The 266,376-nt window shown below is 44.5% G+C and overlaps 8 protein-coding genes across 42 annotated transcripts in view; 3 read left to right on the top strand and 5 right to left on the bottom strand.

Annotated features, from left to right (window-relative positions):
• Positions 1–19,445, bottom strand: part of CCDC50 (coiled-coil domain containing 50) — a 41,570-nt gene extending 22,125 nt beyond the window's left edge. Inside the window, exons 1-3 of one of the 2 annotated variants that reach the window (XM_021394470.1) lie at positions 19,249–19,445; positions 5,362–5,424; positions 3,903–4,032 (exon numbers count right to left, since the gene is read on the bottom strand). In XM_021394470.1, coding sequence (XP_021250145.1) covers positions 3,903–4,032; positions 5,362–5,424; positions 19,249–19,297 — 242 coding nt within the window. In that variant the 5' untranslated portion in view covers positions 19,298–19,445. The remainder of the gene's footprint in view (positions 1–3,902; positions 4,033–5,361; positions 5,425–19,248) is intronic. The other variant, XM_021394471.1, reaches the window with a different exon arrangement.
• On the top strand, positions 27,577–35,625 carry UTS2B (urotensin 2B). 2 transcript variants are annotated; one of them, XM_021395646.1, is made up of 5 exons: positions 27,577–28,924; positions 30,760–30,858; positions 32,809–32,846; positions 33,361–33,454; positions 34,986–35,625. In XM_021395646.1, exons 1-5 carry the CDS (start codon positions 28,771–28,773, stop codon positions 35,009–35,011), a joined length of 411 nt encoding a protein of 136 aa, XP_021251321.1. In that variant the 5' UTR covers positions 27,577–28,770; the 3' UTR covers positions 35,012–35,625. The 2 variants fall into 2 exon arrangements, with proteins under 2 accessions (XP_021251321.1, XP_021251322.1); XM_021395647.1 differs by having other exon boundaries at positions 27,598–28,894.
• Positions 38,308–132,544, bottom strand: OSTN (osteocrin). Of its 11 annotated transcripts, none has more exons than XM_021395642.1 (8): positions 97,361–97,412; positions 88,967–89,017; positions 88,770–88,856; positions 86,964–87,140; positions 44,665–44,763; positions 41,747–41,964; positions 39,492–39,571; positions 38,308–39,184 (listed from the first exon to the last, which is right to left on the bottom strand). In XM_021395642.1, exons 5-8 carry the CDS (start codon positions 44,761–44,763, stop codon positions 39,162–39,164), a joined length of 420 nt encoding a protein of 139 aa, XP_021251317.1. In that variant the 5' UTR covers positions 86,964–87,140; positions 88,770–88,856; positions 88,967–89,017; positions 97,361–97,412; the 3' UTR covers positions 38,308–39,161. The 11 variants fall into 11 exon arrangements, with proteins under 11 accessions (XP_021251317.1, XP_021251315.1, XP_021251313.1 ...); XM_021395640.1 differs by lacking the exon at positions 97,361–97,412 and adding an exon at positions 90,895–90,943 and having other exon boundaries at positions 86,964–87,143; XM_021395638.1 differs by lacking the exon at positions 97,361–97,412 and adding an exon at positions 90,895–90,943.
• On the top strand, positions 134,344–142,116 carry GMNC (geminin coiled-coil domain containing). 2 transcript variants are annotated; one of them, XM_021395633.1, is made up of 5 exons: positions 134,344–134,516; positions 135,250–135,409; positions 135,489–135,574; positions 136,872–136,988; positions 137,918–142,116. In XM_021395633.1, exons 1-5 carry the CDS (start codon positions 134,514–134,516, stop codon positions 138,557–138,559), a joined length of 1,008 nt encoding a protein of 335 aa, XP_021251308.1. In that variant the 5' UTR covers positions 134,344–134,513; the 3' UTR covers positions 138,560–142,116. The 2 variants fall into 2 exon arrangements, with proteins under 2 accessions (XP_021251308.1, XP_021251309.1); XM_021395634.1 differs by having other exon boundaries at positions 134,358–134,516; positions 135,255–135,409; positions 135,956–136,988.
• LOC110398226 lies at positions 181,277–184,401 on the bottom strand. The gene has a single exon (XM_021395695.1). It carries the CDS (start codon positions 182,431–182,433, stop codon positions 181,792–181,794), a length of 642 nt encoding a protein of 213 aa, XP_021251370.1. The 5' UTR covers positions 182,434–184,401; the 3' UTR covers positions 181,277–181,791.
• On the bottom strand, positions 187,561–222,335 carry LOC110398225 (interleukin-1 receptor accessory protein-like). 4 transcript variants are annotated; one of them, XM_021395693.1, is made up of 11 exons: positions 222,060–222,335; positions 208,299–208,372; positions 200,046–200,331; positions 199,110–199,302; positions 196,906–197,071; positions 195,856–195,927; positions 194,619–194,748; positions 193,410–193,558; positions 191,029–191,178; positions 190,236–190,379; positions 187,561–187,991 (listed from the first exon to the last, which is right to left on the bottom strand). In XM_021395693.1, the coding sequence occupies exons 2-11, from the start codon at positions 208,369–208,371 to the stop codon at positions 187,624–187,626; spliced, it is 1,731 nt and encodes a 576-aa protein (XP_021251368.1). In that variant the 5' UTR covers position 208,372; positions 222,060–222,335; the 3' UTR covers positions 187,561–187,623. The 4 variants fall into 4 exon arrangements, with proteins under 4 accessions (XP_021251368.1, XP_021251366.1, XP_021251367.1 ...); XM_021395691.1 differs by lacking the exon at positions 222,060–222,335 and adding an exon at positions 221,746–222,001; XM_021395692.1 differs by lacking the exons at positions 208,299–208,372; positions 222,060–222,335 and adding an exon at positions 207,841–208,077.
• TMEM207 (transmembrane protein 207) lies at positions 243,993–247,850 on the top strand. Its single transcript, XM_021397354.1, has 5 exons — positions 243,993–244,067; positions 245,849–245,886; positions 246,233–246,277; positions 246,704–246,843; positions 247,705–247,850. The coding sequence occupies exons 1-5, from the start codon at positions 243,993–243,995 to the stop codon at positions 247,848–247,850; spliced, it is 444 nt and encodes a 147-aa protein (XP_021253029.1).
• CLDN16 (claudin 16) lies at positions 251,921–265,959 on the bottom strand. Of its 19 annotated transcripts, none has more exons than XM_021396120.1 (9): positions 265,712–265,959; positions 265,146–265,305; positions 261,892–262,230; positions 260,869–261,359; positions 257,513–257,746; positions 257,007–257,109; positions 256,581–256,745; positions 255,070–255,261; positions 251,921–254,731 (listed from the first exon to the last, which is right to left on the bottom strand). In XM_021396120.1, the coding sequence occupies exons 4-9, from the start codon at positions 261,010–261,012 to the stop codon at positions 254,592–254,594; spliced, it is 978 nt and encodes a 325-aa protein (XP_021251795.1). In that variant the 5' UTR covers positions 261,013–261,359; positions 261,892–262,230; positions 265,146–265,305; positions 265,712–265,959; the 3' UTR covers positions 251,921–254,591. The 19 variants fall into 19 exon arrangements, with proteins under 19 accessions (XP_021251795.1, XP_021251796.1, XP_021251801.1 ...); XM_021396121.1 differs by having other exon boundaries at positions 260,869–261,304; XM_021396126.1 differs by having other exon boundaries at positions 262,121–262,230.

The following is a 266,376-nucleotide window of genomic DNA, read 5'->3' as shown; positions in this document are numbered from 1 at the left end:
AAACAGAAAGGGAAGGAAACAGAAAGGGAAGGAAACAGAAAGGGAAGGAAACGGAAAAAATAAAATCTATCAACCTAAAGCTATCTCTGCAATTCGAACTGCTAAAAGGTAAGGCACAGAAGGAGACGGGAATGAGAACAGCAACAGGCAGAGCTTGCTGTATTAGAACGCAATCTTTTCAAGAATATGCTGGCACTGATCAGACAGGTGATGGGAGGACTACCAGGAGTATATTATGGAAGTCAGGCAAATATTTCAAGAGAAGCAGGTTCAGCTACATGAAAACTGCACAGTGTGGGCTGGAGCACCTGTTCTGGTCTTGAGGAAGGATTAGGGTTTAAATGACCTGGCACGCTTGGAGGCAATGGAGTGGAAGGGAGCCTGGGGCATGAGCTGATGTGATTAAAATCTTACATGCAAATAAGCACTTTCAGCAGCAATACAGAGAGAACTGTCATTGCTGGAGCAATCAATGGCACAACAGAGGCTTATTTTATAGATGAAGATCAATAGAAGTGCAAGGAGTTGGTTAGGTGGCATAGGGTGGGGAAGGACACTGCAAGAACTGCATTAGAGGAGAAATACTACCAAGAAACATCTGATCTGTCAGAGAAAAGAAAAAGGAACACGAAGATGAAAGGAAAAAAAGCTTTTTTTTTTTATGTCAATTGCTCATCAGAAACAGACCTACAGTTGGGTACTGTATATTACTCATACTTCCTCTTCCTACTCCAAACACACAAGAACCCCAAGTCTGTGTCACAATGTGATCCTTCCTTCCCTTTCCCAGACCATGTTTGTAAACATTTGCTCACATTCATAAATTGATCAAGGCCTAGAGACACTCTAGAATGCGCTCGTGAATTTCAGCGTGTGTAGGGCTGCAGTTATCGATACGGAAAGCAATTTCAGACATCAGTTTCTTTCATCCTCATAAGAGAACCGGTATTTGGTGAGTGTGTATGTTTGTATATTGCACCTGACTGCAGGCAGAGATCTATTCAGAAGTACACATGTCAAAGGTAGCTCTGAAACCTGCCTTATAAAAAGGGAACCTTGGCAAACCTGGTACCAGCAGGGAACCAGTACCAAGCAAAAAGACAACTGAATATGCAAACCCTAGGAGCAGATTGTCAACATGCCTAAAATATTGGATCCTTTATGAGGCCAATCTCAGATTACATGGATTCATGTAGAAAATAAATTAGAAAGGTCAAACACATCAACATGCTGCAAGCGTCTAGTCCCTCCTGGCACCTGTGAACAAAGCCAAGGTGATGAGTTCACTGGCACCAAGTGAATTGCTAAATGCTTAAAATCTATCTTTCTCAGACAAGCACAAGACAAATAGCTAATTGTCTTCCAGGGCGAAGGCAACAAGGTCACTGCCTCTCCATGCACAGCAAACAACACCAGAAGTAATGCACAAGCAAAAGTGCTTTCTTGTTCCTGATGACATGCATCCTGAAGTACTCCGTATCAAGCTCTTTCAAAACCACTGAACAGAGACAAAGGATTGGATTCTGTCTTTTTTTTGTCGCTCAGTGGTAATTAAATCCTGAGACTTGATTCGTTATTTAACATAGGCTAGTGTTTCAACTTGACCTGAACATAAGCAAAAAGGTTAAAGAACTTTGACAGCTCTTCTTGTCCCCTAGTTTCTTTACCGTGAATTCAATGGCTTAGTCTCCAGCAATCAGCCAGAGCAACATAAACATCACCACCTCCCAACATCACACCGAGGTGCCCTTCATGCCTGTGCAGCCAGCAGTGTTACTGTCAAGGAAACTTCAGCTTAGAGAAAAATAAAAACTAAAGGCACTGATTAGAAAGCTGCCATTCACACCGGCTGGAGCAAGTAATTGTTGCCAGATGAGAAAAAACAAAAGGGTTTAAGGGAAGTGTTCAAAGGAGCTGTTACATTAGTTACATTAGTGTAACAGCATCATTATGGCACCAGGAACAAAACAAGGAAAGAGCATCTCTTCACAGTATTTCAGTTATTTTAGCAGCCTTGCTACTATGCTTGGCAGCATGCAGACTGCTCGGCTAGATGCGAGGGATGCTTTTAAAGAAGCAGGAGTACTGGCGGAGTTCTGATGCTTCCCTGAATTCTTCAAGAGAAGGAGTTAATTGGAAAGATAAACAAGAATAGACATTTTTTATTTGTCTTTCAAATCTCCGAGGAAAAGTAAACCCCTTAAGTTTAAAGAGCTTTTTTTTGTTATGCTCCTTGTTTCCAAGCAGACCACCCAGTTCTGCCTCTTCACTCCTCCATCACCTTGCAGGGTCAGACTGCGCTAAGCCATCCAGCACACAACAGCAGTGGGGGTCGTTGCGTTGCCAGAACTCACTGATCTTGCACAAGGAAGAGACGGTGGGAATGGACTGAGAATTAAGGAAGAAACAGATCCAGTTACAAAAGGATGCCTGCAACCTTTTCTTTTTTTAAAGAACAGAAACTACTCTTGCAGAAAAGCTCAGGCTTTCAGGAGCAGAACTGCTGCTGCCACAATGTTTTGCGTCAGGAGTTCTGTCTGTAACTTGGCTCACAAAGTTAGCAAATCCCATTTTGTGAAGTCCCACAACAATAAAATTGTTTGCAGTTCCCAGCAAGTAGCAAAAAGGAATCATCTCTGTCGCACAGAGTTAATTTTTAAGTTGTCATTTACATGCTCATGTCCCTAATTGCTAAGAAAGCTATTGAAATAAAGCACAAACTTCAGAGAAGCACACATACTGTCTGCATGTGCTAGCACCATTGAGTACAGTGGCTGACTTGTCACATCCCAGCCTTGAAATCTTTTATGAGCAGCTCCTTTGAAGCCAGTCCTGTATCACACACATCTGCAGCACAGAGCTCTTCTACTGCATCACTCTCTGCCAGATGAACCCCCCAGGGTTTGTGATCCACCATCAACTGTGTCTGGTGGGTGGCATCACAGAGCAAGACAAGCCAGGATGCATTTCCCAGCTGCTTGCTGCATTCTGCTTTGCAGACCTTGCAGGGAGCTCCATCAGAAGGCAAGCTGCTGCTTCTCATCTTTGGGATCTTACTGAGCCCTGTCACGCAAACCATTTGTTACTTCTCACGCACAGCAAGAGCTTGAGTGAGAGGCAAAAAATACAAGAAAAGGATCAAAGTCAGTTCTGGGCTGATAAGTCTAGTTTGTTTTTCTCTGCACTACAACTTTTTATTCCTATACCAGCTCCACAGTCATGGCACAGAGAAATCCAAATCACAAGCTACAGGGTTAGATCTGCTAAGTGGGGCCCTGAGCAAACCTGCAGAGTAAACTGAATCAATCATTAAGGATCCTCCTGCAGCTGCTGCAGAAGTCAAGTGACTGCAAGAGAAGTCATGTCCACAATTCCTATCTCCACCAAGTGACCCCAGAACAGCAGCTCCTCTTCCGACCATGCTTTATGCTAGAGCTCCTGCAAGCACAAGTAGGAGCTTTGAACTGTTCAGCACAGTGCCAAAATCCTCAAAAGCACTCATAAGGCACAATACAGGTAGGCCAATATCTGCCATTTCCACAAGAGAGGGAATTCACTAAAACATTGTGTACTTCTGTAGGGTAAACTCTTCTCTCACAGACTTCAGTCAGGGACAAATCTACTGCAAATGGCCAAGTTACTCCTCTCTGCCAACAAACAGGAGAACAGGAAGGCTTCTTTCCACAGTCAGCCAACAGAGTCCAGCCAAGGCAGATCCCAGGTCCATCTGCTCCCATCCTGTCCTATGCTAGAAGCCAATATCAATACTTGTATAGCAACAGACATCTAAAGGCAAAAGGCTGATCAACCTATGAACCGTGCATCAAATTGAAACAAAGCAACTCATTTCAGCACTCTGACCAAATGGGATGAGCGTTTGAACAGCTCCATCCTAAACTCACAGGTCTTTTTGGCGTTTCTGGATTTGAGCACGTGCTTTCAGATCCTCCTCCTCTTGCAGTTGCTTGGCCACCTGCAAGTCATGCTGCACCAGACGATTACGCTGAATGTTTGTCGCCAAGTGATGCTCAACTGGAAATAAGCACAGACAAGAACCCCAAAAATCAGCCTGCTGAACATCACAGTGTGAACAAGATGAAGCAAGTGGGAAGGAGATTCCAGGCTAGAAGAGAAGACAGTTTTCTGCAGGGTAATGTCACTAACTACAGGTGGGTAAGCCCCAAATTGAAATTGTTAGCAGCTTGAGATTGCCTCACTTCGACACTGAGAAGGCTGCATATATGTTTATTACCAAAAAAACCAAGGCCTGCGTATCTTAATTACATACAGATTTGTAGAGATTTACTTTTAGGCTTTGCATTTCATTTTCTGGTCACGGGAAATTATCCTAGATTAATAAAGCGGGCTGGAAAGGAGCACCAGAAGCCAACGAGGATGAGCTGAACCTAAACCACTTCTGATGGATGCTTCTCTAGTTTGTTTTCAAGAAAATCCAGAGAGAGGAACTCCTCTCCCTCTCCACGTAATAGGTTCCAGAATCTCACTAAGTCTATATTTAGCAACAGAGAGCAACTGAACACTACAGTGAGTCCTTTACCATACATGGGTACTGCGTCCAAGAAAAGATGGCTGTAAGAAGTGCAGCTGAGAGCCAGCTTTTGTTCAGTGGTCTCACGTCCCAGCAGTAAGAGCAACTTCAGCACAAGCTGCATGCTCGGTGGAGCTGCTGGAACAGCATTAGCACCTAGTACTAGTAGATACCAATACGATTGGCACGCAGCAAAACAGATTAGAGAGGCCACCTGAGCCCTGACTGAAAAGCAAACATATTTGTATAGAAATCACCAGCCACTTTAAAGTTCCTGGCTGTACTTTTTTTTCCTCTCCTTTTTAAAGCACGCAGCTGCCTTACCTCAAAATGTCTTAATTAAAAGGAAGCCTCTGTTCTGAAGGCAGGCACTAGCAGTTCTGAAATCAGTCAGTAAGCAGGCCTCTTCTGGCTGCACTCAGGTCAGCCTGTAAAACGGGAAGCTTCCAGACATGCTAGTCATTTCTAACAGCTTCGCACAGCAAGGAATCCTTAAACGTACTCCCACATGCAATCTTATTATAAACAGCATTAACAAACTCAATTCTAAAGGGAATGAGAAAACTGAATACATGAAATGCAACCATCTCTAGAGGGCAATACAAGCTGGGGTAGAATGCAGAGTAGTGTTACAGGACAGCAAATACTGTGATGATAACAATACTCCATTAGAAAGAATAAAAACAACAAAAACAGGGAGGATTTTTCTAAGCAAAACAAACAAACAAAAGAAAACCAACAAAAGAACAACACAGAAACAGTTATCTGCTGGGATACATTTGATTCAGTTTGTTCAACATATTGCTACTTACTTTCTTGTTCCTGCAAGTTATGGGCCAAGGTATGATCTTCCAGAACAGCGAAGTCTCGACACACTGTACAGGGAAACAAAGCCAAGAGAATTATGATGAAGAGGAAGGAAGGAAAAAAAACAAAGAAACAAACAAAAAAATATCAATACAGATGCTTGGGCTCTCAAGCACAGGCATGGCCCCGCTCAAACCAGATAAAGTCAGCGCTCAGGGGGCACATCTCTGCCCTGCTTTACAGCCCTGGAACGCCCACCACTGGGCTGCTCACTCCCAGATCCTCTGTTCTCTGCCATGCAGACTTTGAACACAGCCTGCATTCTTCATGCCAAGCTACGTCCCTTGCACGTGTCTCCTGTAAAGCAGTGTGGAGCCAAGTTTGCAATGCAGGCGGCTGTGCAAACATGTCCCACCCTCACGTTACACACCTCTCTGGCTTCGAGTCATTGCAAACTGCTAGCAACTCCAGATTTACTCTGAGCGCAGATGAAAAGTGACAAACGTTATTGGGACCAGCACTGATTGCTCTGCAATCACACCAGGAACCCATCCAACGCGTGCTCACTGGTAATGCACACAAACACCGTGCAAGAATATCCAACATGGAAAGTTAAATGACTGAAACTTCAGTGGCTTGACTGTGGCTGCAGCAAGAACAGTTCAAACCTGCAACCTGACATTTGGTGCTTGGCACAACGTGCACTCCAACAAAGCTTGTTGCCTGGCATCGCTATGCTCCCATACTCTAAGACTAACGAAGGCCTCCATCAGCTTTCCCAGGGTTTTACCACAGTTCCTGGGGCTGCTCTCCTTCACCAAAAGGGGTTTGGAAATTGTAAGGCGACTGCAGAATACGCAGATCTCGAACCCAATGCCCTCTCAACAGTCATGAGACTTCAAGCCCAGAAGAATCACAGGAAACTCATTTCTACGTAGATAGCCCTAACTTGGAAGTGGAAAACCTTATCTATCCAGCCCTGAGATAGGACTGGCTGGATGCAATCCAAAACAAGACCTTGAGATTCCGAAATGCAAGTAATTCGAGCTTCACGCTTATCGTGAGAAATAACAAAAGGTTTCTTTTTCCCTTAGACTACATGAATCAGTATTCAAAACCCATTCAAACTGTTCTCGTTCTGTCCATCAGCACATACTTCAGCTTGGTCCAGCTCAGCTCCTCGGGGCTGTGAGCAGCCTCCCACCCCCAAGCCTGCTGGGTGTGCTCCAGGCAAGGGCTATCAAATCATTTTCAGCGTAAAAACTCTGCCTGAGTTAATTTATGGACTTCAGACAAAATAAAAATTTTCCCACTGAAAACATTTAATTTTTGAGCCAAAACTTAGGGGGGCCATTGGGCTGCAAAAGCGTTGAGATTTCCCACTGAAATCGTTGGTGGAAACACACCTCCCCTAAGACACAGGCTCCTTTCTCGAGGGGAAGATTCTGTCTTCCCCCCAGGCCGTTCTCAGACTCCAGAAGTCGACCTGCAGAACCCAAAACAACCGCCCACGGCAATACCACCATGGGTAATTTTCAGCTTCTTTCTGGAAGCCGTGCTGACCCGGAGACAAATAAACAGGAAGGGGAAGAGCACCAGTCTGAAAGAAGCGTATTTTTACAAACGCTGATCACTTTCACTCTCAAGCTTTCAAAGGAATGCTCTGCCCACACTGTGAGAAAACACAAGGGTTTATTTTTAACTTGTTATGATAGGCAGCAGAGCAGTAAAACAGTCACACACCTATTGGGACAGGGCCACATGCAGCGCCTGGTGTTTTGGTAGCACTGACACACAAAGCGTGCACTGCCACACGTGGAGCTCCCACTTCAAGGGGAGTTCAACGCCCCCAGGATGTAGCGAAACTACGGGGGCAATTTCTGAGGAATCCACTCACTGAACAGTCTGAGCAGACACCATTTCCATCCCCACGAAGGGCAGAAAACACTGCAAGGGAAGCGGAACGCAACCACGGTCCCACGTGCCTTTCCTCTTCTCTCAATGACACACATGCTCCGATTGAGATGTATCAGGACACTCCTCGGCATCCACTGAGCTTCACAGGCTTTTTAGAAGAGCTTCTGACTGCAGCCAAGTTAGCACTTTAACCAAAAACCCTGTTGAATATGATCAAGGAGAAGCCTCAGTGCATTTGAGGGCGTTTTGCAGATGACAGACAGAAGATAAGGCTCCACTACAAGCAGCCCTCCCTTCAAGGTCAAAGGCAGTGCTTCAGGGAAGGAGGGACAAGCAGCAGGGTGGAGATGAGGACAGTGATTACGGTAACACAAGCCCAGAGTGACTCACTTTATGCATGTACAGTTCTGGACGGTGCAATTAAGGTTTTGTTGTCGCTTTCTTTTTATTGCAACTTCTTCTTAAAAAAAAAAAAAAAAGGAAAGAGGATACTAAACGCTAACTAGCAATGAAACACTTCCAGTTGGCTTTTCCTATAAATAAATGCTTCCTTCAGCCACAGAACTGGGAAAAGCACAGCAGTTTCAGGCAGCAGTGCTACTCACAGGTGAAATACTCAGGGTATCCAGTGCTCATGAACACATTTTTATTGGATGGGGACAGACGTTCCCCAAAGAGACTTTACTCTGTGGTCCCTAACACTATTTAGTTTCACAGAAGGATGGTGAGTTGGCCACCTTCTGCTCACACAGCATCACCCAGCCTGCTGGAAAGGCACCGCTGGCTCAGAGGCTGGAGCTAAGCAGACACATCTCAGTGCAGCACCACAAAGAGCCTATCCAGATCCAGGGCTGTGCATTTACCACCATGTCTTTGAGGAGGAGCACTTCCCCCTGAATGTTTGACTCAAATAAACAAAAAAAAAAAAAAAAACCAGAAAAAAATCCCACCCACAAACTAGAAGGAGAAGGCAGTGCTGTATTCAACCACAGTAGGTCTGTGAGCAAGTTCATTGCACAGCTTCCTGAACAGCTGTACGAGCAAAACAAGGGAGTGCAGAAGCAAGGGTGAACATTTCCAGAGCTGCGTATGAGAAGACACCTGCAAAGATTACGAAACTGCATCCCAGCCCTTCTGAACTCCCTTCTGCTCCCTGTGGCATTTGAGCTCTGCCATGATGGTCACGACGCTGAGGGTGCTGGCGGACCTTTGCTCCATCCACCTCTCCCCAGAGAGGCACACGTGCAGAGAAGGACTTTAGATTCTGTGCTCCATTCTGCTCACACCCAGCTACACTTTGCTACTCACGTGGGAAAAATCACAGTGACGGAAATACACTGGGTGTGCAGGCGAAAAGGCAGGAGGGCTATGGTAGAACACTACTGCTCTTCTCCCCGCAGTCTTGCACCAAGCCCCCCAGAAAGCCTCACCTCCTCCAGTGAGCTCCATTCCTACAATACAGCGGGGATTTTTAACCTAGTTTATTGTTTTAATTGATGGCTGTTCTCCTAAATCCATGAATGGCTAACAGGAGCAGGCAGATCTTGCTCTGTGTGGCTGAAGTTGTTGGCAGGGCAGAAGGACATATTCATCACCGCCCGAAACTTGGCTGGACTGAATGCCCCTAACTCATCTGAGCACATTATTCCCAAGTTCTGTCAGCCTGAGAACAACATGCAAAGGAGGATGAGAACATCCCATTATGAACGGAACAGAGCACTGTCGGCCAGCCAGGTGGCAGGAGATGGGGACACTTGCAGCTCCCTGCAAATTTGGAGGTGATAGCAAGTGCCGAGTGCTCCCTCAAGATGGACCCAGTGTTCATGGCACTGAATCAAGCATGATTGCAGCTGCAGGGAGGCCAAGAAAACCAACCCTCCTTCCCTGAAGGCACATCCAACAAGGCTGATAGGAAGTTACTGAGGATGCAGATTGGACAGATGTGATCTGAAACGAAGCTTCAGCAGCATGAGCCCTCACTCTCAGCCCATCACTAGGCATTATTGGCACTGGGTTCACGCTGAGAAATAGGATGGCCTCAGTGACAACAGAACCACAATTCCTCCTCTCTGAGAGGCTTTGTGTTGTGGGATAAGAAATCTGTTTACTTATTCCCTAATTGCATGGCTAAGAAATGAAAAGGTAAGATTGATGCTCGTTCACCGCTGAGAATTAACTCAATTTCCCATCCTCAGGCCCTGGCTGCAAGCCATCAGGCGGTCAAACAAGCAGCTGCGAGCAGCAAGCCCAGCAAAGCGTGAAACACTGACAACAGGTTTGCCCCAGGCTGATTAAACCAATCTGCTGGGCCGCAGCAGGGAGCGTGCTGGGATGTGCACTTCTGGCACAGCTGTGAATGAAAGCAATGCAAGCACAGGAATGCCAGCACAGAAATCAAGGGCCAAGGCATGGCGGAAAGCACAGAATCATATCATGGAATCATTAAGGTTTGAAACCATCACTGAGATCATCTAGTCCAGCCATCAAGCCATCCCCACCATGCCCACTAACCATGTCCCTCAGTGCCACATCTCCACGGTTCTTGAACATCTCCAGAGACAGTGACTCCCCCACCTCCCTGGGCAGCCTGTGCCAGTGCACCACCACTCTTTCTGAGAAGAAATATTTCCTAATATCCAACCTGAACCTCCCCTATACAATTAAAGGCCGTTACTTCTCATTGTACATGGGAGAAGAGGCCAATCCCCACCTCACCACAACCTCCTTTCAGGCTGTAGGTCTCCTCTGAGTCTCCTTTCCTTCAGACTGAAGAACTCCAGTTCCCTCAGCCACTCCCCATAAGACTAGTGCTCCAGCCCCTTCAGAGCTCCATTGCCACTCTCTGTACATGTTCCAGGGCCTCAATGTCTTTCTTGTAGAGAGGGGCCCAAAGCTGAATACAGTACTCGAGGTGCAGCCTCACTAGTGCAGAGTACAGAGGGACAATCACCTCCCTGCTCCTGCTGGCTGCACCATTACTGATACAAGCCAGGATGCCACTGGCCTTCTTGGCCAACTGGGCACACTGTTGGCTCATGTTCAGCCAGCTGCTGAGTAACAGCCCCAGATCCCACCACAAAACCCAGGCAGAGACACATGATAGGGAGCTCGTTTGCAGCAGGGACCCAGAAGAGCCACTCTGTATGCCCCATGCACAGGCCTCACTTGCTGGTAAGTCTTCAGCCCCCAAACGTGCCTTTCTAAGCATCACTGAGGTATAGGGCTCCGGTAAGCATGGCTGCAAGTGTTGCCTTAGGTACAGCAACTTGGCAAAATTTCACAAAACAATCTTTTCCTCTTTATATCCTGCCGCCTGCCTCACTAGCTTCCTCCAGCATTACCTCAGCCTTGTAGCTCAGCACTTTAACACTGAATTGCTTCAAAGGGAGTGAGGTAACCACAGCAGAGGAGCTAAGGCAACCCTCGATGCTGTGTGACAGAGGTAGGGAAGGGCAGCAGAGTGAGCAAGGCCTCCAAAAGGCCAAATCCCACAGGACTCACAGCCGAGCGTCCACTGCTTGTGCCTGGCGGCCTAGGCCTCGCCATGTGACACCAGCCCAAGAACCCCTATGTTGTTGCTGCCCTTCTGACGTGCCCTGGGACCCCCGCCAGCTCGACACAGGCATGCTCTCAGCATTTCCTTTCGGGGCTGAAAAACCATCCCTTGCTCCCCATCCCCTCCCACTCCCTGCATTCTCCCCCTCAGCATCATGCGCTGGATAGTTCACAAAATAAACGAGAAGGTGTGAGTCATGCTTAGCTCAGAACATCTGCAGTTTTTGAATCCTGAAGAGTAGGACAGGAGGAAGGGACAACAGTGACACAGGAAAAAAAAAAAAAAAAAAAAAAAAAAAACAGTTTCAGCAGCTAAAGCTGCTTCTTAAGGCCTACAGAGCTAACAAATTAAGTGGAGAGCAATACGCACAGCCTGTTCCAAGCCAGCAATCTTGGAAAGATGCTGAGTTAATAAAACTGCAGATCAGAAAGAAGAGCTGGCACCACAGGGACTATATCAGCCAGGTGAGTGCTCCAAGATTTCCTTGAGCCCAAGATGACCTGGCCAAGCAGCCCTGGCTGGGGCAAGGGATAAACCAGGGGCAGCTCCCAGAGGGACCATGCAGTTCCTGCACCGCGTGCTTTGTGAGATACACAGCCTGACCTCAGTGCTTTTCATTTCCTTCCTGCCTCTCCCATCGCACTGAGAGATCCCTGAGCTTGTGCTAATCCACATCACATCTCAGCAGCATTCCTGGGACTTTGGTCACCATGGGCGGCCAATGCCAAGGAAATCAACCTCACACAGGGAGAAGATGGCTCCTGAGAAACAGACAGGACCAGGCAGGCTGGGGAAGGGAGCTGAAAGAGGCTGGACAGCCCCACTGATAACGAGAGGAGAAGTCTCTGCTTTGCTCTTAAAAGGACAAATACACAGAATAAGAAATACCTCCACCACCAGTGTGGTTTGTTGTTGTTTTATTTTTTTTATTGGAAGTTCTGCCACATAATCTAAAAGCAGCTTGGGATTGGGGAATGAGGTTATCCTCTCTGCTCTAAAGATAATGTCCTAAGGTCAAGGGTATGAGAGGCTTGTGCTGCCTGCACCATTCTCCAACAAAAAGCTGTCAACTGCTCAACCAATGCTTTGCAATGGAAGTCAGCATGTATTTTGGAACCGAATCCTCAGAACACAAGTCTATTTTGTTAACCTGCCTTGGAACAGAAATCAGCAGCCCTCCCTTCACAAAACGCCCTCTCTGAGACCACCAGGTTGGCACTCTTCCTTCTGTAAACCTGCCTGTGAACTGTACTCTAGAGCAGTCCTCAAGCAGAGATAGCATCTGCTGAGCACTCCAACACAGGAGGTGACGTGCTTGCACAGACAAACAAGAATATCTAAGATAGCAAAAAGTAGCACCACAAGGGACCTCAAAAGGTCATTTTAGACCATGCCCAAGACTGACTGAAATCTCTCATTCTGCTTTTATTACAGACATCTTTTTCAGTGTTGGATAATTCCACCCTATTTCATCTTCAGTCTTTCTAGGTAAGAGCACTTACTGATCAAGAATGTTAAATACCATGTTTTTGCTTTTCAGAAGAAAATACTGAGTTTAAGCACTTCAAGCTCATGCATGTGTTTGAGAATGACTTTGATCCTTCAGGAATACTGGCAAATGCTTTGGAAACTCAGCCCCTTCAGCCACGTCCTGCTTGGTTCTCAGATTTGCAGTGCCTGGAGTCACAGACTTGGCCAGTAACTTAGCCACTGCGATGCCAGAGCCAAGCAGCAGAACTCAGGCCACCAGATATTATTTGCAATATTCAATACACAGTTAGGTTTGTATGTGAATGAAGTTAATCTTTAACCATGGATGAGAACAGAAACTGCTTCTACAGCCCTCTTCTCTAGCATCTGTCTCAACTTCAATCGACTCAGCCAGCACACGTGCAACATGAAAAGCTAACAAGACACAAATTTTCCTAGCGGCCAATGCTTACACTGCATAACAAACACCACTGCCCCTTCCAAGTGTGTTTTATCCCCACTTTGCCCAGGGGTGAAGCACTGTGCATGTCAGGCGGAATGGGAGAGAAGTTACCTTCACCAGGAGATCACACTCCCTGGCTCATACAAGTCATGCCTTGAGTGGTGTCCCAGGGATCATACGATGCTGTCCTTTTCTGGAGGTTTTTGTTGTTTCCTCTTCTGCAGACAGGACATCATGGCAGTTTTAGTTTTAAGCCCAACACCGCTCACTTGAACTGGTGTAAGGGAACAAAAAAGTCTCCTTTCATGCACAACTCAAAACAGCCACCCACTCAGCCAAACTGCTCAGGCATGGAGCTCGCATCTCAAGGGATTTGTGCTATATACACTCCCTGCCCCCACAGCCATCTCAGCAGCAATCATCCTATTTTACTTTGATCTGGTAAGTAGCTTTCACTTCAGCATTTTAAACAATTTTATACTACACAAAATTGTTGGAAGGAGACGCTCATTTCCCAGATAGGCAAAACTTGTGTTCTTTGCTCAGCTAAAGCCTAAACCCCTCGCTCAGTTCAGCAGTTTCTCTGGGGAGGGCTGGTAGGTGCCCCCCATGGGTCAGGCCAGCTTCCAGGAGCCACTGCAGCCTCAGATGCTTCACCCACATCTTGAACCCTCCGTTTCAGGCAGTCGTGAATAAACTCACAGAGCAGCTCCACAGAGATGGAGCTGAGATAATTCGAAACATCAGCTCTCCCAGACTTCTCCTCCAGCTTAATCCTAAAAGATAATGCAGCAGAATGCAAGGGAGCAGGGCTCTGGGACAGGGCTCTCAGTACCCTTCCGGTACCAGTTCAAGCATCACTTTGAGGACTTCATGCAAAGCTGACTGCTGAAACCTGATGCCCCTGCAGAAGGTGCTAAGTACCAAGAAGAGTTCCAGTTCCTCTTAAAACCTCAGTGTGGTTTTACACCCCAGAGGGCTTGCAGTCATGTAGAGGATAAAGCAGCAGAAGTGCCACTTTCTTTCCATTGCCCAAGTGACTGCAGCTAAACCAGAGACCGCTCCAAGGTTTGCAGCTAAACCAGAGCTGCAGTCAGACAGTGCAGGTTTCATTCATTACATCAGATATGCAAGAAGAAAGGCTCCAGCCAGCAGGACGGGCCTCGAGGCAGCCCCTCAGGCTTACTCTGGCCAACTGCTGCGTTCCAAGCTGAAGATGTCAGGGCTGACTGCAGCATGGCAGTCCTATCAGCTCCCTTCTTCCTAGAAAGGAACTCTCCTGTCTGCTACCTGCCCAGCCGCTCTCAGCACTGGGGATGAGCTGTTCTGAGACCTGCTTTGTGAGGACAGCCTTCCTGTATCTAACAGTCATGAATGCTTTGCCCCACTTCCAACTCCTTTTTATTATTATTCATTTGTTTATTTCCCCCCTTTACCAGCCCCTTTTGGGTGCTCTCTCCCCTCCTCACTTCCCATACTTAAGTTCTGCAAGTTCATTAGTCAGCTCTGAAGAACACCAAGTACCAAAGCTGACCCCAGATCAGTCAGACCTTCACAGCCATCTACAGAAGAGCCACAAGTCAGCAGAGCTGCAGCCCTGAGAACACACCTCTCCCTTCCTGTCAGAGCCCTGCGTTGGCACCCTGCCCTTGGTGCAGCTAAGATCAAAAACAGCAGGATAAGATGCTAAGAATACAGCGCCGGTCTCTGGAGCCAGACAGGCAGAGAGATGAGGATCGCAGTGCAAACCTGGAACAAGCTGCTTTGTGCTTACACTCTGAGAACACAAAATCAGCTTCAGGACAGCCAGAAGTAAGTTTTTTCCTTTGAGGGGGTTGATCACCTCTAGGTGTTATCATATACACACCAGCTTGGGGATTGGAAAAAAAAAAAAAACAGAAGACTAAAATCAGGACCTAACAAGTTCACCTGGCCTGATGACTAGATCTGCCCCCAGGCAATGCCAACAGCCTGGAGCGAAAGGTACCTGAAGAAGGCAAGCAGGGCTGAGGCAGGGCTGCCTGTCTCTCCCACCAGCACCAGGCAGCGGGAGCGCAGGGCCCTCAGGCTCTACAAATAACCCCAGCAGAGCCCAGCCTCTTCCCAACACAACTTCCTTCGGAAACCTGGCGCCGGCTGCAACGGCTGCAGGAGAGCAGAGCCCCAAGAACAGCAGCTCCGTGTGCCACCAAAACAGCCGACACCCTGACGGCTTGGAAAGCTCCCAGTTCTTTCCCTGCCATCCTCCACTGCTTCACCCCCGTGATGTGTTAGTGCTGCTGGGGCACGATGCAGCCTCCTGTCCTGTTTGGCTGTAAGCGTCCAAAGCAACACGGTGCCATCAAGCATTTGCCCCTTTGCCATCACTAACATCACATATTTAGCCCACATAACGCTTCCTCTTTTCCCCCAACCACAGACTCCCGGTTCAGGAAAATATCTGGGAGAAGGAAGAACCACACACACACGCGTGCATGAACTCTGTGTACAGTTTTTTAAACCTCCTTTGAAACAACAAGCGAGGAACACCACGTCACCTGCTAACCATTGCAACTTTCTGTCCTGAACAGCACTCAGCACAGGCAGAAGTGCTGTGCTCTCCTAGTGGCAGCGTGTCAAGGCTCATAGGGCTCACCTAGGGAGTAGGGCAGCATCTTCGTACAATACCAAGAGATGGTGCAAAGGCTCCTATTTTTAAAAAGCATCAATATGCTTCCATGCAACTGGCTTACCACCTGCACTGTAACGACACGGGGCTGCACTGCCTTCCTGGGTGGAAGTGCCCAGCAGCCCTAAACTTCTGAAGTTTTAAGGCAGTTTTAGCAGCAGCTCAGCCATCTTCCTTGGTCTTTTGGCTTTGCAACCAGTGCTAAGCAGAAGAGCAAGTACGTGGAAGGCAGCCAGGTGCACGCATGCTGGGAGGGGGGCGAGAAAGCAGGGAGGGAACATGTCACTTCGTCCCACAAATCGTCACACTGACATGAACTGCAAAAAGGAAAACAAGGCTCTGAGCAAGAAGGAAAACAAGGCTTATTGCAGCAAAGCAGAGGCATTTCACACAGCTCTTAGGCACACTTCCCCAGGCAGGGTTTTCTTTGCCTGGACCCAGCAAAGGCACTACTGGCCCACCCTGCTCTTTGCAGCCGCCGTCTCCAGGTCCTGGCATGCACAAGCTCTCTGATGTTGCCACAGGAAATTAAAGATTAAACAGAGGCCCACAGTCACAGTAAACACAAGGCTGTCTGCAAGGCACTGCTCAGACAGCAGCAATGGCTATGTCCTGTACTATCAATGGGGGAGAGCCTCCCACCTCACCGCCACCCCCAGGAGTGCCAATGGGTAAAATAGACCATGACTCCTTTATCCCAGCCCCAACACTTCTCTGCTCATCAGTAACTAAGAAAACATCTGTCTGCAGAAGGCATCAGTGCAAGCCTGGAAGCTCCTCTCTGCCAAAGGCCGCTTTTTTCCTTTTTTTTTTTTTTTTTTTGGTTCGTGGCAGCTCACTGAGGGCAGCACACAGGATGGCAGGAGGCTGACCTGCCTGCTCAGAGCCGCGCTCTGGAGCCACAAGCACAAGATGCTAATCCTGCCCATCTCCTCTGCCAAGTGCTGCAGACCCAGGACAGCTGAATGAACAATGAAACTTTCACCCAGCTTTAACCAGAAGCAAAACGAGCACCGCAGCCTCAGCTACTGAATTTGTGCACGCTGGAAAAACAGACCTCTTGTTACTCAGAAGAGCTGGACATGAACCAATGACCTAGAAAGAAAATCCCATGTCCATGTCCCGTCAGCCCCTGCCCTCGCTGCCCCCGAGCCATGCAGCTTGTCTGCATTTTTCAGAGTGCTTCTCAGAGGAAGTCACCAAGCAGAAAACTGTGACACAGCACATGATGCTTCACGAAAAAAAACACCATCTGGAGCCAAAGGGCACGGTGCAGGTGGCTGCAGGGTGACCTGGCTGATCAGCAGCTGCTCTCAGATCTGTCCCAATTACACTAATCTAGCTGAAGGCCAACCCTTCCTCTACACAAGCATAGCCCCCCAACACCATCCCCCTGAAAAAAGCCCGAAGCAGAACCCATCCCCACGCATCCCTCACCAGACCCCCTTCAAAACGTTGGGCCCACTGGGGTTTCTGACAGACATCGAGTTTCCTTCCCGCAGCACTGCACTGCTGAGCACACAGACACTGAAATGCCGTAAGCCGATAAGATCGGGCAGTCTGCTGCTTGGGGCACTGTCCGTCTGGCACCAGGAGGCTCTCCCTGCAGCAGAGGAGCCAAGGAGGTCAGGTTAAGCTGCAGAGGTCAGAGGGAAGGTGCTGCGGCTGAGGGGAAGATGGATGCTTACCACAAACTTATTCCATCTGCGATAAGGCAAGAGAGAGCATTCGGCTGCCTGCCCCTGGGGCTGCCCCGACAAGGGGAAAAAAAGCTCCAAAGCTTCCCTCTTCACCCAAAGCAGCGGTTGTATCTTCTGCTGTCACATTTGGGGAACCACCAGCAGCACTTTAAGCATGAATCAGGAGCTCCAAGAAGTCGAATCAGACAGCTACTGAAGAGCAGAAGTCAGAGTGAGCACTGCTGTTGCACTCTCAGGGTGCAGGTAGAAGTAACAATTGGCCTTTGTCAAGAATGGTGCTTAAGTGACAGCAGCATGGCTGCACTGATTCTAATGACAGGCACAGACACGCTGCCCTTCTATTTCTTCTTAATGCTGTTGAAGATGAAACTAAACGAGAACTTCATCCATTGCAATTCTCCACCATTCTGAAGAGCTGTGCACTGCAGGAACAGGGTGCTGGGTCTCCTCTTCCCTGCCCCAGGCCCCTTTTCCCCTCGGAGGACTCAAGCCAACACCGAGCTCTGCAGCCCCAGCTCTCACCTCTGCCACTGCACGGAAGGATGGCTGCCAATTTTCACTTCTAGTAATGCATCAGATCTCAAGAGATGAAAGACACATGCGAGCAGAGCTCAAGCCAGCTTGTTGCTTGCTTTGTAAGTAACTAATCAAAATAACATTTCCAGGATGCTTTTGTCCCTGAAAGGCTCACAGATCCGACCTCCAGTATAAGAGATCTGTGTGCAGACAGCTGAGCAATGCCCCAGGGAGGGTCAGAAGAGCACACACAGAGCCGAAGCCGCCCTGTGAAAAGAGAACGTGTCACAGACACTGGAGAGGAGAGCAGAGACGCTCAGCCCACATATTGCAGCCACCACCAAAACCTTCAGCAAACGCCTTACAAGAGCTTTGCTGACCACAGTGGTCAGAGCAGGCACTTGGCATGCCCGGAAAGAAAGGCTGTAACATCAAGCTGCAGCAGCAGGTCTGGCTGATGCTGGAAAAGAGTGCTTTGAGGGTGTATTTCACATTGGTAAACCAAACAAAGCGGACTGGCTGAAGTAGTTCTCACCAGCAAAGCTCTATGACAAGCCTTCAGCTAATGTAGGCAGCTTTGAAAATGAAAGAAAGAAAGTAACCACAAGAAGGAAGCACCTGGCCGCAGCCGGCGGATTTTCACTGCACGGCAGCGACCTGGCTGCACAGCAGCTCTAAGACCGCAACGGAAGAGCAGGATGGCACCGTCACACAGCACTCCCAGGGAAAACACTGGAAGCAGACACAGGCAGCCCCCCAAAGGGGAGCGAGTGCAGAACAAAGTCCTCGCACCACAACAAAGCACGGAGCCGTGCTGTTAATGAACGACTGAGCTGACCTTTGCCCAAAATGGAGACAGGGAACGTTTTTGTTTTTTTTTTTTCCAGAAGAATCAACAGTGATTTCTGTATCGGAAGAACAAATATTTCCCCAGGCACGGAAGGTGATGCATTTCTTCCCTTGGCTGGCATTCACTCTGAGCATGAATAGACCCAAACCGGGGCATAACTCGGTTTCAACACTTGGCGCAACAAAAACAAATGATATCACTGAGCTGAGAGCACGGAACGGGCCCGAGGCTCTGCAGAACGCAGCTCGGGCCTCAAGCGGCCGCGCAGGTCGGAGCCGCTCGGGGCACCGCTTTCATCCAGCTGGGTGGGGGGGGGTGGCAGCCTCGAACCGGGGTCCCCCGGAGACGCAGCCCCTCTGACCGCAGGCGCAGGTTCACGGGGAGCCCGCCGAGCACAACAGAACCAGCCCGACCACGTGCAGGCTGCCCGCAGCCCGAACAGCAGCGCCTGCACAGGGCTGTCATCCCACCGAACCAACCCGCTGGAAGGGTTAACCGGATTCATTTTCTCGAGCGAACCGCACGCCGACGCTGAGGGCGGGCAAAGCTAAAACCGGCCGTCACAATTTCAGGCTCGACGCCGGTTCCGCGCACCCGCGAGCCCCAGCTCCAGCAGGCACACGCAGGGCCAAGTACAAAACGGGATTGCGGCAGAACCCCCGCAGACCCCGTCCCCATCACGCAGCGCGGCTCCGGGCACCGCTCCGAGCCCGGCGACAACACGCGCGCTCCCCGCAGCCCAGCGCCCGTACCTTCCTTAACGCCGGGCAGCTTGGACTGGTCGATGCCGATCTCGGCCATCGTGCTGCAGCCGCCGGGCGGGGCGGGCAGGCCCCACGCTGAGGGCAGAGCCGCCCGCGCCCCGCGCGAAGTTACCCGCGGAGGGATCCGGAGCGAGCGGCCGTACGGCGCGGCGGAGGGGACAGAAAGCGGTGGGGTTGGGGGAGAGGGGGCGGGGCGGCCGCTGCTGTGGGGCGGGGCTGCGCGCCCGGCAGCTCCCGGCCGCTGCCCTCTGGGTTCGGACTCTCCCGTTGGTCTTTGTTTTCCTTTTTTTCTTTCCTTTCCCTTTTCTTTCGATTTCCCTCTCCCCTCCTTTCCCACCGTTTTTCCTGATTTTCCCTCCTTTTCCGTTATTTTCCCTTACTTCTCCCTATTATCCTTATTCCCTCCCTTTTCCCTTACTTCCCCCTTTCTTTCCCCCCCTTTCTCCCTTAATTTTCCCCTTTTCATTTCCCTCTTTTTTTCCCCAGTTTCCCTCTGTTTTGGTCCCTTATTTCCTTTCTTTTTCCTTTATTTTCTATTATTTTCCTTTCTTTTCCCCTTCCCTCCCTTTCCCTTATTTCCCCCCTTTTTCTTTTTCCCCTTTTATATTTTTTCCTTACTTTCTTCTTTCTTTCTTTTTAGACTTATTTTTTTCTTTATGCTTTTTTATTGTTGGTTTTTTTTCCTCCTCCTTCTCTCATTTATTTCTCAGCCCCCAGAGCAGTACCTTGTGAGGCCATTAATCCCTGCAGCAAATGCACACAGGGACCAGCCAGAAAGACATCCTTCACTCATTACTAGCCCAGTTTTTAATTGCTGAGCAAGCACCTGCTGTTGGACATAAGTGGGGACACACATGAGCATCCAAAGGAAGGATACAAAGGTGGGGAAGGGTCTGGAGGGCCCTTCCAACTTGTGATGTCCCATGATTTGATGCAACAGAGCAGCCTTCTAGATCCCACGTTCACAAACATCACCTCCCAGCTCTCGATCTCAGTGATCCCGAGTTCTCCCTCATGCACGCAGCTCTTTGCTCCATTCTTCCATAATGAATTTGTATCCTCTGATCTGGCTGAGGCCCAAAGCAGCCGCACCAATTAGTCAAAATTCCTGAGCTCTCTCTGCTCAGGTTTCTCCAACGCAAATTATGTGGCTCCTCAAGCCTTCCTCCAGCTCTGTTAATCACGCAGATATTTCTCCTTGCCAGGATCACTGATGCTCCTGAGGAGCAGCAAATCCAGCGAGCAGCATTCATCAGCCCTGTTTGCAAGGGCAGGGTCCTGCACACCGGGCACAGAGCTTTCCTACCATTTGTGACATTGAACTCTTCTCATCTCAGCTTGATGTCGAGACATTTTGAAGACACCTCTGAAGCTGGAAGATGGCAGGAATCACTTGAAGGCTGCAGGAGGTTTCAAAGACATATGGAAACATGGGAATGACCATGGGGGGCCTGGAGATGAGAGAGAACGAAGCAGGATCCAGGAGACATGTGACTGATGTGATGCTGGCACTGCAGCACAGTCACATCTTGGGGTCCCAAATGGCTCCTCCCAGCTCTCACCTGTGTCTGAAAGCCTGTGCCTCCAGGCAGAAAGCATGGAAGCTCTGTTCTGCTGGGCTGACAGCAGGTTTCCCACTGCAAATTTTAGAGCATCCAGCTTAAAGATGTGTTGCAGTGGATCAATTAATCCCAATAAAGCTGGGGGGAAAATATATATTTTTATTTAAGGTTAGAAGACATTTCAACTTTTTTTTTTTTTTTGGTAAAAAGAGCACCAGGAGCACTTCACACTGCTCCATTCCTTCTGCAGGCCATGGGACAGCTCTGTGCCTGCTTCTTTAATAAACCAGGCACCCCGCCCAGTGCCATGCTGTCATCTCAGGACAACAGGATAACAACTGTGAAATAAATTGGGCCTCATCAAGATGTTCACTCGCAGCAGAACAGCCTTTGTTAGAGCACCCCTAATGACTGCATGGCAAACTCCAACTGATGAGGCTGCTCTGGGGGTAGACAGAGGATAATGATCCCACAGGCAGGAATGCATCAGTCACTGCTCAATGCAAAGGGATTGAAAACCAGTTTTAGGCATCTCGCAGCAATCAGGTGTCACACAAACCTGTGTCCAAAACAGTGGTGACAGGTGACTGCCACCTTCCCTCCCACCTAAGCCAGAGCATGAGATGTTGTCTTTCTTCCTCTGACCACCCCAGTCATTAACCTTCCTGCTTTTCCAGCCAACCAAGGGCACACGCTAGGAGAGGTCTGAATTCCTGTGCCAGAAGGGGCCGATGAGAGGAAGCAAGCATTGCAGCACTTGGCAAGGAGCAGCAAGAAGCAGGTGTGCAATTTCCATCGGTAGCTGAATGGTGCCTGTGGGAATTAGGGCTCCCTGGAGGACAAGGAGATCAGGAGCCTGCAAGGATTAAAGTATTATGAAATAAAACATGCAGAGGTGATGAATTGGGGCATTGCAAAAGATGAACAAATTAAACTAAACTTGTGCTTACATGCAATGTCATAGAAGTAGGAAAATGGTGAGTTGGGCCCCGGGAGGGCTTTGTTGGCTTTCCAGTTGGAGAGAAAATGCATACAATGGGAAGTGAGGTACAGTGCTGCACACAGCTCGGTGACGTGCACAGCTCGAATGTTTGTCCAGGCTGCCCAGGAAACTGCAGTGTGCAAATTAGCTCTGCATCTGTGCCCACAAATTTACAAACACATTTGTAAGGGTAATAGTTCTGCCCTCTCTGTGAAAAGGTTAAGTTTCACATCAGCAAGAGAGACCAAATACTTTCCAAAATTCTTCCCTGAAGAAAGTGAGAATACTAAAGTTGTCACATTGACCACTTTTCACCCAGAACAGATATTTGTTCTTCACTTCGTGCTCTGCAGGGAGCTGCCTGCAAGCCCACACAGGGGAGACATAAGCAGCCTAATAAAAGCAGCAGGCTGTGGGGAAGCCCCTGTGCCTGCCACCAGCTACTTAGTCACTACTGGATGAAATTTCAGCCGTGACGTTGGAAGGACTTTGGTGGGGGCTGAAGTCAGTGCAGGTCTCACATGGCACCAAGCTTGCTACATTCTCCTCAGAACATCTATTAGATTCACCTAAGATCACCTTTTGATTTCCATTCACCTCATCCTTTGCTGGTTAAAAAAAAAAAAAAAAAGGTAATAACCTGGTGTTATCACTTCTGCCAGCCTTGATTCCCAGCGTCAAGATGTGAGGGACACATACATCCTCAGCTCTCTCATTTCAAGCCTTGATTTCATATACACAAGTTTGCCTCCATAAAGCATTGACATTCACTCAACGAAACAAATTTCGCATGTGCAGGAGCTACCACAGTCTCAGCAGCCCTACGCAAAGATGAGAAGCTTGGTAGGAAGACAGGCTCTCAGAAATGCAAGAGCTATGGTCACCTATGCAAATTTCCTCAAAATAAACCAGATATATTTACCCTCTCAGACTTCCCGTGGGTAACCCGTAGTGAGAACATTTTCCAAAGAACAGGTAGTAATTCTCAGTAAGTCAGAAGGCCTGATGACGGAAACTGAGAGGAGGAAGAGGGAGAAAAGGGAACGACAGCATGAAAGTTGGCACCATTGGCAGACAGGGCTGAAACCACCCAGCCTCGTTTACGGCCATAGTGCCCAAAGAACTACGTGTACAGGCTGCGTTCAATTTAGACTCACTGACAACTGCTGATTGAAGTAGAAAGAAATGTGCAATATTCAGAGACAGATGAACACTCGCATTCATTCCCATACAGCGATTTTTGGCTGCAACAAAGAATCCTTGCAGAAGTCCTTGATACGGGTAGCATTCAGCATCTTCAGCCCAGCACCTGCAACGAGATGATCAGAGGCAACTCATTCTTCCTCAGTCGCACCAGGAGCTGCCAAGCCCACGTCAGTCCCTCCAGCAGCTTGTGAGTTTGCTGTCTGGTGACTGCTGTGTGCTTTAGAGGACACAGTGCCTCACAAACAGCTGCCCAGAAAGGGCCGGGGCTTTCTGAGGACAGCTCAGGATACACCAGCACTGCAGAAGCATGCGGAACCAGCACAGCTACTTTGTGGTTTCACTCTGGTTTGCCACATACTGATTTGTCACCTCAGTTACCACTTCCACAAGCAGCTGTTTTCTAGTGTCCTATAGCTGATGGAAGGGAGTAAGCTCCAGAAAACCAGCCCCTGCTCTGAATCACTATAGATCTTCCTCCTATAGCCAAAAATGATTAGCTTCTTTAGGATAACGCTATTCTTATAAAGACACCCCACAGCATCATTCATCTGGCACTTTGTGTCCTTGCTGAGTTCTGGGGCACTGCTCATACATCATCCAGAATGGACTCAGGGCCTGCAGAAGGTGGCTCAGAACAGAGAAGGATCAATGTTAGGATAAATCTGGTGGTATAACCAGGTCATCCCAAATCATGCTACTTCGGCACGCTGTCCTGGCTCGGCCAAACAACCACTTTCAGGAGGGATCTGGTCTGCAGAAGGTGTTCCAGCTCAGGATTAAGCAGCAGAGGCGCAACTGGCATTACACCCCGGTCCCTGCTTTTCTCTCATGCTTTTGTATTCCTGCATTGCTTTTTCAGCCCTCACTCCAGGAGAATACTTGGGAGCTGGCTTGTCCTCTAAGAGGCTGAACCATCTCCTGACAGCCCTCCGAGTGGATGTGAAAGCCAGGCAGGCAGCCCAGCTGCCCTCTGTATCCTCCTCTGCCTTAACCACGAGGTGCTGCTTCTCTTTCGTGTGATCCCCAACTGATGGGAGCTAGAGATGCTTCCCTCCGTGCCTTCCCTCAGCTGGCTGCAGGGAGGTGAGAAGTGGAGCCATTTTATGCCCTCCTTGGGACCTTTCCCTACTCCTTCACTATGCAAGGAGACAGTTAAACCATAACATCTAATTTTATGGCAGTAACAGGCCAAGCAACAGCTGGGTCCCAAAGACAAGCACGTAGAAGGGGGGAACAAATTGCATGAGTCAGACTAAAAGCTTCATAAATATTGACTGGTTTTAACAGTCCCCTGAGGAACAGAGAATCTTATTTTGTAACTACATCTCCCTCCCCGTTATGCACTCCCTCCTCTCAGGGAGTTGCTCTCCTGGCTTATGTGCACATTATTTTAATTCCTTTCTGCAGTGAAGCTGTGCTGTGCTGTTGGGGACTTTGCACCAGCCAGTAGCAGAATAGCCGAGCGCCTTCCAGTGGTGCTTTATGTAACAGGACCAGAGGGGGTTTTGTTTTCTGGTTCACCCCAGGATAGAAGTGACATAGGCAGAGGAGAATTCAGATAACAAATATGTGAAGGACACAGAGGACAGGGTGGTTTTCAGTGCCTTCCACTTTGATTCCTATCAGGTGAAGCACAGTTGGAGAGACAGAGGGGCAGACAGATGCAATTGGAACACAGAGAGGAGGCACAAATGCTGTCAGATCTACAGTGGTTGTGCAGGGAAGAACAGGAGAGCAGGGACTGTGCTACCAAGGAGGGAAATTGTTTCGTGGACAGAGGGGATGGGGGGCTGCTCTGCGAGTCACTGCTTGAGATGGGGAGCAAAGCGACTCCTGCCTTTCTGAAATTGCGTAGGAAGCTCACCTCACCCCTGCTGAGAGGGCAGCTTGAGAGGGCAGCTTTCCTTTCTCATGCTGAAAGGCTCCAAACTCCTCCCTGCTTTGCTGGGGCTTTTTAGCATCCAGCCTGCTTTCCTCTTTACAGAGTTTGTCCCCTCCCCTTTCCCATGCCTATCTTACCCTTAGAAACACTCTAAGCAAGAAAGCAGTGAGACACAAATCTCCTCCTATGTATGGGGCAGGATAAAAAAAACAAAAATCCCATCTCCACCAGCTGAGAGTGCCCGGTCTCAGCCAAGTCTCCTTCTTGGTGCTTATATACCCTTTCTCCCAACCTTATTAAGGGCTCTTTCCTCCCAGATCCTGACACAGCAGGCTGGTTGCTTTGCGACCAAGCAAACAAAGCTTAAGTGGAGACTGAAAGACCACAGCAAAGCCCATGAATGCTGCTGAGGCTTACCTGAAATACATGATGTGTGTGACGTTTTCATATGCTCTCAAGAAGTGCTGGAAAAGACAAGAAATCCTCCCTCTTCAAATCCCTCTTCAAATCCTGAATGTGCAGCATCCAAAGCGCCCTGGAAACCTGCCACTACAAGCAAGGCTCAAGTTCCGCTGCTTTCAGCAGCTCAACACTGCCTCCTGCATCTTGCAAGGGGCCCAAGAAGCCTGCTGAACGCCTCTTGTCTGAGGCTTACTCTGGAACAAGAGATGCTACTGCTTTGGGGTTTTTTAGGCTGTTTGGAGACTCCATCTGTTCTAGAGAGATCAGTTAGAGTTAGCAACAAAGCTGGAAGTGACTTTAGAGAAATTGGAAGTTCATACAGAATATGTAAAGGCCTTTACTGCTCCAAGTCAGGCTGGCATGCCTGGCAGAAAAAAGAGTTTCTGCACAGAAGGACTCCAAACATCTTGAGGAAAATAGCATCAGGGAGCAGTCAGGTCAACCAAGAGCCTGGATCACTAAGGAAGTCTGTGGGGATGAGGCAGATTCAAGGTCAAGCTGGAATTCAATCCACCAGTCAGAATCAGGCCTGGTGATGACAACCAGGGTCAAACACAACCCAGTGAACAACAGACACATCCATATTGTCAGGACAGGTCTGAGGTCAAGCCAGAAACTCAGCTTCTGATCAGTAGGAGCCATAGCCAAGGACACAACTAACCAGCATTACTCACCCAGGATAACAGAGACACCATCAAGAGCCCAGGGCTGGGCTTAAACAGAGTTCCTCAGCCTGTGGGAAGACAGATCAGGTGAAGACCCCAGCTGGGGCTGGTCAAGCCCATTAAAGTCTAGTAATGCTTCATCTTTAGCATGCAGAGCTGGTACAACTGAGCTTAGCAGCATCCAACCTGCTTGGGCAAGGTCTTTCCATCCCTATCCTCTGGGCTGGTTGGTTTTGTCTATTCTGGTCAATTTTCTAAACTGATTGTATTGGATTACCTGACATTTGCATAGCTTTCTGTAAAGAGAAGCTTCTATATGAAGAGATTCAGACAAATTAGGACCATGGAAGTTAGGGACAGAGCTCCCATCTTTGGGTTGTTGTTGTCTTTGAGCTGCAGACACGTATGCCCAGTGGATGTAGTAGAAAAAGTTACTGCTGAGTGAAGTAATTGAGAGAGTATAGAAACTGTGTTGTATTTCTACTGGGAATAAAATATATAAGAACAATAAAATGAAATAATACTTTCAGTGCTCAGACAAATGGGCTAAAAGCAAAGATATTAACTAGGTGGGAGTGTTAATTTAACGTAATGCCTCAAGTCAACCCTCTTACAATTGCAACAAATGCAGAAAGTCACTAGCGTCTGGCAGTGGCTGTCAGGCATCTTTCCACCCACTCACTAAGAGCACCCGCCCCTCACCCCTCTTATTATGTAAAGGGAGAATGACAATCCCCTACTTTCACCACAGCTCTCTCTTGGAAGGACTGGCATGCTGCATTTGCAAGTTGCTTTTGGAGTCTGAACAGTTGCAGTGACCCAGAACTGAAGATTCTCTACAGTGAAAGAGAAAATCCCAGAGCTCTTCCAACTCATCTTCCTGAAAGATCCTGTCAATAGACCACAATGCCTCACAGTCAGCAGCAGGAAAAAAACAGCCAGAGATATGTGGATTCTGGAAAGACTTAGGTGTGATGGGGAAATCCACCAACATATCAAGGCAAAAGCAATTTCACAGCCAATCTCAACACAGTAGTAGGAATGTGGACATCACTTAGTATCAAGCAAAATCATACTTCACTTGAACTTTCCTTAAGAATATGGTTTTGAGTCAGAACTACAACAGCCTGCCTTGCACTCCCATGCAGGGTGATGCTCACCAGGCTATGGACTCTGCTTCTTGGGGGCTGCCCACCACCGACCAGTTTGCCATGGATAGCTTAGGGAGAGAGGTGGCTGGAAAAGTGCTCCCAGTAGGAGGTGGGTGTCCTTCTTTATGAATAAGAGAGAGGAGTACTTCAACAGATTGATCATTGGTTTGCAAGACTGAGAGGAAAGACGAGTTGGTTTTATTTATATGTATTATCTCTGCAGGAAAAAAAAAAATTGGACCATTTCCTCAGTAGAAAAGCATTCTTTAATGGAAGCATCACATTCAGCTTCACAGGCACTTGCAAAAAATCTGAGCCTCTACTCCCTATTTTTTAGTAAAAAATAAATATTAAAAGGAATATTAAAGGGCAAGTCATCTTATAACCATCCAAGTTGCACAACAAGTTTTAGGGAGAGCTAGGGATCAGAAGCCAAAAGCCCAAACAAGGAAAAGGCACTATTTTTTACTTAAGATGAAGTGTAGGTACGACCAGATGAAGCTGCACTGGGTGATCTGGCATGATGTGTCCAAAAAGCACAAGAGATGAGTCACTAGGAGTGTATGTACAAGTCAGAGCTTGGCCAAAGTATAGTACAAATGATTCAGTTCTGCAGATGATGATTGGCAGAAGGAGCAGAAGTGCAGAACAAAGGCTAGCGCTGTTACTGCAATAGCATTTTTCATGATAAGGTTGTAATAGAAAAGTAGTAGCAGGTCCCTGCTCAATAGTGATGGACAAGCAACAAAGAGTAGCCAAGCCAAGACACGGTGATGTCCTGAGAAGACATGGGACGTGTGCAGTGTGCCTCAGTACTCTGCTCTAAACCAAGAAAACATAGCTGTGCAGACAGAACCGGCATCTGACCTTCCACTTCTTCTTTTCCCCAGAAAAAAAGAAGACAGTTGCCCATCCTTGATGTATTCCATATCTGCTGCCAAATTTGCACTCCCCCACTCAGACACAATCCCAAAATAGGATGTGATGCCTTTCCCGTTGTCAAAGCCATAAGTCACTGTGAGCGAGACACACTCAATATCTTCCAATCACTTAAATGGAAAGAGCTCTCCCCCTCTGTTTCCCAGCATTTCAGCACTCATTATAACTCACATTAATTAATACAGGCAGTAAGAAGTGCGATGATAAATTACAAAAACCCATTAACCTGATTCTGTCCAAACTGGTGACATATGGCAACTTGTATGTTAGACAAATCTTCCCTGCTAATGTGGAAGTCTTCATGCCTGAACTCTATTAAAGCTACAGCCATGAAAGAATATTCTTAATGCATGTACGTATGGATGTACATATGGAATGCATATCTGTGCATGGACAGGGCATGCCTGTGGGAACATCAACATTCATTAGATCAATCTGATATGAGATATATTGAACAGGTTCCATCTGACGTCTGTTACTGGGTTGTTCTGTCCACTCCCAAAGGAGTGAATCATATTGACAGGTTGAATTATATCTCAAGAGATATTTTTCTCCCCTCCTCCAAAGGCCATTTGCAATCACGGCACATCCACTGCCTCTTAAAAGTGAGCTCATCTGGCACTGGGTTGCATTGAAGTCCTCCACCGTGCCTGAAGGAAGAATGCTTTTGGGTGGTGGGTACGTGGAGAAGATGCGGTCCGTCCAGCTGTCCCTCGGAGTGCTAGCCATCTTGACCATGACTGTGTATGTCCCATCTACACACGGAGTGCCTTTTTTCCTACTAGGTAAGCTGGAATACAGGCTAGATGACACAGGTAGGTCGTTATCTTTTTGCTTTGCTTTGCTGCTTGTCATGGCCATGCAACACTTGCTTATCCGTGCAAGAAAAATAAAAGCAACCTTGAGCTATACTAAATAATCAATCTACATGGGTGCTACCCAGAGACTTGTTCATACCAGCATGTACTTCTGGTCTGCAGCTGGTCTCATATTCATATCTCACACTCTGCTGAACAATGAAAATACCAGATCTGGTGAAATCTGGTAAGGGAATTGCTTTCTTTCTTCCATGAAAGAAAATTTCCAAGGATATAGATTAAAATATCAGAGAGCAGCAATCCAAGTATGTACCGTACGAGATGTGACAGCTCCTAAATGTCAGTAGTAGGGTGCTGCTGAACTTTTTTTAATCGTGAAACTTCTGTTTATACGTTCTTCTCCCATCATTTAAATTAATCTTAGCTTGAACTTATTCCACAGGAAAATGTCAATCATTAATCTTCTTCCTTAGAGAGACTTGGCAGCAGGAAAAAAATTAAAGCAGCTAAATATAGGCTAGGAAACAACATTGCTTTTCAAATGATTTTTCCTCTTATATCACCTATTTATTTTTGTAATGACAACCAAAACATTCCTGAGGCCACCCTCTCTAAATACTGCTTCTGTTTCGTTTTCACTAGAGTGTTTATCCCTCTCTATTTTTTTCTGTATCAAATCCCTCCAATGACTAAAAGCGGCTCTTTGAAAATCGTAACTGTCTTTCAGGCTCAGGTTTATAGCACGCAAACTGCAGGTCTTACAGAGCACACAGCCCTGCTCAGCTCCTCAGGTTTGTTTCCTGAAATCACACTCGGCTCCAGCTGCAGCATTAGGTGGGGGGAAACCTGGCCACGTACTGGGAGCATCACCTTGGGGTGCATTCCCACACACTCTTGAGCATCTCGGGGTCTCATCTGTCACAGAGCTTTGTCTCGTCTGTATCAAAGTTATTTGCATTCATCTCATCACAGCTATGTGGGTCTGACAGCTACTTGAGACTGATTGCTCCCTTCTCATCTCCTTGAAAGGAGTGAGCCGAAGTCCTAAAGATCCCAGGAGAAGAGGAAAAAAATGCCTTTCTGCATCATTTCTTTGCATTTTATGAGGATTTTGTGGGCATCTTCTAGGGCTTGGCAAGGTCTGGGTCTGGGAATTAGACAAAAGTCTTGGGGGAACGGCCACTCTGCGATTTTATACTCCTCCCAAAGATGAATGCATCACACAAATTCCAGATGCCCCTAGCAATCTGTTTGGCAGAGCTGGGGGAGCATCCCAGAGCCTTGTCCGCCCTGGTCATCTGATCCTTGTGTCCGTCAGATGCTGCTGAAGCCCTGACCTTCACAACCACTCATTTGAGGGCATAGCCACAACCACTAGAGAAAAACCACCGAGAAAGCTCCCAAAATGGGCCTCATACAGAAGCCCAAATTGCTACAGGAAAGAAGCCTGGGGAGGATTTTTCCTGGAAAACAGGGAAGGAAATTAGGCATGGCTGACAGCAACCATAAGAGGATTCCTTAGAGAAAACTCCTCCATGCTTTGCCTATGAGCAGAATGAATCCTTTAGTACCACAGGCAGCCAGCGAGCTCAGCCCCAGTGCTGGGCAAGCACAGGGCTAGATGGAATGCTGCAGGGCTCTTCAGCTATGTGCACATGTAAGGAATACCTCCCACCTCCACCAGCCCTGGGGAGATGGATGGGGTGATGGGGGAATGAGGGGAGTGCTTGCAGAAAAGGTCTCAGCCTTAATTTTTGTTTCAATGTTGGGGGATGGAGAGTCCATCCCTTTTGGCACTGGAGACCAAGAATGGCATGTTTTATGTGCTGCAGATAACCGAGTGCTTCCGGAGAGAGAAGACACAAATCACAAGGACACACTGCTTCCTCTGCTTAATAAGAAGTTTGCATGGAGGACACCAGGAAATTTTGGTAAGCAAAGGGGATGGGAGATCGAGCTTCTTGCAGCTGTATCTATATAAATACTATGGTGTAAGGAACCAACTCACAGATTTTTTGCAGAGGAGGTCAAGATTTTTCTCTGTGTTACATGTACAGACACCAAATTTAAGGCTATCCTGTGTGCTGGGAAATGCTTCAAACTCAGGCTCTCAAAAGAGAAACTTGGGCTTTCCATGACACTACGCACAGCAATTGCAAGCACCAAATGGATTAACGAGGTCAGAACTTCCCACGGCTGCTGCAGTGCGGGAAGGGGCTGGGCCATGTGTGGTGGTCTCCAGGCAGGAAGCTGATTTTCCCTGCAAAAACAGCAGAGAATGGAGCTCAGAAAAATTTTGCCATGGAAATCCATTAATCAAAATCACTCAGTGCTCCTCCCCAGACCCTTGTCAATGCAGAGAGGCAGTAGTTAAACAATCCAGGGACAAATAGATAAATACAAATAAATCAAGTCCTTACACTAACAGAGGCATTCTTCTTGCAAAGGGGACGCATTCAAAAAATAACATTTTTATGATTGCTTTATGGATTATTGCACTTATTACTCCTGGAGGAAAGGCTGCATTTTATGCCAGACAATTGAATATAATGAATCTCTGAGCAGAGCACAGACAGAGGATTTACAGCAGGCAGTTTCTCAAGGCATCCTCCATAAATTAACTTCCTCTCCTCTGCTTGAGATAATCTGTTCCAAATTTTGACCGCTGTTCATTTTGTATTCGTAGCAGCCATTGGCCAAGCTTACTCTTTGTGGAAAGTTGAGCCAAAATCAGCACTTGAAATTCTGAAAGAGGCAAAAATGTGTAAAATAATAATAATAAAACCAATTATAGCAATAAGAATAAGATCTTAAGAGGCACTTTTCACTTATGGAAACACATTTAAGAGGAATCTGCCTGCGGATGTTGCTGGCAAGGCAAGGCAAGGAACCAAGCCTCACTATCTGCCCCCAGTCCTAGCATTGTGGTGTGATGGCTTTGCTTAGGAACTGCTGATTTTTCTGTTTTATGAATATCTATCAGAAAATATTCAGTATTTTTCAACTAAATTGTTGCTTTCTTGGAGGACAAACTGAGTACGGAGGCAGCTCTTTTTTCGGCACTTTCCTACTCAGTTTCAAACGTTAAAAAAAAAAAAAAAAGCCCGAGTCTGGCAATGTGTGCTGCAGCCTTATCTCAGGTCAGGGCAATGATCTCCGAATCCCCCAGGAGATGCAGACCAACACCCGCTGCCCCGCCAGGAGCAGATAGAACAGACAGCCCAGGGCCGGTATTTGGCTCTTGGGCTGAACAGAGACATTCCTGAGCAATTTCCTGTCTCTTCTGCTTATTTTAGTGCATATTTTCCCAAACTGGCACTGCAAAGCAGCTGATGGCTTCTGTTCCCCTTTCAAAACTGCTTTCCACTGTTTCAGCTACCTTATTCAAAATCATTAACTGCTTGTAACCTCAGCTTGGCCCTGGAATAATGGCCCTCAGTCTTCAAAAGGAGCGAGATGGGAAACCCACAGCCCCTCCTGCAGCTTTCCCATTGCTAACCCAGTTCAGCTGGATGCTTAGATTCCATCCACAGAACCTGACACTTTCCCTGACATCTCAGGGCACTGTGCTCATCTGTGTGCACAGGCTTTAGACAGCCTGGTGCAGTGCTGCTCAGCCTGATGATACATGAAGATGGTGCCTGCCATCCGGTCCCTGAGCAGGGAAGAGCATGGCAGAGGCTGGACAGGAGTTCAAGGGTAAATGGGTCTTTCCTTGTCAACCCATAGACAGGAGAAATCATAGAATCATAGAATTGATAAGGCTGGAAAAGATTGCTAAGGTCATCTAGTCCAACCATCAACCCATCACCACCATATATGAAAGAATTTCTTCAGATTTGAGCTTTAGGGAGTACCAACGTGACTCTCTTTCTTTGCAGACTGGGAGCTGGCAAAGAAGTTCGATGACTTTGAACAGGTGAGAGAAGCAAATGCACAGACACATACATGCCTACCGTTGCGTGAACAATACCTTAGCTAAGCTGGAAAAAAAATAAAAGAAAAAGAAAAAACAGATGCCAAAAGAAATCTCCATGGAAGATGGAAGGAGAAGAGCAGGTGTTGGTGCTTGCCCGTGCATTGCACCAGCTGCCTGCATCCCAAGCTGGGTTCCAGCAGGCATGGCCCCTGCATGCCTTCCCCAGACTGGTACATCTCCAGGCTCCTCACCAGCGAGGGAGGCCCAGCCCATGGCCAGAGCCTCCCCCGTTTGCTAGAAAAGAGAAGCTGCAGGTGGAGACGAAACACTATGGGCTTTCATGTAGTAATCAAGTCAACAAGAGCCGTGGGTAGGAGGACACGAGGAGGTGCTCCAAGGGCAGATCCTCCTGGAATGGTCCTGCTCACAGGGGTGCTGCCTGCCTCTACCATGCTGTGCTGGGCCTGTCCTCCTGATGGAGCAGTTGCTCACTGCTGTGTCTGTTTCTCAACAGCTATTGAAGTTTAAGGACCAGCTCTCAGCTGAGGAAGGGTCAGAGGTGGCCGATGCCTTGGAAAGTCTCTCAGCATCCCAGCCCAAAAAACGTGGTAAGTGTTGGGTTAGAGCCCCGCCTGTGGGTATGGCTGGCTGCAGCTATCCTACCCGGCTCACCCGTTCCAGCATTTCTCATCTGCAGCAGATCAGAGGCAGTAAGCATGCCCCCAGCACGTTCAGAATAGAGCGTATTTGCATCCCAGAACCTCGCCAGAGGCAGTTAGAGCTGCAGCCTGTGAATAATCGAGGGGCTATTCAGGGGGCAGTTCAGAACGAACAAGGCCCCACAGGGCACCCCTCACTCTCCTCTGGGCACAAAGCTTGTGCTGGAGGCATAATGAGGCATGTGGCCTGCATGCGTCCAGATCCACCAAGGTCACTGCTTTCCTGCGGAGACAAAAGACGCAATTGTTTGAACTGCTGAAAAGTGGCAAGGAAAAGGACATGGAAATCAAGCAGGAATGCAGGGAGCTAAGAGCGGCTGTGTCCCCAGTCAGCCCCCTCTGCTCTCTGCAGTACGTCCAGGGAGCTTTGCACTCCTGCAGGGCTGCCCAAGAGCACAAGGACGTGCCGCTCATGCTGGCAGCAGAGGACTCCTTCACAAAGCAGAGACAGCTGTAAAACAGTAGTCACTGGTTGCAGATCTGGCCTCACCCCAAAAGAGCTTTTGCCCTTACCCCACGTGCTCTGTGCTCATGCAGGCTGACGATCTGCCAGACAGGAGAGGGAACATCCCCCTCTGTGCAAGGCTGGCTTATGAGCTTAGGTGATGCTTAGACAATCTGCAATTTATAAGCAACCCTGGAGCCTGTCATTAATTTGGCTAATCTCATTCATGCTCCCTCCAGTCTGGAAGAATCCACTGTACATAAAACTACTTCTCCCAGCCAGGTTTAAATCAGATTCTGCCAGAAAACAGAGCAGAGAGTCTTTGTCTTGTCCAACCATTTTGGAGGAGCCTGTGTCTCTGCCTGAGCACTGCTGATTCAGTAGAAGTTTTCTCCCACAAAAAAAAGAAAAAAAAAACAAGTTGAAATTCCTTCTCGTGCTTGACAATAGGACATCTGCACGGGGTTCAAAGAATCAGGCAGACTGGTGACACAACTACTTTTTCCAACACCAAAATCCACATAATTCCCTAATTTTTCTTCTTGTAAGGTCCCACATTGATAAGTGTTGCTTGGGAGACATTGGAAGCAGAATGCTATAGTGACTGAGCTTTTAAAAGTAATTGTAGGGTCTGGATCAGATGTCTCCAGGTCAGTATCCTGCATCAGCCATAGGCGAGAAGCCCTGTGCACAACTTAGAGGCTGCAGAAGTGCTGGCCGGTAGACAGGAAAGAAAAAGCTGATTCCTGACATTGATGAAATAGAGCAAAAGGGATAGCAAACTGTTACAAATCATGACCCCTTCTCCTTACTTTAAGAAACCAAAAGGATCACTTTCTAGAAGTGTTGTACGAACTCTTAACACCCAAATCCTCTCAGGACGTTGGGCTTTTGGAACCCACTCCAGGGAAGCTGTGGGAAGTTGGAAAAAAAGTCTCTTGGATGCTAAAACTCTTCTCTTGTATCTCTCCCCAGCCTGCTTTTGGAAATACTGCATCTGAAGGCTTGCCAGGACGTGAGGATGAAGATGGGTCCTTCCCCAAACCGCGTGCTGGGTGTTAATGTGTTAAGAGTTTGTTCTGTTCTCTCATCTCGTTGCTAACTTAGATGCCACACTCTGTGACAGCACCACAGCCAAGGCTAAGAGGCACATTGATAGGTGCGGGAAGCTCCCTGCCACCTCCGCTGCTCCTTCCTTCCAGACCTCACCTTCCACAGTCTTCTGCTTGGAAGATGTTCCCCAGCTTCACTTGCTGTACCATTCAGTCTGCTGCCTCCATACATTCTTCCCCATCTCACCAGGTCCCCAGAGGCACCAAACACCAACCTGGTCCCCCTGAGCTCGGCCCTCTGCTCACACTTGCAAATGTTGCTCATGGTGGGGCCTGGGTTTTCTGTTGCGTCTCATAAGCAGGTCTGTGAAGCCCCAGCATCCTATGTTAGGAAAGGAAGGCAGCCTGCGTGCAATGGGAGGGCTCAGGGCTGCCTGCCTTGGTTTGCTGAGCCAGAGCTGTTACTTGTCATGTCCCACCAACATACGCAGTAGGTTTGGGGGAGGACAGGCACAGAAGTCTGCATCTTTTGGATATCACTCCAATAAAGATTTTCTGTGGCACAGAAGCACATGCTGTTTTCTTTCTCATCCATTCCAGAGGCCCAAAGGGGTAGTACATCTCCATGGATGTAAGCTCTGGTTACATAATGGATCATAAAGCTCCTACTAAATACCTTGCTAAAGCAATGCAGTTTGTTTTAATATGATTCAGGAGCATGCCCTTCCTTTAGCCAGAACATGGGCATGTGTGGGCTGCTGTACTCGTGGGACTGGACCATCCCTACTCACTTCTACCTACTTACCCCAAAGAGACGCTAGCTGGTTTTTCCTACTGCAGAACTCATGGAATCATAAAGTTTGGAACAGGCCATTAAGATTATCTAGTCCAACTGTCAAATCATCAATTGTCTGCACCTGTCCAAAAGGAAGTGATCACAATCCATCAGCAGGTCCTACATATAACCATTTTAAATCACATTATCCAAGTTTACTTGCAAAGCAAAAGGATCACGTTCCCAAAGGTGTAAGTTCAGAATAAATCTTGAAGCCACTAATGTTAACTTTGAGATTTCCAGCAGTGTAAATGACAGCAGAATTTAGTAGGTGCTGTGAAAGCACGGATTGATTTTGACTAGAATTGAACTGTTTCTCCAGTCTTGTCTAGTCATGTTATTTAACTGCAGCTTGCGTACTAGGTATTCTTCAGAACTTTACCTTTCCCAAAGCACCAATTACCGTGGTACATTCATTGCCTAGAGCTCTGGCAAGATGTGCACACTTACAACAGCGGTACCTTGTATGTACTTCATCAACAAGAGATCTATTCATCTTATTATTGGCTAAAGCTGGCATACATGGTAATAAATAAATAAATAAACAAAAAGCTTGATTATACAGGTGAAATCTAATCACCTGCAAAGCAAAACTTGCTGTTAACACTAACTCTTTGCTATTTCCTTAACAGTGATTCAGAAGAAATTTCCCCTTTTCTGTGGCATTTGTGAGTCTGAAGATATGTGGGAACATACCTTCACATTCCCTCACAACAGCATCTAATGCAGGAAAAAGTATGGCCTATGGCTAAGAGAAGGGCATCTCTTTCCTTTAAGCATTTGGTGCTCATGGTACCCGGGCTACTCTAATATTTCCTACGTGCTGCTATGTTGGCTGCTTCTGCTGGAGTAATGTAGGGATGTTTTTGCTAGACTCACCATCAGCAGTCACTGTAGGGCTCCCACCCTTCCTCCTAAACACAAAACGGAACACTTCCTCAGATGCCACCTCCACATCATGGCTGCTTGCACCTCACCCACGCTTGGGCAGTCACATTTACTGAAGTTAATGACCCACAGGCAATAATTAAAGGGATTTTCCTCAGGCATTCTAGTAGATCATGTTGAATTGTTAGCAGAAAAAAATCTCGCAGGCATCCAAATGGATTTGGAAGCAGGCAGCTGGGCTGTAGTATATCCTCTTGTGGACCCTCATGCTACACAGGATGACCGAATCTATCCAGTACTGCATATGAAAACAAATCATGGCAACCAGCCCTTCAGACATCACCATACTTCAAACAGCACCTATCAATTTATGGATGTTAAAGAGCCACAGGAGGCTGCAGCGTGTTCGGAGGGGCAGATGAACAGAAAGGCTGTTTCTTTCTCCCAGGTTATCTGTGCAGTGACTGAAGCTTCCAGGTCCCAGTTTCAGGTAGCACCACCACAGAGACCTCTGTCCTGATTTGCTTTCGTGTTTTCCTTCAGATGGAGAGCACTTCTGGACCCAACTACGGGCTTAAAAAACCCTCTTTATTTAGAAGCCCACACTAATACCTGCTGACTGTTGGAATACTTTTAGTATCCAGCAGTATCTTTGCAGGATGGCCGTGTCACCATTGGATTCCACTGATACAAGCCTTCCAAAATATGCCCTGCAATAAGTCGTCCATGTTGCTTTTGAAAGACAACTATATGAGAGGTCAGAAGTACACGACTTCCATAATCTACCCACAGCCCATACATATGGCTGCTTGGCAATCAGATTATCTGCAGACTGTCTGGGTGAGCTCAGTGCAGTAAGATAACTGTTTACTAAACTGCAGGCCAGGCTCAGGACTGGTGGCTGCAGCACACTCCAGAGGACAGGGGGCTGAGCTTGTCCTGGAGTCCATTTGTGGATTTGCTTCTAGCATGGACAGAAAATCTTGTCTCAGATCAGCACTCAGTCTCAAATCCTTTATCTGCAAGTTTAAAGGTAAAGTGAGCAATGGGACTCAAAGACATGCACTGGATTCTGCCTGCCCTTCCGAATGGGAACTTCATCGCCCACTATGGCCTGAGCTGGGGCCATTGCCCCCCGAGTTCCAATCCTTAGAACAGCTTTAATCTCAAGGACTCATTTTGTTAGCTGATAGACAGGTCCCTCACATTAGATCAGGAAATTAACACTTATTTCTAATATCTCCTGCCTTACTGCAGCTCTCTGACTAACACAGGGTAAGTATGTGGCAAGATACATTTTGCTTTCCTAGTCCTAAATAATTCTTTCTCTGTGGATCTTCTTTTGCAATTCTAAGGATTATTTATACCCAGGAATAGCAATCCAAGGCATTTAGCTGATGTAGACCGTAGTCCAACAAGGAGGTTTAAAAGAGATCAGTTGGGAATCTGAGCATTGAGATGTCAGCCAACAGCTCTTGTCAGCTGTATTTCGTAATCTGGAAAGAAGTGAAAAGCAATGAAGCAGGATTCAAGATAACCTGTTTACTCTGAATTGAAATAGAGAGAACAGGCACACATTTACATGTTATCAGACTAAGAAATGCTTGAACTTTTACAGTTGGATATGTGATTATGCCCCATGCACACATCAAGAGACTAAAATAAGGCATACAATGCAGATGGCATAGGAAGTAGATGACTTCATATTTGGACGCTATCCTATGTTATGCATAGGGAGGACTGAAATGCATTTGTTAGCTTACAGGAGGAAACTGACAGTCTCGCCACAATTCAGGATATGCTGTGCAATGAAAACATTTCTAAATTTGGTGCAGAGATACAAGAAAGACTGTTAAAAGCATCAGAGCAAATCCTAAGATTTTTTTCTTATTTCTTATTCAGATCAACTCCTAATGATATCAGTAGATGTCTTCTCCGAAATAGCAGTTTAAATAAAATACGGATTTGTCCCATAACTGTTAAATCCTCCCTTCATCTAACAGAAAAACACCCTCTTGAAAGATATGCGCAAAGCAAACTGCCTGCATTTCATGGGCTACTGTTGGCTTCTCTGAGAGTTTTATTTTAAATCCAAATATTCTAACAGCCCTTGCTAGGAGAACAGACTTCTGCAGGTTTGAGAGAGAAATGCCATGCGATTAAACTATACATTTTTTTCTGTCTCCTCCTGTCAGTGGCACCGTGCACAGCTGTGAGAGCATTCTGACCTGATGAACTGAATTAGTTACTATTTGTAAATGCAATGTTTGTAAAACACAATGTGAAGTAGATTTTGCAGGAGGTCAATTCCTTGAGTCAACGACAAGATGTACTCTGATGCATCTTCCACATTTCTGTGATGTTTCCTGTATGGCATCAATCATTCAGAACAGAAGAACCTAGAGGCAGAAAATCAGTAAACATTACATCTTCTCAAATCAGAACTGCAAGGCTTGGACGAAGATAACGTAAGGAGACGGAAAAGCTAATAAATAATTCTTTTCTTGGAAGGGAGTAGTACTAATGTAGATGATTCAAACTAAATTGTGTCACAATCCACACGTTATATAAGAAGCCTTCCCTCCCCAAGGCTCCCTATCCAAACCTACTGGCATGACCTGAGTACCTCCATGTGACTGAGAGCAGGAGGGGCTCTCCAACCTGCCCACACCCTGACACTCTGGCTTACTTGCAGGAACTGCTAACCCTTGGTGTTGCCAAGACGGCTCACTCCGATCCGGTCAAGAGGAACTCCGAACCGTCTCTTAGGCAGCTCAACCACTTTCCTGCAAGGGGAAAAAGGGAAAGAAGGAGGGAAAGAATTACGGAAAGGCATCATAGGAATAATCAAAAGTGTTACTACGTCTTTGATTCCTCCTTTCATCCCACTCACAATTTTACTGCTCACACAGAACAGCTGTGCAGCAGCAGCTGAAGATGTGAGCTTAAAAATGCTTCATTTCTCTTAAAAATTAATGGACAGGAGTGGCACCTGTTTTACAGACTGGCACTGGTGCACTATCCCTGTTTTAATCTGACAGCAAACAAACAACTTCATAGGTTAACTGCTATTGATAAAAGAAAGGAGATGCATAGCCCGCAGACCCCTTTTCTCACAAACCCTTATATCAAGCACTTTTGCACAGTTCACCACCTCACGGGCAGTACTCTTTACAACACAGTGTAGACACAAGCTGGTGCAAGTGGGACATGAGCTGCTAGAGTCATACTGAACCTGATCTGATAGAAAGAGGCATAGAACCACCTTAGTTGGAAGGGACCCTTAAAGTCCATCTGGTCCAACTCCCTGCAATGAACAGGGATGCTACAGCTCCATCAGGTGCTCAGAGCCCGGTCCTGCCTGACCTTGGGTGTCTCCAGGGATGGGGCATCCTCCACCTCTCTGGCAACCTGTGCCAGCGCCTCACCACTCTTAATGTAAACAAACAAACAACAAAAAAAAAACCACCACACTTTTTCCTTATTTCCAATCTAAATCTCCCCTCTTAGTTGGAAACCATTTCCCCCTGTTCTATCACAGCAGACCCTGCTGAAGAGTCTGCATCCTTCTTTCTTACAGCTCCCCTTTAACTACCCGTGTTGGTTTACATGGAACGCGTTCTGCACATGCATTAATTGCAATATTGCCTTGGCCTGCAGTTAAATAAAGAAATTGTAAAATCTCATCAACGGGAAAGGCTGAGCAGCCGGAGAGAGGTTCTGCAGCTGAGCTTCCCCTCTGGTGGCCATCTGGAGCCATAGCAGGACAATCCACTTGCACAGTCTTGTCGGCTGCTCCCTTTCCACCTTCCAAACGAGACTGTACCAATTTCAGCACTTTCTAAGGGCAAAGTGATGTTTTCTATTTAAAGCACCCTTTCTTAACAATGATATATAAAAAAATTAAAAATTCCAGAATCTCTTTTCAGGAGCCAGCCACATGCCAAAAAGTAAACAAAACTGATTTTGTTCTCTTAAAGTGATACACAGACAAAATAGTTCTACTTAAGGACTTCTAACCTTTATTTTGGGTCACATTCAAAAAATTCTACCAGCAGACTGGACAAATAAGTAGAAAAATGTCAAGAAACACTTTTTGAGGTGAAGAAAAAAGTACAACAAAAAAATATCTGTAATGTTAACTGGCTCTTCGGAGTACTTCCCATTTCCAGATTAAGCTTTAAGCATGTTATTGAATACTTTACAGCACTAGGGATTCCATCCAACAGAAGTCAATTAGCAGAAAGAGGGAATAAGACAATTAAGCTCTTTCAGGCATGGTGAACATCACCGCTGCTTTGCCCCAGACATGCTGACTTTCCCCACCTATACCAAGCTGTTGCTCAGCCCTCAGTTACAAACATACTCATCTTCTAGCGTGTACTGTGGAAGTATTGGTGTACTGCTGTACTGATTAAAGCCTGGCTTGTCATAAGTTGATCAAGATCTTGAAGCTTTTCTCCTTGGAAGCCCATTCTGTATCCTGACTGTCCATTTTAACAATACGTTCTTCATCTCGCTGTTCCTGACGTGCACCACCAAACCTTCTCTTCACCTCAGCCTCAGGAACACCTAGCCCTACCCCTTTGCTTTTGAACCTCAGGCAAACATTGGCTTCAAATCATTTCAGGACCAAAAGAGTAGTTTTAAATTGCATTTTTTAGAACATTTCTTTCTGTTGTTGTGAGCTAATATCCATGTCCTTGAATGTTCTTTGTTATCCAGATGATGCTTTAAGGATAAATGAACTACCGTGTGTATTATCCATCACAGCTGAAGAACTATATATCATGCAGCCAGAATGGTCTCTGAAGAGCTTCTGGTACCCTGATCTGGTACCCTGGTACCTCACAACTGCAGTAAAATTGTTAGTGGCTAAAGCTATACCATTTGTATCCAGGACAACATACCAACAGCTTTCTCTCAACTTTATCACTGGTAGGGCCCATCTAAAACTTTACCTCTGTTTGCCTTTGGCATCCACAGATGTTGCAGAAATTCTGTCAATTGGGGAGCCAAATCCTGGAAAACTCCTTTTCTTCTTCGTCTCAGTCACCTCGTTCTCCAGAGACACCAGCTCATCAAGGAGGAGCAGTTTGGCTGCCAGGCTGGAGGCTGACTTCTCCTCGCTGGCAGTAGGATGTGCTGCCATGCCCAAAGCAGCAGAAGGCTCCAAAGGCTGCAGAAGCAAACAGCGAGGTTAGTTTGTTGCTGAAGAAAAGCAATTTCAGGCACATTCCAATCGCAGGAGTTCGCCATAGAAGGCTGGGGTGGTTTTTGGTGGAATTGAACTCCCCTTCTTTACTACTGAAAGAGTCATCAAACTCAGACAGATTTAGGATTTCACAAAGCCCATTTTCTGTAGGTTAGCTCACTATCGCTATCTCAACAGCGTTATCAGGAACACTCGTAGCATGAGCTGAATCATTTCATTCTTTTTAAAATGCAGTTAACAATACCAGACTGTAATATCCATTCTAATACTTCCCAGTGAAATGTAACAAACATTGATGAAAGGTCATACAGCGTTTTCCACTTAACGTCAACAAATTGATTGTTTGCAAGAAATACCCCAAGACAAACTTGCACAGCACTGACAGAGAATTTACACTGTACCACTACATGAGGAAGAGGAAAGGAAAAATCTGCGTGTTCACTCAATACAAGGTTTTGAACCTTTCTCATGATGTTAGGCTTAATATCTTTTCAAATCCAAATTCTACACAGCTACCCAGAATAGCCAAGAATAGTGGAGTCTGCCAATAAAGAAATGAGACAAATCAATGAAAGTAAATTATTTGCTTTTTGAATAACAGCAAAATACAGGGCAGCAGCTAGTCTATAAAGGCATTTATCAAATTCACATCATTCCCTCTTTCAATGAAATGTTTGTCTTCTTCCTCTGCTTGAACTTCACAGAATTAGATTTAAAAAATGCTAACCAAAATTTTTATCGCATGCCTTCAGACAGGTTTTCCTCTATCTGTCGATACACGTTACTATCTTTCTTATTTACACACAGTGAATTTAGTAGGAATGTACAGGAAATCATCACGTGGATGACGTAATATGCTTGTGGACAATAGCAGTGGTCTTCCTACTGCTGATGAGTGGCATAACCAGGGATGGAGAGTATAAAGTTCTGACCTTTATATAAGGAGGAGCAAGATGAGCACAACAGTCACAAGAATGATGCAACAATACTTTTGTAAAGGTTCTCATACTATCCTCTGACTTTCCTCTTTGAGTTGCAAGTGCCCTTAAGTGGTCATTTCTGTTCCCTTTCAGGGTTACAAAACTTTCATAAAGGTCTGCAACAGAATTATACCTTAAAAAAACCACCACCAACAAAAAAAAAACAACCTCACCCTTACGATTAGAGAGAATAAATATCTACAATAATGCAATAATGCTTGAAACTGGATGGCAAAATATATCCTCTGCTCTTGAGTACTATGTGTGGTTCTACTTATTTAATATCTTTGAAAGGATATTATGAAATTGTATAAAGTAAAGAGACTGTTAAGAGATAATCAGAGCTAGACAAAGTTTTCTTACGGTGAGTCACTGGACAAAGCACAACTTCATAGAAGAGCAAAGAGATGAGTGTTGGGGCGAGGGTAAAATAGAGGGTTGAAAAACATGAACAGCAAAGAGTCAAGCAGGGACTAGTAAAACCAGTGATTCAAAAAAAAATAAGAACAGCTCCCTCTTTCTTCAACTGAATTCACTAGATTTAAAATAAATATGAGGAGTTCCCTTTTTAAACATAGATGAAGTAGAATGCATTGTCTAAGGATGTCATAGATAGCAAGATTTTAAACTGCTTCAAAGACATCAGGCTCCGTCAGCAGCTGAAAGAATGCCCTGATCCAGTGCAGAATCTGGAACAGGAAGACTCTGAAGATGTTCTGCTCTTACATTCACTTCACAAACATCTGTCATTGATAGAGACAGGATACCAGGTCTCTCTGGTATCAGAACAGCAGCTGCTACGGGAAGCGGTTCTCCCAAACCCTATTTTCTACAACATTATTTTGTGTAATCAAAGCATGCTCACTTGAAGACAGAGAGCAAGGCAGAAGAGAAGGATCCATTGGCATTCTCCAGAATGCATCTAACTTCTAAACTGATCTGAAAAACCTCTATGGAAGACCAGAAAAAAGCCAAGCAGTGCTACTCCAGCTAAACTTTTAGATCTTGATTTTTATGACATGAAACCATTACATAAACATCTTTGCTGCCACATCTGTTTTAGGTCAAGATGACTTAAAAGAGAGTGCGCTAGAAGCATTTTCAGATGCAATACCTGCACATCCTACTGGATGAAGCTAGAGGCAGGAGCTCTCCCATTTTGTCTGCTGTTTTCCTTTGCCAAATTAGGCAAGTTGCTCTGCCCCTTCCCTCTCCTGGCTTCTTGCGCCTCCTTTAATTTTTAAGTTTTATGCAGGGAGTGTTCCATCAAAGCTCTCCTCAAGGCTCCAACTCACGCTATTATTTGTCTTTTAAGAAAGAGGGAAACTTTCCCTTCAGTGTTGGCTTGTTTCCCCCCTCCCATCATCCCATTTCCCCCCGCAAGGAGTTCTCTCTCTGAAGTCACTGGACAACGTTTTAACACATGGAAATCCAACAGTGTTTCAGGAGAGTCTGCATGAATCAGGGTAGGGCTTCATTCGGTCTGTCCTCTGACAGCCACGCAATTTGCATCGCTCTTTTTACTGGGGAAGCCGCCCTGCTCCTGCTTTGCCCCTTGCAGAATCAATACACACCATTCCCCTTTCAGCACTGTCTGGATATTGCTGTGCCTTGCACACACAGCAGCCATGAGCGACCTAGGAAGAGTAGTGTTATGTGACAACGACCAGAAACAATGACCTACCTCCGGAGCTGCCTCTGCAAGGAGCATTGAGCTAGAATGCCACTGCAGCAGGGTGATCACAAGGGCCAGATGGACCACGACAAGCTGGAACTGCAGCATCTGCAAAGGAGAACAGTTAGAAGCTCCGTAGCCACATTCCCAGAAGAGAGAGCAGGTAGCAAACACCCATGAAAATTTATACAGACTGAGGGTGAAAAGATAAGAGGAGAACACCTTGCTCCAAAGATCTTTAAGAAGTGAAAGGGAGAGCCTGTTCCCATGGTTGTTAACACATCTTATCTTACAGAGCCACTGCATAAAAATCAGTAACCAGATAGCACCGAGTGTCCTTCATCAGTGGGTACAGAATCTGCTCTGCTGGGGCCCTGTAAAGCTTTTAATTCCTTTCTGCACAATTGCCCCCTCCTTGCAGTGGGGGGAGTAACGAATGCAAACTTGTGTTAAAACCAGGCAAACTAGATCCTTACTTGAAAGCAGAGGCAGCCACGAACCACCCCAAACACAGGATAGCTGCCTAAAGCTGTTACAGAAATCACAGATCTCCCCAGCAGCATTTTGATACCCACAGAGCATCAAAGTAAGGCAGAGAGGTTCAAGTTTTGGGAGGATCGGGAAGATGCAGGCATTTCTTCAGCTGTGGATTTGGGCTAGCATTGCTTCAGTCCTTGACTGGATCTAGCTTTTAAAACCTGACATGCCTCCAGCATGACCAGGTGGGAATCTTTCAGCTGATCTTAATAAGAGCTAGGCTAAGGCCTCTAGAGCCAAAAGTACCTGCTAACTTGCTGATCAGTCTGTTACCAGGTTCAGCCCCAGAGAAGAATTCAAGCCTGCTTCTACTGCTCTTTGCTGACCCTTCTCTTGGCAAAAGCAAGAACAGAAAGGACGTATGAATGCATTTCTGTGATATACAGCGTTTGCGTTATCACTTGCTTAGCAAATCTCTCATAAGCTCAGGCAGAGTACGCATGGTAAAAAATATCTGGCTTTCCACTTTTGCCCACACTACAAGAGAGAAGCCACAAAGGTGCGTGGAGTCCAGTTTTAACAAGATATAACACCTACGCTTTTTCTCAAAGCTCTGTTTCTTGCTTGTTTTTCGTTCCAGTAAGTTTTGTGTGTGCTTCTGTTATCTGGTTACACCATTACAAATATCTTCTTTATATTGTTCATGAGGGATTGTTGTAGCCAGGGAAAAAAGCAGCTGGTTAATCTGTATGAAGCAAATCTCTCCAGTGAGCAGACTAAGCTCACTAGAATCAAAGGACAAAGCCAAAGCAGCAAACCAGGTGGTACCACCATCTCTCAGTTTGATATGAAAAGCTCTTAAAGCCAGACAAGGGTTTGGCTTGGTGTTTTTAAAGCTCTAGCCCTCTACAATGTATATTTTTGTACGTGGGTGTGCATTGAAATTCTAAGTAGTAGTCTACTACCTTCACAGGTAACCACATCCTGATTATTTGGATACAGAGACATAAAAATAAATGGCAAGGTTAAAAACACATGTTTATTATGGTTTAAAGTCTGTGCTGGTATTCATTCATCCCAAGGACCAAAGAGCTAAAAATAGCAACTAGTACACTAATCAAAATAAACATTAAGGCACCTGCAACACAAAAGACATTTGATTAACTGGTCAGAACTTGACGCCAGTGAAATTAGAAGCAGAGGAAATTGTAAGGACTTCAAGCTTGGCTTTAGCTCCAATGGAAATCAGTAGCTGAGAAGCAATATCACTGGTTTAAAAGGGAGCAAAACTAAGTCCAACAAAGTCCAGTTGTGCTGGACTGCCATGCAGTGTTGTGACCATGGCAGGAAAAAGGTTCAGCTTCATTCTCTTCCATCACTTTTCTACCAGTTTTGCACAGATGGGTCATGGGATTGGGGTGTTATCCCATGTCTTTAGAATTTCAGGGTCTGGCCTGGTGTTATCTGACATAAAATATGGCTTAACCTTCATTAAATGTAATTGCAAGTCTGAAATTCAGACATATTTATGTGTTTTAGTGATAACGATGTTTTTGCTTGAAATGTGTCAAAACTCAGATTCCTTATACAAATAAGTATCTTTGTTGCAGGTCCAATTAAAATACAATTAAAGATAAAAGAGAGAACATTATTCTACCTTATCAAAGCAGGATAAACCTTCAAAACTTTTTTTAAGGAATCTGTGTGGAGCCTTGTTCCAAGCAAAGATCACAAGAAAGCAAAATTCTTTACCAAACAGAAACTTTTAAGTCTCCAGCCTCAAACCAAAGGACTTTAAAGATGTTTTTCTTTAACAAAAAAAAAAAAAGACACCTCCTCCCCCCCCCAAATAAAAACCAAAAAACAAAATGACATCCTGAAGATAAGTGGGTTGAACAAAGCCCAGACAGTGTGTAATTTGTCACCAAGCTCCAAACCCATTGCCTGTCAAAAACAATAACAGCTGTCATTGTTCTTACCCATTTGAACTATCATATTTCACATTACTACAGAGATTACTCGGCAAGAATAAATCACAAGAGCTTTATTTTTCTTGCTGGCTTGTTAGCAAGAGAACCGAGGCAAGACATCATGCCTTGCACTGTAATCTTTCACTTTGGCTGCCACCATATATTGATGACTATGCTCTGCTTGCTGTCACAACAACAGGGGGCACATCCAAGCTCACCTGCAAATGAGGACCTTGCTCTTGCAAGAAGCATGATGTGGCTGAACCCAGGAGACGTGGGGCTTTGTGCTGTATATACCTAAACTGAGCTGCCACAGAGCCAAGCCCTAACTGTCCCCGGGGCACAGGGGAACTCCTGGCAGTAGGACCCAGTAGGACTGCAGTCCTCCTGCTGACTGAGCACTGGGATGGTGTTGGGAAACCTCCATCACCTGATAGGGTGACCTGAGGGTCTCTGGTGCCAGGTTCCAAACAGTTGGGGGAAATCATGGCTACCTCTGCAAGCCAGTTACCAATGTATTTTGTTGCTGCTCCAATGCCATAAGAGAAAATTAACTGCTGCTACCCAGCTTAAATCTATCATCGAGTCTTAACACTGACCTCATCAGCCTTGGACTGGACACCTCTTGGGAATCTATCTTATAAATAAAATTATGATGGTGAGTATCTTACCATAAGAACAACTTACTAATAGCCTGTGTGAAGCTCTGAGAATAAGCCTGCTCCTGCTGAAACCAATTTGCCCTACTTTTAAAAGCTGTACGATGGATCCTCTGAGCATTTTCATTACCACAAAGCCAAAAATATGTGCAGTACTAGCGCTTCCAAAAACTCCTGAGGGACAGTGTTTATCTCAAGCGTAATTTTCTAGTCATGTAAATATCAAAGAAAAGTGAGAAAAATCAAAATATATCCCACCCTCGGAAAAAAAAGCAGAGTCCAAAGATAGGTTAGAGTGGTGTTTTTGTTCTCATCCCACAGATGAGATATAGAGCACTTCTGACATACTGCTTTCTAAAAAGACACCGAAGCAAGACGTTGAGGCACAGGACATGGGACTTTGTGGCAAAATGAAATGCAGGCAGTCAGTGTCAGGCTCTTTATGTTATTAATAATGTGTTTCCCGGAGTAGGTTTAGATTTTTAAGCAATTCTATATAATTTATTAGATATATAGCACAGACACTTGTCAACTTCTTCAATGTAAATCTCCCTCTATTCTCAGTTTCCCAACTATGTAGATAAATAGTTGCAGGCAGATTTCATCTGATGTGAACACAGAGAAAATTCCTAAACTTGTGCAAGAAGTTTAAGACTAGTGATTCTGAGAACATGTCTGGGTATATCTGTGTCCCAAATGAAACATTCTGTCTGACGATATTCCAGGGACAAGAATCTCCACTTTCTGAAAATGCAGTTCCATAAAGACTTCTCAAGAAGGCACTTGGGATCAGCCATCATTTTTCAAAGCCATCGTTTTAACAATTATTTCCATCTTAATGATACCATTTGCAGTGTTTGGCCCAAACTACTAGTGTTTTCATATCATCACAAGTTATCCTGGCCTTTATTCTACTGAAGTTTCCATCAAAAATGCAGATGCACCTACTGACAGTTGTTCTTTTGGGAGAGGCAGATGCTGTTGGTGGATGCTCATGTAAACAGCTGTTTCTATTGCCTTTACAGGTTCAGAGGTGGCTGGGTCCCTGCCCACAGAAGGCTTCAATGTGTGGGACAGCACATGAATCACACCACTCAGAAGAAAGGCTGAAGACGTGGCACCCTGGTTTCCATGCTGAGTATGGAAAGTGAACAAATGCTTGTGCTGCAGAATGAATACTGCCCTGTTATTGGGAGGAATTTAACTGACGCAGGTGGAAAAACACTAGTGGAAAAAGTCAGTAGTGGTCCTCATCTCCTCATTTGCAAAAAGAGAAAGAAACCCAATGGTCACATGGAACAAACAGGGACAAATTTCCTTGGAATAGGCAGGAAGGAGACAAGTTGGACATCTTGCAAAACTGACTACATTTCCATTTCCAGCAGCACATTTCAGCAATTAAAAACTCCCAGCTCATTTCAAGACCATAAAAGTAGGAGATCAGGAAGCAGTGGGCACAGTAGGAGAGACAAAACACATTCAGGAGCCCAGGGACTATCAAATAAGATGGACACGGTGAATTGAAAGAAAACATCCATTAATGAGAAGAGCCTATTTCCACCTTTCCTAAGTGAGATGGTTGAGTGAGTATTCTTGGTATGCACAATGGAAAACAAAACATCATTAGATTATTCTTCATTGCCAACAAACTCTCAGTCCTAAATCAGTTATATATTTACTGACTGAACACACCAACTTTTCTTAATGCTTCTAGTAACTTTACATTTAGTTTTCTTCCTTCATCTTTAGCATGAGAACTAAAAACTTCATTGTCGGAGTGCCATTACCAGCATTTAAAATAAAAATAAGCACTGTATCAATAAAGATTGAGGAATATATCGTTGTTTTTCTACATTTGGAAAAAGCATTTCTTTTCCTAACAGCATTGGAGTCATAAATGGAAGTTCTTAATACCTGGTATGAAATGTATATTATCAGAATATACTATCAATACAAAGACATAGGCCATTTCAAGGCCAGTAAAAATATCCTTCAAGATATGCCTTTGAGATAACCTCTTAAGAGACAAGAATGGCATTGGAATTTGCTAACAAGAGAATCAAACCCTGACACTGATTTACTGGATAAAAGCTTCTAAATGTTCTGATCAAGGCATAAGAAGAAGAAAAGTCAATTACTTGATGATGATGAATTGCAAAGGGGAGTTAGAGATTAATCTGTTTCTTTAGGTTGACTAACAAGAAAGGGGAAGCTGCAACCACTTGCAATTTTGGCAGGGTCCATGAAGAGAGTTCTTACAACTCTCGTATGGTTCAAATTTTTAAATTTACAGTGTAAAAATCCCAGAGAGGTACCTTTGTCGTTCATTCAAAAAGTGAAAACCAAGCCCCAGCCTGCAGAAAGCAGCATGGTAGGTATTCATAAATACTAAAAAATACCTGTTTCGCAGCTTTCCCATCATTTACACCATTGTTCTGTTTGCCTACTTGCCTACTACTCCTCAGGATGCTCAAACTGTTTTACAAGTAAAGTAGGCTAAGCTGCGTTTTGGATACAGATGAGCAGAGACAGGTAAGTGTAATAATCTGCCCCAGGCTTCCTAAGTGAATCAATGGGCAGGGGCACAAAACATCCTGGCAGTTCCTCAGCTTTCAGCTCTGCACTCCCCATGAGGACAGTCATTCCAGACTGAAAAGCCAAGTAAGGAAAGCTAAAGGCAGCGTGGGCTTGTGCTTCAAAAATTAGTGGGATCTGAACATCACAGTAGCCTCTGGACATCTAAACCAAAGATTATTCACATGTATTTACTTGTATGACTCCAGTCTGGGAGGCAAAAAGAAGTGGTGAAATAGTTTTGAACCCAGAATGGAGAAATTACAATGACTATCACTGAATCAGAGTCTGACTTCACTTACAGTGGTACGAAGCTGAAGTAATCAGATCTCTGGATAATGATAATTACTCTGTTAGTGTAGGAATGTTTTCGCAGGATTATTCTGTTACTGCAGAAATGTGACAGAATCTGGATCGTTGATCTCGTACGGGACATAACAAAAACCTTTTGGCAGATTCATTAACTAAAGAAAAAATATTTCCCTAAATCAATTGTATATATTGTATTTTACAACATATTACATGCTGCTAACTTATCTACTGCGTATGATATACACTAATGCAAAGGAACTATTCTGCCATAGCTCTTCAGTATATTTTAAGAAGTAATATGTATTCAACAACAACATACACAAGAAAATCTATAACAATAAAACCAGACAGCAGTTTACTGCAAAAGTACTGCGAAAGCATGAAAGCAACTAGTCAGTGCTGTAAAACGCACTGACACATCTTGTTTAAATATTGGCTGATTAGCTGAAAGAAATAAGTTTCCACAGGATATTATTAGTTCAGTTTTAGTACCAAAAATACCAGGTGATAGGCATCTTATTATCCTAATCTCAAACTGGAAAAAGAAGCTGTACTTTTCCCATCTGACATGGGCATGTGTGTACTTTGTGCATGCCTGTTAATAGGAAAAAATAGGAAAAAAAATAAAAAGAAGAAAGCATAGAAGGGAAGAAAGTAGAGAAGAAAAGACAGCACAGAGACACACAAAATATCCCAAACCCCTCTCTGCTCTCACTCATCTTACCTTGCACTGGATACAAGCAATTCCAACTTTAATGGTCCTGCTATGCTCTTCTCCCTAACTTATCCCTAATGTTCAGCTTTCTTTCAGAGTTTTTATAGTCTCTGCTGTAGGCTACAAACTCCAATCCCTGCCTTTGCTTTCTCTTACATCATTTCTAAAGATTTTCCACTGATCCTTGCCCTAAACCTTTCTGTCTTGCACTCTCACACACATACTTGCCTCACATTTGTTATATTTATTGCTCTGATGAAGATGATTAGGTTATAATTAAAGGTCTAGGCTTTTGTTGTGTGTGTTGTTTTTTTTTTGTTCTTTCTCAGAATGAGACAGCCATGGAAGTGGGAATATTTTCCGCAGCATCACCATTCCTGTAACCCCTCCTTTCTGCAAACTGCAGTAGAGAAACCTAATGACTTTAAATATATATATGTATTTTTAACTGTATTTCCTGGGCACAACAGAAATAACTTTAGAGGGACAGCATTTACTTTAGGAAGAAATAAATTAGTCTGCTTACCAGATTAACGAGATAAGCAGTAGAAAAGGAGTGTGCTTTTGTAAAGCAACTTACAAGAACTTAAGTCTTTCAGACACCTTATTTCAGTTATTGAAATCACTGTTGTGTGAGCTATGGAAGTATCTTCCCTAAGCAGCAGCAGAGGACCTTTTATTTCTTTCTTTGCTTGTACTCTAGGAATGAGTCTATCTCATTTGTTAAGTAATGTACATAGAAATTATGGGCTAATCTGGGGGACTACAATTCCCACCTGTGCAGACTCCTTAGCAGTTTGATCATAATGACTTTATTCTCTCAACAGGTAGGCACAGTACTTTTAAAATAGCTGTAACTCTGACTTTCCAAAAGCACTTGCTACAACCAACAGAGAGTAGAAGGAAATTTCAAATGTAGCTTTGCATTATGTGGGAAAAAATACCAGCCAGGGAGCAACACCTTTGATTTCATCATCTGTCTTGATTGAAGTGATTAGAAAAAGATAAAAGGTTAATCATATTTCTTTAACGCAGCTCATTTTCCAGACAAAGATGGCAGCAGAATTTTGTAGAGCTGACATAAAGTGCCAAATCAGGATTGTTCATTGCAGAGCATGTTTCCACCATACTGATTGAGGCATCAGGAAAAAAAAGAAAAAAAAGGAAAAAAAAAAAGGAAACACAGACCGAGTATCTAGTTTTGGTCATGAAGACAATATACATGACAGCCCCAGAAGACAGGGAAATGCAAAGGAATTATTTTTACAGCATTTCTCAGCACGGGCAGATCTTTGAGTATGGGCTACAAAAATATGCGTAGCCATAGGAGCATCCACGCCGTGCTGGAGCATGTAGGTGGGGACTGTTTTCCACTGCGGAGCATAACAGAACAATAACAGCCATCCCAGAAGTCTAAATGGGCCCTGTGGTTACTAGAACTGCAGCAGAATCATAAGCATAGAGCTAAACACCGAACTGATGAAACAGCCCAAAACATTGCCCCTGGGAAAGAACTGGACCTGTCTCAGTTTTATACAGCTACATGCATTGAGATGCTTGAAGCCTAAGAACACAGCAGTACTTGATAGACCTGTATAAAACACACAAACAGGATCTCAGGAAAAAGATAACCATGGTGTAACCACAAGTTATTTTTAGATTTATGGGGTAATTTTGCTACATATGACTATGAGGTTTTGCCAAGCTCTTTAAATTGGATCTCTGCAGGGCTGATAAGAGACACAGGCTGTGCCAACGTGAATAAGCTGAGAACGGACAACTGAATGCCTGCAACTTAGGCATTTCAGTATTTCACAGCAAATCATAGAATCATAGAATGGCTTGGGTTGGAAGGAATCCCAAGGATCATCAAGTTCCAATCCTCCTGCCACAGGCAGGGCCACCAACCTCCAGATCTGGTTCTAGACCAGGTTGCCCAGGGGAAGCCTGGAAGATGGCTGAGGCTCAGCCAGCTGAGGCTCAGTGCCTAGCAAGACAGGAGGATGCTGGGCTCAGGGAAAAGCAGGAAGAGAAATGCAGCCATGTTGCCAGTTGCTTTGACTCCAAAGGGATATCCAAGACCAGGTATTAAGATTTTCTTGCAGGCTCTCTGCAAGATCTTGTAACAAAGCTCCAATTACTCTTCTACCACTTGGAACTGCCATGAGATTGTGGCTCTTCCTTTTAGATAAGTGATATACACTTTTTCTAATTCAACATGGATTGATTGCTCTTCTCTTCCTACAAAAGCAGAGAGCCTAAAAGATTTCTGAAATGGATGCTGATCACAGAACTATCATCAGCTCTGACCAGCAGGTGAAAGAGTCTCAGATGTAAGTAATCAGCCATCTTCATGGGCTGATGATGACCTCAGAATAGGACATGTTACCAGCACACACCATTTGTTTTTTGTTTCCTAGGGGGAAAAAAAAGTATAGAGTGTTAACAGTCATCAAGTCACAAGTGACTTAGATTTAGCAACAACTTACAGATATCTTTTTGACACCTTCTGGAGAAGGCTGATAAAGAAGCTTCCTAGATAATGAAAAATGTGTATGGTGGTTACTTAGCTGGCAGAGTGCCCAAGGAACAGATGTCCTCAACTCTGCCGAGGTTTAATTATACTTCCAACACACTTAGCTAAGTTAGGGCAACCAGGAGTTTCGTAGGAATCTTTATGGTCTTAAATTCAAGTGAATAAACAAAATGAGATTTTCTCTATGAAGAAGTAATTACAAACTGGTGTTAGTAAGGGTTCGCTTATATAAGTGTTGTGCAATCTTGCCCTTGCTTTCATCACCCTTGCCAATGGAAACTATATTTGGGTTTGTCAGTCCTTGTCTTTAAAGCTTTAGGAATGATATACAAATATGGCGACATACGCTTGCTGGTTTTGCTGTAAACATTTTCTTCTCCCACTAAAATGTGTACCAGTAATGTTAGATCACACTGGTCTAAGTCGCAGAAGTTCTCTCATTGTCTTGTGGGCACCCTGCCCTCCAGCCTCTTCAAGTCATGCCATCCTCTCATTGGCCACAGATTACTCACATGAGGTCACGTATCTGTCATTTATAGATCAACACAAATAGTGCTGGATCCAGAAGGTGTTTATGGCCAAAGCAATAGATTTGTCTTCACAAAGATTGGATTCTCAAGATTATTTCAGGGAATGATTAATTTGTCATTAGAAGTACAGTCTTGTATTAGAAATGTAATTCTGGTTTCAGTCTGGGAAATAAGGACAACACTGAAGTTAGAAAAAGTGGATTTTTTAATCCAGTTTTGACAGGTTTGCCTCAAAAGTCTAAGAAATAATCAAATATTCTCTTTCTTTTCAAATGAAAACTACAAGTGCTTTTCCTTAGAACTGATCTCTACAAGCTAGGTGCTCAGCTGGGACTGATTCATATGGCTCCATTTAAACAACTGAGATATTCCTATTGCTGATGTCTTGAAGTCTATTTTTTTTTTTTTTTTTTTTTGAAACAATCAACTGTTCTGGTAAAATTGGCCGAATTAGGACCAACATTCTATGGGATTAACCAAACACCCAGTATTTCTGGTTTGGGGAGAACATCCAACATTACTTTTGTTGTTCATAGACTGATGAAAGAAGGGGAAACATTTTAAAATAACTACCATGGATTCTCGGTTAATACATAAGAGGAATTTTAAAAAGCAAGATGATTCCCACCTACTTTCATGTAGATATACAGAGCCAGAGAGCAGATGATTCACTGCAAGAGAGAACTATGGGAAAGAGACTACATTAACAACGTACATGCATGCTTTCCAATTAAACGTATGTTTTACTTCGGAAGGAAAAACTATTTTAAAACAGCTATTCTGAAATCTGTATGCTACCCAAGCAGCTTTTGTTGTGTCCCCTCTTTTCAGGATGAATCCTTGCAGCTAATGGATTTTGAGAAATAAAACCCACAAAGTGAAGGTAGTGTATAAAAGTGAAGCCAGTCACATTTTCAGGAATGCTAGACTTCCTACAAGCAGTCTCTATATATACTTTTAAGTGGTCCTTTCTGCTAGAATTAAGTGCTCGTGATAGGCTTTGGGTCATGACAGCTAAGAATCCATAAAAAGTACTGGCAAAACAAAGCAAAAATCCCAAACAAGGACAGTTAATTGAAATGCATGCTTCTTTTGTAACAGTCATGCTATGATGCAGAAGGATGTGTTTGGAAATGAAAAACACATTTTATCTTTCACGCACATGCCACTGGCTCATGGCCCAAGATGGCTGGGAAGAGTGATGGGGCCGGTTGTGCTAAGGACAAAGTGGTCCACAGGGCAACAAAGCCAAGCAAAGAGGCCTCAAACTACTACACAAATGATAATCTTTCTGAGCCATCACCAGCCTGGCACTAATTCAAACTGGCAAGATAGAAACGAAAGTCAGTAGATTGAGTTTCCACCCCCTGTAGCCATGCTACATGGAGTCAATGCTAAATATAAAGATGACACATAGTGAGCAGCTGATTTTTCTGTACTAAGGAAGAGGGAGAGGGAGTGGTTCTGACGATATGCGTGCTGATGTCATCTGTCACTGAAATAAACCCTTTGACCCATGAACCCCTGTGGCATGGTGCACTGGAAGTGTGCATCCTGGCTCCAGAGCACGCACTTCAGCTCAGAGCTAATTAAAAACCTGGCAATGCAGAGAAGAGGTTAAATGCAAAGACCTGCTCACAAGAAGAAAAAATAAGTCTGTCTTGAAATTCTGTCCCGGCTTCACACTTTTTTTTTACATAACCATTAACAATTTTCTGCCCAGAGCTGAGAAATAAGATGGAGAAGAAAGGATACAGAAGAATTAAAGAAAGTAGCTAAGCAGCAAAATGACAATGGTCTTAGGGGAAAAGGGGAAGGTGAGTGACGTTCTTTGAATATAAAGAATGGCCTGGAAGCTGGGCAAGGCCACACGTGGACTGCCTGCAACATCACTGGATGCTGAAGGAAATGTAAAGAATCATTTCTTACCTGGCATGCAGGTAGAAGCAGATACAGCCATGCCAAGTTGGGGCTGGGCACCTGCTTCTCCCTAGAAGCAACCGGCACCAAATGATGTGAATAAGGTACTGCCCTCTCATTGCTGGTATGTCTTGCACAGTGGGACCATTCTGTGCTGGAGGCCAACCAGAGCAAGCTATTAACATGATCCCAGGCGTTCAGAGCAATTGAGGACTGATTTGATTTCCTTCCCTGTTTTACTCTGGTTTAAACGTTCTTATGGTTTGGTTCCTGCAAGGGACCTCACGAGCAAATGCTCTTCTAGAAATGAAAGCCTCTGGTATTACTGATAATTAAAGATCTCACAACAGTTTGTAAATCCATCCTAATGTTCTGGCCAAACTCTGCCATACTTCTTGGCCACATTTCCTCTATCATTTCAACTGGACAGAGACATTTCTTTGTTAGACTCACTGCAGCTTTCTGCGGCGAAGCTGTAATTTGCTAAACGGCTGCAGCATTGCAATTGGATTAATCCAGGACAAGCCAGTAATCATTTGCAATTACAGCACAAACATTAATCAGTCAATCATCGCCCTCTAGAGGTAGTTACAGTTCTGGTTACTGCTTTTTGGGTTTGCTGCGAGTGATGGACCAAGCACTTCTGTGTGGAGAAGATACTTGCTGATTAGGGTAGATCCACGTACCGTTACAGAAACAAATTACTGAGTGCTGATCATCAGCTCCTCGATTATTTCTGCCCTCTCTTGCCTGGGAGGTCACCCAACTTGCAGCATATTGCATTCATGTATCTTGTAGTCATGGCTCTGTGGATAGCAGTGAAACACGTAGACAGCTATGTGCCACAGAAGTCATAAAAAGCAGTGAAAATAAATCCCAGACCAAACTCTCTCATTACAGCTTATTTTTTTTCTCAAGCAATGTGTATAAACTAAACCAGTGGCACAAATGAATTGACTTCATAAAAGCAGCAAGTCTCTATACATAAACAGAACTATGTACTCTCCTTTTTTTCCCTTGTCTGAAATTGCCAAAAGGTTTTAAAGGGAAAAGTACAAAGAGCGATCAGTACCAAGTAACCCACCACTGTAACTGAATGATGAGTATACTGTTCCTGGGGTGTGAAGATGTTGTTTGAGTAGCTGAGCATTTATTCCAGGAGAAACTGCTCTGTACAGAGACTTAGCACAAGATCCTGGAGGCACAAATAGCTCATGTCCAGGTTTTCCCAGACACATCCTCGTTTTTTTTTTTCCAGCTGGAAATTCTGTCTAGGTGGAATTTAGCAATTTTTTACTTTTTTTTTCTGGCAGGCTGGCCGGAAGCTCTGGCTTGCCTCCCTGTGTAGGGATTCTCCAGGTATCCAGACATGCACAGACCATCTGCGCATGTGAAGTCCCATACCTGAACATATATTTCTGTTGGCAACATTTAACCAAAAAAGAGCGGATGTCCAGGATCACAGTAACCATTTCATTGTGATCATTGCTCTGGCATTCAGGAGAGTTTATTCTATTAAGTTTATTCAGGAGAGAACTCACTGTTCAAGCACTATCACAATTAAAAAAACAAATAAAAATACTTATGTTTAAGTGGAATTTCCTATATTCATCCAGTTTGTGCCTGTTGTATCTTGCATGTTTGCTGAGCACTGATGAAGAGTCTGGCATTGTCTTCTATGCTCCCATCAGGTATTTATATGCATTGATAAGATCACCCCTGCTATACAATCTCAGCTCTCTTACCCCCTCCTCATCAACCAGGTTATCCAAGCCAGTAATTATCTCTGTGGTCTTGCTGGCTCACAGTCAGCTTACTCACCACGACGCTCAGGTCTTTTTTCAAAGCTTCCTTCCAGAAGGTCAGCCCTCAGACTATGCTGGTGCATGGGACTGTTCTCGCCTTCACTCCTCCCTTGACTAGGTGTCCTTAGATTAAGCTCTCTAGGCCACAGGTGTAAGACGGTGTCGATGACACTTGGCCTTTTTCGCAAAGAGATTTCAAACTTCTGTTGTCTGAAGCAGCTACCACTTTCACTTGTTCTTTGTAGGTAACTGTCTTATCATCCTCGTAAATGTGAGGCCTTTCATCTTGACAGCATTCATTTCCACAAGAGGCTTTATAGCAGTCACTGTCCTGCTGCCAAGGTGCTTCACATACTTTAATTATTTTCTTTACTGTTATGTCCTTTCATTAGGAGCTTGCACACTTACACACACATATATTATTCTGCTAAGTACACTTGAAGTCTACAAACTGAGAGAATACTGAGCAGTGTATAGTACCCTATAGCCAAGGGCTGTAAAGTCCTCTTCAAAACATAACGACAATGAAAATGCCCTTGGATCTTACCACCTTTTTTTCCTCTGCTGCTGCTATACTCTAGCCTGGCCAAGAAGAGGAAGAACTTATTTTATTCTCATACGGAGTACAGGACAGCAAACATTATCCAGTCCCTTCTGCATGGAACTGAACAATTTGTGCCTGATTAAAGCAGAGGGACTGCCAACTTCAGAAAACTCAGGATCCTAAAACTGCCTGCTTATTTTTGCTGTGTGCTTCTCTGTCTTTCTCTGCACCGTGTCAGCCACACAGCCAGATCCTTCCCCTCTGCAGGCCTAAGTTTGTCTTTCATGAGAATTTTCATGAGTATCTCAGCTCTGAAGCAAACTGGATCCCTTCATGGGTTTTTCTCTCCCATGTAAAGTTCGGGGACCCCAAGTGCTTTGGGAATAAACAATGATTCATATATTTTCCCAACACCTTCAGGGGCAAAGAAGTACAATTATCCCCTGCCAAATTTCAAAGCCTAGCTCTAAAAGCACAGGTTTGTCACAGCTTCTCAGCATAATTCTTCCCCTAGGCATACACAGCCAAAAGCAGGCTTGTATCATGCGCAGCATTAAGCCACTATAACTATAGGTATTGCTGCTGGCATACTAATTAAGCTATATAAATCATTATTGATTCGCACGAGCAATGTAATCCTCTGCGCTTCAGTTACTCACACCAAGCTGGTCTATGCCCCAAAACCACGCACTGCTCTCTCTGAAAAGCAGCAGTTCCCTGGAGCACGGAGCTCAGTGCCTCTCTACCTGTCCTCCTCGTGTCCATCCCCACAGAGGGCCTCCACCTCTCACACGCAGTCCTTAGCAGAAGGGACAAAACCACCTCCCTGCCACTCGGTCAGTCGCTCCATCTCAGGTGTGAATCGACTGGCTTGCACGTGGGAGGGGATTGGCCCTCTACCTCTGTAAGTGCAAGCACAATGAAGCTGTGCTTATTTTACAATTAGACTTGGAACCCAGGAACAAGAACGTAATATAGTTTCTTATGTAACCATATATTTATTTTGGTTACGTGCGGCTTCAAGACGAATCTCAAATGGTGCTGGACCGTGCTGCTGCCCTCAAAAGAAGTCTGTCAGCAGAGTAACAATAATGTTCTGCTTCTGAAAATGATGTGCTGGGCTTTATGGTCAGCTTTTAGGTTTGAACGCTTTTTTTCCACTTTGATATTTGAGCCCTCCGCTCAAAGCAAATCCTTCGAGTGTGTACATGGCTCTCCAAGGAATGGTCACGGGAGGACAGAGACAAGCACAGAAAAAGCTGCTGACGGCATCTGAAAATGATTTGCAATCTCTTAGCCGCATGAGCTCAGTCGCATTAACATAGTGATTTAAATACCGTGGATGGCTTTTCTGATGTTCTTTTAGAAATTTCTTATTGGAATTATTAGGCATCCAAAAATATATTTAAAACCAAGCAACCAGTGGAATGAAACGGAGCAGATAATACTGACTAAGCACTCCGAGCCCTATTCTGCAGTCCCAAATCAAGCACGTTGCCAGCAAGCACACAACTCCAGTGACTAGATTCTACTGACTGCATCACATCATGTGCATCATTGTCAAAGTAATTCAGGCGCTGAGTCACAAGCAGATCCTTCATGGGCCTGAAGCATCTGTACTGTCTGTGGCACAGCCATGCCCCAGCAAATCCCAGTTGTCCCTGGGAAAAAAACGATATTGTGAGGTTTTGAGTGCCTTGCATACCGTAAATAACACAAGGAGAATTCTGAACACAAAGAAGAGGGAGCTGCTAAGGTTGCCACTGAAAAGGAACTGACTGCACAATCTCAGCTCTACTCATCCAACGTGGAAAAACCCATGCCCTTGATGTTGTGATGCCATGGCTCCACGGCTCCATGGGAATGTCTGGCTGCTGAGCTGCATGGCACTGGTTGCACACAGACATTGCTGAATGCATAGTGATGACACTGATTTAAGCCCTGTACCTCCAAGATGCTCGGAGACACCCAGTGCCATCAGGAGCAGGGAGTGACCACTTCACTGAGAGACAAATTTGGTTGTCAGTGGATCAAGCAGAGGGTCTATAAGTGGAAAATACAGCCAGCTGCCAGCCAGTCCCTACCTTCCCATCCCATACACAGGACTAGTTTCTATGGTCAGGTTAAAAGCAGAGTAACTGCCCTGGAATCAAAAGCCCTGACAACAGAGTGCTGGCATTGTGCTGCAGTCAGGGGAGCTATCTGTGTTCACAAGTATGACCAAAATCAAAGCCTGGCTTCCTTGAGTGAATGGAGTGAAAAATCAGACCCTCCTGAGGCATTTAACACACAAAAACATGAAGTGAAGTATCTTATCCCTGTCCTTCTTTCATCCCTTTTTATACCTGATGCTGTAAGTTCCTCAGACCAATGGCTGTTTTCTTATTCAGTACTTCCTTCCCCCGCCCCTCCTCCATCTCCAGCAGGTCCCTTGTTCCACTGCTATGCAAATAATGCAGTGTAACCTGCATTACCCTGGGGTATAGCCAGGGTTAATGAACAGCGTGTTATTTGCACAGGCTCTAGGGCTTCAGGCAGTTGAGCATGACAACCAAACACTTCCTGGGTTGTTTTGGGGGGGGTCTGTCAAATCCTCAGTACCAGAAAAGGAGTTCAGGCTAAGCATACATAGTTAGAAAGCAGAGAAACCTCAGCCTGGAGCTGACAGTGACTGATGACTGGAGGTGCGGTGAGTATTCACCACTCCTCATGTTACCAAAATGTCAGGGTTTTAAAGTGATGTTATTAAAGCACCACAGGAGTGCAAAGATCTGTGTAAACTGAGAGGATAATCACCATGCAAGCGGAGCACAAACTGTTTGACTGTGTTGAAATTATGTTATTTGGTATCCCTCTAATTTGTCACATGACTTGATGCACTGAAAAAAACCATACAGTGCTTTTATATTCTGAGCCTGTGATAATTCCCCTTCCTATAGGAGATAATGATCTCTAAAGTGACTTTTCTTACACCCAAATCATCCAAATATATGCAAACTGGTTTCCACTAATTAGAAGTGTTTTGTAGATAACCTTGGCTTGAGGACTAGCTCTACTATGGGGCTTTCACTGCCATGACAGCTAGCTCGGGAAAGACAGTCACTTCTAAATTACTCTATTTTACATGAATATTTCTTCTAGAGCCAAACAGCAGTATCAGCACCATTATCTCCACTGCTTGCTCTGAAACAGGACTGGTTCCTAGGAACCACAGCTATATATCATCCTATCACAGGCATCCGTGGTCGTAGCATATGGAAGTTTATCCTCTGCCTCCCCAGTCTCAAGCCCTGGGCTCAGTGTGGGGGTGCAGGGAGCAACCCCTTTTCTCACAACCCGTTTTCTCCACTCCACTAGCAGCTGCCAGCAGCAATACATTACACTTACCAGGCCAATCTCCCAGAAACGAACGTGGCCTTTCTCACTACATTAACAATGGTTCATAACAAGGTAAGACGAGGATTTCTCATTTCCCAGGAACCCATCAGTGGGCTATGAACCAGTGATAATTGCTGTTCACTGTAGTTTGGGGCTAGATTTGAATCCACGCTGCAGGATTTCAAATTACTATACTTGACTCACACACGTAAACCAGGAGCACTGACATTCAAACCAAAGATGTTTCAGCTCAGAGAGGTTGAAGAGCATCCTCATGTAAAGCTCTACAATCCAGGTTAATCCAGAGATCTCCTGTCCTCTTCACTTTGAGCCCCATTCTGTTTAGAAGAGTACAGAAAACATAAATAGGAAAGACTGTCCTGTCCATCAGTATCATGGTCCCTTTGCTCCTGGTTCAAGAAGGATCAGACCTGACAATTTCAAATCTTTTCTTCCAGTAGTAAGGACCCAGATCTGGTGTCCTCAGAGTGCTCTGGGGATCTGAGATGTGTCTTGCTCTTGGTTGTTTCACCAGACTCTTTGCATGACAGGAGATCAAATGTGCAATTCTAATGTTTTCAAGGAAACTGCAAAAATGTCTTAATGGCTTGCTTAATTTTAAAATATTTATCATTAAAAGAGGAATCCAACAACTTACTGTGGGCAGCAGGAAGAGGGGAAGGGAAAAGGTAAACAAATCAAAAGAGGCACAATACCAAACTGTATTCCAGGCACATACAATGGAAAATGCAGGCTGGTGCCAGCAGCCTGATAATCCAAATTCTCTTTCTATGCACAGACCTCTTCTGAGAAAAGGAAAGAATTTAAAGGAGCATAAATGATAACTGTACACATTCTGGAAGCGAAGCTAAAAGTGCTGCCAGGAAAAATCACCCTTCTACTTACAGACCATTAACACATTCCCTTCCCCTCCTGCTCTGGAAGAAGAGCACACACCTCCCAGTGGAAGGGCAGGTGGAATACTTCTTGCCCAGCAGTGTACAGCCTCAGTGCAGCAGAAGGATGGACATTAACTCTCTGAGTGGTTTACATGTATTACAGCACTGGCAAGATAGATGCATGTTCCTGGGAAAAGCCACTGTTAACATACTGAGTGCTAGAACCCAGGTGGTCACAGCAGCTTTCTGGGGCACACAAAAAGCATTCTGCCTGTGGGAGTTCCCAGGGGACAAGGTGCAGGTCACTTGCTCCTTCCCCTCCCACAGAGAATGACAAGCACTGCTTTAGGTACTGACCTCCAAAGAGCTGAGAATGAAAGGAATTGTCCTAACTGCTTTTTTAGAAACCACGAGCTGTGATTCATCCCTTTTGCATGCTATGGATGGCTGTAGTAGCAACAACTGATTCACCAGAACACTGCCAGTGAGATCCACAGATAAATCTCTGCAGGGTTGTGTTCTTTTCCTTTTTTTTTCACTCAGCTATATCCTCACACCTGTACTCTGCATTATCCTTCTTCCTTCTTGCCATGCCATACCTCCTCTCGACCCCAGTGCAATGGAATTCATATTCATTTTGCACGCCCTCTTTATGACACGTTTCTTGGACAGCTTACATCCTGATTAGGTTTGATTTGCACAGATAATAATTAGGACATCAAAATCTGTCCCCAAAATTACCAACGGAGGATATTCTTGCCTACCTTGACTTCGTATTTGGCCCATTTGCCACAGTCCCTGCAGGGATAAGGCAGCATAAGCATTACAAACAACAAACTAAATGTTCTTCAGTGCTGGTGAAAATCCAGAGAAACTCACTAAAATCAGTGGAGATATTCCAGATGAGGGAGGTATATGGCTCAGCGAGAATAATGGAACAGAAAACACCCACAGATACAGGAGATGTTGTCCAGATGGTTAACCTCGCCTGGTGTCTGTCAAGAACACATCCCTTAACACGCAGGCAAAACCTTTTGCACTGTGGCTTTAGCCCATGACACTTATCTCCCTGTCACTGGCCCAGAACTGCTGACTTGGTTGGCTCACGCTGACTTTCATTAGATGAAAGCTTTACCACTGATATTACCTGGAAAATACAACTGGGGGGAAATTAACAGGGGTACCCTGGGCACCACTGCCAGCAAGATCCAGAGCCTGCCCCACTGGCAGCCAGACTGACTTCAGAGGAGGATGTGGGTCAGGAAATATTAGCCAATCCCGTTGTGCTGAGGCAGGGTAAAGGATACATGAGAAAACATAAGCACAGGGGAATGGATAAAATAGAAAAATAACTAATTGGTTTGTTTTGTCTCACAGTATTACAATGGTGTTACAGCTTCTCTGTCCTCAGTAGCATTTAGTTTGGTGCAACCTAAATGTAGTTGTGGTCCAGGAGAATTGGAGCACTCTGAGACCAGCTGAGATCAAAGGAAACACCTCCATACTCCATTAGCTTAAGCAAGTTTCCAGTGGTGCAAGTGAGCACAAATACCCTGAAATCAAGTGGAAACAAATCACTGCAGAGAGCTGTGCGGATTTTCACAGTGACTTTGAATCAACTTAACTTTCCAGCAGCTGAGAATTTGGCCAATAGCCTGGACTGGAGCTGAACCACATGTCAGGGTGGGATCCTGCCTTACAGCGAGTCCTCTGCAAATTCCAAACCTGGTGTGAGACCCAGCTGCACCATGTGTGGCAGGTGAGCTGCTGGTAGGATGGAGGCTGAATTGCAGCCAGCATCTCCAAACAGAAAGCAGAGCTGCAGCTGCAAAAAGGAGGACACACAGCGTCATTTAGCTGCCGGCCTGCTTTGGACAAGTGAACCTGAACCAGAGAGTTTAGCTGGTGGACTTTCACATTTTCTCAGAGAACAAATGTCTCCACTTAATGTGCTCACCCAGATTTGTCTATCAGAATGCTAATCTAGCACAACAACAACAAAAGTACCCAGTCACCACTCGCGGGGCTGCAGAAACCAAGCACTGCAGCTACTTCTGGGAGCTTACTAGGTACGTATACATAAACTTGGAAGATTCCAATATTGCAGCAGTTTAACAAAGTGCTAGAATCCCTTCTGAAATGTTTATGAGGTGAAAATAAATAAACAACCTCTCATTTGCCTCTGCAAAACCAACCGACATTTTTCAATTTATGAGGCTTCCCATTTCGCAGCATCTATTATTTTGCATGAAGATTTTAATTTAAAAACTGCCTTTCTGAGTTATGCTGGGATGAGAAGGCTGCTGGGATTCTGGGCTGACATCCCAGGAACCGCAGTAGATTGCCTGGTATTCACAGTCAAGTTTTCTAATAAGGCGGTGCACATTTCCAAAATGTCACTGCACAAATGGCCATTGGTGGAGTTATTTTAAGGCACTGGTTCAGGAAGGCACTTAGACTTGTTGTGCCCATTCCTGAATCTACAGACGTGCATTCCTTGAACTTTCTTAAGACCCTGCTGTGAAGAGAGACTTTAATGGCAAAGACAGATCCAGGATTACTTACTGGAAGAGATTTTTATCACTTGATGTTCTCCTCTTTATACAAGTGTCAATTAGAAAAAAAAAAAATCACTGAAACCCAGGGAGCTGGTTCTGGTTAAAAGCAGGCTGAAGCCTGAATTCAGCCATATAAAGCAGCTTCTGTCTTACACCAGTGGTATTTTCCACTGCTAACGCACGCTTGGATAGAGGAGAGCTAGAAAGAAACAACCAGTTGGACTGCTATCTGGGAAAGCTCCTTCATCTGCCTTTAAAACATCAAGTACTCAGAGACAGCTTTGAGGCAGACCAACTCCAAGCACACACAGCCAGCTTGGTGAGAGTCATGAACATGGTTTATCCTGTCAGGTAGTGATCTGAAAGGCCTTCCTGAATAATCTCTTCTGTTCCTTACTTAGAGGTTCTGAAAGGCACATACCTTCATTCCATCCCTCATCAGCTCCTCTCTCCAAGAATCTGGCTCATTTTCTTGGTTTGTGGGTTTTTTTTTTTTGCCTTCTTTTCTCTTTCCTGTTAAGTTGATGCTCATGGAAATTTCTGTTGTGGGGGATTGATTTCCTTTTCCTACTGGAAAGATCCTTCATTCGCTGCTGCAAAGTCTGACAAAGGTCTTTGACCCCTTATGAAAGTCAAAATGTTTATTTTCCTTCAGTTTCCATAAGGAACCTCCTTTTGTCCTTGGCTTGGGAGTTGTCACACTGTTGCTGACTGCACTTTGTAACGCCCAAAAGTGCCTCCGATGCCGAACAGAAATGAGAATAGCATCTGGATTAACTTGGTCACACAATTTGGGTGGGGGATTAAAGTCCCAGGTGTAATGAAAATGTATCACCCAGGTCCTGGAGTCTACAAGCAGGAATCACATGCACCGAGGCAGAACAAAAAAGCAAAATATCCCAATGCTCTTCTGAGACTCTTATTACTAAGCAACTTGAGAGAACAGATCTTAGAACAAGATTGCCCAACAAAGACCCTGTGCATGTTGGTACATCGTCAGGAACTACCTACGCAAAAATGAAGAATTTCTTTTTCCCTTGTAACTAAAGCTTCCCCACTTAGTTCTACTACCTACTCAGTGCATCACATTGTTACTTCAGAACCTTGTCCCTGAAATGAGACCCCGTTGGCTTGGACCCCTCTGACATTAGTCACAGTTTTTCACAGTCATGAATAACCCAAATACAATAAAACAACACCTGCAAAGCTTCCTATTTTTCCTGTTTTTCAAGAAATTAATTTAAATTTTAATACAGAACTTTGTGGTACCTGCTGTTGTCCCTTTGGACATACTGAAACTAAATTGATTTCTTTTTTTTTTGTCCATTACTCAGTATTTTATCATTCCTTCCTGTCCACTCCGCTCCTGTAAGAACACTTTATGGCTGACTTTGTCAGAGAATTAAGAGTGCTATAAACAAGTGAACTATGTCTCCTTTAACTACTGTTTTCCAACAAAGAAAGGCAATTTACTGTCGTCTATGGAACAGAGTGCTTAAAAATGTGCTCTAGTACCCTTCTTAACTGTGTAAGTGTAAGCCTTGACTGTCCTCTATGATAGAAAACAAAAAGCAGTGAAATAAAAAACAGTGAAACTGTCCTCATACTGGTGGAAATGACTAGAGGAGGTGCATGCTGTGGAGAATGAAGACCTATGTCAATCCTATACTCAAAAACTAAGTGTGCATGGTCGCAACTGGTACTGAAAGAATGTAGCAGAAGAGAAGCAGAACCCCTACAAGATCACCCTCACACCTTTGTCCCCTGCAAGTGTTCTGCCACCCTGCACAATTCTTTTGGAATTATTTATATTCTCCTTCTTTACCCCATATAAACTGAACTTCCTGTCCCCACTTACCCCTGTTTCTAATGCATGTCAGTGAAATTTGTTTTCTTCTGCTCTTCCAAAAGATGTAACAGAAAGAGTCTGGAGAGTAGACAGTTTCACACTGCAAAAATGATACAGTGAAGGTGGAAACACTAGCTTCAGAGACTGGGTAAAGGGAGATATTGGGACTACTTTCATTCCTTTCCTACCGGACTCTTCCCTACTTCCATTATTTTTTCTCCTTTTATGTTGGGAAAAAAAGCATCATCTGAAGGAACAATGGCAGCTGGCACAACTCAAAATTCCCTTTTACCCGCAGGCTTGGGTCGAAATGTCCCACTGAAGTTTACTGACAGCTGACTCTCTTAGGAACTTCTGAGAATCCCATTTCTAACAAAGATATCCACTACCTTCACAGATGGAAATGTTAAACTGACTCAGCAAAGGAGCTATTATTCTGGAACAGATTTAACAAAGGAACAAAGAGGAGGCGCAAGAAATCCCAGCTACCATTTCTGGGGCAGAGGGGTGCCTTACCTCCTCATAAGGTGGTGGATGTGATGCTGTACAGCCACATGCTCCTCCATACAGGTGTTGTTGTACCTGCCTGACAATCTTACACAGGCAATCCAAGTGCCACAGAAATCACTGTCACTCCTTCACGTAGAACTATCCGGAAAGAGGAATTTCTGATCTCTGAAAAAATTCCAGTATTTTGAAATTTGTTTTTCTTCCAGATATGAACAGGAAGCCAGAATTCCACAGGCTGTATGGAACAAACCTCTTGGAGAGGAAGGAGGGGAAGAAATGGAGAAGATTAAGAAACTTTATTTTGGGGGGGACAAAAATCCTGTTGATATTTTCTTGATACTCTTCAGCAGGGGCCAACACAGACCCACAAAGCCTGCAGGTTGGGATTCTGGGAGAAATGCATGAAAAAGAAGAAAACAACTGATGATCTGTCAAGGTTGATAGTCAGAAGCACTACGATTGATAGGTTATTTTCAAACTACCCCTGGCCATACACTGCAAACAATTCATGTATTTTTGATATTTACAGAAAACTATGCCATTCACTAAAGGTCCAGAAAAGCATTTAAGTATGGTTTTCTGTTTCAGCATATGTATCCCCACTCAGGCATGTACAGTCATCCATTCGTTCACCTTATTTCCTAGACTAGTTCTCATTTATTCTTAATCCAGGAACATTATTTTTACACCTTATACAACACTCTGCTGATTTCTAAGCAAGTCTCACTCTCAGTTCCAGTCACTGTTGGGTCTGCTATTTTATTCTTTAGCCAAAATCTGCTGATCCTTGGTATCTAAAGTCAGCCCTTTAAAGTTACATCAATAAAATGGAGTAATATTTCAGTGAAGCTCAACATCCACAGTTTCTTTCAGTACTGCTAAGCATGTGCTGCATTCCCTTTAACATGACCCATGACATCTTGAGATGCTCACAGGGATAGCAATGTGCATGTTTGCGACAGCACTGTCTCCCATTTGAAGTCTCTTTCTTAGCATGTGAATATGTCAGAACTGCTCAAAGGAAACTTAAAATTCCTAACTTGAGAAAAATATGCTTTATGCAATGATCTAGAAAAGCAAGACAATAGTGAGAAGACAGTTTGCCACTGATAATATGCATTCCAGGTGTTTAGTGATGATTGTGGCAAATTTCAAATGAAGATGACACAAGGGAGTTTCTGGCCAGATGATATTAAGCGTCAATAAACGTGAAGTGGTTCATGGAGGAACAAACAATCTTAAATATTTCTATTTGTCTACATGGTAAAGGGTTCTGAGCTGACTGTTACGACTCTGAAATGAGGACTGAGATGGGGTTTGGCAGACACTGATCTTCTAAATGATTGCTTCCAATGTAACAGCTCAGGACCTCCAATTGAAAATGACAGGAAATAGGCTCGAAAAACAGAAAGGAGCTCTCTTCAACCACTGTGTACTTAAACAGTGGAACTCCTCACCATAATCTAGATGCCAAAAGCTTACACAGATTCAAAAACAAAGTCACCAAAGGAAAATCCCTCAAAGACTATTAAGTACAAAATATTGTGTCTGGTTCTAAAATCCCTCAGCCACAAACTGTTGGAGGCTGCGAGAATATATGAAGGAAGTGTCAAATATGCTTGCATACTGGCCACCGTCAGAATGACTGTCCTGAGCTAGACAGACAGCTGGTCTGACCTGGTATGACTGCTCTCGCATTTTTATATTGCATTTTTCTGTTTCCTTGTTTTCAGAAATGGCTTAAACATATTAACTGAAATGATCGTAACATTTACATTTACCAAATTGTGTCTGACACATGGAAAATTTGGCACGGAAAATTTCAGCCCAAAGCCTTCAAACTCAGTAAATTTACAACCAACCAACCAAAGGTAAATGTTAAATGTTTTCAGCTTCAATAAAAGAGATATTTATCAATCCCTACCTTTAATTCAAAAAATATACTTGGTACGTACCAGCAATGTAGGGTAATGTGCAATACAGTGACGATATAATTATCCCTGAAGTGAACTTTGTGTACTCCAGAAATTCACAGTTAATCTTAAAGTTCAAAGAAACCCAAATATGCTGAGATACAAAAACACATACATATTATGCATCCAGACATAGTGTGGTAACATTTGCAACGTTTCCCACAGTCTAAAAGACTCTAGTGGTTTTAAAGATATTCTTTGCAGTTAAAATACAGAATACTAGTAAACCTGATAATATTCATCAGTTTGGTTGGAATTTCTTGTGTGTGCATATATATGCTACGTCTTTGTTTGAGAGGCCGACGTCTATTAAATTTAACTGCTTCCCTTGTGGATTTAAATCAAGGGTGGATACTAAACTAATATATTACTATATATAGTCTGTTTGTAAGTCATTCTTGTTTAGCAGTTGCATCTTTTCCACGTAATTCAGAATAGAAGCTGCCCTTGTTCTTTAGCACAACCTTTACCATAAAAGCATCAGAAGAAAGTAATTACATTTAACAGGCACTACCCTTTTTAATGGTTTACAAATATGCTGGTGCCAGTCCTATGCTTGGCACACAAGGAAAGGTTAAACACATTAAACATTTGAAGCTCAACTGAGAGAAATGCTGGAGGGCATACGATAACTATAGACAAGTCCAGAAGAAATGGAAACACTAATGATGGAAGAGTACTGCTTAGGATAACAGTCGCAGAATGATAATTTAAAAGTAAGCATGGGGAAAACGATGTTGGAAACATTTCTTAATGGGGAGACCTAATAGGCTGTGGGATAATCACCCAAGAGAGATGGAGGAAGTCCTTTTGACTGAGTCATTTCTTTCTGGACTCAGCAAAGTGTTAAGAACACTACAGGGAAAAAATGTACTGGCAGATGGGAAGGCTACCAGGTCTACTGCTCAAAATCCCAATGCGTTTTTGTTCTCAGCAGTAGCAGTTCTGCTCAAAACAAAACCAAATTCATCAAAAACCTTTTCAGTTGTGAGTGAAGAGATGACTGACTTGTGTAGTCTCTTGCATCTCTTTCTTGATTTTAATATATTTACATATATTTATGGCTCTTTCCTAAATTGCATTTCCAGAACAGATGTTTCCCCTTGCGTGCTCCCAGATCTGCAGTCATTGCCTTTGTTCATCTGATGCTGTGTGGTGAGAACGGCTGCAGCTTTATTGGAAACCTGTCCTGTCCAGGGTCTTGCCAAGCGTGACTAGTTTAATGTGACAGATTATAAAAGAAAAGAAGAGTGAAAAAAGAGGAATAACAAGTGCCAGGGAAATATTAGATTCTCCACACATTTCTGCATTTATTGACCTTTTCTCCTTCGATATACCATTAGTTAAGCAGATGTACAGCTCAAGATGGCAGGCAAGCTGTCAGGTGTACTATTTAGGTCATTGATGATGTTATGAACTCTACTGGAAACTGATTTCATTAAATGGAAGTATGTGACTTGACATTTGATACAGCAAACATCTGACATTTTAATTGGTACTTTTACAATTCCTTGGTAATTATTGAAATCTTGTTAATAGTTTTGTAGGGACTTAAAATAGCTCCAAGAAAATTGCATATTGGGCACCAACAGCCAGTATAGGGCATCCACGCCAGAAAGCCATTGGATTCGAGCACAGTTTGGTGTCAGTGTATATAAATCTATACATTAGTCTGCAGAGAAGCAATGCTTTATCCTGAATTTCCTGAAGCTTCATTCGGATGGTTTCCTTTCAGCAACCTCTACTACATCCCATCTTCAGTCATAAATCAGACTGAAGTTGCATTTTATTCATGAATAAAATACCATTTCTTGGACTTGACCCAAGGAGAAAGTAAAGAACCTAACTACAGCTGGCCAGCAGAACCACAGCTTTAACGTGCAGGATACCACTCAGAGCAAAGCTCTGCCTGGGTTCTGATCAGTTCATAAGCAGTATGATCTAATGCAACTGTCGATAACAGTGGAAGCAAGATCTCAGAGGCAAAAGCAATTCTTTAGTGAAAGCATGAAATAGCAGAGGCCTGGACCTGGGCTCTCACTGTGTGTCCACTTTACTTGTTACATTAGTCAAAACAACATAATTCCAACCTTACACATGATCTCTACTACTGGAATTGAGTTAGGAGTTTGATGACAGTTCAGTCGTAACATTCAAGATGCTTACTTTTTTTAAACACTTTCAGGCTACAGCAGCTGTCTCCCAAGAAACTCCTCATCAGCTGGTAATGCTTTATTAACACAAGGACTTGGAGGAAAATGATTTTCATGTCAGTTCGCGACAGAAATCCAGCATTCAGTGTTCTGACCTCAATGCAAATAGGGAATAACTGAGAATGAAAATCTATACAGCAGTTTTCACTGACGTTTAGATAATACGAGTGAGATCAGGCTGCCCAGTTTATCTCCGTTCTGTCAGCTGGATACAAAGACTTTGGAGGGTGCAAGTGTCATTTACAGTCTTCAGAGAGTTAAAAGCAATAACTGGCACTAGCTCTGCACTGAAGTTTGTGGAACTTTAATCTCCACAGCCTTGAAATGTGTCCTGTTGCCTGTTTTAAGGACGGCCAGAAAAGCCAAGTTTAAATTCTCGGACTCCTGTTGCTGATGACAGTTCCATGCAGCTCTTGTTTTCCTCATGCTGCAAGACCTGGCTGGTTTTGACACATCCTGTCTAACTGCTGCTGAGTGATAAGGAAATATTTGCCTTGAGCTGGAGCACTAAACACCTCCTCTGTGGTTAGAAAAGATGCAGCTTTCTCCATGGTGGGGTGGTGATTAGATTGCACCGTTACCTCCATTTTCCACCTTTGCTGCATTAATTGCTTTCCCTTGTGCCCCTCACTGAACAAACGAGCTAAGGAAATATTCTGAGAACAGCAAGGATTTTTGAACACACTGTAACGTGAGCGTGCTGAATTTTGGAAAAGGGATTGGCTCTGCGTAAGTGTGAGTGGAGGAAGTCTGCTACTCGACCCTCAAGCAAGAAATTAATTCCTGGGACTGTGGTCCCTCTTTGCCATGTGTACAGTCAGCAAACCCTGGCTCATTCCCATCATGTGGGGTCAGTATTTTATTCCAGGTTTGTTGATGTCCTATACTTCACACTAGCACTGCTGCACTTCATAGGAATACTATACACATGGCAGAATGGGTGCGTCTGCCTTCACTAAGAGGTCAGAGCTTTAACTTCTCTTTGCAGAAAGCTGAACGTGACAAATCAATTTTGTTTGCACAACAGTTGCAGAAGAGCATCAGTTCCACCTCTGTGGCAGGGGAACGAAGACCCCTGTTGCACCATACCTGTCAGTCTATGCTTATATATGGCCACACGTACCTTGGGAAAGCCTTAACACCTGAAGTGATGTACCAGCAAGTACATCATCCTGCCAACCTTGTAGCTGTTGGCACTAGGCACCCAACCTTCGTCAACAGCAGATCAGGGGATTCTAATCACCTCCAGAGGTCAGTACTAAGTTCTTCTGCATCTCCTCCAGGCCCAGGGCAGTCCTCTAGCTGCTCCCACACTGCTGTGAAACAAGGTCCGGGTAGAACATTACACACCCTCCACTTTTTTCTGTGCTATCAAAGAAGAAGAGTTTCCACCAAACACATTTGCTGCAGTTTTAAGCAAAACACAAGATTAGACAATCACTCACGGTCCCAAGTGCAGGTCACAACCCTGCTGGGTCAGAATGGAAAGAACCTCTCCTGTCCCACAACTTTACAGTCAAAGTAAGCGACGAAAGCCTTACACAGTACAGTGAAGTTACCACAGCTTACTACAGCTAGCTAATGTACAGTTATTTCTTGTTTGTGCACCCTTAGTTTACAACAGGATTACTTGATTCAGTTTAACCTTCTTCCATTGCAGACTAAGCTATTATGTCCCTGCAGCCCCAGGCTCAGGGCACTGGACAGACAGCATGTGGTGACGTGTTGAATTCTGGAACACAATTGCATGTCTGAGCACCTACAGACAGACAATAATACATACAGGATGTGAGTGTTACATTAGAGACGTCGCCCATGTGGCAGAAAGCAAGCAGAAAGCCAGGGAAGTGTCTGAAACTGGCATTCTGGCTGCCACCTCGTTCATAAGCAGCAAAGGCATGAGTTATGCTTCCTGGTTTACCAGAGCCTGAGCTCCAGAAGTTCCAGGACCGGCTCCAGGATGAAAAGGTGATGTAGTGATTTGCCTTTTCTGCCTGGCAAAGGGACAGTATTTTCTTACTAATGGTGGAGACAAGGCCCCTAAAGAAAGGAAGGAAACACTGCATTGCCTTTCTTTAGGGTAGAAGTAGCCAGTCTGCGTGAGTCACTGGGATCCAGAAGAAACAGCATGGCATTCAAGTTAGGCAGCAGTTCTGCTAACTACGGCACCCACAAAACAGAAGAACTGAGCTGCACTTATCTTTTTACGATGCCGCGTGTGCCTTCCAATGGATAACCTTTCTGCCATACCCACATGTTGGAGATGGAAAAGACCTCTGATTTAAGGTTCCTTCTCCAACTCCAAATGCCGCATGACTTTGAATTTGCTCAGATCTTCAGCCAGTGTGAATCAGCATAGCTCTACTGAAGGCTGACTCATCAACACTGGGTCTGTTACCTTCAAATACCCTTTTCCTTCCTTTGCCCAGACTTGTTTGTTTTACGTAAAACAGCTTAAAAAATTGAAAAATTTAACCCAGCTCTCCCTGTATTTCATTTTCATATGCCACTCAAAGAAAGAACCAAACAAAAGCCAGAAAATTATGCCTATGGAAACCTCACAAAAGTATCTGCTTGGATGACAGTAAGAACTCGCTTGCACAATACTTAAGGTTGGAAGAAACTGCTGAAGAATTAATAGACTTCTAGCGCATCAAGTCACCAGATCTCAAGCTGATCTCTACAGGTAGCATTTACATTTTATTCAGCCAGCATACGCTGTGTTAGGCTAAGGCAGATGCATCCAGTTTGAATACATAGATACAGGATTCAGCACTTCTCTTGATAAGAACTCAAGAAAATTCTAAGAAATACACTTCATGCAGCTGCAACATCAATCTCATTTACAAGCTAATTCTTACACGATAATGATTTTCCATACTATGGAAAGTTCTCACTCTTTCTTTAAGCAAATAGGGAAAAGAGAGCAGGAAACAGCCCATAACTTTTACAAAGGGAATTAATACAGTCAAGGGGGAGATGTAAACTGCCCTAGGACTTGCCCAGCAACATCAGATAGATGCCTGCGTATTTGGAGAAAGAGAACTGCTGCCAGCTGAAAAGGAAGGAGATACAGCAGAAACTGCAGAGCTGATAGGAAACGGAGAAAGGGGACTTCTAAGTCTCAAAGCTGGGCAGAGGCAGTAGTCACGCAGTACCACACCCTATGATTTTGGTAGTGTCTGTTAAATCACCATTTTCATCTCCTTCCCAGGCTGAAGGGACCTGGTCTGCCTCATCAGCCCTCACAATGGAACCATTCTGCACTTCTGGTCACCTTCATCATTCTCCTTTGAAGTTTACAGTGGCTGTGAGTAGGAGTTAGGAGTCACAGGGGTGTTTGGAGCAGGGTAGTGAAGGAGACCTCGTTCCATTGTTTCTGTGTTGCTGCCAGGCACCTCTCCACAGCAAAGGTGGTATCCACAGGTATGCACTGTGAAGGTGATGGAGGCACCATAAAGTCTTCCAGCACAGAGACAGAAGGAGCGCAGTACTTCACATGGTAGCTGAGATATGTGTACATTCCTTTGGACACAGAAATAACAGCAGCAGAATGACAGAAGGTGGAGGAGAGAAATGTAACACCCTCCCAACCACACAAACACACATAAAAAGTCCTTTAAACACAAAATTGTTCAAGTCAAACTAGCATCAGGAAGCTCCAAATGTAGGTAACATTAGGATAATTTTCTAGGTAGAGTTAAGGCTTCTTTAAGATGGTTTTCGTCTGGATATCATTAAGCATTCTAGAAATCTGCCAGAGCCATAAAGAGAAAATATAACTTTGAATATCAGAGAAGTATCATTCTCTGTGTCGCCTTCCAGAAGTTAAAGGGCTGTGATTTTATTAGAACACTGCTGTTGTAAGACCACAGAGTAATATGCTGACATTTTGAGCTGCATTTAAACCCAATATGTAGTTTTAAAACAACATTTATGTTCCACCATAAATTGACAATGGACAGAACCATTGCCGCTGTGACTGCCCGTGAACTTAAAATGGAAAAGACTCTACTGGGTGTAGTGTCATGAAAAGCCCTTTTCTGTGTCAGGGTCTGTCTAGGGCTTTGCAACAGTGCCAGTCTCTAGTTTCTGAGCATAACTCTCTCGATTAAATTGCAAGCAAGTTGCCAGTAGGGCTTGTGGAAGATTCAGCTTTTTAACTATTCTCTAGTTACAGGGACTAGTGAATTTTCTAGTTATAGAGAGAGGATAGACAACATCAGGGACTGTAGTGGAGTTCAGCCCTTGTTCAGATTCCTCATCAAAAAAGGAAGCTCACGCTGCGTTTAGTAAGGATGGTCAGACAATCTATTAGCCATGTATAGCAGTTGTCCTACCCTGGGAGCTTGTTATTTTATGATGTCTCATCTGCCATGTCCACAGCTGCCAGGGCAATTTGGTGGCATGGGACCCCATGGGAGCTGTCATGGTGAGAACAGGAAGAATAAATGTGGGAAAAAATTGCTAGAAAGGAGGCTGTGCAAGTCTGAGATCACTTCATATTTCCAGTACTGAACAACCATGCAGAGATATCATTGTTCTTTACCACATATTTCAGGGTGCCCTCTACATTCTTCCTCACACATGGATTTCAAGGTATATACTCTTGAAGATATTATTTATTCAACCTGTATTAAAAGTATGAAAATTAAGCCCGTAATCACATTTATTCTCCTACATTCTCTGCAGGTACATACAAACAAAATTGTTTGATGCCCAAAGCAGCCTGAGCAGTTACATCCACTCACTTGGGGGAACTCGGAAGTTCAGTCCAATGAGTCCTCCCTCCCTCCCTCCCTTTGCATGGAGTCAAGCAGATACATTAACTCCTGGGACAGAAACTCTTCTGGTTGTATGACTTTCCAGTAAGATCTTGACTGAAAAGTAGAGTACTGGGACAATACAGCAACTCAAGTCAACCAATAAATGCTTACTTAGATGCTCAAGTCAGGGTAACAATTGTAAATACAGTAATAAAGAGCTAATCATCTCCTAAGGCTTCCAGTGCCTTCTTGCTTAGTCATTCATCCTTAATGTTCCTAATATGTTCCAAATGTTCCTAATGTGTCTATGTTCTTCACAGAGACATAAAAGTAATAAAAATGTAGAATCATGGCCAGTTTTAGCATATGCAGAAAGGAACATCACCACAAACTTAGAAGAGGGCTGAAAACCATATCCAGGTATCATTTCTAAAGAATTCCGAGGTGTTCTCAGGATTGCACTCCTCCAAGAAATTGATTCACTCCAGAAATTGATATTTCTGACATTCATATTTCAGTAGCCCCAACAATTTAATCCAGGGAACAGGATTGCTCTAGACAATGTATATACACGCTTACCAAAGCAAGATAGTCCCTGAACATCAATCTTATCCTCTTGACAGTGTATTTACTGTTGCTAATTGCTTTACTACTTTACCGGCCAAATGAGACAAACAATCATACTACCCATCACAAGGCCAGAAAGATGAGAAGAACAATGCTTTTAAAAATATATATCTTATAGCATAAGTCTGGAAAAGGAAGAAACTTCATGAGGGACAAAAGAGCTATACATCAAATTCATGACTTAACAGAAGAACAAATAGGACACAGGAATAAATGCAATACATTCCAAAAAACCCAATCTAATACTTCAAAAAAGAGCAATATCCTCTTCACGGCTTAGTGGTACTCCCTGAGGAATTTTGGAAAACATTCTATTAAGACATACTTTGGCTGATAATATCATAGGGCTGCTGGGATTTGATTTGATGTTTTCATTCTTTTTTTTTTTCTGGTTTCTTGATGTTTTGATTTGTGAGAATGAACACTTGTCTCAAAAACAGGATCTTGGTTACTGAGGAATCTGTTTATTTCAGGCTCTTTTTCCTAACTTGGTATCAGTTGGAATTGCTCGCTGCTTTGGTATTTTAGGGGCCTAATTTTAGGCCCTGGTTTTTAAGATGTTGGCCAGAGGCCCCACTCAGCATCTCTATGTAGAAAAAGCATATTGGAAGACTTGCTTCTATCTCTGGTGAGGATTCAAAGCTTTTGAAGACATTTTTTTCCTGTGAGTTCAAATAGCTCTAGGTCTGGCCTCCCACTTGTGACACCAGCTAGTTTCTGAAAAGACAGTTATGCTGATGGATCTACAAGACTGAGTACCTGCAAAGGACATGAGATGGACTTTCGACCCTGGATTCACTTCTCTTCAGGCACTTGTTAAGTGAAGGGCTGCCTCTGGTTAGCTGCAGTAAACCTAGTGTCCACATGCACAGAAGCTGGGATAAGGCAATTCCATCACAGTCAGGACAATGCATCCTAAGCATCTACATGACACAAAGAAGGAAGAGCCAACACAACACAAAGAAAAGACGGGAGACTGAACCAAATCAGCTTCTCACAGACTTGGCACCAAGTCCACACGAGTTCTCTGCATCCCGACTGAGCTCCATACAACCCTGATATGAGTGTAACAAGGAGTTTCCCAGGGAGGAGCTTGGCAGAAGGCAGTCTGCTTTTGACAAGAACAAAACTTTCCCATAACAAGCAGGTATCATCGTAGGTATCAGGGCCAAGCATTACTCTCAGGAAAAAGACACTGGGGCTGATTGCTTGCCCAAAAGGCAGTTCTTTAAAGAACTGTATCTCCGCAGGGTTCTGATATTCTGCAAAGGGCTGTCTCTACTGCTTCATCTTTCCCACTTTGACAAGCTACAAAGCTGGCCACCTCCCTAGTGCGTGGCTATGAATTCCCCACTCATCAGAACACCAGATTTAAGATCTCTTGAGGGAGTTTGTGACTCTCCAGACATTCCCCATGCACCAGCAGCACTGCTCGGTGGGGACTGGCCTTGGTTTGTGTCTGCCACACAGAAGCTGAGAGCTGCTGGTAAACATACAATCTCCTCACACAGGCAAAGACAAAAGAGATTTAGAGTACTACTGTGCTTCAACTAATTTACCGACTGCAACTTTGCATTGTTACTGCATCCATTATGTCTCTTAGATATCATCTATCAGTTGCTTATATGCCACAGTTACCTTTTTTCCCCAAAAAATGAGTGACACATGGACCACTGGTAACTAACAAGTGGTGGGAAGGAAAACATTGAAGGCCCCACTTACAACCAGAGGAGAAGGGGTGGTAGAGAGGATTACTTGCACAGAATTCAGGTTGGGTTTTCAAACCAGTATTTATGGGTTTGGAAAGAGCCAAGAACAAAAACTTTGAAATGGTTATTAGGGGTTTTATGGAAACTGGATGAATGGATGGTTTCAATGGGAAGCCAAATAAATATTAAAAAAAAAAAAGATAATTTAGGACTGGCAGGGAACCTTAGGATCTTGAAATAATAAAGATAGAAAAAATAAAGCTTTTGAAAAGTGACACAAAGCCTCTGGAGCCCAGAACAAACCCATCTGTCTTAACAGTAAACACGCTACACTTGAATCAAGGGATAACAATTGTCACAGTTAGTCTTTTTATTATTATCACAAACTATGCTGTCCCTGTGCATTGCACTCTATCCACAGCAATACAGTCAGACTAACCATCCAGTAAGCACAAAGAGGGCATTTCAGAGAAGAGCCAGAATCACCCAAAAATATCACAAACTTATATCCAGTGAGTAGCTTCTCTCACTTTGCTTTATCTAGTAAGCCATGCACATGTGTTTGAGTCCTTAGATGGTCATAGCAGTGCCTGAACTAACCACAGTAATATCCCTGCACCACAGCAGCATCCCTCCAGTGGTGACCCCAAGTTAGTAGGAATTTCTTTAGCTGGACACCTCAAAAGCAAACCACGATCCATGGGGAAATTGAAAATTCTTTGCTCTCCTCCCTTTTCTGAAAAATCAGGACACTTATTCAAAGTAGAGACTGTGACTCCTTTGTACCTGAACACCTATGGTATAAGTGATTCCACAGTCTTTTACAAACACAACTGCTGGGAATGAGCAGAGCAAGCCAGGCACACAGACAGAAGCTGATACTGATTTTTGCTAGGAAAATTGTTCCTCTAAGTGAGTTTCAAAAGCCCTTTACAAAACCAGCATAATAGGTTTAAGGTAAGCTTTATTAAGTAATTTAGTTACTTTTTTATTTAATAGCTCTAAGGTGAGAGTAATTATCTATTATGCACTGAGACAACTAAAGGAAACTGAGGAAAGAGCAGTGAAGAAATCAGCCAGACATTGGAAAAATGCAGGAATCAGACCAGAACTTCTGACTCAGGTACTTGCACTCATTTGACTGATGCTCCTTTCCTGTGAGCCAAATCCTGGTTCTGGTCTCGTTGAAGCCAATGTGAAAACTTCCATAAGTGCAAGTGGAGTGAAGATTTGAGTCTTCAGTCCGTCATCTGCACTTTATAGGTTTGTGCCTTTTTAGATAGGGCAAATATTTTATTCAGTTCTGTGGTTCAGCCAGCTGGATATTGCTGTGTATATGTATGGTACAGTTAGAAAAACAAATGGAGTAATCCTGACCATTTGGTAGGATGCTAATTGACAAGCACTCTGTGTGCCAGGGTTTCAGGTATGCATCTTCACCACCAATTGCCTTACCTACTCTGAGGTCAATCCAAGCACGCCAGTGCTTTATAACACCTATGGCAATACTGTGAGTTCAGGGTGAGCTTTACCTTACTGGAGAAGAGAGCGTGGCTCCTCTGCAGGAGCTACAGCTATTTTCTGAGCTCTGCTTCCAGAGAATATGGCTGCAACTTCGGCTCTCCCTGCTTCAGGGAGCTGATAAAGGGGGAACTCAGACTCCAGTTGTGTCCCCCAAGCCCCAGCCTCACTTAGGCTTTAGTCAGACATTACACACCATAAGGCTTTTTTAAACTGTCAGCAGGTGACTAACATTGCTATCGTCATTGGGAAAAAAAAACGGAGCAAGACCATACAAGTAAAAGATGAAAGAACTGGATGTCTAGTGTCATTCCTACATCACCTGCAATGGGGGAAAGAAGGGACTGCATATTTGCTAAGACTTGCCTCTTCTCTGGACCCCTTCACTCTGTTAGCACAGAAGCATTGATGGTTCAGCCAGAGGGGTTATCTGAAAAAATACTCAACTCTACTTTATTCCAGCATATACATCAGTGAGCACCACCATGGAACATGAAGACAATAAGTTTATTGCGTGCATATCCTCACTCCTGTCAGGAGTGAAGAGCATCATCCATTGTAATAAACCTGCCTTGTGAAGCTCATTATGGAAGCTTTCCTTTTGGGGTACAAACTTTCATTACATTATCCCTCTCCAAAAATGACTACTTTCCTTTCCTTTAAAAAGACTGTGAAAACTCCTTAGTTTTGACCTGTGGGAGGATGAGTAAAGCAGAAGACTTCATCTAGTGATAAGGAAGCAATTGTCAGAAAATTGGGAGAAAATACATTTTAAGTGAACTTAACTGCCTTAACTGTAATTGTTAAGTAACTGATTATAAACAGACACACACTGAATTAAAGTCAGCTTCTACATCAGTTGAATTAGTCCAAAAGAATTAGTCATACCTGCTCTCTTCTCAAGCACCTTTCCAAAAAAGCCAACAGGATAGCTACTGAACTAGATGCAAATAAGATATACAGACAAGGGCTAGCAGGCTGCTGCCAGGAAACACCAAGAATGCACTGTTTGAAATAGCCACTTTGGAGTCATCCTCCATGAAATAAACTTAAAGATCACAACAGCATAGAGAGCCGGAATGCTCACATTTTACTCTGTTGTGCAATCCTGCACCTCCCAGATGACAAAAGGGGGATGCATCTGCTACTTGTTTGGACAGTCCATTCTGGGCACCTTTTGGAAAACCCAGGGATGAGGGCAACTTGAACAAATCTGGAAAGGAAGGCAAGGCAGAGGCATGACTGATTTGTCTGCAAAGGATGCCAACAACACTGAAAAGGGATCAGATCTCTACTGAAACCAAAACTCAAACATTGATAGTTTCGGTGACCAAACAGTTCAGACTTGAACAAAACAGGGTGCATATGTGCAAATACACTCATACAACACTAACCTCTGAATACTCCCAAACCCAAATGACATCAAGATTTTATTTAATTATTGTATTTTAAAACCCTTGATTTTCTTGTGGTGGGGGCCTCAGAACCACTGGAGACCTTGGGGGGTGGAGGGGTGCCAAAGGCAATTGAGGCCTGGGAATATCTGCCAGCTGGACTATGACATTTTTGGTTCTCAATTTTTTTTTTCCCCATTCTCCTTGCAGATTCTGTGTTCTGGCTTGCTGGGATCTGTAAATGCCCAGCCTTACAAACTGTGCAGACCTGGACAGTGCTGGGGTGTCACTCCCTAAAATTGAGACGGCTAATGCAACAGCGAGTAGCAATTTGATATGTCAGGAAGCCTGCCTTTTCACAAACTGCTTTCAATAGCCATAATTTTTATTGAACTTTGAAGACCCAACTTTGCTCTTATTTACACTTATTCAGCTTTAAAAGCTACCGCAAACTTATACCAGGGATACAGAGTTTGGAATCCGGGATTCATTTCCTATTATAAAGAAAGAGAAAAAACACACTTGGAATCCAGCTATCTTGCAGACTGAAATTTTGTTCTGCATTTTTCCTTTCAATGCCACAGTCTCCTCCGCTCTTTCTGCCTACTTCCAATTTTCAGATGAACTGCTGAGATGCTGAAATTCAAACTACGTGAATACATATCATATAAAACAATCAGGACTATTGGTTCAATCTCTTCCTACCTACCCTTCCTACACCAAAGCAGGATCCTCTGGTTGCCTGACACAGCAAGTATGACTGGAATTCTGCCCAGAAGTGGTAAGTGCCATAGAAGCTTGTCCCTGAGGCTGCTGCCCTCCATGAAGATGTATGAATGTCCTGAAGTCAATCCTCAGCTGAAGAACAGGGCAGAGCATGGAGAAGCCTCCAGCACAAACAGTTGAAAACACAGACTGATGCAAAAAGACACTGTTCTTTTCCACCTGCAAAGAGGCAACAACATCTACCAGCTGCATAAAGAAAGAGGATTTAGGAAAGTATTTTGGATCACACAGGCCTTCACCATGAGGAAGGGCAGAGAAAAAGATCCTTTTAAGTAATAATTTTGAGGCATGTCAGAAACAGAGGTCTGAAAGGAATGCTGAGAGTGGGAAGAGGACACTAATAGGCAGTAGTCACAGCAGAGTTTGGGAGAAATTGAGACTGAAGGCGAGGAACTCCTAAAGGGAAAAATACGTAATCTCATTAATATGAACTATTTCACAAAGGACTGAAAACAAACTCACAGCTCTTGCCACTCTCAGAACAAGGCACTACATACTATATGTGGACAGCCTGAAAATACCTCCATCCTGCAGCTCTTGCAGAAGACTACATGTAGCCACTTTGTAATTAATTACCTACTATGTTTCTTAACTCTTTCATCTTTTCCTCATGAGTCAGTTCCTGCAATACCCGAAGCAAAAGAGATCCACAGCTCAGATACAAGAAACCTTGTCCTATGCATCAGTTTTATCTTTAATAGCCAGTGCCTACTAGATAGCTCCGAACCAGATCAGTTTTCACAGTCCTGCTAGAGAGCAGACAGGTAAAGACTTACGGGAAGGCAAATTCTAGATGGGCACTGCACAAAGTAATGTCATCCTTATCCCCTTTGTCTTCCCTGCATTTTCAGATCTATTAACTGGACACAGCAAGCAAAACACCTCTTGGAATCCATGATCCTCTCTTGAGATTCTGTCTTTTTCTTCAGTCTAATGAAGATGTTCTTCCATGTGCATTACTGACAGCACTCTCATTACCACACTTCAGTCACTCCTTCCAGAAGGAAGGAAAACTATCATCTGGAGGCACCACAAACATCAAACAAGGAACAGCTTGCACAAACAAACACAGAAGCAGCCTACATACGTGCTGTCCAAATTTTTTGGCAAGTATATTAGAAAAGAAGAGATAAATGAGGGAAAAAAATAGAGAAGTTATTTCCTTAGAAACATTATTCTTAATAAATATCCTAAGAATAATTTGTCTGGAACATGGTACTTAGATTCTTTGGAACTTTTCTTTTGAACTGCTCTTCACATACAACTTTTGTCAGAACTGAATTTGTTTTACTGGAACAAAGGACAGGAATTGCCCTCACCCACTGCACTAGTAAGCAGCAAACTTCTCGTTTGCTCACTGTTCATCTTTTGTGCTTCCTCCCTGTTTTAGATTTATTCACTGTAATATGTTTCTGTCCACACTGAAATCCTAAACAGCAACCACCGGGTAAGACACAAAATGCCCTAACACGGATTATTAGAGCATAAAAAAAACATAACAGAAGTTGCTCTCTCTTGCCATTCTATACAAGAAATAAACTCCAAACAAGTCCCTTCCTTCCCCTCCTCTTATCCTCTAATTCTCCTTTTGCCCCACTTTATATTCTTTCTGTATACAGTTTGATTTGCAGAAGTTTTTAGCTTATCCATCTAGGTCGCACATCTGTGGATGACGCCCATACAGGATTAAACACTCTGAGTAAGAATCTGTACTGTATGCCTGCTCAGAGCAAAGCACCTATTGGCAAAGGTAGCTAAGCACACAAGCTACGTTTGGATATGCTGGCTCAATCACTAGCCAATCCATCCTATGTGCTGCCACTGCTTAGAAAGAAGATTTCCCTACCATCTTCTGAGTCTCCTTCTTTTCCTCCCCTGAGATCTGATGTCAGACAAAGGGAGATTAGAGCTTTTCTCTCTACCAGTGGGTCAGTTTCATTCTGTTACATTAATGGGAATTGCAGGTGCACTTCAGCCCAAACGTTAATTTCTTCAAACAGCAGAGAAAAGGCTACATGCACTTGGGGAGGAAGAATATACATCCGTTCGTACAATCTCAGCTTTCGAGGGGAAACATGCAGTGGAAAAAAGAAGGAATGATAGGGGAAATTAAATTAAAATGCAGGAAAAAGAATATTAGTAACAGAAGGGAACTTCTACCTGTGGTGCTGGCCAAAATGCTTTCAAGATGCTCAGAGAGAATACACGGGTTTGCAGGAAGCCTAGTAGACTATCCAAATACGATGATGATTCAGAGGGTTCTGGAGAAATTGCTCTGTTTCTGCAGCCTCAGAGAACCTAGTTGCTGAGTCCAGCTCTCACCTCAGTGGCACTCTTGTCCCTTGTTTCTCTGGGTTAGCAGGAGCTCGCCACAGAGCCAGGCAGGACAGCCCTACAGGCATTCCTGCAGTATCTCAGCTCCCTGCCAAGTGGTCTGGTACATTTTCAAAGGCACAGTGAATGAAGCAGAGCAGCACTCTGAACAACAAAGCTTCTTGATACCCAACGCACTGCCATGACTGTATTCAGGTAAGATTTTCCTAGGTACTGTAGAACAAGAACATAGGATGTTGTTTCCACTTACAGCTCAAGCTGTTTGCTTGCATCTACAAAACTGTCCTCCTCAAGCCCAGTCAGACCCCCAACAGCCTCTCAGGGGATGGTCACTGTGTATGGGCTGCCATCTCCAGAACAGGCTGCCTGGAAACTGCACATCTCCTTTTTTTGTCCTCCTCTTCTCATGCTCCTCTTGCCCCATCCTGGCTATCTGACTTCCCTCTTTGGCCACAGCAGTGTTATTTCTTGTAGCACTACAGAGAACACAAGACAGCAAGACCTGACTTGCTAACCACCTTTCGGCACTAACAGAGTTATTAATCATCAGTGACTTACACCATGGGGATCTCATACTTACTCCTGGAATGATGCTGTTCTATGCCTTCTCAGAGTCTTAACTTTACCTGGGCTCCAGCCCAACCCTTCTTCCTCAAGTTCTTCATCACAGGGCCAGTCGTGTCACCCAGCGTGCTCTGCTCTTTGCCTATTTGGCCTCTCATAAACTTTGATTAGATCACATGGAAGGAGCTAATTGCTGTTGCCTAGCGCAACCAGTGTACCCCGCGAAGATCACTTCTCTCTCTGCTCTTAGACTCCTTTTGAGATGTCTTCCTTCACCATCCTTTCCTTTTTCACTGATTCCTTGTCCCAGTCTGCACTCAAATCACTTTCAGAGCCTTTCTGCTGTGCATCTTCCCTTTCCAGGTATCTTGCCAGTACCTTGTACAGTGGCATTAAAACATCCCTGTCTCCACAGGTCACCTGCCTGATACACCTGGTTATATTTGTATTGGCAGAGTACAGCCTCTCCATGATCACCAATGTTTGAACATCCAAGGTTTCATATAAACATTTCAGTTCATTTAAAAATGGAAAACTGCTTTAAAAAATAAATAACAGCCACATATAAGTGACAGAATAAAACTTCCCATTTCTTCCTTTAAGTTCATGGAGGTTACAAGGTTTCTGATATGAACAACAACCCTTTGAGTAAAACTTGGCAGGTTTCACACCACTCATTTCTCTTAGGCCAGCACGGGGCTGTGTGACATTAACAGCTTCCAGCCATACTATCGACAGGAGGAAAATAATTCCTTCTGTTAGCAATGACCTTCTAGCTAGTGTGCTTGCAAAGCATACTAAGTGCTAGCAGTCCTTCTTTACATCATTGATTTTCCCAAATCACTGTCAGGATTTCTGGTAATAGGTTCATTAGTCTCACAACAAAGAGATGATAGACGTTTCTGCTAAGGAGTAACCATGAGGAACTGCAAAAATCTCAAGGACGTGAGAATGGTGGGATTTAAACGATAGACTGACTTGGTACACAAGTTGTACTGCACAGCATTGCTCTCCTCTCTGTGCTGTTATAAACTGGGACACAATCAGGCTCACTCTGATCAGATGTAACTGACCAGATCCCAGACTGACCATGGACAGTGCCCATCTTTGGGCTGTGTCCAAAGGCCTCACAGTTTTGTCACTTAGCTCCGCACAGTTCATTTCACTCCATTTACTTTCACTCACCGCACTCGTTGAAGCTCAGTAACTATTATTCTCCACACTCATCTCTGCTGATCAGTACTGTCTTTAGCAACACTTATTCGTATCTAGCATGCTGAGGGAATGTCCGCATGCGGTTACATTGTCCTTCAGTAGATGACCTTCAATCTGGAATAACGTATCAGTGCTCTGTTCCACTTGCTGCTGAAAGACACAGAAAATGAGCCCACTGCGTAACCAGGCTCATGTGGCAGAGCTACAGGCTCCATACAATAAAGTGCTGTGCAATACAACTACAGCAGTTTGTTCAGAACTAGCTCTAACTGGCAGTACTCTACGTAGTGCGCATTAGCCCGTACAGAAGTTTGGTAGCTTTCTGCAGTACTCTGAGTGATCACCATAAAGCGGACAAAGGTGACTGAAAACTTGCCAGTCTTCGCATTATCTGCAGCTACTATTTGACCACGTTTGTAAACTTTGTCCTTCATCCAAGTGAGGTCTCAGCAGCACAGAGTAGAGGGGTAGGATTACCTCCCTCGCCCTGCTCATCACACTTCTTTTGATGCAGCCCAGGATCTGGGCACACTGCTGGCTCATGTCCAGCTTGTCATCCACCAGTACCACCAAGTCCTTCTCTCAGCAGGGCTGTGCTCTATCCTTACATCCCCCAGCTTGTATTAATAGCGGGGGTTGCTACAACCCAGACGCAAGACATTACGCTTGGGTTTGTTGAACCTCACAATGTTCCCTTGGCCCACTGCTCAAGCCAGTCCAGGTCTCTCTGAATGGCATCCCAACCCTCAGGCATGTTGGTTGCACCACACGGCTCAGTGTCATCAGCAAACTTGCTGACAGTGTACTTAATCCCATTGTCAATGTCATTGATGAAGATGTTAAAGAGCACTGGTCGCAGTACTGACCCCTGAGGGACGCCACTCATCACTGATCTCCATCTGGACATTGACCCATTGACCACCACTCTCTGAGTATGAATCATGCTAGCATGATTCTCTAGTATGAACTAGCCATTGTCTAATTGTCTAATACTTGGAACTTGTATGGCTCCAACCACATCTAGACGTGCTTTATTTCTTGCATGTCGCATGTTTTATTCCCCCATATCGATGTCCTTCTGGAATGTGAGGTTTCAAAAGTGTTATGCTCCCATTTCTCTTACATGATAGCATAAAACAGAAATCACAACAAACTGCACGGTTTATCTCAAAATCCACAAGAGCCAGGAATACGTCTAAGGTAAAAGGTCCCAAGTTCAAGAGATTCTGTAGTAGTGAGACTATCTGTGCTGTTCTCTTCTCATGGTCATTTTGAATATTTTGCTGATACCACACCTGCAGGTCGAAACGGAGGACCTCATGACCAGAGAGAAGCACAGTTTTAACATTCTTGTGCAATCTTTTCTGGCTTGGTTCTGCTATTTGTAGTATCACTAAGGAAACTAAACTTCAGACTGGTGATCTTTATTCAACATGTGCCTTCCACAGATGTGATCTCAGCTAACGCGTATCACCTAACTCTAGATCATTCTTTCCTATTCAAATTCCCATGTAACCAGGTTGAACTGGAAGGTAAACAGTTATTACTGTCACTCCGATTAGCTTTTTATTCCCAGTACATAAAGAGCTATAGTTACTTCTAATGGCAGGCTGCCAAGCTTTTGGAACTATAGTACCTGTGATGCTAAGAAGTACGTGTTGTGTATTTGCTCTAAAGATAACAAATCACAATTAGCTCTTACTGCAGTGTCTCACAGCACTTTACAACAGTGGGATTAACTATCTGTGGGAAATAGAGGCATACGATGCAACTCACCTACAGTCATGCACCTGATCTGGAACAGTCACCAAGGATACAGTTCAGGGCTTCTGAGTCTCAGTCCAGTGCTTTCTTCAGGTGAAACTGTCAGTGAAACACACCAGGTAGGATAAAATTCATCACAGATTCTGCTTTAAACCCAAGCTCCACCCTACCCTTCTGCAGCCAGCGATCTCTTTTCAAGAAGTATTCACCTGCATTTCTGAAGAAATCACTGTGTGCCAGGGTTTGATATCGTTTGGTGTCTGTGGAGAGACGGAGCTTTAGTTATGAAAAATTAAAATAAAAAATAAAAAAACCATTTTATAGCCAGCATAACTGCCATGGCAGCTGGCTTATGCCACATCATGTAGCAGAGGTAAATTTGTGCTTAGAAAGCCATAAGTAAGCTAGCATGTACCACTGGTTCCAGGTGAGCAATCTCTGTGAATGCTCAACTCTCAACAAATGGATAGTAGTAAGACTTAGCTTAGCATGCAGTAAAAGAAACTCTACTACAGCAGCATGGCCTTACAAGAAGAGCCAAGCACCTGTGTTGAGACAATTGACTCAGACGATACGCAGTAATTTGTTGAGCCACAGAAACATGAGCATACATTTGAATCCAAACAACTTTTCCATGGCCACAAAAAAAGTGCAGAGCACACCAGAGTGCAGGACTTAACAGTTTTCCAGAACCTCAAATAGTATGCCAGCATTCCTCTCCTTTACTTGAAAATGAAAAATAACATTCAGGTGTATCCCTTGATCAGAAGATCAATATTTCTCTAATTGTTGCAACCTGGTAATTTTTAAAAGTATCATTCACTTAAACAGCTACTGAAAGCATCCAATCTGTTTCTGCTCAGGACACCACCATCAGATTTCTCTTCTTCAGCAGGTCTGGCTGACACTTGCATCACTTAACATGTACCTCCAGCCAACAAGCACATCAAATTTGTGTCCTTCTATGTCTCTCAGGAGGCATATGACCATTTTCACAACACTGATGTTGACTATATCCCCTCAGTTACTTCTGGTTTGCTTGTGAGTTGACAGCACTCTGACACTTTCAGGCAGTATTAAATATCTCCTTGAATTGGGCCAGAAGCCAGGGCACAGATTTGGCACATGATAAATATTAAGTGCACTATCTCCTTGTTACCACAGCAACTTGAAAAACACAGTGAAAACAGTCCATATCCCTGCAGAATTCCTGATGACGAACAGACATATACTTTTGAAATATTGAAACAAATATAAGGATGCTCCTGAATTGCAAATAAATTCTACTTCATGCAGACATGACTGTCAGAAAGCCAGATGTTGTCTATTGATACTGAAACTTCCTATAATTCCCTAAAATCCACTGGATAACATACAGGGAACTGATTGTACCAAAGCTGAAGGGAAGAAGAACAACACTGAAAGTTAAACAACTGAACAGTCTGGGGGAATACTGATTTTATTTTACAATTTATTCCTAATCAAGCTTTTGCTTTTTTTAAAATAGGCATATTTATTTACTTCTGTGGATTGCGTGATATAGACCTTGTCCTATCATCCTAGCATACTTGATTCAAAAACCATTAAAGAAAGAACTCTGTTTGGTGAGCTTTGGCTCAAGGGTTCAGCTAAGACCATGGCTACTCCAAGGGAGTCAGTTAATCAGTTTCAAGTGATGTCAAAGGAGGATCAAAGAGGGCAGTCCAATACCTCCTCAGCTGCACTCTCCTTGATTTAGACTTAAAGCATGTCTTCTGCTCATGGCAGAAGACATGTCTTGCAGCCTCTGCATTTAGAGGAGCTATTACAGACTTGCATAGCATCTAGTGGTTTTCCAGTGTTGATATCCATTTTCTCTGTTACTACAAGATATTCTAGGAGTATTTGCCTGTGGTCAGAACCAAAGTGACCACACAAAACTCTCCTTGGAACAACATCCTCATTGGCTTAGTTGAATTGCAGCCTACTCATGTTGTCTACACCTAGTTATGAGAGCAGGCTTAATTATTGTAATGCTATAACACAATGGAAAACACAGCAGTGATAGCATAGTAGCAAAGTCTTAGACTGCAGCAAGTGAGAATTTGCTCAAATGCAACAGCTGTGGACACAGAAACACAGGAAAGAATCTGCTTACTCTTGGAAAGCCTCAGGTAGGCAGGGATCTCCAGCAAGATACTGTTGCCTCCACTGCCAGCACTTAAATGAGGTCTGTGAAGGGGTGGATCCTAGCTCCATTTCTTCCGGTCACTCAGGTGCATTGCTTGCACCTGAGCTCCCCTGGGTTGGCCCTGCCTTCCCACCAGGTGTTCCATCACTGGCTCAAGCCATGACTTAGCATTTCAGCTACAATTATTTTATGGATCAATCAGATACTATAGCAATAATGAATATAGTCTCCAGAGGCTATGTCACTTTTTTGTCATCATTGGGGTGGGAGCACATTCAATTAGAAGTAAAACTGAGCTGAACTATCATCCAAAACTTGAGTCAAAGCTTTGGATGTTCATAAACTGTTCATTAAAATTTTCCTCCCTTATGGCTAAAATTGCTGTTTGCATTTCACTGACTTCAGCTATTGTTGTTATTAAAGGTAGAGAATACTACCCCAAATCCAGGATACAAACAATATCAAACTTTTGGAGAAGTTCATAGTAGCACAGAGTTCTTAAATCTGTGGCTGTCCCCACAGACTAAAAGGAGAAGTCTCAAATAAGCATAAAAAGTTACTGATGGTAAATACGTGTGACTGGTTTTGCTTACAACACTAAAACTCAGTATTTCAAGTCAATCCATTTACAAACTGTTCTATGGCAATGGTAAGTGAACCTTATAAGGGCATGGCATCATCATGCTCTCCATTACTTGTCCTAGCTTCACAGAATCCAAGACTAAAAAGAGACAGAACGCAACCCAGGACATCAGCCCCATCCAAACAAACACATCCAATGCTGCCATTCCCAGATGTTTCTTGATAAATCCATACTTGAAATTTGCTGACTTTCTGTTAGAAATGTTTTCTGGGAACAGCAGTTAGACACAAAATAGCTATGTGCACATGCTCTCTGCTGTTTCACACTAGCACGTCTTGCTTTGACTTCGGTTTCCCTGGGGCTCGTCTCCAACCTTCCTAGATCCTTCTTAGAGGCAACAAAAGAGGACAGAGACCCCTGCTTTGTTGTAACTGGACTACTGCAAGATCAAGTGAGGTGGCTGTGAGCACACACAGTCTGCAGCAGAGCCAGAAAAAGAGTCACTGAAACAAGATGTTTTCAGGTGCATACTGAAAAACAGCAGTTGTGTTTCCCACTAGAGAGCTTCTGATCATAAACCAGTGATCTAAGAGGAACATAAATGCCTCAGGCTGTTAACAAGGTCTGCTCCCATCATAAAGATGCAGTTATCTAATCACCCTTGCTCTCAGACCTGGATTTTTTTCACTGTAAGTCACATACATGTCACAACAATTACCTGAATTTATGCCAGTGAAAATGTTGGTTGTGACTGCTTCAACTAGCTCTGCCTAGGGCTTCTTGTAGTTGTTAAAACTATCCTTTACCTGCTAGCTTTTGCCCTAGAGTTAGCAGCTCAATAAGAAAATACACTAAGAAAGCAAAGCAGTTTATTCTAGGAGAAGAAGTGAAAGTATATCTTAATTTAAATACAGCAGTGCTTTAAGCTAAATAGCTGACACCACCATAGGAAGAAGGCCAGGAGGGGGCTTCACTGTGCACTTCCAACAAGACTCCGCTCCTTCCCTTCGGTGTCGGAGAAGGTTATGGGCCTCCAACATCCTGCCCTGGATCCAAGAATCTTCAGAGCACAGTGTCACCCCCTCTCAGGTCATCCATGCCACCAGTAAGTTTCTGCTGGAAAAGCTCAGTTGTGAGATAATCGGAGAGCGTAACACACAAGGAATTCTCACCGCATCCGTATTTCTTACAACCAAAGATAAAGCAGATGTAGAGTAAGGAGATATTACTGTGACCAGCAGAAAAAGTTCAAGCTGGCACAACAGGCACACAGAGCAGCTCTGTGCAATGAAGGATAATACAGTTTTCCAAACTAGAGATAAGTGAGGAGTCTCTGGAACCAGACGGAGTCAAGACTAAGTCTGAAAGTGAGACTCCCCAAACCCCTCACTCAGAAAGAGGACTTTAAGTTTGGGCCAAACAGCACAGGGACAAGACCACCTCAAGTAAGCACTAACTCATGAGCTCCACATACAGAACAGAAATATGCAAACTGAAAGGGACTTGGTGAATGCAGGAAAGGAGATCAGGGCCGAGGAGTGAATCCCACAGTGCTGTAGCCAGGAGGACCCAGAGGAAATCATACAGCACTTTACAGCCATGGATCTCATAATGTTTTACAAACGTTCATTAACCCTTCATGCTGCCTGGCTCATCACTCACAAGTGCTCATCTCCTGCGAAGCGCAGGGGGAGCCTGCCAAAGGTCCTGCAGCACAAACCATTGGCAGTGTCCAGCAGACAAAGCAGTGGTTCAGCTCCGCGCTGACCAGGCACAATGACACATATTACCTTTCATATGAAGGCCACACAGTAGAACGAAGCTTATGGTCAGCCTGACAAAGAAGCAAGAAAGATTTCCAAGTTCAGCTGCTATCTTGAGACAAAGATGGAGATGGGTCTGAGTATACTCCTTCCTTAGAAAAGGCAACAACTGCCTTCCAGCAGTTCAGAAATAGCGAACAGAGTTTCTGTTTCCATTTGCTTATTTTCCTTTCTTTTCTGGCTTATCTCTTTTTCAGACTCTAAACTTGTGAGGCAAAGACCAAATTAAGTCTGAAGAATTCAGTTTGTCGGGGGAAAAAATGAATAAGATAGCCCCACAGAACAGTTCGTTTATATTCTGGATAAAATGATACTATCACCCAAGCAATTGCTACCCAGAAATTCATAATAAAATACATCACAGAGACATGGTACTGATCACCTAACCATGTGATAAGGCAACAGAAAAAAAAAAAGAGTACTGTAGCAATTCAACTGAAAAGTACTCCTAACACATGGAAAGCTGAAATTGTGCAGTTAGTGGAAGATATCCCCAAATGTATGTTTGGTCCTACATTAAATTAAACTGACTTCAAGAGTTTTCATTTTTCCTGGTGCTGTCATTGAAAAGGCTTATGAGTTGAAGGGGAACAAAACTGAGCTGAGGCAAATAGACCACAGAGATGGCAAAGAGTCAGTGGGGCTTAAAGAAAAAAAGCCAAAAGAGTTTATTTTAGTAATACAGGTTAGGAATTTTAATATAGATATCTATCCCCACACAAATACATATAATGATTTTTCATGTTGACAACATCCTTTTAAAGATGATTTCTACGGCTGTTAGCCAAAGGTTTGGAGAAGTGTTATTTGGCCCTGTAAGTCATTATTATGGAGACAGACCACACTCTTTTGGGTTATTTGGTGTACATGACAACACAGATGTGATTTTTGCAAGGCTGGCTCTGGCTTTCTAATTAACTCTACTCTCCCCAAGGCAAAGCTGACATCTGCCAGTGCCAGTCCTTCATTTTGGTCAAATCCTTTCCAGAGCTAATGTTGGCAAGCAGCAAATTCTCATCTTTCTGCTTTCCTCTTAAAGCATTTCTTTCCTCTGCCTTTCACCTATGAGCAAAGGGGAAACCTAAACCGTTCAGCTTCTTTAATGCTGCTGATCTGCTGAAGTGTTCCATCACTCTCAAGCATTAGCAAATCTAATAAGCAAAGCAATGCCAACCATCTGGTGTGATAGTAACCCTTTCCAAATAAACATTTTCCAAGACTGATTTTTCCATTAGGTTCTTGATCCCTTTGGCAGGAACTGTTCTGACTTTAATGAATTGAAATATGAAGCATGCTGCCTCTTAAGGAAGAAAAAGTCTTTGCATACAACGCGAAGTTATTGTTGAAAAGTGCTGGTGTCTTTCCACGTGTGTACGTGTATGCACACACATGGTGTATGCCAACCTTTGCCAGATGCAGGAGCATCCAGGAAGGCGCTATGTATCAGAGATCACCAAGTGCAAGGAGCAGTGAGAAATATCCAAGCTATTGAGACACATTGTGTGGCTGAAGAGGCTGTATTTTACTCTCGCAACAGCTTTGAGAGGAAGAGCACGAAGGACTGTCCCTCTTTTCTTCAGGGTGCAACAGTGGTGATGTGTGGAAACTCAGAAGAGTATTTCTGCTACCTAGATCAGGTGGGGATGGGGCTGCAACTAGAATTTTGAGCACGGGGACAAATAATTACTCTGCGTTGGCATTTTTTGGTAAGGAGAGTGGGAATTACCAGATCTGATCAGTTCAATGGCTAACTTCAAGCAAAACTAGCAGGCCGGGTCAGGGCCCTTCATCATGGACCGTGAATCACTAAACAGCCTAGAGATATTTCCTTGCATTAGTCAGAAGGAAGCCTGAAGAAAAAGAGTTTGTCTGTTTCTCATTTTCTATTTGTGGTTAGCCTTGAAAAACTAATAAACATTTAGTGTGTCTACCGCATAATTCTATGTTTGCCTGCATGTATAGTAGCTTTAGGGAGCAAACACCATCACTCATAACAACAGACCTTAAATCAAACAGACAGCCCTCTGTCTGCACTGAAGTAATCATTTTTTCTCCAGTGACAGTTTTCAACCCCTAATAAATTAGAAATCAATCACATAAACACAAAAACAGAACAGAAAAATATGTGATTGCTAAAATATGTGTGTGCTTAGATATGCAGATTTAACACAGGGTGAAAATCTTTCCACAGTTCACTCATTGTAGATGTTTCCCAGTTGTGAAGTCACACCCCAAATCCTTCCCCACTGCAGTGAGTCCAGTCATACTGCAGAACGCTCCTGGAATTACACAAGTGTATTTGTGAACACATGTATTGATGCTCATACTCTATTAAATATTAAGAAACTGCTGTTTTTAAATTGCCTATAGGTCTGATGCCAGTCTAACAGCCTGCCATTCAAATGATTTTTTGCTTAAACCCATTATGGACCAGAGGCCCATAACATGGCTTCCTTTGGCTAAATACCCTTTCTCATTTCCAGAACTTCTCTTCCTCCATCACTCATGAGCCTAAATAACGCGTGACAGGTCACATTAAGCCTTTGTGTGACAGCCCTGAGACAATCTGTCACACAGCCGCAACTCCCTCTGTTCAGTGAGTTCTTAATGAGTATTAGAAAAGGCTTAACAGCCTCTCAAAATCAATCTGAAGCCTTATAAACACTCCTCAGTAAACTGCTTTTCAAATAAATGCTTTTGCTTCCATGGCTAGGAAGACACGGGGCAGTGTTGGTTATTTAAGCAACTGTCACAAACAGCAAGGAGCACATACAAACATTCCCAAAGACGGATCCAGCAGCTGTGCCAAATCACCAGGCAGACCTGCGTGGTACAGCAGGCTGAGCAGGATACCAAAACATGAACAGAAGCAGATCCAGTGCACGAGCTCGGGAAGGGATGTGATTCAGCCAAGATGCTGCTGTTGTTATCTCCAGTTTGCAGGGAAAACGTGCTGCATATTTATGGGCTGCGCACTATCCTGAAGTTCTGCAATGCGTTGTGCAGGTGGACAGCCTGGTACAAAAGCCTAATGATGGGATACAGAATAATTTGTTCTAGAGGCCTGGTTTGTGTCCACTGCATCTTGTTAGGGGCACTGGGTGAAATTACTGCTAGCTGACATCACCAGCACTCGCACTGTTGTTAGCCTGCACTAGGACTCCCTCCCAAGATGTTTCTGACGTACAAAAATGACTTGATAACCACACACATGGGTCTCACTGCAGATTTACAGCAAGCAGATGACAGAAGACACTGCTGTACCGGATGTGATACACTCTGTTAACTGCCCCATGCGTGAGAGGCTAAACTACATGATGACTGCATCAGAGGGGAGAAACCCTGGCAAAACTCACACTCAAAAATTAAACCTTTCCTATAGTTGTGGAGGTAGTGTTCTCTAGAGCTAGTTAGAAGAGAAATCGAAACAAAAACAGCCTGCTGAAAGAAAAATGAGGCCAAAGACAGCTGGTTCGACGGGTGAAGATGCTAACCTGGGTGTTTCTGTTCTGTGTGATAGAGTAGAGCATAGACATCTTCCTCTTGAAAATGAGACTAACAAACTAAAATTACACAGCCAGTTCTGAAAACAACGCTGTTGTGCCTCAGTTTCTCCTGCAATAACATTAACAGCCTTTGTCCACAGCTCTGAAATTTAATGCGTAGATCAGAAAAGCAGCAATAATGTAATCGTCCCTTTGCAATACTTGTCCAGGCCTATAGTAACACACACTGAAACAAAGCAAATGCAATCACAGCAATAGAAGACAGTGGTTGCAAACACTGCTGCGCATTCATCAACTAAACGCACAGCAAAGCATCTGCACACAGTCCCAGTGCTTCTACCCCTTCATTCAATAGAGCAGGAGGGAGGCAAGGTCTTAATCGCCGCGTTAAAAGGAGAAGGCCTGCAGGTGCCTAACTTAGCAAGAAGGGATTACAGTTTGCATTCATGATGCTGATACAAGTAACATAACACAGGTTACAAGGGACTGCTGCCATGCAAAGAAAATGCCAAGTTACTCACAGCTGTTACTACTATTGGAGTCCAGTGTAGGCTGCCTAGCAAGGAAGCAGGAAGGCAAAGCACAAGGCTGGATTTTTAACCAGTCCCCAGCTGAATATATTTACAAAGTGAAACACCTGAAATGTTGTCTGCAGTGTTAAAGACACCGCATCCTGACCTTGGCTCTAATGCTGACTGCCTTAAGGCACAGTGTATGCCCCTGACTTGTGCAAGATGGCTCACAATAATGAAGCTTGTTGTAGACAAAATAACAAACATATATAATAAGTCATTGCTTGAGTTATGTGCAGTATTTAACACTGTCTATTCAAAAAGGCTGCATCTGAAATCAGGCCTCAAAATGAACCAAGGTGTTTGTACTATATGGTGTTCGTCACAGTCAGGAAATTTGCTTTAGTAGTTATAAGGATACAAAATGAGGACAAGTCAAGTGCATAACTTGCAAAAGGTTGTAAAGAGCTGACAGAGTTCAATACGTGTTTTATGGAACTGTAAAAATTACATAAGTTAAATGTAAGGCATAATGAGCCCTGAAGGATGTTTTTCATCCAGAAACGTGTTAAAGAACAATGACTCAGGCTGGGTATCAATCATATCTTACACAGTTTAAACCTATGCTTATCCTAGACTGCTCTCAGTGGACGGCTGAGCAGTAAAAACAGCGTTGGATTTTCTCTCTCCACCTCTTTCAGGCACATATACTCTTTACCAGGGAAGTGTGTAGCAATTTTCACCCCCTGGATTTCCACTTTCAGAGTTATAATCTGAGATTGCTTTAGAAAAACATACAGAGGAATTAAACCCTAGACTTAGTGGGCTGTTCCAGGAATATTTCGTTCCTGACAGCTTCCTGTGAAGTAATTGAAAACCCAGGATAGCTGTGCCTTGTATTGTCATGCTAGGATGTGCTGGATTTAAGCGTTACTGCACATGGCCCCATCAGCCAGGGGTGGGGAACCCTGGTTCACCCAGTTTGGATTCTGATGGGCAAGAACACCTGAACTTGTTTGCTAGCAGCAAAGTCTCTACAGCCTCCTTGGACTTACATAGTTCCTGCACTCCTGATTCCCAAATTACATCATTTGGAAACATGGACCTCAGAGGACTTCAGTACTTGGCTGACAGTGAAGAGCAAGTGTTAAAAGGAGCTCAGAAGGCCCAATCAGCAGGGGCTTCTTCTGCTTTCCATCAGGTTCTCAGTCAGACACACGTTTTACTCCACTACAGCTCTGGAACTCTCAGAGAGCCCTGGTGACATGTTAAAAAGCAGTCAAAAGTAATTTCAAAAAACAGGTAAAAACTAATGCTATAAGCGTGCTTGATGGATAGCACGGGGCAGAGAAAGACAGCAGGAAACAGGGCTTACAGGAATTAGGCTTCCAGCTTCCAAATACACTCATTCTGCCCTACTAGATTGAACTATTGCATTTTGTAGCACTCCATCAGGAGCTCCTTTTCCAAAATTGTCACTGGGTCCACCAGCACTCACATGTGCTATTTTAGTCACTTCTGCTGATACGCAGCAGCCCAGCATCACACTGACTGCTCCCAGGGAACACGTGTTTCTGCCTTTCTAGCTGTCCACAAATTAAAATGGGGTCCCAGAACAAAAGAAACCTGATCCGGGAGGAAATTCAGATCCGGATTTGGAGTCAGGTCCAAACATCACATCTGCTTTAAAATAAAAAAGAAGAATTAAAATCACACACACGTATTGCACACACATCCCTGCACTCCTGTGCACCAGTGGCTAGAATTTTACCTTTACTCCATAACCTTCCTGGTTTTCCATCCATTTCCTTACTTGGCGTTTTCAGCGTGAGGGGCACGCGTGTCGCTGGGGGAAGCAGCAAAAGGCCGCGGCACAAAAAGAACACCCAGTCTGTGTGTTCGGGGATGCTGGGCTCTGCCTTCGCAGCTTGAAACAGGCTCCTTCCCGCAGGACCCCGCCGACACGGCCATGTGAGCGCAGCCCGCTCCGCACGCCGTGGTGCGGCGCTGCCGCCAGGCGGCGCTCTCAGGGCGCCGCTGGCCGGGCCCGCACGGACGCTGGGGCGACGGAGCGGGAGCATGGAGAAGCGAAGGGAAAGGAGCGGCGTTGTGCTCGATGGGCTCGCTGGGGTCTAAGCGTCAGCTGAGGGACAAAAGCTCCCGTTTCCCTGCTGGCACCGCTCAGGCAGAAGATAGAACCCGCGGCTGGGTCAGCCACGACAGCGGGATGGGGCTCGTGAGCTTGGCCAAGGGAACGCAGCCCTACCTGCAAGCTGCTTTGTGCATAAAGGAATGGGCAGGATATGCAGTGCTTTTTTACTGGGTGCTTATGCGCAGCGGGAGAGAAGTGCGAGTAGAACGAGCACCACGGAGGAGGTGAGGGAGGCTCCGGAACAGCTCCTGTGGAAGAGGCAGAGTACAAGCAGCCCCCCTGTAAAGCAGTCACTCAGGCTTCCTCTGAAGTCTGCTGCATGCAGCTTGGAGGGCAGGCATCAAAATACAGTGAGAGCAGGGCTGGAGCAAAAGGAGAGAGACCAAAGAGCCTCACAAGAAGCAGGTCCGTAATAGAAGCTTCAGCAGAGATGGTATTTTCTCTCACCCCAAGGCTGAGCCAGGAGGTGCCTCCCCAGGAGAGAGGGGAGGACTGTTCACAGGGTGCTCCTTTTCCCTTGGCAAAAAAGCAAGTGCATCTGCTAATGAATAGGACCCTTAGAGGAGGCAAGGAATTTTTTTCCTTGCTGCACATATTCAGAGAAGCAGAGAAGTTTTTGTTGTTTTCTTTTCCTTCTCCCCCCATTTGGGATTCTTTCATTTGTGATTTCTAATCATCATTCCACTCTTCTTTCCCCCCTTTTCTTCACTCCACATTCGTGAGCCACCCCCTGGGCTTGGCACCCCTCCAGACCCAATGAACTCTAGGAAGGCTTTTTCTCTCCCTTCCCCACCACCACCACCTTCTCCTCTCTATTCAAACTGAACTTGTGGACAAAATAAACGCTGGCACTAGGTCATTGTCCTTCCCCTCCCCATCACAGGGTTCTGAGAGAGGATTAAACTAATCTCACACACTGACTTGCTCCCGGGTGCTAGTCTGGACTCCTGCCACGCAACAAGATGGTATAAAGTGTAATGTCCCAGCAGCATGTTTCTGCAGTAACTTCCTATGCAAAGGCAGCACAAGCACCCGATAGGGGAGTGGGTGGTTCTATATTGTGCAACGTCAACACACTCACCACATTTGAGACACAGCCTCGATTTAAAAGAAAAAAGAGAGAGAGAAGGGACAAAAAAAAAAAAAGAAAAAGAAACAAGAACTTAGGAGCCTCAAGGGAATGGACAGTCCACCCAAGCCAGTGTTTCTGTATCGCCTCATTTGTTAATACTGAAGCAAAGAATACCAGAAGTTGTGTCTGATGGGAGGGAGGCTGCAGGAAGCAGGACTGCCTGGAATTTTTTGGACTCTCTTTCCATCTCTGATGTACACAGATGATCAGCACCCACAGCAATCTCCTGCAGACTAGCAGCGTCTGCCTGCAGGCAGCCTAGCACCAGCTGGCTTCTGAATGTGTCACAAAGGAAGACAGCCATCACTGCTACCATTTGGCAGGGGAAACTGAGGTACCAACAGATCCAGTGACTCCCACAAGCTTGCACGGGTAAACAAATGGGTTTCTTTTACTTCAGTGCTTTAGTTGCTGAAAATGTCAGTTCACTGCTAACACCTCAGAAAGGATGCTACTAAGGCTCATCTATTTGGATAGTTCTAATGAAATAAAGCTGTGAGCTGCATGTATAACTCCATCACACTTCACTGACCTGCACAAAGCTATTCCTATACAAGGATTCCAAAATGTTCAACAGACATCAAGGCCCCAGCTCAACAATGTGTTGAAACATGCCTTTGAGTCCTATGACTTCACAACATGACTTGATTTTGGTGAAGGTTAAGCACATTTTTAAGTGTTGGTGTTTTTAATTGGAAAAATTACCTCAACCTTGAGACTTTCCAGTGAGACAGGTAAGAATGACAGACAGAAATGCAGAGTGGACTGAGTATCATAGCTTGCTGGTGATGGGGAGTGCATGTAACATATTTCTGGCATGCAGTGACATTCATTCATGGCTTGGAACACCAAGGTGTAAGGATATATATGTCGGCTACCTTCAGGTAGCTACACTGGACACAGTAACAGCATAATCTATAGGGGCACAGATTGAGAGCAAGCAGTAAAATTCTAGCAGATAGGCTGTGCTATGTCTGTGCTGCTGCAAATCTAGCTAGCATAAAGCCCATCTGTGTGCCTAAATCATCTTGGTGGCACTGAGTCAGGAACCATGTTTATTCCCTGTTCTGTCCAAGATAATCTCCATATCCTTCAACAGGACGTTTAACCTCTCTCCGTGCTACAGTTTCTCATTTCTATGTGAAGATGATTACATCTTCATATCCCATTCACCACTAACCTTTGTGAGCAAGCTGGCAGAAGGGGAAAGGTTGCTGGGATGAAATAACTGTAGAAAAATGGAGGATGCAAGACATAACCAAAGGGTAAAGTCCCTTCTGACCCATCTCAGACAGCAAGTACTACAGGAACGCATTCTCATTCCTGCCTCAGATTCTCAGTTGGCGACTGGACAGCTCTGCAAAAAAAAAAAGGAGAAAGCGTACAGAAACAATGCGCAGATAGCAAACAATTCCAGTCACAAACACGCTGGCACAAACGTCTAGGTGGTTTGTCAGCGAGCAATTAAATCCTGCGCTGAATGAAAATGTTAAAAATGCATCACATTGTGACTTTAAATAGCCTCTTGTTGGGAAGGTTGGTATCACTGCCAAATTGTGCTTGGGTAAACTCGGTCTTTACTACTGCTGGGATTTGCTGAATGTCCATCAGGCAGTTGCATCACACACTGAATTGTTTGGCATTACCTCATGCCTTAGGGGGAAGACAGAAGAAAATAAACTAGCAGCTTGTTTTCTCCAGTTACTTATTTATTTATTTGGGGTATTTTTATTTGCTTTTGTTGGGAAGGGGCTGTATTTTTTTTTTGTCATTTTTCCTCCCAAGCAAAGGGTAACTTGAGTATATGCAAATAAAAAAAAAAAGAGGTAAGGAAAGTACTTCGGGAAGTATAAGTGAGTTTGTGGAAGGCAGAAGAGAAAAAGAAGAACGTGAGTCAAAGGATTAAATCCAAATTCCAGTCTGGGAGTTTTTAATGAAGATGGAATACTGACTAGTTGAGCAAATTAAGCTTTTTCAAGGGGGTCTGGGGAAGTGATTGGTTTCCATCCAAGCAGAAAATGTCATTCTTCCCCATCAGTACTAGTGAAAATAGGAAAAGAGAGACAAAAACACCCCCAGCCCTGCTCTGAGAAATGTGAAAAGATGGGAGAGTAGACAAGGACAAACAAGCAATTAAAAAGAAATTGCTTCTCCCTCCCTTCACGACTTTTTCTTTCTTCCCAAAAGAAAGTGGAAAAAATTGATTAGGGGGACAAAAAGAGGAAGGACCAAAGAACTGCATCACATGCAGTGCCACGTGAAACAGACACTGCTGGGTGTATGCAGGGTGTGTGCAAAAGTGTGCTGTAGCAATGGGGCCATTCAGAGACCTTCAGGAATAGACCAAACCCTGCTTCTCTGCCTGTTTTGGTTGAACCTTCTTCCTGCCTCTGAACCTTACTTTGATAATTACAGTTTCTCTGCCTAAATCAACCATGGGAATTCACTGAAAACTTGAAATATTTTCATGTTATTATTGTCTAATTAAGCCACCAGGCCAGAATTTTTTTCTTCCTCCTCTAACATCCTTCTCACTGTGTTTTCCCAGAGGAAAACTACTGTTCCAGCAAAGCAAGCACACGCTGACCAACAGATACTCAGATCCTCTGCTGGAAGTCACTGCCTGCATATTAGGCCAGAAAAGGAGAAACATGTCCTCAGCTCTGTCACTGTAATAGGTAGTCAAATATTCTACTCAAATTTAGCTTAATCAATAGATTAATTAATATTATGCTGCTACAGTGGCTAAAGCGTGCTCACATTTGTACACAATGTCCTTTTAGTGTACAGAGTGCAGACTAGCTTTCTTAACTGTTGCTCTGGGATTCAGATTGGAACTTCCCTTGGAGCCCAAAGCATAGCAGCCACACAGAAAAGGAGAGCATGCACAAACTTTTTTTTTTTTTTTTTTTTTGCAGTAGTACAGCATGTTTTTGGTCTAAATAAAGAAGTAAAAATTTTGCATCAAATCTAGACTCACTTGTGTGCCCACTAGTCTGCAACTTGCAGGGATTCACTCTGTTGTGGATGGAAGTATTTCAAGCCGTAAGCAATCATCTGATATTTCAGTATTTAATAAAACTAGAGTGTAAGGTTATGAGAAAAATAGGGTAAGAGATTTTTTTTTAAATATAGAAACCATAAGAATGCTCGCTGTATTGGATGAGATTGAACATTGACCTAACCAAGTAGGTCAGTAGTAGTTAACCAGCTGGCCTCAGCAGTGACCACAGCAGCTGCTAGACAGACCACACGACACATATGATACTTCTCCCTTAGACTCATCCCATCTCCAACTATTTTCAGCTCAGACGCTTCCTGAGCCAGAGTGGTGCTTTCTATGTTTAGTAACCCTGATGGGATTTCTCTTTCCTGAACTTCTCCAGACTTCTTTTGAACACATGTAAAAGTTAGCTTCTACAGCATCTTTTGGCAAGGAGACCTTCAGTTTCCAGTATATAAGGTTTTCTACATGCTATTTATAATACTGAGTAGTGATATACACCCTTGTCTGGCAGTTTGTAGGGTCAGCAAAATGCTCATCTCCTCTCTTTCAAAAACCATCCTAACACTACACATGTGGGGAAATCAGAACCAGCTCTCCTGCATATCCATATGATAAACCGTGCCAACATATATTAAGCAGAATACTGGAACTCAGAGAGCACATTTTGCTGGAGGAGCTGGAAACCCTCTCCAGACACTCATTAATTCCGCCCTACATTAAAATTACGTACCTGTGCAGAGTTTGGACAGAGGTATCCCTACGACCAAGACAATTGTGAAATTTTCAGCAAAACACTATCAGAAACTGTATCAGAACCAACCAGACTTTGTGAGAATCTTCAAAGTCATGTTTGTAAGCATTTGTTAGAGGTCGGCAAGCTTCCAAGGAAACCTGAGATAAAGTATTGCTGGTTTGAAATACAGCCACTCAGAACTTTGATGAAAGTGAGAAATTTAAGACATTTTGTCAAGCTCTACTTCAATATTTCAAACTCATGTGTGAATCCAAAAATGAAGTGACACATTCTTTGCTAAAAACACATGGGCAGTGTAAAGGAAAAAACCAGATGAATTTCTACAAAGTACGATGGATGTTTCCAACATCACTCCTGTTTGACACATACAACCAAGATATATACAAACCAGAAAAAACTTTCTATAGCAATTTAAACTGAGTCAGAAGACTACAAACAGCAGCAGGGCTCCATCCTTCTCCCCCTTGTTCCTTTCATTTCACCACATTCTCTTTACACATGCTGGTGCTGGAAGTTTCACGCTGGGAAATTCATCAGACATAAGACATTACTGACACCAAATGTTTAGATGAGTTCTTGCACGCAGCAGTAAGAGAATATATTTTTACATTAGGCAAAACATACAATTAAGATCACCTAACAACCTATTTATCAGAGAATAGGCTGAACGTTCATTACTACCAATTGCAACTTCCTGGATGATGTTTGAATCTGTATTATTTTTTCTTGTATTCTTAACTGAAGCATTCATTATTGATTTTTGCTGGAGATAATACATATATTCACCTGAGCTATTCACTTGATATATTATTGATTTACATAATTAAGTGATGTCCTTTTACGTAAGTGCCTTCAGAATCCACTTGCAACTGACAGGCAGACATTCCTGGACAGGTTTGAAGAGAGGTAGGGCAGTCAGCCTGCTCTTGTCTTTCATTTTGCCTTTGAGACTTTCACTCAGAAGGGCCAGCTTCAGTAACCCAGAGGTCCTGGGTAACCCAGAACAACGATGCCTCACTCATATGTCCCAGGCTTTGGCTGGTACTACGGCAACAGCTAAGCCTGGCTGGGACATTTTCATTATACTCTCAGTGCTTGAAAACAAACAAATTTGTACAACGCACACAAACAGCCTTTTCTAATCTCTTTTAATGGCACTCCAAAGACCGGACTATCAATTGTCCACTGTGTTCTCAACAATTTACTAATGATAATTAAGGATGTCCAAAGTTTGCCAACTATTTCAGCGCTCTATTCAACCAAAGAAGATAAGGGTTCAAGAGAAAAGCAAAAGAAATGAACTTGATCCAAAAGAAGGTTAGGAACCCACAATGGCATAAAGATAGCAAAGGCACAGCAAAATGTTTTCTTAACTGCACAGCAGACACACAGAGAGATGATGCCAAAACCCTGGAAAGAGACTACAAAAGCAGGAGAGTGATGCTTTTTTCATTCTCCCTCTATAGGATTCCATCCCAAAGAAGTTGCTTAGACAACAGCAATCCCCTACTATGCAATCTGTGCACGAGGAAAAACAAATCCATGCTGTAGTAAAATTGGAAGATCAAACACTGTTTTTCTCTAGAGAAATGAAATACTCCTTAAGTGACCATTTCAGCAGGAAACGACCGTATCTTGTAAGATATAAGGCATGCTGTTAGCACCCAGGAAATGGAAAGTAATTGGAAGCACAATTTCTGCTGAATTAGAGTCCTGTGTAAGCCCCAATTCACAGAACCACAGAATTGTTTCAGTCAGAAGCGACCTTTAAAGGTCATCTAGTCCAACTCCCCTGCAAAGAACAGGGACATCTACAGCTCAGTCAGGTGCTCAGAGCCCAGTCCAGCCAGAAAATGACTGCATGATTCCAGAGAATCATGTCAACGTGATCATATGTCAACAAATTTAGCAGGTAACCAAGAACACACCTGCCCCACTGCAAGACTGAACTCATTGTCTTTAAGGACATACCTCTTTATTTTCTGAAGGCCGCCAGCCCTTGCAGCAGTTCCTCTGCATGATTCATTTTGATCACTTGATTGTTTATAAAAATTTATTAAGATCGTAGCTGTGACCTCTTGGTATCCCTTCAGTATGAGGATCTTAGTATTTCTATTATTTTGTTGTGTGTGGTTTTTCCAAACTTATCATTTGAGTGTGCCTGAGTTAATTTAGAGCAGCATACCAATTTCCCTTACTGAATCTGAATAAGAAAAACAAAGTATCCTCTATACTCATCCCTTTCTGAGAGGCAGGAATTGGGTCATTTCTAATAATGTATATGAAATAAACATATTGTACATGTAAAGAATAGCTTTACATCATATTTTAAGGAACTTTATCTATCTGCTTTCCAAGCACATCACATTCAACTTCTGCTTACTTCAACAAGTTCCAATAACTTCAGCACCAACATCTTGGCAGGTTTATGTCCCCTTTCTCTGAGCAAAATAGTAATTGGTCTTTTAGCAGATTGTTCCCCACATAGTTCTCAGCTAGAAACTCGGGGAAAACACTTAATTCGTTGCCATTTCTCACCCAGTGAATAGTCAACATCAGCCAAACAAACAGCTGCATCTGAAAAGTTTCCCAAGGCAGCAACAAAATAACATGCAAGCAGACAGGCTTTGCCATACAGCAATAATCAATAAACAGAAACTGTTATAAAGTCCCTCTAAAAACAAGTGATTTTTTTTGCTTATGTTGTATTTCACTGAAACTTGTGTGCAGAACTCTAAGATCAAATGCTCAATAAGGAAGAAGGCAGCTAAATAAACTTGCACCTGAAATTGCACGTTTCAACAAATGTTGTATCAGGAACATATTAGAAAACTGAAATAAGCACACCGAGCTGCTCTGATTCATCACAAAAAGGCACCAAGGTAGAAAAATGATTCTGGGGAGAAAAAAAATAAAAAGTAGATGACACTGTGGGCTGTAAAACAAATAAGTGGACGTCTGGGAGACCTGGAAGGGAATTATATGCCTAACCCCCTGTCCTAGTCATTGGTAAAGCATGGTGAGTTAGTTGGCATTTCCATCTCTTTGGCTGGTAGGGATGGAGCTGTAGACCAGTTTGGCAGCTGTACTTTTCTCCAACTGCCTTTCAAACAGGTGAACACATCGCATCTTTTAAGAAATACTACAAAAATGTGTCTAGCGTATTACAAGAGAGCAGGCATTAAGATCACACAGTGACTGTGTTGGTAATGCCAAGTTTACAAAATAAAATGTGATATGCAGAGTGAATCACACATACAAAAACTTCAATTGTATTCCTTATTTCTTAAATCTCACTTTTTTTTTCCCCTCAGAATGACTGAGATTTAAAAAAAAAAAAAATCAATAATCAGAGACCCTTTTAAAATGTTAATTTCAAATCTGACCATATTCATGCTCAGCTTCCTCCTGATGCTTGAATTATTTCTAAAAAACATATCCCTGATAATTTCAGATCAGAACCATATTTTCAAAAAAAATCCAAATTTGTGTAAAAACAAACAAACAAATGGCAGAAATACAAAACAGTCAAAAACACAGCGAAAACTTGTTTGTAAATGTACCTTTCCAATGCAGCTCACTTTTAGTTTCACTAATTTTACAGTCTTTTACGTTTATTTTGTAGATTTTATAATCAGTGCAATGTATCCCTAATTTTGTTTTGCATTTATAAACTTTACCTCGTTTACTAATAACCCAGGAAGAATTTCATGTGAATATTCACTGGTTTGATGTTAGCCCTTTGGGCCTAATTTGTACTTGTTTTTGCTCCGATGCTGCCAAGTTCAGGCAATGCAGGAGCCAAATCATTACCAACACACTAAGCATTTCACATCCATCTCGTATCCATTCTGACCAAGTGGAAATAACACCACAAAGCAGGAGAAACACAGTCCAAAACAGTCCTTGCTGAAAATACAGATGACTTGAAACATCAGGCTCGGCAATGACAAATCAGGACATAAGGTGGCATTATTTCCCTTCCTTAGCTATCTGCAGGGCCGGAGTCTAGATCTGCATGTCAACAGTGACACAGCCGTGCTATAAACAAGCTGTTTGGTATTCCAGAAACAAAACAACAGGGGAAAAAGGAAAAAGAAAACAACCAGGAGAAAATAAAGTCTGAACCGAGTTGTGTTCAGAATACCACACAAAGCCAAATCCTGACTCCTCCCCAGCTTAAAATTTTCCCTGAATACTGTGTGTATGAAGTGCTCTGACCAAAAGCATCACTGATGCTGCATTAACTGTAGGGGAATTCTTAAGGAAAGTTTTGAAAATCTGGACTTCGCTGGTATCCCTGACTCAGCCAGCTGTGATTGCCTACACCATGAATTCATATCAGATTTATATAGGAAAAAAAATGAGAAAACAGTTGCAAAGGATGCAGAAGCTTGGGTCGCCTGTTCATCTACTTTCAGTTCACACTGTTCAGCCCACCAAATAAAGACAGCTGGGATGCAGACCAGAAGCAGCATGTGAGTACTCTTCCCGTTCTAGGTACACACAGGGTCTCTTTCCTTCAACAGTTGTAAGCTATTGCTCACAGTGGAAAGAAAATGGAAACTTTAAATAACACCAGTGATTAAACACTGGAATTGACTCTCAGAAGAGACCGCAACTTCCCCCTCCCCTAGTAACTCAACATCAAGGCAGATGCCTTTTGGGAAAGGATGTTGAAAAAAAAAAATATATATATATATATATATATATGTATATACAAAACCTCAGACTCAGTATAAAGAGAACTAAGAAGAAAACTGACAGAGTGGCATGGTGAGAGGCAAGATGGTCCTTTTTGGTTTTAAAGATCTCCAGGCACGTTACTTAACAAAACAGAAAAGTTTCCCTTATATCTCCAAAACAATATTTGTTGCCATACTGCCAAATATCCAGACATATTTATTCATTTCTCCTGATACTCTGATTTCTTTATTATACATATCACATAAAATTCACAATTTAAGGCCCAGGACTGCATTCACTCAGCCCTAGAGAGGAAACACCTGCCACTTGTTAACACAAATACTTCAGTGTTCTCTTCTGCAGATCTTGCGCTGCTTGAACACTGAGCCATTGGGTCCAGAAAAAAACAAAAGTGGGAAGCACGTACTGACCAACATCATGACTGAACTGAAACAAGGCTCATCACAGTCCAAGAGATGTCAAGTACAAAGACAAATAAGCACCTATCTGTGGTCCATTCATTCCTGACAACTTTCGGATCTTCCTTTCCTCTTACCCCATGGTGTGGCAGCTCTGAAGGGTCTCCTTTACCAGGTTGGTTCCTGTCCCCTCAGCCAGGAGATTATCTCCATGAAAGTGCCCTGAGTGGGACCAGCTTGCTGTGAGACATGGCTTGATTTCATTTCTTTCCACCACTGAGAGTCCCCTGACACAGTTATTAATCATGTCCTGTCAGTGAACTGAACTGTCTGGAGATGAAACTCCACATTCCCTTCCAGGGCTCCCCAGGTAAAACATGGAATTTGTTTCATCTTTGTGTAATGAAGAAATGGAGCACTTTAGGGGAGTGAATTAACCCCAACTTCAGGTTTATAAAGGTGTCCCTGCTCTGTTTAATTAAATCTGTCTTAAAATCTCCTAATCCCAAACTAAAGACTTAATAATGTTCATGAACCTCTTTTTCCTTACAGTATATTGCTTTAATCTGCTGACAGTTTAATACTGAAATAAATGTACTGCTCCTCTACCTGACCTGGCCAGTACAAAGACAAAAACCCACATGACTGAGACCAGGTTCTCTTAGGAAAGCAAGCACACGGTACATAAAGGATGCTGTGTGACACTACTCCAGAAACATCTTAATGTCACAAAGTAAGCGTCAAAGACTGTTCATAACCTAAAAAAGGCAAAATTAAAATAAAATCAGGAGTAGAGGCAAAACCAGGGTGGACAGGGTATGAAGACTCAATTTCTTCTTCTGAAGATGTGGAGATCTGTTGTTTTAGTCCAAAGATGGCAAGCTCTGATCCATGGGTTTGTGGCATTACACATTCCTTTGAGAGCATCCTGAGGTACCAGACACTGTCCCAGGTTTCTGTGTTTCATAGCTCTGTTCAGGCTCTTTAAATTTGGTGAGAAATCTGATCTTGTAGCTCTTTGAAAACAACAACACACACACCAAAAAAAAAAAAAAAAAAAAAAAAAACCACACACCTGCAGGTTTGTTTCAGATTGTTACCAGCAATAATCAGACCTACACCAGAGTTTCATTCCCTGCATAACACAGGTGTTTCAATTCAGGATTTTGGTGCCAGAACTGAAGGGTCCTGGAATACTGATCTCAGCATCTGATTAGTCCCAAAGGTATCAAACCATCAGCAGAACTTCAGAAGAAAGCTGGCAAACTGCAGAATGTCTCTATATGAGATCTTTAGGAGGCAACCATATCAAGAGAGCAGTAGTGTGATGCAGAAATGGAGAAATAAGAAAGGAGGCTTGTCCCTTACAACCCAAGCCATTCTTATGAGTCTACGTATATGAAAAGAGGCAGAAAGTCAGGCTGGAAAGGCTGCTAGCCCACATGCAAAGTGATTCATGGGAAGCAAACCAACTCCTATTGCTTTCCTTTCCATATCCATGGTTATGTCCATGTTTGAATGAAATTTACAACTTTAAGTACATCTCCCTTTCTAGAATCTCCTGTCACACCTCAGAGCGGGAAGGCAGAGAGAAACATACAAGAGGTGGACATAGCAAATGCTGCAGCCAAAGAGTACATGCAGCAGATGGAAATGATTTCTACTCTTTCTTCCCCTAAGAGGATTATTTCAATGGGGCCTGGCTGGCGTCAGCGCCAGAGCTAAGCACCAGCAACCACGCCAGCCAGCCTTACTCTCCTGTCAAGGGGTTTCATTAAGAGTTTGGTTCCCTGTTGCTCTAATGGCAGCTTGCACGTGCTCACTAAATATCCTACATTCACTCCCAAGGTATTTGCTGATACAGAAATCTCTTCCACCCTCCTCCTAAGGACCTGAGGCCACAGCACAAGACATCGTCCTGCTGGGAAATATTCATTACACAAGGATCGGACAGAGGATTCAAGCTAAATGTGAGTGGAAAAAATCTTACAACTGGACCTCACGCCCACTCACTGGACCATGCTATCAATCAGCTAGGAGCCCATGTAGGCCAAGCAGAGTGAAGAAAACAGCAGTGAGCCCCTTCCCCTCACACACAGCCACTGTGGTCCAGCCAGATGGATCATGGCTCCTGGCCAGCTCTGGGCACTATGTAGGTTGGCAATTCAGGCCCACTGTCTTGATTTCTCTCCTTGAGGAGGAGAGATTTCAAACTGTAGAACTAAACAAACATTCCCATGTTCCAAAGACTAAAGAAAGACCATTGTATTCCCTCCTTCCCAACTGTCCTGATTTCAGCTGAGCAGTGTTAATAGCACTGCTGAACTGCAGAGTGATGGGAGCATGATGGAGGCTGGGCTGTGTAGTGCTGAGCTGCCTGCCAGGTTAAACCACAACCACAACACTAACATATCTAGCCCTTGGGTCGGCCTCTGCCCTGCTCTTTCTGAAGACCACAACAGCCATGAAAACTCTAGGGGATCAAATACATTTGATTCAAAACAGGGAAGTTAAAGGACAGTCCCATTCATTTTAAATATGAACATAAACGTTTAATATAGCTTTGAGATGAAAATGAGGGTTTTTAGTCATTAAGTTTAGAGGTAGAAAATTCAGTCACACAAGTAAATCCATCTAACTGTAGAGAATAACATATAGGGTCATAGTAATTGTGAGGATGGATCTCCCCAGATATTTAGTTCCCTGGGATCTCAGGAATGAGGGATAGCTCTACTTTTTTCTACAAAGGTGATTGGCATCAAAACTTCCAGCAGAGACTTTCAACGAATCTACCTGAGAACCAGCTCTGTCCTTTAATCTCATTTCCCTATCACCAGCTTGAATAAAAACAGAAGATTTGTCTCTGACTGTATGGACAACTTAAAGGCATTTGTATTACTAAATGTATTAGATAAGAACGGATATAACTTTTTCAGGTCAATCATCACTTTCAAAAATCACTTACAAATCCCTTTCAGTTAAAACTGAAGTCAGAATCTGTGTGTCCAATTTCTGTAGTAACAGCTGTAGCTTGAGGGAGGCACTGAAGCATCAGACTCCAGTGTCACCTAAGCTGAGTACACCAACTGATGCGAAACTCAAACAGTTTTTCAGTATATCCTGCTATTAGTGCCTGGCTCTTCCATGGATGTTCAGTAATAGAGCTCAAAAAGTAACAAGCTGTGATATTTAGAAAGATTTAAAAAAAAAAAAAAACTAGAAATTGTTTGTTGAAAAACACTCATAATTTGGAAAGCAAAAACTCTATATTTTTGCCTCCTCCTTTTCCCTTATTCTACACCAGGCTGCATTCTGTCACTGGAGAAGCCACAGAAGGTTGACTTTTATTTTTAAGATACTTTTTCTTTTCCTAAAGCCTGAAAAAAATCAGAGAACCCAAAAATGTTAGCCAAAGCCCTAATTTTGCAGAAAAATGAGGAAAAGGGGGAACCTGCAAAGCACTGGATCAGCTCCAGTACGATAGCTTTGAATTTCTGTGGTGGAATACACATGAGAAAGCCAGAGGAATTTTGAAAATATAAATAGTGCCTATTTAGAGGTCTGAGAATATTGCAAAGAATATTTTAAACAGTTTAAATTGTATTTTTACTTTTCACGTGATTCCTCCTAAGCCTTAAAATTTCTTATTCACCAAAATGTACATAGAATAAACCACTCCAGTAGGACTTAAGAAAATATATACTCATTGACACACTACTGCTTTGATTATCACAGTGGCTATCACAGAATCATAGCATTGACTGAGTTGGAAGGGACCCATAAGGGTCATCTGATCCAGCTCCACTGTAATGAACAGGGACACCTATAGCTTGATGCTCCAGAACCCTCCTCATCATTGCATATCAGTTGCCTAACATAAGTTCTTCTCATTTTCATAACCATTTAGCCTTTTGGAAAAAAAGCATAAAGAGTATAAGCTAATGTTTAGGATGTTAGGATGCAACATATTAACTTTAGAGTTAAGGACTCAACTTTTAGCAAAAAATATATATATATACATATATATATACATGCACATACCCTACATACCCAAGCAGTAGTTAACAGTCTGCATATAACTCTGTATCAGAATGCCTGTACAGGAATGCAGATACATGTATGTTACAAACTGCACATCTAAACTGAGATTCACTTTCACAGATTACTAGAGGTGGCATGCTTGAAATCTAAGCCTTAAATACAAGAGTGCCTAAGTGACAGAAATATATATGTTTTGTGATTAGTGGTTACCTGAAGTGGCTTAACACACTTTTCACTTGGATCTTAAAACATGTACCACATTTTTGCAGGCACAGACTGAAAGCACCCTCTGATACTACCCATCTCCTTTGGACGTCTCCATCTGCCCCAGATAGCAAGAAGAATCACAAGCAGAGTGGCCCAGGATGTCCTTGTACATGCAGAGAGCCCACGTGGTGCCACCACACTTAATGCTGGGCAAGTAAAGAGTTCTGTTTTCTGATAAAATCTTGAGATGCAACCCTAGTAATATATAACAGACCTTCCTCTAGCCCTCTCCTTATTTACGTCACATCATCTTATACCTGAAAGAGATTTTCAGTAGAACATCCACACCTCTGTACCTTGTATGCCTTCATAATTCTCTGTGAAAATCACCTTGAAATTTGATCTGCCGATCTAATAATGCTTAAAGTGGTGTAGGTTTCGAGGACCAGAGCTCAGGCCAGAAACCACAGCAAAGAAAGCAACCAATGACAACTCAAGTGTTAACACTGATTGAAGTCCAGCCTCTCAATGAGGATTATTTTAGGAATATAAAGTCTCATATGTTTGCACACGTGCAATATATGCATAATGCCTTTATCCAATTACGTTGCATTCTGAACAAGTACATATGCCATAAGGGAAAGTCACCACCATGAACCCACCATGCACACAGCACCATATTCTGCTTTAAGTGCACAAATCCCAGTGTAAAAGCAGATGGAGGGGCCAGTTCTGTTAAGCCCAGGTGATTATGTCACAGGTTTGGGGTTTTGTTTTGTGTTTTCTTTACCAGCAAACTGTCCATTAACTTTTCAGAGAACTGAAAGCAAAAGGAGAGGAATTTGTGAAGTCGGTAGTCCATATGGCTGGTAGTGAGTTAATCTGCGTCTAAGCAGCAGGTAGCATGAGCCAGGCTGTCTGTTGGGGTTGTTAGTAACCTAGGGGCAGATCATGGAACAGCAGGGAAGAGGATAAACTCAGCCAACAAATACAGTCAGGAATGTGGCAGGAAATTATTTTTGAAAACATATTCAGAAGCATAATAGCAACAATCAGACAGTCAGACTGTGTGTATGAAACCTATCTGGACTTGGGGCATAGAACAGGAGTGCATACAACAGTGGGATAAAACAGATTAGGTATACGTGTGTGTGTGTGTGTGTCCATATATATAAAAATAGAAGTGTACATTACTCATATAAAAACGAAAAGTATCTGAGCACCACCAGACTATACAGAGACAAACACAGCTTTACCCTACAATTGAATTGCTTATGTTTCATGCAAACCATCTACCAAATCGCTTTATAAAATTTTCAATTAAGTATTACATCAACACCAAAGAATAAAAGGTGGTATGGCAGAAAGTGAAAGGTTCAGGTAACAAGGGAAATTAAAAAAGGAAAAACCAGTGAAAAAACAAGCTACAGATTATAAGAACTGCAGAGGGGAAAGGCTTTGCAACCCCAGTACAGACTGGATAGGAAGTAACACATCTCAGATAGCCAAGAATCAGGGAGCATAGAAGGACACACAGTCTAAGATAACCTACAGCACATTTCTAGGACAGACTGAAATGAGAAGCGAATCTAATGACGTTTTCTAATTTAATATTATTTTGAAAATGTCACTCAATAATTCTGTTATTTTAAGTTTTGTCACTATTCAAGATGGAGGTGAGGCAGCAAACTATTATCCAGGCTGGAACATTTTATTTCATTCAGATTTGTAACTCATCACAGGCAAAATCCCAGATAACATTAACCCTCCAGCTATCATCACCTTTAAGATGAGAAGTGGCAAACACTGAACAAATTAACCAACGTGACACTGGAGAGCTTTACAACCATTCCTTATTTTGAAGAGAAAGTTAGTCAGTTAATCTTTATGAATAATACAGAAAGGTTCTAGGGGGCCATTTAGCTCCATAACCTCTCCTCTTCAACAGCCAGAAGTGGATGCACGGGTAAGAATGAAAGAGCAAGGCAATACTTCCCCACAACTCACTAATTACAAGGAATCTGCAGCTCAGGAACTTCTAGAAGTGTTCCCTTTGTACTTAGTACTGGTGATAAGAGCATTAGTAGGACTTCTATTTTAGCTTCAGCAACGAACAGGCCTCTTATCTGACCCCAACAAATTACAAGACAGTTTAACACACAGGGAGATACTCGAAACTTCCCATCACAAGTGAGAGCTATTCTTCCCTGAACTTAAGCACCAGAACAAATCAAACATGACAGATGTCATTTGTATTACATATTAGTGCACTACAGGAAAGCCACAGCCGCTAGCAAAGTGTGCTTTATAAAAATCTCCAGCACAGACTGTGTAGTTAATAGAAAAGAAAGGAAGCAATAACACATTATTTTATCCAGTAATTCTGACCATCTCTGCAGCGATTTGAAAATATACAAGTTTTTCCTCAAGTGGAAAATTTTTGAAACTCGGGTGCAGAAAAAAAGCCTGCTCTTTCAAATAGGAAAGGTAGCATCATCTAAGTTATGAAGTATATGAAACTGGAGAGCAGATGTTTCCATCTCAGCAGAGCACTAGAACACTGTTCAGGTCCAAACAAAGCCATGAGGTAGGGATGTTTTGAAAGAAATAACATTCCTTGGGAATTAATATCTGTCTCTAAAATTGGAGGATGACAGCAAAAGATAAGAGCTTCTGCAGAGAAAATAGATGGGCTTTGGAGGGGCATAAGCCAGGTCTTAAGAGAAAAAAGCATATCAACACAAGTGTGAAATAAACTCAAGAGCGTATGACAAAGAGTCCCATGATAGACCTGCAGTTAGGAACTGATTGCATTTGTAGTAAACAGGAGGTAAAAAAAAGATTCAGTGGTTGGGCAGAAGAACTGCACGGTACTGCTCTCTGGATGCTCTCAGATCTCTACCAAGTTTTAAGGGTGATTGTCCTAGCATAGAAAGGCCCCAACAGAGATTTTACCATAACTCACTCATCTCTCCTCTTTTCAGAAGTTCTGCTTGGTGAGAAAAAAATCTTATTACATGTATCCTCATGAAATGCCAGAAGAGACAGTCTGTAGTGGATGGCAGCTGGAGCAAAGGGAGTAGACTGATATCTTCGTACTTTCAGTCCAAGCAACTACAGGGCAATGCCACATCCTTCACTGCCACAGGTCTGTACTTGCTGCCAGTGCTGCCACAGACATCAGTGGCCCTAGTGATGCAAGTCTCAGGAGCAGCGTACCTCACTAGCTAATTGGCACAAATGCACGCTGTCTAGGTTGCAGGTGAACATAACCTTTTTTCTTTCACCTCGTCCATAGACCCACAGCTAATGAGTCCCCCAGAAGGCTACACGTTAAGTCCCATCTGAATTTTAAGCTACGTCTGGGACTCGAAGCAAATAATCTGCTGTTGAACACTCTTTGCCTCCAAAGGGTTTTCATCCGTCCTCCATTAGCTGTTTTTCTCCACTTCTTTAGGTTCAGAGGTTCTATGCAGATCCGTGCCTTCACATAACCTTCACAGCTTGTTACCTTTTATTTGTGCAGTTTGTTCGGTCTTCCTCCAATTTTGTCTCAGGTCTGAAAAATGATCTCAATGATGCCAGCTCTCACAGATCACAAATACTCCCATGTTGGTGTTAAATTCAATGCATGACTTCTTCTAACCCTTCGGCTCACGTATGAAAAAATTCCTTCCTCCCCCTCTGCGTTCTTTTCTCTCCTTTAACTCTCAGGTCCTGCAACAGAGCAAAATATTTTTCTGTGCTGAGATCTAATTGCCTCAGAAGTAAGGAGGAGAAAAAGGAGAAGAGGCTCTTTCAGAGGGCTGGCAGTGACTCTTTGTGCACCAGTCCTGGTATTACTCAGGTAATACCTGCACAAGCAGCGTGTGTGCAGAGTTTGACCTTGTAGGTAAGTGATTTTGGCAGGTATCTCTGCCTACCAGCTGGCACTGCTCAAGTTGCCCAAACGGTGACAACACTAAGATCCCTGACTCTTCCACACCGAGAGCTCAGCTCCCATCTCTGATGGGCCAACAGTGCTTTGCATTGCTCAATTCTTTAAAGAACAAATGAAAAAATGTCAAGTTAATAGGAAGTTTTTGTGTGTGCTAATTATAGCACACAAAAACACATTGTTTGTGTCCAACCGTGGGTCACACTGTTGTTACAAAGCTTTTGTAACTCTACTAATGCCTTTAATATAAGCTCCTATTAATTGTATACTCGACTTAATTCCCAAGCTCAGTGCTACTGGATTGCACTAGCCCAGCAGCCGACTGTAATTACAGTGTGCTTATGGTGTGCTTAACCCGCATTTATAAGGAGCATTAATGCTCATGATTCTGTTTTAATTTGGTGCGGGATTGACAGACAGCCTTTTGACTCTTTTCCACAGAACTGATCTAGCACTGGCAGCAGCCAGGTAAATACGGCATGCTATCCAGCTAATATGACACACTACTGCTTTGGAAGGTGACACAGTGCTCCATCCTCCCTAGGATAGCTGGAACTACACCATCCTACACCAGCTCCCTGCAAGCAGTCTTTCTTGTTATAAATACCAGTTCATTAGAAATCTTTATTTCCAAAACAGCTACCTTGTTAAAAGGCATGGCTAGAAGCCCAAGGAAGAAAGGAGCTCATACGATTACTACAGCTGCTGAATAATCCAGAGACTTCAAAATAGAGTGTTTCCCTAATCAAGAAGTCTCACAGTCCCAGGCCACTAATATTTCAGCAATTCCAGAAACCAGAGGGAGAAAAATATTTCCTTGACTGCTTCAGAACAGTTGTGGACATATTCAGCTGTTTCTGCAGATGACTGTAGATCAAATGCAAACATCACTTTGCATATTTGCTTTCCAAACCTGTACTGAAAAAACTCAGAGAAGCACCGATAAAATCCAGCATGTTGCATAAATTTGGAGAGAAGCCAACACCTCGTTTATTCAGTTGGCTCTCAGCCCCTACAAATTGCCATTTTTGAATGACTCAAGAGCACTGAGACATACAGGTCTTCCTGGTGCTATTGCTATGAGTTATAATCGGATCAGAGTACATATTACTTGTGTGTTATAAAGGACAAGATGAGGGTGGGCCACACAGGACCAAGAACAGTTGAAGCTTTAGGGTGACATCTGTGGCACCATCTTCACATCCCCAACACACTCCAACTAGCAGGTAGCTCCTTCCTACAAAGTTCTCCCAACTAACAAGTTGTCCTTGCAGCATGTCTTCTTTTAGCTTTCCTTTTCCTCTTCTTTTTTCTCCCTTCTGATTGTTCAGGAAAGTAATAAATAATAACTAGACAAAGTCCCGTGGGAGACACCAGAAAGATGAATGGACGGGATACCAGGAAAGAGGAAAAAAATAACACGTTGTTTGCCATGAAGAAGATAAGATTTAAGGAAAGAATCCAATATGGGGAAGGTTGCTGAAAGAGTAAAGAGGATTGATTTTATTTCCAAGAAGTACAGCACATGAAGCAATGGACTTAAATTGCTACAAGGATGGTTAAAGTGAAGCATCAGGAAGAACTGCCACAGAGGTATGGTGAGGTACTGACATTGGTTGGCTAAGGAACTTCCATTCTCCTGTATTTTAAGAACTGTCTAGGCAAATACCTGTCAGGCACACCTTAAATATAAATAGCCTATTTTAGGTCATCTAGACAGGTCTAATGACTTCCCAGGATCTCTTAACGCTATCTTTTCTAAGATTCTAAGTTTTGTATTACCTTCTTTTTGCATCTGCCTGTTTCTCTGTTATTAGCCCTTTCTTTGGCAAAAAAAAAAATAGTTTAAAATGGCAACATATGCCCTTATTGTAAAACTTAAAGCCAATATCCAATGTTTCTCTCATTCATCTTCTGAAAAGAATGCAAATAAAAAGACTTCCATTTTTTTCATGTAGCTACACTGATACATATTTGTGCACAAAATGCTAAATTCTAAAAAAAAAAAAAAAAAAAACAATTATTTTTGCAAAATACTAGGTTCTCAGCAAAAACCTCATCCTTTTAGAATACAATTTTCAGCAGGTTTTTTGTTTGTGTGATTTTACTTTTCACAAGAAAAAAGTAACTTTCCAGCTTGAAATAATGATTGCAGTTTTCCTTTCATGATTCCTTTTTGCCACTTCCTGCAGTAAACGCCCCATTAGCAAGCAATTTTGATTTCTGTACTTTGTAAAGATGGAAGAAAACATAAAGGCAACCAAAATATGAGGACTAAAAACATTTATATTGCATAGCCATTGCTATATGCAATAGCTGTTTATATGCATATCTGTTGCTCATGTATCAATGCACATATGTAATACACACGAGCAATAATATCTCATATTTACAGATTCATAACCTGCTTAATCTCTATTCAGCTAAAACCAAACAGGGAAGCCCTCTGTCCCCAAATGCTGCTCTGCCTTTATCCCAACAAGGGAGCCGCGGGCTCGTCTGTGTATGTGATTATTGCTGTGCAATTCTTTGCCTTTCTCTCTGGGCCATTTTCTTTATGCAGGATGACTCATTAGCCTTTATCCCCGGCAGGGAGCTGACATCCAATTAACTAGCTGACAGTCCTCTAGTGGCTCCCACTAGTCCTGTAAGACTCTGTTTACAAACACAGGCTGTTGCGCCCATAAGGGAGGGGAAGTTAAAAGTCCCCCTGCCAGGCCAGTTTGTTCAAAATCTTTAGAGCCCTTTAAACAATACCTTTGTACGTTAAAGATCGGACATATTGCTTGCAGCAGGATGCAAGTCATCCTAATGACTACATCTGTGTTAGGTGGGAAAGGGAGCAGCAATTGGTATCGAAACAGGAGTGTTGTGACATGGCAGCTGCTTAGATTTGGGTTTCAGCTGGGAAGCCAAAGAAAGTCAGGAGACGGGGAAACAGTGAATTCTATTAGAGAGTGCACCTGAAGATTCTGTCTGTAGTGATGTAAAGCTCTTCGAGAAAAAGAAATGGTTAGGAAGCTACAGCTGTAGCAACATTTGTGCAACATCTGGACAAGGAGACAAGTCATTTTATTAACTCATGTAGTACAGAAGCTTTGAGTCTCACACTCTTGAATAGGAACTCTTTAGTACTTGCATTGAACACAGGCTTTTTCTTTGTAAGCACTGACAACATAGTTTTTCTGCCTTTCATCTGTTGTTCGCACTGGTTCTGCTTACATTTTCCTTTTCAGGCAACTTCAGAGACTATAAGGTGCCCATAAAACTATGATAGCTGATTCCCAGTTTCTGTTTGATGCCAGTTAAACCATATAGAGTTTCCACTCAGATACCATCTGTCTGTGACAGTAACTTCAAACTGAAGTCAGAAAAGCTTCTCCCAAAACAGCATCAGAGATATTTCCCTGGCAGCAAGTCTGAAATTGGACTTCATATTCAAATGTTTCTGAGTATCATACAGGATTTTTGGATCATCATTTAAATCCTAATCTTTATCCCCAGCTCCCTTTCTGAGTTAGGTACAAAATCGCTCACTGATCCAAACACTTTCAAACCTGAGCTCAGTTCCTTTCAATATTCATGAACATTGCCTGATCTCTTGAAATAACCTGCACTTGTTACAAATCAAAGCAGTGGCTGTTTTTCCACAGCGAGCAATGCTGAAACCACCTTGAAAAGGTCTCCACTGTCCCCTCTGCTTCACTGGGTAAAGAATCAAAGGGAAATGGATTCTGAGAGAAACAGGCAAGCATCAAATCCCAGTTCGGATTTCCTCCAAAGCTTCTTTGCACCATGCTAATAAGGTGTTACACCAGTGCTATTTCATGCAGATCTCTCCTGCACGCTATTGGAGCAATACAAATGAGAATTTATTGAGAATATAAGGCTGAACATTTAGTCTGAGTTCTTTATCTAATATGCATCACAACAGACATGTTCATATAGCAACGTTAATAAGAAGTAACTGTTGCTGTTTGGTTACAGTAGCAGACAAAGCTTTCTGTCAGAGAAACTCCCCCTCGTAAATACAAAGCAAGGCTTTCGTCAGAAATCCGCTGTAAGAACAGCTTTAACAGCTTGAGAATTTATTCCTCCACTTCCTCTAGATGACTTAAGTAGAGATTAACATCACAGCATCCTGAATCTGTAGTACAAATCACATTAGAGCTTCCAGCCTGCAGCACTGCTGTCAGCCAGGGGAGCTCTAACTACTTTCAGCAGCCACACAAGTTTAGACAGGAGCTTCTCCCATTCTGGTCCTCAACTTACAGGCAGCATCCTCTTAAAGTCAGTGATAAGAAACTGCTGAGGGACAGGGACTTATTTAGCCCCACAACTGTTTCAGTCCTAACAATCTAACCACAGGTTAAAGCACCACCTCCACTAAGAAAAGCTACTGCTGTGCTTGGGTAAATTATATTTCAAACTGTTACGTACGGATCGACTTTACCTGTCGATGTACCTTTAACTGTTCTTCCTCATTATGTTGTAGGAGCAACAACGATAATTGCCACATGCATCGCTGTAAAACACCAGAGCCACGAGCAGGCCGTTATGGCAGCCAGAGCAGAGCGTGAGCCATGCCACTGTCCCAGACCCCGGGCTGGGCTCCAGCTGCCATTTGTTCTGAGCAAAAATCCTCTCTGGTCCTGCAAAGAACAGAACTAAATTCAGTACCTCAGATGCAGCTTCACCAGTGACTAGCAGAGGTGACTAGGCCCCGTGACCTTGGTAATGTACTCCAGTATACAGATAGCCTCCACTGCCCGCCTGCTTCTGTTCTGTCTAGTCACAGATAACCTGTTTGTTGGCTGGGTGAAATCATCCATCCCTGGAGTTCTTTCTGCTGCCAAACAGCAAAATGGCTATCTTTCTACCCTCAGTATTTCCAGTCAGGAAAACTGTATGAATCCTTAAATTGTTTTAACCTCAGTACGATCCAGATAGCAACAAGCCTGCTCTTCCTGGAGACCATGCACACCCATGGAAAAAAAAAAAAGACAGACTCTAACTACATTGATCTGAATCCTGCGGCACAGTCCAATTCACTTGTAAAAGACCAACAGGTGGACAGGAATAGACACCCTCTTCCTCATTTTTGCTGATAACAGTTCCCACTAAATACTCTCCTGCGTCCAGGCTATGCATGCTGATCACTCAATGGAGACAAAATTGAAATTCACCTTGATAAACTTCCTAGTAAGTTCTGTGCGTCTCCCTCCTTCATCCTCTACCAGTCACTCTCTCTAAATTTCCCTCTAATTAATTTCATTCTAAGCACTGAAAATCTGCAGGTTTCTCTCAGCCATGCCTTATCACTTTTTGTAGCAACACTCTGGTTCCCCAGTGGTAAGACCATGGGTGAAAAGCTGACATCTGTGCGGCAGCTCACAGGCTGCAATTTCAGGTATAGCATGTGTTGCACCTTGAACTACCATCTCATTTCAGCCCCCACCATTGAGACCAATTAAGTATAGAGCATGCAAGGAGCCGACCGAGTGTCACGTACTGACTATAACCACAAGGACTTAGAGGCCACAAATCTGTTATTACCAAGCTGTTCCCGACAGCAGCATGCTGCCTCCTAACAAAAAGGCCAGATTAGGATCAATCAAGTCTCCCTCTGGCTTGCCAGTGGGACTTTGGACCACAACTTCCACCCAAAACTTTCCTCTTCTGCCTCTGAGCACCTAGCTAGCCCCAGGCTAACAAGGTGTCTGCTGAGTCAAGCATGAGCTGAACCATATGCTCATAATTAGTTAACTTCTTGCTTTGTTGCTAGAGGCACTATCAATAAATCAGCGACAGCCTGTAGTGGCCTTAGGAGATCCAATGAGCCACCCCCAGTCAGCAAGCACCCCTCCCTGCCACATGGGCGACCAGCCATATTTCATTCCAGCTGTGGCATTGTGCAGTGAATTAACTTTATCCTCAATTTAAAAAGCCAGCATGAAATCAAGAGACTTGAGAAAAAGAATAGAGAAAGAAAGAAAGAAAGAAGAGGAAAGCCTGGGAGAAGAGGGAAAAATCTTAGCAGGTCAACTCAACAAAAGACTGGTGAGGGACAGTCTACAGGGATGGCCCTGCTTAACCCATTGCTGGAAAGCTGCCTGTTGGTAGCACAATGACTTTCAAAGCCATTCTGTCTTATTGCCCAGCAATAAGATCAAAGATTTATTGTTAAATGCTGAAGGGGGGACTCAGCGATATCATTGTTTCTAAACCAGTCAAACACATTGTTAAGCAGCAGCCCAGACAGTAGGTAAAGTAGAACTAGAGCCAACTGCACTAGGGTGAAACAGACTGGATGGAAGCATCACCAGGAGGTGGGTGTGCTGTGCATAACACTGTGTTCAACTTGGTACTTGAGCACACGGTGGCATGATTAGGGTACATCTTACAAACAACTGAATTTCCAGTAGCCTACACAGCAGCTCAGTGCTCCAGTCTGAGCCTCAGGAGATCACTAGTGCAATCATCTTCCTGCACTGCATGTGTAACTGAAACTAAGTTTGTGTTTGCAGTGCTCCCATTAGCAACTTGTATTCGGTAAGAGATGCACGCGATGCTGGAAGGCAGAGGAAACGCTATCCTCCTCAAAACCACCCTTTTTCTTTTTTGCCCTCCTTTACAATGTCTTTGGGAGACAGAGCTCCCCAGCTGCCTGTGCATATCTAGACACATTCTCCTCTCCACAGCCCAGAATTTCTGCCCCATTCAAATCCAGGAACTGGCACTCTCTCAGCCAATCTCAGAACCTGACACATTCTAGCCAGACTGGCTTTCTCACTGACATAAAATTCTGCTGTTTTCTCCCTTTTGAATATCTGTGGGGAGCATCAACTTGAACCCTAGCCCCAACCCTGCTCCTAAAATCTCACTTTCAAAGATTGCAACAGGACCAACTGATCTTCTGAAATGCACTTACCAGGTGAGAAGTGGTTGTCCTGTTGCTACCTCCTGATCTTCCTCCAGTTTATCATGTCAGGAAGCCACCTGGCTGGTTACCTGGGCTCATCTCTTCTACGCTGATAAATTCAGGAGTGCTCCTGGCCACAAAGCCACAGGCACATGTCAGATCTCCTCCATCACTGACACACCTGAATTAAAACCAAACAGAACTACGTTGTTCCAAAAAACGTTGTGTTCTAAAAATTTGCAATAGCTAAAAGTCAGGATCCTACAAAACACAACTAGATAAAGAGACACAGTTGATTTTGTCACAGTTCCCTGGTCTTTTGTTTCATTTTAAGTAGCTGTATGAAATACACACTTCAGAACATAATCTTAGAAATCAAGTCTGCCAAAACTGAATACATATCCCCCTGCTACATCCATGCTTTCTTGTTGTTTTCCACACTAGAGGTGTTTCGCTATATTGTATTTACACAATTACCTAAGAATGTCTGCTTTAAAGGTCTTATAGTTGCAAAAACAAGTAAATAAATAAATAAAACACCACACTTTTAATATTTGAACCTAGGGAAATCCAATAATAATAGACAAAAATGGGAAAAAAAAAAGTACTATGTGGTTTATCTCAAGACTCAGGTAGTGTGACTTATGCTATTTAACTCTTTACATGGACGATACTCATTTTAGTATCAGAAAAAGCTTTTTTTTCCTTTTGTTTGTAAAATGGGCTGACAACAACATTGCTCCAGTGAGAACAAATACACAGATCAAGTAATTAATGCCATTAGACAAAATTAACCAATTATTTTGAATTTGGAAAATGCTGGTAAAACCATGAGACTGTTTGTGATACATATACACACATATCTGGAGTCGGACTTATTAATGGAAATAATCTGGTGGAAAATTGTGCTCAGTGAATAAACGAAAGATAACTGCACACTGTTCAAAGCCTGTCTCAAGAATAAAGCAACTTTTCTCCTAGCTTTAGTATTTGGGACTATCAGAACTTTCTTACACAGCCCCATCTGAGGTGGTGAGTGAGCAGAGCCTTATGTCTTTGTAGTCCTCGGTTTCCCCCTCAAGACTTAAATCCAATTGCACAAATGTGAGCAAACGCTCCCGAATGTACCCCACTGAACAAGCTCGATCCGCACGTGAGGGACCAGAGAAGGGATCCTAGCAAGCCCTCTAGTGTCCACATACTGCATAGTTCCATAAAACAATACCGTGCAGACGTGCATGACAACCAAAATATTTTCAGCAGCAAGTTACCCTCCTCATTCACAGGATATATTCAGTATGACTCTTGAAAATTAAAATACCTGCACTTACAGAGGGCTGTACATCAGTAGAATATCTAAAATAGCATTTTCTTCATCACGTATTTTGTTCTAAATTGGTATACAAAGAAATGTAGTGGACTGCTGAAGGCTATCAAACAAATCTCCAGGACCAAGAGCAATGAGACTCCACAGAAACAAGGACTCATTTTCTGAAAGCTGTGCTTCAGAGAAACCACTGTGTTTTCTACAAAAGCCCTATATTTGCAGTTCTTACTGCAAGCCATAGCCTCTTCAGACACTACACCCCTTGGCAGAGGAAAGAAGCAAGAAACTTGGAAGGTGACATGCTGACACTGAAAAGTAATGCCCCAACAGCTTAGGCGGATAGTGCAAAGCTGATACGTTGACTGACTGCGTATATTACAACTTCTATTGGGCTCAAAGCACTGTCTTTGGAAGAAAGGCAATGTATCTTGTTAGCTATAAAGCCAAGCTGTGGGCCAGCTGCGGCCAACAGCAGCATCCTAGTAACTACAGCTAATAGCTGCAGCACGGATTAAATCACATCAGACGAACCTGCTGTTTTTCAAACAACAATACTCCTTTCCAACTGTAAGAGGGAAGTTAGTTAATGCTGACCTGACAAAGGGATCCCAGTGTGCACATCTGGAAGCTGCTGAGCTTCAGTGCTACCTGTGAATGGAAGACCAGTCATTGGTGTTCCATGGCTGGCAAGCGGTCTCATTTCTGACTGACCAGGAAGAAACAGAAAAGCAAGATGAAAAAGAGCCCACTAGAGCATCCAGGTAACTCTCAGTAGCTGCCATTTAAGCTTCTCTTCCTTCTAGTCCCATCAGGAGACTATGACATAAGATCTTCGAGCCAGATGTCTCTCCTCTGAAGCCCTTATTATCTCCTCTGTAGCACCTTATTAACCTTATTTCTTTCTCGTCTGTACTACTACAGTTTGCAATGGAATTGTACAAGTGTAAAATTACAGTAAGGCATCGATGAATCCTGCTCACTCATCCATGGGCAGTTAAAAACCAAAGATTTCTTTTGTTTCTTATGCACTCTGATGCCTTTTTACATTGCTTTGGCATTGTAAAATGCTGCCAAGTGGATGCAAGCCTCCCCCCTGCCCCTTTCAACTCCAGGACAGCATAAAGTATAACTGTACAAAAAATCCTGTTAGCAGTCATTCTCTGCTGCACATCATTGCTGCAAGGGAGCCCACACTGCCACTGAAGTGTGTAAACTTTTCCTTAAAATGAAATTTCAGCAAAAATTCAGAGGAGAAAACAGCTCTGATGTGTTTGGAATGGAATTCTTCTTTTAAAAAGCTTTGGTATTTGGAAGACATTTACTCTTTTAATCCATTATATCAAAATCATTGACAAAATCACAATGAAACATTTTGTTCCTTCCTAAAAACAAAAACCAGTGAGGGAAAAAAAAATCTTTCACAGAGAATTAAAAAGCATTCAGGTTTCATTCCAACGAGCTGGGCGTCAGGACCTCAGCATTCTTTGAGAAAAGAGATTATTGTCTCCAGCCAGCTCTGGTGTAAGCCTATAAAATCCTCTGCCAATCTTTTAGATGAATTACCAGCCAGCTAATTCCTTTTCATCACCAGTTCATCGAACACTACCTGCATGGACTAGGAGCTGGAGAGTTTATGTATACGGACAGAGCTGTTTTACTAGAACGTCTCCCTAGTGACTTAGTGTTTTAACTCAGCCTTTGAATAGCGTGCACAAAAACCCTGACATCTTTCTCAGCTTGTGACAACAACATCCTTCACCTTCTGACCCCCAACACATTTCCACACATCCTAAGACCTTTCATCCATTATTGATTAGGAAAGGCAATGCTATGCAGCTCTGCGATGAAGAGATGCCCTCACATATATTTACTCAGATCAGAGATCTCTGCCAAGCCTCCCAGTCACCAGCCAAGAATGGAAAGTGCCCAGCACTACACCCAAAGAGAGATGGAGGGGAGCCAGACTGCCAACTCCCGAGCACCAGCCGAGAGGAAAAGCACTACTAAATCGATGAAGCCCGGTACATAGGTACTGGGAGCACAGTGAACACTAGAAAGCTCACAGATCAGGTTATAAAGCAGGCAGATGCACACATCAGCAGCTGATTACACACACGGCCCCATTCAACTCTGCATCTGAAATTCATCCCATTGGATGAAACCCATGAGCTAAGCTCTTCTGGCAGATCTCCCTGCAAAAATAGTTTGACTTCAATACAAAACACCATGGAGAAACACACAGCTTTCAGCACACCGTTGTTTCACTCATAACACTCAGCATTTACACCAAAATTGTGATGGTCAACCCTCACAATACAGTCATGGGAAACTGTCTTTATGATCTGCCATTTAACTATGGGGCTACCTCAGTGCACACTGCAGACTCACCATTCTGTGATGAAGAGGTTACTTAGCTGCAGCATGGCAACTCAATTCAGTGGTAATCTCTGGCTAGAGGAAAATAAATATGGTAGTAGTACGCTGCTGACGCCATGCCAGGAGGCTTCAGTTCCAAAACGACATCAAGGTTTGTGCTAAAACTCCCATCCAGTTAGTCCCTAAAATTCATCAAAAAAGTTTGCTGTTCAAAATTAACATTGATTTAGGGAGCCCTTGGTAATAGCCAAGAACAAAGGGATTCATTTGGGCAGGGGCTATACAAGTACATTTTTGATTACACTAATAAAAAACCTAAGCAGACACACTATTCCTGATTGACAAATGAGGAACTGAAACACAAAGATGCAGAGAATGACTTAATACGCCCACAGAAAGCTCAACCACTGCAGTGTCCTCCTGTGACAGAATATTTACAAGAAAATTCCAGAATGAGAAGTTTCTCATCACGATGCTCTCACATTCAGTGACAATGTATAGCAGAGAATTATACAAACACATCTCGCGCTGTCTAAAAACAGCACTTTTTTCATTTTGCCTTTCCATTTCAAGGGACAATTCTTCACTCCTGTATCTGGAGATATGATGGACTGCAATCGAGAGGGCTGTGAAAAAAAAAACAGTCACTCACACTGAAGAAAGATGAGATCTAACTGCAAGAGGTATGTTGCTTCTCAGGTGATCAGGAAAACAGAAAAAATGATTACACAGAATCAGACAAAATCAACATAGATTACTGTTTAGAAGCATATCAAGATGGCAAACACACAGGATGAAGAAGAACCACGTAAGACAAAGTCCAAAAATGGCAGAAGAGACATAAATTTCTATGAATACATTTAGATAGGAAGTCAGAGTAATATTTTGAACTGTCAAGGAGTAAGAAGTAGTACGAGTGTTGTAAGAGAAAACTTGTGAGGGTTTTTACAGACTAACTGTGTAATAAAAGCAGAAAATGGGACAAGATGACTCATACGTCCCTTCCAGTCCTAGGTCATCATAAGTTGTTACCCATGGTTTAGGTAACAGATCTTATATCCCTTTAAAAACAACAGTTACATCCATGGGAAAGAACCAAGATGAGCTCTTATCAGAAGATGGGGGAGCGCTTGTGCACACAACAGATGGCACACAAATACCACTCAATTATTCAAACAAATTGATTACATACTTCATCTGCAAGGATATTCTTATGCATAAGAAGCATGCTACCTTGTATAAAAGTTTATGTTTTGGGGGTAAATCTGAAGCATGGCTGCAAATCTATGGAAGTGTATTTTTACAAGATAATATGACGCAGTGGTAATGTGATTTTCCACTTCAAAATTAAGTGTGTCCAATAAAGAACATCCCTTCAAAATCCTAATGTCTGCACTGGGTGATAATGAGTTCCCTGCACTGCTTCTATCCAGAGGATAATGGGGAAGATGACTGCAAATTTGGAGGCATATAAGCTTCTCAGCACATTAAACACTATAAGACTTTCCAGAAGTCCACAAATACCATCATAGCCACTCGAGATGAAAGTGACAGATATTCATAAGGCTTTTCATTATTCAATCCATCAAATAATATCCATTACTCAAATTAAGATTCCATATCATTATAACATTACCCTTTTTCCATGTTGCAGCTGAAATAAAACTTATTTCCTTAGAGGAGTAAAAAAAACAACCCTTTTCAGAACACAGCAGAGTAAACACTAATAACGTCAAATTCACGTCTGGAGATCCTTCAGGAATAAATCTCATGCAGCATACACCAGAAAACATGGAAACCCAATCACAAATATCTAAATGTACTGTGTGCCTTCATTTCCTACAAGATAGTGTTCAAGCCACCACAAGAACCACATCTAGATAATATAGATTTTATCTATCAACTCATTACTCTTACTGTAAGAAACTACAGGTTAACTACAGGCAAACTGTTATAGTTTTTAGACCCTTGAAGTCACCTTTTGAATTTGATTGCTTTCAAGTACCTGTGAAATGCCTCAGTACTAGACACTATCAAACTAGAAGAGCTGGAGTCCAATAACACTCAGGGTTCAGTCTGACAAACTGCATTTTGCAGCAAATGAAGACCACCGGTGCATTTACTGCCAGCTGACAGTAGTTTCCAAACTGGTCACTTGTGTGAGACAGTGTTGGAAAATGTAAAGTTCAGCCTAAAACGTGTCAGGAAGAAATAAAAGATCTACCAATGCTTTTCTCTAAAATTAAACAGCAGACAGATTAATTTTGGTTACTCATCTGAAAAACAGGTTAATGTCAGTGGGAATACCCACTGAGATGGGTCCCTGTGGCATATAAATGATAGGAAAACCATAAAAGAACCTGCCTTATTTGACCTAAAAAACACAGAAAAAGACAGTATGGGACAGTACTCTGCAAAGACATCAAGGATAAACACTACAGAGAGAAGGACTGTCTAAACTAAAGCAAGATATTGGCACAAGGACAAAAGGGATTATATCTGCTATGAATACATTCAGACTGGAAACTAGAAAGTGTCTAGCCGTCAGAGCTCAGAAAGTATGTTGTAGCCTCACAGTGGGAACAACATAAGGAAACTAACCTAATTAGTTTTAAGAGCAAGACTGGAAAGTTTACGAAAGTAAACAGCAGGGGATTGGATTTGGGAAGTGCCTCTCAAGCTTGTGTTTGTGGAGGAAGTCTGATCAGGAAATAATCAGGACCTGTATCTGAATAAATTTCCACTGAAAAGCATTCTTGCAAATTAGTCTCATCAGGCTTAACTGATCACATCTTTAGTTCACAAACAGGAAAGATTCATGCAAATGCCAGACAACTCAAGTACCTGACTATCAAGTCAATACCTGGACATACTATGTGAGCCCTTATTTTGCTGCTGATAGACTAATCATTCCTAAGAGGGATGAAAAGCATTGTAGTAGCAATATGACAGAACAAACGAAGAGGATTTGGGGTGAGTCTACACACCTGCGCAGGTGTTTGTGTGGAAAGTAACACATAAAGAGGTGAGCCTGGTATATAAGCTGACTTCACTCATATGTAAATATTATTATTTTCCTTCTGTTTACTCTCTCTTCTGGAAGCCAGTTCACAATGGTCCAAACATAATTTTGCAGCTATATCTACATAAAAATGAGTTACATAAGAAAGACCCCAGGAAGATTACTTTCACCATTATAACAGGAAAAATCATTAAATTTAAAGAAAATAGTAGATATTAGACACCAATAAGTATATCCCTACTGAATCCAACAGTAATACTGAAGTCTTTGTGAATGTTTCAGTTGCAAATAAAGTCCAAGGATGAAGTGCAAGATTAACCAGAATAAGCAGTAAGAGCCTGAAAGCAGCTGCCTCAGACAAACAGTAAAAGTATTAGCAAGTGTTTGTTATTGGGTCTTGTTTTACACAATGTATTTATGTATAACTGCTGCCATGACTTGAAGCTTTTCTATCATCATTTGTGACATCCACACAACCGTTCGCAAAATTAGCCCTTTCCCTCTTAGAACAACTGCACTTGCCTTTCCTGGACAGGAAGTCACTCATAAGTTATGTCCCCAAACCAATGAGACACCTGGGCTCTGATTTGGTGCCTTTTACCCATGTACTATCCTTAATTCTCAGGCACGGAAACCATGGTGCAGGGACTCAAAAAGAATTAGCTCAGCTGAGAAAGAAAAGCCAACAGTAAAAACCAACACGATGCCAGCTCTGCAGATGCAACAATGGGGTGACCACAGGTTTACTTCATACCTGGTTTTCAATCAAAGAGTGCATCCATACTCCTCCCCCCACTTCTCAGAAGCAAACAGCATGCCTGAGCATAAAGTTCTGCCAAGAGGAAGCAGAGACAGAGTCACCAGCACCGTGCCAGGCAAAAGGCCATCTAGCAGCAGTTGTGGGCCAGCAGCACCTCTCCTCACACCCGTGTCCATAAAGCAGAAAGGAAGCTCTCTGCATCTGTAGATCTGCTTTTGGACAGTCGGTGACTAAAAGGACGACCAGGGAGACTACAGGAGGCAGCCCTTACGCAGGGACACCCACTCCACTATTTTCCCCACTGCAGACTCCTCTCCACCTGCCTCCACCCCTCAGGGCCAGATAGTGACCCCAAGGCCGCCCTCAGACGCCAGGAAAGGCCGATGTGGAGGGCCCAGGAGCTGTGCCCAAGCAGGACGCTGAGAACTAACCCTTACTGCCATCACTTCCCCCCCGCTGTGCTGGCGCACGGTGATGACGTCACATGGACTGCTCGCCTCCCCCAATGGCCGGGTCCGGCGCTCCCGCGCCTCCGAAGGAGCCCCAAGATGGCCGCTGTCTCGGGCGGCTTGAGGCCGAAGCTGCGGTGTTCATTGGGAGTGCTGGGGCCAGGCGGGCCCCGTGGGGCCTTAGTGTCTCAACAAGCGCTTTCTGCGGAGCTTGCTGTCCGCTCCAGCCCTCCCTGGGGCTGCCCGGCCCGGCCCCTCTCCTGCCGGGTGCCCGCGGCCTTGGGGCTGCGGTCTCTCTTGGCTTTGCCTGCCTCCTACTTGCCCTTCCTGGCCTGGGGATCGCCGCCCTCGCCTGCGGTGGGGAAGTCTTTGCTTCCACAGTGCTCTAGGAGGCCTCCAAGGCATCCTAGTAGGAGGCAAAGGGAATAAAACACACCAAGAATGGCAGTGCAGAACTTTGATGCCTGTTGAAAGCATTTTATAGAGCTTGTGTTCCTTACTAGAGCCTTTCCAGCCAAACAGGAGAGGCGTTGGCACCCAAAGAGTGTGGGATATTACAGTAGTTACTGAGTGTATTGAATGCAGAGCTGGAGTTTGGAAAGCTGCTGTAGCCAGGTGACCAGAGGCCGGGTGTGGTGTGGCTCTGGAGCATGAGCCCTTTATAAAATATCTCAGTTGGAAGAAAACATAATCAAGGGAGGTGATGGCAGTGATTTAATTTGGCATTGCTGCCAGTTTACCTTGGGCAGCAACCTAGGAAAATATGCCAGTAAGAAAAGAATGGTTGACAAGCGGCCCTCTTGGTTTTTATTGTCCCTGAGCCTTGCTAATATGGTAACAGCACTAAGCATCCTCTGGGGGGGAATGAAAGGCCATCCCATATGCCAGCCTGGCTTGCTTTCGGCCCAGCCTCACCCTTGACTGGCTGCAGACTGTGTCCTCAAGCAGGTTGGATTACCTCCCTTCAATAGCTCTTGCCATGGCAGAAGCAGGATCTTGACTGACCAACTGCTCTTCCAGTAGCCTTATTAACACCATCCCCTGCACAGACCATCCTCAGATTTTGTTTTGCCTTTTTGTTTGTTTGCTTGTTTCCCCTCGGAGAATTTCAAGCCCACCTATGGATTTTGATTGCCATGGAATTGATTTGAGTTAGAACTGACTGCGTATGCAGTCAATCTTTCTCTTCCATACACCTGCATGTGACTTCTGCCACATTACAATTGTGATAGTAAATCTTACACCATCGATACAGCATTTTTATCCTGAAGTTTCCTTCAGGAAGCCTGGGGCTTAACAGCAAACTGATTCCCTGTAAAGTGAAACTGTTGCAGGGGCTTGTCATTGCAGATGGTGGTGTTCTGAAATCTGCACTTTCTTCCTCAACAGAACTGTCCACAGAGCTGCCTGAATCATGTTTGCTTCTACACACCCCTGGGAAGCCATGGAAAACCCACTCCCTCAGCCAGACATTTTGGTCAAACTTGCTTCTTCCTGCTGGATTTCACAGCTGCAAACAAAGCTTTAAAATCAAACAAATCAAATCAAAATATATAAAAAAACACCAGCAACACCAACAGCCCTGCTCTGAACATGTGGGATGTTTCCCACAATCCCTGCTTATTTTCTGGAGTGAAACTCAGACACACCAGCTCAGTGCTGTCCTGAAGTGTGTGGAGGCTTTTTTTTTCTTCTCTCCTTCTTTTCTTTTCCCTCCTTCCTTGTGTTGATTTGTGGGACCAGAATGACTTTGATTTCAGCAAGTTTGCTGTTTATTCACGTCACAAGTTTGACAGCTTTGCACCAAATCAGATTGCTGGGTTTCAGGAGAGCTCTGAGGCGTCACTGGGAGCTCCTTTAGATTAAACTCGCCTCCCCGGTCTCCCCCCTCTCCCCCTCCTTCAGAGCCATTTAAACCTCGCTGGGGCTTTAAACGTACTCCCAAGACCTGCATTTCATTCTGCCACTAACATGGTAAGTGCTTTTTGCATTTCTCTCGACCTGGAGGCAGAAAAGGAGCAGCTGGTCTCTTTGCCTTGGGGGCTTGCAGGAGTTTTTGTGCCCTCTGAGATGGAGAAGGAAGACGGCTCTCCACCACCTGCAGGAGCAGTCTCTGCTGCTGTGCTTCCCCTTGGATGAGCAGTTTCCCCTCTCGAGGCTTCAGGCTCTGCCGTTGCTTCTCAAAGATTCAGCTCGTGCTTATTTGGAGGAGGGAAAGGGGGGTGACTCCAGAAACAACTCCAGGCTCTGCTACTGTGCAGCCTGGGACTCCTGCAAGAACTGCAGGGGCAGAGTAGAGCAAGCAGCCTAGTTGTGCAGCTTTAGAATCGAGCCCTCGAGGTGGTAGGAAAGGACTGGCCAAGAACAACCCGGCTCCTCTCCTCCTCTAAAACCTGCTCGGGACCGTAAGATTTCCCAAGGGACCACAGGAAACTCAGCCCTCGGCACACCTCTGCCCGGAGCCCCTCTGCCGCGGGGGCGGCGCCGCCCGGTGCCCAGAGGCGGTAGCAGGGCGCTGCCAGCGGGCGGGGGGCGAGCAGGCGGCCGGCTGCTGGAGCGGCACACGGGGATCCCTGCGCCGGGTACCTGAGCAAACCCCAGCTAGCACGGGGGGAGCGCCGGGGCAGGGTTGACACCGCCTTCTCCCCGGGGCGCGCAGAGGAGGGGGACCGGGCCGCCCCATCGCTACGACCCCTTGCTTCCGCAGAGCAGCAGCCGGCCGTGCCCGGAGCCGGACTTCCCCGGGGGCCAGGGCTGCGCTTGCCCCTGGCCTGTCCCCGCCGGGGTTTCCAAGGAGACGTGGGCCGCCGTCTGCGCCGCGGAGCCGCCCGAGCACGGCCAGGGCCGGCGGGAGGCGCGGCCGCCGGGTAAGTGCGCGCCGGCGGGGGGCGAGGGGCCCGGCCCCGGCCGGCCGGAGCGGACTAACCCCGCTGCGCTGTCGCCCAGGCCGGCTGTTCGCCCCCGAGCTCGTTGGCCAGGAGGAGGCGTGGCGGGGAGACCAGCTGTCCTCCCAGCTCTACAGGAACAAGCAGGTAACGGCCCCCCACCCCGCTCCCTGCTGCGCTGGGGCGGTGGAGATGCGGCTCTCTGCTTTCGGGTGGTTTTTGGTCTTTTCTTGACGTGCGTGTCCCCCCGTGTCATTCCACGAAGCTAGAATGGGGTTCCGTGTAAGTCTTCCCCTCGTACAGCACCTTGGCACTGCAGAAGCCCGGAGACACAGCTGGGGAATCCCTCAGGCTCTGATGTTAATTAGAAATATATTATCTATGTCCTCCTGAACCCACAACGATTACTGTCATGGGACATGATTCCACCAGAATCAGCTACTGACATGAAGGATCAATCATTTTGACCAGCAAGCATTTCCTTATTATTTTTCCTCTTCTTTTTTCTTTGCAAATCGCATCAAGCAGCAGAACAATACTGAGCAGTTCCAGATGAAGAATCCCAGAATGATCATTCTGATGAGATACCTGGGATGATATTTTGATACAGTGAAGCTGATGGAAACTTATCTACTGACTTTAAGGTCCCTGTAATCAAACCTTTGTCAGGGCGCTTTCTTTGACTCTACCTCGATCATTTAAATGAGTGGTTATCACCCTGTGGTCAGCAGGTATCTGGGATCCATGGCTGGAGGTCCTTTATCCTCCTAACGAAGTTTCCAGAACAGTGATCAGGACGCACAAGTCTCTCTGCAAAGACCCACGCTTCCCATAAAAAAATAGCTTTAGGGCTCTGCAGGTAAAACATACCTGTTCAGTTCTTAGAACCGGGACTTTGCTCTGTATATGTACTTCAGTTGGCATGGTGGTGTCCAGGATTGAAGGGATACCTGAGTACCACTTTACTGTAAAGAATGACAGTTGCATCTTCCTTCTGCATCCAAGCCCCATCAATTGTTAGCCTTCAGCTCCATCTCCCTTCCCACACCAGCCAACTATAAATTGCAATGAAAGGGATGTGAAGGGATGCTTACTGCATCTCAGGAGGAGATCTGATAGCTGCTGTTTTGACCATGACAGTTTCTGGCTGTTCACCTGTAATTCTTTTCTGCTGTTATTCTGCACTTAGTCTTTTTTTTTTTTTTTTTAAATAAATTCCTTCTCCAGAGTAATCTTTTCAAACACTTACTAAAGAATAAAAGAAGTCAAAAGTGAAAACTGAACAGTCATGCCACTTAGATTAACAGAGACAAGAGGCTTAAGGGGATGGGTTGAGTTCCCAAAGCAAACACCCTGTTCAGCAAATCCAAGCAGCCTGTACCATAGGGCAATTGCTATTAAGTTACAGAGTCAACACCTATTCATCAGTATCTCTATTCCACAGCTTCAAGATACTTTGCTTCAGAAGGAGGAGGAGCTCGCTAGGTTACATGAAGAAAATAATAACCTCCGACAGTACCTGAATTCTGCCCTGATTAAGTGTTTAGAAGAAAAAGCTAAGGTATTGTGTCCAGACCTGTTGTATAGACATGTGCAAAAGAAACAAGGTGAATAGGTACATGCCATTCAAATACGTGGAAGGTCTAAGAGTGCAGACAACCTGCATTGTGAGATCCTATCAGGTTCTAACTGTGGAGACAATATAGCCCATAGCATGGTTAAGTTTAGGTTGTAAGTAGAGGAAAGTAACGTTATTATGTCCCAAATCTTTTTTTTCCTTTAGTAAAAAGTTCAGATTGGAACGTATTAAAACTTTTCTTGAGTTTGCCTGTTTTGTCAGTTACCCCTTCTGAAAAACTTTTTTTTTTTTTTAAACATTTTGGGTGATTTATGTTCTATGATTTGTTTCTGTCACCTTCCAATGGTACATGTTGTTTGCATGAGAATGCTGATCTCCTTAAAAAAAAAAAACACACACACACAAAAAAAACCCACCACCTATTCCAGACTTTCCTGTGAAAAGAAGCTATTAAAGTCATGGCAGCTGCAGCTCCAAGTGCTCCCTGGCCAACATCACACCTGCCCCAGCATGACTTACCTCAACATCCTCCCTCTTTGTCAGGCTGCCATGTTTCCCCCCAACACTCCACTCACCTGCCAAATGCTGCTGGCAGCACCAACACAGAGCAGTGCAGCACAGCCAGGGGGGAGCTCTCATTTCACGCCTTACTGAGTGAGAATGCAATCAAAGTGCAGGCCTCACTGACATTGTCAAATTCTTCTCTTACAGAGACTATGTTGTTGCAGAGGCTGTAAGGACAGAATAATTAGTCGTATCCATACATCTAAGGAGGAAGGATGGAAGAAAGTATTTTTTATAGGGACAGTAGTAACTGTCTTACCCATCTAAAATTAAAGATCAGAAATACATTGTTTACTGTTAATTAGAAAACCAGCTTTTAATCTCTCTCTGCCTTCTATTTTTAATAGAAAGTGCTATCCTGCCATGGCCAAAAAAACTGTGCTATTCTCAAAAACACGAAAAGGAGATTAAAAGAGGACTACTGCTTTGCTGTTCAAGAAACTCCTCATGCTTCTAAAGCTAGAAGGAACCTCTTTGATGAATTCACTGCCTGTGAAGAGCAAGCCAGCCCTGCTGTGGACAGCTGGGTCTTGGAGACTTTAGGATTAAAAGATGTCAACACCATTGATGAATCTTCAGCTAACTACAGTGCCTTGACCTCAGACCTTGGAAAACACACATACTGCCTTAGCCCTGGTGAAGCCATCAACTATGACCACAGCGAAGCAGTGTCAGCAGCATACAGCTGCAGCCACTTGCCTCCAGCTAACAGTACCCATCCATGCAGTGAGGACTCTTCCTTCCTCCCCCAGTGTCCTTCAGCACCACGCATCTCCTCACCAGAGCCAAGCCTTTCCTCCCTTCCAGCCTACGAGTTGCCATATTTGACTAATGATTTGTCACCTAACAAAACAGAAGTGGCCTTCACAACATTTCTAAGTCCTCACCGCAATGTGAGAACACACACTTTCCAACAAGGACAAGCTTTTGTGCGCAGAGAAGATGATGGAGGATGGAGATTCACCTGGGTGCCCAAACAGGCTGAATAAGGCACCTGTGTCAAGGGTCAGCCACAGGGGATGCAGGAGACAGACACTTCATCTTGTGCTCAAGACACGTTCAGCCAGCAGAAACAAGTCTTTCTGGGCTCCATTAAATGCTACTCTGTCACACACATGCTCATTATTCCCTCCCAGATTTTCACAGGTGTGGCTCCAGATCACAGTGGGACATGGATCTATCCTTCCATTGTGCCTGTGTTGAGAGGCATGCTTTTTCTTGCATTGTGTTTTTTCTATCGTCAGCTATTCCTTGTTAACTGATGACTGCCAGACTAGGCTACTTTCAGCACTGATGATCACTCCCACATTTATCAAAATGGAAGGGACTGGGGAATTCAGTTTGGAAAGTGCATCTCTCTGACATTCACAGATGACAAAGATGTCGTTAAGTCTCTGGCTGAGGATCAGCAGTGCCTGAGTGATTTGGGTCTCTCTTAGCCTCTTAGGTTGCCTTGGATTAAGGCAACCTGTGTATTCATTGATTTGTTATACTCAGTTGACCTACTCGCTGTCACATGGTGCTGTCATTTTTTTGATGGCACCTCAACAAAATAGAAAAAACTTGCTTCTATTGCCTGGAGGCTCCATAGCAAGTGATTCATCACATTTAGGAGATTTTCCTCTGCTGTAATTAAAAGCGTTTTCTGCATTATGTTTTAAAGGTCGTTTATCTGTCAGATAAAAGGAGTTTAACACGTTTGAGTCTTGATTCTCACTGGCTTAAGCTACAGAACAGGAGCTAAATTTGGAGATGCAGTTGGAGTAGTGACACTACCACCAGCAGCCAAGTCCCTGGCTCATTATATTAATGGCAGACATTTTCTCAACTGTGGAAACTGCACACTCAGAGCACTTCTTACTTTTGCAAAGGACGCAGTCCCCTCAGCTGCAGCATCCCACTAACCATTTCGCTTATTTTCTTCCTCATTCACCAGCTTGATACTGGATACTTTTATAGAAGGAAGCCACTCTTGGCTTCAGAAGTGCTTTGTGCAGCTTCAGTTGGGCTATTTTGCACTTGTGAAACTGGAGGTTTTGTGTCTAGGGAACAACTTTCTGATCTTTTTGTCCTGATTTATGAGATCGTACAGAGATTTACCTTAAGTCAACCTCAGCCCAGAGTCAGGACTGCTTCCTCTTTCCATCGTACCTTTCATGCTTCCTATGGGAAATGTTTACATTTCTCCTGGTTTGGGGAGGCAGTATCACGTAGCGGTTAGTGTTTGGAAACCACAACTTTCAGTGCCATCTCTTACCTCTCCACATCTCTGTCAGGTGGTGGTGACCTGTAGCTAAGACTATGAGTGCCTTAAGAATGCTTTAAAACCTCTGGCAAGAAGGTGCTCCAGCACTGCGCGGGACCTTTTTTTTTTTATACTACTAATTATATGAAGTCAACTGACATGAAGTATGCTCACTAGTAATGCTTTATATTGCCTTTGTTTTCTGCTTTATAGTACCTTGATACTTAAGTACTGGAAATGAAGGGAGCGGTTTGATTATGTTGGCTTACAGAAAGGCCCCGGTAAGATTAAGGAAGTACTCACATAAGTAAAAAATAACTATGTGTGAGAATTTCCTTCCAGCGGGCATATTTTTTTTCTATAGAGAACTAGGTATTTTATTTTTGAAGGATAAAAGTATCTCTTGTGCCTTAGAATTGCAGTATTTGGGATTCTCCATGAGGAGTGGTAGTGGTTTCCCAAAAGACTTAAATAACTGTATTTCTCTGTAGTCACTTTGAAGTCATGGGGCAAACTCCCAGAATAGCTAATCTGAAAGTATTGATTGTAGGCACTATTGCACTGAATTAAAAATACCACCACTACACGTGGAATAAATTCAATAATTTGTTCTGGGATTTTGTTGTAGTCAGTAAAAATGTGGCCAGCTGATAAATCTGGTCAGACAAGACCACTGTGCTATAGAAGCACTTTTCTGTATTCAAATGGGAGCAGAAGAACTGTCCTACAAACAGCTCATTTCTTTCTCAAGGCAATTCTTTTCAACTAATCTCCCCTTGCCTTACTATATAAGATAGCACTGAAGAAAACACTCCTGTCACTGGTTTTTATTGGTGCATATGACTGTATAGAAAATGCCTGATCTTGACTTGAAATAAGTGAGGGGAAACCCTGTTTTGTGTGGTGATGTGGGATGAACAGCATACAGCAAATAGGCAGTGTGGCCAGAGATTTACACTCAACACAGCTGTAGATGCCAAGTCGTCCAAAGCAGCTGTAAAACTTTACTTGCGAAAGTTTTATATATTTTAATGCTACTGGAGACTATTGTTGATGTATTTGAATGCTATGAGTCAGCAGCAGTAGCAAATACATTATTTGTTCTGTCAGCAAACATTAATCAGGTTTTCTCTAAAGAGAGAAAATACTTCTCCATTTGACATTTCCTTTCCACATTTTTCAGGTTACTTCATGTGTAAACTTCTGCGAAGAACCAGCACAAACCTGTCAGATCTTTGATACAATCTCAAGTAGGGTTTCAGTGGATCCAAAACTATTCTTGTACCTTTAGAGCATTTTATAAAAGATGGCTGGTCCTCTCGTCTCACGTTGAATAAACTATAGATGTAAGCACATAGTTCAGTGAATTACTTACCTGAACATACCCTCTTCCTTTGCTATGAACTCCTGAGTTTTGCTCAGCGTGAAGGTATAGATCCTGTGGCAGGGATTTCTGTCTGAGCTTGGTTTACTGGAGCTCATCTGGGCAGAGAGTCCATGGTGCTGCTCCTTGTTTGCACATACATTCTGGTTTAGACACCTGGGTGAGAAAATGTGGTATCTGTCATCTGCTCCATGGGAACAATACTGCTGGTTGCCATAGTGGAAGGAGCACACTGGAAAGGAAACAGAAAACAGCAAAGCAAATAAAGGGTGATTTTTTCTTTTCCCCTAAAGCATCTTTTTTATTATTATTATTATTTTTAGTTTAATGATAACTCATTTCCTGAGTTATCGTTAAGAATGATGCAGACAAGCTAGTCTAGCACCAATGCACAAAAAGCAAGTCAGCCCCAAATGTGAGGACTGAAATTCTCCTGCTCGATAAACAGAGTGGGTTCTGATATCAGCTCTGGTACGCCACTTTGTTTCTATGCTTTGATTTCTACACCATGGACCAGTTCATAACGATTTAACAGGACAATGTGATTCTTGCTGCTGCAAATTGTGTGAGAAGTTCCTTCTTGCCCAGGAACAGCACCAGGCTTGCATATGTCTGGGATGGGTAAGTCTGACTGGGAGGTTCTTTGGGCAGTGTTGAACTTCATTATCTGTAAATATCCATTTTGTATTAACATATTTGTTTTATTTTTTTATTTGAAGTTCATTTATTTTGTGAATGTTACGTGCAGCTGCACAGTTTAAAACCACCCACATTTTTTAAGAATGTATTCTAATAGTAACAGAATTTAATTTAACACTCAGTGTTTTGATTTTTGTGATTGAAAAGGACTGTGATTATCTGTAAACATCAATTTTACCTGTGTCATTAAGTTATGTCTAATAAAACTTCAAATAACATCTAATTGATGTGAATCTGCCCACGCCTTCATACCTAAGCATCAATTAAACAGAAGACCTGTTGCTCACACTGCACAGCATAACACCTAGTGCTTACATGCCTCTGTAGAGGACTGAGAAGAATCTTTATTTCCTGCCCGAAAAAAGGATGCACTTTGTGAACATGATATAATAGAGGTAAAGATCCAACAGCCATGGATACACCTGGTTCAGTCTGGGCTTGCACAATGCATTTTGGTGATCCATTACTGTTTAGTCTCAAATAGATTCCATGCTGCAGAGTGACTGTGGCAGAGGGAAGTACTGTGCTTTTCTTCTGTTGCTTCTGCAGCATCAGGCACTCACTTAATAGACCTGTACCTTCTTTCCTAGTCAGATGAGCATTATGATCAAGGGTGACCTGATTCATCATAGTACTCCACGTACTCCTGATTTTGATTCTGAAGTGATGAATTATAAAGTAGTACTGAGGTGTGATGTAAAGAGACTGAAGATGAAAGAAAGCCATGAGTAAAGAACATAAATCTCCATTTAGTCAGCTGTAGTTGACACCAAAAGTAAGACTGTATTACTTATTAACTTTCCTCTCTGATTGTGGGAAGGTTTATTAGTAACCACACACCAGCTGGGACCAGAGAGATCTATTTTCATTGAAATGGGAGTTTTTTTTATTGTTCATGAAGAGAAGGAGTGAGCACAAGCGAGCCTTGTGCTTTAAACTCATTTGTCCTCTAGAAGAGACAATAAGTCTAGCAGCTGATTTCATAAACATCCCAGCTTATTGCCCCATAGATGACATCCTGTAATGGAGAGAGCAGTCTACAAATAATTTTTGGATGAGCCATGATTCACGTAAAATGCCATCTCTCCTGTCATTCCTCTGGTTCATTATTTGTGCATCACTGCATTATTCCAAGGCTAAATACTTACATGCACTGCAGCCCAAGGAAATCAGCATAATAATGGAATGCAAGCAACAGACTACAAATATCAACAAGGGCATGAATATCTGGGCTGAGCTCTACCTTTTCCCTGATTCACTGAAAATTCCCACTCATGAATTGTATCTGTGATACTGGCATGGTAAGCTGAAACTCTCAATAACCTCCTCAGAAACTTATTATCCCCTGTTAACGATTGCAGAAACTGGAAGTGGGAGTGCAATACAACGCCTCAAGAGTATGCCATCGGATGAGTTGGAGCACAGAGCAGAAGCCCTATCCTCCAGCTGTGCGCTGAAGCCAGCAGCCGCGCAGCCAGCAGTGCCCGCAGCACACCTGGAGCGCAGCCGCTGCCCGTCGTGGGCGGTGGCGCTGTCCAAGGTGCTGAAACGGCTGCTCCGCCGCGCGCAGCTCAGCGCTCCGAGCGTCCACTGGGACAGATCCTGCACCCGCACTCCCTACGTGCACAGTCCACACGCGGCAAGGCAGGAGCACCAGCCCACTGCCGGTGCTCATAGGACCCTGTCGCACTTGAGTCGTTTAGTTAGAAGTGTGAGCTTTCTTTAATATCTTGCAGTAGACTCTGCATGGTGAGGTGAAGTGACTGGAGTGAAGGAACCAGAGAGAAATGCTATGTGCATGGTGCAGCACCTTGGTAAATGTAGCTATCACGATTTACAGGTACAAACAGTGCTGCATTCCTCTGCCCAGGTTGCAAGCAAGTTGGGTAACAGCCAGGCTCAGCCTAGAGATTGCAACCCAAAGTATCCTGCAACAAATCACTACAGGCAGAAAAAAAACACCAATTAGAAAACTCTCCTTACAGAAGGGATTTTCTACTTGCCCCCACTCAGGACAGTGAGACCAAGAAATCCTTGAGGTCTTTAAGCAGCAGCATCCCCTTCAATCTTGAGCATTGCATGTTTCATTTAACATATAGTGAGTAAAGAATCTGTACCCTATAGAAACTTGTTCTGAGAGTTAAAATCATCATTACTTCATTTATTATTTTTTTTATATGTAGGGTTAGATAGATTATCCTGACAGCAATAAGGTTTATTATACTGGAAATGATACTTAGACTTAACTGGTCTGGACTGAAGTCCGTTTCCACTCATTAGAAAATCCAGATAGCCTTCCATCTTTCCTATAATCTGAAAATATATTATCATAAGTGGACCCTGAAACATTTAGCATTTCTTCTCACTTCACAACATTCACTCTAGAATTACATGACAGACACCTGCTGTGAAGATTTTTCTAATTAAAAGACAAAATAAGAACTCGCTTGCCATCAATCTCCTATTCTTTGCCTTTCTAGGCCCACTTGAACCCTAGGAGTTCAAAATCATCTGACAATCCCAAGCAGTGATAAAAAGGAGAAGTCTATGTAAGTAGAAAGTTTCCATGCAGTTTTATTTTGTTTTAAAGTGTTGACATCTTTCGTTATAAAACTACAAAGTTTGAAGGCACAAGTAATTCCTTTCTCTGGGAAATAGGCACCACTGGACAGCTCTAGACTAACAATGCATAACCCAGATCAGTTCTACTTAGAAGCTCAGAATACTGCTGTAGAAGAAGTTAGAATTTAGCTTGGCAGTATTTGCACTCATTTACAACTGTTGTACCTGCCTTGAATTCCAGTTTCCTCACCTGAATCTAGAATTAAGCAGAACAAGTAGGAATTAAATGATCCCTTCTTGCTTCAGGAAACAGGGCTAATTTTGATTACCTATGGGTCATGACATATGTAATGATACCTTTCTGCAAGTGAATGCAGAAGTCCTGATTTAATACTGGTAGGTATTGTTTAAATCTGCCAGCTTCAGTTTCCTTCAAATACTGATATCAATCTGATGTTTATTCTTGCCTTCTTAGCTGAAACAGTCAACAATACTGTTGTGTGAAAGCTGCTGTGTTCCTTCATAATTGTTTCATTTCAGCATAAGTATTTCACTGAAATAAGTGGGTCATTTTTTGCAGTCTGAAAATTGCACTACCCACTGAAATCTGCATGAGTTAGTGCTATCCCTGAGAACAAAATGGAGCTGAAAGAGCTTTAAGTTTCTTCTTACTGAAGTACCTTTTATCAGTATGAAATATCATTACCTCAGTGGCCTGTAGCTATTTCAGAGGTGTATAAACACTTGCTGCCTATCTGTTAGCCATTCGATTACTAAGATCTTGATACTGTGTAAATATTTAACTACAATAGAGGATATAAATCAGAGAAAGTGATTTTGTTTCATTCCACTGGTGGCAGTAAATCATGGGCTATTCAGACTACTGGGCTACACCCAAAAGAGCTGAGCTGTGACACAGGTAGACATTATCTAAGATTTCCTGTGAAACAAGTCCTAATCTAATTCAGATTTCACAGGGGGAAGACAAGCACTATACCACAACTCCAGAAGCTAAGACCACTTCCAGAATTTTTTCTAGGTCAACCAGAAAGGGAAAAGCTGCCAGTACCTCACTACTTTTTTTTTTTTTTTTTAAATAACTAGGTTTACCAGGTTTCCAAAGGATGTGCCCAAAATACACAGAAAGGCTGTGAGAGCAGATGCAATAGAGCTTAGGCTGCTGAATATCAACATCAAAAAGACAGCAGAGAAAGAAAAAAAAGCAGCCAGTGAGTTCTGGTCTCTGTTTTCTACCATGGAAGTCAAAAGATTCAAGTGTAGCCAGAGACAGCAGCATGACAGAGCACAAGACCAGACAGTCTTCTCAGTTGAGGTTTCTCTTCCATTTCACATCCAGGAACTGTTGTAGAAATCATTCTGCTGCCACTCCAGACATGCAGCACTGTGCTTCCTATTGCAGTGGGGATATATGCTTTGTTTTATCTCCCTCCCTAAATGCACAGTCTTGTAAGGCCTTGCCTTTTTTTTCGGCATACTTTCGGCAGGGCATTTTGTCTCGCCAGTGCCACCTGGTGGGCCCGGCTCCACAAGCCTCCCCACGGGGAGAAAGAGGAGGATGCAGTCAGAGGAGCTGCAACAAAAAAAAATCTCCAGCAAAGGGGCATGATTGTCAAGAGGACATATGAACATGCAGACATAAGCACATCCAACGTACACGCTTCACTCAAAAACATTTCCAGGCTGCATGGCATCACTCACAGCTACTAACAGTAGCAGTTATTCTGCTTCTGCAAGGGCTGATTGCTTTCTCTCTCTTTTAGCTGTCCTCCTTTCTCACTTGGCCCACGTGCGCGTACAAGTTCAGCAAGTGTCTGCAAGCCCCAGTGCATACAAACAAGCCTTGTGTGGCATTCTATTTTCAGTGTCCCTACCCCCCTTGTGGCCTCCCCTGGCTAAAGTCAAAGAAAAACTGAACCATCCAAGTAAATCAGTCCATTACATTTTCTCATCAGTTTTAAAATGCTCTCCTTGCTGCCAAAAAAATGACAATTCTCTGCAGAACCAGGCTCACAGGATGGTTGTATTGAAGCTATTTCTTTTTGCCTTGCCTTCTTGAAAAGTATGTTGGCAGGGGAACATGTCTCCAGACTCAAGTCCAGTACCCCATACTGAGCACACAAAATGTGCATACAGGTCTGACAGAGTGCAGAGGGTGTCCCAGCATGAATCCGCTCTGTGAGCACTTGCTTCCTACCATGGTCGTCCTAAGACAGACCAAATTAATCTTACCATAAGTGAGAGATGCGCTAAGTAAAACTCCGTGAGAGGATATGAGCCCAAATGTTCTTGTGCATTAGTCACCTTGAAGGTGAAAGCTGAACCTTTGATGTGACTTGAACAGAGGCACAGTAGGATAGAGGTAGCATGGTAAGGAGCTTCTGGGATGGCACAGATGCTCCCTCCCACATGATGCAGGGGATTATTAATGAGAAACAAACCCAGTGTCCCCTACAGGTGTGGTCTGCAATTCTGTATAGTCCTGTCCTACAGTTGAGCTGCCTTTGCAACTATTTCTGTCACTGGAAAAGCCTGCCACTAACTGTACCACTCCCTCCTGCTCCTCTCTTAAACAGCAGCAAGCACACAGCAACAAGGAAGGGAGAAACCATACCACAGCACGAGAGAAGTGGGTTATGCAGTGATGAAAATCATGACTTACCATAGAAGTTATTTTTAATAAATGATTTGAGCTTGTCAAACCTTTCTGTAGAAGGGAAAAAGCAGGATGAACATCAGCTTAGAGGAAGGAGTTAATTGGTAAATTGATTGGGATTAGCTTTGAAACATCACTTAACAATTGCATGGGGAAAGTCTCATAGGCTAGAAATAAATACAGTCTGCTCCTGTTGTTGCAGGAGTTCAGTTCAAGGGAGATAACACATGCGAAGGGCAGCAAAGCTGGGCAAGGAAGCAATATTAGTACTCAGTCTTTACACAGATTTTATTTTCAGCCCAGTTTGGGATTGGCTGTTCATTTCAGCATGGATGCACTCAGCAGTTTATGACACACTGTGCTGTTTTGCTCTGCTGGCTGTGTTGTGCCTGCCAACATTTGTTGAGAAATAACAGGAGGTCACACATGGTGTCAAAAAAATACCTCTGGCACAGCACATAGAAAAAGGCATTGTATTAGTGGCAATGAATTCAGACCTACTGATGGTGGAATTAATGAAATCCGTGACTGGCACTCTTCTCATCCCAACAGAGGCTACAATGAACAAAGCAAACATACTGGCCACTAGCCCATAGGATCAGCAAACCCTACTCGTCCAAAGCAGCTGAAAGCCCATTGCCTTCCCTGCTAAGTCTTGAAGCGGAGAGAAAAATCGCATGACTTGCCCAAGATCTCTCCTCTCTGAGTCTAAGGCAACAGGACATCAAGAGGCATGAAAGCAAAGTAATGCTCGGTGACATGGAGAAAATGACATTTGCTGATCATTTTGACTTTTGTGGTTTCTTGGGCTCTTTTAGATCCAGCTACAGATGTGGAACATCCTTTCCTTCAGTTTTTATTTGCCATGAAACTGAAGCCTATTACCTGAGCGACAGCATTCAGTCTTCTTTCCTCTCCTTAGTATAACGGTTGGCCTTCACCTATCATCTCTGTCAAGCATAGACCAATAAGGATGTCTGTACTTCCAGATAAAATTCATCATGATAAAAGCAGAAAACACTTCTGCAAGGCCACAGGGAGGTGGTGTACCACCTTCTGCTTGTAGACCAGAAGTTGTCTGAACAAGGCCCTTAGTAACTTGATTCAACTTTGAAGATACTTGAGGTAGAAGTTAAACAATAAATTCTCTGTAGGTCCCTAACAGAAATTCATAACATTTCAGTGATTTTCAGTCCACACTTACAGTCAGCTACATCTTCACATGCCACATACCTGCATATAGCACTCATCCACCTTAGACTAGCCATCATTACACCCAGGGTGCAACCCATCACTTCTCCCTGTAATATAGGGTTACATATTTCCATTGCAGCCCCATCCTCTTCCTTCTACTCAAATGCCAGAAATCCCACTCAGCCACTTTAACTCTTCCTCCAGGAATTTCAAAGGATGGTCATTACAGGTGGTTTCTGTATTAACCCTGGCTACATAGTCATGCGATTTCAAAAGAATAATTTAACCCCTATTGTTTAAAATATAACTGGGTGCATCAAGTCAGACACATGCCAGGGTCAAATCTTCTAAAGGATGATTAAGAGATCAAAAAGACTCAATTAATTCATTTCTCCTGTGGCTTTTTAATGTGATTCTTTTGTGTTTAATGTTTAATATGAGTGGAATAATTGTCTCTCAGATACAAGCCACCAACTGCTCAGATTCCACTTAATATTTCCCCGTTGGTCACCCATCCAGTAGCCCCAGAACTGGAAAAAGCCTTTCTTCTTGCACAATTTCTAACATGCCAATAGGTAAGCGTGGGTGAAGACCCCTCCCAAGACTACATCATAGTTCAGAGTCCCAGAGCAGGAGCTCACTCTGTTCCGGACAGTATCCATCCCTGCATAAAATTTGTAGAAGTGAAACAGCCTCCATACAACAGAACGGGATGCCATTTGGCCCAGACTAAATTACTGGGGCTTTACTCTGAGGTAGAAGATCTCTGAGGATGCTATGCCCTTTCTTGTCTTCCACAAATTTGCTTAAGTTTGTCATGAACTTCTACTTTCTCATTTCAGAGGAGAAAACTTCCTTATCAGGGGTTGAAATATTCACAAGTATTTTTCACACCACCTTTCATTCATTACACTAATATTAACAGCAGCTTTATTTTATTAACTAATAAATATTCAAACAATATTCCCTTCATTCACTCCCACCCTCCCACTCAGTTATATATTGGAGCAAAGTCTGGGAGACCAAACACAGCAGTGGAGAGTTGTGTTCAGTCTGACTAAAAGCAGTTTTACATCTTAACACGAAGTCTGACTAAAAATCCACTGTAAGATTGCCACGCAATTCCACTGTAATTCATCCCTTACATCAACCTGAGAAGTCTGATAATCTTTCCACCTACAGGTTGACTGATTTCTCCTAAAGCTAAGATGAAAGCTGTTGGTTGATTCAATTTTATGCAGGGCTTGACACAGCCTCTGCTTCATTTTGAAAAAAAAAAATCCCCAAAAACCTAAAATTAAAAAGTTATAGCATGTTCAGGATGCATTTCCTACCTGAAATGGAAATCTCAAAGTCAGTAGCATTTCTTGAAGTGTTTTGATTTTTTATAGAAACCGCATTTTTTATGGTGGAAAACAGTTCTGCTGATATTTTTTCAGGAAAGCTATTCTCAACTTTGAAGGAAAAGACAGGGCAGGGGAAGCAGAGCCATCAATTGCAAGTGCTCTCACATGGGAGATCCAGCTGCCTGTAGCAGCCTCGGTGGAATCAGTTTTGCACCAAAGCTACGCTTAAGCTGCACAAGCAGGTAGACAGAGTGACAATGACTTGTGATTTATTGATGTTTGGCTGCTCTTCTCTACTTATAACCTGGGTGAAGCATAGAAGTATTACTCATCAACTCCGAGCCAATTGACTCTCTGGTAAGTTAAGAGGGATTTACCATATAGTACTGTAGTAGATCTGGTCTTGGTGTTGCAACATCTTTTTGAAGATGAGGAGGCAACCACAACATGAGTTTATGAAACCAACAGACCTGGGACCAAGTACTTTTGTTTTTCTTCCCTCTGATGTCAAAGAGAGGAGCATGCCTGGGTCTGCACAGAGTGTTCCCACTGAACAATGTCAGACACACGCCAATTTGGAGGCCTGCCAGTCCAGAGCCACCTTGGTGAACTCATACTGTGAAGCAGAAGGAGCACACAAAGACCAGACCTAGGTTATCACAGTCTTCCCAGAGAAGGCCAAAGCAGCCATTTATCATCATTATGTTCTTTCCCTATTCTTATTTCTGTACTCCCTAGAAAATAAAGTAATGCTTGCTGAGAAATAAAAGGAGAGAAAGAACAACTTGAATACCTGGGACTGGCTAAACCAATGGAAATGATGAATAACCAGCATGCTGGCATAACTCCTATTCTGCCTTTATGAGTGTTGCACAACCTACTGCTTAAAATATCAGCGCCTTGATTTACTACTTGTCATGGCGTAAAAAGGTTTCGATTGCTTGGCACCTCACTTCGGCCAAATAAATGGGAGAGCATCCACCTGTGGCACTTCTGTGCATGTCTTGCAGGGCTGAATCCCCAGACACTCACTTTTTGCAGACTCAGGTTTTCAGAAGCCCAGCACATGCCCTGCTGTACTGACACTGAAGTCAGACTGGCGACCCTACACCTGTTGCCAGAATGTATTTTACATATGAAAGAGTGTATAAAGTGGTAAGTTTTCCACAATAAGCAGAAAACTAGAAGGTAGAGAAAACAATGAAAAGATGGGAAAGCAGAATGATTTTTTATAAACCTTCCTATGGTGTTTTCCTATCAAAGAACCTTAGAAGTGCATACTGCAGCACCCAGATTCTGATTTTACTCTTCAGGAGAGAAATGTCCTAATTAGATTTGCCTCCACTGTAGACCCCTCACTCACGCTTGGAAAGCTCAAACTGTAGTAAGTAGTCAAAGATCAGGGACAATCCCTGTCTACACACAAGAATACAGAAACTCAAATGCACATGTTAACACAGAAGCCCCCAGTTTCACATTTTTAACAGTTACCCCTTTCCTGCTACAGAGCTCTGTGCTTCCTGAGCACAGGCAGGGATGGTCTCATGAAATCAAAGTTGTGACTGCCATCCACAAAGGTGAATGACCTTTGTGACTGCCAGTTTGGTGTAAGACCAAGGAAAAACACAAAGAGTGAACTGAGGGCACTGCAGAGATGCATATTAGTTGTGTTGTCTTGGATCTGATTATTTGTGTTAACAGCCTTTGATTAGCTGCTTCCTTGTTGAGTTGAATAGCAGAGGACACTGGAGTTTCTTCACTGTAACAGCTGAAATGAGTATGAATAAGGAAGCTAGAGTTAACCACTGGCAGATAGAATCATTAAGGTTGAAAAAGACCTCTGAGATCATCTAGTCCAACTGTCCATCTACCACCAATGTTGTCCTCTAAGCAGTATCCCTCAGTACTACATCTACATGTTCCTTAAACACCTCCAGGAATGGTGACTCTGCCACCACCCTGAGCAGCCTTTCCAGTGCCTCACCACTGTTCCTGAGAAAAAATTCTTCCTAATATCCAACCAATATACAATAATACCATCACTGTGCTCAGCACTTGCCATAGACTTGCCTCAACAGAGAGCCCCACAAGCTATTCTTCCCCAAAAAGCAGATGCAGAGTGACAGGTTCAGGAGCTGGCCAGCCCCAGCAGAACTGAGCAGGACTAGAGCTCCAGGCATGCTGGAGAAAGCACGAGTTAGGTGATAAGGCAAAGCTCTCAGTCTGGCTCTAACTTCTAACCCTCTCCCCTTGGTGGCATTGCTTCTCTGCCTCTACCTGAACTCTCCAGCATTCATGTTGTCTCCTGCTCTTTTCCTATTGGAAACAGACCTCCCTTCCTGGGGATCAGCAAAGATGATCTTGTGAATACTCTGAACAAAGTGTATCTCCTGTTTAACAGTAAAAGCTTGAAAGATCTGATAATTCACTTAGGTCAGAGGGAGTTCTCAGTTTTAAACTACTCCCCTGTAGGAAAAAAAAAAAAAAAGGAACTAGCCATGAAAATCAGTTATAGGAAAAGTGGCCTTAAATCACCTCTTGTCCCTCAGACACTGTCCTGATAGCTCATCTGTATAGAATTGAAGCTGTTATCTTGTAATTATTTAAAAAAATATCTGTTTGGAACTCTTTGATGTGAACTGTGATAAGCTTCAAGTATCACCGCATTATGCTTGATAAAGAAATAGTTAAGTGTAAACTTTAATTTCTCATTGCCATCTTCTGGTCAGAGTGGTGTAGTGTATTTTTTTGTTCAAATGAGATGCAAAATAGGGCAGAAATGCAAGATAGGTCACACGCACAGTAGTGATGTGCTGTGTGACAGGTGAGGAAGCAGCTCTCCTGGCTTCACTGTCCATCTGTAACTGCTGTGCAGAAAAAGGGTTCAGTGATGAATTATGCTTGTAACTTGAAGATGGTCAAAGCCAAAGTTCCGTATAACCTTACTCTTAAATGATTTATCTTACATTCTTTATCATACTTTAAGTTATATTTAAATGGTTATCAATCAGTTCTCTGTCTCAATTAGGCCTAGTGAAGGAAAACTAGCTTTTAAAAAGTAACTCCAGTTACAGTCTGATGTTTTCTAGATCAGTATCCTCAAGAAAACTTGAATCCTTGGGGAAATACAAAGACGTAAGTTACATTCAATATGGATCATACATTCATATGGATCATAGCATAAATATTGATCTGATCCAGGTGCAAGTTCTCCTTGCATATACACACATCACAGCTGCAGTGATCTGATTGCATACCTATGGATGCCCAACAGATGCCAAAACGCAGCACAATACCAAACACTAAGAAGAAAATCACCTCCATCCCAGCTGAAGCCAGAGTAACTTGCTACTCTTTGGGGAGCATGTGTGCTGTGGCCATGAGTCACACAACAGGGAAGGAGTTAGATGTTTACATATGTCACACCTCAACTACAAAATAATTAGGAAAATTTTTGGCTGATCCCCAAGCTCTGCTCCCTTTAGCCTTTAGTTAAACAAGCTGGAGAATTTAACTGTTCTGTGAATTTGAAGCAGAACAAGAAAGAAGCAATGAACGTAAGTTTAACCCAAGAAAGACTAAAATATCAGTAAGAACAAGCATAGCATGAGGTATTAGCAATAGCAAAGTTCCCTGCTCCTCCTGCAGAAATACAGCTGATTGAGACAAGGAGTGGGGCAGCTTCTGAGAGCTGCTCCTGGTGCTCTGGGGTGGTGTCTGTGTCCTTCCTAGAGCAGCACCATGTGGCATTTTGCTCACAGCCTCTGACACTTTTCATACCACTCCACTCTCCTGTGCTATGCTGGAAATGGTTGGGAAGTGCCCTTCACCTGAAGCACCACCACATGCTGGCAGCTGCTGGGCTGCTCCTGCTGGGCAGACCATCCCTTCCTCCTCCCTCAAAGCCCACTTCTGTTGTAGCCAGCAAGCTAAGCCCACCTGCTGCTGCCACCAGCGCAAGCCCAGGTATCTCCCAGCACCTGGCTTGTTCATCACGTGTTACTGTGACAGTGCTGGCAGCCAGTTGCCTCAGACTGGCTACTCTTTTCCCAGTTCTTTTGGTAATCTGAACCACAGTTTTCTCCTCACCTCTCATATTAGTTTCAGCATGTAACTTGGTTAAAACCAGGATTACAAGGTCTTTTACCATTATATTACTCTTCTCAAAGACCTGTTTATCTTCTGAGCCCTGGAGGTGAGTAACACCCAATTGTATATTCCTGCTTCAAAAATAATCCCTGCACACTTCGGTTCCCTTTAATCATTTAAACAGTTTAGTAGACAGAAAAAGAGGTGATTTATTCAAACATCTAGTTATTGTATTTGTTTATAGATTCCACCTACTCCACTCATCAGCTGTTTCAAATACGGTTAGGGTGCTGAAGCCAGCTTGCATTCACAATCAGATTAAGTCTGTCTCTGTATATGTTTATATAGAGATCAGCCTTCGATAAGTTATTTTTTAATCCATCAGCAGCTTTAGTTTTCTGGGCGAGCACTGGCATCCATATCCCAGGAATCAAGCACTGACAAAGAGATCCAAGCAGTGAGACCAGCCCAGGAGTTAGTCTGGCTTTGTTATACTTATTCCTTGAGTAAGTGAAATGTTGTCTTGCTTAAATCTGCCTTAGTAAGCTAGTTCTAGGATCATTCACACTGAAAACAATTATCAACAATTAAGGGAAAATGGCTTGCATAACAGCATACCCAGGAGAACATCTTGCCAGGAGAGCATTTATGAAACACCACTTATTGGCACTCTGATTACAGCTATCTGCTACTTTGGTTGTATTTACAGGTTTAAGCTTCACTGCACAAGTTCCATACAAAGCTGCTGTAATTCCAAGCGGGTATGAACGAGTCTAAAAATGTTCAGATCTGTCCTATTAATAGCATTTTATACCATTAGGTACTACTAGATGTGCTAGGTCAAGAGCAGCCTACATACCCCAAGAGCTGTGCCCTACCGACAGCCCTGGAAGCCAGCAGAATTGCAGCACAAAGCAGAGCAAATTGAGGTGGCTAAGGTTAATCCAGAAGAACAGCTGAAGCCTTGAGGAAGTCCAAGAGGATCCTCAACTCATGCAAATTAATGAAGCTTGCAGGAAGGGAGCCATGTGTGAGCAATTTTGGCTTTTCACCGCATCTCTGCAGCAGCATAACCCTCTCATATCTGCAACTTGTTTGTAGTGCAGGCCATCAGGCATACAATCCATGGAATGCATAAAGGCCATCCACTGCGTGTGAGTGGCTTGCATTAAGTACCCATATACCATACATTTCAGCTTTCATGTTGTTAAAAATGACTAGAAAAGGATTAGGTGCGTGGTGTACAGGAAAAGAAGAGAAAATGGGAAGAAATCAAGGAAGGAAGTGATGCAAGCTATGTCAAAAGAGAGCCATTTCCTGTACAAAGGAGCTTGATCAGACACTACAGATTACTCTCAAGTTGTTTGATCACAAATTAAAGACTGGGATGCGCTGGGATGCCTGCACAAGTACTGCCTGAAGAACTGCACTGAGCAGTGCTATTATCCCCAAGTGGGAAATGTTACCAAAATCAACTGGCCACAGCAAACCCCAGGATTCATTCCTCTTCCCTGAGGACTGCAATCCTCAGCCTTTTTCTTATCCCAGACCCTTTTAAGCAGCTCAAAATGAGGGTTCCAATCCCAGACCAGCCATGTAAGGAACACATGGACTGCTGCAGCTCAGCAAGGGAGATGCTGGCACTGCAGTCTCTATTGTTTGCACAGCAAACACAATAGAGGAATTTGGAGGGATTTTCCTTTGAAATAGCTGAGTCATAGGACAAAATAAATTTTGAAACAAAAACTAGTTTTTCATACACCACAGCTCTTCCAAGATGATCTAGAATTTTTGGCCAGCACGTCCTGCAATCAGTAGGTTCTGCTCCTTCCTCCAACACTGTATTCTCCCCCTGTGAATAAAGAAAGTACTAATAGCATCCTCAAATGAGACATGAAGCTCACTTGCACTGGGTTTTCTGGAAGGATGCTTGCCTGGCATGGTTTGAAAGTGTCCTAGGGAGCTTTTGGAGTAAGAAATATTTCTAACAAGCATCAATCAAGCACAGCTCCTAACTCTAATAGGCTGCAATTAAAGCCATGACAGTTTCATTTCTTTCTCATAGCATATGAATTGCTCTTATCAGAGAAGGTTCTTGATTCCTATATTTTTGATGGAGAATTATAGCAGAAGCTTGTACATGTGTACTTTTGCATATACATACGTATGTTGCTCCAAAAGTAATGCCTCCTATTTATTTCCATGGAAACTACCACAGTTACAAAGAGCACAAGAACACTAGCTATGTATTTTCACTAGTGATGAACAAAAGCCTGCACTCTGCACTCAAGAATCTGTTCTAGTGGAGGTGACCCACTGTTTCACAGTGGCTATAACAGAGTCATTGCTGAAACACAACACCCACTGTCTCACTGTTCTCACATCCACTGTTTGGTCTATTGGAATATTGGTGGGAAGGTTCAGTGTCTACTGCTATACTACCAATTTCTGCCTCTGACATTGTGGGCCAACATAATAAAATGGGAGGCATCTCTTTCAGAGCAGCCCTCCTACATTCACATAGAATTTGAGCCTGCAAACACTTATTTGAACAGTGCTGTTTATATTAATAGGAGAACATCTAAACATGATTATACAAATTTGCAGGGACAGAACTATGCATGTATTATGGCTTTATAGATGACTTATTAGGAAGTCAAAAAGATATTTGACAGCAGGTGTGTAAATAGAGCTGAAGCCCCTCCTGCGTCATAACATCTAATACTACAGAAACAATGCAGTTACTTGTACTGCTACAAAAGAAAAAAAAAAATCTACTTTCAAATCAAACAGATCTGAGGAAAGCCTCAGCAGGAGGAAAAGCAGTCAAAGAACAGATTTCTGCTTCAAAACCCAAATAGCAGTGCTGCCATTTCCAGCTGCACCACCAGCACATTACTAATACTAAACAGCCACAAGAGACTGTCTGCCACATTGATGAGTTGGAGAGAAATTGTACTAGGAAGAGGTAGGAAGCAATACAACTTTCTCTAACACCGTTTAAGTTTCTAGGTCTGAGGTGAAAAATGCAAGTTGCAAAGAAATTCACCTGGGGACTTCATTGCTTGTCTCAGTCTGCTAATAGAGAAGTGCCATCTTGAAACAAGTGCTTGCTACAGGCAGCTCTTGAGTGGCTGTTCTAACATTGTCTATGGTCAGGCAACATGGCCTTACAGTCCTAAGTGCTCTGAAAGCCCTTCATCTGTTGTGGTGTCTCAGTGAGTTTGGAGACATGACACCCAAGGCACAGCCAGCGACTGAAATCCTCTGCATCCACCACACGAAACAGAGTGACTGGAGCCTGAGATTGTCCTTATGAGCCTGGTCTACAGGAACCACTGCAGCCCAGTAATCTTCCCTACACAAAGGATATTACTGAGTCCACTCACTCAGTTCCTTGAGAGCTTTCTGTGCATAAAATCCCTGCAGACTGCCTTGTCCAGTATTACTTTTCTGCCTTTCACAGTCCTAAAATGATTTTTCGGTCTGTGATTTGCTCAGATTCACCAGCTCCCTTCATCCCCCTAGAACTAACCATGAAAACAGATTTCAAAAGCCACTAAGTTGATGAACCTATCACCAGCATGAGTTAGCTTAACCTGGTCAGATAAGAAGCAGGCTTAAAAGGTATTAAATAGTGGTGAAGAGAGCAAGTTCCTCTGATGAATAAATCTAATATTTTAAACAAGCAGGACAGGCAATCCTAATTATTTTTTTCCAAAGAGCAACCATTTCTACTACCTGTTAACTTACCTCACCCATCTTTACATATTGCCACGCTGTGCCAGAAACAGCATCACCTTTAGAACTGGGTCTCTTCCTGGTTAACTCCTAAATTCCAGCTCTCTGTGGTATGTGAGCTTATGAAAAGCATAACAAAGGCATCTGGAGCTGGGATATTACTTTAATACGTATTTACATTACAACAGCACCATGAAGCATGACCAAGACCACACAACAGTAGGTGCTCTGTAAGCACTAAAAGGATAGTCCTTGCCAAAACAAGCTTACAAGCTTAGCATGCAGTGGGGTCTTGGTTAAGCCTATTAATGCTACTGACATCTCCAGGGGTCACAGACCTGATCCGCACTTTGCCAAGATAGACTTCAGTGAATGCAGAGTCCTGGCAAAGGCCAGAACACCTGCACTATGCCCAGCTGAAGAGCGTATGAAGGAGAGAGTAGAGGAGAACAGGCTGCTGTAGCTGCCCCTCTACATAGCAAGGTCTGCAGAAGTGGTAGGCAGTGGATTAAGGATCCACTTCTTCTGTCACAGCAGAGAGGAATCCTTGAAATTAAATGCATATCTTCTATGCGTTTACATACTTTGAAAACTGGGTAGTTCCATGGCTAAAATGTAGAATGTCAGACCTTCAACTAACATGCAGAGACATTTTCCATTCAAGGTACTAAAAACATTGTCAAGAACTCACAGCATGCGGACCTTACCAGGAAGGATCTTGTCCCAGAGCATCCAAGTAAGACTATCCAGGAAAAACAACCAGGTCCAGCCAAGAGTCCAGGCAAGCAGAGATGTTAATGGTGATGAAGCAGGTTCAAAGACAAATGAGGAAGACAAGCAGCAGGTCAGATCCCATGATGGCCAGGCATGCATATAGCGGTAAAGAGCATCTAGGGTTAGGCCAGAATCAACAGTGCTCACTGCTAGAAAAGGGCACAGCCCAGTAGAATGGGATATAGCTCAAAGAATTACTGAAGGCTCCAGCCTAAACTTAAATCAGATTGCTGAGCCAGTGGGCAGGCAGTGTCATAGAGGGCCCAGGTGAGGCTGATCAGAGCAATTAAGGCCTATCAGTGCCATCAGGACCCTGACCCATGTTTAGAATCCCACTTTAAAGGCTGTGATTGGATGTTTGCAGTACCACTGGCTATCAGAAGAGAAAGCTGAAGCTCTGGGAACACTAAGAGTTCTTGTAGCCTCCTGTTTGACTGTTGCACATCCTTGAACGTATTAATTTATTCTACAGAGAAACCTATATGGCTGTGGTTTGAACAAGTACACCTCAGCATGACACATAGACATCTTAAGGAAATTAATAGAAATCTCCTTTCCTGTTGTTCAAATTGACTTCAAATCATCAAACAACAGCATATAAGCTCCTCCTGTGCTGGGAACCAGAAACACACAGCTAAATAAATCATTCCCATGGCTCATTTAGGTGCTGGGGTGAAGGTTTATTTTATCATATCTTTCTTCTCCACAGCCCATGCTTCAGTAGTTACACACATACACTGCCCGTTAGCCCAATCGCTAGCACTGCTCTAGCTGTCTCTCAGTCAGTGACATAATAGAAAAAAGCTCTGATTAGTTTTGTTTCCAAATAATTTATCTAAAATGGTATATTGGGAGTTCATATTTTCCAACTCAAAGTGAAATTGGAGGTAAATATTCTAATTTATTGATGAAAAGTTGTGTGGGAATGCACACAGGATGGGTACAAAAGTCACTCTAGACTCTAGTTAGATATTGGCTGAGCGGTGAGAATTGTGTTCAGGTAAAAACAAGTCAAGCTCAATCTGAAACAAAATCTGTCTTGCGGAAGGTGATTTCATAGAATCATAGAATCATAAAAGTTGGAAAGACCACTAAGATCATTCAGTCCAACCATCAACCCATTCCCACCGTACCCACTAACCCACATCCCTTGGTGCCACATCTCCATGGTTCTTGAACACCTCAAAGAATGGTGACTCCCCCACCTCCCTGGGCAGCCTGTGCCAGTGCACCACCACTCTTTCTGAGAAGAAATATTTCCTGATATCCAACCCAAACCTCCCTGGCACAACTGAAGGCCATTACCTCTTGTCCTGTTACTCTTATCTGTGACAAGAGACTGACCTCTACCTCATAATTTCCACTGTTTCATTTTTGTGTTATTATTAAAAGAATCACTGAGAATATTTAATCAGATGTTTCTGGTTTCCCCTTGGTAAAAGAGTTTCTCTGCTCCTTAAGTATATTTATGTCCCTGAATTTTTTATGCCATAAGGCCCAGGATGATAACTTTCACTTGACCTCCCAATTTCACCAGTCAAAAAGCCAAGTCAGAGTTCTGTTGTATTTGATGCAGTATAAACAGTTAACACACTCCAAGAAGCTGTAAAGGCCTAAAGACAAGACAATAGGGGTAACTACATAAATACATGCTCTATAGGAGAGGCTAGAGTTAAGGCACTATACAGTGTATTTCCTATTGGTAAACCTGAGTGCAGTATCCAGCAGCCTGAGGACTGACATCTGAGATGCTGGGACCATTGGCTGACAGACTGATCCTGTTTAATTATACAGTGAGCTTGCTGATTTATGTATATCCATCTTTCCAAAGCTTTTCCAGTGTCTGTCTTTTTGTCATGTGTATGGAGAGCTCTTAGTGAGTGGGACTGCATTTCTCAGAGAGGCTTCAAAAACCACACCGTGTTCATATCAGTGGTCTCCACTCTTCCCCAACAACAAGAGAAAAGGTGGAGGAGAAAAGCTATGGACAGCCGAGGTCAAAAAAGGAAAGCAATACTAGAAGCATTGGGAGAGTAAGGACCTGGAAAATAGCCCTGAAAAATTTCCAGAATGTCCCAGGAGATTGTTGCTTTATTCAATGCCTCTCATTTCTGCCAGCCTATTTTTATCTCAGTTTGAATGTATCCTTCTCAGTATATACATCTAGGTTGGTAATTTTTAACTCATGACTGATTTAATTGTTATTGGATGTGATTAATTAGGACTAGAACAACTCTTTGACAAAGAATTTATTGGATCCTGTTCTGCTCCCTCTGCTGACTCACCGCTTCCCAATGGTTTTGGATGGACATGCTTACACGATTCTTGGCAGGTCCCCATTACTTGACTCCACAGAAATCTGTTGCTTTATGGATGGGATGTCAACATGGCCAACCCATAACTCTCCACCCAAATTTGAACCACGAGGTTGGCCAGGTTTTTGCTTGCACATCCGCATCTCCAAGAGCACTGGCTCAGCTTGGAGCAGAGGTACTCAAGTTATGTTAACTGAGCTGGAGTAATGCACAGACCGCAGGAGGACAACTGAAGTTGGAAGCCAGCTCCTAGATTCCAACGTAAGCTTAGATCCTACCTACAGATTAGGAACTAGACACTTCTGTGGCACAAACACAGTGGCAGAAGGCTTAATATTGTATGCAAACATGGTAGAATGAGATACGATATCTCTGGTGATATGTGTGTATGTATACACAGAGATACATACTCTTGTTCACCTCAAGTCCATAACAGCTTATGCATCTTGTAATATTCTTGACTACAATTAATTCAAATAATGCTGAGTTCTCAGCCTAACCATACCTGGAATTAAAATAAATATATATTTTAAATTAGTTTTGAACAAGACTATTTACTTATTTCATCAGCCATCTCTTGCTCTAATTAGTCTCAGGGAAATGCGTAAGGTGCACCTTAACTTTGAGGTCTTCAGGCAGGAAATCTGCTGTGCTGTGTTGGCTAGCAGCAATTGAGGAGGGACTGGTACTCAGGCTGATACCCAGGAACACCCGGATGCCCTCTGGAACAAGCATTTCCAGAGCAAACTGTCTGTGTGCTCACGAACAGAGCTACAAGGGACACTTTAGAATCAAAGAACGGCTTAGGCTGGAAGGGACCTTAAAGCCCACACAGTCCCAGCTCCCTTCCATGGGCTGGTTGATCCCACCAGATCAGGCTGCCCAGAGCCCCCACTCATGGGCCTGGGTACCTACAGGGATGGGGCATTTTAACTGAACTATTTGTCAACCAAAGCATTTTTTTTCATCTAAATGAAAAGCAGAGTGTTGTATAAAAGCCAGAAGCAGAAATAAGCTTCTCTATCACAATAAAATACTTTTTGAGAGCTTTTATTTTTTATTTCAAATTAATCTTTCAAAATGAAATTATGTAATTGCTTTTTAACAGTTGTTTCAAGCAGAATTACATCTGTTTTCATTCTGGAATTCAAAATACACTAGAATTAGAATACACTAGAATTTTGACCACGATTGGTCAAAAACTGGAGAACTTTCAGAATTTTCTGGGCTGAAAGTCAGATAAGACATGAAAAATTAGCATTACCTTCGCACCAAATTAGTGTTCCCTAGACACGATTTCAAGCAATAACTGAGGTACTTCTTCTGCATGTATAAAATTGGGTTTCTTTAAGGTGTTCATGAAAGTGAGGCTTCAAAAATGCTTACTTAGGGAAAAACTTTCAGCTGCTCTGCATGCAGGTGGAAGAATTCAAGTTCTGGCTTAAGCAAAACCTCATTTAATAAGCTAACTCCAAAACATACCTAGGTAGTTTCTAACTCACAGAGAATTACGACAGTTTGGAAAGAAATGCATCAAAGCTTTGGACAACACAAGAAGAGCCCATGTTTTTCTCCTTAGCGGGGTACGTGCTGCTTAGGTATCTTGAGACGCAGCCTGGCATCACTTCAGCTCAAGTATTGTTTTCAAACATGAGGAATAGCACATGTAGACAATTGGGCTGAAACACAAACAGAAGTAGGTTGATAGCTATTTACACTAGATTTAGAGTTCCTTTTTATATGATGTCTCAACTTACTAAAAATACACATATTTAATTCTAATTTTCCAGGGCCTCAGTATATTCATCATCATGGCAACACGTTTGGCAGGCCTTGGCACCTGAGACCAAATGAAAAGAAATGAGGAAAAACAAATATATATTAAGAAAGTTCGGTCCTACCCACTTATTTGAGCTAATAGGTCTTATCTGTACACTGCTCAGCAAACAAAAGGTGATCCAGATTAGCTGTGGTGCATGGTTTACCTGGGGAGTGTAGAGCAGATAGAGAGTGTCACCTGGGGGTGAGTTCATCAGTGGTTCCCCTGACAGCTCACCACAAGTCCTACTTGGGAAGTAGTGGGCTGGAGAACCAAGAGAAAATAATAATATCAACTTGCTATGTTTGGAATTAAAAGAAAAATCCTTCTCCTTCTTTCATCAGTGGTAACAGTTTAATTATTCAGTGCTCTGTCAAGAGCTCCACCACTTTTCTAAGGTCACAAGATGCAACTCCTGTCCAGCAAGGTCAAGGCCAGTCCTTATTTTCTATGCATTTTGATTGGGCAGTGGTGAAAAATTTGATTACTACCAGCTACTTAAATTCCTTTCTCCTTTTCACTCAGCAAACATTTCTCCAAGCCAAACACAAAGAGTTATATTGTACACAGTCTTTGAAATGTACACTTAATTTTCAAGGAGGCTGTTTCAAGGAGGGCAGCATACTTGTAGTTGTTTTGAACTTGCAAATGAAACGGAAAAAGATAATGCAATGGTAGAGAATTGAAGCATGACTTCTCTGATGTTTGTTTTTTTTTTTCTCTGCCAGAAAAGATTCAGTAGTGTGGAGGATTTATCCGCACGGTCACTCTCTGCCCTCCCCTCCTTCTCATTCTGTTCCACCATCCCCCACCTGTTGTAGTTCTTTATTCTCATCATGGTTTATGAAATGCATCATTTGCAAAACAAAGTATCACCAACATCTGTTAAGTAAAGGAAATCATAGCCAGCATGGTGCTGTAACCTCTCCACAGCCAAAAGAAAAGGATAAATGAGGTGCTCAGGTTGGAAAACCCCTTTTGGAAAATACCAAGGCTGCAGAAGCTGGTGGATGTTGCAAGAGGTACATCTGCTTTCAGTCATTATAAACCATGGTGTCTGTAAAAGCAAGATGTCACATGTAAGCTGCAAAAGATGGGCAAGTAGAGGGCAAGGCTGAGGTTGTCTGGGAAGGAATAGAGCTCCAAAGTGCTTTACGTGCATTGACAGATATGAGAGAAGACAGTCTACACTGAGAAGGTAGAGTGTGGGTTTCATGGTGCTGATGGTACTGGCATCAGTGCATCAGGCCTCATAGATTTAAAAGCTAAACAGAGCAGAGTAAGCTTGGTAGGATACTACTTTGCCAGAGTTCTTAACAATCCTTTACATTTTAACTGCCTGTAATTTCCTTAAAAGTCTTGCAGAAAGAATATTTAAAACTTCAAGATATTGAAGAAGCAATAAGCCTTAATTGAAAGCAAACTTTCTGCCAAAGTGCTTTTTGGCAAACAATCAGAATTGTTAAACTTTTCCAGAACATACTTAATATTTTTGCCGTTTTTAATTATAAAATACTTTAACAAAAAAATTGCATAGCAGAGCCAGACATCACGTTTTGTTCTGATTTGCAGCACCACTGTGAACTTCCTTTTAACTATCGACGGTATTGGAGCTGGGTAAAAAATTGAGGATAAAGCAGTTCTCTTACTATTGAGATGGCGGTTGACATAAGGTGGGGTGTTAACACCTGCGTGTGTCAGAGAGAGAGAGAGAGAGAAAGAGAAAGACGCTTGCACTCAGTCATTTTACGGAAAGCCCCGAGCAATAAACCAAGAAACCTTTCACAATCTGCCACTAGAAACCCAGAGACGTTGCCAACACTTGAACAAAATGACCCCCGGCTCACTTCTGGAGGATCTCTGGCCACAAGGCCCCAAGGCTGAAGGACAAGACTGCTCGTATTTTGAACAATTCTAATCTGTCACAGCAGAAAGTAGTTGTATTTCACATCTCGTGGGCAGATGGATGACACACAAGATGAAGGGCTGCACGTCACCTTGCCTCTGGCACATTTAATTTCCTATTGTTATTTTGTGGTTTATTGGAATTGCTCAGCCATGAAGCCTTCAAATTAACCGAGGATCATCTATGTGTTTTCTAAGACTGAATCTGCGTTAGCAAGTAGTGTGGATTAACAGGAGACATGTACTGGGACCTTTTTTTGCTGAGGACCTGACATTCATGGTAAATGTATTTCATGGTTGGGTTCCAATAGTAGTAGTAACATTTTTGGGTTATGCTATCCACAGACTGGTCCTAGGAATTGATTCCCAAATAGTGACTAGAAGAGTACATCACATATTCGAGGTAAGCTTCCTCCAAATGGACGCTAATTCAAGCACTCCTAAGATGGCTCCACAATGCAAGATGATTTACTTCCAAAGTGAGCTCCTGATCTAAACAGAAACGCTAATGCGGATGCACACTCAGGTCTTCACGATGTTTTTAATTAATGGATCTATAATCTAAATCCTTATTTTGGAAGAAAATCACAGTCAGCAGGCTAGACTCTTTTCCGTGAGTATTCTCTAGGATCACACCAGATGAGACACTGTGGTTACTAAGGAACTGAGATGATAAGGTGTTCTCTGTCTTGAACTTCAAGGTTACTGATATATGAGCTTTATCAATCCTCCAGCCAAATATATAGCTAATGCAAAAAACTTCCCATCTTGTTCAATAGGGGATGGACCTATTTCTCTAAGTCACGCTTGACCTTGGGGGAATAGGTGGCGGGGGGTTGGAGAGCGGAGCAAAGAAAAATAAACAAGAAATTAAGCAGAGGATAAGATCAACACCACCATTCATTTGTCCTAAGTGTATGAGATAAATTAAAGAATAGAGATCTCTATCTCGGTAAAATGTGCATCCAGAACCCTTCTTCCCCTCCACTGAAGTAGGAAATATGTAGTTTATGACCAGCTGGGACAATTTCTAGTGAATGGCTTTGAGGCAATAAATCACAGAAGCTGGTTTGTCCACATTTCTTTCTTTTCTTCGAACTGTTTGGCTAAATCTCCCACAGAGAGTTACGCCATGCAGGGGATTCAGCAAAATGCATGAAAAATGTACTCAGGTCACCTACAAATTCTTCAATTCTGGCCAAGCTCCAGTTGTGGCTTTAATAGAAGACAATGCCTTACTGCTCTCCTTTCCCGAATCCTATGAGGGCAGCTGTTTAAACATTTATCATTAAATGTTTCAAAAAAGAGAGCTCACTGTAGTACAATGATGCTATTTGAGACCTCAGTTTTGTTTCCGGGACCTATAGAACACATGTGGGTTTGGGTGGGGTCATCCCATCGTCCCACAGTTGGTTTGTTTGCTCACATTTGTGCTAAATACCTAGTACTTTTTTGTGTGTGTGTGTTTGTGTATTTTCCTGATTCTTCACAAATTGTTTCAGCACATCCAAATATCCAGAATGTTGGGAAAAGGCCTCCTTGTAATTGTATAAAGGGGAAATCGAGCCAAAAGAGAACTAGCTTGCTTTCTCATGCTGTTTCCAGCTGTTCCTTGTATCCATTATCGCCTATTCGCTCCTCAACTTCATTTAACCTGTCCCCATATCAGCGTGCTGGGGATGCTTCAAGTCTAAGTGAGACCAAGGAGGACAGAGTAACTTACTGAAAGAGAAATACATTGAGAATTACTAATGACATAGAAACCCCTTTCAGATCTGGAATTTCCGGAGCATCAAATAGTTTGAGTTGGGAGACTCATATTTTCTTGTCTAGTTCTTACCTATTTTCCTATGTGCTGCTTTTGTCACTGCTGGAAACAGCACATCAGGATAAGTGGAGCTCTGGAGCCACCATTTGAATGGCCTTCCATCTTGAACCAGGCTTTGGTTGATGACCTAAAAATATAAAACCAATCGCCGCTTCTAGAGGTCTGGTTACGGCATGGTTCTCCTCTGTGTTCTGGAAACATGGTTTCAGAAAAGGTGAGAGTCCCTAGAGGAGGCAGATTATTAAACACCACAAACACAGCGCTTGCTTGAAGACTCCCAGGTTGCCTGTGCTGTTGCAGTGCCATTTATATTATAGGAACCTACATCGTAGCCAGCCAATTGGCAGCCAATGCTAATGCAAGCCTCTGTTTGCCTTTCAACAAAGTTCTTCAGCTTGGTGTCCAAAATGAGACTGCTAATGCTATATGTAATGACCTATTTAATGGCCCAATTTCCAGAAATGTTGAGAACTTACAATTATCCCTGTGCTCGGTGTGAGCTATGGCTGCTTAGCAATCAAAAATTCCAAACTAAGCATTCAAATGTCTCATTTTAAATGGGTTAAAAAAAAAAAAAAAAAAAAAAAAAAAAGCAGCTTTAGATCTTTCTTCCCTACAGTAAGGTCACAAGTAGATGCATCAGAGAGAAATATGTCCTGCTATTGACTGTCATGGGAATCTGTTTTGCTCACGAAATCCCTTCTGTAAATAAAGTTCAGTCCCCCACACCTCTGTGTTTTTGGTTACTTCCATTAGTTGATGGTAACTACGTTGCCAGTTTGCACTTCTAGCCCTCCCTAAGCTCCTACACTATGTTAAAGGTTAATGTAAGCCATTCCCTCGCCTCCTTACACTGTCACAAGGCCATAAGGTACTGATCTTTCCCAAGTTAGGGACAACCAAGCAGAATCAGCTCAGTGTGAGACAGGAGAGTAGTTATTTTCCAAAATCTGAGTAACATCACCCACTGGAGAGTGCAAACTCACGATCCATTCACTGGAAGCCCTGGCTTTTCCAGGCTTCTTTGTGCTGCCGTAGACTCTGCTGACCATTACATGCACCCTGTTCATTTCAGGCATTTCAAGGTAATAGAAGATCTCAACTGAATGGCTCTACATGGGGCATTTGCACAACTCCAAAAGTAATTATTTCACCAGAGCAAGGCCCACGCACAGGCTTTGTTGGTTTTGGCTCGGGGTCAGGTGTACCAGCTCACATGAGGCGCAATTTATGACCTGACTCCTATTTGGAGCAAAGCCCTGTGGACAGAAAAACCCTTCCTGTGCAGGAAAAAAAAAGCTTCAGGTTGCCCAGAGAGGTGGTATATGCCTTGTTCTTGGAGAAACTCGAGGTCAGGCTGGACGGGGCTCTGAGCACCTGATTAAACTGTAGATGACCCTGTTCGCTGCAGGGAGCTGGACCAGGTGAGCTTTAAAGCTCATTTAAAGCTCCCTTCCTACTCAAGCAGTTCTATGACCCGGTGTTCACTGAGATGCTGAGAATCAGGACGTTCAGCAGCACAATTCTCTGTTTAATGAGTCAGGGCTTCTCGTCACATTGGCACTCTCCAAACACATTTCAGTGCACACTGGTGTGAAAAATAGCTTACTTTTGGGACAGTATCAACAGAACATACTTCTACACGTGATACTTAAGGTTTCATTGACGCTTTATTATCTTGGCTTAGCTAAATTTTCTCAATAAACTGAGGATGTAGCCACACTGAGGAAATGTTCTGTCATTCTGGAGTTACAGTCTCCATGTTTCACTCTCCCATTGTCCTCCTCTGCTTTCCCGGTTAGCTTCACACTGACTTCAGGGGGTGATTCCTGATCTGCTGTGCAGAAGGAATGACTCAGCAGATGTCCAAATTATGATTACATTAGGGATTTTCACCCCAGAATTGAAAAATAACGGCTGAGAACACAACAGAGCTAGTTTAACTCACAACATCCTTGCTGGGGATGAAAAGGTGACTTCAGCTTGCTGCCTCTTCTAACATCAACACTGAGGGAAATGGTGCAAACGACCAGGCAGTGTGTTCAAAAGACACAAAAGGAAGTATTTTTCCCCATGCAGTGCCCAACTGAATAGAGGGTTTTCTGAGCAACAGTGCTGTACATCATTGAGAGTAACTGAGGTACAAAAGGCACTCAGAGAAATTCAAGAAGAAAATTTTGTGTTGGCTAGTAAGGTCCCAGCTCTGCTTTCCAAAGTATCTGAGCCACAGGCCACAGCTTTTTGGGAGGATATTCCAGGTAAAGAATCACATGGGTGGATGAACACTGAACTATAAAGATCCTTGGTCTCATAGAGATACTCCTATAAAAGCAAAGCAAGATCGAAGATGCCAATACTGTGCTCCAAACCCAGAAACAAACTTGGGCAAAATGGGCAAACTTGACCATGCCTCACTGGGTAATCCCAGTAATTCCCTAGCTACTGCTGGTCTGCCAACACTGCAGATACTGAGCCAGGCTATCTCCTTTTGGGCTGCAGGGTTACCTTACAGAGACCTGCTTTGCCCTCTAGTGACTATAAAGCAGAAAACAGGATTTTTGCACCATCTATTCTGATTTATTAAATCAGGTCCCTGGTACATCTGCAGGGCAGTAGACAAGTGAAGGGGTTGTTCTGACTTTGAGGGGCCTCACTGAGAACATCACTGTCCCAGAGCAGCCTGGGCACTGCATGCGGCACGGAGCAAGGGAAGCTATTCTGAAAAGTTGAGAACAGACACCCTAAATTGGGGAATGAATGCCTGAGTGAGCGGTAAAGGAAAATCCTCCAGGGCTGATGTTATTTCTAGTCTGCACATGCACTGGAACTGAAAAGAGGCTATTTGCAGGGAAAAAGGAATGGATGAATAATGGAAGCAAAAATAGTGACTCTACATTCCTTTCCAAAACTGTGTTGTCTACAAACCCTTTGGAAACAATTGACAATTCATCAGCACATGAGCTCATAATTTGTGATCTATGGAGCCATAGACTTTGTGATCTATGCTCTATGTAAGTGGCTGTTAAAAGAGCTTTTAGTTGGAAAAATAATAACACTGATCTTTGTTTAAGCAGGAGCAGGGAAGATAGGGATTACAGTGCATAACTAGATAGCTGGGATAGCTGAGCTGTATGGAAAGCAAGTTGTCTGAAAATACTGTATAGAGACAGCATTTCACTTTATCGGAATAAATACTAAATATTTTAAAATTTGGAAATGTTAGTCTATCTCTGCTATATCAGAAATGCTTTTACTACAAACAATCCAAGAAAGCAAATGGAACTATATTTCATAGCATCACAGAAATAAAAAAAAATCAAATTTCTCTTTGGAAATTCTCATACAGGCAATTCTTGTGTTCAGAATGCAGAGAAGTCATAGGATGGAAAACACCCATTTTCATGTTTGCATGTATAAATTAGGAGTTCTACAGAAGCTCAAACTATATCTGCCTAGATCAATTGTAAATATTAGTATTTTCTCAAATATTCAGGCAAGAACATTAAAAATAAAAGACACTGTACTCTAGTGTTCACTAAGCCAAAAACCAACCAACCACAAAACATCTGAGTCTATAAATGAGTTTTGATGGAAAATGTGAGCCCAGAAAACGTCTTGAGCATTTATGCAAATATCTGTCAGAAAGAACATTCCAGGCAGGCCGGAAGACATTGTCTCAAACCACTCACTAGACACAGTAGAAATTAAAGTCTGCCTCAACTAACCGCTGAATAAGAGAGGAAAGGCTTTAGTGGGTGAAATGCTCTGTTGTAAATTTCAGCCACATAACCAAACGAAATACGCTTTTATTACCTACAATTGCACCCAAGAACTTAGCCTTAATTAGGATTTGCTGCAAATCGCCACCATCAGCTGGGATACTGTTGGTAGGAGAGAAACATTTGGCTCCTGCTGTTAAACCATTTAGACCTGCTGTAGGAGGATTTGGAAGAAACTGCAATACACTTTTACGATGGCTGTGGCCAAGTTTCAAAATGCCATCGGCATTGGCTCCAAGTCCATGCTGGAGACCCAGAGGTTCACATCTGATGTATGTTTTTGTTTTTTTTTTTAAGGAGTTCTTTTTTTGTTTGGGGTGTGGTTTTTGGTTGGTTTTGGTTGTTTGTTTTAGTCCTCTCCTACAAATAATTCTCTTCTATTCATTGTTTCCTACTGGGGCTTTTCTAGATGTCCTGATGTCTGCGTTGGGCTCTGCTATGGATCCGGTGGCATTATTCATGCCAGCAGACTATTGAAAGCAGCTTCATCTGATGTTATCTTTGCAGCTCTGAGAACAACTACTGATTGCTTTGCCACTTTCCCAAAAGACGAGATGCTCTCTGAAAGTCACGCTCATCTAAGAGCTCCTATCTCCCAGCTGCCACTAGATGGCATCAAGCAAGGTGAGTCTGGTGGTGGCTCAGCTTTGGGAATGGCCCTTCTCTTCCTAAAAGCACTGAAGTTAATTTTAAAAATAGGTAGATACAACTGGAAGGTATCTTTAAAACATGATTTTATATTGGCAAATCTTTTGCCTGCATTCACTATAGGTTACAGCACATGCAGGTGCCAATCCATACTTGCTTCACCACCCCGCGGACCATATAAATAGGCCTTCCAAAAGCAGATCAGCCTGAAAATAATTCAGACAACGATTATGAAGCTTTTACAACTTTCTTCCTGTTTGTTTGTTTTTTTTACTCTTCAGAATCATAGGACTGACTGCTCCATAACCCAAGCCAGATGATCAAGACCTGGTAATAACTGAACGCTTCCCAGTAAGGGAAACAGCAGGAGATCTACAATAATCACATGCGTGTTAGTTTACTACTCATCTTAGTAGTCAGCAACTAACTTAGACTTGGAAGACAAGAAATTAGTCAGCTGACCTTCATAGATGGTGTTCTTTAGCTCTTCTTGACACTTACAAGAGGTAGAAAAACATCAGGAGTATAAACCTGGTGCTCTTTTCCAAACACATGCAGAAGAATCTGAGAAACATCCAGTAAGAGAGCAACTCAGGAATGCCAGCAAGCAATAGGAAGGGTTAACCAGAAGCAATTCTCCTGGTTCTCAGATGCATCCCTACATGAGGTGGCTTCACATCTGTGTTGCGTAGAGATGCATCTTCAGTGGCAAAGCTGTGGGTATTGCTGGAAAGCTCTGAGAAGGGAGTGCTCTGACCTGGCCATCTGCATAAGGGAGGCAGAGGTGCAAGCAGGAGAGGAACAGGCTGTGATAAAAGAACCTTACACTTCTCAGAGAGGAAAAGGAGCCAGTGGAGAAAAGCATGTCAAAGCTGAAATATTTAGAATTACTTTGTTCTATTTTTAATAAACAAGTCAATTATAACTAGGCAATTAGCATGGCTAATTGTTGTAAGGGAACAGATTACTCTGAAGCGGCTTAGTGGAAGAATGAGTTAAAGAAATATTCAGGCTTAAAGAAAAGCCATGTGTTCAAGCTGGCAAAGGCTGCTGAAATTCCCCCTAGAGTGCTTAAAGAATTAGCTGAACTAAACCTCTGAATCATTAGTGATTGCATTTGAGGAGGCAAAGATTACAGTAGAGGTCCCAAAGGAGAGAAGAAGGACAAGTGTAATGCTCCTCAGAAGAGAAGGAAAGAGGGGCTCTGGGGATCAGTCTTTCCAGGAGCCAGGACATGCAAGTGATTACTGAGCATCCCATCATTAGTACCAAAAGAACAACATGATAAGGATCTGCAACCAGGGATTTGCTGAGAACAAGTGTCAAACCAATTTGTTTTCCTTGAGGTGGTGAGTGATCTAGTGGGGAAGGGAAGACTGCATAGAGTCCCAGACTGACTGTGGCGAGGCTTCTACTCCTCTTTCCTCTGCCATCTCATAAGCAGACTAAGAAGCTATGCTCCAACCACCTCTGACTCATGGGCACTGCATTACTGCGTGAGCACGCAAGGAAGTGCTACTATTCCTGTAACTTCTCTCTATTTGCATCCCATCTGTGCCACTATATCATGGAACGGCTTAGACTGGAAGAGACCCTTAAAGATCATTGAGTTCCAACCCTCTGCTATGGAAAAGGCTGCCACCCACTAGATCACTTGCTATATCAAAAGAGTCTTCTACTTTCTTGCCTTCATAAGCTTGTTTCTCACGTCCTCACAATAACAGGGGAAATTGGAAATTTTAGTACGGATCTTTAAAGATCAACACCCATAAGGCCAGCAAGGAGCATGAGTGTAATGAAAAGCTATCTAACATTGGAGAGAGTCCAGAAGAAAAAGCTGGATATTTCCTGCACTGTGTTTTGAGTCATTTCAATTCTTCAGTCCTACTTGTAGATAAAAACAAGGGTTTTCTGAATTTCCTTTGGCTTTCCTAGGATTTGAACAAAAAGCTACCCAGAGTAGACATGCATTTGTGAACCAAATCCAATTACTAGGCCCAAAATTGTGTATATGCTCAACATCAGCTAAGGGGTAAGTCTCCTTTCCCCTCCATGGGTTACTGCAAATCTCTGTAGAAAGGAAAGAAAGAAAATAATTATCTTGAACTAGATTCTAGCTAGGAAGACCTGCTTCATCTGCCCTCAGTTTTTTGGTAGAGAGGGACTGTGCTGTTGAGTAGTGCAGCTCCTTCTGATGGCTTCTACCAGAGCTTCATCCAAATCAGAAGGTGTAAGAAAGCAGCTTGGCAGATCCTGCTTGACAAGATTTGGCATCTAAATGGAACGTCCGGGCCTCGCATTCCTAGGAATTGATTAAAAAGCCAGGATTGCCTCTTGGTAACTTGTGGGCTGTAAAAGAGGATGTGCTCTTCCAGATAAGGGCTTCTTTGTGCAGCATTGTGTAATGGCTGCCACAGGGTTGATGCAGGCCAGGCCATAAATAACTTCTACATCGTTATTTTTAGCAACTACTTTCCTCTCTCTTGAGATACACTGGGCAGCTTGAAATGTGTGTGAAGTAGGTGGGGGAAGCTGGAAGAGCTCCCATCCTGAGCGCGAAGTAAATACCGCAGCACTCCCAATTTGCACATTAACAAAATAAGAGATGACGCCTCCATGCAGAAATGTCCCGAGCAAGCAAGGCATTTCAAAAGAACTGCCTGATCAGAGTGCCAAGGTCCTGCGGTAGAAACATGAGAGGCAGATGCCCTTAGATGCGCTCTGAGCCCCACGCTGCATCCTGTCTGCAGGAGCACTGCTCACCACCCAGTGCCCACCTCCGATGGGTTCTCAGTGCAGGGGAGGTGTAAGCTGCTGGCTGCACAACCTACCATTCAGCCTGGGCCTGAAGGGCACTGTCTGACCATCTGCAGATGACAGCAGCAATCTCTGCCAAAGACTGGGGACATAGCAAGGGTTAAGAGGGAAACAGCTGCTGGAGGCTCCAGCAGCAAGGGAAAAACCAAACAAACACATTGCCCTTGCATAAGAAACTGCATATAAGGGACACAAGGCTTCTTAGAGATCTCTGAAAAGGCAGAACAGGACAAAATAATCCTCTCACATCTCCCACCCTCTAAGCATTTCAGAAGGGTGCGATATACCCCCAGTGTGTTAATGAGCCTGTACTAGCTATACCTGATGGCACAGTAGAGAAAAGTGCAAAGTGGCTATGGATTTCACGTGTGTTTATCATTACTGATTATCCAGTTTCTGTGCAGTGAAGGTCATGAATACAATTTCACAAGACCCTGAGTGCATCTCTTACAAAAATCCAGGCAAGGAGTTGTAGATATTTTTTTTTCCTGACTATCTCGGAAAAATAAAACAAAGCCCCACAAGGGAAAAGTGTGTTTTGTGTTTATCAAGATTGAGATTGTCCAGAATAGGCTGCATATGGCTACAGCTAGCATAGGGCAGATTGATAAGAATGGCTAACATCCCAAAAGGGCTAACCATCTCCTGGAGTGGGTGATGAACACTGAGCAGTATTGAGCTCATCAGTTAGAGAATCTGTTTGGTATTAAGAGGGTGTGAAGATACACAGAAGAGAGTAGTCTTGTCTAGTTCCCTGTGCAAGCACTAGGAACCCCCAAAATCAAAGGAGGTCATTTTGAAAACAGTAGGGGGAAGCACCAGCAAATTTGTCTTCCATTTCTTTTTGTAGAGAAAATACAGAAGCTGTACCTCTCCTGAAAAAGCTAAGCTTAACGGATGCAGAATTTGTCTCTGCTCTGCAATGAAGTCTCTGTGTAATCAAGAGCAATTATCAAGAGTAAGTTATCTGAAAAACTCAAATATCCAGATTGCAATGTTATTTTCTTAATGGAAATAATAATCAGTACTTTACCATAACAATTCATAAGACAAGTTATCGCCAGTGACCATCACTTCCATCTCTTGCTTTCAAAGTGAATACATGGCAACTCCAACTCCCCACTTCTCAGGCATGGGGTGAAGGTTGCTTACTTTGCTATATTCCTCAGACACAGCTGATGTAACCAACAACAACTGACTAATTTGTTAATGGGGGAATCCTTAAGTGAGTTGCTTGAAGCAACAGAGGTGGGGCTTGGAAGGATACTCCCTGTCATCAGTGTTATTTGATGATAGAGAACAGCTGGTTCCAAGTATCTCAGAACAGAGCTTTGTGGTCTTTTTTTTTTTTTTCAGGAGGAAAAAAAAAAGAATACTGATGTAGCCACTGGCTGTTATTAATCCTACCTGCTCTGCTCTTACAGCTGGGCAAGAGGCAAGAGATTCTAACTGTCCCTGGTTACAAGCAGAGGGACATTACAGTGTATGGTATTTAAAAAGAAAGGCCAAATGCCAGCCTGAGAGGAAAGCAATGAAAATCAAATAACATAGTAGGTATTCCAGTTGAGTTATAAAGGTGACAGCAGCTAATGGGGAATGCTGTTAAGGTTCAAGCCAGGCAGCTGTGAATTCTCAACAATAGTCCTAGTGCGTGCTTTTGGGCAAGTTACTCTTATTTTAGTGTTTCAATAAAGGCATTGGCAAAACTGGGGATAATAAGAGTTAGCTTTAGTCTGTGAAATGAGTGGCCAGCGTTTCACTTCATAGTACTGTAATGGAGAGCTGCTATTTGCCTTCTGAGTGCTGTTTCTGAGGGGAAAAAAATGAAAAAGGGAAAGAAAGTCACTAAAATCACTCTGCAGTAAATAAGGGTACAGCTGAAAATGCCAAGATGAATATTTACTTTAATGGGAACAATGTGATCTATTTTCTCTGTCACATCTTTATTTGTTCCATCTCCTCTCATAACATCACCGACTAAATATAAGCTGTCCACCAGGCTGAAACAACCAGCAACAGGAGGTGACACTGCAGGCTGTTCAGATCTGGATGCCCCAGCGTTGCGCTGGTAACTGGCACACAGGTGTCTGCGTGCAGACTGGTACCAAATCTGCTGGTGAAGGCACTGCTTGAAAACATCTGCTGTGTTGACCTCTTCATTGTGTGCAGGGCCAGTCTGGGGAGGCTTAGTGTACCTTCAGCATCTTGGGCTGTCAGGCTCTGTACAGCTGGAATTGCTCAAAATTAGAGCAGAGCATCTTTAGGGTAGAAAGTGTCTTCTGATATCTTTGCAGCACATACATCCTTACCTGTGGAGGACGGAAAGGAAGAACATGCTAGGGACTGTGAATTGTCCAGACACTTCTACAAGAGAGAGGTGTAAGGGCAGTGTACAAGCTGCTGTACTTGAGAAAAGAGGAAACAAAGGGACAAAAGACAGGCTGGAATACAGCCAGGCAATGAACCCCAGCCACCTGCTGAGTCCGCCTCCCTCCAACATCCAGCCTGCTGTACAGAGCAACCGGCAGGATTTGGGCACTGGTTATGTGCAGTACAAGGGCTAATGGGAAGCTTAAGATGCAAACTGGCAAGAAAGAGGGGCAGGTAAATTAGCAACAAGCGTGGGGAGCAAAATCATTTTCATAGAATCACAGAATAGCTTGAGTTGGAAGGAACCCTTAAAGGCCATCTGGTCCAACTCCCTGCAATGAACAGGGACACCTACAGCTCCATCAGGTGCTCAGAGCCCTATCCCCCTGTCTCCAGGGACACAAAGGATTTTGATCTACTTAAAAAGGTGGTGCTTGTGGGTTCCTCTGAGGTTAAAATTCTTGTAAGAAGAATTTCAAGAAATCAAGCTGCACTGAGGTATGGAGTGAGCTCTGGGCACCTTCCCAACGGTGTCTGTGTGTGGGAGCCTGGCAGAGGTAAGAGGAGGAGTGTGGAAGAGGCCTGGCTCACTTCTAAGAACAAAACAAAACAAAGATACAATGTGTGGGTGTTTGTGGCTTAGCCCAGATACCCTCCATTTTCTTAATTCAGGTCCAGCTTTATGTCAAATGCTGGGCAAGAGTAGACCAACTGAACATTTACTGTTGTTCAGATGAGCCAGGACTCTGGCAGACTTGTGCTGCTGGAGCAGATGAAACTAGCCAGCTTTCCTTTTTTTTTTTTTTTTAATGCATGCAAATCTGAAGGGTGTAGTGAGTGAGTTTGGAATGCTGTTCAACTCTAACAGGATGTTAAATGCAGGTAAATGAGCATATGTCAGCGAGGCTGATGCTGAATGGGAGCAAACAGCTGTTCTCTAGTGCATCACCACAAGCAGAGCAGATGCATTTGAGACAGAGATGTGAAACAAAATGATAGATGTGACTTTTGTCTGCCTACAGAAAGGAGCATGCAGTTAAAATGTAAGCACGAAAGGAGCAGGGTTTTCTTTCACTGGCAACAGTGTGCACTGAAAGAGTGTGAGCAAAGCAGAAGGCACGGATTACAGTCTTCAGAGACATCTCCATTTGTGTTGGCAATATATGAGAGGAAAGAGGTAGTAAGACATTACCCACAGCCAAGTTCTTGGACCTGACACACAAAACACAGTGAGATTTGAGGAGCTGATATGATCTGATATGCAAACATGTTGATTTATTCCAACTAGCTGTAAGAATACAGTTGGAGGCTTTTCAGTTGCTGAAGTGTTGGTTGAGGAGCTTATGGAATCATTGACCTAATTCTTTAATAAATCTTAAAATACTGGGAAACCTCAAACACTAGAAACCAAGAATCCTGGGCTGGTAGAAACAGGCTGGTGAGGTGACAAAAGCAGACCTGATGGCATGCTTATATTGGGAGACATTTTTCAAAGGAAAATGCTTTTTTTCATTGAAGTTGAAGTGTTTTCAAATGGACTAGTTTCAACAAAACATTCTGTAAAAAAAGACAAAACAAAACCCAGAAATGTAATACTGACATATTTTTTACACTCTTGGCATAGCACATTTTATCTGTTTATGTTAAAGAAAATAGAAGATAAATTGAGAATTAAATATTTTCCTTTTGCTGTGGATGTAGATTGCTAAGAAAACATTATAGTCATGGATAATTTTGATGTCATCTTGTGCTATTTCTGCTCTGTTTTGATAAGAGAAGAGGAAAAATAACCCAAACAGTGAAAATTCCTATAAATAGGAAACTCTCATTTTTTGTGAATCTCTATGGGCAACTGCAGGCTCATTGCCAGACTGGATCAAAGTATTTGCAAGATAAGTATGGAATTGCCCACATATGGAATTTCATGGTGTCAGCATACCTAATTAGTAGCCAACGAACATGATTTTATGGGAATACAGTCTCCCAAATGGCCTTTTCCCATCAACTGTATTTCCCATGGGGCTGGTAACTGTAGGTGCATAGACATGGTAGTCTTCTGTTAATCATAACTCTGTACGCATTAATGGCGGGTTTTTGGTTCTTCATCCATTAACCTGTAGATCTCAAAAGATGAGAACCTGTCATTGTACATGTTTCCAATGGGAGTCGGTGTCTTCATGGCTGATCTGCAGATAAATAAAACATCGTTTGCTAATAACTGTGGCAGATGGCACAAAGATTGCCTGTCATCACTCTTTCCCGCTTCACCAAGCATGCAACGTGATCTGGATTGCCTGATGCACTGGCCCCAAGCAAATACAGTGCAGCGTAACAAAAAATTCATCTAAGATCATGCCGGCTGAGTGCTGGGGGGCATCTCAGCCATCACACCTCCTTGGAAAAGGTGTTGGAGTGGATGAGCAATGAAGTCTGGTTTCCCACTGAGCTGTGGTGGTGCAAAGGAAGGAGCAGCAGGAGGCAGTGAATAACTGTGGGTCAGGGACTTCATCTCCTTGCAAAGGCAAAGCAAGAGGAGCCCTGTTTCTGCCACCCGTGTTTTGAAAATGGTGCTGAAAAATTAAACAGCAACAAAAAGGAAGAATACATGCTGTAAAACTTGAGAAGAAGCCTCTCATGAGCAATATTTTGCCAGATGATTTATCAACAACGTGCAAATACCTTCGAAGATAGAAAAATCCCTGAGAAGCCTCTTTGCCGCAGCAGAGGAAAGTGTAACAAGAACCTTGTCTGGAAGCAATAAGCAGGCAACACAAAGATCAGGCACGATTTTAAGGATAAGGTCAATTATTCACTTGAACAAACTGTTGATGAGTTGGAAAACTCTTTGATGGCAATCAAATGACCTTGTGGCAGACATATTTTAGCGAGGTACAAATCATTACACTGATTACAGCCATGCCGGTGTAAATGTTGCTCCCTGCATGTCTGTCCGTCACTGTTTCCAATGTTATGAGGAATTAAAGTCATATTCTTCTAAAAGCCATTCTGCAACATTTACGTTTTTTTTTACAGAGGGCCGTGGGTGGTGTACTTATTGTCTTTTTAGAGCTGCAGCCTCTCTGCAGCATGGTCAGTAATGGTGGAGAGTGCCAACACCCATGTGCTCAAGTGTCAAACCTTGCCTCCTACACATTTTTTTCCCTATTTCTGGCTTGTGTGAGTTCCTTCACGGTCTTGTCATCATTTAGGAAAATGTCTGCTATAAATACTCTTAGATCAGATGCTCCAAGATCAGCATTTGGTCTAACAGACAAGAACAGAATTGTTGGTGATGTTAGGACTGAAGATGTAAGGGGCAGCCCATTATTGACACATAGAACTTACCAGGGAGAGACCTTCTGGATACTCAGCTTTGCAGTTACTAAAGTGAAGATTGATGTTCAGAGGGATCAAGTTCCCGAGCTTCCTAGCCAGCTCTGTTCAGTGTCTTCATGACAATACCAGCCTTCCGCACATTAAAAACATCTCAGTAACAGCTGAAATACTGCACAAATTGCTCTGCACTTTATGACCTAGTAGCCTTGTACCACTGCACACCACAGGTAGGATATACCAGGTTATATGAGTATTAACTGAATGTTTTTAAATGAAGATATAGTGGAAATTATGATATAAATCTAGTCATCTCTTGAAATAACTGGGTATGAGGAAAGGGAAAATAATACTGTGGGGACAGGTAACTGCGGAAGTAGTTGTATTCTTGTATATAATTGACTAACGCATGTGCACCAAAGAGGAGAGCAGTGACTACTGTCCACCTGCACCAGTCACTGTCAGATGAGATATGAACAAATGTATCTGATTTTCACTGAGCAGAACTCAAATGGTGTGAAAAAAAGTCTATTCTGGTCCTAAACAGGACTTTGTTCAGGTGCTTGGGGGAATTTCTAAGCACTACACTTAGGAAGAGAGACAAACACAACTGAAATGGGTTCCAGCGTTTCATGCCTTTGTCCTTGCAGAGGCAAACCATCCAGAACATCTTCAGGCTCCATGAGCTTGGCCCCAGAGGAAAAGGCTCGTAGTTCTGCACACACTGGAATCCAGTGCTCTCTCAATATTTGTTCTGAGAGCAACCAGCCCCTTGGGACAGTTTGATGAGTAGTAGAAGGAGCAGTAAAATTGCACTAGCTCTGTTGAAACAACAAGAGCAGCAATGTCCTTCCCAATTGCCTCACTGTGCCAGCATCCACCATTCAGCAATTGTCAATGAATGTCAGTAGGTGCAATTTTTTCCACATGGAGGAATCCAGTGACACACCTTTGCTTCATACACACTTCCATGTCAGATTCCACTTTGTCAGACTGTTCCTCTGCTGCCATCTGTCTTATGGCAAATGTAATGGAGTATTGGTGGGAAGGATCAATTTCTATTGGCATACCACCAATATCTGCCTCTGACATCATTGGACAACATCATAAAATTGGTGGCGTTACTTTTGGAGCAACTATCATAAATAAAAGCTGTTTATATGCCAACAAATAGCAGACGCTGGCTCTGGAGGTTGATTGATTGCAAGTTACTTGAATCTTGTACCTCACATTTTCAGCTCTGCCAGACTCACTGACAGCCTAGCTGTGGGTAACTGGAACCATTTAACCAATTAATATTATTTTGATAACTTCTCACAAAGCATTCTGCAGTTTATCAGCTCACTTTCCAAACATCTCATTCCCTCCCATTCTATTTCATCACTCAGAACGGCCACATATGGCCAAAACATCTAAGCCATTTAAAATGCTTCTTCCTGAAGTTACCAAGAAACCCATGCCTGGAGAACTCTTTGGAGTCAAACTTTATCTCTCATGAGTTGGTAGGGTATTTTTGACCTTATTTTATTGAGGTCGACTCAGCACCAGTGCTTTGGTTTCCATTTCCTGGGTCTGCTGCAGCAGGGCTGTTAGGATTCAGCTCACGGTGCCTTGTAACAGGAAAGCCATCAGCTTTGCTTGATATCTGAAAGAAAGGGTTGAAAAAAGACTGGGCACTGCTGGGGAAGAGGTGCTGGTGAGAGAAGGAAAATGATGTCTGAATCATAATGACTTCAGCAGTATCAACATGGGTGAAATTTGGCCCCTAGTGAATTGCTTAAGTGATTTTATTAGGGTTGCATCTGAGGACATAAAATCGGGGTCTGTTCTGGTGACCACACACTCCGTGTACCCTGAGGGTTCCACTCGTATTTCCAAGGCAGGAAAAATACAAAAGTGTACTTGCAAACCCAAGAGAGAGCAATCAGACTGAACAGAACCAGTCATAGAGCTGCAGAACAAATTCTTCGCTGGGGAAGCCAGGAGGGGACCAAGCCCAGGAGGAGACTGGGAGCACTGGGACCAGAGTGTCCTCCAGCAGAATGGCTAAATCACCTCCCAGGTGCTGCCTGGTGAGCAAGGCTCCAGCACTTACCAGTTCCCAAGACCACAGGTAACAACAGCAAGTTAAAGAACTCAGTTTTATTCAGAGAGAAGGGATTTAAAAGGTTTGACCAAGTTCTTTTAAACCACAGTGGATAAAGCACCGTGCTGCATGGTGCACTCCTGCACAGCCGGGCTCCCATTGAGCTCATTAGCAAAGTGTTCTTTGCAAAGCCCGGCAAGCCTCCTCCTTACCTGGGTGTTCCCCCCAGGGGCACTGCTTCTTGTGGTGCAAGGGGCACCTCCCTTCCTGCATCCCGGCATCCATCCCACCCTGCCAGTGGGAGCTGCCCTCCCACAAGAAATGCCTAGGAGATGCTTGGGCACGTTCAGCTCCACTTTGCAATGTAATTAAGGACTTGCCAACGTAGGCAGCCCTGACTGCTGCTCTGTGGGCCGTCGCAGGTCCCTGGCTCACATCAGCAGCAGCGAGACAGCTGGGATGTTGCTGCAGTCCTCTGTGCCTGACAGCAAGCGAGGCAATGTAGAAAGACACCAAGTCCGCCTGTGATACTGCAAAAATGTCTCATCAGAGGCTCCAGTGAATGTCTTCCATGGGCCCACCACCTGCAGTGCCACCAAGCTCCGTCTCTCAGTTAGAGGACGTAAAAGTCATTGTTGTTCGATAGATCGCTATAATGGCAGAGGGCGAGAGCTGGGCCCTGTGCAGGCGGGGGCTCAGGGCGGCTCCTGCCCAGCCCCCCCTGCCCCTCGGCCTTGCAGAGGTGGGTCTCCCACCTGGGCTCAGCCACCGCTCGCCGCTTGCGCTTCAGTCTGCTACCACTATGGCAGTAGGTCCCACAGCACCGGCAGGCCAAGAAGCGCGAGGCCCGGTGCTTGGCCTTTGGCATGGAGGCTGGGGGCGTGAGGGCTCCCTGCAGCTCAGGCCGACCTTTCAACCGGCTCTTTCTCCTCTGGACAGGATCGGGGCTGATGTCAGACTGGGAGGAGCAGCTCTCGTTCCAGCCAGAGCCGGCACTCAGGCTGCGCAGTGGCAGGGCGAGCCTCAGGGCCTTCCAGAAGTGTGAGCCTGAGCGCTTGGACTTCTCCCCCTTCCAGGTGACAAAGGAGACGGACTCCTTCAGCTGGAGGATGCTGGGGTGGGTGCACTGTAGCGGCCTGTACTCCACCACGATGAGTTTGGTGGCAATGGTGTTCTGGCACATGATGCCCAGCTTGAACTCCAGCAGGCTGATGCTCTTCTCCGTCAGGTAATCAGGGCTCAGCACCACGATCATCCTGCGGCTCCTCTGGATGAAGTCAAATACTGCTTCGGTCGTATCTAAGAGCGCAAGGGAGAGAGTGCACAAGGGTGGGGGTGCAGGGAGAGAAAAGCCAGAAGAAGCTGTTTGATGGCAAACCTGCACAGATCCCCCCTTCCCACCGAAGGCCTGGCACAAACCCAGTAAATTTCCACTTGGCTACCTACGCTCCTGCCAGCTGGGACTGCAGGAGCAACATCAGCATTTTTGCTTTGCAATTGGCTTTTGACAAGGCTGAAGTGCTAAATGAGAGGCCAGAATGGCAGGATAAGCTGGGACTGTACTCTGACTTCGGCACTGCATGTCATTGCCGCTGCCCAGGGGAGTTTTGTAAAACAAAATTCTTGGTTGGGGTCACCTGCCTTGCACCATGGGGAACCAATCGCCCCACCATGCAACCTAGGCTAAGGCCCACCTCCCTCCCTCTCATGCTGCTCATCCAGAAGCCTCCAAACTTAGAAAGAGGAAAATGTAAGCCTTAAACCTCTCCATCAAATCCCCTCTCTGTGATGTGGGGGGGTGAAAATACTGTCCTTCAAAGCTTTTCTTGGGGCTGATTGCAGCTTGTGCAGATCAGCAAGATGCTCGGTTGGAACGGCGCCAGACAAAGGCAGCATCTCTTTCATTATGAGCACTGAAAAGCAGCAAACCTGAAGGATGTCCTTGGAGTTCTATCTATGGTTTGGGATGCGGTAAGCATATTGAAGGTGTCATGGCTAATGGGTGAGCAGCGGAAGGGATGGGAATTAATAGGGCTGTGGCACTTAGCAAATTAACTCCGGCTGATTAACAGAACCATGAAACTTAAAAAAAACCCATGCAAGGCCATTCACTTCTTGCATGCTGGTGCTGGGGATGGGGATACCTGAGGACATACAGTGCTCAAGCAGGACATGAGCACCGCATAAGGAGCAAGAAAAGCCTCCTGGAGTGTGAAGAGCTGTGGTGGGGAGGAGAGCACAGCCTCATGCTGGCAGAAGGACCAGGCCTTTGCCCTGCAGAGGAATGGAAGCAGCGTGCAGCTCCCCTCTGCCAGCTGAGATTCATAGAAATAACAATACCACTCCTTCCATATGATGTCCATGCTGCTATTCTTGAAGCCCTTGGCTCTCTCTGTTTCCTTATCTCACAGCAGAAGGTGCACTGCGTTGCACCTGAATGCATCTTATTTTAAGACCATACAAAGAAATGCTTCTTCAAAGATGTGACTAGCTGTAAACCACATTGTCCCTAGATTATTTGGGGACTGAGGACTTAGAATAGGAAAAAATGATTGAGCAATTAATATCCTAATGGAGGAAGTAGGGCACTTTGTTTTGTTCTTTAACACTGGAATTTGAATCAAACTATTTGGTGTATTATTTTCTTGTACAAAAGGTTTATGGGGATTCCCCCCCACCCACACACATACAGGAAAACACTGATTCATTGAAACCAGAAGTAGATGATAAAGCCAGTTCTGTCAGAATCGTCACCTAAAGCCACAGAATGCTCTAACCACCCTATTTCAAAGGCATAAAGAATCAGCACCAATCTCCTAATTGACTGAGTCCAGGCCTCATTCAAACTTTTCTATAACTGACTGAGATCTATTTTGAAATCAGTGAAGTTTCAACATCTTCTGAAAGAAAAAAGCTCCTTTGCTGGTTTGAAAGGTCTTTCTTTTTGAAAGCGGAATCACAAAATCATGGAGAAACGTAGGCAGGAGCAGCCCCTGGGAGGTCACCTGTTCCACCCGCCTGCACACAAAGAACAGATTCAACTAATGTGAATGATTCCAAAACTGCTGAAATAAAGTGTTTTCACTGAGCTGACAGTGATGGTTTTCTTTTACCCATTTTAAATTTGCAACCTTTTGAGACTCTTTTTTTTTTCACAGGCAAGCTGTTCAAATTCCCAAAGATGTGTTTTATTCCTGAGAATGGGATGCCTTTAGATTTGGCTGACCAAGACTCATGAGACCATCACAAGTGTTTCCTTGTTCACTGTAGGGGAGTTGGACTAGATCTTTAAGGGTCCCTTCTACCTCAAAAGATTCTATGATTCCATTTGTTTCACGAGTGGTCTTGAAGTCTTGGGCTCTCTCTGAACTTACCTGCTACCATGCAGTCAAAGGAAAAGTCAAGAAGGTGGCTCGGATGAGAAAAAGAAAAAAAAAAAACACTGACCTTTTCTAGCTGAACTACCTGAAGGTGATGGGCAAAGCAGCCTAAGACCAAGTCTGGTTTCTCTACGTAGGGCAGATACATTTCCAAAACTCCATCTCATTGCTCATCTTCTCAAGCAAAGGGATGGTGTTTCCTTCCCATTTTTCTATCCTGTGATTGCTCTGTGGGTTAGAGGCTTTCTGTATGTGCACTTCTGGGTGATCTGCACAGGCATATCGAGAACCAGCCATCCCCCACTCTAAAGCAGCATCCCCAAACAATCCTGATATTTGGACTACATACATCTTTCTTTAACACCCTTTTGCAGATGTAATGGGGAGGAAAATGATACTCATGACAAATGCACAAGGACTGAAATGCAAAAGTGAAAATGTTTTATTGAAAAGCAAAATAAAATAATACTGATGCTTCACAGACCAAATAACACAAAGGCAAAAACATACAGAAAAGAGAAGGGAAAACTCTGTAACAGCTACACGACATCAAACAGTATAGGGAGAGAAATATTATTTCCAATTCGTGCAAGGCTGTTTCTCTAGGAAATAACAATGAGGCACTCTGTATGAGCTGCATGTTGATAAATGTTAGGTTATGGCACGGAGACACAAAAGAATCAGTTGAACTGGACAGACGCTGTGACAGAAGCCATCATGGAAACCAGACGTGGCACTGGATGAAATGGTAGGTGTATCGGAGCAGCTCTCAGATCGACATTGCAGCGGGGACTGAGGGCCATCTCTGGCCTCGAAGGTCCCTGTGAGGCCCACAGTGATGCATTTTTTTAAGTCAAATTTTTAACAATCAAATTAGACTCTAGCACAGTCCTGCTTTGGCCTCATGGCCTTTCCTCTGCCTGCAGATCTTGCAGCTGATTACAGTGATGCTGAAATCTCTAACAAAAAATGGGCAAAATGATGTAGTTACAATGGGCTCACAAAGCTTAGCATGGCCTTGGGTGCTACCTCCTGCCAATGAAGCTTCCTGGAGTGTGGGAAGCAGCTCTGTCCCTCCACAGACCTCCATGGGAAGAAGGTTCAGTAACAGCAAAGCCTTTATGTGCCCTGAGCAAATGAGGAGCTCCATGACCTTCAGTGAAGCTGACTGCAATTTTTCATGTGCTTAAGGCAAAACTTACTTGGGGTGAGGGAGAGAGTGGGTAAGGGATGGAAAAGGAGGTGGGAAAGAAGGAATTGCTACATGTTCTTGGTACAGTACCTGCCCCAATGACACGGGTGGCTGGGGCTGCCCGCTGCCCTGCCATAACACTATTAAGCACAAGATGCTACAAGTGGGGGCTTTGCTGACGCTAAGATTCAGACCCACACCTTCAAGGCTGGGCTGCTCACCAAGACACCCTCAAACCTCGCTGCCAGCTGAGTGAATAGGGCATAGACTCCACCTCGTAGTGCTTTTTTAATGCCATTATCAATGGCTACGCTTCACCCGTTGAACACCAACGGAGAGAAACCATGAGTCAGAAGTGACTCAGGAGCACCCATTATCTACAAAAAAATAAGCATGCACGTAGCGTGTGTAGTACTGAATTCCACAATTAAGTGGGAAGGCCCTTGTATAGGGAGCTACAGGACAAGAGACACCCCTGGAGCTTGTAGTATTATGTGAAAACGCTGTGAATAACAGCACCAATCAGTGCCATGGTCCTGCTGTGCTTTGGTCTGTCCTACAAGGGAGAGGACACCCCGTTCCTGTGCTGAAAGGCTTGTGTGCTAGGGGTTAATGCACAAGGTATTTTCCTATGCTCATTGCCTTCTATTGAAGCAAGGGTTTGTACTCAGTGGGTTTCGTACTTGCATTTTGTGCAAAAATTGCGGAAGCTGAAATACACCCCCTGTTCAGCAACTGGAAACAAGAAGGGGTAAAAGTTTGCTCTGTAAAACCAAGGCCAGTTTAAACCTCAGCCCCAAATGACAAACAGCTATGTTATTCAGATCCAGGCAGAGAACACCAAGTCTCACCCATTTGGATGGAGCTTTCAATAAGCTCAATTTTGCTGGGTTCCCTGAAGAGGTGGGCATATAACCACTGTTCTGTCAAAGCCTTCAGCAGTACCATGCACAATGCTTTCCCCAGCCAGCAGCATAGAGACAGCAGGTGGGTTCAGTAGTATACTGGGGTTCTTTGCAGTTCTTGTGAAATCCCTGAGCTTACTCTTCAAAGAAGCACCTCTCAGAGATGCTCCATGGCCTGTGCTAATGAGAGGTACCCCCTGGATTACAAGCATTACAGCCCTGAAGGATTTAGGATGCTCAGAAGACTGGAGAGTCCTAGAGACAGACTGCTTATTAGTAGAAATGCTACAATACAAATAGCACCTAGAAGAGCATGTTTAAAAAAAATGTATACATATATTGCTTCTGTAACAGCAATTCCACATTGCTGAACTATCTGAATGCACCTGCTCCTATAAAAATGTGGAGAGAGAAGATGAGGAGCTTCAAGAATTGATACTTCCCCCACCAATGCAGAAATGCGTGGTCCCACAGCAATCAGGACTACAGGGCTGGGACACAGATTAAAGGCTCTATATTGGAGCCACCATTCAAATTGCCCCCCCACCTCTGCTATAAGGACCAACAATCAGGACAGAGTGCATGGAGGAGAGGAAAGAAGCCCTGTCCTGGAAGCGAAGGAATGTCCCATAGGAACTGGATCAAGGAGTACTGGCATGTACAAATGCCACGTTATCACAAGGTGCTGGCTGCACCCTACCTGAAGATCCCAAATATAGACCCTGAGACCAGGGCTTCTGTGGTTCATTACAAGGGCGTACAATCACAGAGAGGAGTGTATGTATATTTGGTCATACTATTGCCAGGACAGTAGGAAAGCTGCAGGGAGACATGACTGTCCTCTGAAACACTTGGGACATAAGCCCACCCTGAGCTCCTTCCCAGTCCCTGGCCTAACTTCTATATTTTTGGTGGGTTTTCTGTTTTGTGGGTGGGTTCTCAGTTGTTGGTTTTTTTTGCTGATGGCATCAAACATTTCTCAGGGAGACGTATGAGGGCTCTTGCCCATCAAGGCTTGAACTCCTGGTAATTTTTTTTACTGGCAGTTCCACCTGTAGCTCCTTCCAGAACCTGCCCTTTGGGAACTTTGATTTCTCTCCTTTCCATTTAATGATATTCAAGGCCGCCTTGGCCTTCTTCAGCTCCTTCACTTTGCTCTTCTTGATGACTTTGTACTGCACTAGAATGACTCTGATATTGCCCTTGGAGGCCATATTCTCTAGGCCAGCCTTGAGCTCCAGCAGGGCCTGCGTCCCCTGCATGACGTAGTTGGGGCTCAGGACAACAAGCAGACGTTGGCTTTTCTGGATGAAGCTCAGGGTTTCGTCTGTGACAACTGGGAGAAAGAAACATCAGGGTGGTTAGTGATGGCTGAGAACAGGCTGCTGAGGTGTTCATATGATTCCACATAGCTTTTAGAAGGGGGTGATGAAATCCCTCAGATGCCCTTTCCAAAGACCACATTGGTGCTTCCCAAGCTCTGCAAGACCTCCTAGCCCATGGCCCCCTTGAGGAATCTCTATGTTTCTCATGAGTTAATTTACTTTGGAAATACTGTTATATCAACCGATTTTACGCTAGTCGTCCCTGCTGCTATCGTTGATGAAAGCAGATCTGAGTGTTGCTAAAAGTGACAAGTAAACTACTCAGAGGACTTTTAATGAGGCGCCCAAAAAATGACAAGTATCATGGTAACTGTGGATCATCTTTGATTTTCTAAAACCTGCATGTAGATTGTCCTTAGCCACCTTTCTGTAATTAATGCGAAAATCCCCTGTAAGCGTGAATCCCAGTGCTTGCTCTCTCTGCTGCAGGGTCTCCCACACTGCATTGACAACAGAATGCTCCTGAGTGGTCAGAAAACACAACGGAGAATAAAATAACACTGACAGGCAACTTCATTTAGCTGTCAAGCACATTTGATTAGTTCCTGTCAGCAAACTCATAGGATAATCAATCTCCCACTGTTCCTTCACCAAGGACAACATAACTCTCCTGACGACACAGATGTACACTCCAGAGGCATGGCACCAGCTGCCAAAAGCTATTTCCTGGACTGCTGTGCTTCCCCAAGAAGATCAGTCAAATCCTAGCTCAGAAGCAATGGGGAGGGCCCAGCAGCATCGCTAACTGCAGCCATGAGCCAGCAAGGCAGAGCTCAGCTGGGCTGGTCCTCAGAGATCGCCGCATTGAGGCTGGCAGTGCCAGTGAGCTGGGATGGGAACACTTTTTGGGTGGTGGTGAATGGCAAGGAAGCTCAGGATTGTTGTGCTGGAAAGCAAATGAATCTCTCCAAAGGGAATGAAGAATAATAGACAGTGGTGGCGGAGTGGAACATGGGGAAGGATGGATGTCTTGAGGAACAACTAGTGGGAACATCAGTCTGCCTGGAGTCAGCAGAGGTCCTGCAAAACCCAGTGCAGCAACTGGGCTGCCTGGTACTGTACATCACTCCCTTTGACAATCTCATGTCTGTGCAGGCTAGCTTCTGTTTATTCTGCCTTCCCAATGATCTTGAGAACCTTTAATATCAAGTAGTGGTCAGTATTTGCTCTGTTATTGCTCAATTGCAGTACCAAGTGAAACATCTTTCTTGCAATTCCCCCTCCAGCAACACTGCTTTGGGACTATATGATGTCAAAACTACCGCCCCCAGACCTCTGCTGGGAGGCAAGGAGCACAGGCTGGTGGGTAATATTGAAGGCAGCTGTGCTCACCTGTAGCCCTCCTAACAGGCAATGTTTACAACAGCCCCAGAAGACTGGCAAATTAAACCAAGTTTCTACATGAAGTTGGTGAGTACACTTCTGGCCCACAGCAATCTTAAGCAGCAGAGAGGTGGAAGATGCTCTATCAGTGCCAGTTTCACAAACTTCTATTCTGGGTGATTTTCTGCATCCTACATGCAACAAAATATTCTTAACCATAACAGCTAATTTTCTGCTATGTTAGACACAGATTTTCTGATTAATGAAGATGAGTGGGAGGCCTCGTGGGAGGGCACATTATCATCTCAGTGATGCTGGTAGGGCACACTCCACACCACCTTGAAGCAGGCACTTCTGTTTTTCCAGGTGTTCACCAATGCTCTATGTGAACTAGCAGCCCAGTCCAGCATCACAGTCCTTTATTTATTTTTTTTAAGCCTTGACTTTTTCCCCCTTTCCTAAAGCAGCTCAGAGGTTGTGTGTGAATGTGAGAGGATGTTTCCTTTGTGCTGATAAAGCAACCACTCCCACACATCACACTTGGAGAGAGCAACTGAAATGACCACAGCCACCACTTGCTCCAGGCCACCAAAAAAGCTTCAGTGGACATCTGTGACATTGTCAAGGTGAAGCAAAAACATTAGAAGATACCAACAAAAGACTGCTCTTGGAGATGGGGAGGATAAAAGCTAGTCTGGAATGGCCAGTTCTCATCATTTATCCCTGCCCTCCACAGGGGGATTGGAACTTGATCTTTAAGGTCCCTTCCAACCCAAGCCACTCTACAATTCTACGATTTTATGATCAGTATCTCAAAGACCAATAAAGAAGAGAGGATGTACATGGAGCACTGCCCCCTGCGAAGTACTCACTTCCCCCAGGGAGGCTGTCTCTGTCGAAGATACACAGCTTGTACCCAAACTCATTCTCCAGGACTCCCCGCAGCGTCAGCAGCACAAATTCTTCCTCCTCCGCGTTGCGTGCGTAGGACACATACACATCGTACTCCTTCCCATCTGAGTGTTGAGAGAGTACAGAGAAATACAAACAGCAGAAGAGACACTTGTGATACTGTGCATGCTGAGTCCTCTCAGACTTTCTTCAGGGGAAAAGCAAATACAAAGGCTCACTTTGAGCCCAGGTACTGCAGGTCAAGACATCAATTTCCATAGCTATAAGGCAGCAGCGCTGCCTCTTATTGCCTAGGCTGAACGTGAAGGTACCCAGACACCACTGGATTGCCGAAGGCAAAAGACTGCAGAAACACAACCAACCTGTTCTGTCTCGTGTCCTTTCATCCTCTTCCACTTCTGACACTGCTTCCTCCCATTGTTGTCTACCCATGTGAGCAATCCCACCAGACATTTGCACTCTGCCTACACTCTTGACAGCCATAGCACCCCCTTCACCCAAGGAACAATGAGTGTTCCAGCACACACCCTCCTCATCCTACAGAGAACAACATCTCAGCTCAGAATCCCATGAAGAGAAATTCCAGTAACGCAGGGAAGATGTGGTCATACTGAGGAAGAAGGGTACTTAATTATCTCATCCTTTTGGATGCATTCCCATATTTTCAAGTAAATCACTCCTGATTTGAGAATCCCTGCTTAGAATCAGAGAAGCCAGGCAATTACTTGTAAAATAAGCTCTTTAACTCCTTACCTAGAATGGTTTCATCTGTTCCAAAATGAGCTCGATAGAAGAGGACCATTTCAAGCCAGTAAACATGATAGACAACAATCAGCACCACAACGAGCAGGATGGTTGCTCCCAGTCCACAGGCCAGCTCCACAGTGTACTTCGGTGCTACAACTAGATGCAGAAAAGAACAAGGGGACAGGTTTACCAAACAGGCTGCACCTTCAGCTAAGCAGGAACAAGTATGTGCTATATGTAGTCGAATGATGCAGAGGAACACTGGGAAATAAAAGCCAAGAGCCAAGCTGGCCCTTCAGAGGAAGGTGGTCAAACCAAAGCTTGTCTGGCAGGACATGTGACAGCAGGCCTGCAGATGGAAATCACTTGCACAGCCCAAAGCCAGCATACGAATGTGATCCTCTCATGAGGATATGCATCCTCTTTGGACAACACAACAGCGCACACTTCTAGAAGAGTCACCCAAAGCTCACCTGCGACAACGTAAAGGCAATGGTGGCCATTGCTTTCCCTCCCCATCACACACCCACAGTTCTTATGTCACATCTCAGAATGATAGCAAGGATATAACTAGCCTTGACCTGTTTCCCATCACAAAGGAAGAATCAGTTCATTTCAGAACAGCTGAAGCATTTGCAAACAAAAAAAGACAACCCTGTCGGGATCAAGACAAGATCACAGTCTCCCCTCCAATTCATATGGTATCTGTTATGATGATGCTGCTTCTTCGTATTATGGGCAGAAAAAGTTGTATTCCTGGACAACTCATTTTACTTATTACTTTTTTTAACAGTGACTCATGTGGCAGCTCACTTGCATGCTGGCAAACTGCATGATATGAGCAGTGAATGGAAACATCACCAGATTCCAAGATCTATTACATTTTATTAGAAAGTTAATAACCAAAGAGAAAATGCAAGGAATTTAACAAGTTTCATTAGGTGATGAGCAGCAGAAGTACAAGGGAAAGAAGGGAAAGCATCCAGAAAAATCAGGAAACTTATATAACCTAATGTAATGAAATAGCTGGAGCCAGCATATACAGCTACTTGCTAAAAACTGGATGGTAAGTGGCGAGGGGTTAGGTTCTAGGATGCCTGGTAGTCCTATGCCAGAATGGTCTGCAGTGAGCTTAGTTCAAGGTTGTTCTGCCAGCAGTGCTTGAGGCCGAATCTTGCAAGTTTCTGTGGAACAGAGCAGAAAGGAGGGGCTGTGAGTAACCAAGTCTGCTCAGAGAAAACCCACTCAACTGCTGCAGGAGCAAACGTGGGAGGAAGAGAAGAGGATAGAGCAGATCAGTCCACTAGATACAGCATTTAGGCGCTGCTGTTTGGGGAAAGAATTTGAAGGCTTTAGATTCACTTCTGCTACATATACAACCATTATCATCCCAGAAGAATTACGTAGGGTGAATGCACTAGCAGATGGCTTCAGTCTTTCAGTTCTGTTTTGTCTATTGTTTCTTCCTAGTGATCCAGAAAAGGTACATTTCAAATGAATGGGACTAAAAATGAAAGAGGACAAGGACCGAGAAAGAAGAGAAAGAACTCTTCTAGAATAGACTTCTGTAAGCCTTCCCATCCTAACAGGTGAAAGTGGGAGGAAGAACGTGCCTAGCATGATCTCCACAAGGCAGACCAGGATCTCATATGAGAGGGGAGAACTGATCTGCAGCAAGCTGTACTGAAGCTCTAGATGAGGTTGATAAAACAGCAGAAATATCCACCTTACTTGTGAAACCTTATATACCTACATGAAGGCTCAGTTCTTATTACTGAGAGGTGGGTCCATGAAACAGGAAGAAATACCTTTGATGAAAAAGATGTAGGAAAGTGACTCTGAGTAAAGCTTGAACAGAGCTTGACCAGTCCATACCAACCACAGTGAGGTGGCTGTATGTAGATTGGAGCATCATCACAGCAAGGAGTAAAACCACAGAGCATCATGGTCAGATCACCTCACTTCCCACCTAACGTCAGAGTGCAATGTCCCTTCTCCAGGATGCCAGTAGGTGGCTGTTGCATCGTGCAAAACCCTCACACAACCAACTAATCTGAAATCATTTCAAACCACTCTGCCCCTAGAGTATGCATCAGCTGTAGTACAAGGATGGCATGAGAAAGCTTCTACCCCTCTCTTGTTCTCACTAGGCAATTGACCATAGCACAGGCATATGAAATACGCATACTTTGCTCCACATCACCAAGTGCAGTATAAGCAGCTATAATACATCTATGCATAAAGAGTAGTGTGCATTGGAAAAAAAAAAAAAAAGCCTGAATGAAATAATTGTTCCCCTACTGTTTTGCAGGCCAAGGCTCAAGGCAGGATGGACAGCCCAGTGTGAGCGTGCCTCAATTCACAACCATGCTCTGCAAGTACTTTACCTTTCATGCGCACCATGGCCTGGCTATGGCCTTCCCCTCTGGCATTTCTGGCATAGCAAGTGTAATTGCGTTTCAAGTCCTCTGGTGTGGTTTTTGCAACTGTTAGAGTCCTTATGATAGTTTTGTCTTCAAAACTTCTAGGAATTTCACTGCAAGAGGAAAACTGGAGCATTACATACTTGAACACTTAGATCTGCATCCAGGTCATGGATGAGTAAGTTGCAGAAGACTGAACCAAGTACTGACCCCTGGGGGACACCACTAGCTACAGGCTACAACTAGACCAGCAGCTGATCACAGCCCTCTGAGCTCTGCCATTCAGTCACCCACTCATTCTTCCCCACTGCAGATGTGTCATTTTATTTTAGAGAAAAAGAAGGTTCTTGCCTACAAAGCAACAGATCCCATGAACTCAGGATTCCAAGTCCACTCCACTTTCCTTGTGCAATCCTGGATGAGTCACCTTGTCTCTCTCTGCCTGAACTTACTGTTATTCTCATTTTGCAGATATTGCCATTTGCCTTTCTATCTTCTACAATGGTTTGCAAACCAATCAGGTAGTGATTGCCTTCTGTATCTAATTCAGCACCCGGTAAACAAGTTTCTGAACCTCATTTGGATTCTTCACATAATTGAATCTCTCTGCATTCCTCCTAATCGATACTATGCATAACACTATCATTTGTTTTCAGCCCCTGTCTCTTGAAACATTTTGTCATTTAAGCTATTTCAGAGCATTCCTCTAAACAAATCTGTGTCTGCCTGCTCCTGAAATCTCACAGTACCATCAGCTGTTTGTACTGGTATGGGTGATGATGAGAACTGGGAGACAAAGCTCCCACAAACCTTTCTCTAAAGCAAGGCACTGACCAGGTTTAAATGTCTTCTCCCTGGAGCTCACTGCAGCACAGTGCAGATACATGGCTTCCTGATCAAGAGGGAAGGTGGAGATCCACACTCCCTTGCAAGAGAAAATTAGACTAGTATTTGGCCCCAGGGCCTGCAGAGGAAGCGTAAGAGCAATGGGATGTTAGGAGACCTCAGTAGATCTGACACACTCTTGCCTTGATCCGTTTGCCTAAAGACTTCCCTCGTGGTTGGAAAAGCCACAAACATGCTGCAGGCAGGTCTAGCAGGGCTACAGTACTGCCACCTGCACCCATACCTCTCTGTGGGACCCAGGTCAGAGTTAGACAAACCAAGTGTTACCTTTGTGTGACTTTTATCTTGGGGTCCATGATGTCATCTGTGTTTTTTCCATCTATGGTCCACCACACCTCAGTCCGAGAGTCCTTCAGAAAGGTGAAAAAGACCTCACAGGACAAAACAAGCTCATCTCCTGGGAAGAAATGGCCACAGCGAAGTATTACAAAGCACAAATAGCACAACACTGACCTCTGAGCTTTCCAGTGGCCCTACCAGCCTAAGCTCTGCCTCACTTTAGGAAGCAACAAAGCCAGCACACACTTTCAGGCATCTGATGTCTGTTTAATACCCTGGATATGTTGACCTGTGATGGAAATAAACAGGAAAAAATATCCTGCTTTCCTAAATACTTCAGAAATTCCTTGACTGCACCAAATGACACACCCAAATAGAGATGCTCCATGCCAACCACTTCTTGGAAACCTTGGCAGTGTTAAGCAATTCTACTGCACAGGGGACAGTGACCTTAGAGAGAAGGATTTTGGTGTGGAAACAGTTCTTCAGGCACTTTACTTCCGCTCAAGATCAGGCTTGGGAGCCTCAATATTGTTATGATCAGCCCACAAGTCTCAAAGACACTGTGGCAGAAGCCTGATCTTCTGAGCTTGGAAGCAGTGCTTTAAAGTACACTGCTGGTAATCATCATCATTGGCATGACATTTATTACAGCAGTGTAATGGGACACAATCCATTCAGCATAGGGAACTGCTCCAAAGAGCTATCAGTCTAAACAGATGGGGTAGAGGAAGCAGTGTAATATCCCACTACACAATGCTGTAAGGCCAGCAAATGGAGAGCTGTCATTAATTAGGAAGTAACCAGAGGGAGAGGAGATGAGCAAAGAAGTGGCCAGAAGGCAGAAACCACAAAGGAGCTGAATGAAGGAGAGCTGGAACAAACCACAGCCAGGGTCAGGACTGACACAAAGTCCTACAGGAATTGCTCTAAGTAACTAAGAGTTCTCATTTCATCTGTTTCTGCATCTGCTCCAGTTCACTGGAGTCCTCTATCTCCATGCCTGAATATTTAAAAAAAAAATCTGTGTGCACAAATTAACTTTAAAGCTATGTCCCCCTATTCTGTCATGAAGAACTAGCACCCCAAACCATCTGCCAGACAGCTTGTGGCAGCTGCTGTGCTCGGTGAGGGGAAGCACTGGGGAAGCAGAGGGAAAGGAGAGTCTCTGCCTGACTGGCCATGCATCCCTGTCCCCATAGGGATGGCAGGCATTGCCATTTACCTGCTTCCAGTTCGTAGACAACATGTTCATTTGGGGAAATGAACTGTGGTGGCAAGGCCTTGTTTGGAGATCCTGTGGGAGAGAACAGAGAAGCGCACATGGGGGGCTGAGCTTCATGAGAAGTGCAGCCCCTGCAGCTTTACTCAAGAAGTCCCCCTGTCCTGGTACATATGCTGCTAAATAATTTGTAATGCAATCCTAACACGGAGTTTCAAGCAAAGGGAAATCTAGTCCTAGTCCCCAGACAGTGCCAGATGCAGATTTTGAGGCTCCTTCAAAGTTCAGGTAAGTCTAGATACAAGGTTTGGAGCCTCTCACATCTGAAGATCTCCATGTCTCCATGGGACTCAGCATATTCCATGAAGTACAAACTATACCAGAAATTCTTTTTATTTCCGCTCCTAAAAAGTAAGGTGCCAACATCAACTTTTGTCATAAGCATTTAATTCTGCTCTCAAAGCTGTAGTTGTCATTGCACTCAGCACATGCTCTACTGTTCACTAGGATTTTAAGCTCCATCTATGACTCACTGGCAGGTAGGCTGAGCCCTTGTCCATAGTGCACACCTGTCCATGCACTGGCATAGATAGCTGAAATCCCATCCGTCAAAAGTCACTCTACCTCAGCACACAAGGCTTTGAGATTGCAAGAGGACTGGGACAAGTTGGCTATGATTGGACAATCCCACAAATAATGATGACCAAATGGCACTGGAGACAAAAATGAGCAAGAGTGTCAGAGTTATGCACTCGTGTGCCAGCAGAGGGTACCCCTGACCATCCCATGGGCTGTATCTCACCAGCCAAAGCCTGGTTACCCTTGGTGTTCCTTTGGGGGCATTTGACATGGTGGTGGGTGGAGCTTCTATCACGACATGCCCTGGACAGTCAAAGAAGGCTGACCCCAGCAAGCCAAAATATAGCAGTGACAGGTCAGCTGGGTTACACAGACTGAACACAACCACAAACAGATCCTGTGACAGACTTGAGCAGTTTTCACCATTTCTGCTGTTATCCACCTGCACTTTATACTTTTTTAAGTCATTCTTACCTACCACCTTCATCTTTACGGTTCTGGTGAGATTATATGTTCTTCCATGGTCCCTGAATGTCACGATGCAGGTGTAATTCCCTTCATATGCGCTGCGGACAACACCAATGACAAGCTTGGGCCCTTGAGGGTGTCGCTCATTGAAGCCATCCACTAATCTGCAGGTCTAGAGTCAGGCAGAAAAAGCACTTGTGTTTTGGGACTCAAAAAGTTATTGGTTTAAATTCTACTGCAAATACCTGTTTTGAAACCATGAATATGATACTTGGGTATCTGACGTAGCTCAGGCCTAAATGCCATGAAACTTGAGAACACTGGAATACAAACTGGTTCATTCACCTCAAAAAAGAGGTGATGAAGCAGATGATCCTAATAGCTTTATCGCACCTCAAATTTAGACAATTTCAAACACACACCTAGCTCTGATCTAGAAGTGCATTTGCAATCAAGGTGAACACCTCTGCAGATTAAAGTAAAAACAGACAAGAAGAAAAATGATGATGTATTCACAAATGGATACCAAGACTAAAGGACTTGCCCCCCATTGATGTCAGCATCTCTAACTCTTTCGGGACTAATCATGCTACCCTGACTGACATCAACTGTCAATGAGGCCCCAGAACTGGCAACTGGCAAATGAGAATCTATAATACAAAAAGCTCAGTAACTCTTCTCTCTCTACCAGGTGAGGCAGGAAACCTCAGCCAAGCACCAAGCTAGAGATCCCCTTTCAGGAAGCAGTTAAGCCGATGATATCTTGATTATCATAAAACCCAAAGATATGCACATTTTTTAAGAGATTGCTTCTGAATGGTGCATTTCCCAATGAGTTAGATCCTAATGGGGCAATTTAAGACAGGGGTCATATACCATTTTTAATGTTTTTTATTAGGCACGGGATGACTTGCTGCCTGAAAAAACGATTTCCATGGGGCTTTTTGTTTCATCCTCCTAATTGCTTGTTGAAATGTGAATTTCAATGAACAGTACAAGTAAGACATTTCAACTATCAGAATTAAACTGTTCCTCTTGGCTACGAAAGCAAGCTTTTCCTGAAGGATTTCAGAGTTGGATATCTTTAAATTTTTATTTTTTTTTCTTTTAAACAGCAGATACTCGTTGCCAACTTTCTTTACTATTAAATTCACTCATATAGCACCTTCCACCTTGAAATTTGAAAGTGCTTTACAAGCTGTTAGAGAATTCAGTCCCACAGCCCTCTGGCTGTGCAACCCCTGAGAATTTCTTATTCTCTCTTGACTAAAGGCATCCATCTAAAGAAAAATACTGAGGTAAAAAATTAATACAATTTAGCAGTAGTTGTGTAGGCATGTGCCTGAGGATGGCTGGAAACAGCCTGATTATCAGAGCAGAATGGAATTGGGATCTCTCCATCCTCAGAAAAGAGGTTTGTGAAGTTGAGGCCTCAAGTTGCACCAGGGGAGGTTTAGGCTGGGTATCAGGAAAAACTCCTTTACAGAAAGGGTTGTTAAGCACTGGAACAGGCTCCCCAGGGAGGTGGTTGAGTCACCATCCCTGAATGTGTTTAAAAACCATTTGGATGTGGTGCTCAGGGACATGATTTAGCAGTGGGTTGTTAGAGTAGTATGGTTAGGTTGAGGTTGGACTTGATCTTTAAGGTCTTTTCCAACCTGAGCAATTCTGTGCTTCTAGTCTATGATTCTAAATGGTCCTTGAAGAGCCCTGCTCTACAACTTCATTCCCTGACCTCATGAGATTTCGGAGAGGTTATTCTCCTTAGATTACAAAGTGTTTTAATGTTTGTTTTACTAAAAAGGGAATAAAGTCATGATTTTCTTCACAGGGATAGTGATTTGCTTGCCATGTAGGTCAGGCACACTATCAGTAGCAGAATTTAAGTTCCTAATTCCCTTACTTGAATCTTCTCCACTTACACAAGTCAAAAGAGTATATATACACACACATTATATATATATATATATATATACACACACACATACAAACACATATATATATACATACACACACATAATATCAATGTTATTTCTCCTATCCAAAGACAGTTTTATCCTTGAACTCAGTGGAAACAAAGCTCTAACTGCAGCTTTACTAACAGTTTATTCACTGGGCAGACTCTAAAACACAGCTCCATGGTTCTCACCTCACACATTGCTTACACCAAATCCCCCCACTGCCCAAATAATGATAAAAGTGCTTCTCACCTGGTACCACTTGATAGTTGGTGTTACACTAGGAGGGTAAAACCCGTCAATGTCTGGACACATGATCTTTTCATTAGCATACTCCAGGTAGAACATCTGCTCAGCAGGTTTTATTGAATGGCTCACACAAGAGCCTTGGTCTTTTGAAACAACTTCCAAGGGAAAGGCAACTTTGCTGCAGTAGGTTGTGTTTCTAAGGACAAAGGAGGATAGGGCTGATTAGACACGACTAGCTTCCTACTGTAGGGTAGTGAAATAAAGATCACATCTGCAATAATGAGCATCATCATTCTCATGAGACATATACAGCCTTAGATGACTTGTACATATGTGAAAGGAAGAACGAGAGATGGCCAAACCACCTCAGAAAAGCCCATAAACATGACTAATAAGCAACATGCGCTCTCCTGCTGGTAAAGCAAAGCAGAAAATAGTTTCAAAGGCACAGTGAACATGAGATAACACAAGGAAGCTTAGAAAGAGCTCTTGTGCTCAGTGCACAGCAGCTGCTATGTTCATTTTGTACCATACTTAGAGACACTTTTAATTTCCTAGAAGTCTGAATCTCATGAATCTTTGCCAAATTATCACACAGTCAAAACATCACCCTTGCATCTGAAGCAATTTTTACTCTAGACATACAGATCACTTCTTAATGGTGAGTGCTTATGGATTTTGCCATGGGCTCAGCAATAATACTTTCATGGACACTTGTAGTTAGCAAGAAGAGGCATGTTCATTAATGCTCACAAGGCTCAAAGCATTATCGCAATGTAAATTGGCTCAGTGCTGAGTGGCCTTATAATTGTAACATTCTTTTTCTATTAACACTTATGTAAACGCTCTTCTCTCTACAGAAAGATCCACTGCTAACAGCATGGTCCTCCTGCTTCCACAGAAAACCTGAGATTACAGAAGCTGTGCCCCACAACCTACCTGAGCATGCACGTGTAATTCCCAGTGTCATTGAGGAGAGCAGGCCAGAACCAAAGGGTGTCCTTCTCCTTACTGATGCGATTATCCGGGAGACGAAAGTTAATGGGCTCCTCCAGATCCCGGTCCTGCCCAATCCTGTACCAGATCAGGGTTAAGCCAGCAGAATGGGCTGTGCTGTAGTTGTACTTCAAGAAGGTCTCAAAAAGTGGGCATTTGATCTTGGCAGGCTCCCCATCGTAAATCTGGATCTGTTTCATGGTGTCCACACCCCAGTCATCACAGCGTTCTACAACCACAAGGAACAAAGTGCCTTAGCTTGCAAAGCTACAGGAGAAAAGCAACTTCGTGCTGGTTCCCTACACCCTTGATCCCGCCTCCACCAAAGTGAGAGGCAAAAAAATCCAGGGTTTTAAGTGGAAGCAAACTTGGCTTTCACAAAGCACAACACAAATATCATGCTCAGCTCTTGAGAAGCTGTAAACATCATCCTTCATTTGTACATCTCCTATGTTTTTCCAAGGTATCATCCTCATGGGGATGAGATACAATAGGATACTGGTGTTACCAGTCTTCCCTGAGAGCTCCAGGGGAGTTCAGCTTTAAAAATTACTGCAGTGGGAAAAAACAATCATAGAGGTGTGTGCCTGAACAGAGTCACCTGAACAAGAGAAAACTGAACACTGCAGACATTAACCCTCCCCTTAGAGGTAGGGCCATTGCCCTCTAGAGGAAGCTGGAACGGAGCAGATAAGAACAAGGACTGTCTTTTCTGCTGTGGATTTGTGTGACCCCTGTGCATGCTATGCTAACAGAGTACAAACACTACCAAGTGACATGTAATGACTGTTTATAGCAAAGTCTGGGAAGGGAGGCTGAGGGGGCGCAGAGGAGACAGCAGCAGGTTCACTTGGGGATCACCAAGCAGCCCCCAGCACATGTCTCAAGCGCCATCCAACAGGATCAGCACAGCTCCAGGCAGACTCAGACTGACAGAAATTAAGCAGCAATAAAAAACAGCTCTTCAGTGATTTTTTTTTCTTAGTTTCTTTTTTTTAATTGCTTCCAGTGAACAAGATCAGGACAAACAGCACACTCACCACCCATTTATCCCCCACAAGCTCCTTTTCACCCTATTCCTCCCACCCAGAAGGATGCCCTGTCACAAAGAGACACAGTGCAAGCAACACAAGGTGCCAGCTAACCTGAGAGCAGCCTGCATCGCCCATGCTGCCAGGGCAGAGGTGGCACAGCATGCTGCCCTCGCACCCCCTGCAGCAGCCAGGAAGCATTAGCAAGAGCAGCCTGACATCTCAGAGCCCTAAATGAGTCCAGCAGAAAGGGGTGCTGCCTGCAGCTGCCCCAGGAGGGGCATCGCAGCACACAGCAGCTACCTCAGAGACAGCATTGCAAAGCTTCTCTAGTTCGCAGATATTAGAGGAGCTTGGACAGAGAGGAAAAAACAGAATACAATATGCTCTTTGAGCCCAATTCTTCTGAACTGACTTCACAGGCCCAAAGCAGGATTTCTGGCATTTTATCTTCCTTAAATAGACAGTGGGACGTAGCTTGGCCCCAAATTCATACTTAATTAAAAAAAGCAAAGAGAGGAACCTTTGAGAAGACAGCCCCACAGTGCTTTAAGGCAGCCCTGCTAACTCATGTGGCTCTGTCATGGGGAGGCAAAATCTGGGCCAATAAGAATAGAAATGTTTTCTGGCTGTTTCATACATCATGCAAATGCAAACTACACTGCTCCTGTGGTATCTGGGCAAAGAGCAAAATGGACTGGGAGGAGGTGGTGAGACTGAGAGCCCAGGAATTAGGAAACCAAAACCCAAAGCACTGGGGAGTGCCATAGCCCGTCACCTCAAACACAGGGGTACTTCTTTCAAAACTACACATCAAGCAAGACTAACTACTGCAGCCAGAGGCAAGGCTCATTCTGAGAGACCAAAATCAGCATTGGAAGCCTTACACCACGAGAAGGTGCATGGTCACCTATCACCACCCCAGAAGAAACCAACTTGGAAACCAAGTGGAACCAGTATGCTGGTTCATGCTTCTGGATTAGGTCAAGTTTCCATGGTGTGGTAAACAAGACAGATGAGCCTGTCACTGGCTGTCTGCTAACTGCATGACAAAGCTCTCATTGCCATTCACATTTGTTTTCATACAGAAAGCCTCTCCCTCCAAAACGAAGGTCTCCCAGCAGACCTGGGACTGTACATCAGGACACGTGGGCTCTCTTTCCTGCACCTGACTTTGCAGTGTCCTCATGGGCTGCAATAAGGAAAATCGTCCTCACTACTTTAAATGGCAAGGCTGGAGAGGAAGGAAACTATATAAAAAATTACAGTCCTGAAATTCTTGGAGTAAAGATCAATGAATTTTGCAATCGTGACCAGCTCTTGCGTTTTGCAAGAGTTCATAAATCAGCATTGTAAAGCTACTTACCCGTTCTAACTGAATGAGTAAATGAAAATAAAATACATTGCTTTTGAGTAATGTGCAGGGAAAAAAAAATACATCATTGTATGGGCCTTGTTTTTTTTTTAAGTTGAGGGAAGAAAAAGGCTGTTGTCCTTTTCTGTAAGAGTGGTACGTGGGGATTTTGGCCACTTCAAGAGACCTCAGGAATGCCATCACACCGTGCAGGTCATGTTTAGGTGTGTCCTGCAGAGCTGCCCTCACAGAGCAGTGCCATGACCCATTGCTCACCGTCGCGACATCAAACAGCACAGGCTGATGGACACCTCTTTTACACATAGACCAAGGCTACAAGTTGTGGTGCTCCACACAACTTCCCTCCTCCCCGCTGCCATGCTGTCAGTAGCAGTGGTATTTCCATTCTGGGGCACTGTAATGTTTTGCACCCTCTCTACTGTTTAAGCCGCAATGAGTATTCAGAACCTGTTTGCTGCTAATGCAGTATGCAGATGCTTGGAGGTCAGTCTACACTGGAGACAGCTCGAAAGGTCAGAACTTCACACTGAACCTCAGCTCCCACTGATAAATATATATACATACACATTGACAGATCCTGACTCCAGTAATGGTATTCAAGAAGGGCATCACAGAAAGAACATGCAAGAAACCCACAAGAACTCAGCTCTAGTTACTGGAAGCAGCCTAAACTTGAACACTGCTGTACTAGTTTGCACATGTTCACACTTATCTTTACTAGCTAGGCCTAGGAAGCAGGTTTCTTCCCTCTTGAAGCATTTCCTACGCTATACTACGCTGCTGGGGTTAAGATTAAATCAAGTGGGAGCAGCACTCGCACTGACTTCAGGGCTTCATTTGACTAATGGAAATCCAGCAAAGTGATGGGTGCACGTGTAGGTGAATCAGAAGTTAGCTCCAAACGTCTTCCCTGCTTGGACTGTGTGTTGCAGCTCTTGCTCATAAGGGTATATCTACTGCTCTACAGCAGCTTCGTCTCAAGCATAGTCACAGTACCTCCATTTAAAGGAAAATTCTCCAGCAATGAACTCTACCATCTCCACACCACCTCCACCCCAGCTCTCCCTGCCCATGCCCTGGGGCTACAAACAAAAGGCTTCCACTAATTATTTCTTCACAGAAGTTGTAAAGAGCCGCTCTGATGACAGGGCATCCATCATGCCCACACTAACTACCCTGCCAGTTGCCAAATCAGTCCCTAATCCGCAGGAGGGGGCCTGACCCACGTGCAGAGCAAGGCTGCCACTTGGGAGATGCTCTTCCCCACTCAGCAGTAAAGGATGGGACTGCAGCACCCCACAGCTTTCTGCCTTCTTCTGCAGTATTATCTTCAGGCAAAGCTGATCCAAGATCACCTCTGTGTGTGGAGGGCAGCCAAACCAGCGGTTAGCTTGACACAAGCGACAGCATCAATGAGGCAGAAAGCTGGTCCAGGAAAGCAATTAAGTGAGAATTAATCATTACCACCTTAAAAATAAAAACCTCCCCCACCCTCTTTCAGGCGCACAGCAGTTTGCAGTGAGTGGGAAGCAAAGGAAGTCGGGCTGAATGGAGGAGCTGCGCTCAGAGCACAGGAGGTGCCAGCTGTGGCCAGCTGCCACGCGTGGGAGCTCTTTCTATGCACACATGTGCCAGGAGCACCCACACTTCCACTTGGTCTGCAGTTCTGCTTTCACGCACACATCCTGCACAAGAGCATGGCACAGCAGCATGCTCTGCTATAGTGGTTGGTTCCGCAGCTGAGAAATACGGTGGCGTAGCAGGAAAGTGGTTCCCACTTGGCTCGCACCCCACCTGATGGTGCAACGCAGCAGAGGGAGGGTGGCACAGAGCAAATGAGAGCATCTCCCTAAGCAGATCCAAACACTCTGGAATCAGTGGGAATTGGAAGGGCTCATGTTAGCCACATCTCCCAGTGCTCATCCAGCCCTGCTGCAGTGCCCTCATGGAAGCATTGCCAGAGGGTGCTGCGGATGGAGCAGCATCTCTCTCCAAATGCTTATCATTTCAATAGGCAGAACAATCAAGAAAGGAAGAAGGAAAAAAGACTTTCTGGTATATAGCATTCAACTTGTCCAAAAGCACTTATACAGCGTGTTTCACTTCAGATTCTGAAAGCCTAGCTCAAAGAGAAGTGATCAACCTGTAACAGAGCCCATAACTCCTGACTCAGAGCATCCTGACCCAGCCACGCGCAGTCTGTAACAGAGGGAGGAGTGGCTGTTGTTTGTCTTAAAGCTCTTGCACAGCAGCTCTGTGCCTGCTCTATCTGTGATTAAAGCCGTGCTTACTGAACGTGGCAGAGTATTTTGGTTACCTCCAGCAACTGAGTACAAAAAAAAAAAGTGCTCGGCTTTCTCTAGCAAGCTTGACATGTTTTCCTGGAGGAAATCCACAAGATCAAAACAATAATGGTAGGGGTATGAACTGCTTCAAAGCCCGAAGGAGAAGAGGAGCAAATAGCTACTTTCCATCTCACTTCATTGAGGAAATTGCTGGGTGAAGTGAAGTAGAGCAGCACAGGAGGAAGAGAGAAAACAGAACAGCCTGTTGCAAAGTTATCCATAGGAAAAGCAGCACAAAGAGGTGTCTGCCTGTTTAGTGTCATGACAAAGTTGTGTCCAAGCTGGTGTGGATCTCAACCTGGGACTTCAGGTCCAGGCCCAGCTCCTGGCTGTACCATGAACTTGTGGAATTAAAGCTGTGCAGCCTCATTATAGCATGGAGCCGGGGTCTTGGGTGCCTCCCATCCTGTTTATAATACAGTAAAAGATACTGCACCATGACTGCAAAAGTGACCATCCAACACCATCCCAGTGACAATCTCCAAGTGAGCTTTCTTCCATGCATTTTTGCACTTCCGTGCAGAATGTAAGGTGAGCCATCTGCACAAGATTTGCCCCTCGCAACCCCCTGCAGTCAAGCAGCAGAAGCAAGCTCTTCTCTGCTCTCCTGGCACGGCTCTGGCTGTGCAGAAGGAGGCTGAAAGCTGCTGTTATGTGTCCTTACCCTGCACAGCTCCGTTCCACAGGGTTTGTCTCCACTTCAGGGCCAAGCATCTTCAGCATCACATCACTTCATGCACACATGTACCATAAAATTCCATAACTGCAGTAACTCAGACTGGTATGCATGGTTATAAAATCACGTCCTGAATTAGGACAGCTAGAAGCTGAGATGGAAGAGTAGGAGGAAGTCGGGAAATCCCAGGAGAAGATGGTGGGGGAGGGATTTAGTCTCTTTAGAAGACAATAATGCAGTTTAATCTATTTTTCTTTTGACTTTACATACTAAAATAAGCGCCTCAGCTTCTGGGGCTGTCACAAATCATAAGGGAAATAAGGCCACTGGAACCCCATCAATAGAATAAGAGCGATATAGTAATAATCCTGAGGAGCTGCGCAGCGCTTTCCATCTTCAAAGTGTTTTACAGACAGTAATTTATTAATCTGCAAATTTCCCCTGGCCACTAGTAACTGCTCTGCCTCTGCTCAGTGCACAGATGGGAGCTCAAGAGCTGGTGCAGGAGGCAGTGCTGACCTCCTGAGCCAGACCAGTGCTGCTGGCTGCCCAAAGCCATGGCTGCAGATGTCAGCCTGTGCAGGATTTGACCCCATGCTGGGCTCACCCTGCCTGATAACCCTAGAGCAACTTTCAGAGGAATTTCCTATGCAAGAGAGTGCTTCCTGGCACTGAAGGATTATAGATGCACTCCAGTTATCTGTTAAGTCAGTATCTAACATGGGCCAGCTGCGTATGAGAACAAAGGGGTAACATTATTTTGTATTCATGCTGGCTGTTTTGCTTTTTGACTGGCTTAGAAGAGATGTAAAATCAATGTGTATCTGCATCACACTAATGGTGCCAAAGAAGTCATTATAAAACCAAAATTTGGTTCACTGGGTTTTGCCATCCTTTGGCATTCAAAACACCTAGGTTGTTAAGCATCCTGCAGCACAGGCACATAGGTTTAAGACAAGAAAAGCGGAACACCCTTTGGTATTCAACCACTGCAAAGCATCCCAAGGATCACACTGAAGGATCTCAAACCCAGGCACTGCAGATCACACATACTTTCAAGACCAGAAGGGATGCGCATGGGTGCAAGCAAGCAGCAGACTCAAACATCCAGCTGAAGCAACAAAACCTTTCCCCTTCCCAAGATACTTCTATCCCAGACTGTGCCACTACCTTCACCACCCCCCCCTCTTCCATCCTTCCCAGGCACAAACCCAACCCACATCATTAGCTGAGGCTCAGCTCCACGCTAACTCAGCCTGCAGAGGTGCAAAGGCACAGTTACCCTTACACACAGAGACAGCTCCTATCCACTACAGCATCCTGAAGATGGGCACTAAGGTACCTGAAAAACTTCAGCCAAATGCACCTTAAATATCCCAGGAGCCTGTGCCATGGTATGAGTGCCCCAACTGGAGCTGTGTGGTGCTTGGAAAGTAGCTCATGTTCCCTCTAGAAATTCTACTATCCTAGCCTAAAGAATAGACAGCCCAAATGCTGTACCGTTATCAGAGCACATCCAGACTCCCACAGACTATTTGTGGCTTTGCAGGGGTGAAATGGGCTTCAGCCTCAAACCACACAAAATAACAGAGGGCTGCCCTCCATTCAAACGCAAACAGTGCTGCAAGCCCAGTAGCAGGAACAGTGCATGTTTTGACAGCCCAAAGTGGTTTATGGCATGTGCAAAGCAAAAATGGAACCCTGCACCATCCACAGACCTCCAGAAAGTTAAACACAAACACTACAGTGGATTTGCAGAAGGAATGTGCTTTAACTGGACACGTCCCATGCATCACCCTTTGATGTTTATGTTCTTGCAACACTCTACGAGGGCTCTAACCCTACTAATGACTGCAGCTGACCTAGGCCAGTAGTTCTAGGGCAGGTCAGAGAGAAAAGCCTTCAGCCTCCACACCGCAGTACCTACTGCGAATTCAGCCCCAATCATTCAGGAACATACAAGATTAAAATCACCCAGTAACTGTTTATCAGCTCAGGGTGTTTTAACTGCTCCTTTGCCAGCGCTGCAGTGGGGCAAGCGCTCCCAGGAGGCCTGCTAAAGCCCCAGGGCTCTTTCTGAACCTTGTTCCCTCAAAGCCACGGCTTGTTCCTTCTCCCCTCCCTCCCCCTTGCCTTCTGCAGATCGTGCTGTCTCCTTCCTCCCCCGAGGAGGAAGCCCGGAGCTGAGGCACACACAATCTGCCTCTTCACCAGCGCCCGGCTGACTGCGTGCCAGGGGAGCCGCGAGCATGACAGCATATTTCCTGTCAGGAAAGTGACTCAGTGAGACGACTGCGAGAGCTCCTCTTACCCAAGAAGTTCCCCTCTCCCCTCACATTGCTGAGGCATGAGTCAGAAGCTGAGAGCCCAGAACTTCAGCCCCCTCCAGAGCCACGCAGGAACAGCGAATCTCACGTTCAAACCCAGGTCCTGCCAGTAACTCAGTGACAAGGTGCTGCCTCATGCCTGGTTTTGTCCCTTCCAGACTGGGAATGACAATGCTGATCAAGCAGAGGCTCAGATTTGCAAAGCACTGTTACTCAGAGGCTGGGCTAGCTGCTGTTTGCTTACGTACCCACTTACGCTGCGCTCACCGCCGCTGCGTGCGAGAATTACACAACCCCTGCAGACAACCCATGTGTATGTGCACTTTGCCAAAGCACTCTACATGCAGCCATTTCACCCAGGAACCACGCAAACACCCCAAAGGGCTGCAGCCAGCTTTCCTCCACCGCCCTCAGCCCTGAAGCGAGCACCACGAGCACTTACCGGAGCCACTGCCCAGGGGCACCGCGCTCAGCCACAGCAGCGTCACCAGCAGCACAGCACCGACCATCTTCATCCTGCAAAGCGCACCAAGGGCTCTGGTTATTTTACAACATTTCAACTCTGCAGGCATTTAAAAAAAAAAATATCCGAGCATGTGTGTTTATTCCTCCGCCCACTCACAGATCCTTTCGTTCTTGTACTTTTTTGTTTGTTTGTTTTTTCTATATTTCATTAAGAAATTCAGAGCAGCGTTGTCCTGCCTGCAGGCAGCCCAGGAGGTGACAGCTCAGAAGAGGACTCTGAGCTCACTGACTCAAGTCACTAGAACAGAGCACGAGCAGTAAGCTCTCCGCTTGCCTGTCACATACAGCAGGGTACAAATCCTAAGCTTTGACTCCAGCAACACTGAGGTCCCTTGCCGAGACCTCATTCTGCCAGTGCACATGCTCACTGTTCAGAAAAAGTGCAGGAAGTGCTGAAGCATGTTTGCACCAAACACAGCTCTATGCGACCAACGCCTACACCGTGTGAGCCTGCAGGGTCCTCACGCTGCTGCCCAGGGAGCAGCCAGCCATGTGGCCCAGCCCTGCAGGGAGCCCCCAGGATGAAGCTGGACCATGCCCCATCCAATGCCTCCCATGTACAAGCAATGAGTCCCAGACTCAGTACGCGCTTTGGCAGTGACCTGAACCAACATTTGTGCTTGTAGTGCAGCACCCATAGGCAGGCAGAAAATCCCCAGCTTCTCAGCTCCTGCTGCAGAGTACAGTTCCCTGTAATTTGAGATAAATGTGCTCTGCCAATTCCACTTGCCACGTGCTCTGAAATTTAGCATTTGGCTCTCAGAGCTGCTCACTCATTAGAATTAAAGCTTCCCCATGTTTCTAGGTTTTCCAGGATGCAACTTAAGCTGCCACTCATGAAAGCTGACATTTACTAGATGCTCTCATTAATGGAGCAAAGGTACTGTCGGATCACAGAGGAACAATAGATGGTTAAAAGGATGAACCTGAAACACCTCAGCCCTGCCAGGCAGGGCAGTAATGAACACAGTGCCACTGATGGGAGCATGCTCCTGGGGTGACAGGGAACCTGCTCCATCCACATGCTGCAAGGTGTGGAGGTGAGCCACCCTGAAACATGCTCCTCATAAGCCTCTGTGTAATGTGTGCATTACAGAGAAGGAACTCAAGCAGAAGCAGAGAGCAGCTAAGATTGCCCATATTAACAAAAATGGAGCATGTAAGCCACTTGAAGCCCAGCAGCAGTTATTTAATCCGTCCTTACCAATGAATTTGAAAAGCATTTGTACAATGCTTTCCCTGGGTTGGGCTCATCTCTAAGAGAGAAAGGGAATCTGGAGCAAGCCTGCTCTTCCCCACACACCAGGCTGCCCTGGAATCCTGCAGGCAGCGGGGATGGAGGCAGATAGGAGCTGGTCATCCTCTTCCTTCTTCACCCAAACTCAAGTGGCCTTCACTGCTGCCACCTATAACCACCAACACATAGGAAGCATCCATGGAGAGGAACTATTATGAAGGGCATCCACCCTTTAGAAGCCTCAAGAAAGGATAAAACACCTTTTCATCAGCAGACTGGGGAGAGAGAACCAGTGCAGTGGGAGTTCAGTAACTTTTGGGAACTCAGATGCTGGAACAGAGGGAGTACACACTTGGGGCACGGGGGGAGGGAATCATTTCTTTAACAGATTTCTCATGGCTTGCTCTCCATTTGCCTTTAGATTAATGAACAGCGTGTCCTAACTCACCCTTATTTTCCCACTTTTTCCCTCCTGTGTTTTGTACAAATGTGTCTGAACTCAGCCCTGACACAAGCAGGAGCAGCTATTGACTTTGGAGTTCCTCTCATTTACAGCAAGGCCATTCATGTGGCCCGAGGCCAAAATAAACTCCATTTCACTCAGTGATACCCGAGCTCTGCAATGAGCTAATATTTACCTCCATTAACTGCTCCGAAGAGTATGCTCCCTTCAGTGGTCCCAGAGCCATCAGGGCTCCATTCCCACAGACAAGGTATCTAAAATCCCCACACTGTGGGGGCAATTCTTGGTTCTTGTTCTATCTAGCTACTGAACAGCAGGATTTACTTCTGGTTCATTCTAGCCTCTCCGGAGAAGATTTTACCAGTGGGGAGAGACACAGAGCTTGTCAGATCACAGTGATTCCCCTGTTACTGGGAGAGATTCCTTGACTGCTCTGACAGCTCCCAAGGGTGGGAAAGACAGCAGAAGGAGCACTGAAGTCTGAGATCCCTCAATGCCACCAGCACTGCAATGCTGCAATTTAGACAGCCCAAAAATCTGTGATTTGCCCCAAAAATGCATTCCCAGGACAGTCTTGTGGTCACATTTCCCCAGGAGGATGTGACTCTGCCAGTGACACCAGGAAAAAGAACACTGCACTCGTTCCGTTGCAGAGGTGGGTTTTGTAATGCTGGAAGAACACGATGCCACAGCACGATAACTCAACTCACCGCTCTTAGCGGGAAGGGAAGAATTTTCTCAGCCTTTTCCAGCAACCCGCTTCTTTGTTTCGTGACACCAGAGAGCACGTTGTAGTTCTGCCAGTACATGACACAACCGCTGCCGGCTGAACTTATTGCAACACCCACACCTCTGGCTGCAATCAGAGGAGTCAGAGGTTGGGGAGTGCAAACCCCAACCTGCGTGGGAAGGGCTCCCCCAGCCGCATCTACCTACTGAGGCCACAGACCTTACCCCTAGCAGGCAGAGAAACCACGTACAAAGCCAATGCCAAACAGAGCCAGGAATAAATCAGTGAGCAGAGCAGCAGACAGCTCGGAGATCACACACGGGTAGACAGCAGGTAATCAGAGCTGCCAGGAGAAGGCTGGAGAGCTCAGATACATCGCCAGTGATCCAGGAGCTTCTCAGGAGACCAATCCACTCTGAAGCGTTCTTAATGCCTCCATAAATTAACATTTTAATAATAATTCATAGAGCAGTTGGGGAAAACAATTCATCGCTGCCATTAATAGAGTTCTCAAGGAACTTAGTTGATGTTTTGTTTTCTTTTTGTTTCTGAGCACTTTCTTCATCCAACTTTCACCCTGCATTTACCAGGGAGCAAAGAAAGGAGTGACGGGAACGTGGGCATGGCTGGGTCTCGTGTTCCCAAAGGCCAAGGTGGTGGAAAAATTTAGGTTTGCATTTGATACTGGCTAGGAACGGGCCTGATGATGCAGAAAATGTCTTTCCATATAAGACATCTTTGTTTCAAATACCCTTCCCTATTGTCCTTAGCAGCACCGACCCAGCAAGACCTCAGTGCTTCCCAAGCAATTGCAAAAAACAAGATCGCTGTCAAACAATTAATGAAGAGAGCTGCTCTCAAAGCAGCCACTGTACACCTATTCTCAAAGACAACCGTACTAATCCTACAGAACAATGTCACCATTTACAAGAAATCGCCTTTGTCCCTTCAAACCACAGGCACCTGGAGAGCTCTGACAGGTTTTCCGCTGCTCACCAGAGCCACATTACTGTACACAGAACAAAGGCGCCCTTCAAAACATCGTCACTAAGTGCTCTGGCTGAAAGGGCATTTAAAATAAAGCAGTTGCAGGAAGAGGAAAACATAAAGGCGGCTCTGGCTATTTGAATGGGGTTATATATTATTTTCTGTAGGAAATTTTTGGTTAAGCCCCTCTAAGTCTGAGGGATTCGAGAGCACTGGGCTGGCTCTAAGAAAAGGATGCTGACACGGGAAGACATTGTCTGACATTGACTTTGGAGTCACTTTGCTTCTAAACTACACATGCCTGGGACGGGAAAGCTTCTGGTCAGATGCTACCTGGGCTTCAAAGCATGCACAGCAAGAGCTCTGCTAGTGTGCAGGTTGAGCGTGCAGTGGTTTGCTGCAAAGCCAGGCAGCATGCAGGAGAGAGGCACCGCTCCTCTGCTCCATGGCTCCATGTGCTCTCGGTCCCTGTATCCCCACACTGTGCTGGAAAAGGCGGCTTGATGCACTTGCTGGGTTTTCTCATGAGGAAGATAAATGCATAGTCAAAGCACATTTAGCGAATCCCAAAGGCAGACAAAGGGCAGCCAGAGAAAAGCAATGAGGAAAAAAAAAAAAAAAAAAACAACCACTAAGGGGGTAAAGGCCCTTCAGCCTTCCAGAAAACCATGCAGGATCAAGTCAGACAATAGGGAGAATTACTGTAGCATAAACCTTGGTGCCACTTAGCCAAGACTCACACGGCTCCCACTGCCTCTCCCTCCGGGCACTGAGCAGCATCACTTCTGCTGCACTCCTATCCCTACCCAGAGCAAAGCTTCTCCTACTGTGGGTCTGCCAGTCCTCGAGAGATCCCTCCCAAGCAATGCAACACAGCACTGAACCTCAGCCAGCTCCCAGGCCCAGCTGAGGACATTACATCAGGGTGATGACCAGCAGGGCTGTCAGGTACCCTCTGCCCACACCCCACACAGCCATGCCCACATAAGCCATGCTGTGCTGTTACTCACAGGAGCCTCACATGCTTTCTCCCAGTGACATCGTGGGGCTGCAACACAGGGCAGCCAGCCCAATGGTAAGCTATTAGAGATATTAGGAAAAATTCCTTCCCAGAAAGAGCGCTCAGGCCCAGGGAGGTGGTGGAGTCATTGTTTCTGGAAGTGTTCAAAATCCGTGGAGATGTGGCACTGAGGAACATGGTTAGTGGGCGTGGTGGGGATGGGTTGGTGGCTGGACTAGATGATCTTAGAGGTCTTTTCCAACCCTAACAATTCTGTGATTCTACGCTGGAGCTTCCTGTTCAAAGCCAAGTGAGAGGCATCAAAGGGGAAGGAAGGGTTTTGTTTTCTCCTGCACATCATCCTAAAGCCCTTCTGTTTGAGGAGACACGATCCTCTCAGAGTTCTACCTTGCTTTTAAGGATAACCCTTGAAGAAAGATGTAATAGCCTCAGGAAACATCTTTTTCTTCTGCTTTTACTGATGATAAACATACTTGCTCAGGGATGAAACGGCAAACAGAGGTGCATCACTCTAAGGGTCACAGAGGGAGATAGGGATGGAGAACAACCACAGAACCTGTGATCTATTATTGACATGTAGCTGCCATCTCCTGGAGTCCTTTTGACTCAAGAGATTTGAAGTCAATAGGCACAATTCAGAAGAAGTGGCTATTTTTAAGTGACCTACACAAGTTGTGAGGAGTGGAGGAGGCTTAAAGGTCCACCTGAGGAAAGGCAGCGAGCCCTCTTTTCAGTCCTCAGAGTCCTCTCAGGGCTCAGCAAAGCAGAAATGCTGCAGATTCTGCATGCTGCTCTGCTGGAGCCCAGGCTGCTGCCAATCAGACTCCGGCAGCTGCTTAGCAGGCAGAGCACACTGCACCTCATACATTTAAAACAAACCAGCTCAACAACCCGTCACCTCTCAGAAATACACGTAGACCTGGACAAGGCAAACAGCTGTGACTGTCACCCAGAGATCCGCACTGGATGCCAAAGACGGACAAGCAGAGCCGTGGCTATGAAATCAAACAGCGCGCATCACTAATGCATGCACGCAGGCCGTGGAACAGTTCAAACACCAACCTACAAGAGCACTTCTGCGCTCAAGCGAAAGGTATCCAGCCAAGATATTCTATTTTTCAAGTCTGAAAAGCCAGTGAATGAAAAGCTTCCAACAGAGCTTCAAAGAGAGCTGAGACCTTTCCTGAAGCCAGACACAATGTTTCTATTTTGGATGGCGGTGTTACAGTGAATGAAGAATGCTGTGAAATACCCTTGGACTGCCCCAGCAGAAAATAAACCAACAAATAACTCTCCATGTAGAATAAAAACAGAAAACTTCAACCAACATGGCTTACAGACCTGAGGGAGCTTAAGGAATCCAGAGTGAGGTTCATCCCTCACTGGAAGAGTCCTGATGGGCTCTCAAGTAGGATCTGGAGACATCTGAGAATGAACATTAAGTTTATGCATTCTTCCCTTTCACTTTTTTAACGGCTTTCAGATGCAGGCAGCTCCACTGCCTTCCCTAAGAGGATATCCCTCCCTCCACGTGGATACAGCAGGACATCCACATCATGCAATAGAGCACACAATAACGATCCCAAGCTCCTCCAGCCCAAAACGCAGACTTGGCAGGTTCAGCATCTGGGCTGACTGCCTCCCTCAGGAGCAGCCTAGGGCTCCTGAACCCAAAGCAGCACTCCCAGTGGGATGGAATGGCTCCTAAGCACAGCAAGGGCCTCCACATAGCCCCTCCACCACAGCAGGCACTGTGCAGGCTCTACTGAGCACTCGCTGCATCAAACTTTCAGTACCAAAAAATGCTCTCTCCCTGAGTTCAAACACTTACTGCCAAGCACATAGCAGCTTTCACTTCGTCTCATTCCCCTACATCACTCATTACTCCAGGATGGCTGCTCTGTTCCAACGTCGTTTGCATCTCATTGCCCCACACAGCAAACAAAAGTCCCCAGCACCCTACACTTCAGCATCACAGTGCCTCACTCTCTTTCTCAAGCACCTTTTTTGTGGGCAATCACTGCAAAACCCTTTTGCAGTTTGCAATGCCTCCAATGCTGCAGACAGGCTTGTGCTGCTGCCCGAAAATGAAGACCTGATCTCTACCTACAGCACTGGGAAAGGCTTTCCTCAGGTGACCCCAGTTATCTTGGGATGAGCAAGATGTTCAAGGGTAAAAGCAAGCCAGCTGAGCTTTTCTTTTTACAAATTGAAGCCACACAGCATTTCCACACCTGGCATTTCTATTAATCAGGTTAATTTAATCACATTTGGCCTTATGAGGAAAAAAGAAAGAAGAAGAAAACACAAACAAGAAGAAGAGATGAAGATGCTTAATTCCCTCTCCAGCTCATGCAGGCTGTTCTGGAGTGTGCTTGACACATCAGTCTGTAGCAGACCTTAAAGCAACAAAAAAAATGAACAGCAAAGGAACTGGAAACTTGGCAGCACCCCACTTACAGCCCTTCCAGCTCCCCCCAGGCCTCCACCTTCCCACCACCCACTTGTCCTCCTGGCGATGAGCAGAGCAGCTTGCTTCTGCGTTCTTGCATTGCTGTGTTCTGCAAAGGGATGAGACAAACCTCACACAGACAGAAACAAAGGAGCAGAAGAGAAACAGAATGGGATGACCCTCCCCATCTCCCATGTATCACGTTTGCTACCTAGGCCTCTAACTCCACTTTCTACAAACGTGACCTTGCTCCTCTGCAGGGGTCTTGCTCAGGCTCTGCCTGCATTGATCCCTTGGACACAGTTCTCCGTTCAACCTTCAAACAACAGCATCCTGCATTTTCACATCCAGGAGCCTCCTCCGAAGTGTGCTCTGTGACCCACAGCACCCACACGGTGGGGAGGCTGCGAGGGAACTGCAGGCAGCAGGAAGCTGCCACTGTCATCAGTATTAATTATTTGTGAAGAGTGTGACTGATCTCATGAGGGGCAGTGAATTCATTTCTCCAGCTGCATGACAAGCAAAAGGCAATATATGCACTGCTGACATTTCTAAAGGCTACAGGGAGCAGCGACAAGAGGAAATACTGCTACATATTAGAATTCTGCTGCAAAGGGCCAAGAATCTGAGAAGTTTCCAACATATTCATGGTGCCCTAATATTCTCAGAGCTGTACTGACCCCAGCCCTGCGCTGGTTCATCTCTGCGAGCAAGCGATCGCTGAGTGCTCTCAGGAAGCTGGGTTGGGTTTTCCTCTCACTCCTTGACACTTGTTGACATGACAGTCATAGAATCATAGAGTCATAGAATCATTGAGGCTGGAAAAGACCTCTAAGATCACCTGGTCCAACCCATCACACCATGCCCACTATCCGTGTCCCTCAGTGCCACATCTCCACAGCTCTTGAACATCTCCAGGGACGGTGACTGCACCACCTCCCTGAGTGCGCCTGGCAGGCAAGAAAAAAAGCTTACAAAGGGCAAAACAACCCCAAAGGTATCCACAACCTGTGCCACTCAATGCGACTGATGTGCCAGGGAGGCTCTTCCTCCCATTATCCAGATCCTCCTTGTAAATAAGGGCTGGGAGGTGGTTATGCTCAGAGAAGGGGGAGGAACAGCTATTTCTCAATGCAACCAATACAACTATTTGTGTTAGAGTGCATTTGTACAGCTCTCTCAGAGTAAATATTTTCTACAGGTTTCCAGAGTTTGAATCAACAAGTTACTGATAGGTTTGTGTAGCGGGACCCTGGATGTTACTGTGCTGGGATGGAGGTTATTTTCCTTCTGGGTTTTGGTGAGGTTTGCTTTTTGCAGCAGAGATTGCTGCAGGGAAAAAATATAACCAGAATTTGGGGTTTCTGCCACTGCCATTTGCTGTGCTCCTCTTTATCCCCACGGCTGAAGTGTTGTAAGCAGTCTATTAGTTTAGTGCACCAATATGAGTTTCTGGTTAATCTACCCGAAGCCTACGGACGCATCCATCACCAGCTGAAGTATGTGAAAAATTGCAGAGCCTCCCTGATAATCGGGCACGGACAGCATACAAATGGCTGTCCCCTGAACCAAACATATTAGCAGAGGCTCCTGAAATCCGTGCCTCCGTTTCCCCAGCCACATTTATAACAGCCTCTCCCCAGCTCACGCCGCAGTGCATCTTAATGTCCCTAAAAAGCTTAGAGATGCTGAGATGAAAGATGACTTGAGTGCAAAGTACAGATTAACTCCCCAAGCTCAGAAGCCACCGGAGCTGATGGGGATAAATGTACCACGTACCCACCACAGAAAACTTGAGTTTGAGTCTGTCTTAAATAATAAGCAGTTAAGCAGCAGTTTCCTTCAAACAACTCATCTTCGGCTGGGAGCCCCACAGGCAGGAAACACAGAAATGCAATATACCACCACAGAAAATAGATGCCTTTACAGAATAAAGCCCCACCTGTTCCCAATACAATTTGGTAGTGAGATTTCAACTCATTTCATAGGAATACAGCAGAGCTGTTCGGATTTATCAAACACTGTGATAAGAACACGGCAAAACGTCACTTGAAAAGCTATTTCCATTTCTGTTTGTTTCTAAATGATTAAAAAGTCCAGTTTAAATACTGCAAGGAAAATTTGAAACTGAGCGAGATAAGTTCTGGCTTCTTTCCGAGTGGAAGGCAAACCCCAAAATGCTACTGCAGATCAAACAGATGGGAGCTTTGTCACTCTCCAGAAGTCTCATCCCCTTGCACTCAGATTAACTGTAAATAGCTCATTATTTACACGTAGGACAAAAGGTAAAATGAGAAAGAAAGGCAACTGCAATTGCAAATAATAGGCAGAAAAAGGCAAAAAAAAAAAAAAAAAGCAAAAATTCCTTCCAAGAAGAAAACGTCACGTCTTTCTCAGCAAGCAATATAATTGTTATAAATATAGAGTTAAATGGCTCCACAGCATCCTGTCAGCACTAAGGATAAGCATTCAGGTCACAGCTTTGCAAGCTCTTCCACACAAGTTGGCTGAATAGATAAGAAACCTCCTCTGAACACCTGAAAATACCACAGGAGAGGACAGCATCAGGCCTAGGAGAGGCGAGATACTCCATCACATTTGTCTGCCAGTAATGCGAGGGATTAAGCATAACTGGGGGGGAAGAAAAAAACAAAGAAAAACAACCAAACCACGCAGCAGCTTTCCTAGCTAGAGACACCGGTATTAAAACTTCCTACATCCTCTTCTGCTTCTGGTAACACCTCTGCTTACTCAAGCTGAAGAGACTTCGGAAGTTCTTGTGCAAGTGCATGGTTGAGCTGTTTCTCATATAAACACAGAGCGTGAGCAGTACAAATGTTGCTCCAGAAGTAATGCCTCCCATTTATGTCAATGGAAACTACAACAGATACAAAGAACACGGGAACACTGATAGAGCATGTTCTCAGCTACAAAAGGCTGTTTTCCAACACAGTTACCACCATGAGTCGCGCATTTTTGCCAGCCCTGAACAAGAGCCTGCATGCAGCACTAGTAAAAATCTGCTCCAGTGGAGGTAGGTGACCCACTGCTTCCCAGCTGCTATGTCAGCGTTGTTGCTAGGAAAACGTTGCCCACAGAGTGCAACTTTCACTGTGCTACCATCCACTGGTTGGTCTCCATAAACGTTCAGCAAGTGCTGATGAATGTCAATGAGTGCCATTTTTTCCACATGGAGGAATTCAATTGCACACCTTAGCTTCATACACATTTCCACATCAGACGTTAAGGACAGATATAATTTTTCCCACTTCACTGGTAGGAGAAGAAAGCAAAGCTTGGGCTCTCTCACACATCCCTTCTCTTTCTCTCACGCTCTCTCAGACTTCTATCTTTAGCCAGCTATCCATGCTGCAATTTTCTTAAAACTGTAATTGGATAATCTTGCAGGCTCCAGGGAAACCCTTTGTCAGGAGGAATTCCTGGGGAGATAGCCCCTATTTGATGAAATTGAGAGCTGCTGAATTAACAAGGGGCTGACTAAAGATGTGATTCTTTGCTCATAGCAGAAATCCTGTTTTACCAGCAACTATTTTTAAGGAGCCCTATAACAAGTTGGATTCCTCAGTGATCCTTACGGGTCCCCTCCAACGTGGGATATTCTGTTTCTGTGATTCTATGGAATATGTATGCCTGTACACTCATGTGCTTGTATTTTATTTTCTACAAACTGAGATTCTGATTTTACAAATGTCATAGAATCATAGAATCATAGAATTAGCTAGGTTGGAAAAGACCTACAAGATCATCAAGTCCAACCATCCACCTACCATCAATATAACCCCACTAAGCCATGTCTCTCAATGCTATATCTAAATCTAAATGTTTCTTGAACACAAGATGTGTTCAATGTCACAGCTTCCATATGCTTCTCATTGGGAATTTGGACCTCAGCCTGTACACACACTGCCCTCAACCTCAGAGGTCCCAAAGGTGTAGGCACCACTTCAACTAATTTCCCCAAACCTGTTTCCTTTTTGCACTCCCTGAGTGTGGCTCAGTCACATGCCAAAGCCCTACACATCCCAAAACGATGGCTGAGAAACGTGAGATGAGCCTTCTGCTTTGCACTGGAGAGGGGGGAGGAGAAATTCTGCAATACCTCGCAAAAAAGAAGCTGTTCTATTCAAGCTTTGCAGTGACCCAATCTCAGTCATCCGTTCTGCTGACGGCAGAGCAGAACACAGCACCACAAACCGCGGAAAGAAGGAAACCCCCAGCACACAGCACTTCAGCAAGATCGGCTCGGGTAGGAAACAGCTCTAAGCTCTGCTTCCCTCCTGCCCTGCAGCTGGAGGAGCACCAGAGCTCACCTACTGGGTACAGAGTGCTGCTCCTGGGTACGCCGACCATCCACAGGCTGTGGCGTGAGGAAGGAGGACAGCAATGCCTGAACTGCGAGCTCTGCTGTAGAAAGTGTTTCAGTTCCCACATATCGCAGCGCCGCTCACAGATTTCAGCTTATATCGGCTTCTCCATACCTCTATTTTTATTCCCAACGCATTCCCTGTTGCTATATGATGAAAAGAAAGACTGGACAGACAGCAAGGATGCTGTGAGCAGTCTGAATGCACTCACATGCTGGTTACAATCTTCTTCCTACCTTGCTGATGCAGGAGAGCCAAGCTGGGCACCCCTCAGACGTGCTGCCAGCTGCAGCAGCCATCTCCGTCTCAAGTCTTAGCAAGTCAGAGTCCTGCTGCACAGGGAGGACATTCGACAACAGTGGGGAACCCGAGACAGATGGGAAAAGACATATGAGACTAGCGCCTGCCAAAATAGCCAACATAAAATCCGAACATAATAAGTGAGAGGAAGGAATAAAAAAAACATGGTCTTGTCTCTTGTTCTGAAGGAGCAAAAAGCTTCATCCCTGTTGCTGGCATCTGGCACATGCTGGCCTTGAAGGCACAGAGCTGGGACAAGCTCCCTCTGCCTCCTCCTTCGTACACAAAGATTTCAGAGCACAACACTACAGCACCAGAGAGGCATTCTTCATCCCTCTACGTTGCCAGGCTCCATCCAGCTCCTAAGCCTCTCTCAACTACACGTTCCATCAAGCACTTCAGTGCAGGGTGACCTGACCCAGGGCACTGTTCCAGCCCAGCCCTGCTCAGGGCTCATCCCTGCTGCACACTGGGCAGTGCTCACATGCAGGGCATCTGCACTGAGATCTGCAAGGAGGGAGCCCAGAGGCACTCAGACACAAGCTTTCCTGCACAGACTCTCGGAGGGATTAGGCATGGACAGACCTGCAGTCTTTCAGAAACAGAGCAAAGGCTCTTGGGAGAAGGAGCTGCAAGCAACAGGAACAACTCCACACCTGCTTCCAGGTGAGCGGAACATCTGGGTCTCAAGGCTTACCCCTGAGCTCCCCCTCCCTGCTCATCAGACACTGGGGGCAGAAATGAGGGCAAGTCCCAGCACCAGAGTGTCTTTGGGCTGCAGCAGTGCTCTCCCCCATGCAAACAGGAGAAACGTCTCTTGCACGGAACACAATTCACCACATAAATCTTCTGGAGCTGCCAAAAGCAACCTGTTATAAATGGCCCTTTACGTTGTGAGATATGGACTCTCCACAGCACGGTTAATAAATAATACTCTGATCTCAGTGTATGGAATTGTAAGTTCAGTGACAGTTCTGCTTATCCAAGAGAGGACACCGTTAAAAGATGGACTGTCAGAAAAATAGTATAAGGAGCTTGCTGCAATCTCCCAAATCCAGAAATAAAAAGCCTTTCCTATGACAACAAAACTAAAATGCACTTAATAAGAAAAGAAGATCCACAAAAGAAAGCAGGGCGTTTTTTTTTTTTGGTCTGTGCATTATAACCAGCTATTCACAAAGCAGAGGATGAGACGGAACAATGCCTGTGAGAGTGCATTTATTATCTGGTTTTCAGCACAAGGCCCCGTGCTCAGGATCCCGTGGTGCTGAGCACTGCACACAGCCCAAGCAATAAGCCCAGCAATGCACCGAAGGAGATGGCACCGACACAGCGCAGGGCTGGAGCCCTCACGGATCCTTTCTGACCCGTTTCCACGGCCTCTCAGAATGCCTCGTTCGGGGCACAGCTGACCACACGTGCTGCCTGCACTCTCACGCCGCTCTCCTGGACGCGCCTCTTCCACTTTACTTCCCCCGCTACGGCTTCAACCTGCGCCCTTTCCTCTCCCCTCTTGCACTCTAGCATCAGGCTCGCGCATTTGAAACGCAGACGAAAATTAAAGTTGCGTCCGTCAGCGCGTGTAAGCGCTTGGAATGCCCAACATCCCGCGGTCCAAAGGCGGCCACTCCAGCACCGCTCCGGGCAGCGGCCGCAGCAGCAGCAGCCGCCCCCGGGGCACCGCGGCGCTCCCGTAGCCTCGGCTCCGGCCGCGCTCAACCGGGGGCAGCGGGGGCTCCCGGGGAGGGCAGCGTTCACCGGGACCCCGCTCCCCTCCCGCAGCTCTCACCGCGCGGGGACGGCTCTCAGCGAAGCGGCACCTCGGGCTCTCCGGCGCTTTCCCCACCGCAGCCGAATATTTCCGCTTTTTTTTTTTTTCTTCTTTTCTTTTCCCTTCTTATTTTCATATATATATATTTTTAATTTCCCTGCCGGGCTGACCGCGGATGGCGAGCAACGACCGCGACCTCACGCCCAACGCAGCCGCCCCAAACTTTCCCTCCGAGCGCTGCAAGTTCACGGCCGAGCCGAGCCGGACCGGGCCACCTCTCCGCTCCCGCTGCTCCGCCTGCGCGTTCCCCCCACGCGAGCACCGCGCCTCACCTGGGCACGCGGACGGCTCCCACAGCCACGTCCCGCGCTCCTCGCTCTCTCCTTCCTCCTCCCCCGCGGCCCCCGGCCGCACGGCCCCGCCCCGCCCCGTCCCTCTCGCCGCTCGCGGGGTCCCGCTGCCGGGAGGAGGAGGAGGCGGGGGACGCGGCCTCGCGTAGGGCATGGCTCCCTCTCCTGGCCCGAGCTGCTCGCAGCTCAGCGCAGCGGGAAGGCAGAGCGGGGCGTGAGGGCCGGGCACGGTGAGGGCAAGGGGCTGCGTGGGGTGATGCGCAGCCCTACGCTGGCTCACGGCTCCTTCAGAGCAGAGCTCCCTGTGAGGAGCTGCAGGCTACCGTGAGGTCTCCCCCCAGTCTGCGCTTCTCTGGGCCAGACAAAGCAAGGGACGTGAACCACTCCTCACTCACCTTTCCCTCCAGACCCTTCCCCAACCTCATAGCCTTCCTTTGGACACTCTCTAATAGTTTTATGTCCTCCTTACACTGTGGGGCCCAAAACTGCACCCAGCGCTTGAGGTGAGGCTGCATAGAACAAAGCAGAGCGGCTGGCAACACTGGGCCTGGTGCATGGCCTGGAAAACCAAGTATTTCTCACAAGGTGTCTTCAGGGTAGATAATTTCTATCATTAACCACTAAAGCAGCATCAGCCTTCTGTTCCAGAAGGTATTCAGGTGAACGCTCATTGTCATGTCTTTCAGTGGTAGTGCAAGAGTGCCCTTGCTGGGCAGGGAGGAGAGCTCTCCTTCCTCCCCGGCTGGCCAGGACACTCTCCCATCCTGCCAAGAGGTGACCTGGCTGTGTTCATGCTTCTGTCACCTCTTGGCAGCCTGACAGCAGGGCAGTATGTCTGGACACGAAGCCTTTGGTGCTGGGGAAACTTCAATCCCTTCAAAATGCTGCAGCACTTTTCAGCAGTCTTCACTACAGCGTTGTTTCCAGGTTGGACTCAGTTCAGGACTTCCGTCATTATCCCCAGGACATGGCTCCAGAATATCCAGAAGACCACATTTCATTCCATCCACAGAAGCTTCCCTGCAGCAGCCTGTGCTGGGGGGAAGGGTTTGGCCATCGCTTGCAGCCTGCCACAGACATCCTTGTGTTCCCCTTGAGGCCAAAAGGGGATTGCTGCATGCACACTGCCTCTGTGAAAGGGGGGACTGGTCCTCGGCCCACCCCACTCATCACCCTAGTTTTCTGCACCCTGAGGGTCAGTGGGTGTGTGTGAGGGAGCTGCCACGTGAGGCACCTTCCTCCTGCACCTTTCTGCCCTTTGCTTTCCCGGGCTCTGGCACAGCAAGATTAGGCAGAATGTTGCTTGTCTCAGTGGCTTGCTTGTGCCAGTGGTGAACGCCCTTGAAAAATTGCCTCCTCAGCTTTTGCTTAGAGTCAGCTCTACTCAAGCCATCTCTCACCCAAAGCCATCCCAAAATTACAAGGCAGAGCTCTGTGTAGACTGATGGACCCCACTTTTAGCGGATCAGTCTGTGTTTTTCTCCATGCTACCTGCACAGCTCCAGGATCCAAGCTATCCTCTCTGCAGCTACTTTAGGTATCCATGCACTCAGCTGCGTTGCTGAATTTAGACAAAACTGGAATAGCCAGGCACATTTTGTGAGCCGCATTTTCCAGCGTTATTCCAGAGAAATATGTGCCTAAAATCTTTTGTTGAAGCAAGACGGTCCACTTTTCTCACAGAAGATGAAATAACAAAAGGATTGCATATTTTAGTCCTGATTTTTAATGCAGCTGTGGGAGTAACTCAGCTGCTCTGGTGATTGCTGGAAGAATTAAATAATAATAATAATGCTACCTTCTTCTGTGCAATATATTCCATCCATAGATACAGATCTGGGATAGGACATGTTATTATTCTCATTTGGGAAGATCCAGACACTGTTGCAATACTAGTAATGCAGGTTAGCTGTCACTTGCACATACACCCGAACAAAGTCACACCACTCCAAAATCCTAGCCTCGCTCCATCCGTGCAAATGGGGTTTTTACCTCAATATCATCAATTTCCCTGGATGCTGATGGAGAGCTAGAATTCAACATTAGATACCCTTGAACGGATCATGAGTTCAGAGCCAAATTTCCAGATATTATTGTAAGGCTACCCCTGATAGCAAAGCCCCAAATCACACCTGCTTATTGTGTTTCCATAAGAAATGCTTCAGACTTCTTTTGCATATAGATTTAATAAATAAATGAATGAACAAGCAATTCCCTACTGTGGAATGAGGGTAATATTGCTCACTTGGGCTCAGTGCTGTCATGAGGATTATTTTTGTATTGCTGTTTTTCTCCAGCCTTTCTCTATGTTTGTGCATGCTATTTCTGTGCAGGTTAAAATGCAACACAGTTACACCCCAGAGTGAATTATACTACAGTTTGAAGAGCAATTCAGTAAATAGAAAACATTTTTGAGCACAAAAATAAAGCAGCATTGTGCCACAATTTTGGGGCAGGGAGCAAAAAGTAGCATTACTAGGTGAAACCACAGCAGGGGACTTAAATAGCAGAGGAATGTGTTGTGTTGAGCCAGGACATTGAAACTGCTGGCATTGCAACTGCAGGGAAAATATTCTGCAGAACTTCAGTGACAAGTGGCCAAAATTGGCCATGGTTTGCTGCAGTTCTGCTATTCCTGCTAGTCAATTTAGAGCCAGAAGCACACGAGGAGCCTGGATCACACAGCCCATTTCTCTGTCACATCAGGCACAATGGCATGTGGTCCCTTTGTGAAAAGGACCGTGCTCCAACTTAAAAACAGGTTGTATTTTTTGCCTGTTGCTCCTCCTGTCCACGTCCCTGGTGGTCAGGAGCCTTCTCATCGTTTCCATCGCCAGTTTGTTCCCTCATGTTCTGGCACCAGCTCTGGCTCCCATTTCAGAAGCTGTTCCGCTCACGGCTCCTCACTCCGGGATTTTTATAGATACCATTCTTGGCTCCTTTTCCCCCAAGCTCCTCAGGACTGGTTTTTCAATCTTCTTTCCTAAATGACTCTCCATTCACCTTGGACCTCTTTTCTGAATCTGCTCTGGTTTAAATTAATCTCAAAGTGCATATGGATGACCCAAAGCAGTTACAGCATTAAATGGGAGGAGGTCTCACTGATGCCTTTATACAGTGACATTGAAGTCCCCATTTCTCACTGAAATTTCTCACCTGTTAATCCTAAGATTGCATTTATCTTTCCATAACTAAGCTGTGGTAGTGGCCTCTTATTTCTCCTCCATTTGTGCTTCCAGCGGTAAGTTCCCCGGCTAGATCAGAAACTTGTTACTATTCTCCTGTCAGGTCCCAATTCTCTTGTGTTTGCCCCAACTCCCAGCCTGCGTACAGCTTTCTGATTTGTTTGTTCTTAGCCAGCATTTCTGACACTGGGAGACCGAAGCAGTTTCATAACCTCTAAAGACGTGTTCGCGCTTGCTACTTTACCCACACCCACCTAACCCATTTTTCCTTCTTCCCAGTTCAGGAAACAAGCCCTAGACTACATATAATTATAGTCTATGTAGTTATAAATGAACGTGCCTTCTGTGTTTTACACCTACATTTTAAATGGCGTTGAGAAGAGCACGCCTGATAACCTAAGATACAGGACATAGAAGAACCAGAGAATGACAGACACTGCTAGCATAGCAGCACATGGGCTTCCCATCTGCTTCTGTCGAGGAAGCGGAGGTTACCCGCACACGCGTGTAAGGGATGCATATTTTCTGCTGGGAACATTTTCCAGTGAGGAGCCTGTGCTGGTCGTGCAGGCACACGTGGCTTTCAGGCAGGTGAGTGCTGCTCCTTTACTGAAATGCACAACGAGCTGCAACTGTTTCAGAGTCAGATCACCTTCACTAACACGTCCCATGGGTTATTTGCCATGTTGACCGTGTCCAAATCAGATCTCAAATTGCCTTGCTCCCCAGTGAAGCACATTGCGTGAGCCTCTGCGACAGCCCTGCAGAGCGAGGAGGGGTTGGAAGCACAGCTTTGTTGTGAGTTCATCTCCATTTATTCCTGGGGATGTAGCAAATAGCTGTTGTCCATGCTCATGTGCTAAATGTCGTTAGCATCTCTTCCTCCGTGTTACCACGGTGGGAGCACTGCTAACGCAAACAGTTCACAAAAGGAAACTTGACCTTACATGACTTGCACCTAAGTCCATTCAAATTTCTGTCACAAGTGTTTTGATACTGCCTAAGGCCAGAGAGATTTTCCACTCCTGTGAGTCCATGTTTCATACAAACTAAAACACTTCAAATCAGCAATGGAGATTATCTTCTCATCCTGCCAAAGGTTTCAACATTTGGCAGGTATCTGACCCACGTGTACACACCCAGGACACTTTGGGTTTAGGGATGCATGAACATGCATCCACATAGCACATTCAGACATCCCCAATTTGTATCAGTTGTCTGACCGTGGCACTTGTAGGGACCCTTCAGCTGGGTTGGTGGGTGTCTCACTGAGCAAGAGCAGCATCTGTCTCAACCAGCCTTTGAAGAAAGCGCCTAGCCCTGGCATTAATTAGCTGCAGCTCACCTTGCTTGCTCACAGGTACCAGCAGGAAGTGGCAGGCTGTCAGCAGATTAATAAAGCCAGACAGTCTGAGTACAGCCTTGGCTGTCTGGACAGTTCCCTACCACTGGGTATTTCTACACAGAGTGGTCTGGCGTTGTTCTCAGACACCATGCTCCTCTGTCTGATGGCTCGCTGACAGTGTTGCACTTGACCAACGCAAAGGGAAAAGGCGCTGAAGTAATACGTTTTCCCTGAGTCAACTTAAAAGAACTTGCGAAAGTAGGAAAAGCCTTAACACATCATGTTTTAGTTGCAAAACCTCTCCCTGTTTTCATATATGCTTATATAGGTGTTTTGATGCTCTATTAGTTCTTTCAATAGTCTTTTTTTTCTCAACAAAACCCAGTTTTCTGAGTAGCTTTCCCATAATGAACTGCAAAGCTTATAGTAAAAAAAGAAAATATCCTGTGGGGAATGAAAAAAAAAATCCATTAGCACATTCCAAAAGCATATTATTATAATCAATAACAGTTTATTTTTCCCCTAAAAATGCAACATCATTCTGCAGAATGGCCTTTTAAATCTTTGATTTCACTTTAACAGTGATGAAGCAACATTAACCTTTAGACTTTCAGTTTATCTGTGCATAAATAAACGATTTCTTAAGGAAAACAACCCTTCTGTGTAACTCCAAGAAAGGTTACACAAGCAACAGCAGATTTTAGGAGCAAACTCAAAAGCTGCAGAAAACTGCACAGTATATGGATGGGGCATCTGCAGGTTAGCAAGGCTGTGATGTGCAGAGATTCCTCTGCTTCCCAAAACTGGGAATTCCTCCATAGCAGGCTGGCATATTTAACCAAGGGGCAGGACTCTGCTCCAGTGCTAATGGAGCTGCAGCAGCTTGTGCTGGTGGAAGTTTTGGCAATGTCCAGCTCTGTAGTTAGGTAGAACACCCATCTGCACAAAGAATGATTCCTGGCATCCCTGAAGCTCATTTCCCCCGTTAGTGTATTTCCAGGCACTTGAAATTTCCTTTCTCTCAATAGCTACGATCCATCATTATAAAAATGAGCAGAACAGAAAAAGCAGAATGGCCAGTTTTGCTTTAACTCCATTGACCTCTCTGGATTTACATTAGAGAAGACTCTGGAGTAATAAATTTGCATTTGCGCAATTACCAGGATCATGTTTTAATTCCTCCCATCCCAACTGCTATTGATTTCCCATGTGCTGGAGCAGCTCAGTGCAGCTGCTTCAGGCCAGCATCAGTGCAGGAGCAGGGGGATGTGCTGGTGCATCTCAGTAGAGGGTGGGGTTGGCTCCTGCTGAACCCACCCCATTATCCCTTCCTCCTGAAGCACTAGGGAGGAAGGATTCTGGAGCAGCCTCCTGGTAGCTGCCGTAAAATAGCCTAACAGAGCAATCAAATTTTAAGTGGAAATCTGTGGGATCGTAAATGTCATCATGAGCTCTGTGAAAGCAGAGGACAGGGATGCACAGGGTGACTTCCAGTTCTGAGGTTCCACTTCTGTCTTCAAGGGAAAATCAGCAGTGCTTAAGACCATTTTCTTTCCTGTAGCAGGAAGAAGGACTGAGACAAAATTTATCAAGGTGCAATAAATACAATTAACCTCTGAGGACATAAAAAAGTTGGACATTGTTTTTTGTAGGATTGGGTGAAGCCACACGAATATTTCATTAATTGTGGATGGCATTCAGAGAACAGCTGTAAAGATCAGCAGAGGAAGTATTCAGTCTGTGTGCAGAATGATGAAAGGATGTTGCCTGTGTGTGTGGGTACGGCAACCTACAGCTCTCACAGGAATGTGGGCACCTTTGAGGAAGATGCTTTGGTTAGGGCAGTTAATTACCGCTATGTAATTTGACAAAAAAAGACTGAATTAAGTCAAGGGAAATTGGATAGAAATATAGGCAGCCTGAAGACACAAGCCACGCTTATGGGAACTCTTCTTTTTTGGAAGCAGATCACCCACCTGCCTCTTCCGTACAGAATGAGAGATCTTAAAGATCACTGAAGAGGAGGGAATCAAGAGCAACGCATTTGTTAGCAAGTCATAAATTTGCAGGGAGGAAACGAGGGGAGCAGAAAAAGAATGATCTTGAATTTCACAGGGGCACAAGGCGTCCTGGAACCTCGAGCTGCTTGCCTGGTGGCACAAAGCCATCAGCTGGGAAATGCAGAGTCACAAGGCAGCCTTGACCCTGGGGCTCCCAAGTTATTAACCAGCGATGTGGAGATGTGCTTGGCAGGCTGTGAGTTAAACGATCTCATGGGTATAATACTTAGTCCCTGCAACATGCCAGATAAACTTTGGAGGAGGGTAGTTGGCTGAAGTGGAGAGAAAAGAATGCCTGAGATCATACTCAATGCTCTATTATTTTCTCACTTAAACTGCCCTGCATTATTATTTCTTTGAGCAGGTCATGGACGACAGGTCCTGGGTGAGCTGAAGGCCTCTGCCCAGTATAGAATCATTGAACCATAGAATCCTTAAGATTGGAAAAGACCACTAAGATCACCTAGTCCAACCTTCAACCCTTCACACCATGACCACTGACCACGTCCCTCAGTGCCACATCTCCACGGTTCCTGAACACCTCCAGGGACAGTGACTCTACCGCCTCACTGGGCAGCCTGTGCCAGTGCCTCACCATCCTTTCTGAGAAGAAATTTTTCCTAATATCGAATATGAATCTCCCCTGGCACAACTTGAGGCCATTCCCTCTCGTCCTATCACTGTCACGTGGGAGAAGAGGCCAACCCCCACCTCACCACGACATCCTGTCAGGGAGTTGAAAAAACAATAAATCTCCCGGGCCTCCTGTTCTCCAGAATAAAGAGTCCCAGTTTCCTCAGCCGCTGCCCATAAGACTTGTGCTCCAGACCCTTCACAGCTCCATTGCCCTTCTCTGAACACGCTCCAGGGCCTCGATGTCTTTCTTGCAGTGAGAGGCCCAAAACTGAACACAGTACTCGAGGCGCGGCCTCACCAGCTCCGAGTACAGAGGGAGCCATCTTCAGAAGGCTGAAGTTACAGGACGTTTCAAAGCAACATTGTCCAGCCCAATAAACATAAAATCTTCATCCCATCTGAAACTGAAGGTGTTCTTTTGTATGAGCTACTGAACTTTTAAAAACCATTAAAAATACTTTAAATTTCTGTTTTTTTTTTCTTTGAGATTTTACTTCTATTTCCAGAACATTAAAATTCTCCCCTCCACTCCTTTTTAGTCAAAACTCTTCACTGAATTCTTCTTCAGTTTATAAATAGTTTTGGTCCTTCTAAACCATCATTTTTTTTTACTTTCATATTTCTAGGAAAAAAAAATAGACTGCTATTATTAGTCACCTACACCCTTCGAGATATTATTCAAAGTATTGTCAAACAACTTCTGTTGCACTATTACTGGGAAGACACCCTATTAAAATGGGTATTTTTGCTTTGACCAGTCCCTTGAGGTAGGTTTCTCAACCCACAGTTGTGCAATAAGTTAACAAATTATTTTGAGGTCAAAACTGCCCTTAGAGGAAATGTTCAGTTTGTTCTCACACAGCTGTGTGCTCCCTGCTGCCTTTCTCCTGGATGAGCCCAAGCCACCATGTTTGCGTTCGCCCAGCAAGACTGCTGTCCATAGGGCAGCGGATATATGTGAGATTCCACCCCAATGAATGAGAACATGGTGCTGGGTCATATTAAATTAGGAAAATGCTATCTACCTGGTGCTACATTATAACTCAGGGAATTTTATGCATCTGAGGTGAGCATGGCTTTATGAGGAAGGAGATGTTTGGACAAGAGCTGTGACTCCATGTCCCTTCTCAGATGTATCTGTACCTACTGTCTGGTTGGGCCTCCTCTGAGCTCGTTTCTTGGTCTTGCTCCATTTGAGGTATAATTACATCTTTCCTCTGCACTTAATGTAAGTTTAGAGTCTATTTAGCAAGTCCAAGCTCTAAATAAATTTTCTACCTTGCAGTGGGTGACAGTTTTCTATGGAAATATCTCCCAGCAAGCCAATTTAACAAACTGTAATCTGAATTTCCTCGTGAGGATAAATCTGGGGCTGCAGCTTTCGCCTTCCCCATGAGCACTCATCTATGCTGGTGAAAAGAAGAGACCTCCTTAAGCTTTTTATCCTGTAAAATCACATCACCTATCATTTGCAGGCATGGAGTTTTTCTGCTCACACATGCTGTCAGTCGTTCTGTGGGGTTATATCTCATGCAAACCAAAATAGGTCCCGATTTGAAATGTTCCTCAACCTGACTGTTCACATGATAAATGACATAATGGAGTCACATTCGTTAGCACCAGAAGCAAATTCCAAAATAGAATCGGACAATTACTAAACAAACAGACGGTAATTATCTTTTCTTTCCTGGCCAGCTGAACGATGAAGAGCAGCAGTGTGTGGAGCTCATGATTAGAGCTGGTCATTTAGGCAAGAAAAAATATCGGAGTCAAGTATATTTCATCAATCAAAGTGTGGAAGGAGCTGGTTTCAGCTGATGGGACCAATATTGTAGCAGATGTTGATCGCTTCTCCTGGTGTTGACTCCCACTGACTTCCCCTTTTATACACTTAATCTGTCTCCTACATCACTTCATGCAGCCTCCTCTGGCTTATTTTCTTCTGTCTTGTATTAATAATTGATTCCCTTGCTTTTCGGCATGCACTTGGGCTGCAGCCATTACCAACACCTAGATATAAATCTTTGGACATGTCACACTATATATCATGTTATACATGTCTGAATACTACAATGAGGTGTTTGCAAGCTGGCACGTCTTCAAAAGAACTGCAAGTCTTTTAGAGGCCTTCGTTAGTCCTCCTTTGGAGCTCATTAGTCCATTATCTGGCAACGTAACAGTCTTGTTCTGAGGCACACCATTATTTCAATTACAGAATGACCATAATTAGGCTCTCTGTTCATTAGGACTTCATAGCATAGTCTACAGATGGGAGCCTGCATAAATCTTAATTAAAAGCAAAATGCTTGTTGTTTAAACATGATCTTAACCTTAAACGTTATTTTTCAAGTTAGGGCAAGCGCAAGTACTGTTTTTTATACAGCAAGAGTAACACGTATTTAATTACAAGCCCAAGCAAAAGAAATGTGCAGGGGAAGAGCGTGCAGCGGGATGCGTTGGTGGCAAAGCCATGGTATGGCCCCTGCAGGCTGCTGAAATGGCTCCTGCCTGGTGGCAGATGGGGAGAGAGCTTGGTTTTATTAGGCCATTCTGGAAGGCATTTCATTTTTTGGATGAGGAAGCAGTTTCTTTCAATGTAAAGCACAAACTGTCACTAGGGAATGACCTGAAGAGAAGAATCCATAGTTTAAGGATGATTTGTTCAAAATATTCAGCATGTATTTATGAGCAGGAAGGCACAGCCAACAACTTGACCATGGTATGGGATGAAGCTCAGTCCTTCCTGAAAGCATCTACAACAAACGTCAGAGTTAGCTGAGCTCCTGGTGAGCCCGTGTTTGGCCCTGCAGAGCTCTGCAGCTCAGTGCCGCAGGGTCTCTGGAAGAAGCATTGCACCAAGCCAGATGCATTGCTAGCAATGAGCCCAAAGCATTGCTACACGCACCCGGTGTGACAGAGCTGGGGAGTCCCACCGGGCTCCTCACCCACAGGGAATGGAGCGCTATGGATCCCCGGGGAGCAGCTCTGCATGATTCTCTCCCTGCAGCCAGGTGTGCTGGCACTTCTGGAAGCAGCTCATCGAGTTCTTTGCATTTCGGTTCTATTTCCAAAGGGCATGTGCTTTTGTTATTGCTAGCAGCATCTGTCGTCTCTTCCTGAAACAACTCTCCAGGCGTGAGGTAGATAAATTTTGGTGGCACTACAGATAAAATCAGCTGCCGCGAGTTTCTGTAACAGAACAAGCAACACTCGAGCCCTGCATTCAACAGAGGGTTTAATATGCAAGGCACTAACTCACAAGAAATCTGTTGTCCCCTTTCCATTAACCTTTAAGACTAGCCTAGAGAAATGTGGAAGATCCATGCTTTCCTCCTCCCATCACTGTGCTGTGTTACAGTGTCCATGGCTGAACTTTGTGAAGTGCTATCAGGCAGAGACAGCTCTATCTTGTGTTCCCTGCAAGATACTGGGGACTGAGGATACAAGCACTGATACTTCATCATCATGACCTAATGACATTGAGTAAATGCAAGTGGTTCAAACTGCTTTATTCCAAAAGCACCAGATGATTAAATTTCCAAGAGCGTTTAATGATTGATTCCATCTTCAGTGTTTAAGATCAGAAATGAAGTTGGGGGATGCTGCAAAAGGCCAGGAAAACTGCAGGAAACGTGGACTGAAAGTCACTGCAAGAGTTAAGGAGCATCTCATTTTCCCAACCCAAGGAGAAACACCTGATTTTTTAATTTATTTTTTTATCAGGCGGTAACATTGGACTTGTTTTGCTGGTAGAAGAGAGAAATTAGTCTTTTTCTTCCTGATTTCTATACGCTCAACAGATGATGCGAGATCACATTAAACCTTATTGCTTAAAGGCTTGTGGGATGTAGTTTGAAGACACAACAGAGAAATGGAAGTGCTGGGGCAGACATGGGACCGGCTGTGACCACCACAGGATGGGCAGAGTGATGGCTCCTGCCCATGTGCCCAGCTGGCAGACACATGGCTGCGCCCAGAAGAACTGGGAAATGTGTGGCTTTGGAGATGAATCAAACCAGTGGAAGTATTGGTCTAAGCCCACTTCAAATCCAATTTGGGGCGTTTTGCCTATTTTCTGGCAGGCATCCTCCCCCCGTTTAATGCTGAAGCACTCCCAGTGCAATGTTGATCAGTTTATTGGAAGACCTATGCAAGGGCTAAATTGGAAAAAAAAAAAAAAAAAAGTCAGTTCTGGAAAATACTGTTACAAAATTAAAATTCATAAACATAATTTACAAATATAGAAATCAATCAGTTTTTCCTTTCCTTCCTCTTTCAAAATATCCTTTTCACTCTTGCTAAACAAAATCATCATGGCCATCCCTCTATCTTTTTCTCATCTGGAAAAATTACAGTCTCTCTGCTTTGCTCCATCCAGTGATAGCTCAGGTCTCTTTGAGTGACCCCACATGGGGCTTCAGCGCAGTGCTGCAGACTCCATTGTGCACATTCTTTGAAAGATGCTCAAAATTTCTCAGTTTCTGGAGTTCACGATGACCCAATAACCTAATAAACATCTCCACTCCTGTCCCTTCCCCAAAATGCTTCCTGAAGTTTTAGTCATCGTTTCACTTATCACCAAGTAAGTGTCTACCTTCCCATCAGTGGCATGATGGAAACTTACTGCATTATGCTGTGTAGCAGAAGCATCATGATACGAAATGCAATACAGAGACACAGGTAATTATGGTATCCTTGAGTTATCTCTGCCAGGAGCGTGGAAAGCAGTTCAATTTCAAGCCTAATGAGATTAATTTGCATGTCACTTTTATTGAACCTTTTGTGATTCTGCTATTCTCTCCAACCCTAGACTAATAGACAATGTTATGATATATAGCATTGAGCATTTCCATGTCTCTGTGCACAGTGTGGCTGGAGAGAATAGATTTCAGCTCAATTATTTGAATATTTTCCCATTTGCTGACCAGGCATTAGTGTTCAAACCTGTCTGGTTCAGGTTTCCAATCATGGCTCCTTAGCAACTGAAGCAACGTTAAATTAAATTGATAAATGATGCTCTGAAAAAAAACAAAGAACTCCAGCAGAGAGATTAATTTGTGATGCCCTTTTAGGAAAGATTTACAGGATGTGATGTGCATTTGCTATCTGCCAAGAGCAATTCTTCAGCATCTGAATACACAAGCTTTGCAGAACTGCTTTCTGAAGGAATTAGATCTGCTCTCCCTTCCCACACAGTGCCTACCTTTCCTGGGAGCCTCCTTTCTCTACACACCTGGAGCAGGGGATCGGTGCTCCAGCCAGTGCAGGACTGCAGATACTTTCCCCGGGCTGAGCTTTCCAATCATTTATTTCCTTCAGACTATCCTGACATGTGCCACTGCCCTGCCATAACTCCCAGCTCCATCACCGTGAAGTCGCTAGTAAAAAACTACTTGTTTTATACCCTCCAGTTGCCTTTTCCTTTTCACTGACTGCTTTACATCTCAGGCAGTCCTTCTGACATGTGTGCTTCATCAGTTTGTGACAGGAATATGGGTCAGTGGATGAGCTCTGAATAAACAACAGGAGCCTAATGTTGGAAATAGGGATTGCTCTGCTGAGCGCAGTTCTGGCATCCCAGCTCTCACAATGACCAGAGGAAAGTGAAGGGAGAGAATTCAAGCTATGTTTCTTCTTCATCTCTGTTAATGTGAATTAAGTTTATGCATCAAAATAGAAAGGCTTTCCAAAAAATACTCAGTTGTTCTGCAAATTCCCCTTTTGCATGATCATGTCTGACTCCTTTCAGAATTGTGCTTTGCTCTTGTTCTCAATAATATCCAGCAGGCTTGTATTTCACAGGGCATTTATACACTGGCTGTAAAATCTTTTGATGAGCTTTAGAAGGTTGGATTAAAGAATTTGACATCAGTGAACTACCTGCCAGTTGGCTGCTACTGCCTTCTAGTTTCATTTCTTTCTGTTGCTCCTATCAAGCAAATTCTTGGCCACAAAATGTTTAACATTCTGCCTTGAGAATGGCAATGATTCTCAAAAGATTATCTTCAGACTGAAATAACAATCCCATTTGACATCCACCAAATCAACACTTCTGTTCCCATGGCACTGCACAGTCTTGGGTTATGCCATAAGCCTTTCTCCTGGAGCCATTAACACTGGAGATGGAAGCAGCCATGTCCAGTTTAGCCCGTCCATATCCAGGTGAATTTCTCCATCTCTGTGTTAGCTTTTTTATCGGCCTGCCCTGACAACACGGATGTGAACGTATTCTCCTCTTCTCTTCTTAACAGGTTTTATAGCAGGACTTATTCCTTCTTATCCTGCAAGCAAAACTCGGAAGGTTAATGAAAAGGTTATTTGCTCCTGAGAGTTCCTCCTTGCCTCTCACAACAAACCTTTGATCTTAGCAAACCAGGGGCAGTGACCTACATTCTCCAGGACCTCTGTGGTGTGACAGATGTCCTTGGTTTATATGCAGCCAAAACCTCCCTTCTGGTTTGAAAGCATGGTCTTTCTAGCATTATTTGCCTAACAGTCTGCAAAAGGCCAGAGCATGGGATGTCAAAGCCCAGTTGACCCGTTGATTTTAGTGGAGTGGAATTACTTCAGTACAACACTCCTACTGCTGGCAGTTCTATTTATTTTTGGAAAATGACACAAAAATATTCCTAGACTTCTTGTGATCCCCAGGAGAGTAGTTGTTATGTTATTGAGCAGAGGTTGTCACTCTCTCTCGCTTTAATTTCACCACCAGTGACTTCTGCGTGTAGTGTTTTAAATGGACCATCGTGTTGTCCCTGCTCTGTGCTGTCCTTAAGCTCTTCGTGCAGACTGCAAGCTTATCACATGATGACATGATGCTGGAACTTACTGTCCTTCAGAAAAGATGGTCTCCAAGCGAAAACACACTTGGGGCAATTCTAGGATTATTGAATCGAGTCTTTAACCTCAAGAGATAACATGTGTTGAATTTTATGTAGAAAACAATTTTCCCTGTCAGATGAAGTCTTAGGGCAGAGTGTCCCTTATTTTATGTAGCTGTTTGTGCATTACTCCATCTTGGGATTAATGGTGATGGTGTAATTTAGATTCTGTAACAACTTGAGGCAGATGGATTTACAGAGTTATCAGTCTAGCCACATACAGGCAGCTTTGCTTTAATTGAATTTAGTGCTGGGGAAGGGAAGAACTCGATGAAAGGAAATCTTTCTCCTCCTGCCCTGAGAAAGAAAAGGTCCAGCTAACTCAGGAGCAGCACACTTTGCCTTATTGCCAGTGTGGGACATCTGAAGAGTGGTGCCTGGACACACAGAGGGTGCAGGAGAGCATAGGGCAGGAAGGAGGCTTGCTGCCCATGGTGCCCATCCACTCTGCATCTCTGTCTATCAGTCCCATTCCCATGGCTCCAGAAACTGCTGGCTGTTTTTAGTGTGATTCGTGTCTTAAATCCTCTGAAACATAACAGTGACTTTCTACAAGTTTAGGAAAAACAGCTGACCAAGCAGAGAAGACAAAAGCGTTAATGCATCCATGAGGTCTGCAAGGCGAGCTTGACCCTTCTTGGACATCAAGGGAGGGAGGGAGAAAAAGAATTATGCGTGGCCCTACAGCAGGGAAAAGTCTGTCTTACCAGACATGGAGGAATTCTACCACGAAATAAACTCAGTTCTCCTATTAGCGGGTCTATGCGCTTGACAGGTATCCACCCAGAAGCAATTAGCTTAAGGCCATTCACCCACTTGAGTAGGCCACCTAGGACACATCACATACAGTGACACTGGGACAAAATGAGTGCTCATGGGGCTGCTGGGCTCAAATCTCAAGTGGGAAAGGGCCATCACCCAGAGCAATGCTGGTTCCTCAGCTGTACCCAGCCTGGCAGAAATACCCATCTTGGGCTGCCTTGCTCCAGATCTGTTTTGGCAGGAGATTTGTGAATACATCGCCATGTGCCATTTCAAGCTTCATTTGAATAAGCATCCCATATAATAGACTTTTATAGCTCCCTTTCTGTGAATTCTAAATTAACGCAACTCATTAAAATGTTCCAAAGTTTTATGTAAATAACTAATTAGCATTTGAGAAGGAATAGTAAATTCACAGATGGTTGTGCTCCATTCGGGGCCCACTTTGCTCTCCTTGGCTGTGGCCAGTGAAGAGTTAGGTCCTTGGTGCAACATCCTCCGTAGCAGGAGCTGACACTCAGGTTTTTACCAGGTGGTCCTAGAAAAAAATGTTTCTCTAGAAAGCCTTTTGGGTATGCAAGGGGTGATGCTTCGTGTGTGGAGCTGAGCCTCAGTAATCCTGCATTCCAGGCTCAGCATTGCCACCAAGTTCCTGCACACTGTACCCAAGCATCCCAAGAGGTACATAAGCGAAATATTTTCTTTATCTCTCATAGGACTGGGTCCAACCAATATTTGTAGTGTGCTGGAGGGACTGAGGGTGAGGTGGTGCAGCACCAATTCCGCATCTGGTTTTCCTAGGCATTTCTTCCTTCTCCTTACTAGGAAGATGCTGCTTGGCCAGTGGGAAATTCAGAGAGTAGCACCAGGAGTCAGTGAGGAAATCAAGGGATGAGTTGTGAGGAACAGGTTAAGAAGGAAGCATGTCCATGGCTGGACAGAAGGTAAAGCATTCCCATCCCAGTCCTGCCCATGCTGCTTAATCCTGCCTAGGGAGCATGAGGCAGGTGGGTCCCAGCATCCCACCCCACACATCAGCTCACCAAGTTCCAAGCAGAACATCTGAATTTTTACCTGCAACATGGGGAAAGCTGGAGAGCAGCTTGCTGTAGCTGCGTTTCTTGAATCCATAAACACTGATACAAATCCTCCCCGTTTCTGGGTTTGCAGCTATTTGGCTGCAGCTTGTCCTGAGCTGGCTCTGCCTGCAAGAAAGGAGGATCTGAAAGCCCTGCTCAGGAGGGTTGGGGACAGGCTAAGACCTCCCAGCAACCTTAAATAAGCCCATAATGACACCTGGCAAAAACTGAAGATGCAAGGCATGCCCATGGCAATAACCAGTAGGTATCTGGAAGAGCTGGAGAAGCCTGAGGCTGAATGGGCAGCAGTTATCCTCATTGGAGGGCACAGCACATAGAGCCTGTGGCACACACATAGCGCTTGCTGCAGGGCAAAGGCCCACACCGAGGGCTTTCTCAGTGACATAGAACATGTGCCAGCTGCTAATGACCAGCAACCATAATGTATTTCAGCCTTCATTGCTAAGTGGTTCTGCCTGGAAAATTGACTTGAAAATGTGTTTCAGGATGTGCCAGATATTCTCATGCTAATTTCCCAGCCAAAACCTCCCATGTGGTGTCCAATGTGATATCAGTAAAAGAAGGGGAAAATGAAGCCTCTATCTGCTTTCAAGCAATCTATTTTCCTTTTGTCTTTTTACTTCCAGCAGCTAAGTAAATTACAGGGATTAAAATACAAAAGGCATTTAATTTTTTAACTGTAATTTCTTCTCTCCTGGCAACAGAGTAACAAAAAAAAAAAAAAAAACAAAAAAAACAGAGAGAGTGAGAGAAATTGAGAAAAAAAGAATTAAAACGCAAATACCACTTCTAATATTTAAAATACAAATACAATTTCAACTGATTAAAAGTAAGAGGACCTGTTTAAGCACAAAGGCACAGCAGCAGGCTTCAGGATTCAAGTAGCCATAATCAGCCTCGATTTCACATCAGAAACATGAACGGAAAAGTTCTGCTGGCTATTACTTTGTTTTCATTTCTGGGGTACTCCATCTTTCTCTTTATTCAAGCTCCTTTTAGTTTTATCACCAAGTCTCAAGAGTTATCCAGCCCTTTGAACTGATTTCTGACATATTCTGGGGAAGGAGAGCTATCAGGAGAGCTTGTGAGATGGAAGAAGGGTCTCTCACGCTTTTCTGGTTGAGCTGTAATACACAGAAGTAGCTATGTGCAAAACTGGTGACAGAGCTGGGAGTTATCTCAAGTCCTAATGTCCAAGCTAGGAATAAGAGAAGCCAAACTCCCATTCATTCCTCAACCGCACTAGATCTTAGAATGTAATTCTGAGTTTTGAAGTCTCCCACCTTCTGTAAAAAGGAGTTTCAGGTTGGATATTAGGAAAAAATTCTTCTCAAAAGGAGTGGTGGTGCACTGGCACAGGCTGCCCAGGGAGGTGGGGGAGTCCGTGGAGGTGTTAAAGAACCGTGGAGATGTGGCACTGAGAGACATGGTCAGTGGGCATGGTGGAGGTGGGTTGACAGTAGGACCTGATGATCTTAGTGGTCTTCTCCAACCTTAATGATTCTATGATTCTACACGAAATAAAACCAAACAGCTTCTAGGCTGAGCCCAAATCCTGTTATCTTGACACTTACTTGTTTTCAGGGTACAACTGAGCTTTCCAAATCAACTCTCACTGCAAGTGGGGAAAAAAGCACCTTCCTCAATTCTTGGACCTTCTTTTTTTTCATGGTGAGAGCAGAGTCAGTGCCACAGTTGTAGGCATACACAAGACATACGTTGCAAAGGTGTACTTATAAAGGCTGCTTGCCCTGGTAAATTAGAGCAGGAGTTTCTGTCTAAACCCTTTATACGTGTGCAATACTTCAGTTGTTGCAGTACCTATTTGTCAGGTGTTCATTATGGAGCTGGAACAGGGGTATCTGGAACAATCTGTAGCTGTTTCTCACGACAGTTCAGTGAACTGTATACAGCTTTCTGCTGTCTTCAAGGAGGTTCGTCCTTGTCTGAACCACGCACACACCTGTAGGAGAAATCCCTTTTGTGAATAACAAACTTAAAAGCAAATTCCTTTTTCCCTTAGCTTCCTGCCAGGCAAAATCCTTCACCAGCCCTCCCCTCTCTGCTGGTGCACTCGGACACACTGCCGGGCTGCTCGGACTGCCAGGAACAGCAGCAAGCGACTCAGATGTGAGGGTGACCTGCAGAGCCTTGCTCCTGGGGAGGATGCAGCAGAACAACGTTGTCCTTGTTTGCACTCATTTAAATGAGTGCCCGAAGTCTTTCCTTCCCCCTGTGCAGCACGTCCCCCGCACAGGCTCACAAAGGGCCACATTCATCAGCGAGCAGCAATGAGCTATAATCCTTCTGAAAGACATCAAGCTGTGCCAGCTCTACCAGGACTGGTTGTAAGGAGCTCATCCTGCCTGCCTTGCAAAAGCTCGGGGCAGTCTCTGCTGACTTCTGAACATGTCGGTCTGTGGTTCTAAGGACCAGCTGGGGCGATTTCCATGGGATGGGAAAGGACTCCTCACGTCAGTCCTGCTGAAGTGGTTACATTCGCTGTGGGATCTCAGTGACTTCCATCCCACACTCCTCCCACAGACAAGATGCCATACAGCCCTGCTGCTCTGCACAGGTAAACCTTTCCTGCCCTTCCAGCCTCCATTTATCCACGGCTGGCTTGCTCCCATTCCCCATGCCAGCACTGGCCACTAGCTGAAGCAGCTCTCCCTAGTGCTGGTTTATCCATCTCAGTGGGTTTGTGGAGAGCAAGCAGCTCTTCACAGCTTTCATTTTGTGAGAATCAGAACCAAGCTCCTTTAGTTCTCTTGTCAAAGGGAGGCAATGTTCATCACCTGGTCTTCCCTGTTACCCTTGGATTAATCTTAATTTAACTGCCCTGAGTCTTCCCAGGACAGAATGTGAGGGATGACTGCAACCTGGCTGAACCCAGACACCAGGAACACAGCTGGAAAAGCAAAGACCAAGCCAAGCACAGCAGCAAAGCCGAGCAGGGAGGGGAAAGCTCCCAGCAGACTTGGGCTGCAGGAAAAGCTGATTGCGGAGGTGATGTGAAAACACTGAGACATAAAAAAAAGCCAACACATACTTAATTAACTCTTGTTGGTTGACTCCAGGCTGCCCTGCCTTTTCTCATCTTCCTTCCACATCAAGTTTCATTTCTCTGTTTTCTTCACCCTGGCCTGCGTCCTTCCTACGTTGTGTATTTGTGTCTGTTCCACCTCCCCTTTTTCTGCTTCTCTTTTCCTGCTTTCTTACTGGGAAAGTCATGGCCCCATTCTGGACCCTACTGGGAGGTTGGTCAGAGCTCAGCAAGGTGCTTGCATTCTCAGAAGGCATCCCCAGCAGACATCAAATGCTCTGAAGGTGGCTAAGGAAGAGGTTTAAATGGGTTTAAACTGCTAGCTGGGCTTATCAGCTGTCAAGGGCTCTGGGTGGGCCCCTATTCATTAGTAAATCACCTCCACCTCTCACCAGAATCCAGAGGTCCCCAGTTCGTTCCCAGCAACTTTGTCTCAAACCAAAAATATGAGTGAAAATTGCCATGACACTCAAGCAAATAAGGTAGGCCCCCTCTTATAGGGCACATACATGCAAGACTGAGTTCAGTTCTTGAAATTCTGCTAATTTGGTCTTGGCCCTGCCAGATGTGATCCTCCCCATATTCCTCCTGTCTCCCATTCTTGCATCCCGCCTCGTGGAGCCCAGCAAGAGTCAGCCAGTAGAGGTAGTTTCTGCAGAAACTCTAATCATCCTTTAGGTGATCCTGGAGTTGTACATCTTCCTCCATCAAAAGGCACAGGCACTTTAAGCAAAAGATATAATGGACAGTCATAAATTGCCATATGCTCCAATAGCCCCCGCTGCTGTCGGGGAGATGCATTTGTCACCTAGCAACCATGTACGGTGATGAAGAAATAACAGATTTTTAAGCTAATGGCCACAAGTTAACACCTATCAGAGAGCAGCCTCCAAAGTCCACTGATGAGGTGAGGTAACTGGCTGGGGAGAAAGGACATGCCCAACTTTTTGTCAGTAAGTGGATGAGGAGAAGGGAACAGGGATTATCTTTTCTAAGAGTACATACATATGGATGGATACATGTACATGTACGTATATCCTTACTGGGGTAGATAATAAAAAAGCCTGGAGAAATCCCTCAGACTGGAGGCAGCCCCGGACACAAGGCTACCCAGGAGACGAGTCTCTTGGTACTTCAGAGCCCCAGAGGCAGCATCATGGCAGAAAGCAGAGGATGTGGCAGGGAGTTGGTAGGAGGGATCACAGCTTCCCACAGGTATTGGTGCAGAGCTCCTCTCAGCATTGTGTCCTAGCCTGCTCGTTAGAAACCTCTCTATGGGACCAATGAACAAATGTTTGCCCCTAAGCCAGGAAGCTGAATAGTGGTGAAATTCAATTCTTCCCCTTTTTTTCTAGAAAAGAAATAGAACTGAAGCTATACATTATTTTTCAGTACCGAGAGCTCATCGTAGTACCTGCCCCTCCAAGTACTGTGGATGATGCATTGGGTAACTGTAAATTGGAAGCACTCTGGGCTCTGGCACTGGCACGCAGATAGAGGCATCTCGCTAGAGCGCAGGAGGGAGCTTTGAGGGAAGTAATTGCGAGAGGAAGAAATCTGAAATTAGCGTGCTGATGGATGATCTCTTTGAAGCCTGAAATTGTAAGAGTCACAAGGTTCCCAGCACAGCTTTGCACGTTTTTATACTGCGGAGTCTTTTTCTTTTTAGAAAACAACTAAGAAATTGGTTTGGCATTTCACTGTTGAACAAAATCGAAAAGGACTGGGCTGAACCAGGGCACCAACACGTTCAGACCATTTATATTGTGTAGTGCATCTACTTAGCAGCATTAAGAGAGGTACTTGCTCAGAAGACACCATTTCAGCAACTTGCCTTTAATTAGCGGTGAGCTGAAGTGCATGTTTGAGAAGGCCAGGCTTTATGCAAAGCACTAAAAATAAATAACAAACCTGGCTTGAGCATATGTATCAGAGTCGGTTAGACATCTTGACCTCTTCGCTGAGGAAAAGCCATGGAGACGTACCTCAAGATCAGCTTAGCTCTGTCAATCATTACTGAAGTAATGGCACCACAACATAATGCTTAACTTCTGGAGCAACTGCTAAACATATTCACAGCAACACTCTTTGTGTTAAACCTGGAAGAACCGAAGCTAATGGTGCGTCTCAGCCACGGGCTGTAAGCTTCAGTGACAACCTATTATTGGCTACCAAACAACCTGGCATCATCCCCACTTTGTGGTTATCAGAGATGCAGGGCAAACTGTGTTCCATCCCAGTTTTAACTGCACGATCTAGGTGTAGCTACCAGTCAGCACGAAACCAGTGCTTGCAGCAAAATTGGGTGTCTCAAGAAAGCCATTTGGGGTACGTCTTTTTCTGGTGAAAAAGAACTGTCTTCTCCAACCAACCCCAGCAGCTGTGTTCGGCAGTGGTGGTGCTGGTGGAGGTGGGTTGGATAGGAGCTGCCTTCATCCTGAGGTCAGAAGTGCAGTGCACAGAGGCTTGAAGGCAGCACTGCTTTTCCTGCAATGCCAGAATTGCAGCTAAAGGCACCATGTAATGAAAGCATATCCAAAAAAACTGGTTTCTAGTGATTCTTTGTTTGTAGAAGGTCCTGCTGAAAACAGCCCTAGGTTAATATGGAACTAAGATTCAGCAACAGGAATTTATAAACACCTATGAAAATGCCGAAACACCTGCAAGGTGTTGACCTTAAACTAGTGTTCATTTAACTTGTAGCAGCTATTAGAGTGTGTCCATGCAAACCCTGAGTTTGTTCCCTGGCTAGCGGTAATTTCCAAAGGGTGTGAAGTCTTTGGGTAGTGTGCTCTCTGACCAAAGGCACAGTGTGCAGAGAATTTTTAAAAGCTCCAAATCACAGAGGGTAAAACACTGCTTCAAACAAAGCTCTTCCTGCATCTCTCCGGTTAGTGATGCGGAGACCCAGAGTTTTGTGTTTCACTTCATGGATCACAGAAGCCGGGGTTCTGTATGTTATCTTCTTCCAGGTAACCAAACCCTTCAGTGGGACCAGGATGATGTTAGGAGTTTTGTCTGGGGGATAACTCAATTTTTATTGAATTTAATCGGTATCCTTTTCTTTTGACCGTCTTCTCTCTTGGTGGGGCGAGCTGGTAAATTCGAGGTGGGTTTAATATTCACAACATTTCCAGGTAAGGAAGAGAAAGCTTGACTGCCTTAATCTTTTATTCTCTCTATGGTTATTGAAATGGAAGAGCATGAGTCTTCAGCAACAAGGGTGGGCGTCTGGCTGCACTGATGGATTACTGCCCCAGTGAGAAGCACTTTGCTGCAGCTCAACCATGCGACGGTAGCTGGGCTGAAGTAGTTTAAAGAATGATAAAGGAGAGCCCAGAGGTTGTCATTCAGCCATGAAGAATACTCAGGGTACACACAATCATAGCAATCAGCTGCCTGGTTTTGACCTGTTATTCTAATAATCAGCTGAAGTGCAAAAAAAAAATTAAAATATTCTGCACCAGGGTGCATGTGTGACACAGCAAATTAGCTCAGTTTTCAAAGCACATGTCTGGAAGAGTTCATTTTGAAGCTTCTGTCTTTTTCCCTGTTCCTTATTCAGGTTTCAGCCGCTCGTGAAATTCCATAGATAATGAAAGTCTCATTATACCTAAAGACCTCTGGCAAAACGAGGGGCTGATTGTGCCCCCATTACATCGAAAGGCAGTGTGCACAAGATTAAACAGGGTATAGAGATCTGTGATTTCTTGCTCTTTGCAGGGACACCAGAAGTCCTGTTAATTAGAGACGTAACATGAGACCTCTCAAATATACACATTTGGTACAAATTTCTAATCCTCAACAGAGCTTTCTAGCTTCACTCAAAGTCAGAAATCTCTGTGTCTTTCAGGCTTAAAAGGAAGGAAATCCAAGTAACAAAATGGTTTATGAATTATGTAAATTGATTTTTCTGAGAAAAACACCTCAACTCTTCCATCTCGTTTATTGTTTCCTGGTGTAGTGGCAATTCAATATTTGATCTGAAGTTTTTCTTTGTAGCAAAGCTTGTAGTGTTATAACACATCTAATGTGAACTGTCCGAAGATTGTATTGAATTGGATTCAATCTTGCTGATGAACTGGTCCAGTTACTTTTTGCCTAGATAATGTGAAACTGAAGCTAAGATCAACAAGGCTTGCAAAAGTAAACTTGCTTGAGCAGAGGGTGGAAAATATACCTGAAGAACAAGTTTCGGGTTCACATATTTGCAATTGCGAACACACATACCTGAAACCTGACTCTGGGAATGATGCACTACTACTATCCAGAAATAGAAAAACACAAGGCAGAGCACATGCCCAGTCACAACGGCCCCAATTTACAGCTATATTCGCAATCAGCCACTGGAAAATAGCTGGAAACCAGTAATTAGTCACAGGAAATTCTTAAGCCGGCATTTCTGAAGAGTGGAACCCAGCTCTGTAAGCAGGTCTCAGATACTTCTCCTCTCCCTGCTCTCAGCCTTCCCTTTTCACATAAAAGGAAATGCGTTCCCCTTGGTCTAGCTTTCATCTTCAAACTATTGAATTTATCGAGCTGTCGGGGAGATTACCCACTGATTTCAATACAGGCCCAGAGCACAGACACTCAAGGGTGGGAGCAGGGAGAGAAGCGATTTCACCCATGCAGGCACACCTCTATTGCTCTTCCCTCCGACTTCCCGCTCCAAAACAAGATTGGTCATTGATTTCAAACAGAACAACAGCAAAAAGCACAATTTGCCCTCTCTGATTTCCATGTGTGTTTTCAGCCAGCAGGCTCCGAGCCCGACTGCGAGCCTGGCAAGAGGTGAGTGTGGCTCTGTGCTCCCCACCCGCCCCCACTGTAGGCTTCCAGCAACAGCTTTCCTTCCCAGTGTGATAAGGGAAGCCAGCAGCTCTTTGTTCCCTGCTTTTTCAGCAAAAACACGGGTGGTGGGTGCCACTGTCGAATGGCAAACCAGTCACACGCTGCTTTGTATATCATCAGTTTCTGCTCCCATCTAAACTTCTGATCAGGTTCCCCCGATGGAAGAAAAGCTCTCAATCATGCACTTACCGGTGATGTTTTTCTTCATGCTGATGACAGACATGCATTGGAGCCTGTCTGGTCCGCACACACTGGACTGAAGCTTCCTTTTATTTTCCCTTGTTAGGTGCATCAGGCAGAACGATGAAAACTTTAGCAGCTGGTACGTGTGGTAAGTTTCAGATCTGTTCCAGAGAGAAAGCTGGCAAATAATATTATGTGATGGATATATGGAGAGAAGGCATTAAGAGAGATAGATAGCTGGAGAGCACTGCTCCTGGGTTGTCCCTGTATTCTGTCTTTACTGACTAATGGGAGTCATCAATCCATGGCTTCACTGTACACTGACAACAGAGATGGGCAAAACTGATGAATGATTTCTGGGAGAAATGCTTGAATTCCAGACAGCACTCAGCACTGAGATGTTGGTTTCCTGGGACTTCGATCATGTCCAGCACACTGATGGCGAAAATGCAACATTTAACAGCTATTTGCAAAATACATTAATGAATATGTTAATTTGAAGACACACAGCCATCTGTTGGTGCTACCCACAGATGGCAATGCTACTGTTCCTCCCCTGCTGCCTCTGCCTCAGGTTCCTGACACTGTTTCTCCTGGCCCTGCTCCTGTCCTGCGGGATCTGCTGCTGCCTCCAGTGCTGGCTGAAGCGGCAGAGAAGCCTCCAACCACGCACTCTGGCCGTCTTTGCGCTCAGCAGCTCGGATGCTTTCTGTGGTTAGTCCTACATCCTGCCTACTGCAAGACCCCACTGGTCCCCTACCTGCTGGTCCCATCCAAAACCCAGTATGAGGCGGCCAGCTGTGAGTGGCAGCCAGGCTGCAGCTGGGTGAACAGCACAGTGCCCAAGCTGGGCACCTAGGGTTGATGTTTGGACCGTAGACTGCAGGGCTGAAGCAAGCCACATCCACTTGTTTTTCCCCAGCCAAACCTTCATCTGAACTCAGTGCTGTCCTTGTATGTCCATATGTCCCAAAGATGCCTAACTGGGGCTTGGACATGCTGACACTGGAGGGATGAGGGTTCTTGGCACCTGGCAGCCCTTTCCAATATGTGGCTTGAATTTCTCACCTCACTGGTCAACAGCCACCCCAGCAGGTGTCTCAGTGGGACGATACATGTCAGGAAAGTGTTTTGGAAGATGTTCCTTATTGCAGTAACCACCCTCACATTCCCCCAGAAACATCCAGAATTTGGGGACGGGGCTATGAGGACTGTGTGTAACACCCAGTGCTGACCTGGAGTACTGCCAGCAGGCTGGGCCACGCACCAGCCCCTCCAAGAGGAATAAAGCTCGTTCTGTGGTTAAGCTAAGCCCTTCCCAGAGGAAGCACTGCCTGCTTTCTGGGTGGTCATGAGCAACAACTCCACAGGGAGGACCCACCCAAATCCACCCAGATTCCTCAGCTCTCACTTCTTGCATCTGGAGTTTGTGGTGAGAGGCTTTGTGATTCACAAATTACACCCATGCCTTTCTTGTTTCCGAGTGGTTTGACAGCTTGTCCCCAGCTCACCCCTCTTCCCTCAGAGCTTGCCCTTTCTGCCTGCTCTACATTTACGGCTTTGCTTTCTCCCCAGCGAGTGAAGCCCCTCAGTGCCCGTTCTCCAGATCTCCAAGCCCTTGCGTGAACGTGGAGATGTCTTCTCCTGCCCCGCAGCTCAGCCCTGGGGGAACTGAGTTGCCTCCATCTTATGAAGACGTAATGAAGGAAAATAAACTCTAGACACCACGTGTTGTCTTTCTGCAGTCTGTAGAATCATAGAATGTCCCAAATTGAAAGGGACCCATAAGGATCACAGTGCCCAACTTCTAGTTCGCCAGAGAACTTCCATCATGTTACAGTACTGAGAGAAAATCAGCCAAGAGCCTAAAAAGCAGCACATATTTCACGTGAACCTAAAAGGGAAGACCAAATGCAACACAATAAATGCCAAAAAGCATGTGCTGAATCTGTCACAGGGGCTCACGCTGACATTTTGATAGGGCTCTTGAATTTTGAGGAGCTCACCAAAAGATCTGTGCTCAGAGTTTTTGGCTCAGCCCACAGATTTCTCTCTTGAGCTGGTGCAGCCCCGTGTGTTTTAGGAATGAATATTGATAAATTACTCGATAGTTTCTTCTCAAACTTGAGCTGCCTCCTTCATTCGGCGCGGTGCCAGCAAACACCCTCTGGCAAAGTCATGTTGTTCTAATACATTGTAATGCAATCGTGCCACTCTGCGATGAAGAATCGTTTGCCACTTGTAAAATATTTAGCATGGCATATCAGATTTATCTATTGCAGAAGGCAGCAAATTTATAGCCAGGAGAAGGAAAGCAAAGGATGGGAGTTATAGGGGAAATCTTGGCAGCTGCAAAACAAACAAAGTGGATTTGCTCACTTGAGCTATTCTCAATCTAATGGTAACTGACCCCCATTCACAATTCTTGCCCTACTGTACCTAAGGGCCTTGTATGGTTCAGGACCCACACAGTACCCAGTCACTCTCCATGGACAGGAATTATGGGGTCAGGGATTTGGTGCTCTGACAGAGGAATTTATTAGGATAAAAACTGTTCATTTCTCTGAGGTGACCACACTGCAGACAGGACAGGAAGAGAACTCAAGAAGCTCTCCAGACTGCCTTATTCCCAAGCGGAATCAGCTCTACTCAAGTCATCCCTAGGAGGCATAACCTGCCTAGTTCTCAAACTACAGAGAAAAGATGCAGAATTTCCCCCTTAGCAGTATTCCAGATGAAAACAAAGATTTCCTTTATTTTCCACGAGCAGGTCACTAAGGCTGGGGTCAGTTTGACCTCTTTCCCTCTGCTCACTCAGTGAGACCTGCATTCAGAGCTCTGCGGTGCAGAAGCCAAAGGTAAACATCACACTCATCATGTGCCCAGGGAACTGCAAGCAGAGTGGGCACCTGGGTTCATTTTAGGTACCACAAAAGAGGAACTGAAGTGCACAGCCTACACCCTAGAGCAGCTCTCCAGCTTTAGGGTGGGAGTGGTACCCATTCCCCTGCTCAGAGAGGAAACTGGGAAGATAAATCCACCGAAGGTTATGAAGTGTTCACATGTTCTCTTAATGAGGCTATATAAGTACCTTAGGTAGATAAAGAATAATAGCATATTTTGAGAGACAAATTCTCTGCCAGCACCACTACAAATTATCTCCATAAAATCTTATTTTAGAAGCAGCTTTAATGTTTGACTCTTGTGTGAGAGGAAATAAATGTTACTGTAGCAAAATGAATGCCTGTGCCAGCGGGCTGAAATATTACAGGGTTTATTAATAAGGAAAATTAGCAAGTACGGAGTCAGCCAGCAGAGAAGCTGAGCAGTCCCTGAGTGTCCTTTCGCTTGCTGAACTGCAGATGATTAGCACCTCTCAGGATCAGACCTTTCATATACATAACTGCTTCCACTACTCAGCCCCTTCAATTTATGCCCTGAAGCATGAGATTTGATTATGTTTGTCACTTCAGCTTGCACAGCCTGCTAGTGGGCATTAAATCAGCCGCCGCTTCCTTCCAACCTCCGCGCGGCATTTGCTGCAGTGACCCTTTGGTGGAAGTGTACTCCACAGGCTGTTTGCATTACATGCTGCATAAAACACTGCCTTCCTCTGCTTGTTAATTGCTCGCCCCCAAATACACTGCCGCCCCTAATTTCACTGAATGTCACCTTCTAATCAGGTGACCAGAGAGGCTAACGAGCAAGGAGTGCTCTGTTCAGTGCCTCCATCACCCTGAATCCCTTTCACAAATTTCAGCGAGCAGCATTCGTTTCTGAGGAGGTGAATCCTTCCCCAGCCACCCAACAGAGGGCAAGCGAGGCTTTCAGCAGCGCTCCGAGGCGGCTGCAGCTCTTGCAGGAGCATTGCTGGCAGCAGGTTGGTGATCCTGCACTGCTAGCGTGCATTCTGCTTTGTGTCTAGAGTGATTTCATCCGGCAAAAAGAAATGGAAGGATTCAAACAAAACTGCGACAAGTGGTTTCCAGTAAAGTGAGGTACTGGTCGTCACCAAGTCACTTCTGCAGTACAGTGGGACCCCTGGGCAGCTCCTAAGCCTGCTGAAGACTGGGAGCTATGTGTGAAAAGGATTCACATGGGATTGCTTTGGGGTGAGTTGGTGGTTTTTTTAAAATAAGCCAACCTTGCTGGGCTGGGGTGGGGAAGCAGGGCACCCTGAGAAAGTTCTGATAGCTCAGTGGGCAGGGCAACCCAGCTCATGAGAGGACCTGTCCTTGTCCTTGGCTTCCTGACTATGAAAACTGAGGAAGGGATGAGCTCCTTTATTCTGTAGGTAGGACATTCAAGACATTCAGGACAGCCCCACCACTCTAACTCTGCCCCACAAAAGCTGCCCCTCTCAGCCTGCATGCTCCCTTACTCCTGCTGGTGCTCTGGCAGAATCAGACAATCATTGAGGTTGGAAAAGACCACCAAGATCACCAAGTCCAACCCATCCTCATCACGCCCATAACCACGTCCCTTGAGCACCTCCAGGGACAGTGACTCCCCCACCTCCCTGGGCAGCCTGTGCCAGTGCCTGACCACACTTATCCTACTATCCAACCTGAATCTCCCCTGATGCAACTTAAAGCCATTACCTGACCAAGTTTCTGTAGACCAGTGTTCCCACCCTTACAAAAGCAGAAACTTTACATGGAATCTTATGCTTTTGTGAGCACTCAGCCCTTAACAAGGCTAATTATAGCAGTTTGGCTGGTGTTTCCTAAGCTATAAGGAAAGATAAGCTATTTCTTTACAACTCATTGCCTTAGAAGTTGGGTCTGCTTTGAAAATGTGCTTGTTCTATTGAGACCTTCTGACTTCCTCTCGTCTTGTAATATATACTGCCCATTGACTTTGAGAAGAAATAGCAAGCTGCTCTAGAAAAGCCCAGAAAACACTGGAAGGCAGGTATATTTGTGAAAAAACTCATCAGCAAACCTTGACAGGGGGAAACGGGGGCAGAGCAGAGTAGATAATTGCTTGGTGACCATCTGGAAGCAAAAGACAAAGGGAACATGGGGAGGCACAGAGTTGGACTTTCACCTCCACATGTCAACAGCTGAATAATAAAGTCATTAACTGAGCAAGACAGAGCAAAAAGGAAGGTGGTTGAGTCATAGCAGGGGATTGGCCAGGGCTGCCAGGAGGGTTGCACATGAATGTTGTGAAAAAACTAGAATTGGTCATTAATCTCTTCTTTGATTGTCAACTGAAGACTCTGGGCTAAAGGTTTTAGTACTGGGAGGAAGAGGATGAGGCTGGAGACAGACGTACTTTCTCTCTGGGTAACTCGATGGCACAGTTCAGGCTCCTTCCTTTCTTGCTCAAAGGCATTTTACAGCAGGAACTCAATAGCTACACAGAGAAATTTGTCCTCTGCACCCTGTGACAGTGCTTAGACAGAATATTTTTGTCATTAATCGCTTGTCCATTGTAGTTAAAAGTGGTAAAAGAGCAAACAGTGGGGTTCCAGCCCTGGCTGAGAGAGAAAACCTAGTTTTCTTGGTGGAATTTTATTTTTCTCTCTTTGCAAGTTTAAAAACTTGATGAGAAGTAGATGTGCCAAAACTAGGGACAAAGTCTGCCAGCTGTCCAAGCACTGCTGCTACTGGTGCGCACTGGGGTCTGGCATCTGCAGGTACTGGCAAAGGGCTGGAATCCCACTCTATTTTCCTAAAACCTGCTTTCGTTCCACGACAGCTGTGATTTCCCTCCCAGGAATCAGGGCAGATCACCTGTTCAAACACCTTCTTGGGCAAAACTTGGAAGTGGTGTTAGAGGAAGATGACACTCAAAGGCAACTGCATTTATTTTATCTCAGAAATATGACAATACGTAAGGAAAATAGAATTCTGAAGTAACATTCTTATCTGATGAAAATAATAGTTCAGATGTACTGAATTCACAGAAAAATCAATGTGTGTGAAGAGCAGCAAAATCCCTATTTTAGAAAATATCCGTGTACCTGCATGAGGATTCATTAGTTCACAAGGACAGGATAAGAGTGTCACAATCAGATCAGTGTCACTGAAATTTCAAAATTCTCTCCAGCTAAATTAAGGTGAAATGACACCTAACAATCAGTTAAATATCTATTTGTAGCCCACTATGAGTACATTCCCTTAAGGGTAATACAGGGTGTGGAATACCCACTGAATCTCTTCATCTCGGGCCCACTCTTGAACCACCCCGTCAGTAAAATGACTCCCATTATTTGATTGTATTGTTTGGGGTTTGGGCAAACAGCTAAACCAGAACTTCAAACCCCTCACAGTGTTATCTCCTGAGACTGCTTGGCCTGCGTCAACTCTGACACTACTTCAACCCCTACTAATACATACTGCTTCCCTTCAGAAAGTCAAAACAGATGAATATAATCTACTTACCAACCATCCCACAGCCCTTTGTTATTTTTCAAATGCAGGTGCTTGTCCTTCAGAGGGTTATGTTCTCCCAGTCAGGTACAACATAAGGGCCCTAACCACACATCATCGATATATTGGTACACTCTGAGTCCCTTTTTAGGACTGATGCATGCAAATTCTTGTGCCAGTGCACAGTGGGCAAAAGGCAGTGAATGAAGATACACCTAGGGGAGGGGTGTAAAAGTAAATTGCACACCCTCCCATGTAAAAGCAAACAATTCCTGCCTGTTTCTTGCAAGGACTCTTCACAAAGAGTGAGTCCGTGTTAGAGCTGTAGTAACAGCCCTTCTGGCCAAGACTGATCAAGACAGTGAAAGGACAATATATTGCAAGCAGGAAAGGGCAGCTATTGTAGATGTCATCATTTTATTATCTCTCTCTTGCTTGCATACATCAAAATGGGAAATCAATATCTATTTGTAGAGCATGAGATCACCTTAGCAAAGAGCTAAGACATTGCTGCCCTCTGTAACCTGCAACTAGCCAGAGTCCCAGTAGGCTGCCCCGAGCTGAGGGCTGTTGGTGGGATGGCAATGGGAGCCCCAAGTTCAACAAGACACCATGGGGCAAGAAAGCAGGAAGAAACGGTGGGAGGTCTTAGGACAGTCCCCAACCATCAACAGCCATCAGGAAGGCAGAGGCAGTCTGTTATCCCTACAACAGAACCTACTCCCACTGACACCAGGCAGCTGCTGCTGAACATGATGAAGACAGGAATTTGGAAGAACTAAAGAAAGCACCTTAAGACCTGAGCTCACCTGCAATGTCTTTAGTCTTGGGGACTGCTTGTGATTTTGAAAGGGAAAGGAAATCCTATGTTCTCCCTGGAGGAATTATTGCTAATTAGTAAAGGACCAAACTAAAATAGATTGGCATCATGGCATGACAATGAACTAATGAGGACTACACACTGCAGTCATGAAAAAAACCTCAGAATTCAGTCAATCAGTGCATGAACCATTACATATTAACAACTGATCAAAACATCATGTAGATTGTCATCAGGTTTTGAATGAAGCAACGCAGCGTTGGACTGGTTGTTACAAAACATGAACCCTGCAAACCTAAGGGCTGCCGTGACCTTTACTTAGCCCTCTTGTGCAGGAGATGGATCTTCCAAAGCAAACATACAGCGTGCAGAGAACAGAATTATACTACATTATACTCCTTATACTACATCCATACTGAAGGCAAAAATGTCTTGTGAGTGTTTATGCAATAATTTCTGTATACATACATATTTGAGGAATTTGCACCCTGAGTTAAGCCAGTATTTGGGGCATGCATGTGTTTTACTGGCACACCTAGAGGAGCACAAGGCTGGAGGGACAGATGGTCAGTCCCAAAGCGTCCACCGAGCCACTGCCCGGTCTGACATGTTTTGCAAGTCACAAAACACCTCCCATCACCCTAAAACAAGCTGAAGACCATGAGGACAAAGGCCCAACAGTCTCCCCAACTGCAGCATACTCCAGGAAAGGAGCAGGAGAAATCAACGGTCTGAGATCTGCAAGTGTATCCACATTAGCAGGTGATTCTAGATTGCTCCTCCTCTACTACGCCAGGAAGCTGGAGTAACAGAAATGCCTATCACCTCCAGATCTCTCTGTGCCTTCTTGGTATATTCCATGAATTCATCACTTCACCCATAACTCGTACTCCCATCTATTGGGATCTGTCTTACAGTTTCAGGTTCTTCATGCTGAGAGCTGGTGGCTGATGTGTGAGCAGCTAATTTATTTCACTTGCACTGACAGCGATGAGCCAAACACTGGAAGAGTTTGTGCTGTGATTTCAGTCTGTGCTTATGCAAGCAGCCTCAGCACTCAAGACATCAGGAATCCCTAAATCAAGATCTTCTTGGAGGTTATTTTGTTGAAGGAATTTTTTTTTTTAAGCTGTCACAATGCGAACAGCGCAGCATACAATACACCTCAAAATTCAACTTTGCATCTATACCACAACTATAGGAGCTCGATTCTTTGCACAACCCACTGGAGTGGAGCTCTGTCTGATGTCTCTGCCTTCTTCTCACACTCTTGTGTCCACGGCATACATTTTGGCAGTTGCTGTTTGTGAGGATGGCAAGTGCACGTTTGTTACGATCGTCCCAGCAGAGGAGTAGCCTTTCCTCAAGGAGTACACAGAGTGGAGCCTTCCAGAGCTGGTCTCTGTCAGGAGACAAATGGGATCTGCTCACAAGTGCTCAGTGGTTCTCAGATTGTAAACCCTCAAAATACAGAGAAAGAATCACTCCAAGATAGGACATAATAACACATTTTATGCCATACTTGCACCTCAGCTCCCACCCAATGGGAGCTTGATGCGATATATAGTGCTGCTGAAATAGGACGATTCCCATTTTACAGCTGAAGATGTTGCAATGGAGGATGAGCAACTATCCTGAAGGACGTCCTTGAAGGACATTCCTGACTCTATGGGCCTGCAGCAGGCCCTGAGCAATGTCTCTGCCTCTTCACTGTGTTTCAGACCTGCCCCGGCTCCTCACCTCTGAAGAGGTACATGCAGCAGGTGAGCAGGGACCCAGATAAGAAGCAGCCCAGTGATCCCGCCATGCCGAGCCAGCACGACCAGCCGAACTTGTACTGGATGCCCAGAAAGATGTTGTGGAAGACCAGAGAGGAGCGCTCCACGTAGACGTCAATGGCGTACCACACTGATCCCGTGATGCCTGGGAGACCTGCAGGACAGGAGGGAGGTGCCACACAGAGCTCCCAGTCAGGCCACAGCCATCAAGAGGAAACCACAAGTACAAATTCCCGAGCTGTAGCCTTCTGTCTCCTGGGTCACACTTCAGTATGGGAAGAACCTCCTTGAATATCAAGTTTTGGCCTCTGCTCTGTCCCAGCTCTCTTTGGCTGATTCACCCTGGCCCCTGCTGATGTTGGCTTGAGCCTTTCCAGGCAAGGGCTGTATCTCATACCCACAGATCCAGTTTGTAGCATTTTTATGGGATATTTGTAGGATATTTGGAAAAATTTCTACTCAGAGTAGTGAGGTATTGGCACAGGCTGCCCAGAGAGGTGGTGGAGTCACCATCCCTGGAGGTGTTCAAGAACTGTGGAGATGTGGCACTGAGGGATGTGGGTTAGTGAGCATGGTGCAATGGGTTGATGGTTGGGTTAGATGATCTAAGTGGTCTTTTCCAACCCTAATGATTCTATTTACACATCTGATTTACACAGATTTATGCATTAGGTCGCAGAAATCTCAGCTTCTTCTTCATCTTGTTGTAAAGTTGCTTTGAGATACTAATTTTCTAATCTCTTTTGACTCTCTGAACTTCGACAACATTTTTCAGATTGATTTTGTGAGGTACATGGAGGATGTTTAAAAGAACCTCTCAAAGTACTTCACAAGTTCTCCCAGTAGGTATGGTGAGTTTCACATTAAATCTGGATATTCCGCATACACGGAAGCGGAGGTAGACGCTCAGTATTGTTATACAGTCAAACGAAATGACTTGGAACCTGCTGGCAGTCTATTTATTTTTGTATTTAAAACTCTTCCACTGGCTGTAATAGCAAAGCATCTCAGTAAAGCATTTATCATCTGGGAAGGAGAGCTGTGTTATTACCCTTTTATTACAAATGACCTGAAGAGATTTTGGGCTAAGTGACTTGCCCAAGGCCACACAATCTGTGGCAGAGCTAGGAACTGAACCAAGGTGCCAGGGCATTTCTAGTTCTCTGGCAATTCTGCCTCTTTGCCCTATCAACAACACTGAATTCCTCACGGTAAATCAGCAGTAAGTGATAGTCAGCTCAGCAACCAAGGAATCTGGCCAATAAGTGAAATGGAAGAAGATAACTATTTGTTGCTAGGGGCAGGCAGTGAGTTGTGGAAGCTAAATTGTACAAATAAAGCAAATAAATGTACTTCCCCAGTGTTTACCCTCTAGAAAATCACTCGCTCCTGTCTCCAAAATAAGAGAAGGTTTTTAATGCCATTCCTTTTGCTGAAGGATCCCCTGCAAAGAGGGGAATGGTCCAAGAATACCTGCAATGAGCAAGGTAACTCCAGACACCAGACAGATGCGCAGCTTGATAAGTGGCTCATCCGGAAGGAATTTCACACAGTCCAGTCCCAGGACAAGGAAGAGAAATCCAAATCCTGCCAGGATATCTGCTGTGATCATCATGGCTCGGGTCAGCACCAGCTTCACTGCAGGACAAAAGCAGAATAAATGAGGAACACACATGTGGGTGGGTAATTGGGTCACATCCTGTGGGAACACTTTTCACTGGGGTGAAGCTTCCTCTCGCTTTCCCTGGAACTAATGCCTCACTGAGAGAAGAAATATGGCCACAGTACATGAGTGCACCAAATTATCTGTGACTGAATATATGAGATGCCCTTTTCGTCCCCTGTCCTGTGCTCAGGTGTCCCCAGCTCTCATGAAAACATTTTTTGTCTTTTACGTACCAGGGTGCTCAGCGAAGATGGAGTCGTACTCATCACATGTTTGGATCCCATCAAAAACATTTGTGACACATTCCCACCATAGACCACGGCATTTTGTACTCACCTATGGGTTAAGGAGAGAGAAAAAGACCCTACGTTAGTATATCCACCAATCCAGTGGATGGACAGTTCAGTAGATGTCCTGATTCATCTAAGTTAATGGGTAACTAGAGTAGGAAGTACAAAGAAAAGGAGAAGGATGGAGAGAAAGGGCAAAGTTTTCCATCGCTGCTCTTGATTTTATATTAGAGTGAAAAAGATTCAGATGAGATATTAGGAAAAAAGTCCTATTGGGATGGATACAAATTCTGAGGAAAACTTTTGGGAGGATCTAGGGGTGGCTGGTTGGAGATATCTAAGAACAGGTTTGCTTAGCCCTTGCCAGCTGCTTTTCTAGGCTGAGCTGGGCAGGGCCATGGACCTGACGACCCGTGAATCTGCCATCCCACTCCCTTCCAACCACCTACCTGTGGAGAAGGCTCTGAGGATGGAGCTGCCCATGACTCAAAGGGACCAGCCTTGCACCAGAAGGAGGTGGCCCCATCAGGATAAGGGAGTGTTCTGTGCAGAGTGGAGGTGTGAGCCCCTTCCCAGACGCTTCTCAAGGGCTGTCCCAAATGACTCAGCCATAAACACCAGCTGAAAGAGCAGGGGCAGCTAGTGCTGATCCCGGCCCTGGGGCTCCCGCTGTGCGCTGCTGGCTGTGGGACGAATCACACTCATTGTCGAGACATCCAGGCTTTGCACAGCTTGCAGCAGCATCATGGCTCATCGTTTCCATCCTCCTGAAGCCCTAGATAGCATTCCCAGCCCAGCCTTCCATAAATCACTTTAACACGGGAGGTGTTTCCATTACCCATGCAAATATGGCAACGAGCACCTCCAAAACATTCCTGGGATTGCTCATAGGAGCAATGGGGATAATGCAGGGGCAGCTTGGGGCTCCAGCCTACCCCGCTGCTGCCAGGGGCACCCCACTGGAAACAGTACTTGGGGAATGGGTCTATCACAGGGGACAGGAGCTGTACTGGTTTGGATGATGCAACAAATTTCCTTTTCTCATGCTTTGTAAATCGCAAAGCAGATAATAACGCATCCCAGACACTTAATAAAGTCTAATTCGGGATGTACCGAAGCCTGAAGCCAACCACAGTATTGTCTCCACAAAACAGCGTACAAGCCAAATTGTAACGCTCTCTGTGAGACTGAATGGTGGATTACAGGTGTCTAAAAATTACTCACTATTTCAGACCGGTAAAAAAAGTTATTGTTCAAGTTTCAGTGAAAACAGTCTATACATTTTGTTTTGTGAAGATGAAAACTACCCGTAATTTCTCAGAATTCTGGGGGCAAGTCAAATGAAAAATATCACAAAAATGAAGAGTAACGCGGGAAAAAAACATGGTTTCATTGATTCTTATTTTTCAAGGGAAGAGTTTCATGTTAAAAATTTGCAGAGATGTTAGTTTTCACTTGAAATTAACATATTTTTAATAAATTGCATTCTGTTCCACTTGTGTTCATACCACTTCACATTCACCCTCTATCTCTGTGGGTTTATTCACACTATTCTGTATTCAGATACTACTCTCATGTACTTCCTCACTTGCTCACATTAGTATTGTTTTTTAAGTCTTACAAGCAACATCCTCATCAACTTTATTTATAAAGAGACTAACTGCATTCCAGGCTTCGTTAGCTTCCAAGTGAAACAGAAGCAGATCTTAGAGATACAAAATCTGCCATCAATGATCTGTCTTGTGAATCAACCCCTTTTCCAGATTGGGAAAAACTTGATGGATGTTCTTTGTTTCTTGGGATGTTTCAGTTGTCACCTACTCTTGCTAGCACTGAACATGGGCAAACCCAAGCACTAATTCCTGATCTTCTCTTTCCTCCCATAGCAAATCTGCTTTGGTTTTCCTGAGCCCAGCCAAGGGCTCCCAGAGGAGCTGCACATCCCACCCCAAACTCCCATCTCCAGCTCCGATTGTGAAACACGTGGCCACGACCTGCTTTCCCAAGCACAAGTACGCACGTAAAACATCAAATGCGTAATGACTGCAATACGTATAATCACATCCTATGCATAATGTATAATTACTACTAAAATAATTCTGATGCAAAAATAAAAAATGAAAGAACAAGGACACGCTCACCCTTCTAGGGAAAGCATACTGTGTTTTACAGCACTGTAGAAGGTGCCAACATACAGTGATTGCCAAGCATGAGTGAACCAGGCAGTGCTTAGCAGTGGCGGGGATTCTTTTAATCCAGCTACAACAGGGAGGGACTGGGTGCACACAACAGTGCTCTTTAGGAAGCAGTTTATGGCTTTTTCCAGCACAAACCACTGCAAATCCTGCCCCAGACTTGCCTTGATGCTCACAGTGCATGAGCTTGAGCCCTGCTCTGTGCTGCAGCATCTTTCTGGATCCTGAGCCCTGCAGCAGAGATGAGCTGCTGGAGGCCAAGGGATTCCCACACTGAATGACTGAGGTCCTTTCTTAGGAAAAATTTCCTCTCAGAGTGGTGGTACATTGGCACAGGCTGCCCAGGGAGGTGGTGGAGTCACTGTCCCTGGAGGTGTTCAAGAACTGTGGAGCTGTGGCACTGAGGGACGTGGTCAGTGGGCATGGTGGAGGTGGGTTGACAGTAGGACCTGATGATCTTAGTGGTCTTTTCCAACCTCAATGATTCTATGATTCAGTGATTTCTCCCGAAGTCAAAACTTGCCTGAACTACCCTTTTCCTAGCTGAAACCAGCAGTTTTGTACTCCAGGCCTTTCTGGCCATGAGTGGTTTCCCTGCATTCCCATATTGCGAGAAGAAGTGAGTCATTAGGGTCATTAGGGAGCTCATTCAGTCAGGTATTAAGGCTGGGGGCATTTTGCTCTATTATTTAGTATTCACACTCAGAGCAGGAATGTGAGAGCAGTGCCTGCTAATAACTACACAGGGTGTTAATGGGACACTTAGGGACAGCCCAGCACAGGTGCCTCCATGCCAAGAAGACAAGGTTACTCAGCCCCAGGATATTAGGATCGATTCTTTTCTGGACTCACTTTACTCAGTAGTTGGGTTTTCTTCCTCCATTTTACTTGGAAATTATGGATCAATGATGGGTTGATGGTTGGACTAGATGATCTCAAGTGGTCTTCTCTAATCTTACTGATTCTATGGTTCTGTTACTCTAATTTGAGATCCATTTGGCTTTTCTGAGCATACCAACATCCTCAGCTTACTCCAGGTGACTCACAGCTTCTTGAAATGAATCTAAAATATTTTCAAAATTAGGATGATAAATGAAGAGTGATATCCCAGTCACACCAGTGGGATCACACTGTTTTTCCTAACACAAAAGTGCTAATGTCTGCACAAATTCAAGAAAACAGTTTTGAGAGCTGGATCTGACAGCAGTCCCTATGCACCCCATAGATTTCTGCTAGCTCTATAGCTCAGTGGCTGTTAAGAAAAATGTTTGTCAAAGATGTGCATGTTGGACTTTATCACCAAGAAGTTTGGCCTACAAAATTAGAAATATCTCCAAAATATCCATGCACGCTGGACTTTAAAGGTGCTCTAGTTCCTGCACACTTAAACCTGAAGCCTCTAAATTTTTCCTGAGAGCAGAACCCAGCAGAGAGATTTACAGAAAATACCCCTTTTCCCTGGCTCTTGCCAGAGCCATTCATCTCATTTTCGTCCACTTTCATCCTGCACAATGGGGAAAATGCAGATGAAAACGGACCAATGATGCCGGAAACCAAACTCTCTCTAGGACACGTTTGATTTGGAGATCAGGTTCTCCAAAAGATCTTACCTCCAGGGAATCATCAGCGTTCACCATCCAGCAGTCTGTCCAAGTAGATGCTATCAAAAAGCCAGTAGAGAAAAAAGCAAAAAAACAGCCAGCATACTGGAGGAAAAACGTCATCCCAGCAGGTGTCGGTACATCCAGCGGCATGGCAAAAGCAGTGCCCGGGTCTTGTTCTTCAAGCTGGGCTAAAGGCAGAGCCTCAGCATCCCAGGTTGCCACTACCTGTTCCAGTGGCCATGAGCAGAAGGAATTTCTGCCTTCTGTAGATGCTGCATGTGGAGAATGGCTGCAGGAGCGATGCTGGGCTACAGCGGGGATGGGAGGAGGGAAGCTCGGAGCTGCTGCCACCAATCAGCCCCACATGGCTGGAGCTGGTCATGCTTGGCTGGAGGGAACGGGGCTGAGCAGGAGTGGCATGCAGGTAACTGGAGTCCTGGGCCTCCGAGGGAAAAGAGATGAAAAGTGTGATGGCAGGGGTTGGGAATCCAGGGATTCTTAAAAAGAATCAAAAGCTGTAGTTCAGGGCAGAACTGTTGAGCACTGCTAGGGTCACACGCAAGAGCATCTATGGGTACATGCATGCAACATGTTAACATTTATTCCTCCATACCCATTCTTGCCTGAGCACTAAGAAACTATAATGTGTACAAGTGTAATTCCCACGCCCTTCAGTTCCTCTGCTGGGCTCCAAATGCCCCCATGATCCAGCACGATGCAGGAATGTCACTAGGAAAGGAAAGGGAACAGGCAGCAGCTGTGGGCCCCCAGAGCCAACACCAACAGTCCCCAACAACCATCCCAGCTCAGGTGTGGAGACAAACCCCAAACTTCTCATGCCCTGCCTATCAGTTTGTTCACTGCAGATCACATATGGGAATCCTGAACTTTTCAAGCCAAGCTCCAGGGCACCTTCCAGGAAAACCACGGAGGAGCTGGACTATTCCAAAACTCCAAATGCACAAAACCAGCACAGACTCACTAATCTTTGCTTTTGGAAAGAGAAACCCTAAAAGAGTGGAGATTTACTTTCAGTGGGCAAGTCTTTAGCGCAGGGCTGAGGACCAGCTTCTTGCTCTGCTTTCTGCTGTGCGCAGCCTGTCCCCAAACCGAGCGTGGCTGTCATCTCAGCTGCCACCTGCAGATGGAGCCAGGCGGTACTTTTACAGAGCTGCTCGGAGCTTGCTTTCTCTGCTCCAGGATCACCTTCCAAACACAATAGCAATCACAAGATTATTATTGCAATGATATATGTAACCTGTAGAATTCCTATCGTAGCCTCATGGAGCAGTTTTACTCTCGGAGTCAGCTTTTTGCCTTGATCCCAGGTCACACTGGAGAGAAGTCCTCAGGGCGTCCTGGGACACACTGCACAAAGAACAAAACGCGCAAGTCAAAGAGCCAGGCTCTGCAGGACTCTTCGCTGCTTCAGCTCATCTGATCTGTGTTTTCTAATTCCATCCTTAGAAGGTGACCACTAAGAAACTTTTCTGCCTTCTCCGCTGGATGCTGGAGTGAGCCTTCCCACGAACAGAACTGAATCCTTACAGAGGACAAGAGCAGGGCTTGCAAGCAGCAGAGCCTGGATTGGACAAGAAACGTGCTACAGCCATATCAAAGAATCATAGAATCATTAAGGTTGGAAAAGACCACAGAGATCATCCAGTCCAACTGGCAACCCAACCCCACCACGACCACTGACCATGTCCCTCAGTGCCACAGCTCCACGGCTCCTGAACACCTCCAAGGATGGTGACTCCACCACCTCCCCGGGCAGCCTGTGCCAGTGCCTCACTATATGTATCTCCATACCTACTCACTCTGTTTGGAACTCCCATACAAGCCTCTTTGAGAGAAAAGAAGATCCATTTGGAGAAAACAGGCAATTTTTCCCAACACAAGCATGAGGCACAGAAAGAAAAGGCTCCCAGAGGGATAGCAGGAGCACGCTAATAGCCGGAGTGGAGTTTCTAAGCTTTTGTTCTAAGCTTAGCCCACTGGAGGCTCAAGGAACAATCTCCTTGAAGGCCGAAGGCAGGTGTTCATGTGCCCATGGCACCCGTGACTTGCTCCATCTCTCCGCAGCCCTGGCAACACCATGTTTATTTTCCGCATGCCCAGAGATTCATACTGCTGCCCCAACTCCATGCTCTCCCTGTGTGCACCTTTCCTGCAGGGCAGGGCAGTGAATGACCCTTCCTGGAGCAGGATGCCAGTGCTTCTCTGGCTGTGAGTCACTGGGGACGGGAAGTGGCCTTACACCTGCCATTTGCATCTAGCTCGGGGCACAGGAGCATCCCGGCCTTGCTGGGGAGCTGGCCAGAATCCTCCAGTTTTCCTTGTGTAAGACTGCTCCAGAGCATGCAACATGAGACAGACGGTCTGTGCTTTTCACCTGAAGGAGAGACCAATACAATCTCTGCTCCCACATTAGGCGCGTCTCTCCAAACAGTCCCATGGAAATAGCTGGAACTGCTAGAAAGAATACTGTATTCTTATACAGTACCATGACATCAGCCTGAACCTTCTCATAGTACTCTGCATTCCCAGCATAGCAGGACAGATGTTCCTCATCTTTGGAAATCAGCTCTCCCAAAATATCCTAAATGTTTCTGCATAGCCTAAAAGCTGGCTGACGTGATTATGATGTATACTAGCTGCATCTTATTCTCTTGACTAACCTAACCTACACTTCCCTCTCTAAAAATACCTGAAAGGAGGATGGAGCAAGGTGAGGATTGGCCACTTCTCCCAGGCAACAGCTGTAGGACAAGAGGCAATGGCCTTCAGTTGCACCAGGGGAGGATTAGGCTGGATATTAGGAAAAATCTCATCTCTGAAAGAATGGTGAAGGACTGGCACAGGCTGCCCAGGGAGGTGGGGGAGTCACCGTCCCTGGAGGTGTTCAAGAACCGTGGAGATGTGGCACTGAGGGATCTGGTTAGTGGGCATGGTGGGGATGGGTTGGGGTTGAACTGGATGATTTTAGAGGTTTTTTCCAACCTTAATGATTCTGTGATTCTAAAATTTACAGTACTTGGACACTAACAAAAGCACTGGGGTGTCCTAGTACTTAATTACCAGAGCTTGGCCTTGTAGAGCTCTTAAACTGCCTAGTAACAATGCAGCACAACCTGGCTAACGCAGCAGCCTTATCACCTGGTCCACACGCTCCCAGTAAGATGAGTGTGCTCCAGGTTGATTGCTTTTATTACTCCATTAGCACAAAATGGTCTGTGCTCCCTGTCAAAGGCAAGCTATTACGTTCTCATTTCCATTACGGATGTACTTACAGAGAGTGACAGAGACTCCTGCCACTTGTGGGAGGATCACAGCTGGTTTTCAGCCAAATATCCACAAAACTGTACTTGCAACAGCACCCAGTGAGGCTGCAGTCCCATAAGCAGAGCACAACGTGTCCCACCTTTGCTGCCAGCATGTTCAAGAACCACAGAGATGTGGCACTGAGGGACATGGGTTAGTAGGCATGGAGGGGATAGGCTGACAGCTGGACTACATGGACCTCATGGTCATTTCTAATCTTAATGATGCTATGATTCTATGATACATTTTATTTTACAGCTGCACGGTGAACCCCCACACCTGAGGAACACACGATCTCATGGGTGTATCACTAACCCCATTCTAGAGCTGGGGAAATTGAGGCTGTGACTAAGCAAGTGACTTAGATCGAGAACAAGGAGTCACAGCCCCGCTCCTCCTGCCGCACAGTGGCTGCACTCTCCACGTGGGAGTGGTGAGATCTTTATCTGCCAAACATGCGTGACCGCTCAGGGTTCCTGAAAGCAGCCACCAAGAACACACAGTGCCGTCGCTACATACCAGCCTCACGCAGGCGTGTTCGGGCAGAGGAGTGGGGCAGCGGATCCGACACACCTTTTCTTGGCATGTCGCTAGTTCCGCGAATAGCCCTCATCCCCAGGCACCCCGTGGGCTGTTGGTGCCCTGCCACTTCCCTGCGTTGTCATCCCCATCCGAGGACGCGTCTCCCAGCGTGAGCCCGAACTCTCCCCTGCCCCGATGAAACGGTGATCGAAGCACAAGGTCTGTGCTGCCAATCGCAGTCACGTTGGAAGGGCAAGGGGAGCAGGGTGCACGTCTGGCTCTTTCCACAGTTCCAGGGAAAAGCAAAGGAAGAGCAGTCGTGCGGTGGAAGCTGCTCGTGCTTCCCAGGAAGCCGGCTCTCTTTGGTGAGGACGTGTCCCAGTGAGGGAGGACGTGTCCCTGGCCCTGCCACTGTCCCCTGCAGCCCGGTGACTCACCGCACAAGAAGCATCCACTCCGGGAAGCCGTGCCCCTCAGTCCGGTTCAGCCGATTTTTCTTATCAAAGAGTGACGAAAGACCCTCCAGGGGACTCAGCGAGGGGGAATGAAAGGGGCTGCTCCATGAGAAATGCTCAGAGTGGCAACACCATGTTTGATCTGCTGCAGAAGGGCGAGAGTTGAGGCTCAGAGAAAGCAGAGGGCTGGTTCACAGCTCACAGGCACAGGGCAGCTTTTGGGGCTGGCTGGGTGATGTGGGTCAGTGCCTGCCCACCTGCCGGGGACCAGTTCCTCACTGCTGTCCCTGTGTTGCACACACAGCGCTGCCCAGGGAGGATGCGGGACTAACCCAGGTCTTCCCTACTCCCTGCATACTTTCTGCATCCTAAATAAATGAGGAGGGCACTCACTTTTCTTTCCTAACGAGCTTGGGCCAAGCTGCCCATTCACTGGGTATCACTCCCATCCTTATTCCCTCCTCCCAGGTGCTGGAGTTCCTCTCACTTCTGCAACATCCCTGCCCCCATACCTGCACAGCTCCCACTGCCTCTCGCACTGTTCCCACCTTATTTCTTCTCCTGTCAGAAGCAGTCCCCAGGCCGTACTGACAGTCAGCCCTGCAGCCGGTCGGGTCCCTGCTTTCACTGAGGAAGGACACTGGGAACAAGGAGTTTCTCCACCTGCTTCTACTCATGCTTTGTTGGTGCCTTCATAGGGGTGTAGGCCTGCCCAAGCACTCTCGAATCGCCAAGCCTTTTGTGTGCATGGGCTTTGGGAAGGTTTTCCGTGACAGAGACACAAAGCTGTGAGAAAAGCACGTAGAGCCCTTGGCCTGTAGCCAGGTAACTGGGGCTTTCAGCTCCCTGAGGCACTGAAATATGACCCTGTGTTGCCAGCGTGCTCTCCCAGCCCTAAAGACAAGGACAACCATGCGTTAGAAAGCAGGGAGGGGGGCGAGGGGGGAAGAGAGAAGAGCTATCCCTCCTCCTCTGCCTTGCACACCTGTGCACGCACACAACACACACTGTCTCCCATGTAGGTGAGTCTTGGATTTAGCAAAGGATTTCAAGAATTTCATTTCCAGGTAGACACTACAATAACTGGCTGCACTTAAAGATTTCTGCAGGTTTGACCCTGCTCCCCACTGGAAAATCCAGCCATGTGTGCCTAAGGAGCAGCTACAAAAATACCTGGCTCTGGTTTCAGTGTCTTAAAGGGGACAGAAGCATA

The sequence above is a fragment of the Numida meleagris genome, chromosome 4, assembly GCF_002078875.1.
Source record: "Numida meleagris isolate 19003 breed g44 Domestic line chromosome 4, NumMel1.0, whole genome shotgun sequence".
NCBI classification, from domain to species: domain Eukaryota; kingdom Metazoa; phylum Chordata; class Aves; order Galliformes; family Numididae; genus Numida; species Numida meleagris.
Note: the sequence above shows the minus strand (reverse complement) of the source record. Positions and strands in the feature narration are given on the sequence as shown.

Bases quoted from the DNA above. Each gene is read 5' to 3' on its own strand.
- UTS2B (XM_021395646.1), top strand. From the start codon at position 28,771: ATGCTTTTGGGTGGTGGGTACGTGGAGAAGATGCGGTCCGTCCAGCTG. The intron at 32,847-33,360 runs GTGAGAGAAGCA...GTTTCTCAACAG, and splicing joins AGTTCGATGACTTTGAACAG to CTATTGAAGTTTAAGGACCA. The intron at 33,455-34,985 runs GTAAGTGTTGGG...ATCTCTCCCCAG, and splicing joins ATCCCAGCCCAAAAAACGTG to CCTGCTTTTGGAAATACTGC.
- OSTN (XM_021395635.1), bottom strand. From the start codon at position 45,218: ATGCTGCTGGGGAGATCTGTGATTTCTGTAACAGCTTTAGGCAGCTAT. The intron at 39,572-41,746 runs GTAAAGTTTTAG...TTCCCCTTGCAG, and splicing joins GATGCCAAAGGCAAACAGAG to GAAAGTGGTTGAGCTGCCTA. The intron at 39,185-39,491 runs GTTAGCAGTTCC...TTCTGCCTCTAG, and splicing joins CCGTCTTGGCAACACCAAGG to GTTCTTCTGTTCTGAATGAT.
- GMNC (XM_021395633.1), top strand. The intron at 135,410-135,488 runs GTAAGTGCGCGC...GCTGTCGCCCAG, and splicing joins GCGGGAGGCGCGGCCGCCGG to GCCGGCTGTTCGCCCCCGAG. The intron at 136,989-137,917 runs GTATTGTGTCCA...TATTTTTAATAG, and splicing joins GTTTAGAAGAAAAAGCTAAG to AAAGTGCTATCCTGCCATGG.
- LOC110398226 (XM_021395695.1), bottom strand. From the start codon at position 182,433: ATGATCGTGGTGCTGAGCCCTGATTACCTGACGGAGAAGAGCATCAGC.
- LOC110398225 (XM_021395693.1), bottom strand. From the start codon at position 208,371: ATGAAGATGGTCGGTGCTGTGCTGCTGGTGACGCTGCTGTGGCTGAGC. The intron at 200,332-208,298 runs GTAAGTGCTCGT...TTGTGGTTGTAG, and splicing joins GCCCCTGGGCAGTGGCTCCG to AACGCTGTGATGACTGGGGT. The intron at 197,072-199,109 runs GTGAGAAGCACT...GCCTGACTCTAG, and splicing joins CAACTATCAAGTGGTACCAG to ACCTGCAGATTAGTGGATGG.
- TMEM207 (XM_021397354.1), top strand. From the start codon at position 243,993: ATGCGGAGACCCAGAGTTTTGTGTTTCACTTCATGGATCACAGAAGCC. The intron at 244,068-245,848 runs GTAACCAAACCC...GTGTGTTTTCAG, and splicing joins TGTATGTTATCTTCTTCCAG to CCAGCAGGCTCCGAGCCCGA. The intron at 246,844-247,704 runs GTTAGTCCTACA...CTTTCTCCCCAG, and splicing joins CAGCTCGGATGCTTTCTGTG to CGAGTGAAGCCCCTCAGTGC.
- CLDN16 (XM_021396117.1), bottom strand. From the start codon at position 261,012: ATGCCGCTGGATGTACCGACACCTGCTGGGATGACGTTTTTCCTCCAG. The intron at 257,747-260,868 runs GTAAGATCTTTT...TTCGTCCCACAG, and splicing joins ACGCTGATGATTCCCTGGAG to CCAGCAGCGCACAGCGGGAG. The intron at 255,262-256,580 runs GTATTCTTGGAC...CCTGTCCTGCAG, and splicing joins AGTTACCTTGCTCATTGCAG to GTCTCCCAGGCATCACGGGA.